This window comes from Bos indicus, chromosome 16 (assembly GCF_029378745.1).
Source record: "Bos indicus isolate NIAB-ARS_2022 breed Sahiwal x Tharparkar chromosome 16, NIAB-ARS_B.indTharparkar_mat_pri_1.0, whole genome shotgun sequence".
Classification (NCBI taxonomy): domain Eukaryota; kingdom Metazoa; phylum Chordata; class Mammalia; order Artiodactyla; family Bovidae; genus Bos; species Bos indicus.
In genome coordinates this window covers 72347692-72605506 of record NC_091775.1, presented here as the reverse complement: position 1 = coordinate 72605506, position 257815 = coordinate 72347692, and the positions used below count along the sequence as shown (strand labels likewise).

At 43.4% G+C, this 257815-nt stretch overlaps 3 protein-coding genes, 1 long non-coding RNA gene and 1 other non-coding gene across 12 annotated transcripts in view; all 5 read right to left on the bottom strand.

Moving 5' to 3' along the window:
• The window catches only part of LOC139176287 (golgin subfamily A member 6-like protein 22), a 12471-nt gene extending 567 nt beyond the window's left edge, over window positions 1-11904 (bottom strand). Inside the window, exons 1-3 of the mRNA XM_070767688.1 lie at window positions 11729-11904; window positions 1600-1888; window positions 1-1368 (exon numbers count right to left, since the gene is read on the bottom strand). The exon at window positions 1-1368 is cut by the window's left edge and continues 567 nt beyond it. Of these exons, the coding sequence (XP_070623789.1) occupies window positions 1-1368; window positions 1600-1888; window positions 11729-11904 (1833 nt within the window). The remainder of the gene's footprint in view (window positions 1369-1599; window positions 1889-11728) is intronic.
• An 8960-nt stretch (window positions 11905-20864) lies between these two features.
• Window positions 20865-33461, bottom strand: NEK2 (NIMA related kinase 2). 3 transcript variants are annotated; one of them, XM_070768632.1, is made up of 8 exons: window positions 33203-33456; window positions 31864-32081; window positions 31342-31582; window positions 28590-28672; window positions 27738-27864; window positions 26400-26619; window positions 24809-24934; window positions 20865-21772 (listed from the first exon to the last, which is right to left on the bottom strand). In XM_070768632.1, exons 1-8 carry the CDS (start codon window positions 33296-33298, stop codon window positions 21546-21548), a joined length of 1338 nt encoding a protein of 445 aa, XP_070624733.1. In that variant the 5' UTR covers window positions 33299-33456; the 3' UTR covers window positions 20865-21545. The 3 variants fall into 3 exon arrangements, with proteins under 3 accessions (XP_070624733.1, XP_070624735.1, XP_070624734.1); XM_070768634.1 differs by lacking the exon at window positions 20865-21772 and adding an exon at window positions 21783-24210 and having other exon boundaries at window positions 33203-33460; XM_070768633.1 differs by lacking the exon at window positions 20865-21772 and adding an exon at window positions 24236-24507 and having other exon boundaries at window positions 33203-33461.
• A 19417-nt stretch (window positions 33462-52878) lies between these two features.
• On the bottom strand, window positions 52879-78586 carry LOC139176445 (uncharacterized). The gene is made up of 3 exons (XR_011560932.1): window positions 77292-78586; window positions 76399-76555; window positions 52879-53586 (listed from the first exon to the last, which is right to left on the bottom strand). It is a non-coding gene; the product is annotated as an uncharacterized lncRNA (long non-coding RNA).
• An 8094-nt stretch (window positions 78587-86680) lies between these two features.
• LPGAT1 (lysophosphatidylglycerol acyltransferase 1) lies at window positions 86681-230388 on the bottom strand. Of its 6 annotated transcripts, XM_070768630.1 has the most exons (9): window positions 172188-172350; window positions 171738-171922; window positions 170567-170831; window positions 132415-132533; window positions 126941-127036; window positions 123934-124207; window positions 120500-120626; window positions 96517-96623; window positions 86681-93388 (listed from the first exon to the last, which is right to left on the bottom strand). In XM_070768630.1, the coding sequence occupies exons 3-9, from the start codon at window positions 170802-170804 to the stop codon at window positions 93237-93239; spliced, it is 1113 nt and encodes a 370-aa protein (XP_070624731.1). In that variant the 5' UTR covers window positions 170805-170831; window positions 171738-171922; window positions 172188-172350; the 3' UTR covers window positions 86681-93236. The 6 variants fall into 6 exon arrangements, with proteins under 6 accessions (XP_070624731.1, XP_070624727.1, XP_070624729.1 ...); XM_070768626.1 differs by lacking the exons at window positions 171738-171922; window positions 172188-172350 and adding an exon at window positions 230253-230388; XM_070768628.1 differs by lacking the exons at window positions 171738-171922; window positions 172188-172350 and adding an exon at window positions 230253-230352 and having other exon boundaries at window positions 170567-170827.
• TRNAC-GCA (transfer RNA cysteine (anticodon GCA)) lies at window positions 87227-87298 on the bottom strand. The gene has a single exon. It is a non-coding gene; the product is annotated as a tRNA-Cys (tRNA).
• Window positions 230389-257815: the final 27427 nt, after the last annotated feature.

Sequence of the window (257815 nt, the reverse complement as noted above, 5' to 3'; positions counted from 1 at the left end):
CACCACCTCCCTCTTATACTTCACTGGGGGGTCCTTCAGCACCACCTCCTCCACCTCATACTCCACCGAGGAGTCCTCCTCCTCCACCTCCTCCTCCTCCAGCAACACCACCTCCCTCTTATACTTCACTGGGGCATCCTTCAGCACCACCACCTCCACCTCAGTATCCACCGAGGAGTCCTCCTCCTCCAGCAACACCACCTCCCTCTTATACTTCACTGGGGGGTCCCTCAGCACCACCACCTCCACCTCAGTATCCACCGAGGAGTCCTCCTCCACCTCCTCCTCCTCCAGCACCACCACCTCCCTCTTATACTTCACTGGGGGGTCCTTCAGCACCACCTCCTCCACCTCATACTCCACCGAGGAGTCCTCCTCCTCCACCTCCTCCTCCTCCTGCACCACCACCTCCCTCTTATACTTCACTGGGGGGTCCTTCAGCACCACCTCCCCCACCTCATACTCCACCGAGGAGTCCTCCTCCTCCACCTCCTCCTCCTCCTGCACCACCACCTCCCTCTTATACTTCACTGAGGGGTCCTTCAGCACCACCTCCTCCACCTCATACTCCACCGAGGAGTCCTCCTCCTCCACCTCCTCCTCCTCCTGCACCACCACCTCCCTCTTATACTTCACTGGGGGGTCCTTCAGCACCACCACCTCCACCTCAGTATCCACCGAGGAGTCCTCCTCCACCTCCTCCTCCTCCAGCAACACCACCTCCCTCTTATATTTCACTGGGGCGTCCTTCAGCACCACCACCTCCACCTCAGTATCCACAGAGGAGTCCTCCTCCTCCACCTCCTCCTCCTCCAGCAACACCACCTCCCCCTTATACTTCACTGGGGGGTCCTTCAGCACCACCTCCTCCACCTCACACTCCACCGAAGAGTCCTCCTCCTCCACCTCCTCCTCCTCCAGCACCACCACCTCCACCTTATCCTCCACTGAGGAGTCCTCCAGCACCACCTTCTCCACCTCATACTCCACCGAGGAGTCCTCCTCCTCCACCTCCTCCTCCTCCTGCACCACCACCTCCACCTTATCCTCCACTGAGGAGTCCTCTAGCACCACCTCCTCCACCTCAGTCTCCATTGAGGAGTCCTCCTCTACCCCCTCCTCCTTCAGCACCACTACCTCCACCTCGATCTCCACCGAGGAGTCCTCCTCCTCCACCTCCTCCTCCTCCAGCACCACCACCTCCACCTTATACTTCACTGAGGAGTCCTTCAGCACCACCACCTCCACCTTATACTTCACTGAGGAGTCCTTCAGCACCACCACCTCCACCTCAGTATCCACCGAGGAGTCCTCCTCCTCCACCTCCTCCTCCTCCACCTCCTCCTCCTCCAGCACCACCTCCTCCTCCTCTAGCACCACCTCCTCCTCTACCTCCTTCTCCTCCTCCTCCTCCTCCACCACCTCTTCCTTCTCCTCCACCACCTCCTCTTCCACCTCCACCACCCCCACCACCTCTGCCACCTCCTCCTCCTCCACATCCTCCACCACCTCCTCCACCTCTTCCTTCACCACCTCCTCCTCCTCCACATCCTCTACCACCTCCTCCTCCTCCACTTCTTCATCCACCTCCTCCTCCACCTCCACCACCACCATCAGCCCCATCTCCTCCACTACCGTCTCCTCCACCTCCTCCACCACCTCCTCCTCCACTACCTCCTCCTGCACTACCTCTTCCTCCTCCTCCACCTCCACTACCTCCTCCTCAACCACCACCACCACCTCCTCCCCCTCCACCACCACCACCACCACCTCCTTCTTGTCCACCGCCACCTCCTCTTCTTCCTCCTCCACCACCGCCGCTTCCTCCACCACCTCCTCCTCCTCCTTGTCAACCTCCACCACTTCCTCCTTATCAAGCATGAGAAAACTTTGAAGGAGAAAGCAAGAAGAGAGTGACAGTAAAATGGAGGCTGTCTGGGTGTGGCCGAGACTGCTGGCCATCCTCCAACGTCTCCCTTCTTCCTTGGCACAGAACCAGACTACATTTCCCAGCCTCCCTTGCTGTTGCGTATGGATGGGCAAACTGTGGCCTCCTGCCAATTTTTATAAATAAAGTTTTATTGGGACACATCCATACTCATTCATTTATTTATTGTCCGCTGGCTGTTTTCATGCTATAGTGGCAGATTTGAGTAGCTGCAACAGAGTCTGTATGCCTTAAAAATGTTTACTCTCTGGCCCTTTACAGAAAAAGTTTGCTGATCCAGGATCACTACCCTATGTCTTTATGGGATGTCTTTGTTACAGTGGTCTAACCTGCCCTTGGCTACTGCAGTACAACCAACACTGCTCGGTATAGGAAATACATTAACATGCTTTACATTCTGAAGATAAATAACTAACTCTCAGTAAATAACACCTGTCCCTGCCCTATGGAACTACTCAGTTCAGGTGACTGTCAACCTTGGGGTTGCTGACCCAGCAACACTGCACAAGAGAGCCTGTGGAAGACATTTAATAGAGGTAAATACAGGTTTTATTCCTACTCTGTGGCTTATTACTTTGGCCACCTGATGTGAAGAAATGACTCAATGGAAAAGACTCTGATGCTGGGAAAGATTGAAGGCGGGATGAGAAGGGGACGACAGAGGATGAGATGGTTGGTTGGCATCACGGGCTCAATGGACATGAGTTTGAATAAACTCTGGGAGTTGGTGATGGATGGGGAGGCCTGGTGTGCTGTAGTCCATGGGGTTGCAAAGAGTCGGACATGACTGAGCAACTGAACTGAACTGAATTGAGTGGCTTGTTTTCTTTGGCAAGCTGGGTCAACTTTCATGTCACAGCTCTGAGCAGAGACAGAAATCAGTCCCGTACTTATTTCAGTGACACTCAGCACCCCAGGAAGCTGCCCATCTGACCCACCCCTTAATATGTCCATGGACACTGTTTTGGGTGCTTTTCTCAGGGTAGTTTCTGCCTGCTCTGCCCCAGGAATCACTGAGCAAGGCCCTGGAGCCAGAGCAGACTCCTGCTGGTCCTGGCTGTTCTCACAGGGCAAGCTTCTTTACATTTTCCTTTAGGGACCATTCTGACCCATCATTAAGTGTGAGACTGTGAATCTTGAAGACATCTCTGGAGGGAAATGTCCTGGTAGTGCTGAAGATCTGGAGGGTCTAGTTGGTTTAGGCTCAGAGGTGAGGAAGGCAAATTCCTTAGGCTAACTTTAGCCGATAGGTCAAGAGTGGAGCCGAAGCCCTGGGGAGTCTGACCTGTGGATTTGAATCTCAGTCTGGCTGCTGGCTAATGAAGCAATCTTAGACAAGTTACTTAACTGTTGTGTGCTTCCAACCAGGCTGATAACTGTGGCACCTCTTTCACTGAGCCGTCCGGAACACGACGGGAGATTTTGCTCAACGAATTGGCTCAGCACTTGGCTCCAGACTTTTAAACTCCTGATCACCACGGGCTTTAAAGACTAGATGAAGTAGTTTGGATGTGCAAGTGCCAGGAAGGAGGTCTTTGTGAGAAGCAAGGCTGCTAGGAGATAATGCCTGAGGTTTCTGACTGTATGAGAGTTCTCGATTGTTCCCCCAGTACGCATGGCAGCATGGGGCCAAGGGTGGAGTGGGAAGAGAGGAAGAGGACTGTCCAGCAGCCTCCTTCCTCTAAAAGTGACTGGGCAGAGAATGGATGTTCACCGGGCTTAAAAAAGTCATCTCTGGGCCTGCCCTGCCCTCAAATCGTGGACTCTTGAAATGGTTTACCCTTCTAACCAAGAATGATGCTCCAGCCCACCTAAGCTCTTGGAAAATGCACATGTAAGGCTGCTGAGAAGAACCAGGCCAAACCTTCCTTATCCTTGACACTTGGCTTCAGCATCACCTCCCCAGGGAGGTCTGGGCAGGGGGGCCCCTGCACGAGCCCACATGGCACCTTGCATGCTCCCATCATAATTCATTGCCTTTTGCAATTTGTTCAACAAATATTTGCTGAGTGCCTACCACACACACAGTTCTTTGTCTATTGTCTGTCTTCCCACTGGACTCCCTGAGGGAGGTCTCTCCACCACCGCCTGGTCCTCAGATCTTCTGAACAATAGCTATGAATATTCATGACTATTGTTCAGCGAATGACTGCGGCCCCCAGCGCTTTGTGACTCTAAAGTATAATCACAGCTAACATAAATTCAGTGCTGTCGGTGTTCCAGGAGAGATGGAAGCGCTATCTATTTATCCAGAGACTCTGTGAAATAGAGGTTCCCACCCCGCTTGGACAGACGAGGAAGTGGGAGCTCCTAGCTCTGGCCCCGCTTGACTCACACAGCTGGTGGTGAGGTCTGTGTGGCTCAGGGTCCCTTCACCTACAGTTTGCGCTCAGCTAACCAGCCCTGTGCTACCCACGCTGGCTGGAGACATAGATATTATTTCAGATCCTTGGTTAGGCTTAGAAAATGAACACAGCAAACTCTGAGGTTCTGTGTTTTCAAGGTAAGGTTGTGCAGGTAGATCCTGAGTCTACCTGCACAACCTCTCAGGTCAAGGAGGGTCAGAGGTCGTTTACACTAACACCTGTTGTTGTTAGTTGGCTAAGTCGTATCTGACTCTTTGCAACCCCACGAACTGCAGCACAGCAGGCTTTCTGTCCTTCACTATCTCCCTGAGTTTGCTCAGATTCCTGTCCATTGAGTTGGCGATGCTATCTAACCATCTTGTCCTCTGCTGCCCTCTTCTCCTCTTGCCTTCAATCTTTCCAGGGTCTTTTCCAGTGAGGCAGCCCTTCGCATCAGGTGGTCAAAGTTCAGAAGCTTCAGCTTCAGCATTAGTCCTTCCCATAAATATTCAGGGTTGATTTCCTTTAGGATGGACTGGTTTGATTTCCTTGGTGTCCAAGGAACTCTCAAGAGTCTTCTCCAACACCACAGTTTGAAGGCATCAATTCTTCAAGGCGCTCAGCCTTCTTTATGGTCCAACTCTCACATCCATATATGATTACTGGAAAAACCACAGCTTTGATTATATGGACCTTTGTTGGCAAAGTGATGCCTCTGCTTTTTAATACATTGACTAGGTTTGTCATAGCTTTCCTTCCAAGGAGCAAGCATTTTTTAATTTCATGACTGTGGTCACCATCCACAGTGATTTTGGAGCCCAAGAAAATAAAATCTTTGTCCCCTTCTATTTGCCATAAAGTGATGGGACCAGAGGTTGTGATCTTAGTTTTTGAATGCTCAGTTTTAAGCCAGTTTTTCACTCTCCTCTTTCACCTTCATCAAGAGGCTCTTTATTTCCTCTTTGCTTTCTCCTCATTAGAGTGGTATCACCACACTGACTTAACGACTGTGAAGCAGGGCAGCCCAGGTGTCAGCCCTGACTTTGGAAGACCAGGTACAAGAAGTCAATCTGCATGGGGAGGCCCTGGGGCTAGACGGTGGGGACCCAAGATGCTCCTTCAGGTAACAGCCTGCTGCTTTGTGGTGGTACCATTGTGTCTGTGGGTCTGCACTCCCCTCCCTTCTGATGAGACAGAGGTGAGCTTAGGCCTCCAAACATTCACAACATTTGCCGGCCCCCTGCCTGAGTGCCAGCCCCTCCCAGAAGCCCAGGGCCTTTGAATCAGTCCCTGGTAAGGCATCCTGCTGTGACCTAAACTGACCTGCATTTTCTGCAAGTCACAAGTTAGCCTTGGCCCCTGAATAGGGGTGGGGGAGACAGAATAGAAAATCACAGAGAAGCAAACAGTCCACCCTCCTGCCCTCATCACCTCCAGTGACAGAGGAGACGAGGGGAAGGACGGGGAAAGCACAGATGCAGGCTGGGGCCGGGGCCCTAATACAGTCAACTCTACCTGAGTTTTCAATTACCTTCTGAGGAAGTCGGGAACCACCAACCAGGGTGGGAGTGGGGCGAGGGGTATGAGAGCTCAGTTCGGTGCTAGCCCCTTTGTAACTGCATGCTCTGCTCGCTATTTTGATGATGGCTTACCCGATTTCCCAGAAGAAAACCAGCCCAGGGAAAGAGGTAGAAAGAAGAGAAGTCCACATTCCACTCCCAGCTCTGTCTTCCTCCAGACAGCGGGGTGACCGACTTCCTGGAGAGACAGGACACTTGGCGGGGTCCTGGGGACTTGATCACGAGGTGGGGGTGCTGTGGGCCTCAGAAGGGGGCTGGAGCAGTGCAGTGGCGGGTCCACGGCCGGGGCTGCGGCCTGGAGGGCAGGTTCCTTGACGACGCAGAGTCGAGGGCAGTGGGAACAGCCTGACTCAGACATCTGGGCCGGCAGGTGAATCCCTCCCCAGCTGTGTGCCCTTCTGCTGTGGGTACCCCCTCCACCACCCATCATGTCTAAGCCTCAGTTTCCCCAGAGGTAAAATGGACATAATCTCGGAGTCGTGCTGAGAAATGTGAGCTACTACATGCTGTAGCCAATAGAGTCTGACGGAGAGTAAAAGCTCAGTAAATGCTAGTTGTCCTTGCGCCCCACCCCCAAGCCCCACCTTCCAAGGTCTGTGGCCCACAGCAAGAGCAGAGTTAGCTTTGTAGGTCGCTCACCACTTCACATGCCGTTGACCCTGCTCTCCTTGGCGTGGGCTGATGCTTGGAGACTTGGCGGCCCAGAAAGCACGGGCGACGCTGAGGCTTGGCGTTGTCTGTTGCCTGGCACCTCGAGCAACCCTGAGCCACCCCTCCCCACCACTGTCATCACCCTGGGCCTTGGCGCCAGGTGAGCAGATGGCGTGAGGCCAAGTTTCCCTCCTGCACGGAATTTGCCAGCCTCACAGCGCTCCTGCCAGCCTGACCTGCCCCGGGTCCCAGGCGGGTTTCACCCAGGCAGGCTGGGTTCCCACTCCTGCATCTTATCCTGCCCAGAGGTGATGGCCGCAGAGGGAGGGGGAGAGGTTCAGCCCGGAGCTGCCCCGACAAGCCGGTGTGGTGGAAGCCCTCGGTCTTTTCTGGTCCCTCACCACCCCAAGCTTGGCACCCAGCCTCACGCTGGCTACCAGCCAGCTTCCTACATCTCATTTTCTTATCACTGTTTGTTTTGGAGGCTTCTGGGAAGCCAGTCCCCACCTGAGGGGGATCTTTGACCTGGGGACTTGTGAGGGCTGAGACTTTGAATTCTCGAGAAAGTCCAGCTCACAATTGGCCACCTCAGGCCCAGGGAGAGTGGACTCATTTGACCTCAGGGCCATGGCCTGGCATCAGGTTCCTGGCACATGTCTCCAGGGCAGACCATGGGTAGGGGAGGCTGGGCCGTTCCAACACAGAGCTCATCAATGGGACCTGCCTGAGGCAGCTTCGTCTGGGGTCCAGGGCGGCATGGGTCTCTTTCTGAAAAGAGAAATGATAAGCATTTTGTATTCTTCCCATTGTTCATTTGGATTTGTTTTGCTATAAAAGGAGCATCTAGAGGAAAATTATTTGAGTAAATTATGGACAAGTTCCTGTGATGAGCGATTAGCAGAAACCCCAAACTTACCCCAGTTTGAGATACAAGGGTGAGGAAGTAATTTTAATAAAATCTCTACTTGATAAATAACTTTTAAAAGCACAAATTGCCTGGCAATGTCCATTTAAAAAAAAAAAAAAACTTTTAAAATTGATATTAACACCCCCTATTAAATGTGGTAGAATCACATATCATCCTGTAATCCCACTCCTGGGCATATATGTGGAGAAAAACATGGCCCAAAGGACACCTGTGCCCCAGCGTTCATCGCCGTGATCTTTACAAGAGCCAAGACATGAAAGCAACCTAAATGTCCATTGACAGAGGAATGGGTACAGGAGATGCAGCGTATAGACAATGGAATTTTACTCAGCATTTAAAAAGAGGGAAATATTGCCATCTGCAGCAACATGGATGGATCTAGAGATTGTCACACTGAGTGAAGTAGGTCAGAGAGAGACAAATATGGTACCATGTCACTTACATGGGGAATCTAAGAATAAAAAATGGTACGCATGAGCTTATTTACAAAATAGAAACAGAGTCGCAAACTCGAAGAATGAACTTATGGTTACAAGGAAGGAAGGGTTGGGGAGAGAGAGAGACAGGGAGTTTGGGATCACATGTACACAGTGTTATGTTTCGAGTGAATAATCCACAAGGACCTACTGTACAACACAGAGAACTCTGCTTGGTACTATGTAACAACCTAAATGGGAAAAGAATTAGAAAAAGAATATTAATATACGAATACATACATACAATTGAATCACTGTACACCTGAAACTAGCCCAACACTGTTAATCAACTCTACTCCAATATAAAACCATATTATAAAAAATGTGGTAGAATCATAAAAGAAACAGGTTGAACATAGTAAATTTGCGAAGAATAAAGGAAAAAAAACTCAGGTTATTCCCTTAACAGAGATAGCTGTTTCAGTGTCTAGTTCAAACTATGATACTATATATACCATTTTGGGTCATGGTTAGCATTTCCCCAAATCAATCTTGTAATGTTCACTGGGGTAATTTTAAAAATTTTAACGGTGGCATAGTAGTCCAGCATGTGGTTGAATAAGCCTTTTTTTTTAACCATTGCCTTTTTGATATTTAGGTTGTAGATATCTACATTTTGCTCTTATTTTTGTTGTTGTTCAGTCACTCAGTCATGTCCGACTGTTTTCAACCCCATGGACTGCAGCATGCCAGGTTTCCCTGTCCTTAGCCATCTTCTGAAATTTGATCAAACTCATGTCCACTGAGTCGGTGATGCCATCCAACCATCTCATCCTCTGTCGTCCCCTTCTCCTCCTGCCTTCAATCTTTCCCAGCATCAGGATTTTTTCCTGTGAATCAGCTCTTTGCATCAGATGGCAAAAGGATTAGAGCTTCAGCTTCAGCATCAGTCCTACCAATGAATATTCACTTTCTTTTAGGATTGACTGGTTTGATCTCCTTGCTGTCCAAGGGAATCTCAAGAGTCTTCTCCAAGAGCCTTGCTCTTATTTAGAAAAAAATGCTTATTAGCCATCTTTGCATGTTGATTTGAGAACATCCTTAGGGTTAACATCCTAGCAGTGGAATTGTTGAGTCACAGGGTAAGAACCTTCTAAGACTCCAGGCACATCCTGCCTTTGAAAACCACTCCCACCTTGAGATTAGGGAAGTTTTACCTGAACTCTCAGTAATGTGATGGTGAATTTGTCGCTGTATGTTTGGATTATAATCCATCTGGACTAATAACACTAATAATAATAGGTAATGTTTATCAGATGTGTTCTAAACTAAGAACTTTACATGCATTAGCTCACATCCTTCTATAATTACACTACAAGGAAGGAACTATATCCCTTCTTACTATAAAGAAATAGATCTTGATTTTAACCCAATATAAGGGATGAGGTAGGAATTTAGCTTTATTTCCCCACATGATTTGAACATAGTTTACTAAGCAACTGATCTTTTCCCCACAGATCTGAACATCACACTCATCGTAAACTAGTAATTTTCTCTAGTTCATAGGGTCTGTTCCTAGACTTTCTCTTCTTTTCCATTGAGCTGTCTGCCCATCTTCCATTCTTCTCTGTATTCATTTCTGTTTTAATAGCTGGGAATGTAGACCCACATTGTTCTTTTCTTCCCCCAAATTTCATGACTCCGTTTACATGTTTATTTTTCCAGGTGAGTTGTTCCATGTAAGTTCATTACATCAGATTTAAAAAACAAAAACAAAAAAAACCTTAGATACTTTATTAGAATTACCTAAAATGTAAATTTGAGCAAATGGCATTTTACAGTATTAGGAGTTCTCAACATGGCATGTTTTACCACTTATTTAATGTCCCTCTGTGTAGTTCAGCAGATTTTTTGCGATGAATATTATGCGTTTCTTGAGAGGTTTACTCCCTGGCGTTGCTGCTGTACATGGAACGTGTTGCATTTCAAGTCTGCCGGCCTGGTGTTTGCTGCCCGGACAGTCCTGATTCAAGGACAGCTCACCCATCCCCCCGCCCCGGGGACAGCCACGGCACTGGCCTGGCCCTGCTCCTGTCCACGACTGTGCCCAGCGAACCCCAGAACCCAGCAAGAGGGGGCTTCATCCAGTGGGCACCGCTGCAGGCAGGGGCAGTGGGGTTTTAGCTGCTCATTTTTAAAGCAATGGTGCTCACTGTCGGGGGTCAGAGAGTGTCCTGAGAAGACTGTGGACTTCATCTCAGAGAGATGACTAAATGCTGCCCAGGTTTTCTGAAGATTCATGGACATCCAACCTCGGATACATCCGAGGACCGTAATTAACATCTTGCACTAAAAGGCTGGTCCAGTTGTTAGAGGAAGCACACTGACTGAAACTCCCCACCCCGGCCAGGCACCGTAGCAACCATTTTCATGAGTTATTTTATGACAGAAGGTCCCGGTCAGGAACACAGAACTAATAAGCCACCACCAACCGAAAGAGTTCAGGAAAGGTCAAAAGGAGACACCACGTGACCTTCCACCTCCCAGAATCCTCCTCGCTGGCATCCATCTTGGCTGAGCAATGCATGCACCACTAGGAAGGACCCTGAGTCAGAAGGATAGGCCAGAGACAACCCGGAAACTAATCCCATCACCATAAAACCCGGGACTTCGAGCCACGTGACAGAGCAGCTCTCCTGGGCTCCCTCACCCTCCTGCTCTCCCCCCGGGGGGTGGGGGGGACCCTTCCCAATAAAGTCTCTTGCTTTGTCAGCATGTGTGTGTCCTCGGACAATTCATTTCTGAGTGTTAGACAGAGCCCCATCTCAGACCCTGAAAGGGCTCCCCCTTCTTGCAACACAGCTATGAATTCCTCCAGGTAGGTGATACTGAGGACAGAGTGCTCAATTGAGCCTGTGTGACCTTGGAGAGTCACTTCCCTCTCTGAATCTTTATTTTCTGCCGGAGAACAATTAGCTGCCCATCCAGTAGCAGCAATGTTTGGGATCACCTGAGCTGGGGTTTGTAAAAGCGCTGAGAAGATTGCAGCTAAATTAGAGGATGGTCGGAAACAATAAATGCCAGGAAAGGGAGCACGATGAGGCCCAGCTCTGCTGTGCGGTGAAGACGTCTGGGTTTCTTAGAGTTATCAGCTCCTGTGCCACGACTGGCCTTTGCCCCCAGGAATGGCTGATGAAGGCCTTCACGGCTCCCACTTCTGAGGTTATGAGACTGTTACGCTGACCCAGCTAAAAACCACGATGGAGTAGCTGGATGTTGGAGGAGAAGTGTCAGGACTTGTGGTTCACAGATATCAGTTTCTGGGTTGTTATAAAAATTAATAATTAATCCTTTCCTGTGTGCTGGAGGTGAGCACCCAGGAGACTTCAAGGGGCCTTGCACAGGGTCACTGGGGAGCAGGACCAGGTGCCAGGTGCCTGGCAAGCCCTTGGCCTGCCTGGCCACAGGCCAGCCCTCCTCTCTGGCCCCCTAAGGGGCCCCACTGTGAAATAAGGGGCTGTACTGCATGAAAGTGAATTTGCAGCTGAAAACTTGTGCAAAATGTATTAATACATTTATGATTGTGCCTTACAAGGGACTTGAAAAGTCTTCCATCCCAGCAGCTGATACCACCTGACTGCATGGCCCAGCTTGACCTTTGGGCTCCAGACACATCAGCCTATGTGTGCACGGGGTGTGTGTGTGTGTGTGCCTGGTGGGAGTGGGGTGGGCACGGGTTAAGGGAGGAGGGCAAAAAGCAGGTCACTGGGAACCTCTAAATACAAATGGCCACTGCCTCCTTCCCAGGATAAATCTCGAGGGGGAAGAGGATATGCCAAGTGGGTCTTCCATCCACCCACCTCCGCAGCCCCAGCCTCTCCAGGGCAGAAGTCAGAGAGCAGGACATCAAGGGGATTTGCAGGAGTATTTTGAACACCCCACTCTCGAACGTGCCACCTGCAAGGGCTCCCATCTGGAGGACAGCAGGGAAGCGCTGTCCATCTTCCAGCCTCTCCTTGGCGAGTAAGCCCCACATGGCATGGGATGGCGCTCTGAACTTCAAGTTCCTGGCTCAGTGACTGGCATACAACAGGAGCTTAATAAAGGACTTGGAGACAAAAGACGGAAGCCTCTCCCATGCTTTACTGAATCTCCTATCCTTCCTCTGCTCCCTCCATGCCAATCCGAGTGCCTCTCCTCCTGATTTCTGCTGGAATTGAACACCCCTGAGCTATCACCCCTTGCCAGGCAGGTGGCCCAGTCCTGTGTCCCTGTCTCTGCTGATCCCACAGAGAAGCTGCCTGTGTGTGCGCTCTCTTTCACAGCGCAAGGACTCTATCCATCAGCATTATGGATTATCTTTCTTATGTCGGCTTTAAAAAAAAAAATGCATACACTTGGCCCAGACAAGCAAAGTTGTGGCTTCTGTTTTCTGTAATGAATCTAATAACTGTTGTCACAGTCTTCACCTGGTAGGCTAATGAGAGAAACATTCGGTAGGCTATTTAATTGACTTTAATGGACTGGCTTGGGGTTTGGGGGGTAAATACACAGGAGTTCAAAATTCAACTCTAATGAGCCATTTGGTGATGAGGACCAGGATTCCTGTGCTGCTCAGGGTGCTGGTGGGGGTGGATCCTGGCTGACTGGCCCCCTCGTGGCTCTCTGCTCTGGGTGACCTTCTGGACTGGCCCATGAGCTGGGAGGGCCAGTCTGTCCCTGCAGTCCCAGGGACATTTGCTGCTGGCATCCATGGCAGGTGTAACCCTTGGCCTGCTCTCTTGGCACGGACAACCCATTGGCCACCCTCACCCAGTTCCTGAAAGTTCTGGTGCCCCTAGAAGCATGGTTGTAATTCCCAACCAGCCCAAGACCCTTGTGTAGCCCTGTGGCCCCAGACAGACTCACAGAAGCTCTGGAGCAGCCAGCTGGGGCTCCCCCAGTCCCTTCTCCATTACGTGGTGCCCAGGGCTTTAGGAAGGCCAAACCGGGCACCCCACACCCCCGTGTTGCCAGAGTCCCCAGCACAGGGCTTGCTCTACCTCCCAACCCCTCCCACTACCGGAGCTTTAGATGAGGATTCGGGCCCAAATACTATACTATACTATACTAAGTCACTTCAGTCGTGTCCGACTCTGTGTGACCCCATAGACGGCAGCCCACCAGGCTTCCCTGTCCCTGGGATTCTCCAGGCAAGAACACTGGAGTGGGTTGCCATTTCCTTCTCCAATGCATGAAAGTGAAAAGTGAAAGTGAAGTCGCTCAGTCGTGTCCGACCCTCAGTGACCCCATGGACTGAAGCTTTCTAGGCTCCTCCATCCATGGGGTTTTCCAGGCAAGAGTACTGGAGTGGGGTGCCATTGCCTTCTCCTCGGGCCCAAAGACTCTCTGCTTTTGCCTTTCCCCGCAGTCTACTCAGCTTCCCTCCTTACTCTGGGACCTCCGCCAGGAGGAGGCGGGACAGCACATCTCTGACCTGGGTCCATCTTCTTTCCACAATTCCCTGGGCCAGGAGGAGAGGGCTCTTCTTGCTTCACTTTTTGCCTCGCTCTCCCTCACATCCTTGCCACCAGTGTGGTCCATGGACGAGCAGCATCGGCATCACCTAGGACCCTGGAAGAAATGCAGATTCTCGGGCCCCACCCCAGACCTTCTGAACTGCATCTGCATTTTAACAAGGCTAGGTGAGTCGCATGCATGTGACGGTTTGAGGGGCAGAGCTGCTCACATCACAGCCTGGCTGCTTTCTGTCTTGTCTGATGTCAGATTCTGTCACGTCACCTGGTCCTCCTGGCCTGGTACTTGATGATATTCATGGGAGTTCAGCAAGTTTGGGAAATCCCTATCTTTCTTGCCAAAACCCAACTTCTGGATGCTGCAGACTCAAAAGACTTGCCTTGGTGTCTTGGAAGTCACAAGCTGAACAGACACTGTTTCTTTCCTTCTCTTGACAGTCTCACTATTAGCCTTGATCCTTCCCAAGGCATGCTTCCTGAAAACAGGGGAGGAAAGAGGAGAAGCTAGGACTGTGAGAGAGAAAAACACATTGTTTCAAAAACTGCTCTCTCAGTTACCACAGCTTTTGACTCAAGCTTGGATGATGCCAGCATCCCACTTAGGGGGTGGAGGGTCCTCTTTTCACAAGAATGCAAAGGGGGGGACGCGCTCACCCTAGCACCCAGATGGTTCCACATTTCTTGAGCAAGCAGATTGCCTTTATTTTGTAGGCCGATAGGGTTTTCCCCTTTCGCTTTGGCTGCTAAGCTGTTCAGAGTCAACTTCGTGTCTCAGCAATGGTAAACGTATGATTATGCACAGTCCTCACACTGAACTCATTCTTTGCCCCACTCTTCCTCCTTAATTGTAATGTATGCATTTTATTTTCTTCTAAGCCACTTTAAAATCCTTCCTGAAGTCGGGAGGATAAATTCATGGGCAGGTACTGTTCTAGATCCCTGAATACAGTTTGTCCTATTTAATCCTTTTTCCAGATTAAGAAACAGATGCTCAGAGAGATTAAACAAACAAGCCAAAGACAGGGCCCTTGCTGAGTGTCTAAGTGAGGCTCTCAGCTCTCTGCATGCAGAGTTGGCCCCCAATCGAAGCACCTGGGGGCTTCCCCAACGGCTCAGCAGGGGAATCTGAAAAGAATCTGTCTGTAAAGCAGAAGACACAGGGTCAATACCTGGGTCAGGAAGATCCCATGGAGGAGGGCGTGGCTACCCACTCCAGTATTCTTGCCTGGGGAATCCCATGGACAGAGGAGCCTGGCGGGCTACAGTCCATAGGGTTGCAAAGAGTCAGACACGACTAAAGTGACTGAGCTTGCACGCACGCACAGGAAGCACTTGGGCGTGGTTCTCTTGGCAGGTGGACCGACACTGTGCTGAGAAGGAGCAGAGGGGAGATTTGCATCAGATTTGCTCTGAGCCTTGGGACTCTCCATCAAGCATCATGGGGAAATTTGCCCAGCATGCTTTGGGGCAGCCAGGCCTGCTCGAGGGGCTCCCTTATGCGATGTCCACCATTTCCACAATTAACTGACGGTAAAGGTTCTCAAGGGCCAAGCTGGGGCCACCAATTCACCTGTGACTGGAACAGGTGAATTGCTTTGTGGGAGTATTTCAAAGGTGTGTGCCCGCCTCGCCCACAAGGTATTCCAGGCAAGCTGTTTTCCTCAAAGATAAGGTCATCTTCCTAGACATTTGAGATAAATGCAAAAGATGACACAAAGGAGCTATTTAGCAAAGAAGGAAGAGAATTTATATGCACCGAAAGGGAAGGATTATTGTTCATTGAAAAAAGCAAATAAAAGAGCAGTACATGTATTAAGATCCTTTATGTGAGTGTGCTGTAAGTACACATTCTCAGATACATATATGTAGACATACACACCGTAGATCAGAGATCACACACGAGGTTTAGAAGAAACACCTAACAATATCAAACTGCTTACAGCTGCTTCTGGAAAGAGACAGAAGGTGACATCATGGATGAGGAAACGTCGCTTTTTAATTTTTACTGTATGTATTTCCATATGTTAGAATCGTTTTTTTTTTTTTTTTTTACTGTTGAAGTCTTCACTTTAAAGAAACACAAGTTAACAGTATTCTTTCAAAAAATTTGTTGGAAACCAATGATATAATTAAACTAGGAACTACTCATATAATTAAGAACTGCTTATATGCTCCAAAAACTCTAAGTCTTAAATGCAGAGAAAATGCAGTTTATCAAAGGGCTGAAAAGAAAAATAACAAAAAAAAAAAACATTTTTTAAAGGATTAGGATACCATGAAAGAACAAAGACCAAATTCACAATTTACAAAAAGAAACCTAAATTAGATGAATTCCTCCATTAAAGGACAGACTTTTAAATGCAATTCCTCTGTTAGAGGACTAAAAACTTTTAAACTGAGTTAAGGGAGGACAAAAAAAACCTAATATATGCTGTTTATAAGATACTTATTTAAAGCAAAATTGCAATAAATTCTATAAGCAAATATAACAAAAGTATTTTATGCCAGTGCAACTAACTGGAAATAATATTGAAATCAATTGTTTAATAATATTAAAATCAGTATGTTGATTGTGGACAATATCAACATCAGACAAAGCTTATTTTTTACACAAACAGAACCATTCTATTAACAAAGATATAATTCACAAAGCTGAAACTCTCATAAACCTTTAAGTGACAAATTACTATATCAATGGATTGAGGGGCTTCCCTGATGGCACAGTGCCTGCAATGCAGGAGACACCAGAGACTTGGGTTCGATCCCTGGGTCAGGAAGATTCCCTGAAGGAAGAAATGGCAACCCACTCCAGTATTCTTGTCTGGAGAATCCCTTGGACAGAGAAGACTGGCAGGCTACAGTCCATGGGGCCTCAAAGAGTCAGACACGACTAAGTAAGTCACAAAGAGTTGGACAGGATTAAGTAAATAAGCACAGCACAGCACAGCACGGAGTATTGAAGGGAAAGGTGTTGGGAACAGGAGAAGAAACAGAAAGGCAGTAAGTAGCAAAAGATTTTGACACATTTTGAGCTTTTAACAAATTAACAGGTAAGTAATAAGCAAGTACACAGTAAATACTACCTCAAAATATATACATTATGTATCAATCAGGGTTCTCCAGAAAAAAAACCATCATGCCTTGCAAAAGAACATAAATTTATCTTCTGTAATTCACGGAACTTTTCATGGGTCACAAATAAAGCTGTAAAGAAAAACCACGTTCTAAAATCTGGTCACAATCACTAAACAAAATGCAATTTTGTTCGGAGTTTTTACATTGATGCTATCACTTCGTAATTTAAGGACTTAAAAAAAATGTATTGAATAAAATCAGCCACGGTGAACACTTCTTGTGAACGTGGGACTAAGATTACAGGGCATCCAGTTGCATCCAGAGGGCCAGCGTGTTGTCTCCAGAGAAAGTCAGGGCAGGCGAGGAGGCCGGTTTGCTTCCTGGCTGGGTGGCCACAGGCAGGCAGGCAGTGACGGCAGCCTGAGACGCCTAGAATCTCAGCAGCTCCAGCGGAGCCCCGGAACCCTCGCCGTCGCTGTGGTGTCAGAACAAGCCTTGGTCGAGTAAGCAAGAGTGCCCCTACCGGCCCCTCGTAATATCGTGTTGAACCCAGCATTGCAGACGTGGGAGCTTCCCAGGCCACTGACCTCTGCCCTTCCAAGGTGGAGTGAGCCGAGGTTACAGGAAGGCGGGCCCTCACACGCCCATGGATTCCATCAGCTTTCATCACCCTCCTTGCTGTGCAATCTGTCCATCCACTACAGATCCCTATTTTCCCAGCCACCAAGTCCAGTGAATGATAATTCTTCCTGTTGGAATAAAGACGTTCTCTCTATTCTTTCCTCATCAGCTGCCTTGTACCATCTTTGGCTTTCATCCTCAGTTCATCCTGGGAGGGCAGCCCCCCTGGGGTCTTTGAGGAAAATGGGCTTTATTTTGCAAGGAAGATCGATTGGAAACAAAATATCCCCAAGGAGGACAGGCCTGAATAAGGTGGCCCTGGAGAAGATGCTGAGGAAAGAGCAGGGAGGCGTGGGGTCCTCCTGGGCTCACTTGAAAACCCCTCATGGATCCTCCCCACCCCACCCCATCAGTAACCGGTCTTTCCCAGCCCACAGTTCCAGAAGGCCCCTGGGCCAGAACCATGCTGGCTCTGGGTCCACCCTTCCTTAATCATTCAAATATCTTGAGTAAGGTTATGGATTATCACCCTTACTCATCATTAGGGGCAACTAGATGATCTGGGAGCAAAGCTAACCTCTTCTGGAAGCAAGCAGTAGAGGGTTGTAGTCAAGAGAACCACTTTGGAGTTAAAAACACCATTTCAGAAACCAGCTGTGCTTCTTCCCAGCTGTGATCTCTGTGCTTCAGTTCCCCCGTGTCACATATGACACTAATGATGTGAACTCACGGGCTGTTGCGAGGACTGAATGTAGTAATGAGAAAAAGGCATTTAACCAAGGCCCACGTGTGATTTCTCTCTAACAAACCAATTGCATGGGGCACTGTGGAAAGGGTGCGCTGCTGGTATGACAGCTCCATGGCGCCACCTTGTGGTAGGTGTCTCTCAGAGCAGTAGGTTGGTCTTTCTCAAAACCAGTGCCTCTTCTTCAAATGACAGAAGCAGGTTGTGCTTGGTGAAACTCATCGTTTAAACATTCAAAGGCTGTAATAGTAAGTACTGTGTTGATGTCATGCAAAGCGCCTTAGAAATATTTTAGAAAGCGATGCTGAGGAAGCATCATTTGGGAGGACTCTGCCCTCTCCGTTATCAAAAAAGAAAGTGACAAGTGTTGGTCGCTCAGTCACATCTGACTCTTTGCCACCCCATGGACTGTAGTCTGCCAGGCTCCTCTGTCCATGGGATTTTCCAGGCAAGAATAATGGAGTGGGTTACCATGCCCTCCTCTATGGATCTTCCCAACCCAGGGATTGAAGCTGGGTCTCTTACATTGCGGACAGATTCTTTACCGTCTGAGCCATCAGAGAAGCCCCCACATGCTGGAGAAACATTTGGGAGATCTCGCCCCCTCCACCACCAAAGAGATCCTCTTCTTAGATTACTACAACATCATTGCCCAAATACCCTAGATGTCCCCAGCTTTAGGGGTGGAGATGCATAAGCAAATAAAGACATCTCAGTTCCCAAGCCTCTGCCTGCTTTCAATCTACCTGATCTCATCTCCCAGCCACATTCAACTTCCCCCTCCACTACGGCATCTCTTCCTCGACCCCACACCCCACTCAAACCTTTCTGATTTCCCCCTCCACCCCACTGCAACCCTAACTTCTGCAGCACTAATTACCACCTCCTCTGTGATTGCACCCCCATTTCCTCCACCTCTTTCCTGCTTCAGTTCCTCTCCACAGCACTCAGCACTGACTCCCTTGCGTTTCTTGTTTACTCTCTTGCCCCGTTTGAATGGCATCTCCCTGAGGGCAGGGATTTCAGTCTTTCATGCTGTACCTTCGGCACCTTCTGGTACTTCCCTGGTGGCTCAGATGGTAAAGCGACTGCCTGCAATGCAGGAGACCTGGGTTCGATCCCTGGGTCGGAAAGATCTCCTGGAGAAGGAAATGGCAACCCACTCCAGTATTCTTGCCTGGAGAATTCCATGGATAGAGGAGCCTGGCAGGCTATGGTCCATGGGGTCGCAGATTCGAACACAACTGAGCGACCTACCCTCTAACTACTACCTGGAGTCTAATGCTCAGTGTTTGTAATCTTGAAAGTCGTAGTGCTGTTGAATTCGTGTTTTCTAAGTCCAGTCCAGTAGGACCATGGTGCAGATATTGGCTTAGGGCCTCAGCTCAGGCATGGGTCTGCCGCCAAGTCCCCACCCCTGGTGCACCAGGCCCCATCTGGCCTCCCACTCTCTGCTCCCAGAGGGGTCTTGGGCACAGGCGGGGGAGGATGCCCAGAAGCCTCTCAGGACAGAGGTTGCCCACCTACCTCCCGGGCTGGCAGCCCCATCGCATGGTGGGTGGGCAGCCAGCTAGACGCCTTCTCTTGGCAGGGGTGATCTAAACACCGCACTCGAGGTACACAGAAAGTCCTGGCTTGGGGGTGACCTACCTGCTGCAGCTGGGGCTATGGGCTCGACTCCTCCAACCTGACCGTGTGTCATGCTTGTTCAGAGTCGCGGGCCCCCGGACACCTGTCACAGGCTGTGTCTCTTCTAGCCAGCCTGAGGCACACTCTCGGATAAGTCACCAAACGTGAGTTATATAATGTCAGTGATTCCACCGATGAGCTAAATGTGCTATCTGCATTTAGAACTGGCATCACACAATGTAAAAGATGAATAGCAATGTTCATGCTAATAATTTAAAACTTCAATTTTTCTTATGGAATTAAACAGCAAATACCACCACAATAAGCAGAGATTTGGGAAGGAAGGACGAGGCTTTCTGTGTACCTTTAATGGTACTTATTTCCTGCTTTTTGAACAAGGAGCCCCACATTTTTATTTTGCTCTGGGCCCTGCAAATTATACTCAACACTGACATCAAAGTGGTCCTGTGGGGATTAATCTGTGGGTATACCATGAAGGCACTGTACTCAGTTTGCCTGTATAGCAATGTTATATCCTTGCTGAAACTACACTATCCACTGTTTAATAAACCTGTAATAAAATAGCTAACAGCAACGAGATCAAACCAGTCAATCCTAAAGGGAAATTAACCCTGAATATTCTTTGGAAGGACTGATGCTGATGCTGAAGCTCCAATACTTTGGCCACCTGCTGTTAAGAGTCAACTCATTAGAAAAGACCCTGATGCTGGGAAAGATTGAAGGCAGGAGAAGGGGATGACAAAGGATGAGATGGTTGGACGGCATCACCGACTCAATGGACATGAATTTGAGCAAACTCTGGGAGACGGTGAAGGACAGGGAAGCCTGGCATGCTGGAGTCCATGGGGTCGCAAAGAGCCGGACATGACTAAGCAACAGAACAATAAAAATAGCTAATAAAGGAGTTGTTTTTCCTATTTATTATAACTCTTCATAACTTGGTCTTAGTTCATTAAGCTAAAAGGATTAGCGTTGCCAGGAAAACATCACATGAAAAACGCCATGGGCACAGCAAGGACTGCTAATTCATATTACAAGTCAGAGCTTTAAAAAAACCAAAAAGTCCATCAAAACCAAAATGTTTTGCTGGAGGATATTCCAGCAAATGTTCGCTGAGGTCAGGTGTCTCAGGAGTGGCGCAATGACGTTCCGCTGTGGGGACTGTCCCGTGGGGACGCAGGGTGTTCAGCAACAGCCTCCCTCCAACCACGCACTGAAAACACCTCCAGGCCTCGCACTGCCCGTGGTGAGGACCGCCCGCTTGCACGGACAGACAACCGGTCGCCAAGTGACCACACAGCCCTCGGGACCATGTTCCTGCCCTCGCCTCTGGCGCCTGCAACCCACATTAGATTCTCCAACTACGATCAACCTACACGAGACACTGGGTATAGGAAAACTAACCAATCCTTTTATTTAGTGAGAAAGAGGGGGACAAATGAAAGCTCACACACTGCTAAAAAGAATAAAAAGAAAAAAAAAAAGACACCACTGTACGGCTCTTGGGAACATCACATTCTCTTTCCTAGCCTCCCACAGAGCAGTGGGTATTTATAAGCGAGATGTCAAGGTATTAGTGACCAATCGACATCCAGTTAGGTTTTCTCTAAGCTAAGAACATTTAAAACCTCAGACTTTTATTAAAACTTCTAAAACATTTAAAACCTCTAGACACGACAGCTGTAAGCACACCATTCAGTCCCTTAAAATGTCTCAGTAAGCACTGCCCCTGAGTCAGTATCTTTTCCTAATAGTATTCCCCATCCCCCTACGTTTAGAATATAACATTTCATGTTCCAGTAGTAATCACACACAGGATTAAAAGCCCAACCAGCCAAGAAAGTGTTATTCTTTCTATGAAGTGTCCATTACAAAAGGAGGAAAAATGAAAGGCGTGGACTTTGGTACAACTGGTGCTGGGCGACTGCAGGATTAATACCCAAATACCCTGCCAACTCTAGAAAAGGTGCGGCCCTCGGAACCACAGAAACAGGTCACAGCAGTCGATTTTTCATCCGTAAAGCGCCAGCGACGCGAAGCACCCTGCGCAGGTCTGTGTCTCTGGCCCGGCTAGCGCATGCCCAGGATCTGCCTGCTTTTCAGCTGGTACGTCTTCTCAATGTCCGACAGGGCTTGAGCGCGAAGCTGAGCGGCGTGAAGCCTTTTTTTCAGGTCCTTGCACTTGGACTTGGAGGTGAGCTGACTCTCAGAATTCTCACCCCGTATGACGTTCTCTTTACTCTCCCCACTGAAATGAACCTTCTTCTTCACGACCGATGATGGGAGATCAAACAGTTCTTCAGAAAGAAAAAAGAAAAAGGGGTTTCAGTTACGCGAACAGGCATTCGGCTCCTCCACACTTAACCAAACTTAATGAACATATTGACTCTCTCAGTTCCCACGTGAAACCTGGGTACCTTCATTCTCTCTGGGACAGGAATGCTAAACAGCATCCAGCTGAGTGTTAAAGATCTTACTGGCTTTACTCAACGACTTGTGACTCGGGTGGCATCGCATCCAGCAGATAGAAAGGCGCTCCAAGGAACTGTACAAAATGAAAGCCTTTTACAGGCAGGAGGGGCAGGATGATGAAGTGACACCAGGGCAGAGGGGGCTGCCTGTGGCAAGATCACTTTCCTTTAGGGATGGCAGGGATCTATTAGGCAGATGACCTCACTTGTGCTGACCAGGTAATTCCAGATTGACTAGTTTAGAGATTCCATTCCTGGGAGAGGCTGAAACTGTGATGAAATTAAGCACTGAGTCTTGATTTGATGATCGTTGGTGACAAGTGACTCCATTTTGGATGGGCTGCCTGCCGTGCAGGAGACACAAGAGATGTGGGTTTGATCCCTGGGTCAGAGGAGGAAACAGTAACTCACTCCAGTATTCTTGCCTAGAAAAAAAGTTTTGTGGACAGAGGAGCCTGGTGGGCTACAGGCCATGGGTTTGCAAAGAGTTGGACACGACTGAGCAGGTGACTCTGTTTTGGACCTGTTGTCTCTTTTTTAATAGGTCAGGGGCTGCGGCTGGCAGAAGTCAATCAGCCTTCTGATCTGCAGCGAAAAATCAAGGAACGTGTGCTTCACTCTTATCAACTTTCCTCTTAAGGTTAAATACACTGAAGATTGTGGGCCACAATATAAAACTTCTGGAAATCAATGTTATTTATCTCTATTCTTCAAGTGCCATTCTACCTGGAACACAGTACTTCCAGGTAAGAATGGAAGCAGAAGCTCTTTTTTTATAGCAAGCACCTACAGCTTTGGCTAAATACTTAAGAACACATTTTAAAAATGCCTAACTCACCAGAAACTTGTTTCAAAACGAACCTAAGCAAATTCAGCACAATAAAAGTAAATCAAGTGAACAGAGAGTAAAAAATGTGTACTTTTAATGGGAAGAAAAATAATTTACTTAAAGTGGCTACACTGTTAGGAACTAACAGGATTATTTGGGGGTGGGGACTGGCAGGTTTGAATTCCAGAAACTTTTGTTTCTCCTTTGTATTCATTTAAAGGAAATATGTTCAAATATTTACTGAGCTTACTGTATGGGCCATTGTGGACCAAACAAAGGCCCTATTGTGGCAGCTGGAGACAGAGCATCAACAGATAAACAAGTCCACAGGAGGAATATTTGAGGGTGGTCCGTGCTGTGGCGGGGGGAAGGGAGGCAGAGGTTCTGGGGGTGTTTGCAGCAATGAAGCCTCATTATAAGGTGACTTCTAAGCAGAGACACGAGGACAGAGAGGAGGGAAGAAGCCACGTGACTATCTGGAGAACATTCCAGACCACAGGCATGGAGAGGTCCCGAGAGAAGAGCAGACTGCACAGAGAAACGCCGCTCTTTGTCCCGACTTCCTATTTCACACACTCTTTCTCCGCAAAGCATTTTAGGAGATTGCTTTTAGGCCTCAACTCCATGGTTTCAAATAGATCCACCTTTATTACCACAAATAGCTCTACCCATTTGAAGAGCAACAGTGTAAACTGTAAATCCTACTAATGAAATAGTTTTAGAAAAAAGAAAAGTGTTTAGAAAATGAATTAGTATTTCATTAAATAGAAGATGAAAGCGAATTAGCATTCATTAAATACACTAAGGAGCGCTTTCAAAAGATGCTGTTGCTAACTGTGATGATCTCAACTTGTTTTTCTCACAGCTGAATTCTAGAGCCTGAGGATGAGGAGGGGGCATTGCCAACTGTCCTGGGTTCACCAGGGCACCCTCTCCCCACTGCTTTGCTGCTTTTCTTGTTGGTGTTCAGTCGCTCAGTCACGTCAGCCTCTTTGTGACCCCAAGGACTGCAGCCCGCCAGGATTCCCTGTCCTTCACTATCTCCTGGAGCTTGCTCACACTCATGTCCACTAAGTCAATGCTTTTCTTAGGTTCTGACTAGTTCAGTTCTTCCAAATATCTCCGACCCACACTGGAAACTGCATCCTCACAGCTCATTTTAAGTCTTTGCCATGATTTGCACACAGGTGAATTCTTCTACCTACATACCCTACAAAGTGAAATACAGCGTTCCTCTCCGGGACTTCTCACCCTCCGCTCAAAGACTCTCAGGGAAAGACGGAAATAAATTCTTTAACTGGAAGAGCCGTCCCCAACAGGGCCTTCGATAATTCTCAGCAACGGGCCTGATGCATGAAACTCACCCAGATAAAAATTATTCCTCATTCTATCATGACTTATGTCTAGTTTGTCTTTATGGATGGCAATGTAGAATCTAAGAAAAGTTAAAATAAATATTACAAAATTACTGAAATGGTAGGTAGTCACACTGAGAAAAAAGATACTTCCATCACTAGTTTCATTTATTTCCCTTGCTTATTACAGAGCATATGTAGATATTAAACAATCACACTTTGACATATACATGCAACCGGAACGGGCCTTAGCCAAGACCCAAAAGTGATGGTCTGTTCTACAGCTGGTCTATCACACCTTTTAAGCCACGGTTTCTGTGAAGGATCTGGCAAGTGTTAGCTGGTCATGCGGCAATAGCAAAATGCTGGGGTTTTCACTTAAAAGGGAGAGAAATGTAGAATTCTGATAATACACCTGGAGAAAAATCTGAAAGGCACAGCAATTTTGTATAACCTAATTTTTAAAAATAAATATCAACTACTGCACATGTAGTTTGACAAAGTGAACAAAACTGAAGACGAACTCATCCCCACGCAGAGCCTCACGTCTCTGATCCCAAAGAGTCAGCCACGGCGAGAGCAGAGTCCTTACCTCCACTGAGCCACATCCACCCAACAGCTCAGGACTCTGGAAAGCTAAAGCGGGCAGCAGCTCCTGCTCAGAGCTGGCTCTCATACCTGGGCCGCCCGCCAGAGACAGGAACCTCTGCTCCTTCAGCAGGCTGTAATTCTTCAGCAGACCTTCCGCTCTGGCCAGCTTGTTCTCCGCCAGCCTCTCACGGACACAAAGCTCGCGCTCTCTCTCTTTAAAAAGGGAATGGAGCAAAACAGACACAAATGAACGTGGCTCTGGACATAAACAGTTCGTGTTTACTTATCTTCCTGCTTTTCCTTATCGCGAGGCTGGCTGCCGGGCCGCGGATGAGTTGTGTTTGGTGAAGGGTTCCTTACCGTACACTCCAGTCAACCGCATGGTGCCCGCACCATAAGCCAGTGTGTTAGTGTGTTGTCTTGGGTTTCCTCCTAAGGACCAGCTTAAGCACAAGCACAAAGTCAGCTGCAACTTTCGGTCCTGATGTGTGGGAATAACTCACGGGGGGAGCAAAGAGCTCCCGCCATCCTGCTCGCCCCTGGGAAGGGCCAACAGTTCATTCTCAGGGCGTTACTCGGCCCAAACCCCCTCCCTCCGAGTGAACAACAGCCAAAGAGAAGGGAAAAAACACAGCACAGCGAGGTGCTCTTTCTTTAGACCAGTAACGAAGGCTATTATTTTTTCATGGCCCAGCATTTAGAGAGCGCAGATTTCAGCTGCTACATGAAATTACAGAACACTGAAACAAGTTAAAAAAAAAAAGTTTTTGCTTGTTTTTTGTGGGTTCTTTTTTTTAAAAGAATGCCGTTAACAGAAGAGACTAAGATTTTCAGGCAAGCACAAGCTGTTCCTCCTACAGAGAGTGTATCTCACAGTCCCCGATGATTATCATTAGGAAGTAAAACATTAACTAATGTATTTGCATCCTTTATAAGTACATTTAAATACAGTACTTTAGAAGTACATTTAAAATTAAATATAAGTACATTCATAAGTGAATGTGCATTGGTGTAAAGCTGCAGAAGTGAGAGCGGTGGGCCACCAGGGTGGAGGAAACTCACGGTCTCTCTCCCCTCCGTGTCAAAAGGCAGAGCCCTACCGTTGCAGCCGCCCTGTGGAACCCCCACACCGGGCCAGCAGCTCTCACTGCAGAGGCGTCAACAGACTCAACATCAAAAGCTCCTGCGTCCGTCAATACCCATCAGAGGATTTAAACACCTTGTATCCGCAGCTTCTACGGAATGACCTGAACACGTATCGTCTTACACACTGCGCGATTTTAGAGCCGAGCCGCGCTGCAGCGGCGTGTCAGAAGGGAGAAGCGACGCCACCTTGATTCTGGAAGGTGGCGAATTCTAAGAGATTCTTTATGATGGGAAACCTTAGGGCCCGTATGTTAAGGAAGAAAAGAAAAGAGGGACTCTAGAGTACGGGGTGATGACCCCCGTGCCGGGCTGTCACGGTTAGGGCCCAACAGCATGGTGACAGCGCCTGATCTCGGAGAAAGAGGCTCAGCACGGAGGCGCCGCAAGCCTGATGGAGGCATTTTGGCTGTGCGAGTGTTTATAAAAACGCCCTGCGAGGACAGACGTGAGACCCTCCGTTCAGGCAGACGCTCACACACTAGCATGAGCCTCCGGCAGCGCTGGGTTTCGCCCCCCACCCCGCCAGACTTACGCTCCAAGCTTTCTTCCCTGGCCTTGAGGGCTGCCTCCCGCTCCTGTAACTGTATTTCCTTCAGTTTCAGCTCACTCAACACAGGGCTGGAGTCCTGCAGCTTTTCTGGTTCTCCTATTCGCCGCCCTCTCCTCTCAGGATTTCTCCTTTGCTCTTCAGCAACCAAGTTTGCTATCAAAGGATTCTCAAGAATTTCTTCAACAGAAGGTCGATGGTAATCCTGGGGGAAAAAAGACTCGGTGTTGCAGGCAGACTTCATAATGGACGGACTACTTATCCTGAAAGAGCAGTGACATTTAAAACAGCATATATTCCAAAGCAAAAGAAAAGGCTCCTTTACGCTGTGCAGTGTTACAGTTCCATGTCTGTGTACACGACGGAGAGACCCCGACACGATTCCGGCTGCCATCCGTCACCACGCAGCTGACCCCCTCGCCCACTTTGCCCACTGCCATCCACACATAGATGGGTCCTGAACACCTGAAAGTAAGTTCACCAGCGCCTTTAACACACAGATGGGTCCTGAACACCTGGAAGTAAGTTCACCGGCGCCTTTAACACACAGATGGGTCCTAAACACCTGAAAGTAAGTTCACCGGCGCCTTTAACTCAGGGGGCTCTGTGTCCACAAAGCGATGCAGATTTTAACTTACCTTTGCTCCCTTTTAACCTAAGAAGGCTCAGCCCCTGTGCTGGGCTGGGTAGCACTGCCAGGGTCCATCTGGGGGCACCCACTGCCCTTGCGTCTCTAAACCATATTAAGCAGGACACTGTCTCCCTGACCTCCGATCCTGTTACTTCACTTGTATCCTTCTCTTTGAACTCCCACAGTATGTACCTCTGTTCTTACACCAGCCTGGTCCCTCCCCACCCCACCGCCAGATTTGTTCTCCATAGTCTCTGAGTTATTTCCCCTCTGCTCTTTTAGCCCTCCCTGCCCCACCATTCCCATCTCTCACGGTCTCTAATCTCTCCGAGTTAGAGCAGAGTAATAAGATCTTATTATTTCTGGCCCCTTCCTGCACCATCTGCTGCGCTGAGGTAGGCAAGGAGAAGGTGACTGAGGCTCTGAATCCTTACTTGCTACCAGCCACCCGTCAGCAGGGCAGAACACGGGAGGACACTTAAGAGAGCAGAGACGGGCAGCCAGCAACGTGCCAAGGATACATGTTTTCACTCATGTTAACGGAGCAGATTTATCAGCTAAGGAAATCTATTTACCATTTCTTCAGTCTCATTGCTCCACAACAGCACATTTCTTCAGTCTCATTGCTCCACAACAGCACATGCTGCAAAATTTAACTGAGGGATGGAAACATGTCATCTTATAAACTTTACCTTTAAATTTAACATCCTCGTAATAATGTCATTTAATTCATCAGAGTAACGATATGGAATTCGCCTGAATTTGCCCTCTCTGATCTTCCCAGCTAGTTCCTTCTGGTTGAAAGCTGTAAATGGAGGCCTGAAGAGAAAAAAAAATTTTAATGTAAAAATGAAAATATATAATAAGAAGCGAATCAAAAGCAGAGTTTAAGGTCCAGTTTGTATTTATGTTTCTGCCTCTGGGGCCTTCTTCTGTACCTGTTTCCCACCCTTGGCACTTCTGACATTTGGAGCCGTACGGTTCTGTTATGGGCACTGTCCCATTCATCCTTATTATGCTTGCAGTGCTGCAGATCCCTGTCCCTCAGACGTCAGCAGCTATCCCTAGCCGTGACAACTGTCTCCAGACACTGCCAAGTATCCCATGGGAAGCAAAACTGAGGGGGTAAAATTCCCCTTCCCTGCTTGAGAACCCCTACTCTACAGAAGAGTTTAGAATGGAAAAAAAGAGAAAAAAGGGAAAGAAGCAGGGTTCCGTCCTGTCCAAACCACCAGACCACTCGTCCAGATCTTCCTTTTCTTTCTTCCACGGGCCTGACCTATGAGCTCGCCCTGTGAGCTACACGCAGTCTGACAGGGAGGCACCTAACCAGGTCACAAGGTTGAGAAGTCTAGATTCAGCCTCAGGGGTTATGTTATTAATTTGTAACTCGTTTTTTAACCTGCCCATCCACCTTAATTTTAATCCAAGGTATGACTCTTTCAGACTTGAATGTGCATGGATGCTCAAAAAGCTGAACCCAGTGACAGGTGACAGACCCAAGCACAGACTTCGGACTAGAAAGCTGCCTTCACCATACTTACATTAACGCACATAACTCATACAGCAAACAACCCAGTGACCAGATATCCGACTTCTCGTTGTAGGACATGTGATTCATTTGTTCCTTTAGTGGGGAAAGAAAGGAGGAGTTTAAAGTTTACTTTGTTTTAAAACAGACTCACAGACACAGAGAACATATTTGTAACTGCCAGAAGGGACGCAGGGGAAGGGAAGGACTGGGAGTTTGGGATCAGCAGATGCAAACTATTATATATAAGATGGATAAAAAAACAAGGTCCTGCTCCATAGCACAGGGGTCTAAAGTCAAGAACCTGTAACAAACCATAATGGAAAAGAATATAAAGAAGAATGTGTATGTGTGTATATATATATATATAAAACTGAATCATCTTGTTGCATAGCAGAAATTAACACATCAACTATACTTCAATAAAATAATTTTTTAAGTTTGCTTTAAAACTTATAAAATTACTCTTGGGACAAAAATGAAACCTTAAAGTTTGATAATAGTCACTCAAAAAAAAAGGAAAAAATTTTTATATTATAAATATATCTATAACAAAAGTTTCAAATACAAAAGGCTGATTTCTCTTACATTAGGTCTTACATCATAAGATGGTACTATCTTTAAATTGATAATGGAAAAAAGGCAATGATCTTATCCTAATACACTTTGTCATATATAATCCATTCACCTATTTCTCATTCACAAACATTTACTGTGTTACTACAGGCAAGGCACTGGCAACTCAAAGGTGAACATGAGACATCTCTACCTCAAGGAATTCATAATCTAGAAACTCTATTTTAAAGAACCAGAGAAAAGTCTACGATAACATCTAGCTCACATTTAATGGATAAAGACACCAATGGTTAATTGACTCACCCATTTATGTATTTTTCCCTTATTCCACTGTATATACCACAGTACTAACTAATAATCTCATTGTCTATTTTAACTGCCTGCCTTTCTTAGCAACAGTTCACCATGGCTCTTATTTTCAACAGAGGACACGGAGGCAAGCACTGTACTGAAACCTTCAGGAGGCTTCTGAGTATTCTAAGTCCAACAGGTGAGTCTGGCACCACTTCCTGACAATCAATCCCATAAGGAAGGCTCAACTGATCTAATTACAGGGACAGGAGGGAACAGGACAAAAGAACTGCACAGGTTTCAAATTTTCCAACCACCACCCCTGGATAATTTTCCTTGGCTTCTATTTGGAATCTGATCCAGTGAGAAAATGACACTCTTCTGGCCATATTGGATCTTAGTCAAAAACAAAACCATTAATTTATAAAATTGTATACTGTAGTCACATTGGTTAACAAAAAGATGTACAAAATCTGGAAGCATTTGTGAATTGCTAAAAAAATAAATCTCTCTCCATCTTTACTCTGCTTATCTTTTGTATTCAACACGTTGATTGGTGCTTTCACTTACTGATTCAAGCTCTTCAAAAGGTACCGTCCTCTGCTTAGTCACTTAGCTGTGTCCCTCTCTTTGTGATCCAATGGACTGTAGCCACCAGGCTCCTCTGTCCATGGAGATTCTCCAGGCAAGAATACTGGAGTGGGTTGCATGCCCTCATCCAGCGGGATCTTCCCAACCCAGGGATCAAACCCATGTCTCCTGCATTGGAGGCAGATTCTTTATCATCTGAGTCACCAGGGAAGGCCAAGAATACTGGAGTGGGTAACCAATCCCTTCTCCATGGGAACTTCCCAACCCAGGAATCGAACCAGGGTCTCCTGCATTGCAGATGGATTCTTTACAGACTGAACTACCAGCTAAGTCCCAAAAGTCACTAGAGAGCCATAAATAATTCATATCCTTTGACCCAGCAATTTCATTTTGAGAGCTATACACCAAGGAAATAATCAAAGAGGAAGAAAGAATAATTCCTACAAAGATATACATAGCAGTCCTCCTTAGAATGGTGAGACATTTTGGAAACAAAATATCCAGCAGTAGAGGAAACCAGTAAGTGGGTGGAAACAGTACCTCCACAGTAGGAAAAGAAAACAACAACAAAAAAGAACAAATACTAAAGGTTAACACTGCAAAAATATGCTGTGAGAAGTGAGTGAGTCTCCTGGGTCCTGAATCTCCACACACAAGAATCATCTAGGGAGTCTATTAAAATACAGAGTCCAAAATAAGAAGGTGGAGGACAAAAAGACAAAAAGTTGAGTGCAAAGACCAGTCCAGAGGTCCTAAGTCCCTGGACTGGAGCCCAGGACTCTGCATTTTAAACTATCACTCCAGCTGAGAACAAGCTGGTGTCCAGGACCTATGGCACTCTGGAAGTACCGCACTTAAGAGCAGAGACAAAACCTGTTTCCTCTCTATGATCCCCGAGCTTAGACGTGGCAGCCATGCACTCAAAGCCTGACTTCGTTGCCTGTAGGAGTTTGGCGGTCTGGTGGTGGGGCTTCGCCTTCCAACACAGGAAGTGCGGGTTTGCTCCCTGGTTGGGGAGCGAAGATCCCACATGCCTTGTGGCCAAAAAAACAAAACATAAACAGCAGAAGCAATATTGTAACACATTCAATAAAGACTTTAAAAATGGTACACATCAAAAAAAATAATAATAATCTTTTAATGGTCTGGTGGTCCATTTGAAAAATATCAATTTAAAATAAAACAGTATTATTAATTCTTGGCTATTAGATATTACTAAACAAAGAAATAAACAAAAAGGTCAATTTCCTTGCTTGAATGCTTAGCATTAAGATATTTTAAAAGTATATAAACTTTGAAATACTTACAGGAGACATGTAATAAGGTGTGCCAACAAATGTTTTTGCAAAACTCGTATCGTGGTTTAATATTCTAGCTAGCCCAAAGTCTCCAAGCTTAACGTTCTGCTTGCCATCCAGAAAGACATTGGCTGGTTTCAGATCCCGATGCAGCACAGTGTGGCCACCATCACTTCGTCTGTGACATTCCTTTAGGGCCAGAGTCAACTGAGCCATCACACGAAGAACAAACTCTTCATCCAAGTATTGTCTGAAATCAAAGCAGTTATGTAGCATGTATCTGCTGAATAAAACCATTACAAAGACGAAAGGATGTGAATTATCTAGTTTTCTAAGTATACACATAGGGAAATAAATTATTTGGATATGAAATTCAAGTGTTGACTGACCAGGGATTTTCTAAAGTACTGTGGACGCACTGAACAAACACAGTAAGACTCTCCCCCATTACTAAGCACTTTGTCCCTGATCCTAATCCAGGATGTTTACAGAAGCAAAACTAGGCCCATCTAAGAGGTGACTTCATCTTACCTTTCCTTGGTTCCCTTTGCAATCACACTAGCTAGGTCTCCTCCTTCGCAGCATTCCATGACGATGTACAGCGTCGTGTTGGTCCGGTCAATAATTCTATCATAGTAGCGGACAATGTTTGGATGTTTCAGCTCACGAAGCAAATTCACTTCAGAAACAAGCATTTGTTTCTCATTTTCTGTCATGGAGCCATAGTCAAGTTCTTTCCAAACTAATATCTGAAATAAAAATTTCCAAGGTATAAATGAACTCATTATAACTCCAAATTTTTAAAATTAAAAAAAAAAAGTTACTTATCTAGTAAACAGATCATACAGTCACTATTATCTAATTTAGTTTAATGAACTGAGGACCCCTGAGTTTATTTCCATAACCTTCCCCTAAGTTTTAAGCGGTAAATGATGCAACAGAGGGTGATGAGGTAGGTTAGGCCGCCCCCAACCCTCTGCCCTCAATGCCTAGTGGGAGGTTGGCGGAAGGTACTCTAGTCAAAGCTGGAGCAGAGGCAGTTGAAGTCCCCGACCATTCCAACTAGTCAAGATTTCCAGGGTAAGAGAACTTAGTAAAGACCCTTCCATCCGAGCTAACTTCCTTTCCATTATTTTTTTTTCTGTGGGTCTACCCACACACCTTGGGAAATATGAATCTAACGATCAGAATAATGGGTAACTTAAATGAATTCTGACTACAAGACATAAAAGTTCTAGGTTCTGATGGTTATAACAGAGAGAATTACATTTCTCTAAAAACAGCTCAGGAGTCAGCTACCAGTCACCAACAGAAGGCCCATGGCAGGTCAAAGCAGAAAAAAGGAAGAAAATGGAAGAGAATGGAAAAAAGACAGGAGAAGAAAAAATATACATATATATACACATACATTCTACTTGGCACATTTTATTAGTTTTACTTTGGCCACCTAATGAGAAGAGCTGACTCACTGGAAAAGACTCTGATGCTGGGAAAGACTGAGGGCAGGAGGAGAAGGGGACGACAGAGGACGAGATGGTTGGAAGGCATCACCGACTCAATGGACATGAAATTGGGCAAACTCCGGGAGCTGGTGAAAGACAGGGAAGGCTGGCGTGCTGCAGTCCATAAGGCTGTAGAGTCGGACACGACTGAGCGTCTGAACAACAACAAAGAATTAAGGGACAGATTCACAAATTTAAAAAGAAAAAAAAGGATGCGGCTTCCCATCCCTCGAGAGACCCAGGACAGACACAGATCTGGGGGAGAGGGCTGGCTCTTCTGAGCACCCTGCGTTTCAGATGCACACCGCCAGGCTCCTTGCTTCCTCTGGGCGGCCGGGGGCGGAGGCAGGGACCAGGCCCGCGCTCACCTTGCCATCGCTCTTCCTGCGGATCTTCTGGCAGCGGCCGTAGGAGCCCGTGCCAATGGTGTACAGCACCTCGTAGTCCTCCACCCGAGTCGGCATGGCGGGGCCCGCGCAGGACGCCTACAGGCCGTATCGTCTCCTCGGAGCTGCAGCCACCGACCCGCAGACCTCCAGCCCCGGGGACTGGCAGCCCTGATCTACAGCCCCGGTTTAACCGTCGCGGGCCCCGACCTCGCAGCCTATTGGCCCGCGGTAAGGCCGCTTCGCCTCTCTAATTGGTTAAGAAGACCACAACACGCTGGGCATCTTGGGAAAAAGGTATCGCTAGGCAACCGCGTCGGCGTCGGTGTCGACTTCCGCTCCCAACCTCCAGGAAGAAAGGGGCGGAGCTAAAGCCCAAGTGGGGCTGGGGACGGAAAGCTGCAGCGGGGGGGCGGTCCCCGCCACCTTGTGCCTCCTCCAGCTGAGGTTGCCGAGGCAACCGAAGGCCAGAGCTCTTTCTTCAGTTTTTGGCGCACAGCCTCAACTGACTGCCTTTGACCTTTGCACTTTGACCTCTCACACTACCCCACTCTCCGGCACGCGCCCTCCGCTCTCATGTTCCCGCCCCCTGAACCCGGGCGGGGTCATATACTAAGCTGAGTGCAGAGATGAAAAGTACTGGCCCTCTCTAAAGGGTGCGCGAGTGAGGCCGACAGTGCTGAGGGATTGTGCCAAGCACTTTACATGTATTGTCTGGTTTGTAATGCAGGAATTACTGTTATTTCCCATGAAGAAACGGAAGCGTAGAAAGGTCGTAGTATTTGCTTTAGGTCCAAAAGGGAGGAAGAGAAAACTCAATGCAAAAACAGTGGATGTTTATAGTAATGATTTAAAGTTTTCACATCACTTTAGGGTGCAGCTATCCTAGAGAGAGTATATTTTTGAACACCAAATTTAGGCCTATTTAACATGCAGAAAAGTGAAAGTGAAGTCGCTCAGTCGTGTCTGACTACACTACAGCCCACCAGGCCCTCCGTCCATGGGATTTTCCAGGCAAGAGTACTGGAGTGGGGTGCCATTGCCTTCTCGGTTAACAGCGGCTAGGCATATTATATTTACTTGGAGCTGGTATACTTGGTGACAGCCTTAGCAGAGGATGTGTACAAAATCTCTAGGTGGAAAATGGAATATGGAAGTCCTTGATGTTTTGAAATACCCTGAAGAATATGGTGGTTCTATAAGACAGAGATGGGCTGCTCGGTGGTAAAACAATGTGCCTGCCAATGCAGGAGATGTGGGTTTAATCCCTGGGTGGGGAAGATCCCCTGGAGAAGGAACTGGCAACCCACTCCAATATTCTTGCCTGGGAAATCTCATGGACAGAGGGGCCTAGTGGGCTACAGTCCATGGGGTAGCAAAGAAGTTGGACACAGCTTCTTTGGACTGAACAACAACATAAGGCAGAGACAGTCAGGTTTACCTTTAAGACTGTTAAAATTTGTTGTTGTTGTTGTTGTTAGAAAAGACTACTGAATAGATTATCTGAGGTGCCAGACACATAATTAATTGAAACACTTTATTGAATGCAGCCTCTTCTGAGTGCACACAGAAACCAACATTTTCAACTCACCCTGCCAGCTGGAGTCGTCCCACTTTTACCTGGGAGACTGCACCTGGAGCCCTCTGTCTAGGGGTGGATGAATTTATACACTACAAGAAGGCTAATAATTTGGCAATGCACAAATAGGTCAATTTTCTTTAAATATCTGTTCAGCATGGGATTAAAAGGAAACTGATTTTCTATTAATAAGAATTACAATCCTCTTCATGTTAAAAATGAGGAATTCATTACATGCGCTGAATATTACATAATCGGAATTGCCAGCCAGGAGATTTTTTAAAAGTAATATTCAAGAGCGTTGTCTTACCTCAAGGGAATGGAACCATTCCATTACAAAAATTATGTAAGGCACCACACGTGGCTGAGTTAATTGGCTTTATATTTTTTAATTTTAGTGCCTTTTAAAGATTTGATGGGCTTCCTCGGTGGCTCAGCTGTAAAGAATCTGCCTGCAATACAGGAGATACAGGTTTGATCCCTGGGTTGGGACGGTCACCTGGAGAAGGGCACAGCAACCCACTTCAGCATTCTTGCCAGGAAAATCCCATGGACAGAGGAGCCTGGCAGGCTTCAGTCCATAGGGTTGCAAAGAGTTGGACATGAATGAAGAGACTGAGCGTGAGCACTAGCAAAGATTGACATCCATGAATTCTTTTGCTGGCCTGCCTCGAATCCACTCCTGTACCTTCTCTCTGGCCGTTGTTATGCTCTCCTGCTTTGCCCCAGTTCCCCAAACCCAGCGCACTTTCTCAGTTCCCTCCTACCACCTCCTTTTCACCTGTTCCTCCATTTGTCTGGAATACTGTCCATCCCATTCCCTTAGCAACTCGCCTACCCCAGTGATGTCTGTCTAGGGGGCGCAAGTTGTCTTTCAAGACTCAATGCCAGTTTTCTCTCCTTTCTCTCCTGTACCCTTTACTCTTTTCCTAGCAGCCTGAAACAAGCAATTCCTCCGTTTACAGTGTTCTTAGACCACTTTGTACATAAATGCGCCTTAACTTGTTTATCATCATTTGTTTACATGGATCACACAGTAGCTCAACTCCAAGCTCCTTGTCGATAGCATAAGTCCTGTAATAAAAGAAGCATGCAATAAATCTTTATTAAATGAAAATATAAGAAAGCAGTTTATTAATAATCATGTAAGAATTTGTTTCAATAGCCTCCAACACTGTGGCAGAAACTAAATACTGGGGGGAAAGCTATCCCAAGAATATGGAGAGTGGTTCTGAAGCACATATGTTCATTCAACAAATGCTTATTGAGTACTTTCTATGTGCCAGATATAATGATAGGCATTTCTATGCTGGGTGTTCATTAAAAAAGAGACAAAAATGATAGAGTGATATAGGTATGACATGACAAACCCTAATAACTGGCTAAGGTTAACCCATATCACTGGGTGGGAGTAAAGGCAGAACATTTGGGCAGAGACCACTAGATACTGAGTAGAAAGAGACATTGGTGGCTGAAGAGCATGTGGGGGGCAATCAGGAACACTTTAGAGGAAATCCCTCTTCTTCCATGCTTCCTCCTTCCTTCCTTCATATCCTATCCATTCTTTCAGACTCAGCTCTAGCCCAATTTCTTCCCTTAAAACTTCCCTGGCTGCCTTCAACCCACAGAGATCTCCTAAAAGAACAACTAACTGTGTTCTTTACTCATTTAGAATGTGTCATATAATAGTCTGAATTAAAGGCTTCTCATGTACATCTATCTTACCTAATCTGATGATTATCTGACCTAATTATCCTTTAACAAATATAAATTGAGGCCCCTCCAGGTGCTGAAGGTGCCGTGGCACTGACATGCAGTCCTGGAGGTGGAGAAAGTAGATAAACCAAAATAGGCAGAGAAATTCAATCATTCCAAATTCTGCTAAGAATTAAGAAAACAGGGGCTTCCCTGGAAGTCCAGTGGTTAAGATTCCATGCTCCCAATGCAGGGCGCACAAGTTTGATCCCTGGTTGGGGAACTAATCCCACATTGTACACAACTTGGCCTAAAATAAATAAAACCAAAAAAAAAAAATTAAAAAAAACAAAAACTAACATAGAAACAGAGAAAATTATGTTGAAAGAACTAAGAGACGACCAGCTCCATGAGGGTGGGGTAAAGGCTTGAACTTGTCTATAACCAGACTCCTATGCCCAGGGTCTGCCTGATTCACTGTCTTCACAATTTTCTTGCTAAATATGCTCATGGTTGTTAGTTTTAATTTGAATTTGGTGAAATCTCAAATAAGAATTATTAACACTATGTGTATTCTGCTCACAAGTGTCCTATAGGTGTTCCCAGAGACACCAGCTAATTTTTAAAAGAAGCTACTGGAAAGACTAATGTGTCCAGAATCAAACTCTTGAGCTTTGCCCCAGATACGTTCCACTTACTGTCTTCTTCGTCTTAAGCAACTAATGTATATGATTGTGCTGTTGCTTGCTTTGTTTACTGCAGTATTTCCAGCACCCAAAATACGCCTGGGCAGTAGTAAGCACTGAACTGGCGTTTTACATCAAAAGAAAGTACTAGCGAAAGGACCAGCAAATGCACGGTCATACTCCACTGCTCTCAGCGTCCCTTTGTAAGTTGCATAAGGACCCACTGCTGCTGCTGCTAAGTTGCTTCAGTTGCTGAGTGAAGTCTCTCAGTCAGGTCCGACTCTTTGCAACCCCGTGGACTGTAGCCCACCAGGCTCCTCCGTCCGTGGGATTCTCCAGGCAAGAATACTGGAGTGGGTTGCCATTTCCTCCTCCAGGGGATCTTCCCGACCCAGGGATCAAACCCAGGTCTCCTGCATTGCACGCAGACACTTTACCGTCTGAACTGAAGGGTTTAGAGGCCGTCAAATGGACATGACCTATAAAGGCAATTTTGATGGTTTTACATAGAAATGACCTCTAACGGAAGAGAACACAAATGGGAACTATTTGAGATACATTTCTATGTAAAATGTAGTTTGCACATAATTCAGCATTTTAAATGAGCACTCTGCAACCGAGACCAAATATCCATCATCTCTTGAGGTTTTCTACCATGTACCAACATCAAATCTACATAGGAACAAATGTTACTCCTGCTTTTCTCTTCTATATCAAATGTCCTGAAGCCTTTGTGTCTCTCTGGAGCAAGGCCGAGTTTCTGAGGGTACATTCCAATATAAACATCATCGATGGGGTAGAGAAGGACCCGGTCAGTCACATTGTACAGTCTCAGGGCTAGGTGGCCGGAGTAGAGGAATCCGCCTCCTCCTGCATAGGGCGGGTAGACGCCAGTGTAAACAACTTCCGGGATGTAGTACTTGAGTTTCTTATCCCAATGAGGTCCAGCTATGAATCACGTCACCAATAAACAAATCTTTGGCTTTGTTCCGGATAAGCTATTCAAGTAATTCAGGAGATGATGGATGTTTTAGCTTCAGTCACTAGAGGGCTGTAAATCACCGTGTGACAAATGAGGCATCAGCGCCTCTGGACCAGTCCACCCCGAGGCCTGCCCTGACGGGACAGTCTGAGATTTGCATATGGAGACTTCCAATCTCAGATAAGATGTTTTGTACGCCTTATCTCCACAATTACTTGGAGCCATTTGAAGTCAGGGATTATGGAAAATTTTTTAAGGTGTTTAATAAAGATTTCTAGAAATCAAAAAAAAAAAAGAGAGGGAGATTCTTTGTTTGGGAAGAGCAGAAACTAAAAGATGTTAAAGAAAGGTTCGTGGGATAGTATGTGATCAATAAATAATCAGCTAAGCGCCGAAGAATTGATGCTTTTGAACTGTGGTGTTGAAGACTCTTGAGAGTCCCTTGGACTGCAAGGAAATCCAACCAGTCCATTCCAAAGGAGATCAGTCCTGAATATTCATTGGAAGGACTGATGTTGAAGCTGAAACTCAAATACTTTGGCCACCTGATGCAAAGAACTGACTCATTGGAAAAGACCTGATACTGAGAAAGATTGAAGGCAGGAGGAGAAGGGGACGACAGAGGATGGGATGGTTGGATGGCATCACTGATTCAATGGACATGAATTTGAGTAAGCTCTGGGAGTTGGTGATGGACAGGGAAGCCTGGCATGCTACAGTCCATGGGGTCTCAAAGAATTGTACACAACTGAGCAAGTGAACTGAACTGAACTGAATAAATAACCATGTTCTTGAAGAAAGAATGAGTGTTATGGAGATTAACCCTAATAGTGACTCTATTCTTGATATAAACAGAAGGACAAGATGAACGGAAGAGACAGCTTTGAATTTAATGACAGGCAGCTGATGGAACAGCGTGATGAGAAGAAATTTATCTTTGAAACCACATTGTGATTGGTTCTGTGCTCTATCACATTTTAAAGAGGGATAGTGTCAGGCTTATACCCAAAGATGCAAGTTAGGGGAAGGCTAACATCTGTTCAATACAAGGATAAACTTTCAGACACAGATATTCACAAATTTTACATACTTAGTGACATTTGTATATTCACGACATGTATTATCAAATCTCTAAGAATATTGACAATATAAACTGGTTAAGAAGAATGTTAAAATGAATCACAGATGGGAAGCCATAATGTATATTTAAGAGACTTTAGGATCTTTTAGAAAACACTCCTAATTTTCCCTTCAGGTGTCAGCACGGTGAAATTATAGGAGCAGTGGGCTTGAAGTCTAGGAACCCAGGTTCCTCTAGTTCTGTTTTGATGAACTGTATGACCAAGGGAGGGAGAAGGCGATGGCACCCCACTCCAGTGCTCTTGCCTGGAAAATCCCATGAACGGAGGAGCCTGGTAGGCTGCAGTCCATGGGGCCGCTAGGAGTCAGACACGACTGAGCGACTTCACTTTCACTTTTCACTTTCATGCATTGGAGAAGGAGATGGCAACCCACTCCAGTGTTCTTGCCTGGAGAATCCCAGGGATGGGGGAGCCTGGTGGGCTGCCGTCTATGGGGTCGCACAGAGTCGGACACGACTGAAGCGACGCAGCAGCAGCAGCAGCAGCAGCATGACCAAGGGAGGGCTTCCCTGGTGGCTCAGTGGTAAAGAATCCGCCAGCCAATGCAGGAGACACAGGTTCAAGACCTGGATCGGGAAGATCCCCTGGAGAAGGAAATGTCAACCTTCTCCAGTATTCTTGCCTGGAAAAATCCCATGGACAGAGGAGCCTGGTGGGTTACAGTCCATGGAGCCACAAGAGTTAAACATGACTTAGTGATTAAACAACAAAACAACAACATGACCTAGGGAATCCACTTCACCTCTCTGTGAAGTGATACCCCGAAAGTATTACACTAGGCGACCTTTAATGAGCCTTCCAGTTTCAGAAGCTATGATTCTTTCTCCTCCTCCTAATAATTCACCAGAACTTCTGGCAGAGGCAGAACACTGCTCGGTTCTTGGTTTGGCCCCAGGTGACGGTTCTTATGAAGTAGCTATGTCTGCATTAGCTTTCTCAACATCCTCTCTCTTCATTCTTGATTTTTATTAGCAACACAGTGAGAAGTTCTGGACTTAGAAAGATAGAAGATCAGCCCTGGACCTCAAAGAGGAACCTCTTGGAAAGGGGAGACAGGTGTAAATCGGTTATCTCTCTGAAAGAACTTTGCCTAAATGTTAAGGGACCCCGGAGGGAGGAGACAGGCTCTTATAAAAATGGCAAGAAGTACAGGTCAGGGCAAATGTTCCTAATGGAGGTGACCCCTGAATTACATCGAAAGGATGGGCTAGAATTAGGAGGGGACTGTGGGTAAAAGCCTGGAGGCAGGCAAGGGCCTGCAGGCTGGTCAGCCCAAGGGTGCTGGTGATTACTCCGTGAGACGGCCAGTTAGACCGCTGAGCAGGATGACCCAGGAGCTGAAGCGATCTTCTGAAGGTGATGGAGTCCCAGTGGCAGCTTTGAGCAGTTGAACATCACCAGCTCATGCTCTAAAAAGGTCACCCCAATAACGAGATAGAGAATGAACCTGAGAGGGCAGGAACATGGTGTGGGAAGGTGTGGTCACAGCTCAGGAGGAAATGATACCAGCTGAACTAAGGCAGTGGAGAAGAAGGAGGGAGTCTAGAACCACTGGAGAGGTCGATGAGATGAGGTGTGGTGAGCAACCATACATAGGGGAAGTCAGGCAGACAGCTCCTGGCTTGAGTGACCAGAAGCATGGTGGTGTTGTCCACTGCGGGAGACAGTGCCAGAGGAGGAGCAGGTTGGGGTGGGCACTGAGGGCATGTTGAGCCCACAGGCCTGGGGGGGCACTGACCAGTGGGCAGTTGGATATAGAGTCTCACCAGGGTGGTTTAGGCGGGAGCCAGAGAGCAGGAGTAGTTAGGGAGAGAGCCCAGCTGTGGGGATGACTATGCCCCCAGAGTGGCACATGGAAGGGCAGCCTGGAGGTTACATTGGGCTGAAAAGAAAGAAGGGCTTCCCAGGTGGCACAAGTGGTAAAGAATCCACCTGCCAATGCAGGAGACATAAGAGACAAGGGTTCAATCCCTGGGTCGGGAAGATCCGCTGGAGAAGAGCATGGCAACCCATTCCAGTATTCTTTCCCGGAGAATCCCATGGACAGAGGAGCCTGGTGGGCTACAGTCCTTACGGTCGCAAAGAGTCGGACACGGCTGAAGTGTCCGACTTCAGCCACAACACTTTACCACAACCCAGCACCACATGGCACAAAAACAAAGAAAAATCAGCAAAGGAGACCAAGAAACAAGACCAAAGAGGTAGGAGGCCACACAGAGACAGTATCTAACCCCGGTTCCAATAGAAGAGATGGTTTTAAGAATGTGAGCGTGCACATGTTGCAGAAAGAGTGTGTAAGGGAAGGGCAGAAACGTAAGCAGTGGATTTAGGCACTTGGAGAGTACAGCTCATGCGTGCCCGCGTGCCCAGTCACTTCAGTCACGGCCGACTCTTTGCCACCCCATGGACTGTAGCCCACCAGACTCCTCTGTCCATGGGATTCTCCAGGCAAGAGAGGGTTGCCATTCCTTCCTCTTGGAGAGTAAGGTGACCTCCCTAAGAGACTGGCAAGTTAGGTGGGGCAGAGATCAGTCTGCAGGGTTTGCAGCTGGACCAGATGGGGGAAGAGGGTAGATGAAGCAGGTGTGTGGACAACCCTGGGTGGCCTTCCAGAGCAGCTGTGGGCCCCGCCTTTCTGCCCTTTTTGCACCTTGGTCCTGTGCCCCAGGAGGATGACCCGCCCCAGAGGCATCTCCACCCTCCTTGTCACCGCTCCCATGACACCAACCGTCCACCCATCTGGTCACTCAAACCAAGAGCTGTCCACCTGACTTCCCCTGACGTCACAGAGCACCCTCAGGACATGTCACCCAGAGAGGCATGTTGTTCTTCACAACAAACACCTGCCCCAGGTTCCCATCTGGTGCCAGCCGCCGCCAAGGTTGGCGTCCACCAAGACTTGAATGCCAGCCCACGGAGACCCTGGGAGAGGTTGCATTTGCTTAGTGAGGAGGGTCTGGAAAGAGATCAGGGGAGGATTTTCTATTTCCACTTACAGGAGGCAGAACTCAAAGGCACCAGCTGGGGCCCGTTCCACCTCCAGGATGCATGCTGAGCTTCGAGGTACCTGCAATCAGCAGCATACTTGAGTCCGGATTCAGTCCGGGAAAGCCCTGGGCTATTTGGGTTGCTCCTCTGCGTTAATCCTTGAACAAAGCCCAGCTGGAGCGTCACCTCTGTGCCGCTGCCTTTCCTCAGTGAGGATGCCCAGGGCAGAGGCAGAAAGGAGAGCCTGCAGCCACAGCCATGGAGACAAGTGACGTCACAGAGCCCAGGCCTGGCACCGGTGAGCCGGTCTCGCTCCATCTCCCAAGTGCCCATGGGGGATTTACAAATGAGGAGCTGGAGGCACAAAGATGTTAAGTAACTGACTCAGGGTGCTGAGTGGCAGCTACAGACTGAAGGCCGGGTGGGCTCCAGCGCAGGACTCAGGATCCTGACGGCTAGTTTGTGAGGCTTGCCTGGTCTCGTCTAAGAGGGAGAGGGTTTCAAACAGCAACCACCCAATGTCTGCTTCAGGTTGTGTTTTAACAGCCCTGCCTCGAGGCCCAGCATCTCCCTGCTGATCAGACTTTCCCACGCTCACTGGACCTGGGGAGCTCACCTACTGCAACCGTGGGAGACAGAGGTGAGCATCCATGTGGGGCTCTGAGCGCCTGCTCCTGAATCACACGGACCCGAGGCAGACCCCCGGCCGGGCACGCAAGCTGGGTGACCCTGTGGAATCGGGGAGACCCTGCTGATCTCCTGGGGCTTCACTGAGTGGTGGATGAAATAATGTAGGAAGTGTCTGCCCTGCAGCAGATGGCCAAGCCGTCCAGGATGGCTCTTAGGGTCTTTCGTGCAATTCTTTTGCTGGGTGGAGTCCTGGAGCTCAACACAACACCTAGACTTTCTGCTCACTGCCATGGCTCCCTGACCGGCACTTTACACACCCTCCACCCCGCCCACCCTAGCTGAGGGTGAACACCCCCCGCACTGGCCTGGCCCACTCCCCTGGCTTCTGTTCTGCCTGCCCACACATGGCATCCCGCCTTGGATGGGTTCTCAAGCCTGCATTCAAGGGCGTTTGAGTTCATAGCTCTCAAGACAAGGCCAGGCAGCAAGGCCAAGACACGGCTGTTTTCTGGGTGGTTTTACATCCACTTCCCCATGCATAAGCAGGTGCGAACGGCCCCCAGGTGCCTGCCAGCCTCCTGTGGTTGCTCTTACCTCGACTCTCTCTCCTGTTCCCTTCTCTTCCCGTCCTTGGCTGCCCTCACATCGCGGAGAGGAGGGGATCTGAGGAGAGGAGAGGCCTCGGCCCTTCAGACTTTATTCCCTCCCCCACAAGCCTCCAGTTCCAGAACTGGCCTCACTCAGGTCTGAGACACGACGTGAGACCTCACTCTTCCTCTCTTCGTGTTCAGGAAACATCTGGAAGCTCCCCCTGGGGAGATCTGTCACATGGCCTCTGGTGAACTTCAGACTCCTGCATACTCTTTCAGAATTGTTCTTCTGTTGGATTTTATGAGAAATTTTATATATATACGTATGTGTGTATGTACATATATTTATGTATACACATATATGTATAGACATGTACCTATGTATGTATATTTATGTACATATTTATATATATGAATATATATTTATGGGCTTCCTAGGTGGTGCTGGTGGTAAAGAACCCACCTGCTAATGCAGGAAGTGTTAAGAGATGTAGGTTCAATTGCTGGGTCAGAAAGATCTCCTAGAGAAGGCAATGGCAACCCACTCCAGTATTCTTGCCTGGAGACTTTTGTGGACAGAGGAGCCTGGTGGGCTACAGTCTAAGGATTTGCAGAGTCAGACACGACTGAGTGACTAACACTTACTTACTTACTTAATGTCTCAGGCACTATACTGGTTCTTATCTGAAAAAGAGAAAGCAAAAATGTACCCACTCTAGAGATGCTTAGAGGTCTGGCTCATGAATCTCTGAGGAAGCTCCCCGCAACCCCTGCACTCTGGACCACTTAGAAAACAGATGACTCCTGCAAGGACTCTGCTTGGAACTAGCGCCTGCAGGGGGACAAGTCGGGGTCGGCATGAGCCTGGCCCGGTGGGTGGACTCATCACCCTGGGTGGCCGTATGCCACGAGTAGGCATTTCTCCACACAGAGGCAAGGATGCAGGTGGGGATGAGGGTTGTTTCTATAAATGAAAAGGCTGCAGTCTCCTCACAGTCTCACCACAGGAAAAGGGAAGCCAGACAAAAACTAAACAGCTGGGACCCAGCAAGCCCTGCCCAGCAGGGAGGCGGTGCGGGGCTCCCTGGGAGACAAGGAGGGCCCCGGGGTGCAGTCTGAGGCTGCTCAGCACCGCCCATTTTCCCAGGGGCCTAGCCTGAAGGTGGGTTCCTCTCTCCTCCCCACATCCCGTGATGTGAGAAGCCTGGCAGGTGCCTGGAGGGGCCCTGGCCTGGGCTAGGGGCAGACAGGAACAGCAACCAGGCAGGGAAGGGCATGGGGACCCAGGAGGCCTGAGGAGTCGAGGGCGTCCAGAAAGACCCACTGACTTGCCAGGGTGGCACATTAATACAGAGCCTGGGCTGTTCCAGTGCCCAGCAGAAACTGACCTCCATGCTCGCGGTGATGGAAGGGTTTGCAGCATCCTAGATGCCATCTTGGAACAGAAAAGGGACATTAGGTTAAAAAAAATCAGACTCAAGAGTGGGCTTCGGTCTGTGATGTCACAGTGCTGCTGCGTTCTTGGTGTCAGCCCTGCCACACCAAGATGTTGCCAGGGGGACGCGGGGTGTGGGGTGTGTGAGAAGTCTCTGTAGCAGCTGTACAACTTTTCTACAAGTTGAGGACTCTTCAGAAATAAACCATTTATTTGAAAAAATAAGTCCGCCTGATCTCTAAGCTCTGTGAACTGAGAATTTGGATCTCCTTGAGCAGACAAGGATTTCTAACACATCTTTTCAAGCCACTTGGCAGCATCTTGGAGCTTTCAGTTACTATGTGCAATGATGAGTGGCTCCTTAGAGGAGGCCCAGTTGGGGTCCTGCCCAGCTCCTTCTCCAGGGTCTGTGAAATTGTGACAATATCAGCGACCACAACGCAGCTTCTCTTCTGGGGCACTGACTGCGTGCCAGCCGAGGCGCCAGGTGCCACAACCTGAAGACCAGATACTAAAATACTCTGTTTACAGATAAGGAAACCAGGGGTTAAATAATTTGCCAAGGTCAGACTGCTAGAAAACTCCAGAACTGACCTTGCCCTTATTCCTGCCCAACTCCAAAGCTCATATCCTTACCACTGCTGAAGAAATAAAGCTGCACTTATTTTAATATATTTTATAAGAAGCTTTTCTGTGCCCCAGCCCAGAGTACAGTGTATTCCAAACCCACACACTCTGAATTCTAGGAATCAGCACCCAGAGGCCAGAGTATGGCTGCGTTGCTGAAAGCACTGTTGTAGTCTTGGTGTGAGAGCCTTCCCAGAGCAGCCTCCCAGCTTTCCCAGGTCTGTCAAGTTTTGCTGAGGCCCCGGGTCTCCAGGAACCCCTCAGGGCCCTCGTGCCCGGGCTACAGCCCTCAGACCTCTGCACTGTGTGACATTCTCTGGAAGCCATCTGGGCGGGGAGGCCAGGGCAATTTCTGTGCAGGGCACCTGCTGTGAGCATGCGGGGAAGAAAGCGGCTATTAAGAATTAGATGGAGGTCTTGAATACAAATACACCAGAGCGTGCTTGGACATGATTTTTAATGGCCTTGTAGCTCCTGGCAAACGAGACAGAATGGCATCAGGCAAAATCAACACCCACCAAAGCTGGCTCATGTAGGAGTGAGAAGCCTTTCCCTCACCTGGGCCGCGGGTCACTCTCCAATCTCTTCATGAGCTCTTCAGAGCTCAGCCCTTCGTGATCAACCCCACTTCTCCGGGACCATGAGTTTAATCCACCTCCCCTCAGTGCTTTCCTGTGGAGTTGACGTCTCTTGGGTTTAACTAGCAAACACATTTAAAAATTTTTTAAATTGACTTACCAGCATTTATGGATTTCAGATTGAGACCCATGTAAAACAATGTTTTATTCTCTGACTCGGCACATTCTTTTATAAACAAAATTTTCAGAGAATAAAAATTGGGGTTAACGTGATAGGAAAAAGAAGTCCCTTTTCTACCGGAAAACAATTTATAATATCTTGTTTGTTACTTTGTAAGTGTTCTTGACCACGCCCCACCCCATGTCTATTTCAGGTCTTCACCTAAATTAGCTGTCGGGGTACATGGGCTTATAGGTGGGTGACCAAGCATCCTGGCTTCCCGGGACCGTGTCAGATTTTAGCACTGAGAGTCTCACGTCCTGGGGATCCCCTCAGTCCCAGGCAAACCAAGATGGTCAGTCGCTGTGGCCGTGCTGTGTCCTCTTCGCAAGCACCCAGACCCATTCATAGCAAGAGCCGTGCTGTTGGTAAGTGGTGTAGACCCGAGTGTGGTCTTTGAACAGCAGCAACGGCCTCCCCTGGGAGCTCGCTAGAAATGCAGACTCTCAGGCCGCACCCCAGACCTTCAGAACCAGAGCCTGCTCTGGAACACAGTCCCTAGGGGATCCCAGGGCAGGTTAAAAGCCAAGAGCGGCCGCTCGGGATTGCTGACTTCCAGCCTTTCTCTGCTGAGAAGGCGAAGACGACATCTGCGTTCAAGACACACTTCCTTGGATGTCTCAGATTGTCAGTGAGCCCGACGTTTGCGGAGGCAATAAAGTGCTAGACCGAGTGCAGCGCATCCTGGCTGTGAGTGGGTGTCAGGGCCAGAGGAGACTTAGAGGACCAGCCTCAAATCTGCACTCACATATTTCAAAACGTCAAATGTTGGCACCTTAACAGTGGTTGGCATATCTGATCTCCACACCCTGCAGCTTCAACTTGGGTGCAGGTCAGAAGCCCTGTGTGGCTTGTTCTTTTTTTTTTTGTTTGTTTAAGTAAAAAGTGCCAGGGACTCAAATTAAAAAAAATCCTGGGGAGTCCAAGTGGTTGGGACTCTGTGCTCTTATCGCCTAGGGCTTGGGTTTGATTCCTGGTTGGGGAACGAAGGACTGATGCTGAAGCTGAAGCTCCAACACTTTGGTCACGTGATGTGAAGAGCCAGCTCATTGGAAAAGATGAGTTTCCTGATGCTGGGAAAGATTGAAGGTGGGAGGAGAAGAGGAAGACAAAGGATGAGATGGTTGGATGGCATCACCGACTCAATGGACATGAGTTTGAGCAAGCTCCAGGAGATGGTGAAGGACAGGGGAGCCTGGCATGCTGTAGTCCACTGGGTTGCAAAGAGTTGGACATGACTTAGTGACTGAACAACAATAACGGGGAACTAAGATCCCACAAGCTGTATCATGGCTAAAATAAAAGATAACTTGAATTGTGATTGATTGAATTATTTAAAAAGAAAAAAAAAAGTGTCAGGGCCACAATTCAGCCATCCTACATCAGGGTCTCTGGTGAGGACCAGGCTTCAGTGACTTGGGGTAGTCCCCCGGGTGGTTCTGAGGGGCATCCAGGAACCAGGACCACTAGCAGAGCCTGTGGCCCTCAGCATGGCCTTCTGTCCACCACCTGCCTGTCACCAGAGGAGGGTGCCCTTCCCTCCGGGCTCTGAAGTGGGAGGAGCCTTAGCCCTCGAATGGCTGGGCTGGCACAGGCTTCTGGCGGGAGGGATGGGGAGTGGGTCATGAGAGAAGGGACTCCAGGGAACTCAAAACCCTTGGGAGGCTTAGAGACCGCAAAGCATCCAAATATAGAAACATCAATTCCATTCCAGAAACAAGAGCAGCAAATAGCCGCCTCTGAGGGGCAGATGTGTTCCAGAAGGTGCTTGACCAGGTCTGGGGCTGGTTTGCTCTGAACTGTCCCATCCCTTCACTTCCTACCCACCCAGATTTGACTTGGAGAAGAATCTATTCCTAGCTGTCAGGCATTTTCCTCCTGGGCCATGAATGTTCCTCAGGAAGCCTTTGCAGACACAGCCTCCCTGTTTGGAGGTGAACTTCACAGGGCTGGACCTTTAGGCCAGATGCCAAAGCAGGGGGCTGCATCTGAAGAGCCATTCTCCAGGCGTAGGGAGGCAGACAAAGGAGCTGGGGGAGGATGAGAAGGGCCAGGGGCGGGGAGTCGGGGAGCCTGCCTCCCGGTCCTGACTTGCCCAGATGGTTGTGAGTTGCATGGCCTTGGCCATCTCTTCTCCTCTCTGGGCCTCAGGCCTCTCCACATGACGTTAGAGGCTCCATGACGTGGGTCTCTGAGTTCTGCTCCAGCTTCATGAAGCCATGATTCCATGATTTTCCCATGATTCCATGATTTTCCCATGATTCCATGGCACTTTTATGTACGTGGGTCCCTGTCCACCAGACGGGCCAGAGAGTACATGTGCAGGACACATTCCTGCAGACACACTCTCATGGTGTAAGTTCTGAGGAGCATGCTCAGGAGAGCTGGAGATACAGGCCACCTCCTGACCCACCAACATCCTCACCAGTGTCCTTTATGTCCCTGCTTTGCACCCTGATCTCTTTCCACCCTCCCCACAACTCAGTGAGGGAGTATTATTATCCTCATTTTGTATTATCTTAGTTTTATAAAAGGCAATTTTTGTGTGAGTTTAAACTGCATCACAGAGTCGGACACGACTGAAGCGACTTGGCGGCGGCAGCAGCAAACTGCATCAAATGTACCAGGTCACTGAACTGTGCAACGTTTGGTCTTTTCCCTGTTTAACTTGTGTCATCCTTTGGCTCTTAAAGCACCAAGCGTTTGTCCATTGAGAAGCAACAGATCTCACTGGACAAAACTGAGACAGGTTCTTAAATCATCACCAAGTATTTATCCCCTCTTTATTATGTAACTGATTATCCTGAGACCGAGTTGAACTCTTCTTGAACCCTGGGCACAGGTGTGATTTAGTTTGATTCAGTGCATCCCAAAACAATAAAATCTTAAGGGATTTTGTTGCTGTTATTCTGTAGGTTTTTTTGTTTTGTCAAAAATTCTGAAGTATAATCAGCACAGGGTTTTAACTAAAACCGCTGGAGCACCATTAACATATATTCTAAACCCCACACCTCCCACCCAGCCCTCTCATTTATTCTCATTTTACACATTAGGCAACTGAAGCTCAGAGAGGTACAGACACTTGCCCAGGGTCACAGAATGGTGAAGCCAAGGACCTGAGCCTGGCTGATCGAAAAGCCCATGCTAGTCCCACCACATCAGGCCATCTTAGTGAAGAGGTGAGTGTGTGACCGCCGCTCTTCACTGTGGATCAAGTGCCGGTTCTGTGCCATGTAGTCTGAGTAACTGACCAACCAAAGCCATCTCTTTTGGATGTGCCAGGCCGTGTTCTAGGTGCTGGGGATCCCATGATGACTAAGACACAGTTCTGTTCTCTAAGACTCAGAGCCTGGTTGGATTGAGAAAAGAAAAAAAAAAAAAAATTGATCATGGCCATATAGTGTTATAAGTGCTTTGATAGAGGTAAGTCCATATGCTCAGGGTCCGTGTTAGAGCATCACCTACCTCACCTTGGGGATCACCAAAGGCTCCCCAGGAGGTGACCCTTGAGCTGGGTTTTGAAGGTCAAGTAGAGGTTGGCCAGAGAGATAAGAGCTGGGATGGGGGACAGTGTCAGCCATGGAGAACAAGAGATAGTCCTGAGTGTGTATAAAGATGCTACTGGGAAGCAAGAGGCTGAATCAGGTGTCAAACGTTCTTAAATCTTTGCTAAGGCGGTCGTGCTTTAGCCTGACAGTGACAGGAAGCCTCTGCTGGGCCCTCAGCAGGGGGCGGTAGGAGCATAACCACGTGCGTTTACAAAAGTCACATCAGAGTCAAGAAGAAAGGCAGGTGTTACGCCTGGAGACAGGGCACAGATGGGAGGGTCTTGTGGGGCCCTAGGCACCTGAAGGCGCCTTGGCCAAGGCACTGGGGCGAAGGGGACACCACCTAGGCCCATTAGAAAGCAGAACGACTGGGACATGCTGACTCAAGGTGGGTGAGACACAGGCGGGAGGACCTGAGGTGGATGCGCAGGCTCCTGGGGGTGCAGCCCAGGACTGATGTTCCTGGGATAAAGAGGAGGAGCTCCGGGAGATCTGAAGTGTCTGTGGCCCTCCCACTGGAGACTCTGAAACAAGGCAGACAGACAATCCGGGAAGGAGGTACATAGAGATATGGGGGTCATCCAAGGTAAATGGTAATGGAAGCCACAGATGTGGGTGTGGATGAGGAGGCCTGGAGGGTCAAGTGGATGGAAGCATGCAGGGCAGACTGAGGTTAGCCGAGAGTCACAGGCAGGTAGACACACGCCGCTTGTGTGATTTTCCTAAACTCCTGTTCTGACGAATCCAAAACCAGCTAAATTCTACCTGTATGTGTGTGCATGTGTGTGTGTCTGTGCTCAGTCCGTCAGTTATGTCTAACTCTTTGCGACCCCATGAACTGTAGCCCACTAGACTTCTCTGTCCATGGAATTTTCCAGGCAAGAATACTGGAGCGGGTTGCCATTTCCTCCTCCAGGGGATATTCCTGACCCAGGGATCGAACCCATGTCTCTTGTGTCTCCTGCAATGGCAGGATTCTTTACCACTGCGCCACCTACAGTCACTAAATTAAAAAGCAGAGACTACTTTTGTCAACAAAGGTCTATCTAGTCGAGACTATGGTTTTTCCAGTAGTCATGTATGGATGTGAGAGTGTTACTATAAAGAAAGTCGAGTGCCGAAGAATTGATGCTTTTGAACTGTGGTATTGGAGAAAACTCTTGAGAGTCCCTTGAACTGCAAGGAGATCCAACCAGTCCGTTCTAAAGGAGATCAGTCCTGAAAATCCATTGGAAGGACTGATGATGAAGCTGAAACTCCAATACTTTGGCCACCTGATGCGAAGAGCTGACTCATTGGAAAAGACCCTGATGTTGGGAAAGATTGAAGGCAGGAGGAGAAGGGAATGACAGAGGATGGGATGGTTGGATGGCATCACTGACTCAATGGACATGAATTTGAGTAAACTCCAGGAGTTGGTGATGGACAGGGAGGCCTGGTGTGCTGCAGTTCGTGGGGTCGCAAAGAGTCGGACACAACTGAGTGACTGAACTGAACTAAACCTCAGATTGAAAGTTGTTTTCCAATAAATTGTTTTATGTAGTTATTAGCTACTGTCTTCTTTAGGAGCTATGGGTCAAAGCCTGAAAACCTAGTTTACTGAAATAGGTGATAGAGAGGGTGTGGAGAAAAGGGAACTCTCCTACACTGCTGGTGGGAATATAAGCTGGTGCAGCCACTCTGGAAAACAGTATGGAAGTTCTTCAAAAAACTAAAAATCAAACTACCATATGATCCAGCAGTCCCACTCCTGGACAGAACCTGGACAAAACTATAATTCAATGGGATATGTACATCCTGATGCTCATTGCCGCACTATTTACAGTAGCCGGGACATGGAAACAAACTAAGTGTCCATCAATAGATGAAGGGATAAAGAAGATTGGTACATATATACACTGGAATATTACGCAGCCACACAAAAGAATGAAACAACGCCATTTGCAGCTACACAGATGCAACTAGAGATTGTCATACTAAGTGAAGTAAGTTAGAAAGAGAACGACAGATATATGATATCCCTTATATGTGAAATCTAGAATGCAAGGCAGGAGGAAAGGCCTGAAACAGCGGCATGGGGCAGCACGGTAGCAGCTCAGCCTGGCCCAGGTGGGTTCACGCCCGAAAGTGACCTTCCTTCCTTCCTGTGCCCACAAAAGAGGCGGCAGAGAGGGGGCAGTGTTGAAATTTGCGTCTGGGACCGGAAGCACCAGAAAGGGAAGTCTGCAAGGGGAGCATGAGCCTTTTTGTTCCTCTGGTCACTTTTGCTCTTGCCGGGAGGTAGTGGGCTGGGTTCAGGGAGTCCTGGAGGAGAGCCGGATCCAGTCCCAGCAGCACCTGGGGGATGGGGCTTGCATTCTGGCCCACCCTCAGCCCTTCAGTCTATCTGCCAGCTCGAAGAAGCAGGTGCAGCTGCTCTGCTGGTGTGGTCTGAAGTCCACTGTCCTGGGGACAAGCACCTCAGCCCTCCTCCTCAGCGGGTCTTCTCATGGTCTTACTTTCTTCTTTTTCTCTTAAAAAAAATTTTTGGCCACACTTATGGGTGCCTTGGATCCTAGTTCCCCAACCAGGGATCAAACCCATGCCCCCTGCATAGAAGCAAGGAGTTTTAACCACTGGACCGCCAGGGAAGTCCCACCTGGTCTTACTTTCACACTGCCTCTAGTGTATTTTCCTCACAGGCTTAAAAGCTGTGTTAACAGATTACCGCTAGCAACTAAAGAAAAGGACCTACTTTTGGAAATTGTACCTGAAAGATCCCACATGCTGCAGAACAACCAAGCCATGTGCCACAACCGGAGAGTCCACGCATCACAGTGGTAGATCCTGAATGCTCCAACTAAGACCCGAAACAGACAAATAAATGTTTGTAAGAGAGAGATAGCTAAAAGGCAACCCATAGGATAGGAGAACATTAAAAAAAAAAAAAAAAAGACAAGGTATATGACTGGTGTTCTTATTAAACAGGGAAACTTGGAGACAGGTACACAGGGAGAATGTCCATGTGATGCTGAAGGCAGAGAAAGGTCATGTTCTACAAGCCAAGTCATATCAGAGATGTCTGCAAACCACCGGAAGCCAGGAGAGAGGATGGAACGAGTACTTCTCACAGCCTATAGAAGGAACTGGCCCCGCCCATACCTGGATCTCAGACTTCCAGCCTCTAGACCTGTGGGATGTCAATTTCTGTTGCTTCCTTCGTCCGGTGTGTGACATTTGTAAGGGCAGGCCTAGCAGACGAATACACCTCTGTTCAGATGACTGCGTGGGCAGGACACCAGGCCCCACCTCTCACACCTGTTGAAAATATTTCTAGAAAGATGGTTCAGGGAGCTGAGTGTCCCAGAACAGTCTTTCTTCTGGTTTCTCTTCTCAAGTTCCTATTCCAGCTTCTCACCGAGTCACGCTTGGTACTCTCCAGGGCCTGTCTGTGGTCCTCTGCATTTGGTCTATCGTGTCTTCATCTGTCTGTCCACTGTCCACCTGTCTCTTCTTTCAAGACATCTTTCTTGCCCACATCCTGTGTGGAACTGCTGTTCCAGCTGTTTGGCAACGGTGGGAACGAGGCCGACAGGAGTCTGCCTTCACGATGCTTTCACACAGTCAGAGGACGGGGCGCAAGTGAAGCAGTGCTGAAGTCAGGGTCAGTTTAGACAGTGGCCAGAGCTGCAATGACAGAAGCGGCAATCAGCTGGGAGGGTCTTGAAGTCCCATCACCGTGACCCTGACCCCCATCTGCTTCCGCCAACTGAGGACAAAGGCAACTCAGTTATACATAAGTAGCCTCGTAGAGCTCTGAAGCGCCTTGCCGACTTTGAAAAGCTCTGCATCTTGGGTACAGACAGGGACGTGAGCTTGTGTCTGCCCCACCCTTGCACCTTGTCTTTTGGGGAGACATGCTGTCTAGCAAGATGGCCGCAACACCTCACTCGTGCAGTGGCTGGATTTCCTAGGTGAAGACCATGAGATGACAACACCGGGGAGAGACTCAGGTGGTCTCTGCGGGAGGCCGGGCGTCCTAAGTGTGGTGCGGGGCAGTGCCACTTAAAGGGTTCCTCCTGGAACCACGAGTGCCACCCGCTCGTGTGCCTTTGAGAAGTGCAAGTCCAGGCTCCCCACCAGGCTCACACAATCAAGACCTCCGGGGTGGGAGCCTCAGGAGCAGCTGCTGCTCCTGGAAGGCGAGAAACACTGGTTACGGGTACAGTTATGGTTGTTGGACAAATGGAATCCATTTTAAGAACTGGCTCTGATTCCTGAGGTCTGGTTCTCCTATCTTATAAGGATATAAAGTGAAAGTGTTATTTGCTCAGTTGTGTCCGACCCACGGGCTGTAGCCCACCAGGCTCCTCTGTCCAATGAATTCTTCAGGCAAGAATATTGAAGTGGGTTGCCATTCTCTTCTCCAGAGGATCTTCCCAACCCAGGGATTAAACTTATGTCTCCCTCATTGCTGGTAGATTCTTTACCATCTGAGCCACCAAGGGAGCCCATACTGCCACAAGGCCGTACCTAACTTCAGTACTGACTTCTAAAGTTATGCAGAGGATTTTAAATAGTGCATGTAAATGCCTGGGGCCTGGCACACGAAAACACCAGCTAATTGTTCTCTTATTATGACACTATTCTCCTGTCTGCTTACAGACAGCAGGGCTACCTGCCCAAAGCCTTGGAGTTTGTTGAACACAATAGCATGAGCTGAGGCGTGCTGTCTTGATCTGGCTCCCTGGCTCACTCCAGTGCTCTTTGCCACCCAGCAGAACTGGTGAGGCTGGTCAGCTCACCGCCTTGCAGTCCCAAGGGTTTATAAGCCAAGAGTTGTCAGAAATCTGGCCTCAACTTGCTCTAGGAAATATGGCCTCAGATAAGGTTACACGTGCACAGCGTCCTCACAAGACTGGACGGTGCAAAACCCTTGCCTTGTGCAGGGTCTGAAGAGAGAAGGCTGTGGGCACCGGGGCAGACACAGGAGGCGGTGGTGACATCTAGGTGTGGTATCTAGGTGTGTGTGAGGGTGGTGGCGTGTAGGTGTGTGTGAGAGGGAGGGCACCCCAAGGACCCAGGAGCGTGGGAGCACAGTCTTGGTGTTTGTCTTGCCTCTCTGACTTCTTGATTAGGTCTCTTTAAGCACCTCTGTTCATGTCCCCAGGGAGTAGGAGGTTGGTTGAAGCTGCAATAAAGCTCTGTGCTTGAACCAGCTCTGCTACTCCTGGGGGCATCCGCCCAGAGCAGTTAGGAAATGCAAGGTAGATGTGTGCGCACACGGAGCTAACTCCCAGGGTGTGTGTTTCCTGAGCCCTGCCCCCAGCCCTCTGCCAGGAAAGCTTAACTGGGTGATGCTGAGAGGCCCCTTCACGGCCTGAAGACTCCCAGGGTTGGCCACAGGGTGCAACCGGGCAGAGACCGGCCAGCCTTCTCTAGCAGAGGGCAGAGGCGGGACTCACTCACCTCATCAGAGGATGTCCTCAGCTCCAAGAATTCCCTGGGAGGTGATCCTGTCTCCAGACCAATATGTCAAGGTCACCCGGCCCCAGAGGAGCACCCACAGCCCAGGTTGGAGTCCTTGCCTGTTAGGATGAGGCCCCAGAGAAGCCAGGGTGTGGTGGCCTCACCTGCACGCACAGGTAGCACCTTCCTGCTCTGTTCCTGGGTTCCCTCTGCAGGGGGCTCGCCACCGTAATCCCATCCCAACCCTTGCCCAGACAACCAGCAAGCCTCCATCTGGCCCATTCCCTGGTGTGCTCTCCTGGCCTTCCCCCTGGGGCTCACAAAATGGGGAGAGAGGGCTAGCATCCCAGCAAAAGATACGCCAGGTCAGGGACAAATCAGAGAGAAAAAAGTTCATTTTTCCTGTCGCCCTCACGTTCAAGTATGTATTTTCTCCAGTGATCCTGATTTTTGTCACATTATTCATATGTCTTTTTGTTATCTGAATTCTTGAAAACCACCTAAAACTGTTGATAAAAAGGGTATTATTTTAGTGGTCATCTACTCCTTCTCTCGTGGCTTCCCTTGTGGTAAAGAATCTGCCCTGCTGTGTGGGACACTGGGTCAGGAAGATCCCCTGGAGAAGGAAATGGCAACCCACCCCAGTACTCTTGCCTGGAAAATCCCATGGACAGAGGAGCCTGGTAGGTTACGGTCCATGGGGTTGCAGAGTCGGACACGACTGAGCGACTTCACTTTCTTCCTTTAACTCCTTCTCTTAAAGGGGGTGAAATGTGATTACAGGAAGAAAATGCTCCCCAGGGCAGGGCATGGTCCTGTCTATGACACGTGGAGGGGGCTGGGGTCTGGAGGACCTGGTGAGCTGGCCACTGTGCCCATTCGGCCTCTGCCCCTCTCTCCTGCCATCCCCTTCCCCTAGTCCCTGCCCACAGAAGAGGGTCTGATGGTCCTCTGTTCCTCCAGGAGCCCCCACAGAGGTAAGGGAAGCAGGTCAGCGCCCCCCACCCGCCCCCACCCCTCATTAACCTCGGCTCCTTGGCACAGCCACCCTCACACGACCCCCGCCCAGCTCCACCATCTGGAGGCTCCCAGACCTCAGGTTGTCGCCCCTCCCCGCACACTGGTGCTTTTCTCTCTGTCTTCCTAAAGCCAGAGCATCCTGTTGGATCTGAGAGCCCTGTGCAGACCGCTCGCTCCCGCTGGGAGTAAGCCCCAGGTCTGAATCTGCAGCCTCGCACATCTGCGTGATGACCTGGGAGGCTTGGGGGCTTCAGGCTTTCTATGCGTCATTTCTGTCCCTGGCGGCCGTTAGGCGCGGCGCTGGACCCGGCGCCCGCCCATGCGTGTGGGTCTGCTCTGACTGTGTGCCCTTGAGCACAGCTCCTCATCTATTGGTGGGTTTTTCTTTTTTCTTTTTTTTTAATTTATTTACTTGGCTGCACTGGGTCTTCATTGCGGCATGTGAACTCTTAGTCGAGGCATGTAGGGTCTAGTTCCCTGACCAGGGATCAAACTGGGCCCCCCTTTACTGGGAGCTCGGAGTCTCTCAGTCTCTGAAGCACCAGGGAAGTTCCTCCTCACCTGTTTTGTTGTTGTTATTTTAGTTGTGGTAAAATACAAATAACTTAAAATTGACCATTTTCACGTGGCATTAAGTACATTTGCATTGTTGTACAAATCACCACCACACATCTCCAGAATTCTTTTCATCTTGCAAAACTGACCCTCTGTGAAATTCCGTCACAGGCTACAACACGGATGAACCTTGAGGATATTATGCTAGGTGAAGCAAGCCAGTCACAAAAAGACGAATACTGTATAATTCCATTCATATGGGGGCACCTTAGAGACAGAAAGCGGAATGGTGGGTGCCAGGGGCTGGGTGGACGCAGGGAGCTGGTGTTTAATGAGTACAGAGCTTCAGTTTTGCAAAAGGCAAAGAGTTTTGCAGATGTATGAACAGCAATGTGAATATATTTAACACTACTGAACTGTACATTTTTTTAAAATGGCTAAGATGATAAATTTTATGTTGTCTGTAATTTACTACAAAGAAAAAATTGTAAAACTAAAACAACAACAACAAAAACCCCCAAAACAAAGCAGAAAACTCTGTATCCTCTTCTCACCTCTTTTTGGCTTGATTTCCTCATTTGTAAGCTAGGAATAATCATGCTACCCCTCTGATAGCATTGTCATGAGGATTTGCTGGGTAATATATATAATGGGTTCAGGGGCTTCCCGGGTGGCTCAGTGGTAAAGAATCCACCTGCCCACGCAGGAGATGAGGGTTTGATCCCTGGGTTGGGAGGATCCCCTGGAGAAGGAAATGACAACCCACTCCAGCATTCTTGCCTGGAGAATCCTGTAGACAGAGGAGCCCGGCAGGCTACTGTCCATGGGGTCGCAAAGACATGATTGAGAGACTGAGCAAGCCAGCATATAACGGGTTCACACTGTGCCTGGCCATCTGAGTGCTCTTGTGTCCGTTATTATTAGTGTTTCCAGTTGAGAAGGGCAGGAAGGGGGCAGATTAGATCTACTTTTCAGACAAAGGGGACAGGGATGACAGGATGCCACGGCAGAGGTGTGGGGGTCCGGAAGACGAGTCTATTCTGGGACTTTGGGAATCTACCCCTCAAGACGGACCAGTTCCTCAAGTCTTGTTGTCCTGAACATCTGGGTCCCAGCAGAACTACCGAGGCCTCCTGATTATGTAGACCCTAATCAGGGGCTCCTGGAGTTGGTGATGGACAGGGAGGCCTGGAGTGCTGCAGTCCATGGGGTCGCAAACAGTCAGACACAACTGAGCGACTGAACTGACCTGAATCATTTTAAACTTAAGTACAGCAGGCTGAAATTTCTGGGTCTTCTACCTAGCAAAAGGGTGAGCTGAATCTGCTTTGGCACAAACCAGATAGATCGAGTGCAAGAGAATTTCTGAATTGAGGAACAGAATAAACGACCCCCAAGTCCTTCCTCAGGGCTTTCTGGGAATAGGGTGGCAAATTTTCTCAGCTTCTAGTGGAGTAGGTAGATCCTCATAGCAATTTTTAAAAATGTATTCATTTAAAAAAATGTATTCACTTTAAAAGCCTTATGAAAACATAAAATGTAATTACATTTAATAAACAAGTGTATTAAAAGGAAAAAAATCAAATCCTTGGGGACTTGGTCCAGTGGTTCAGAATCTGCCTTGCGATGCAGGAGACACCAGTTCGATCCCTGGTTGGAGAACTAAGATCCCACATACCTCATGACAACTAAGCCTTCAAACCACGCTAGACAGCCTGTAGCCTCAACAAAGGATACTGCATGAGGCAACAAAGGATACTGCATGACGCAACAAAGATCTGATGCAGCCAACTAAATAAATAAATATTAAAAAAATTTTTTTTAAGAGAAAAAGCTTTAAAAAATAATTTAAAAAAAAAATCATACCCTTGTGAATCGGGAAGTAGAGACCCCAATTACACTGAGATTCTATCACAGTGAATCCTCGGTCCTGAGCTCCTGAACTGTCCCCTTCTCTGTCCCCGCTCCATGACCCTGACTGCAGGACAGCAGCTGGGCAGAGTCCCCCCACTACCCAAAAGATGCAGTTGCAGACAGGCGGCAGACTAATGAAGCAAAGACAGGAGATTACTCCAAGGGGTTTTCCAGCATCTGTCGGACCAAATGTTTTCTGACATTTGTATCAACTCTCAGGGGCTCTGGCTCCAAGGCCTCTAATGACCTTATCTCCCTTAACGTTCCTCGCCGCCAGCAAGCCCAGCCCACAGGCAAGCACGGGGGTCTCCTGAGGGAGGGGCTAAGCAGTGGGGACCACGGCCTGCTGCCTTTGCATCCAGTGTCCAGGGTGTGAGTGTGGATTGGGTGGGCTTCATGGCTGCCTAGGAGTGAGGGCCGTGGGACCCCTCAGCGCCTCGGCCCTTCTGGCCCTCCATCCTTAGGTGAGGGACTGCAGCAGTGGTACTGGGAGCACTGGAGACATTGGTTTTTCTTCTTTCTCATTTTACAGCTTTTTGAGGCTTACCTGACACACAATAGTGAAGTGAAAAAGTGAAGTTGCTCAGTCGTGTCCGACTCTTTGCGACCCCATGGACAGTAGCCTGCACCAGGCTCCTCTGTCCATGGGATTTTCTAGGCAAGACACACAATAAAGTGCACCTATTTCAAGCGTGCATTTTGGTAAGTGTGACACGTGTTCCCCATGGAACCATCACCATGAGCTAATGAATATGTCCACCTTCCCCTCCAATTTCTCCCCTCTCCTCCACACCTCCCTAAGCCCCTACTTTAGGCAGCCACTGATCTGCTTTTTCTCACTACAGATTCGGTTCATTTTATAAAAGTTTACATAAATGGGATGGTGCATTATGTACTTTTTTTGGTCCAGATTCTTTTCACTCGGCTTAACTATTTTGGATTCATTCACTGTTGCGTGCTTCACTGCTTCATTCCTTTTCATAGCCGTGTAGAAGTCCATTGTATCCACAGTTGATCTGTCCATCTAACTGCTGACGGGTGTTTGTGTACAGGTCTTTGTGTGACTGTGTGCTCTCATTACTTTTGGGTAAATACCTGGGAGGGGAACAGCTGGGTCACGTCCAGGTACACATTTACTTAGGAATCGCCTCACTGTCTTCTGAAGTGGTTGTACCATTTTCACGTTCCTGCCGGCAGTGGATGAGAATTCCAGTTGCTCTGCATTCTTGCCAGCATTTGGAACTGGAAGTCTTTAATCACAGACATTCTAATAAGTGTGCAGTAGTAGTGCCTTGCGGTTTTGATTTCCATTCCCCTAATGATCTTGAGCATCTTTTTGTATGCTTATTTGCCATCTGTGTATTTTCTGTGGTGAAGCATCGACTTGAATTTTTGTCTACTTTTAACACTGGGTTGTTTGTGTTTTTATTACTGAGGTCCGAGAGTTTAAAAAATACAGAATTTAAACCTGAGTCTCTCATCCAATGTATGCACGGCGATCTGTGACTCATCTTTTCATTCTCTTGATGGTATCATACGATGAGTACAAGACTTTGATTTTAAGAAGTCCAGTTTATCAGTTTTGAATGGATCATGCTTTGGTGTCATGTTTAAAAATAATCTTGCTTAACAGAAGGTCACAAAGGCTTTTTCTTAAGAGTTTTTCCAGATATTTCATAGACTTGGTTTTCCATGAATGTACCATTTTGAGTTAATTTTTATATATGCTAAAAGGTATCAATCCAAGTTTACATATTTGCATATTCGTATCCAGGGCTTCCAGCGCCGTTTGTGGGAAAGACTGTTTTGCTCTGCTGACTTGCCTTTGCACTTTTACAGAATATCAGTTATATATTGTATTCTTTGGAATCTAGGACTGCCTAAGAAAATACCACAAACTTGATGGCTGAAAATAACAGAAATGGACTCTCTCTCAATTCTAGAAAAGCCAGAAGTCTGAGACCAAGGTGTTGGCAGGCAGTACCGTCTCCAGAGGTGCTTGGCCTCTTCCAGCTCCTGACCGCTCCAGACATTCCTTGGTTTGTGGCAACATAACTCCAACCTGTCTTTACCTGGCCCTCTTCCCAGGTATCTCTGTCTTCACCTCTTCTTATAAGGATGCCTGTCATTGGATTTAGGGCCTATCCTTAATCTGGGATGATCTCATCTTAAGATCCTTAACTTAATTACATCTGCACAGACCCTTTTTCCCGATGAGGTCACAATCTCAAGTCCCAGGTGGACATGGGTCTATCTGGCTACTCTAGCTTTATGATATGTTTTGAAATCAAGTAGTTTTGGCCTCCAACTTTGTTCTTTTTCAAAGTCGTTTTGGCTATTCTAGGTTCTTTGCATTTTTCACGTGAATTTTAGAGTCAGCCTGTCAATTTCTATTAAAAAAAAAAAAAAGACTAGTGGGATTCGGGGGAGATTGTGTTGAATCTGTTTGGGGAGACTTGACAGCTTAACAACCTCGAGTCTTCCAAACTATAACCAAAGTATATACACTCCTTCTTTAATTTCTCTAAGCAATGTTTTGTAGTTTTCAACATACAGGTCTTTCTCATCTATTGTCATCCCTATTTCATATTTTTTGATGCTATTGAAAAGGGTATTGCTATTTTATTTCAGTTCTAGTTGTTCATTGCCAGTGTGTAGAAATCCAGTTGATTTGTGAATATTCACTTGGATCTGACAGTCTTACTAGACTCACTTACTAGTTTGAGTCACTCTTTCATAGAGTCAGCAAGATTTTCTTCATAGATGATATCATCTGAGCATGAGAACAGTTTTATTTCTTCCTTTCCAATATGGATTTCTTTTCCTTGCCTTATTAATTGGCTGGAATCTCATATGCATTGTTGGTAAAAGTAGTGACTGAGTGTGGACATTCTGCTGTGCACCTGATCTTAGAGAGAAGGTATTCAGTCTTTTACTAAGTACTGATGTTAGTTGTAGTAAGGGTGACCAATCGTCCCAGATTTCGCTGAACTGAGGGATTTGCTGGGATGTACCACTTTTCATGCTAAAACTGGTATGTGAGTGTGTGCGTCAGTGCTAAGTCGCTTCTGTCGTGTCTGACTCTGCAACTCTATGGACTGTAGCCCTCTAGGCTCCTCTGTCCATGGGATTCTTAAGGCAAGAACATGGGAGTGGGTTGCCATGCCCTCCTTCAGGGGATCTTCCCGACCTGGGGAGCAAATCTACATCTCCTGTATTGCAGGCGGATTCTTTACCACTGAGCCACCAGGGAAGCCCCAAACTGGGATATCCCCAGATAAACTGGGACAGTTGTTCACCTAGTTGTAGGGCCAGTTTCAACTATTGTTTTCCTCCTCATCATGGGTTGTATTTTCCTGTTTTCTTTGCATGCCTGGTAATTTTTTTATTGGATGCCAGACAGAGGGGATTTTACTTTATTGGGTGCTAGATATTTTTGTATCCCTATAAATGTCCTTGAACTTCCAGGTTGTGGCAGTTTTATCCTTTCAGATCTTTTAAGATTTATTAGGTGAGATGAAAGCAGTATTTAGACCAGGGCTACTTTCCACTATCGAAGCAAGATCCTTCTGAGTAATCTCCCCATAAATTATGTTTTTTTCCAACCTGACTGGTGGGAGAAGGAAGTACTCTCAGCCCTGTGTGAGCTCTGGGCACTCTTCATCTTTTTGGGGGTTCTTTCCCCAGTTGTGGGTAGTTGCCTCCTACATATATGCTCATCAGTGCTTTGCTGAAAACTTGGAGTTTTCCAGGGCAGTTTTCTGGGCAGCTCTCTCCTCTTGGGTACTCTTTTGTATATACTATGTAGAAACTGAGGGCTTGTGTCTCCCCAGACTCCCAGCCCCTTCGGCCTGGACGCCCTCTCAAGGCTGTACACTGGGGCGTCTCTCAGGCATCGCTGACCTTTGTTGCCTGATGTCCAGTGTCCTGGAAGCCATCATTTCCCATGTCCCGCCACCAGGCTAGGAGCTCCCAGTAGGTTCTGTGCTTGCTCTAATCAGGTTGAGGCTGCTTGAGCACAGAGACCTGGGTCTGCTCCTTCCTGTCTACCCTTTCTTCAAAGCATGTTCCAACAGATATTAAGTCCATCCCGTTAACTGCATGGTTATTCTCCCCCAAGTACATATCTGCTTTCACGCGACACAAATTAGCTTCAGTCCCTTCAGACTGCCCTTTCTTCCCTCAATTGTTCCCAAGGCCACACATCCTCCAGGAAGCCTTCCTGGGTGGAGTAAGATAGACGATACAGCCCCTTGCCACACCATCTGCCCGTGAGTTAATGAATTCTTTTTCCTTTGTTTACTCGTGTCACAGTGACTTCTCAGAACTTCCGCCCCCAATCTTGCACAACTTCAGGGGGTGCCCTACACTTGCATTCTTTCTCCTGGAGTCAGGCAACACCCAGTAGTTGCATGGGTGTGCAAACTGAAGATGGGTTCGCAAGGAAACACTCTACGGGCTCCCTCATTTCTCATCTCCAATCACACCATTGTTCTGCTTGGAATGCTCTTGGAATGTATGTTGTCTTGTTGAAATTCTACTTAAGTCATAACTAAATGCAGCCTCAATGAAACTATGCCGGTTTCCTCAAAGGGTGGTAGTGACTTCCTTTTTTTTAGAGTTTTTTTTTAATTGGAGTATAATAGCTTTACAGTATTGTGTTAGTTTCTGTTGTACGCAACATGATCAGCTATATGTAAACATACACCCCCTCCCTCCATTTTTCATTTTGTTGATCTATTTTTAATCGGAGAATAATTGCTTTACATCGTTTTCTTAGTTTCTGCTGTACAATGATGTGAATCAGCCATGAGTATACATATATCCCCTCCCCTTTAAGCCTCCCTCCCTCCCCCATCCCACCCCTCTGGGTCATCGCAGAGCGCTGGGCTGGGCTCCCTGTGCTGCTCGGCAGCTCCCCACTGGCTGGCTATTTCATGCATGGCAGTGTATATACGTCAGTGCTACTCTCGCAGTTCAGGCCCCACCTCTCCTTCCCTCCGTGTCCACAAGTCCTTTCTCTACGTCTGCATCTCTAGTCCTACCCTGCAAATATGCTCACCAGTAGCATTTGTCTAGATTCCACATATATGAGTGGTAGTGACTTCTCGGCCATGTCTCACCAGAGTCTGCCCTTGAACATGGCTGGTTGTGTCCAGGGCTTTCTCCCTGACTGGAGTGTGCCTTTCACGAAGACAGGGGCCATGAAATACTCATTTCAGTATTTCTGGCTTTTAACACAGGGCCTGGCCCGGCAGAAGCTCAGTGATTGTTTGAGGAGTAAATGACCAGATGAACTGAGGTCCAGTGGAAGCTGCAAAGAGCAGACATCCTCAGCTCTTCTGGGGAAGCCTCGGGAGTAGCAAACCAGAGTCCTTCAGGGACTCAAGGCAGACAGCAGAGGGGTGGTTGCGGATATTAGGGTACATGTGTCAGCTCTGGGCAAAGCCGGGGAGTGGCAAGACTCAGTTCAACATACAACCTACTGTGTTAATGTCGTCACATTGCTGGACACTAAAACCTGGCAGAGGAACACTCAGTGTGTTTGAGAAAGAGGATGCCCACCACGGACACCTGCACACACTGGGGTGTGCACAGGGACCACTTAGGCAAGCGGGAGTTACCACATGCGGTCACACCCATGTGGAGATGTGTGGATGTGCACTTGGATGGCCAGGCATGTAGAGATGCACACGAGGCTTCCACGAAGATGCACAAACACACAAGCTTGGCAGTTTTTCAGAGCCCACAAAACACAGCGAGTGTGATCACAGTTGTTAAACAGCAGAGAAGTGAGAGTCTGGGGCAGACGCTTGGGCTGTCTCCTGATAACCAAAGCCGAAGGATGCTCAGAGGGGTTGAACTTCCCCCTGCCTTCCTGTCCTCTTTTTCAGAAAGGAGGCTGGGACTTTAGCAAGATCTTTTCAGCTCTGCCCTTGGAACCACAGGGTTTGATGCTCAACAGCTAGAAACAGCAAGTGTGTGTGTGTGTGTGTGTGTGTTCTCCATCTGTCCAGGAGCTCCCCAAGGGCAGGCAGCGTGCCTTCCATGCTGAGGCTGAGCCTTTCTTGAGGGAAGACCCTCCCTCACCTGGGCCCCTCCTGAGGGAGCAGACATTGCCTCCTCCTCCTCACCTCCCCAAGTGCCCAGGGCCCCGGGGGAGTGCTTCTAAGCTGGGTTTCTCAGTGACCTGCTGCACGCTCTCCCCTACAGACCTTGGGAAATCCTGGCTGCCGAGGCCCTGGGGAGCCACCAGGCTTCGGGGTACAATCACTGCAGGTTCAGACCTCAGAGGCCTGGGCAGTGATGCTGTCCAATCCCGGCTGATGGGTGCCCAGGGCCAGTCCGCTCAAGTTTCCAGGCAGATGGGGATGGCTAGGGAGTTGTTGAGAACCTGAGGTTTCCTCAATAATTTACATCTCTGCTTCTCCCTGGACAGGATCGCATGGCCCCGGACAAAATCGGTGAACACTCAGCTGGGTAACCTGATCTCCTAGGTCGGGTGACAGAAACAAGGGGAAACAATGTGAGGATTGAATTGAATGCTGGCCAGCGCTCCGGGAGATCTGGACCTGGTGAGAGGTGGGTGACCTGATAGGGCTGCTTCAGCTCAGCGGTGGCCTGTCCCTGGTGGGGGGTGGAGGGTGATTGGGGAAGAGAAAGCTGAACGCTCTGGGAGCCTTAGGAACAAGATGGAGGCTCTATTTTGCCCAACCTCACTGCCTGTGGGCTGCTGAATGAGGTCACTCTGGCATGGATGCCCCATTTCCACTGCCTCTGCTGCTGAGTTGACTAAACTGGAGTGATCACACCTGTTCTCTGTTCTCCAGCTGGGCTCGGGGCTCATGCCCTCTCCATGCGACACATCTTGGTTGGTCTGAATCTTCACCCCTCTCTCCCCGCTGGCTCAATATATAAACACATTTGGGACCTTGGAACTTTTTTTTAATGTTTGTTTATTGTTTTTGGCTGCACCAGTTACTAGTTGCCACACACGGGATCTTCAATTTTCACTGTGGCATGTGGGACCTAGTTCCCTGACCAGGGATCAAACCCGGGCCCCCTGCATTGGGAGTGCAGAGTCCCAGCCACAGGACCACCAGGGAAGGACTTTGGAATCTTAAAATAAATCCCTCTTCATCCCTCCAGTCACCAGCCCACTTCTCTCCTTCCCTTCTTGGAGAGACTGAGGGCACCCCACCCTCTTCACTGCCCACTGCCCGCAGTCCACTGTCTCCAACCGCTACACTGACACAGAGACCCCCTCCTATGATTTGCAGACCCGCAACTCTCCTGGGCACCTGAATGCTCCACAGATGGACTTTGAACTTGTTATTCATTCATCAAAGGTTTATAAAACACTTTCTTTTTGCCAAACATTGAGCTGTAAGGTGAATACAATGAGGATCAATGAGCTTATGATTTGATGGTAAACAGAGATGTAAGCCAACTCTTGTGGATTTGATTAGGAAGGGATGAAACTGAAATCTGCCCAGAATGGTATGCACGAGAACCCAGGGAAGTGCACCAAATGGGGAAGGGAGGAGCAACTGGTCACCGTAGGCTTTCTGGAAGAACTGAGTTGGAAATGAGTTTTAAAGGATGTGTAGGAAGTGTGTAGAAGAAACTGGAATTTTGGTTGCAGGACTCTTTCAATTTTAAGTGACAGGATTAACTTAAGCACACCAGAACTATATAACTGGGAAGACTGACTGGGGGAAAAGCCTTCATATCTGCTGCTCTCACACTCACCTCTGTTGTCTCTCCCTCTGTGTTAGACCCATTCTCTCCTAGCCAGTGAGCTTCCTCTGTGTTTCAGTGGGCAAAAGGAGCATGGCACATGAAGTTCCAGGCTTATGTCACTTCAGTGTGTTGGCTCTTTAAGAAAGAGAAAACTATTCCAGCACCATATAGAAAATCCCAGAGAAGGGCTCTGATTGGTCCAGATTGGGTCACATGCCAATCCTGGACCAATCACTGAGGGCTGGGATACTATGCTTAAAGAGGCTTGGATCTCCTGCCCATCCCTGAGGTTGGAGAGCAGGATACTATGATATTCCATCAGGATCACATGGAATGAAACAGAGAAAAGCCAAGGGAGAGGATGCTGAAAACACAAAAACAACAGATACCCCTAATAGAGAACTTTCTAAACAGAGAGAATCACATGTTCAAAACTATACAACAGCCATGGAATGTGCCTGGGGAATTACTAGTAGTTTCAAATAGCTGGATCTGTGGATGAACTTGGTTGAGTGGCAAGAAATAAACCTGGAGAAGAAGAAAAACATTGGAGAGCCATATGTGCTGAAAAAGAGTTGTTTAAATAGTTTCTTAAAAGCTATGGCATATTTTTGGAAAATATTCTATCAGATATTTATATGATCAAATTCTTATATTGGGGGGAAAAAATCCTTTTGGCCATAAACCTGTTCTTTTCTTCCCTGTTTCAGTTAATGGCATTCTTATCTTGCCGGTTCCATGAGCTGAAATCGGTGGCAGGGGCGAGGGGGACATGGTTACCACCCTCAGCCAGGTCCTCCTTGGACCCCCTCGCCACTGGCCATTCCTTTCCATTCTATGGCACTGTCTTAGTTCAGGCTTCAGGCCCAGGTCTGTTCTTGCAAGGACACCTACAGTGGACCCTGCTAACTTAGACCGAGGCGTCTATTCTTCCTAGGAGGTTTCTGTGCTGCAGCCCAGGCTGGGTTAGACTGGGTTCTCCCTGCTTCCACCCACAGTACACACTCTCCTCACAGCAGCCATCTCTGCATTGTTAACTGTACCATCTGGCTCTAACCATATGCTCTGTGTACACAGGCTCTGTGGATGCCTCGGGAGTATGACCTGGTTTTTCATTTCTCATCTCAGCTGCACTGATGCTGTCCAATACTCTATAGACACTGGGTAAATATTTGTTGATTAATGAAAAGACAAATGAATAAATGAACCTCACCTCCTGACACTAAGGCAAATTTAAATGCACCCATAACTGGAAAAAAAAAAAAAAAGGTATAAAGCTTTAGTGAGGCTCTGAACCAAAGGTGTTTTCCTCATCAACTTTCAAAACTCATGTTCTTTTTCTCTATCTTTCCAGGTCCTCTTTTCAATTTCCCTCTGTCTATGGAAGTGTGGACAGGGAATGTTACCTGCCATTCCGGTAAACAAAGAATGTTGCCCACCATCTCAATTCTACAAAGATCAAGGCATTAGCCACTGCAACCATTCACCCACGATGCACCCTGAGGGGAATTCAGGATGGAGAAAAACAGGACACGTTCTGTACTTTGGATGCTGGCCCTGGATAGTTACGATACATATCTAAGGAATAACTTCAAGTGATCCCAGGTTCTTGCATCTTCCATACATAGAAAAAGCACTAAGATCACTACCTCGACGTGTCTGTTGTCATTAGCAATAATCTTTAGATCTAAATTTAGATTATTCTATTTTGTTCAACTATATGTCCAGCAAAAAACACCTTCAATATATGCTGGCGCCTCCCTTACCATTTCAGAGCAGTTCCTCATAGCTATCTGAAAGACTAGTTTTCCAGGCTATAGTCCTTAGTGGGTCCCCAAATAAAACTTAACTCACAACTTCTAGGCTGTGCATTTTTCTTCAGCTGACAGAATTTTCTATCTTGTCTAGCCATGCAAACTGAAGTCTGTAATGTGTGTGTATATGTGTGTGTGTGTGTGTGTGTGTAGAGGAAATGCTCTGTAACAAATTCCCCCAACCATTAGTGGCTTCAAATATTACACATGCCTTACTCACATAGTGTCTGTGTACCAGGAGGCTGGGCTCAGCTGATCTGAGCCCGCTGTTTTGGGATATCTCACCCAGCTGTAACTGGGTTCCAAATGGGGCCTGATCTACTTCCAAGCTCCCTTACACAGTAGTGGCAGGGTTCAGTCCCTTGCTGGCTGTTGGCTGGAGGCCACCCTGGATTCCTTGCCCTGTGGGCTTATCCACCATGCCAGCTTCTTTCATCAAAGTTAGCAAAAGACAGACTCAGCAAAGTATCTTTTGTAACCTAATTGCTTAAGCAGCACTCCACAACTTTTGCTGTGTTCTATTTGTCAGAAGCAAGTTACTAGGCTTGTCTCCTATTCAAGTGACAGTCGTGAGTACCAGGGCATTCAGTCACTGGGGGCCATCTTAGAAGTCTGCCTATCACAGAGTGTAGCCATTAAAATCATGAGGCTATTTGACTATCACTTTTGCTCTTTCCTACTGAATTTAAAAAGAGCTCTGTCAACACTTCTGTGCTAATCCGTTGATTAAATAAATTTATTTATTTAAATATGAATACTTTGCCATCTAACATTAAATTGAAAACCAAATATGATTTCTAACTTTGTTTACTGACCTCCTCATTGTCAACTGAGTTTGTTTACATGTTTACACTGCTATACAAAGCCCTGAGGTATACATCCCTAAGAAGAGGCTCTGCTTTCCTTTGAATCACGTGTCCATCTCTGGACCATCGAGCGCAGTCAGCAGTGATGCCCTGGCACTCATTTTGGGGAAGGTGCTGGGCCCCAGGTGAACTCCTGTGCTGGGTGGGCGGGGAGGTCCTGTCAGAGCATCGTCTCCATGGCACCACATGACTGAAAAGGCTGAGCCAACTTGACAGAAGAGGGGGGAGAGCTGGACAGTCAAGATGAAGCTCCTTCTTGCCTTTCCTGTCTGTCTCTCTCACACGCACACAGCGCTTCTCTAAAGGGAATAACACTTGGGTGTTAGGGCAGGAATTGAAATCTGAGGATCTATGCCCACCTACTAATTATATGACCACAGGGTGGTTCACTTCTCTCTAGACCCTGACTTCTCAATGCCTAAAAAGGGAATTAGAGTACCTGTATCTAGAGGGAGCCTGTGGGGGAAGGTGCAGAGGATTGAATAGTGTCTACCCAAAATTCATGTGTACATAGATCTCAGAATACAACTTTATTTCAAGAGTATTTGCAGATAGAATTAAGTATCCTGAGATGAAATGATACTGGGGTTGGGGACATTGCCTAAATCTAGTGACAGGTGTCCCTGTCAGAAGAGAGGAGGACACAAAGAGACACAGAGAAAAAGGTCACGAGAAGAGGGAGGCAGAGACTGGAGAGGTGCGTCTATAAACCAAAGGGTGCTGACCATCGAGGAAAGCCGCCAGAAGCCAGGAGAGAGGAACGGGGTGGTCTCTCCTTCACAGCCCCCAGAAGGAACCAACCTGGACAGCACCTTGACTTCAGGTTTCTGGACTCCTGAAGTGTGAGCAAATAAGCATCTGTTGTTTTAAGCTGTTCAGCTGGTGGGTAATTTGTTACGGCAGCCAGAGGAGACGATGCTGTTGTTTGGTCGCTAAGTCATGTCTGACTCTTTGTGACCCCATGGACTGCAGCATGCCAGGCTTCTCTGTCCTTCAGTGTCTCCCGGAGTCTGCTCAAATTCACGTGCATTGAGTCGGGAATGCTATCTAACATCTCATCTTTACCTTCTTCTCCTTTTGTCTTCAATCTTTCCCAGCATCAAGGTCTTTTCCAATGAGTTGGTTCTTGGCATCAGGTGGTCAAAATACTGGAGCTTTCACCTCAATATCAGTCCTTCCAATGAATATTCAGGGTTGATTTCCTTTAAGATTGACTGGTTTGATCTCCTTCCAGTCCAAGGGACTCTCAGGAGTCTTCTTCAGCACTACAGTTTGAAAGCATCAATTCTTCAGTGCTCAGCCTTCTTTGTGGTTCAGCTCTCACATTCATACACAACTCCTGGAGAAAACCATAGCTTTGACTACATAGGCTTGGTCAGCAAAGTGATGTTTCTCTGCTTTTTTATATGCTGTCTAGGTTTGTCATAGCTTTCCTTCCCAGGAGCAAGTGGCTTTTAATTACATGGCTGCAGATTTTGGAGCCCAAGAAAATAGAATTTGTTCACTGCTTCCACTTTGTCCCCTTCTATTTGCCATGAAGCGATGGGACTGGATGCCATGATCTTAGTTTTTTAATGCTGAGTTTCGAGCCGGCTTTTTCACTCTCTTCTTTCACCCTCTTCAAGAGGCTCTTTAATTTCTCTTCACTTTTTGCCATTAGAGTAGTATCTGCATATCTGAAGTTGTTGATATTTTTCCTGCCAATCTTGGTTCCAGCTTGTGATTCATCCAGTCCAGCACTTCACATGATGTACTCTGCATGCATAAAAGTTAAATAAGCAGGATGACAATATTCAGCCTTGTCATATTCCTCTCCCAATTTGAACCAGTCAGATGTTTCATGTCTGGTTCTAACTGTTGCTTCTTGATCCACATACAGGTTTCTTAGGAGGCAGTTAAAGTGGTCTGGTACTCCCATCCCTTTGAGAATTTTCCACAGTTTGCTGTGATCCACACAGTCAAAGGCTTTAGTGGGCAATGAAGTAGACATAGATTTTTTTTTTTGGAATTCGCTTGCTTTCTCCATGATCCAATGAATGTTGGCAATTTGTTCTCTGGCTCCTCTTCATGGATCAGAGCCCCGTTGTGGTGAAGGGACTTGCATAACTCAGTGAAGCTATGAACCATGCTGTGTAGGGCCACCCAAGACAGATGAGTCACAGTGAAGAGTTCTGACAAAACATGATCCACTGGAGGAGGGAATGAAAACCCACTCCAGTATTCTTCCTGCAAGAACCCCATAAACAGTATGAAAAGGCAAAAAAAAAAACATGACATTGGAAGATGAGCCTCCATGTCAGAAGGTGTCCAGTATGCTACTGGAGAATGGCAGAGGGCAATTACTCATAGCTCCAGAAAGAATGAAGTGGCTGGGCCAAAGCAGAAATGATGCTCAGTTATGGATGGGTCTGGTGGTGAAAGTCAAGTCCAATGCTGTAGAGAACAATATTGATTAGAAACCTGGAATATTAGGTCCATGAATCAAGGTAAATTGGATGTGGTCAAGCAGAAGATGGCAAGAGTGAACATTGACATTTTAGGAATCAGTGAACTAAATTACATGGAAACGGGCAAATTTAATTCAGATGACCATTGTATCTACTACTGTGGGCAAGAATCCCTTGGAAGAAATAGAGTAGCCCTCCTAGTCAACAAAAGAGTCTGAAATGCAGTATTTGGGTGCAATCTCAAAAAAGACAGAATGATCTTGGTTTGTTTCCAAGGCAAACCATTCAACATCACAGTAAGACAAGTCTATGCCTGAACCACTGATGCTGAAGAAGCTGAAGTTGACAAGTTCTATGAAGAACTACAATTCTAGAACTAACACCAAAAAAAAAAAAAAAGGAAGTCAAGAGGTACCCAGAATAGTAGGCAAGTTTGGCCTTGGAGTACAAAATGAAGCAGGACAAAGGCTAACAGAGTTTTGCCAATAGATGGTCATAGAAAACACCCTTTTCCAACAACACAAGAGACATCTATACACATGGACATCATCAGATGGTCAGTACGGAAATCAGATTGATTATGTTCTTTGCAGCCAAAGATGAATAAGCTCTATACAATCAGCAAAAATTAGACCAGGAGCTGACTGTGGCCTAGATCATGAGATCCTTATTGCAAAATTCAGGCTTAAACTGAAGAAAATAGAGAAAACCACTAGGCAATTCAGGTATGACCTAAATCAAACCCCTTAAGATTATTCAGTGGAGGTGATGAATAGATTCAAGGGATTAGATCTGATAGACAGTGTTCCTGAAGAACTATGGATGGAGGTTCATAACATTGTATAGACAGTGACCAAAGCCATCCCAAAGAAAAAGAAATGCAAGAAGACAGAATGGTTGTCTGAGGAGGCTTTACAAATAGCTGAGAAAAGAAGATAAACAAAAGGCAAGGGGAAAAGGACAGATATACCCATCTGAATGCAGAGTTCCAGAGAAGAGCAAGGAGAGATAAGAAAGCCTTCCTAAATGAACAATGTGAAGAAATAGAGGAAAGCAACACAATGGGAAAGACTAGAGATCTCTTTAAGAAAAATGGAGAAATAAAGGGAATATTTCATGCAAGGATGGGCACAATAAAGAATAGAAATGATAAGGGCCTAATAGAAGAAGACATTAAGAAGAGGTAGCAAGAATACACAGAGGAACCACGCAAAAAAAGATCATAACGACCCAGATAACCACCATGGTGCAGTCACTCACCTAGAGCCAGAAATCCTGGAGTGTGACATCAAGTGGGCCTTAGGCAGCATTACTATGAACAAAGCTAACGAAGGTGACAGAATTCCAGCTGCGCTATTTTAAGTCCTAATAGATGATGCTGTTAAAGTGCCACACTCATTATGTCAGCAAATTTGGAAAATACAGCAGTGGCCACAGGACTGGGAAAAGTCAGTTTTCATTCCAATCCCAAAGGGCAATGCCAAGAATGTTCAAAACGACCATACAGTTGCACCCATTTCACGTGCTAGCAAGATAATGCAAAATGTCCTTCAAACTAGGCTTCAACAGTACATGAACTGAGAACGTGCAGATGTACAAGCTGGGTTTAGAAAAAGCAGAGCAACCAGAGGAGACAATACATCAGCTTAATATGAAAAGTGGGAGAAACACACAGCATTATGGGATCAGGAATGCTAATACAATAGGCATTGCCATTGCACAGAAACCTACTGAACTCGGGGTTCTTTTGCCTGGTTCTGAGTGCTGTCCAGATCTGTTCATTATGCTGTTGCCTCATCCGCAGTCTTGATCTAGCCACAGTCACCTGTCATCTGTGCAGGCGTGACCTGCAACTCTGAAATCATGCCTGAGCTCAGAGGAGGGAGTTAAATAGACAGCTGTGGACACTGACCGCTGAGTGCTGGCCCGAGTGCTGCCCTGATCTGAGCGCTCCGCAGGGGCACCGTGCGCTCAGCGCTTTTATGCAGATGCAAAGACCGGGCAAGTGGCGGCAGTAAGATCAGAATCCAAGGGTCAGGCCTCAGGCGTGTGTGGGAAGTGCCCCCCTGCGCTGCCTCAGGCAACAAGGATGACCCCTTCCTGACTGATTGAACAGGACACAGCTACTGAGAGCCTTGGCCGCCAGCCTGCCCTTCCTCCTCCTCCTATCTCTGCCCCCTCATCCAAGGCAATGACAGGCTTGGAAAATCCCCGGGTTCTCTCATCTCACTCCACCTCAGGCCAGTTCCTGCCTTTGGTCTCCTCAGTGAATACCAGCCCCCAGCAGCAAGGGAAATAAGCTGGTTAGAAATGTGAACCAGCTAGTACCCTGCTCAGGTGCTTCCTGGCAGGTGGCCCAGGACAAGGCACTGGACGACTGTCACAGGCACCCGGCTGGCCTTAGATCCTGCCACTCACCAGGAAGTGTGGTCCTGCCCGCTTCAGCGGAGCAGGGCTGCCCAGGGTGCCTCCCACCAACCCTCCGCCCCGCGCCTCAGAATTCTTCAGGTCCCCTTTCTATCACTCCCACAATCAAGAACCCTCGGTGACCTCAGCTGTATCCTCACCTCCGCAGGCCCTGGCCTCCGGCCAGCCTTTCCCTGCTACCACCCACTTCTGTCTGAATGATGCTTGGGTCCCCAACACCCACCAGCTGGGGGTGAGCTTGTCCAGTCCTCTCATGTCCAAACTGACCTCTCCAACTCCAACACCCCCAGAGCTTCAGATCCATGTTTTCAGTCACTTATGTGACATGTCCTGGTTCATAGCCAGGTAGTGCTCAAAATCCTTCACACTGGGCTTCTGAAAGTCAGCCTGAATGTATGAAAATGTAAATGCCTGAAACATCACATACTGTTATTTTCCGTGGCCCATCTGAGCAGATGGCACCCCAGTTCATGCAGTCGCTTCAGCTCCCAAACCTAGGTGTCATCTTAATTCCTCTCTCTCTTTCACTTTCTGTCACTGATTCATTGGCCAGTCAGGTTTTACTCTTCCTCCAAAATACACCCACAATCTGTCTCCAATGCCACAGCCCGCGAGGCCACGCCTGTCTCAGCCTGGACCGACAGCCACCGCCCAGCTGGCCTCCGCTTCCACTGTGGTCTCTGAGCCGTTCTCCACAACAGCAGCTGGGCATCTTTGAAAAACCAGAAATCAGTTTCATTGCTCCACTGAAAACCCTTTAATGGCTTCCACAGGACTTGGAGTAAAAGCCTAAGTCCTTCTGTGTCCTCAGGGGCCCCTGCTCCCAGGCCCTCCAGCTGCATGGGCTCTGTGTACCTGGTCCTGCCCCCACCAGGATCTGAGCACCCAGCTTCTGCCCTCGGACCGCTCCGCTCGGGTCTCCCAGCTGGCTGCCTGCTTCTCTGCAGATCTCAGCTCCAGTGTCACCTCCTAAAGACACTGCCTTGATCAATATCGCCTTCCAATCACATCGATCACGCTGATCATCACCCTGTTTGATTTTCCTCAAGCTGCTCATCGCAAATGAAATGCCAGTCTTTCTCATTACTGGAGGTAGTTATGTTCTGTAAGGGCTTCCCAGGTGGAGCCAGCGGTAAAGAACCCATCGGCCAATGCAGGAGACGTAAGAGACATGGGTTTGATTCCTGGATTGGGAAGATCCCCTGGAGAAGGGAATGGCAACCTGCTCCAGTATTCTTGCCTGGACAATCCCATGGACAGAGGAGCCTGGCGGGCAACAGTCCATAGGGTCGCAAAGAGTTGGACACAACTAACGTGATTTACCACACAGAACACATATTCTGTAAATTCGTCCTGAACAACGGATGAGCAAGTATTGAGCCATTGGGGAAACACAGGCTTAGGCACCTATGAGCCTCTGGCCACAAAATTTTCATCAAGATCTTAACCGTGTTCTTTGCTTGTTTCTGCTTAAAGACAGCTTGCTTAAAATATTCTGTTGGTTCATTAACACTGAATTCCCAGCCAACAGCATGCATGCCTGAGGGAAGCTTATGTAACTTTTGATTTCTCCTTCGAGGGGGCACTTCCCAGCTTCTTGCACTTACAAACCCTAGACAGACAACTTCAGTGCTGAACTTGGGGCCATTTTAAAACAGGGAAACCACCAATACAAATGACAAAAATGTTAAAAAAAAAAAAATAGTGGCATTAAATAGTTCCCAGAAGGTCGCTTGTTTAGCATATGCGAGCTGAAGCAAGAAGAGTCCACCTCACCTGGGAATACGCCCATCTTACTCAGAATTCTCACTGCTCAGTTCTTGTCCCCAGATGACTCTGAGAGTGCTAGGTGCATTGATCTTGGGACTGCAAATACGTTCTAACAAATAGGTGAGCTTGCAAATAAAGCAATCTGAGGAGGAGGAGGGTCAGCTGCACTTCGCTTAGCTGTGTTGTGTTCCTCCTGACCGGAAGATAAGCCCCAGGAGAACCTGTCTGCTTTGTTCACTGCCATGCCCTCAGCTCTTGGCAGACAGAGTGCTTAGCGGGTGGGAAGCACTCAGCACATATTTGTTGAATGAGAGAAAATTTAGAAGGAAGGCAGGCTTGCGGGGAGGGAGTTCGGGGAGGGAGGGGCTCCCCTGGGGGTGGTGGAGGAACTTGCCACCTTCTTCGTCTGCCCACCTCCCCACCCCCCACTGTCAGGTAACACCCTGGTCTCAGCTCCTCCACCCAATATCTCACCCAGAGTTGATGGTCAGATTCTCTTTTACTCTCCTCTGGACTCTTCTTGGAGGTGAGAGTAAGGAGCTGTCTGTCTCTTTTCGTGTCTGGAGGCATTTGTGTCTCCCTCTGTTTAGTTCTGATTTCTATCTCTTGCAGTAGACTTGGAGTGGAAAGCCTACGGGACCAAGAGTCAGAAAACCTGACTTAGGATATTAGACCTACCACCAATTAGCTGTGTGATTTGGGGGGTCACTTCCCTTCCCCGACCTCAGTTTCCTTGTGTGTTTTTAAAAAAGGATAAGGTCACTTGTCCTCTCGTCTTTTGTGATAATCAAATAGCTTAAGTGTATATAAAAGTGCAATGGAAACTAGAATGTTCCCTCCAATGACACATACTATCAGTGTTATTTTATCCCTGGTCCTCTTGTCAATGGAATATTAGATTACAAGTGGCTTAAACCGATCCTCGGCTCACACGTCGAGAACTCCAAGATACAGTGGCTTGACACTGTCCAGGACGGACGAGGCTCCATCATCTCTTTTATTTTAATCTAGGATGAAAAATATCTTTCCCCAAAGCTCCCAGTAGACTATCTCTCCCAGATTCTATCGGCAGGACTGGGTCACACTAGTAAGCTGATTAGTGGTGCAGAAGGAGATTCTAAACCAGTCATGGTTCATCCACGGTGGGTTGGGGGAGGGCCCTTGGGGGCCCTAAGCACCCCCTCCAGTTCCCCCTCCTGCACCCCATACCCTCTCCTGCTCCTGCTTCTTCTTGTACTCCCACCATCTCCTGCTCCCCCTCCTCCCATAGCCCCCAGCCTGTCTCTCGCCTCCTTCCAGGCTCTGCACTGAGGGCCCTGCCTTGCTCCTTCCTTCTGGCTCCTGTCACCCCTCCCAAGACTTCTTACCATTTTCTTCTTCCTTTTCTGGGACTCCAAGTCCACCCCTTTCCTTTTCTTCGCTCTGACCCACAATATCTTCATAAGACGACCATCGCTGTAGACGGCTACCAGTGCCCCTGGCTGGTGAGAGGGGTGGCCTTTCTCTTGTGCACCGAGTTTCCCAGGAGATCCGGGAAGCCTTTCAGGATCTCAGCCTGCCTCTGAGTCCACCCCAGGCCTGGTGGGTGGTTGTGTGCTACAGGATGAAGTCAGAAAGCCTTTCCTCAGGGGCGACCCCCAATATTTACAGAGCACCTGAACATCGGGTGGGCCCTTTTAATCTAGCTTGACCCTCAGGAGAACCCAGGAGGCAGCCTGGGCAGGCACAATAAGCCCTTTTGTCAGATGCCTCACAAGGCCCGAGGAAATCAGGGAGGTTGCCCCAGGCCGCGGGGCTCCCGGGTCTGGAGAGAGAATTCTTGGCTCCGGCCCTGGTCTGTGTGCCCCTTCCATTGCCCCACGACCCCAGACAACTCGCAACCGGCCTGTGTGAGCATCCAGTTTAGATTCCAGACAAACAGGAGCTGGCCAAGAGAACAAGTTCCAAACAACAAAGTCCACTGCGTGTGCCAGGAGGGTCTAAAGCGATGCCAGGCGCGAGGGCAGAAACAATGGTCATCGTGTTCCACTCACAGAAAACGCCAGGGGTTCAGAAATTCCGCTGCCAGACGCTGCTCCCTTTGGTCTCCCAGCAACCCTGGGCAGTGGACACGGCAGGGCAGGTTGCCGTTGCCCCTGGGAGACGGAGGCCCCGTGACCTCAGTGGCTAGGGGGAAGCTGAGCTGGAAACCCAGCCTAGAGGGGCCCGGGTGTTTCCCCTCACAGAGGAGTAATGGTCATACACTTGCCCTCTGCCCCCCAGCGCAGGGCTTTGGGCGGGTCAACTTGTCAACCCGCTTCTCAGAACAGTGTGGGAGGCAAACAGAGCCTAGAAAGTGGCTTCGAGGAAATGGGGCCAAGGGAAGAAAGGACTTGGCAAGAGGCTCGGAGCAGGCCTGACTCAGCCACCCTGACTCAGCCCGGAGAGTCCCAGGCCGGCAGCCCGGGAGACCCCAGGGGGCAGGAGGGGGCTGGGGGTGGAGCTGAGTCCTTGCCTGGCCTCCGGGATTCCTTCTCCAGGAATGCCCTGGGGATTAACCCCTCCCCACGCCCTTCAGCAGGGCCTCCGCTAATCTCCATGATGCCATCTGGGGCGTGTCAGCTGCTGGAAGGGTGAGGGAGCTGGGTCCTATCTCCCCCCTTGACCCCTCGGCGGTCCACCCGGAAACACACACACCCAGCAAACAACAGCTGACCGACCCCGCCCCACTCTTCTGCTCCCCAGGTTCCGGTTCCGGTTCTGTGGTGCGACTGGGCGGAGCGGGAGGGGGGCCTAAGACAGTCAGTGAGGGAGGGGGAGGGAACAGGGGGATGCCCAGGAGAACAAGGCAAAGTGGCGCTCTGTCCACAGGGCATCTTGCCACCCTCTGCCCCTACGGGGAGCCTGTTCCTAGGGAAATCTGGTTGCCCCTATTCAGATGGGTTCCCTGAGGACTCACATTCACACCTCCAGCACATGCCCTGAGTCTTTTTGCTTTTGGCTTTGGGACTTGGGGGCAGCCCCCCAGATAGTGGGTGACTGCCCACTTCCTGCAGAGCTGCGCTCCCACTGCCTACGGTGGCGGCCTCAGCGACACCCCCAATATTGACTTTTCATTTCTTTTCTTTTCCATGCCCTCTGCTTCCTCACTCATTCCGGGAACCATCTCCCAAATAACTACATTTGCTTTAGAGGGAACCCATGCTAAGACACCCCCTAGATGCCTGGTTATCTCTTCCTCTCTGTCCCCATGGCCTTGTGCTCCTCCTCGGTGTGTCTGGTGTGGTTTTACTAAGGATGATAAAGGAGAAAAGGCCACAGCCCGGTGATCCATTTCTGTAGCAGTTTCCCCTACCACTGTTCCCATGTCTGAGTCACTGCACAGAACCCCCCTGAAAAAGGATAAATCCTAGTGGCTACAAGGCCAGACTGCCTGCATCTGCATCGCAGCTCCGCTCCCGCTGGTTGGGTGGTCTTGGGCAAGTCAGGCAAGCTCTGTGTCATTTCATTCATCTGTGAAACAGTGACAGTAACAGTGGCTACCCACGGCGTTGCTGTGAAGGTTAGAGGAGTGGGCGTGGGAAGTGCTTAGAGCACTGCCTTCCTATTTGAGATTTGTCTCCTATCTAAGAGCTCCTTGTGCAGTGCCCTGGGGGAAGGCACAGAGTGGGGACCCCAGTGACCCAGCGCTGGCTGCTTCCCGTCCTTGTGTCCTTCCTGGTGGTCCTGGTGGCAAGGCTGACTTCACAAACCTCTGAAGTTTGTTGCAATTTTGAAAATCTTTACATTTTTGAACCGGGCACCCCACATTTCATTTTGCACTGAGTCTCCCAAACTGTGTAGCTGGCCTTGCCTGGCGGCTTGAGTCTGGGGAAAGTGAAGTAAAGTGAAGTAGCTCAGTCGTGTCTGCATCTTTGCGACCCCATGGACTGTAGCCCACCAGGTTCCTCCATCCATGGGATTTTCCAGGCAAGAATACTGGAGTGGGTTGCCATTTCCTTCTCCAGGAGATCTTCCCGATCCAGGGATTGAACCCAGGTCTCCCACATTGTAGGCGGACACTTTACCGTCTGAGCCACCACGGAAGCTGATGGGAGTCTGGGGGAAAGAGTCTCCAAATGATGAGGGCGCAATGAACCCTGTCCTCTGGCCAAGCTGGGCTCATCGATTCTCCCTTCCCTGAGCAGAACAGAAAATGCAGACACAGTGGCAGCTTTTATCACGGCTGGTGTGGTGTGACCGACAATGACTCCTGGGGGTGGGGGTGCAGTGGGGACAGGCCTTAGGGGCCAGCTGGTCCAGCCCCACCCGGAGTCGTGATCTCTTGCCCGGCACCCCTGGCACAGGCTCATCCAAGCCTCTTTGTGAATTCTTCTAGTGGCAAGAAAGGACTCGTTTCATTATTGATTCTAAGTGTAACCACCCCTCACTCCTGTGGGTCTTTTAAGGTTCTCCAAACCTTTTCACAAGGACCTGGGCCTTTGGCGGGTTACCAGCTCCTTTGACCCAGGTAAACTGAAATGCAGTCAGCATAGCCACTGGATTCTTTCCAACCTTCTTAGGCGGTAGTCATTTCCTTAGGGGTAGAGACTGAGGAAATTGTTAACTTCCAGATTAACAGGCTTTGTTGCTTCATTCAGCCTTCCCTTCCTTCTATCAGCAATTGGAATCTCACTTCACCTATCTGGAGAGAAGAAAAACTCCTTCATTCTTTTTTCCCTTAAGTCTTTATATGGTAGTAAATTATTTTTCTCCCTGGGCTATAGGAAATACAATGCCTTTTTTTTTTTTCCCAGATGTGCTTTACTTTGAATAACAGCCATGAAAATGGCGTAAGCTAAGCAGACTTCCAATGAACTGAACCTTAAAAAACTGAGCTGAGCAGTTAGACTTCTGCTTAAAGATGATAGGGGACTTGCCTGCTGCTCCAGTGGTTAAGAATATGCCTTCCAATGCAGGGGATGTGGGTTCTATCCCTGGTAGAGGAACTAAGATCCCACATTCCCCAGGGCAACTAAACCCAATGCCACAACTAGAGAAGCCCATGGACTGCCATGAAGACCCAGTGCAGGCAAAAAAAAAGATGAATAAAACAGGATCACAGAAACTCCTTCTGCTATTTCCCAAAGAAATACGATAGAAATTTTAAAACAAAAAAACACAACAACCCCAAACAGTCAAAGAGTCCATCATACAAGGAAAGTGGGTAGAACACATGCGTCAACAACAGCCAGTCAAGGAAAGAAACAGAAGCTTCTAGAACCAAGTGACGTTTGTCGGGAGGACTTTGTCCCCCAGCCCAGACTGGGGGAATAGATCCACGGAGAAAATCCTGAGCCTTCACCAGTGTCCTCGGATTTGAAGGGCAGCCGCCTGAGGGAGGGGAGGGCAAGGAACTTTGTGAGAGTGGGCAGGAAGGGCTGTCCTGGGCCTGCTGTCTGCGCGGTGGGTACAGGGTCGGCAGGAAGAGCTGGAGCCCCTGGAGGGGTCACATAGGCAGAAGCAGCCTCACATGCCACCCTGCCGGTGAGAACACGCTGACCGCCCAGCTGAACGTGAGGCGGGAGCTCCCTGGAGGCCGTGCTTGTTGTTTCTGCCCTGTCCTGTAGACTTTCCTGCTCTCCTGCTCCCCCACCTTATAGTCAAGCAAAGGCCTTTACTTTCATTTGCTTCTTGTCTGTGATTTTCAGGTTCTTTGTAGCTGTCCTGTGCCCACAAACAGCATTCCTCGCCACCCCCACCTGAACCATAAATACCTTTTAAATGAAAAACCCACGGGTTGGCACTTGAGCTGTCTCTCTGTGTTAGAATCCCTGCCTGCAGTGCCACAGGTGGCCCCAGTGGGGCGGGGGAGGGAGCCTGCCTGTCACTCCTCTCCCTCCTCTTTCAATAAAGGGTAAGTCAGTCTGAGTCAACACTTCATCTGACACACCACCTTTCCTCACTATTCAGGTAGGACTCCTATTTATTCCAGTTGCTATTCCTGATCTAAAATGGAATGGATTCTGCAGGTTGAGTCATCAACGAGACCACATCTTTGCCTCTAAAGAGAAACTGCTTTATAAATTCCACATTCATGAACTTGCTCAGTCCCTTGCTTTTTTTCAGTAGTTCTTTAGGGAAACAAAGCCAGGTTCTCATCATTAGAAGGCAGATCAGGACTTCTCTGAATAGTGCTGTGCCAGGGTAGGCACTGTGGTGTTGGAGAAGACTTGAGAGTCCGTTGGCTTGCAAGGAGATCAAACCAGTCCATCCTAAAGGAAGTCAGTCCTGACTATTCATTGGAAAGACTGATGCTGAAGCTGAAACTCCAATATTTTGGCCACCTGATTCGAAGAGCTGACTCATTGGAAAAGACCCTGATGCTGGGAAAGATTGAAGGCAGGAGGAGAAGGGGACAACCGAGGATGAGATGGTTGGATGGCATCACTGACTCAATGGATGTGAGTTTGAGCAAGCCCCGGGAGACAGTGAAGGACAGGGAAGCCTGGTGTGCTGCAGTCCATGGGGTCGCAGAGTAGGACTCGACTGAGCGGCTGAACTGAACTGAGAGCAGGCACAGGTGTATCTCCGTGAGTCATCACCGGATGGTGGCTTCTAAGTATTTCCAAATCTCCTCTCAGAGACCTGTTCCATCCTCTTATCATTGCCTTTGTCCTCTTTCTCAGGGAGTTCTACCTTCAGGCGATGGTGCTCTGAAGAAGTTCTGTGATGGTAGACGGAACAGCCTGAGGGCTATCTGGCTGGGAACTCAAAGGCCTTTAGGGCCAGATTGGGCTTTGGAACATCACCTTTCTATCATTTCTCCCCTCCAACCTTCAGCAGAGCCAGGCCTCAAACCCATGCCTGCTGTCTCAGCTCTGCTGAGAGTCCCTCTGTACTTCACCATGACACCTCCATACCACAAGCAACATTTGATTCTAATCTGCCCACTTCCTTCTGGTACCCAGACTTCCAAGAATTGAGGATACCGTACTTAAAACTGGAAGATGAAATGTCAGTTCTCAAGGTTCAAACCTCAGAATCTACTGTAACTAGAAAGGAAAAGGTTTTCAGAATTAGTGCAGCTTCCTAAATCTTTAGGATGCTGTCAAAGCACGCTTTTATATTTAGGATCATATGAATTATACATAGAGAACCGTGGGCTGGTGGGTAGCTTCCAACTACTAGAAGTTTTATTTCCCTCACTTTTGATAATGAGTTCAAGGTCTTCACCACAAGTGACATCATGTCTCAGAAGCAAAAATAGGTCCCTATTAGGACTATGTAATGTCTTCTGTCTAGCAGGTCCTATTTCTTCTTTATGCCCTAGCCTCCTCACCTTTCTAATTGGCTCTCTGCCTACAAAACCGTTTCTTGCTGCTGTCTGGAGCCTTAGATAATTTGATAGAGTCTGGCTAGGTGAGGTTAGGAGCTTGGCTATGCTAACTGCATTTCAGTTTCCCTGGGACTCTGGAAAATGAGATAGTGGGCACTATAGCATATGCCATAGTGATAAAATTCCTATGCACCAAACCAGCTATTTGGACCTTAGGCACAGCCAGGTGTAAGAATAATTTACGTCATCTGCTAAACCTACTTGGGGTGGGATAAAGCAGCCTCCCTTACTGAGCATTCATACAGTGTGCTTCACATACATGATCTCACTTAACACTGAAGAGACCTATTTGAAAGTTTCCCATTTAAAACACAAGCATGAGGTTGAGTGAGTAAGAACCTTGTCAAAGGGGGTGCTGATCAAACTCATTTGACGAGTCCTTGGTTCCACTGCTTGTCTGGGGCTCTTACTTGAACAAGCCCTGGAACTCAGAGGCCACCATGATGAAGGGACATTTAGGTACTAGAGCTAGTAAAGAATTATCACCAGCTTCTAGTTTCATACCTGGAATTCAGAAATGAAAGGAACCATCATGAGACTGAAATCTCTATCCCCTTCAGTCGGAAACAAATGTCTCTTTATGTTGCAGTCTCTATGGCAAAAATAAAAACAAAATACATTTCATATCCATATCCAAAAAGATAAAAAAAATGGGTTTCCAACTTTTTTAGTGGTTAATTGTATTTTTGTAACAGCTGAGGGGACCATATCTTATCTTAAAAAGTAATCTTCTAGGGTTTTGGGAGCTCTTATGTTCAGTTTAAAATTGGGGAAAATGAAATTATAGAAGGCTTTAGGTCCATCACCCCCTTTAACATGCATACCTAATCATTTAGATTTAACTCTCATTTACTAAAAACAAATCCAGCAGAGGGCAATCTGCTGTTTTGAGGAAAACATTTGAATGGAAATCAAAAGGCCTGGTTCTAGCCCCCATAATTCGATTAAGCAGTCATTTAATGCAACCAGCAATGGACCAAAATTGTCCCAGAATGAAATGTGCCATCTCAAAACAAGGTGATTTCTAAAGTTCCAGGAGCTCTGAAATTGTAAGGGCCAATGAGTTATGCATCAATCAGCGCCAAAAGTAATATGAAGATTATTCCCAAACAAAACCTCCATTGTTTTATCTTTTTTTTAAAATTTTATTTAATTTTAAAACTTTACATAATTGTATTAGTTTTGCCAAATATCAAAATGAATCCGCCACAGGTATACCTGTGTTCCCCATCCTGAACCCTCCTCCCTCCTCCCTCCCCATACCATCCCTCTGGGTCGTCCCAGTGCACTAGCCCCAAGCATCCAGTATTGTGCATCGAACCTGGACTGGCATCTCGTTTCATACATGATATTTTACATGTTTCAATGCCATTCTCTCAAATCTTCTCACCCTCTCCCTCTCCCACAGAGTCCATAAGACTGTTCTATACATCAGTGTCTCTTTTGCTGTCTCGTATACACGGTTATTGTTACCATCTTTCTAAATTCCATATATATGCGTTAGTATACTGTATTGGTGTTTTTCCTTCTGGCTAACTTCACTCTGTATAATAGGCTCCAGTTTCATCCACCTCATTAGAACTGATTCAAATGTATTCTTTTTAATGGCTGAGTAATACTCCATTGTGTATACGTACCACAGCTTTCTTATCCATTCATCTGCTGATGGGCATCTAGTTTGCTTCCATGTCCTGGCTATTATAACCAAACAAAACCTCCATTGTTTTAGATTGGTGTCCCTTTGATTAATGTGATTTGTATGAATGAGTGAAGGATCAACAGATCTAATCCTCTTAAAGTATTCAGACTCAAAAAATTTCCAATTATTGAAATTATGGCCAAACTTTTAGAAGGGAGAGGGTTCTTCTAGACCCATGTAGCATTCTTAAATTATTCAAATGGCTGAGGAATTGTTTCACTGTGATAGCTGGTCTTCAAAGATGGCTCCCAAATGAGCCATGCCTTCTGGTATCCATACCCTTTAGTAGGCCCTCCCATACTGCCCTGTGAGTCACTGTGGCCCAAGTGACATTGTGCCAGTCCTGGGTCTAAGCCAAAAGAAGTCTTGGTTGCTGCTTTTTGGGGTGCTCCAAGTTGCCATTGCTCTCCCTGCTCCACACCAGATCTATCAGAGTTCAACAGATCCAATGTAGGCCCAGATGTCTCATTTCCAATGCCATTCTTTGTCCTTATTAAGATGTGTACATATCAGGGAAAGAGAAAAAGCCCTATTGTGGGCCCTAGATGCCTTGATTAAAAGAGGCTCCTTGTCACCAATATTTTGAATTGTCCCTTTGTTTTGGTATCCTGGAGATGCCTAAAGGCTGAGAGGCATATCTTTTTTCTGCCAAGAGGGCAGAGTATCTAAAACGGCAGCTGGGCTCCTCTAAACTACTCTGGTGGCTCAGATGGTAAAGAATCTACCTGCAGTGCAGGATACCTGGGTTTGATCCCTGGACTGGGAAGATCCCCTGGAAAAGGAAATGGCAACCCACTCCAGTATTCTTGCCTTTAGAATTCCACGGACGGGGGAGCCTGGTGGGCCACAGAGTGACTAACACTACACACTGTGATACTTTAGACGTGAGCCCGCAGGAATGGCAGCCTGAGGACAGTTCACACAGAAGTTGATTTCTTAAACCGTGTCTGAATACTCTTTGGGGTCCTCATTGATCAGGGGTGTGTGTACCTGTTTGTAGACAGCAGACTTTGGCACTTTCTTTGTCTTTTAACACTCCTGGGTTCCTCTTCCTTGTATTTCAACCTCTTCCAATCCCCTCCCAACTCCCCCAACTTATAGGTATCTATTTTCTTTTCCTTTAACTATCCATCAGCTGACCCTGATAGTGTTCAGTGTTAACTGGTAAGAACTGAAGATAAAGACCTTTTCAGGCAGTTTGGTGTCAAAAATGAAACAAAGGCATGAAGATGCAGAATTGATATTTTAGGGGAGGTGTCCTAGCCATGTGATTTCTCAGCGACATCACTGAGACAGCTATCATCACAAGGATGGCCCAGAGCTCCCTCTTCAACAGTGAGAACTTTACCATCACCTCTAGAATGAATTGCACACCTAAAAAGCAGCAAGTTTTCCAAGGAGAGGCAACAGAAATTTTCCGGGGGAAAAATCAGGAGGGAGCTTTGTAATATGCTCATACTTCCCAGCAAAAAAAACAAAAACAAAAACAAACCCAAACAGTTCCAGTTTCTTCCTTTGTAAAATGGGTTTACTCAGCTAATAAAGAGCATTTTGCTGACTCGGAAAGGAGACTGTTTTATTTCCAGTGGTTAGCCAGCCCTCCTCCCACAGTCCATTCATGTGTGTTTCAATATGATCTGGGTAACTGATACTCAGTTTGTTTCCCAAGCCTCTAAGAGTGAAGAACAAGGTTATCCAAGTCCTGAGAGGTAAAAATTTATTGACTTATACCATATCAGCATGTTATGATATGGTCACACATGCTCATACAGCTGACTTTTTCTTATAGCCAAAAGAGGAAATTTTTTCCTTTTAAAAATACATTATCTTTTTCAGCAGGAAGAAACATTTTCTAAAAACAAACATTTTCATATTAAGTGGAAATTAAAAACAATGGATTTTCTTTTGTTCCCAACTCATGAAGAATAGGGCTGGTCCGCAATAGATCTCAGAGTTCTTCACACTTGCTTTCAGGGCTCTGTCCTCAGTCTGTTCATCTTCCACAGAAACCACCCTGCGGGAAACAACAGCCTCACCAGAGCAGCATCCTAAGTCCAGACAGGGAAAGAGGAGGTAGACCGAACTTGAACTGTTTAACTTGTTTGGCAGACTGTGTGATCTTCCCTTCGCTCAGTCGTGTCCAACTCTTTGTGACCCCATGGACAGTAGCCTACCAGGCTCCGCCGCCCATGGGATTTTCCAGCAAGAACACTGGAGTGGGCTGCCATTTCCTTCTCCAAGGGATCTTCCCAACCCAGGGATCGAACCTGGGTCTCCTGCATTGCAGACAGACGCTTTACCATCTGAGCCACCAGGGAAGGCCAAAAGTTTTCAGTGGGATCAAACATATTCTCCAAATATCTAAACAAAGAGTGTTTTCAGTGCTCAAAACAGAATCTTAGAGATGCCTGTTATCAGTTTACCTAGTTTTGAGAAATGAAAGCAAAGGACCAACTTTAGAAAAATGCAAGCTTCCCATGCACTTGAGGAAAGACTTGCTGTTGTCAAATTCTTCAAATCAAAAGCCCGCTCTGGGGACTCCCCTGGCTGTCCAGTGGTTAAAACTTCACTTTCCAATGTAGGGTGTGAGGGTTCAATCCCTGGTCAGGGAGCTAGGAGAGCCCACATGGTTTGTAGCCAAAAAATATAAAAGAGCACAATATTGTGACAAATTTGAAAAAGATTTTTTAAATGACCCACATTAAAAAAAAAAACTTAAAAAAATAAACAAAAGCATGCTCTGTAGGACTGATATTAATGCTTTCCACCCATTAAGCCCCTGCTAGGGTCAGTAATAGGACCCTTAGTGTTGAGCAGTGAGTTTACTCAACACTAACAGTTAAATTTTAAAATAAGTACAGGACAGTGGTGTGCTGGAGACAGCTCCTACTGGCTCACTACAGCTGATTGTTAAATTTTAAAATTTTGCCAGCAGTTGCTAAACAGTTGTTATTAAAATTAAGTTACATAAGCTTACAAAGAGTAATGAAGCCAAATGTGGTTCACTTTAGTGACAATAATTTGCACAAGGGTAAGAAACAATTTTTTCTCCATGGGGTCGCAAAGAGTCGGACACGACTGAGCAACTGAACTGAAGAAACACTTTATCAGATCACTTATCAGATTGAGTGACAATATTTAAGAAATAAGTAAGTATGATGTAATTCCATTTTTCAAATCATGGCCGAATTGCAACCATAGATTGGCTACATGAGTTCAGCAAAAATCAATTAAAGCATCCTGGGAGAATGAACTGGCTATATGGACTTGACAATAAAGTATATTTTATTATTATCTGTTAGCTGTGTTATATGTCTTTGCTATCAGCAAAATTTTAACAAACATGTATATTTGTATACAGAATTTTTTTTTTAGGAGAGCAGACTATTCAACATTTACCAGTACACCACTGGATGGGGAAAGTGGGGAAGGAGTGGGGGGAACAGTTTAAAACCAAAGAAGGAAGCACAATGTTTTTTTCTTTTGGTTTTTCAGTTTGCCCTCAGCATCCAACTGCCATAATACACGCCCACAGATGTTAATGCCTAAATTTCTCCAGTAAAATACAAACACCCCATTCCCACTACTAAGAATTAAAAGCACTTTACTTGAAAAAAATCAACTTTATTTTTTCTAGATTAAAAAAAATAGAACCAGCAATTAATTTTTGTTGGGAAAAATGTTTCTTTTGGTGTTCACATCTAAATTTCTGAAAAGGTGATTCTGGTTACTAAAATAATCCCAAGTGCATTCATAAACCAGATAGATCCACGAGTGACCAGCCCTTTACAAAATTTAATGACAGTTGCCACAGCCTTTACATTCATTCTTATCATACATTACAACATGCAGATAGACAAAGAAAGACAGGTCAACAAGCTGAAGTAAACATTATGGCATCAGGAAAATGAAAATCCACCTGTATAAAATAAATACAACTCTGTAATAACTGTAAAGAAAAGGAAAGCATGTAACACAACAACGGCGATTCAACGTATAACTGTTTCATTATCCAATCATGACATGAGTTACTGTAAAATGCACAGACCCCTTACACATAAAGAATTTGTGCATTACAGTCATGTGTTCAACAGTTTTACACAACAAAAATAAAGCCATTCAACGTATGTGTGCATATCTTGCAACTAGATTACACTTATATATTTTTTTGCTCTTTTAACTGTTTTAAAAAAATATTAAATGTAAAAATCCTCAAATGGAAATTTTGCAGAAAAACCCTTATTTTATCTTCTGTATGACTACAGTCACCTTCCCCCAACAGTACAGCACCCTCAGCTTATTCCCAGGGTCCAGGTCCTAACTGTTGGGTATCAATGTAAAATGATTGCAATGAAGCACCAACCAGTGACCGCTCCAGAGAACACCTGGCCCCTTTGTGACCCCAAAATGTTCGATTTTGGTGGTTTTGGTCCCAAACGTATTAGTCTCTACTGTCTCAGAAAATAAACCAGTGTACTTGCTGCCCAGGGTGGCTCTGACTTCGCCTTTCATGTTAACAGATGTAAAATTCACAGCACTACACTGCAAGAAAATAAGGCTACCCATTTTTATCCATCCTTTGTAGAATAGAGCTGACATACTCATAATGGTAACTCTGGAGCGAAGTCCTATAGTGTAATGAAGAAAATAACTTCCTATTTAGCAATGTAAATAAAATTTTCTTAAATATAAAAAGAATCCAATAAGACTATCCATGATTAACTTTCTACAATTATAACCAGGTCCCAGTAGTTTAGAACAGTCTGTAGGGAAATGATTGTCAGAAACATTACCAAGACAAATCCACAAGACGTGAGTGGCGTGAACAAAGAATGAAGAGGCATTGCAACACCGATCCAAATGCTATTAATACTACATTGATGTTCTGAGGTTTACATTCGGTGATTTAACATTTCATTTTCACAAAAAGTCTTGAAAAAAAATGACAATACCACCAGCTCTTGATTATTCATGGATTCCTTTTCTAGCCCATGGATTATTCAGGCTTTTGTGTTTCCTCTTCCTGAAGCTGTCTTTCCAAATCTTTTCACTACTCATGAACAGTCATAAATAGATAGGCAAGAGAAATCTTTTTTTTTTTTTTTAATAATACTTATCCCTAGAAGTAAAACAGTTTGATGAGAATAAGGACTCAAACTCCTAAATACAATTAGATTTTTGGTTTACTATGACTTATTACTGGATTAACTCCGGTAATCTCTAGGTCTTTCCCCGTGGAAAAAATTAAGGGTTGGTTGTAATATGAAGGACTACTTAATGACAGATTTGAATTCATAGTTAGCTTTAAAAAAAAATCTACTATTTAGATTCTCAACTTGTTTGCTCACCCAAAACATCATTTTCCATTCTGTAATTTTTCTTTACCTTCCACTGGCATATAGGTTTCTCCACGCTATTTGTATCTTTTAACACCAATGACAGTTTCTGAAGTTAACTGTGAACTGCTGGGGTGGTCATCTCTGGAGTCACTGTGCCTGCCTGTGGCCAAGCAATGCTCCATCACTGTGACTCATGGAGACCAAAATCCAGCAGGGAGATCTCAGCCCTCTCTGCTGTGTGAATCCAGGCAGATCAGCTGAGACCAGGAAGTGCTGAGATTCTACAAGCTGCGAGCATAGAAACTGGCACAGTTTTATTTTCTTTTCCCTTGACAAAAATGTATACTCTCTAAACATCCTTTGATCTCACTTTGCAAAGAAAATACAGATTAGGACTTTTAATTTGGTTCTGTACAGTGGCATATTGCTGCTTCCCTGGTTGCCATACGAAAACACGGATTCTCTCTTTACCTTCCCCAGTGTGAGCAGAACTCCAGTTACTGATAGGGAAAGCACTATCAATGCTCTCAAACATGTTCTGCCAACAGGAGAGAGAGAACATGTTGATAAGGAATCAAAGAGGGATAGGGCAGACCAAATATACATCTATTTACAACTCACAGATCTATTTTCAAAAATTAACTCACACATCTGTTGGTATTTTTCACTCTAGAGACTGCCGAAATGACTGCACTTGAAAACAAAAGCATCTTACAGAACAGTCTGCTTGACATGTACATTACACAATATTAGGTTCCTTTGGAGAACAGTGATGGCAAAAGTGGCCCTAAATCACACTGACGTGTGCATTTCTTTTTTTTTCTTTTGGATGGGAGAACTGGCCACTCTATCTGTGGTTTGCTTAGCAATGACGAAAAAGGTCTATTGGCTAGGACTATGCATGCCAGACTCCACAGTGACCTACTTATCCCCCAGCTGGCTGACTAATCTCTCAAGGGAACAATTTCAATTCATCTTGTCTAGTAGTGTTTGCTGGGCCTCAAACAGAAGCATCCTTAAGTTTCTATCCAGCTTCCTATCATCCTTCATACCTTTAATTGAGATTGGCTTTACCTAATTACTGTCACTGTAAAACACATAGAACAAAACGCTCAGATTTCAAAAAAAACTGCATCTTATAACACCCACTACACCAAACCAAACATAGTAACACTGTCTTCTGCATTTCACCAGTAGCTGTCTACTATTCAATGAGGTATTTCAGGTAATCAATCATTCTTTGACCTCTGTACTGAATTAACCCTAAAGATGGAGCTGCTGGGGGCTTTTATTTGGTTACTTTGCCTTTCTCAAGTAACTGGGAGAAAATTCACATCTTTTCAGTTTTTGGTTTTTTTGGTTTATTTTAAAATAGAAAACAATAAACCCTTACTTTTAGGTTCTGGCCTACTTCTCAAAATTGTCATTTGTACAATTAGTGACAACAGGGGAATCAACAATGCTCATCACCAATAAGTACGCTGACTCACTAGGGTCTAAATAGTCCTATAGTCCCAAACCAAAACACAACCTCTCTCTCAACACTGGGAGTGCGGGTGACCAGTTGACACCGGGCCAGCAGTTTCTGAGGAGTTTTTGGTTCTCCTATGAGGTAAATCACATAAATATAGTGATACATTATAAAAAAAAAAAGTTTTCTAGAAGTATGAACTTGACTCTATCCTCTCCAAGATCAACTGAAGAAACTGGGAAGCCTCTTTGCTGGTCTCTCCTGGTTACGCCACTCTGAAATGGGCAGCTCCTTGAAATGCTAAAGGAACAAACGTGGGTTCTGGGGGTGTCGTGTGAGAACGTGTCACCATTGGAAGCCAGTGCCTGGCTCTAGTTCTTATATTCCTTATATTAAATGAGTCTATTTCACCTTAACTTGATCAGTTAAATGCCTTCATTTATTTCAACCATCCCCATATGCATTTGATGCTAAAATGCAAAATGGAAAGAAAACAGAACAAAACAAAACAAAGGCTCTGAGCGGGACAGAAGCCTCGGTGTGGTGCCCAGTGCAGATGGCGCTGGAGAGCGTCAGCGCACAGATCAACATGCAGACAGACAGGCAGCCTCTCAAGAATTTCACTTGCTGATCACGGTCACGTCTGTTTCCAACCTATAGTGCTAATCCTCTGCTGTAGATGCATCTGATAAAAGTGCATTTTGTAAAAGACAATTATCAATCTATGATATGCCTTCTATACAAAAAGATAAATCAAGTGAACCCCCCCTCCCCATACAAGGGGCAGCATGAATGCATGTAAACACGGCATTGGACTGAGCTGGTCTTTTGGAAGAACACCTTCTAGTACCGGAATGTGTCTCTGGACACTGCTTTGCCCCCGGGGGCATGCTTGACACCGAACCTCAGGAGCTGTTGAGGACCTCTGCAAACAACAGAGTCTCTGCAAACAAAAGGGAAGCAGCTCTTCGAAGGTGCCGACCAGCTCGCCTCGAGGCTACTGGGAACACAGCCAGAGCTGACAGAGGTGAGGGCGTGCCCCGGCGCTGCCTAGCAGAGAGGACTAGCTAAGAGGAACGGACGCGCACAGTTTTCTGAGCCTGGGCAAGATTATCACATACATCTGGTGGCAACAGAATTTCTCTCAGATAGTCTTCTAGGATGATTTGATGATTTCTTCTTCTCCAAATGTGATGTTTGCATAAGTGGGTGGTAGAGTGTATTGTTTTAAAACATGAAAAGTCATTAAAACATATTAGCAGGTCATTATATTATTGATCCTCATTTTAGTAGAGTTTAAAAATATCCCAAAGGGGGATAAATATTAATCCATCCATTCAATCTCCTTTGCTTGTTTTTTTTATATTCTGATTTGCACATGTAAAATAATGCACGCTTAGGAAAGTCCAAACTCCTATGGTGACCATGACAAGTCTAAGTCAATTCCTAAAACAGGCAATGGTAAAAGTACTGAAAGATATTGTACCACATATAGCCTGACAAAAATGCAAAAGACTGTATGAGAAATATCCACATATTGCTGAGGGTCATCTCCCTGGAAACAGCTTCCTTATGGCCCTTAGGAGGTGGAAAAGCCCCTAAAAGACAAAACAGAAATATTCATTTGTTTTCCTGTGGTGGGAGGTGTCCTAGAGTAAAAGCTGAACATTAGTTTAGCTAGAGTTATTTTTGCTGTTGTTGTTTGTTTTTGCTTCTGTGTGTTCTTTGGTGCTGGGTCTTCATCGCTGCTTGTGGGCTTTCTCTAGCTGCAGTCAGCCGAGACTACTCTGCATTGCCACGTGTGGGCTACTCACTGCGGTGGCTTCTCCTGTTGCAGAGCACAGGCTCTAGGCCTACAGGATTCGGTAGTTGGGGCTCTCAGGCTCTAGAGTGTTGGCTCAATAGTTGCGGCACACGGGTTTAGTTGCTCCGCTACCTATAGGATCTTCCTGGACCAGGGATCAAACCCACGTCCCCTGCACTGACAGGCGGATTTTTAACCACTAGACCATCAGGGAAGCCCTGCATTTTTTTTTTTTTAAAGCATCTCTGATTTCTTCTTGCTCTTAAAGAGAGATATCATTTGAGATACAGTTTTCAAACCACTGAGCCCTTTCCCAACTCTGAGCCTTTGCCTTTTTCTCTGCCTAGAATAGTCCTCCCTCCACCTCCATGAAAGGCAGGCTCAGGGCATTTTTCCAACATCAGAAAAACACCACTGTCTTGTCTCCCCTTCCCCACCAGTCACTGGTATCTTCATGTTTATTTCCTTCTTGGCACTTTCCACAGTCTGTATTGATTCCAATCTACCTTTCTCTTTTCTACAGACTGGTTTACTTTCCGTCTCCTGCAGGAACACAAACTGCAGGAGAGCAGGCACTATGGCTGCCTTGTTTTCCACTGTATCCCTACAGATTTCTACAATGGCCAGGACACAGGATTAAATCAATTAAATAATTTCCAGAGAATTTCCTTGATGGACCAGTGGTTAGGACTCTGTGCCCGCTGCCAAAGGCACGGGTTCAACTCCTGGTCAGGGAACTAAGATCCCACAAGCCAAACTTTGTGGCCAAAAAATATTTTCTTTTTCAAAATAGCGTAATTTATACTAATTCTTCTATTTACAAATTAAATGTTTTTGCCACAAAAGGGGTTGTAAATTACCAATGTTGCTGTTTAGTCCCTAAGTCATGCCCAAATTTTTTGCGACTCCAAGGACTGTAGCCCACCACGCTCCTCTGTCCATTGGATTTCCCAGGCAAGAATACTGAAGCGGTCGCCATTTCCTTCTCCAGGGGATCTGCCTGACCCAGGGATTGAACCTGTATCTTCTCTCTTGGCAGGTGGGTTCTTTACCACTGAACCACCATGGAAGCCCATAAATGGCTGATACTCTTTTCAAAAGGCAACATGGTTTATTCCTTTTTTCAAAAGGCATATGTCAATAATAAAAAAAATAAAAAGGAGAAATAAAGTAAACTGATGTCTTTAAATTCTTTTCTGGAAAGGAAAGCTAGACCACTTTGGAACAATATTTTCTAAGGTCATCTTGAAAACACTCTTCAGCATTCCAAATAGTCTTTGTTCTTGAGGATAATCCCCTAGGGTAAGCTGATTCGAAAGAGGATTTGCTTCTCACAAACAATTTACAGAGAACATTTTAAAGTTTCAAGGTCTGTTATGCAAATAGCTTTCTTAAAAAGAGTTTCTATTATTGTTGCTACTATTTAGGCCAAATATTATAAAGAGATTGAGATGAATAAGAAGAGGGACCTTGCTGGCCTTTTAATCACCTGATGCCTTCTTATGTTGGGTTTGCCAAAAATGTTTGTTAGGGTTTACATTACATCTTATAGAAAAACCTGAACAAGCTTTTTGGCCTCCCCAATACATCCACCTGTCTTATCCTGAAAGAAAATCCTGGAGATCAAGGAATGCAAAACAGCAGAGAGGGACATGTTGTTCAACTAGCCTTACTAGGCATTTTAATGGCACAGACAACGTCCTGCTGCTGTCATATTAATATGCATGACTCCAAAGTCCCCGGGTGGGAAAGTTAAGATGAGGAAGGAGTCTCATTGAGGATAAAGTGAAACAATCCTAAATACAAACACAAAAGCCTTAAAGATAATTAACAGTAGCAGCTTTTGCTTATGACTACTGGGGGGCTTCCCTGGTAGCTCAGACGGTAAAGAATCTGCCTGCAATGCAGGAGACCCTAGTTCGATCCCTGAGTCAGGAAGATCCTCTGGAGGAGGAATGGCAACCCATTTTGGTATTCTTGCTTGGAGAATCCCATGGACAGAAGAGCTCAGGGGCTATAGTCCATGGGGTTGCAAAGAGTTGGACATGACTGAGCGACTAACATTATGAGTATTAAACCTTTGATAGACTGATTTAATATCTACTTTAATTCTGTCTCCAAAAAGCCTAGATGGGAAGAAAACTGGGCCTCTATTCATCTAAAACCCCACGGCTATCCTCAGACCCGGGACATGTTTCTCTTCATCTTCTTACTCCTGTTGCTCTGGAAACAGGTATGCAGCACGGCTGTCTGTGAAAACCTGGGGTCTGCCTGGGGCTCCAGGCTGGTTAGTTCCTGCTTCCCCAACTTCCTGGTTTCCTCCCTCTCTTCTCCTTCCCTTCTCTGTGTTTTTCATCTCACTGTAGTTGTCATAGAAAGTACAGAATATTGAGTACAGAAAAGGTATCTTAGAGTAAATAGACCTTTTTCTCCCTAGGAGAAAAGTAGTAAGGTTATATCTATGAAGACTTAAAATGTAAATGTTATCCCTCCACATAAAGAAAAGAATAAGCACATGAAAATGCAGTTAAAAATAATCTAAAATGACTGCATGGTGATGGTCAAACAATCAAGTGCAGGATCAAAACATGAATGATATTTGTTATTTCTTAAAATAGACCATATAATCACAGAGGTATGTCTACAGTCTTCCACAGAGTTGTATTCTCTTGAACTTGATGTTTGTATGATGTTTTACTCATCATTTGACTGTTCCACACTGGCTGATCAAGTAAGGGCCTGGATAAATTTCACATGCATTTATTTGTCTTTATAATAAAGTTTTAAGCTGAAATTCTAAAATATGGAAATACTTTGATTCCTTTAGGGTGCCTGAAGAATTGAAAAATGGTTATCTCCCTTAAAATATATCTTTGAAACCATCAGTAACTTCAGGAATATGTGTAATAGGATTCTGTGTACCTGTTTCATAAAAATGCGATAAGAGGTCCTCTTTTTCAATAAAACGCTGATAGAGCCAGTCAGAAAGGTCATCAGTCTCCAGGGGTACATCTTTAACTGGAAAGATTCTATCAAGAGTCAGAAAAAAAGCAAAAACTACTTTAATTCAGAAGTCAAAATCATTCAGAACCACAACTTAGCTTTAGAGTATCCTATATCTACAAAAAATTATTGAGAAATACCTGTCTTTCCATGTTTGTAGGTTTAAGTAGAAATGTTTTTTGGAACAAGTGAAGTTTTAGAATGCAGCTTTCTTAGAACACATTTAGAATACTCAAACGTTAGGCCAAATAATGTATCTTAGCAATGTTCCTTTGTTGGGAATATCTATGAACCAGACAGAATCTGTATTAATTGGTGCCCTTTTGCTAATTATATCAGCAATACTGGTTTCATGACTGAATGTAGTTGTTGGAACATGATTCTGAAGGATTCTGTGACTGTCCTTACTCAACAGGAACTAGACTGGGATGATGAGTGACATATATCTACTGCAAGTGAGAACAGAACAGGGGCCTTGAACAAGTGTTTCTTTCCTTTTTTGTTTTCCAATTGTGAGAAGAAGGTGTTCTTGATTTCTTCATCAAAAGTATAAAGGTGTGGTTTTTAAAGTCTGCAAAACGTTTGTTTGTATGAAAAACACAGCCCCTACTTCCTCTGCCTTTTGTTTCTCCTTCCCCAGAGGAATGGATTTTTCCCTCTTAGTATTTAGCACTGCTGCTTCTTTAGTTTTAGGGCTTATGATTTGTTTTTTTTTAATTTTTCAGCTGAGTCCTGTGTATAATCTGGGAACATAGGAAGTATTAAGACCACCTTTTAACACACAGAAAAGGGTCATTCCATGGGGAAGTAGCAATACAGGTGTATTTTATTTCACATTTTATTAGTAGACAGATGGGCAGAAAAAGACAAAAATAAACCACTAAAGGGGAAGTTGAACACAAAATGCATCAGATAATCTTTTCTCATAAGTTAAACTGAAGAAAAACATCTACAATTTCAGCTAAGAAAACTATTAAAGTCAGGTGTGTCCTTCTGGTTTTAGAAGAGTTGAAAATTTCATCTGAATCTTTTTAAGAGTTGAAAATTTCATCTGAATCTTTGTAAATGTAAACCTTTTTTTAAAAATCAGGATGGGGGTAGGGTGGGGTGGAGGGTTAATTTTCAGTGGAGAACTACACATTTTCCCCTTCAATCACTTACTATGTATTTTCCAAACAGAAGGAAACCGGGATATAAAGAAGCAAGTAATTACCGGGAAAGAAGAAGAGACTACAAAAAAGCCTGGCTAACAGAAAAGAACTCTAGAATGATGTGAAATGAAAGTGGGGAACACTGTGAGAAGCAATAACAAAATCACGATGATACACTTTGTCCACCGGTGGCTCAGACGGTAAAGCGTCTGTCTACAATGCAGGAGACCCAGGTTTGATCCCTGGGTTGGGAAGATCCCTTGGAGAAGGAAATGGCAATCCACTCCAGGACTATTGCCTGGAAAATCTCATGGACAGAGGAGCCTGGTAGGCTACAGTCCATGGGGTCGCAAAGAGTTGGACACGACTGAGCGACTTCACACATTCACTCGCTGACGATCACAGATGAGGGTTAAGCTCCTTTCTCTTCCCAACCCACCACACAGGCACATCCTTTCCATCTTCCCATGCACTCGTATGGTCATTTTAATTATCACAATATTTGATATTTACATTATTATAATCATGTAAGTATATTCAAAGGTAAGTCACTCAGTCGACTCAGTCGTGTCTGACTCTTTCTGACCCCGTGGTCTGTAGCCCACCAGGCTCCTCCGTCCATGGGATTCTCCAGGCAAGAATACTGGAGTGGGTTGCCATTTCCTTCTCCAGGAGATCTTCCCGACCCAGGGATCAAACCCAGGTCTCCTGCATTGCAGGCAGACGCTTTAACCTCTGAGCCACCAGGGAAGCCCATTCAAAGGTAAACCAGGCGGTAAATCAAGGCTATGTTTCCTCTCATCTCCAATTTCTGTTCTCCCTAGACTGAGCAATTTGCATTGTTTCCTAGGTAGACATAACTAATTCAACCATAAACTATGGACCAATGAAATAAAATCAAATCTCTAGATCAGGTCGACAAACTTTTCCTTAAAGGGCCAGAGAAAAAATATTTAGACTTTGCAGGCTATTAAGATCTTTGTCACAACTATTCTACTCTGCTTTGTGTAGTGTGCAGGCAGTCACAGACAAGGTATAAATAAATTAGTGTAGTTGTGTTCAAATGCAACTTTATTTAAAAACCAGGCAGTGGGCCACATGGACTCGGGTCTAGATCGCCTCCCAAGGGATTCACATGCATTAGACATTCTTTCAATTTCACTTTCGTGAGGAAATTTCAGCAAGGTTCTGGATGTGTTGCCTGTAGTTTTCATCCTGCAAAGGCCCTTCACTGTCATCCTGGTGAGTCTTCATATTCCTAAAGTGGATTTAGTGCTTTCTGTATCTCATGTCTTACTTCTCTGTTTACTCCACATTTTGATGGAGTACACCCCTCCAGTAGTTTCCTGAGAAAAGGCACTTGAAATCTTGCATTTCTGCCAATGTCTTTTTTTCCGTCCTCATATCTGGTTGATAATTTGACTAGATATAGGATTCAGAGTTGAAATTCATTTTTTTTCCATCTGTTTTTTTGTCCTTTCTGAGAGATTTCTTATTTAAATTTCAAACTTTTACTGAGTTTTACTTTTTTTTTTATCATACTTTTAGTTTCTGAGAGATCTGAGTGTTCCTTTTTTTTACAGAATGCTATTATTGTTACAATATTTCATCTCTATGAGAATCTCATTTCTATAACAATTATCATGGGAATTTTAAAACATTCACAGAAATAGAGAAAAGGGTTAATGAACTCTCATGTACCATGAAGATTTTGGAAGCCGTACAGTCTGTTTCTCACATGACCCTCCTATGTTCGTTTTTGTCTCCATCTTTAACAGTGGAGGCTGATCAGATTCCCAGTTATCTGGGGATTCTCTGTTGCTCATGCACATTTACAGATGTGGGACTACACAGCTGATTCAAAGTTCTCTGCCTGTGAGTGGAGTTTGTTGACTGTCAGTCACCCTGAGGATTATCTGACTGGGCCATTTAAATTGGTCTTTCCTCTTGAATTCGCCCTTTACTCACAGAAAGATCCTCGAATTTCCTGCTAAGAGAGAGGAAAGGCCTTGTTGCTAGTTTTCTGGCAGCAGAGCAAGGTGAGGGCTGGGAGTCTCAACACTCAGCACACAGACGTCACCTAACCCTGCTATTCTCGTCTCATTACGGGACCTCTGCCTCAGCTGCACCTGGGGTTCCAGAGCAGGCCTCCAGTATTTGCTAGGGCAGGGAAAGAACAAGAGCCCAGGAATGGCATGCAGGATGGGGGTTCTGGGGTTCTTTGCTGCTGCTGCTGTTGCTGCTGCTAAGTCGCTTCAGTCGTGTCCGACTCTGTGCGACCCCATAGATGATAGGCCACCAGGCTCCCCCGTCCCTGGGATTCTCCAGGCAAGAACACTGGAGTGGGTTGCCATTTCCTTCTCCAATGCATGAAAGTGAAAAGTGAAAGTGAAGTCCCTCAGTCGTGTCCGACTCTTAGCGACCCCACGGACTGCAGCCTACCAGGCTCCTCCATCCATGGGATTTTCCAGGCAAGATTACTGGAGTGGGGTGCCATTGCCTTCTCCCTGGGGTTCTCAGTTCTCCTTAAACAGATTTCAACCAGTCTTCCCATGTTTAGCAACTTTCCACCTTATTTCCACAGGTGCTGATGCTGCCAACCTCTTGGCTTTTCAAAAGAGGGAGTAGACTCAACTCAAGTCCACTTTCATGCCCTTCCAAAACCCCAGTAAAATACTAGAGAGGTTTTTCAAGGGTAAACTCACAAGGATGGGGTGAACACTAGGAATGACAATAGCAACAAAACCTGGGATGTTGGAAAAAAGAGCAGTAAATAAAGTGACAGGTCCCAAGCCAGCTTTACACATAGTGTGTGTGTGTGTGTGTGTGTGTCTTTTACACCATGGAGGCAATAAAAAAGCCAGCTTCAAGCCAGCCATATAAATGTAAAAGGACAGCTGTTACAAGTATTATAAAAATGAATTCTTGACAGAGTTCTTTTAATATCAAAATTTATATAATCAGAGGAGTAGAGACAGAGAGAGAAAATTTCAAGAGGAAGAGTCCGTGGGATATTTAAACAAGTGTGTTTTCCCTTCTCTTCAAAGGATAATTTCTATCTTTGAATTATAAGAAACCCTCAAATTAGAAATAATAGTCCAAGAATTCCATTGTCTCCTTCTTCTTTCCCCATTTAAACTAAGAAAGCAGATTCCTATGAGGGAAGTTACTGAGGATACACAAGCTCCTAAGAGTGCTTGCAGACTACTTCCCCTACACTGTACATGAAATCCTGCAGAATGAACCATTAGACAAACACATTTCTGTGGAAAAATGTTCTCAGTGTTCACCAGATAATAGTAACTTCACATTTTCTCATCCCCCTGTATATTTGCTCGTCAGTTACAAAAGGCCTAGCACCCTATCTCAAGCCTGGATCTCCACTTAAAGTGAGTTTTTAAGAGGGAGATAATTAAAAACAAAAGTCAGTTTTGTGAAGTAGTTTTTCCTAACTCCTTTTCTCCCCTAAGAAGTCCCTTTGGGTACTTGGTTGCATGAAACAGTCATTTATATGTAAGGACTGAATGTCTGTATCAAACTATTTTATAATCTTAATTTGCAGGTAGGAAGATGAATTAATGCAAATGATGACAATTTTGTTTTTACCTTCTCTATATTTACACTTCCGATTTTCTTATCACGTTTCTAAGACCTCTAGTACAATGTTGAATAGAAGTGGTGATAATGAGCACCCTGCCTTTCATTTTTGATTTTTCAGGGAGAAATATTCAGTAGTTTACCATTTAATATGCTTGCTGTAGATTTCTTTGGTAGATAACATTAATCAGATTAAAGAAATCCCCTTCTATTCACAATTTGCTAAAACTTTTCTTTTTTATCATGAATAAGAGTTGCACTTTTATCAATTTTTTCCATCTGTTGAAATGCTTATATAATTTCCTACTTCTGTTAATGTGATTAATTAAAGGGATTACTTTTAGATATTTTTTCCATTTGTAGATTTTATTTCTATATTACAGACACATGCCCTTTATCAGATAAATGTACTGTTAATATCTTCTATTCAGTGGGTTCATTATTGCATATTATAGGTCCTCTTATACAATATTGTAAAAGTGGTGATAAAAAGCTTCGTTCTTAGAGTTTGGGACTGACACATACACACTGCTATACTTGAAGTGGATAATCAACAAGGTCCTACTGTATAGCACAGGGATCTCTGCTCAATGTTATGTGGCAGCCTGGATGAGAGGGGAGTTTAGGGGAGAATGGATACATATATAAGTACAGTGGAGTCCCTTTGCCGTCCACCTGAAACTACCACAATATTGTTCATCAGTTATAGCCCAATACAAAATAAAAAGTTTCTTTTTTATTTTTAAAAAGCATCATTATCTTATTCCTGATCTTGGAAAGAAATATTTCAGAATATCATCCTTTAATATGGTGTTTTCTGAAGAATTTTGTAGATATCCTTTATCAGAATGAGGAAAGTCCTTTCTATTCTAAAAATCTACAAAGAGTTTCTATCATGAATAGGTATTTATATTTAGTAAGTGATTTTATTTAAAAATCCAAACTTATTTTGAATGTTGAGCCAAACTTTCATTCCTGAAATATATGCTCTCAGTACATAATATGATGAATTTAAAATATTTTGCTGGGTTACTCTTATATCCATAATCATGTAAGAGATTTGCCTTTAAATATTCCTTTCTTATAATATCTTTGGTTCAGGTTTTGGTATCCAAGTTATGCTGGCCTCATAAAAGAAGCTAGGAAGTATTTCCTCTTTTGGATGCTCTGGAATAACTGCACTTAATATCCTTTAATTTTCCTTTTTAATGACTACAGAATCTGAGGTAATGTTCCCCTTTTCATTCCTGCTATCGACAACACTGATCTTTTTTTCTTGATCAGTCTTGCCAGAAGCTGATCATGTTAATGTTTTCAAAAAATAAAAATTTTTATGTCATTTTTCTTTCTATTGTATGTTTTCTATTTCAGTAAATTCTCCCTTATTATTCCCTGACTTCTACTATCTTAGGATTACATTTGCTTCTTTTTTTCTAACTTCTTAAAATAGATATTTAGATCACTGATTTTTAACTGTCTTCTTTTTTAATAGAAGTGTTCTTTTTGCTTTTCTTTATATTATTATTTCTGGCTGTGCTGAGCCTTCAGTGTTTCACGCCGGCTTCCTCTAGTTGTGGAGAGCAGTGTGCAGGCTCCCCGGGCGGCTCTTCTTGTTGCAGAGTGCAGTTTCTAGGTGCGCAGCCTTCAGCAGTTAAAGCACGCAGGCTCTGTGGTTGCAGCTCAAGGGCTCCAAAGTGCAGCCTCAGTAGTTGTAGTGCACAGGCCTAGCTGCTCCGTGGCACCTGGAACCCTCTCAGACCAGGGATTGAACCTGTGTCCCCTGCACTGGCAGGCAGATTCCTATCCACTGTGCCACCAGGGAAGTCTCTAACAGAAGTTTTTAAGGCTGTACATTTTCCTCTAAAATACAGATTAATACAGATTAAGTTGTACCCCATAAATTCTTATAGATCATATTTTCACAATCATTCTGCTAAAAATATTTTCTACTTTCATTGTAATTTCTTCATACATGGTAAGCCGTAAATTCCTCTTATTCTCTACCACTTGATGTGAAGATCCAACGCATTGGAAAAGACCCTGATGCTGGGAAAGATCGAAAGCAAAAGGGGAAGAGAGTAGCAGAGGATGAGATAGTTAGTGTCACCAACTCAATGGACATGAATTTGAGCAAACTCCAGGAGATAGTGAAGGACAGCAAAGCCTGGCAAGCTGCAGTCTATTGGGCTGCAAAGAGTCTGACACAATTAGTGACTGAACAATAACAACCACCCTACGGATGGACAGTTTCTCATTTTTTTGTTACAGCATTGTGCAAATGCCCATTCATAGGTGTATATCTATATGATAAAATTACAGAAGTGAAACTGCTAAGTCAAAGGTTAATTTTGAAAGATTTTGCTACATTATCTTCATAAAGATTATACCGATTTATATTCCTACTAGCAACTTATGAGAATGCTTCTCAGAGAAAGATTTTTAAACTGGAGAAGAACGAAATCTGAAGGCTCTGATTTAGGTTGTAGAAGATGATGAGCAGTGTTTCACAACTCAATTCAGTTCAGTCACTCAGGCGTATCCAACTCTTTGTGACCCCATGGACCACAGCACACCAGGCTTCCCTGTCCATCACCAACTCTTGGAGCTTGCTCAAACTTGTGTCCATTGAGTTGGTGACGCCATCCAACTATCTCATCCTCTGTCATCCCCCTCTCCTCCCGCCTTCAATCTTTCCCAGCATCAGGGTCTTTTCCAATGAGTCAGCTCTTCGCATCAGGTGGCCAAAGTATTGGAGTTTCAGCTTTAGCATCAGTTCTTCCAATGAACATCCAGGACTGATCTCCTTTAGGATGGACTGGTTTGATCTACTTGCTGTCCAGGGGACTCCCAATAGTCTTCTCCAACACCACAGTTCAAAAGCTTCAATTCTTTGGCACTCAGTTTTATTTATAGTTCAACTCTCACATCCATACATGACTACTGGAAAAACTATAGCTTTGACTAGATGGACCTTTGTTGGCAAAGTAATGTCTCTGCTTTTTAACATGCTGTCTAGGTTGGTCATAGCTTTTCTTCCAAGGAGCAAGCATCTTTTAATTTCATGGCTGCAGGCATCATCTGCAGTGATTCTGGAGCCCAAGAAAATAAAGTCTGTCACTGTTTCCATCATTTCCCCATCTATTTGCCATGACATGATGGGATAAGATGCCATGATCTTTGTTTTTTGAATGCTGAGTTTTAAGCCAGCTTTTTCACTCTCCTCTTTCACTTTCATCAAGAAGCTCTTTAGATCTTCTTCACTTTCTACCATAAGGGTGGTGTCATCTGTGTATCTGAGATTATTGATATTTCTCCTGGCAATCCTGATTCCAGTTTGTGTTTCATCTAGCCCAGCATTTCACATGATGCACTCTGCATATAAGTTAAATAAGCAGGGTGACCATATACAGTCTCAACATACTTCTTTCCCAATTTGGAAGCAGTCCGTTGTTCCATGTTGGGTTCTAACTGTTGCTTCTTGACCTGCATACAGATTCTCAGGAGGCAGGTAACATGGTCTGGTATTCCCATCTCTTTGAAAATTTTCCACAGTTTGTTGTGATCCACACAGTCAAAGGTTTTGGCTTAGTCAATAAAGAAGATGCTTTTCTGGAACTCTCTTGCTTTTTCTATGATCCAACGGATGTTGGCAATTTGATCTCTGGTTTCTCTGCCTTTCACAACTGGGATATGCCAATTTGGGGACACATTCTTAGGAATCCACCTATGAGCTCTCTTTAAGAATACAGACACCTTATGTCTTCATTTCAATATTAACCTTAATACAAATATTCCGAGTCTTACTTACAGAGAAACACATTAGCACTGCCATCTGACTTCAGAGCCTATGTCTATAGTCACTTTAGGGCTTCCCTGGTGGCTCAGAAGGTAAATAATCCGCCTTCAGTGCAGGAGACCCCGGTTTGATTTCTGAGTTGGGAAGATCCCCTGGAGAAGGGAACAGCTACCCATTCCAGTACTCTGGCCTGGAGAATTCCATGGACTGAAGAGTCCATGGGGTCGCAAAGAGTTGGACACGACTGAGCAACTTTCACTTAGTGAATTATTTAGATGAATTTGTTGAGCACTGACATCTTTTGGAGAGGGGCATGGCAACCCACTCCAGTATTCTTGCTTGGAGACTCCCATGGACAGAGGAGACTGGCGGGCTGCAGTCCATGGGGTCGCAGAGAGTCAGACACGACTGCGCGACTGGCACTACACTACACTGGCACAACGCAGTACAACTTTAAAGGCATAAGGGCCGGGGAAGTTTAACAAGGGCACCCTTAGGAGCAAAACCTATTCTTCCACCTCTTAAAGGTCACCTCTCCTGTGACTTTTTAATATCCATTAAAATAAGTGTTTTAAATAAAATAAAACAAGAGGAGTTCTGCTTCTTGAAATGGTAGAGTAGTTCACAGGTAATGGTTATAAATTCTGGACAAAATGCAAAAAGTAATTAGTGGAAGGCACTGGAGAGTAACTAAAAGCAATCGGATATTAGAGGAGAGTCAGGAAAGACAGGAGAGTAGGAGAAACAGGAAAGTAGGTGTGTTTTCCATTTTTTACAGCTCTTTACCTCAAAATAGTTCCTAGTTAGTGCCACGCAAAGAATCAAGACTTATATAAGAACATGTCATCTCACTCATTGAAGAATCAGAGGACAGATATTAGGGTGACCATAACATTTGAAAAGTGAGGAATCTCAGACAGAAGTAAGCACTGAGTGGGAACCATGCCTTCTGAGTCTGCTCCCCACTTGAATTTCTGGGTGACTCCTGAACTATGTACGTATGGGGCAGAAGCCAGCAAAATAAAGCCAGCACAGTGCTGGACACAAGAGAGATGCCCGGAGCTATGCAGGAAATTCAACTACTCAGGAAATTTAATCATTTGTTTCTTTTTGTTTTTTTCAAATTAAATGTCCTTAATATTTGGATTTTTAGGAAAATCAGTTAGTCATCCTGATACTAGAGGGATGTTTTATTTGTTTCTTTCATTGAAGTGTTTTTTTTTTTTTAATTGAAATAGAGTTGATTCATGGAATGTTTTAAAATTTAAATTTAAAAATCAAAGTTTGTTTTTTAAATGAATGGTATTAGAAATTACTGACTTCTTACTTTTAGATAGTTTAATACTGTCTTAACACAGTTTTGTGATATAAGTGGTGTTCTTTAAACTCTTTATCTACCTCTACCACACTGAGTACAGTCAAATGGTTTGGGGAGTTATCTAGATCACTTTTTAGCCCCTAAAAATACACTATTTCTATAAATAAAAAAGCAGGTCTAATCAACCTGAGGATAATTTAGCAAGAGCTAACTTGGAAATAGTTTTTAAAACATCTTTATAAGGAGGAAAGTGACATTAAAAATAAGGCTGAAAGAGGAAGTTTGGGTTTACCAACTTAACTCGTGAAAGACTGTGGTGAGGTTGGTGAAGTATCTATTGCTTTAAATGGGGTGAGTGTCAGGGAGTGGGGCCATGTTTTAACAGAAAATCTACCCTACCATCTGCCTAGAATAGCTTGGACTTTCTCTTGCTTTAAGAGGCAGCCAGGAGGGAAGACCAAATGCTCGCTCAAGAGCAGTCAACAGCTATTAGTCTGATTGTTTGGTCACCATGGGATTAAATATTAAAATGACTAATCTCCTAATATGGCAGAGTGTCAAATGCACTGAATACCAGTCCTCTTGGAATCAAATAAAAGGAGTTCTTGTGGGATATAAAGAAATAAACCTTTGCAATAGCAATAGTTATCCAATTGAGAAACTGGCTCCTAGTGTTCCAGAAATAAAAATTCTTTTTAATAGTAATCTAGAATGTGCTCCTAAATACAGAGTATTCCACCAAAAAGCATAGGGTCAGATTTAGGATCACTAGATAAACTATATTAAAAAAAAAAAAAAAGACATAAAATAATGCTTAGCAGCTGACACCTCTATACCTTCTCATTAGAATGTTTGAATTTTCATGCCACAAAGACTCCAAAATGTGAGCTAACAAACAACATGGCTAAACCCTCAATTCAATTATGTCAATGGTATGTTAGGAGCCAATAAGCACTGAAGAAGATAAACTGCTGATGCTTTCTTAAACCAAATAATCTAGCAGAGGGACAAGGAAAGTAAATAATCTAACATCAGAATATGGTAAACGTTATATTAGGATTTTCAGAGAAGGAAATGGCAACCCACTCCAGTATTCTTGCCTGGAGAATTCCATGGACAGAGGAGCCTGGCGGATTACAGTCCATGGGGTTGCAAAGAGTTGGACATGATTGAGCAACTTTCACTATATAAGGACTTGCATGTAGTTTTCAAGAGTCAGAGTACTATTAGGTTCGTGGTGAAAAATAATAGACCTATTTTTTCCCTCCTCAGATACCTATTTCCCAGATACAACCTCTTTCAACTTTATTTTGCTGTTCACTTCCACATTGCTTATATAACATGCTAGACTGTCCAATTTAAAATGTATTCATCAACTTCCTAACAGGAAAGACAAGGACTTGGCTCTCTTCTACCTTTGTTCTCTCTTTGACTTCCTCCTCCTCTCCTGCAGTTAGTAATTCCTCCTTGGTGCCAACTCTGCCCTTTGTAACTATGCTTATTAGATTATGTTCTGTTTATTTTCTTACGCGTCTGTTTACTCTATCAGACTGTGCTATACTCATCTTTGCATATCCAGTGTATAAATCAGTGCCTGCTCCTCTGTGAAAACTCAAATTTGCTGAACTTAATTAAATTCAAAGTAATCTGCCAGGGTAAAACTTGATGAGGTGCATCTGTAGACAGCCATCAACAACACAACATGGTTAACTGACACAAGGGTAGTATGACAAGAATAGCTCAGAAATACGGAAACTACTTGTCACCAAAAATAGATTTATGGACAAGAACAGATCCTGTCAAACTTAACACATCAGAATATCTCTGAGTACTCAGTTCCCAGTTTTGCTTTGAGTCATCGTCCTTAGGTAAGCTGCTCAGGCCTCATCCTCAACATACTAAGGAATAATATTTAGAGCTTCCTCCTGGATCCACTAGAAAAGTTTTTTTGTTTTTTTTTTTTTAAGCCACTCAGCTATCTGAAAAAATAATTGAGCAACTCACATATAAACTTTTACTCACTTCAGTAGAGGAATAAATCAAGGCTCTATGGTAGCAAACCTGGGATCACACAGGAGAGAATTCAGAGTGACTTTAAGGTTTATGTTTAAAGAAAGATAGCAAATACTCAGCACCTAGATCACTGCCTCCCTTCATGTTCAGGAACAACTGAGCCAAACAAGAAAAGTAAATACTCTAAAACCAGAATGTGGTTATATAAGGACTTTAAAGAATTTCTGGGTAAGTTTAAGTGAAGGGGTGTGCATGTCTACTTAGGATACAGGATACATGGAAAAGGCATCACTTGAGTCCTGCTCCTTGTAACAGTCAAAGCTATAGCAAACCAACATGCCACTGAGGGCATAAACAATGAGATGGCATTGTTTATATCTCAAATTTATTCATTATATCTTTTTTGTGTTGCATCCTTTGAGACACAAATGCTTGCTGAATGAACTGAACTATCCAGTAAGCAAAATATAACACTGGTGAGAATCATTACTGTGTTTTCAATGAGTCTAATGACTTCTTAATATTTTTGTTAAGACTTTCTTTTTTAAAGAGTAGTTTAAGGTTCACAGCAAAACTGAGGAGAAGGTACAGAGATTTTTCTGTATCTCTCTAAAGACTTAAAAAAATTTTTTTTAATTTTGAAATAATTTCAGACTCAAAGCAAAGTTACAAAAATACTGCAAAGAATTCATATATATGCTTCAATCAGATTCCTAAAATATCATTCTTTCTCATATTTACTTTATCATCTTTCCATATATATTTTTTCCTGATCTATCTATCTATATAGTCTTTCCTCAACTTTTGAGAGTAAGTTATAGATGGTGCGTCCCCTAAAATACTTCCATGAATGTTTTTTAAAAATACAAGAACAGTCATTCATATAACTATGCTTCAATGATAAAAATCAGGAAATGAACACTGCTACTATTATCTAATTTACAATCTACAGATTTCATTCAAATTGTGCTGTGTTCCACTAATGTCTATAACAAAAAAAGTAAAGAAAAAAGACAGAAACAAAGGAATAAAGAAACAAGAAAAGAAACAAAGGGGAAAAAAAGGCACCATGCTTTAGGAAAAGGAGAATAGCAGTGAAATAAAAAAGATAGGGTAAAGTATCAGTATCAATAAAGGGAATATTTAATAAGCAGACATATTCTAGGTAAAAAGTATTGAAATCTGAGCTAGGTTATGGCATTTAGATAAAAAGAGAGAACAGAAACAAACATTACAGAAGTAACTTTCATAGGAACTGGCAGCTGAATTTGAGAAAAAGGATAAAATTTTAAAGTGGAAGAGTCAAAAAACTCCAAAATTTTCATTCTGGGTGAGGGTAGAATTATGTTAACATAAACCCCAAAAGGAAAGAAACAAGTTTGTGTGAAGGAAAATGAGTTCAGTTCTAGACATATGAGGTTCAAAGAAGACAGGGTATCCAGGTGGAGGAAAGAAAGCCAAGTGAGGATGTGGAACTTGGGAGAAAGACTGAGAGCCAGAGGTACATCTACACAGGCTCCATTTCTACATACTCTCCTGTTATGAACCTCTTTCACAGGAGAAAAAAGAGAAGACTAAAAACAGGATTCTAGAGAAGGTCTATATTTAAGTAATCTGTGTGTGCATGTGTGTGTCTGTGTGTGTATTCCTGTATTAAATGGAAAGTTAGACAAAAAGACCTAGTTAGCCTTTCCACTTTACAGATCCAATTCAATGACTTTAAGTAACTATAAAATATAAAATATAAATACTGATCAGTGAGAGTTATGCTTAACCATTATTCAATTAAAATTTAAACTCTAAGAATTTTTTTTAATTTGGAAGCTATAATATTTCCAACAAAACTTCCTTAGAAAACAAAAAGCATTTTTTGAATACCAGTGGCAGTAACTATGCTTGACTCTAGAGAAATCTGAAAAAGAAAAGATGAACCCCCAGAGGGTCAAGGAAGAGAGGATAGAGCTTCATTTCCAAAGCTTACTCTCTCCAGATTCATACAATGAAAATAACTTAGCAAATTAGATTTTAGGTTATTAGCTTCTTGGTTCTGTGTTAACAGTAAAAAATTTCTTTCATGTATAACTTCTTATAAAAATTTGAGATGAAATTAAGCATATCTTCTGAGTAGAGGATGGAGATTTTATCTTATTTGAAATGATGATTCACCTCTTTCAAATCAACTTCATTACAGAAACACAGAATTCAATCCATAATACAGTCAAATCTAAATTAAGACCACTTATTTAATGTCAGCATCCTGAATTGTGTCAAACTAAAATGTTTTGTTTTCTTAAAGAAGAAAGACAAAACTGCTGGGGCAGAAAAGAAAAAATAACTTGGGGGTGGTGAACATCAATAAAAACAGCCAAGCAGAACTAAAAACCTGAAGGTTAAATTTAATGGGTAACTTTCCATTTTCCAACTGGAAGCTTTGAAAAAATCCAGACTTTTCCAGAGTAAAGCTAGGGCACAGAGGCAAAGCAGTAAAAAACAAGAGATGACAAGAAAAGTAGATAGAAAGAAGAGAATCATTAGATAGCAAAACTAGAGGTGAAATGAGTGATAACTATGGTGATAAGGAAAAGTTCTATAAGAAAAACTAAAGACAGGACAATGTTTCCTTTTGCTATTAAAAAAAGTCACTTTCAGTTCAAGAGGCAATTTAATGACCTTACTTTCAGATGAGTAATTTGGGGGCTGAGGGTGGTAAACCTCTAAACCTGCATCATTAGTACCTGGTGTGTACCACTTAGGTGTGTATTACTTAGTTACAGTTACTGAGAAAAGTGATCTGAAACCTCAATATGTTGAATAACTTATGAAATTAAAAGACGCTTACTCCTTGGAAGGAAAGTTATGACCAACCTAGAGAGCATATTCAAAAGCAGAGACATTACTTTGCCAACAAAGGTCCATCTAGTCAAGGCTATGGTTTTTCCTGTGGTCATGTATGGATGCGAGAGTTGGACTGTGAAGAAGGCTGAGCGCCGAAGAATTGATGCTTTTGAACTGTGGTGTTGGAGAAGACTCTTGAGAGTCCCTTGGACTGCAAGGAGATCCAACCAGTCCATTCTGAAGGAGATCAGCCCTGGGATTTCTTTGGAAGGAATGATGCTAAAGCTGAAACTCCAGTACTTTGGTCACCTCATGTGAAGAGTTGACTCACTGGAAAAGACTCTGATGCTGGGAGGGATTGGGGGCAGAAGGAGAAGGGGACGACAGAGGATGAGATGGCTGGATGGCATCACTGACGCGATGGACGTGAGTCTGAGTGAACTCCGGGAGATGGTGATGGACAGGGAGGCCTGGCGTGCTGCGATTCATGGGGTCGCAAAGAGACGGACATGACTGAGCAACTGAACTGAACTGAATACATTACTTATATTCTACTTTATTCTAGATTTTATACTAAAAAAATTATTACACACATTTAAGCTGTTTAAACTCACTTTAAAATTATGGATAGGGGACTTTCCTGGTGGTCCAGTGGTTAAGAATCTGCCTTGCAATGCAAGGGATCTGGGTGTTCATTGCTAGGACTGATGTTGAAGCTGAAACTCCAATACTTTGGCCACCTGATGCAAAGAGCTGACTCAATGGAAAAGACCCTGATGCTGGGAAAGATTGAGGGCAGGGGGAGAAGGGGACAATAGAGGATGAGATGGTTGGATGGCATCACCGACTTGATGGACATGGGTTTGGGTGGATTCCGGGAGTTGGTGACGGACAGGGAGGCCTGGTATGCTGCGGTTCACGGGGTTGCAAAGAGTCGGACATGACTGAGCAACTGAACTGAACTGAATGCTGGATCTTCTTTGCTGTGCATGGGCTTTCTCTAGTTGTAGCGAGTCGGGGTTACTCTCCAGTCATGTTGCACAGGCTTCTCACTGAGGTGGCATCTCCTGTTTCAGAGCAGGGCTCTCGGGCATGCAGGTTTCAGGAGTTGCAGCTTGCAGGCTTTTGCGTGCGGGGTCAGAGGTTGTGGCGTACAAGTTTAGTTGCCCTGCAGCATGCAGATTCCCAACCACTGAACCACCAGGGAATTCCTCAAATAATTTTTTAAATTGAAGAATTAATACATTCATATTGTAAAAAACAAAGAAAAGGCCTAAAATAGTACAAAGATTCATTCCCCAGACGCAGAGGGGGAGAGGAGAGAGGCAGCAATTACTTTTTTTGGCAGCATGCCAAATATCTAATTAAATAATGTGAAGAAAAGTGAACTGAAAGTCGCTCAATTGTGTCTAACTCTTTGAGACCCCATGGACGTCCATGGAATTCTCTAGGCCAGAATACTGGAGAGGGCAGCCTTTCCCTTCTCCAGGGGATCTTCCCAACCCAGGGATCAAACCCAGGTCTCCCACATTGCAGGCGGATTCTTTACCAGTTGAGTCATAAGGGAAGCCCAATTAAATAATAACTAAGGCTTTATTTTACTGGGTTTTAAGATGACTCTCAGTTTCAGAGATGTTAATATGTGAAAAAATATGTATCTTAATGGATGAAATTGGATATATGATGTCTTACTTGTGTTTTTCAGAACTTACTTGTAGTTTCTAAGAAGTAACACTACTTTATCGACGGGCTTCAAATATCCCCTTTAAAACTACCAAATATAGAAAATATAGTTAGAAAATCATCAACCATACACAAGTTCCCAAGTAAATCCAGATTCTCTAATCTTTCCATTGATCTAACCCTGCCCTTCAAGTACACAGCTTTAATTACACTAAGCCTTGACATCTGGTAGGAAGAATTCCTCTGTCCTGTTTATCTTCAAAACTATCTTAGCTATTCATTTGTCTTTACTCTCTCCAGTGAATTTTAGAACCATCTGTCAAGTTTCCAGAAAAAAACATCCTGAATTCTGATCCTAATAGTCCTGGATAATGTAACTACACTTATATTAAATTTATAGATTAAATTTATAGATTGGGAGAATTGATATCTTTATACTTTTCAGCCTTCCCCCTATGAACACAGTATCTCTTTCCACTTTTTCAGTTTTTTTATGTTCTTCAGTGCAGTTTTATATTTTCCTTCATAGAAGCCTTCTACATTTTTTTCTTAAGTTTTATTGGTAAATACTTAATAGTCTTCTTGTTTCTCAGATAAGCATCTTTTAAAAAATATCACATTTTCTATGTATTGTCAGGATAAAGGGATAATATTGATTTTTCTGTGATGATTCTATATCAAGATTGCTGAACTCTATAGTGGTGAACTCAGTTTCTTTGGTTTTCAACATAGACCATTGCAATGGGTCAATTTGACTGGGCTAAAGGATGTCCAAATACTGTTTTACATTATTACAAATGTAATACATTTACATAATGTTTGGTGTGCTATAAGGGTGTGTTCTAAGGATGTCACTGGAAGCAATTAGTATTCAAATCAGAAGACTAAGTTAAGAAGATCCACTTCGCCAATGCTGGCGGGCAGCATCTAATCCATTGAGGTCCTGACCAGAACAGAATAGTGGAAGAAGGGGGAGCCCACTGTCTTTGCTAAGACCTCCTTCTGCTGCTCTAGAACATCAGCACTCCTAGTTCTTAGGCTTTCACACTTCCCCACCTTTTTCAGACCTTGGGACTCAGACTGAATTATACCACTGGCTTTCCTGGTTCTCCAGCTTGCAGATACTAGATCATGGGACTTCCCGGCTTCCATAACCAGGAGAGCCAACTCCTGTAATAAATCTATTCTTGATCTCTCTCTATATCCTATTGGTTCTATTTCTCTGAAGAACCGTAACTAATACAACTATCCATCATCCCAATGGATGATTTATATCTCATTTGCCAATTAAGTTTAGAACAATTTCAATATCTTTATAGTTAGGGACATAGTAGGGAAAAATCCTTTTTAATGACTCATCAAACAATAAAAAGACTATGGACTTTCTCAATCCGTCACTATCAGGGTATCTTAGGCAAATTGATTCTCTTTATGTGTTACATGCCAGAAGAGGTCTCGACTCTAAATTGAAATTTCTGACATTATTGTTTGGGGTTAAAGGATGGTATAAGGAGGTATGATTTTTTTTCTCAAAGCACTGGATATATTTGAAAAATTTAAACTAATAACAGCATTCAAAAAACTATTTCTGACAATCAGACATTAGTTACCTCTTTGACAGAAGTAGGCATCATCACTTGCAAGGTATTTCTTGTGAAACAAATTTAACCCTTAATCTGATGAAGTTGTAGTGCCTACCCACCAATTTATAGGAAATATAGGGAACAGAGGAATACATAGGATACAATCAGCAAAACAAAAACTGTATAAACTCTACAGGGCAAACGATATGGTATCTCAGAAAATAAGCTACAAGGAAAATAAGAGAGGGAGGAATCTGGACACCGAAGAAACTTGCGATACGTCAACCAATTGCAAGTTAACTGAATCCAAAGTGTCAAAAAAATAATTTATGAGACAATCCAGGAAAACTGATGACTGATTGGATGTTTGATAATATTAATAAACTATTAACATTTTAGGTATGACAATGTGTACTGGTTTTTACAAAAAGAATTATTAAATTTTAGAGAATATACAATAAAACATTTACAAATGAAATGATATAATGTCTGAGCCTTCCTTCAAAATAATCCACTGGAACCTGGGAAATAACACAGAGGAAACAACATTCACCATAAGAGTAAAACAGGTACATGGGGTTTCATTTCCAGGTTTGAAATTTTCCATAACAAAAAGTTTTGGAGGAAAACACTATTTCTGAAATTATAGCCCCTAAAACTGATAAAAACTTGTAACTTGTTTTAAGAAGTAAAGGGAAAAAACAGAAAGAAAAATCAAAGTGATATAATATTAATCACAAATATTATAGGTTTATGCATTAAATTAACAAAATATTATACTATTTTAAAATGTTGGTAATTTTTCTAATAAATAAGTTTTTCTGTAATTTTAATAACACTCTGCAATCTAACATGAGAACTCACAGGCTAAATATATCTATTATAAAAAATCTAAAACATGGGGTAAGATAAACTGTATGTATGTACTGACATTCAGCATAGTATTAAAATCAAGAATGAAACCTGAGAAATCTATTATCAATAGGAAAATAATTAAATGTGTTTAGTAACCAGGATTTTGGAAAGCCACTAAAAATGTAAAAACTTCATATGGCTACTTGAAAATACTTATTAAATTTGTAATCTTAACATCTAGAACATGTGTAGTACAGGTTGGCTGCTGCTGCTGCTGCTAAGTCGCGTCAGTCTTGTCCAACTCTGTGCGACCCCATAGACGGCAGCCCACCAGGCTCCCCCGTCCCTGGGGTTCTCCAGGCAAGAACACTGGAGTGGGTTGCCATTTCCTTCTCCAATGCTTGAAAGTGAAGAGTGAAAGTGAAGTCGCTCAGTTGTGTATAGGTTTAACATTCATTAAAATGCAATGTGGAATAAAGTAGAATAAAAATAACTTTTATGCATATTACAACTGTAGCCACACCATAAATATACATAAAACAATATTGAAATATGAAAAAAAAAATTTATGTGAGCATGCTGGGAGAGATTTTTTTCCCTCTATGATGTATTTTCATAGTTATATGTTTTTATTTTTAAAAAGAAATTTAATGTTTTACAAAGTACACAATAGAGAGCATCTAATAACATTAAAGAAATTTAATCCTTTAATCCCCTAAAGCTAAAATATCATTTTAGTATATGTCATCAATAAAAATTATTAGTGAGATATTTTATATTCCTTTTTCCTACTAGTCTTTAAAATTCACTGTATATTTTACACATACAGAACATCTCAAATCAGACTAGCTACATTTTAAGTGCTCAATAGCAAATGTGGCTAGTGGCTGCTGTAACTGGACAGTCCATGTCTAAATAGCACGAACTTCAGCATTCATACATTCAACAAGTACTGCATTCTAGAAATGTTTTATTTTCTTTACTGATAAAACTATCCTGAGGCAAATATGTCAGAATGTTAACACTTGTCCATTCTTGCTAATGAATATATTTTCTTTAAAAATATTCATTAAATAGTACTTTTCTGAATTAATTCCCACCCTCCTACAAACAGAAAATAATTTACTACCCAAAGTCTCTAACTGAACACCTTCGAAGTTACCAACGTTCCAATCAAATTAGACATGAACGAAGTTACCAATGTTCCAATCAAATTAGACATGAAAGTAACACCTCTGCTTTTAGCAATTATCTATGCCACTACACTCATGGTTTGGAGAAGGAAATGGCAACCCACTTCAGTACTCTTGCCTGGAGAATCCCATGGATGGAGGAGCCTGGTAGGCTATAGTCCATGGTGTCGCTAAGAGTTGGATACAACTGAGCGACTTCACTTTCACCTTTCACTTTCATGCATTGGAGAAGGAAATGGCAACCCACCCAGGGACAGAGGAGCCTGGTGGGCTGCTGTCTACGGGGGTCTCACAGAGTCAGACACGACTGAAGCGACTTAGCAGCAACAGCACACTCATGGTTATAACTTAAGATTTTTTAAAATATAAGCTATTTCTGCATGACAGAATCTTCTCCAACTCACTTTTTCTAATTTGGAGTGAAGCAGACATTTGTATTAAGGATAGGGCATTCTATCCCTGTAATTAAAATCTAATTCATGTTTAATTTTGCTACTAACTCCTTAACAGCAGCATACTGTGCCCATTTCTACTTTAATAGGAATAAGCTGTCTTCTGATGTGACTGTAATATGAAGTGGAGGAAAAAGGTATTCCCCTCAAATGGTTCTCATATTTAAGACTTAATTCCTTTTTTAAAGGGGCTTCCCTGGTGACTCAGATGGTAAAGAGTCTGCCTGCAGTGTGAGGGGACCTGGATTCGATCCCTGGGTTGGGAAGATTCCCTAGAGAAGGAAATGGCAGCTCACTCCACTATTCTTGCCTGCAAAATCCCATGGACAGAGGAGCCTGGCAGGCTACAGTCCATGGGGTTGCAAAGAGTGAGAGATGACTGAGTGACTTCACTTTCTTCTTTCACTTTCCTCTTTTAAAACAACCTTCACTTCTGAAAGAGATCCATAATGCAGTTGTATCCACAGTAACAAAAAATATTTCCCTAGTTAAATAATATATAGCATTGGGAAGTAAAGAATAAGACACCTTTTAAAGTAACTTGTGCTTAGTCGTGCAGTTGTGTCCAACTCTTTGTGACCCCATGGACTGTAGCCTGCCAGACTTCTCTGTCCATGGAATTTTCCAGGAAAGAATACTGGAGTGGGTTGCCATTTCCTTCTCCAATGAAGTAGTTTAGATCCAATCTATGCAGAATGCTAATTTATTAGTACTGGATTTATTGATAACCTTATATATCTTAGTAATAGTACTTTGTGTAGTTTTTTAAACACTTTAAGAATCAGTGTATCATTTGGTGCTCAAACAATGCATTTACGGCACTGTTATTTACTACCTGTTCATAGGATAGGATCTAATAAGTAACCACATCACAAATTTTAACTTTCTCATTTATGTGGTATTTTAGGAAAGTATTCTATAGTACATAATAATATGTACATTTAGAGTTCATCTCTTCCAGAAATTCTAAAAATCAACATAAGCCTAAGAAGTAACAATTGAACTGACAATGTAGAAAACTGCTTTTGGAAGAAAAAACAGTTTATATCAGAACAGTTAAAATTAGCTATTGCATTCTTCTAATTTTTTCTCCTAAGCATCAGTATAGAAACATAAAATCTAAAAGAACATTCAGCTGCGCATTCTGGTAACTGGATATTCTTTTCCTATTTAAATAAAGACCAAATGTTTTCCAAGCACTTAAGTGTACTGGCGCATCACGGCTGCAGTCACTTGGTGGGGAATGTCTTTCTTGCTCAGAGATCTCCATACACCCGTCACAGTACGTTGCAAAGAGACAAAGAACAGTGGAATCCACTTAGTAGCCTTGACAATAATTTCCAAGAAGAGAAAAGTAATGCATTAAAGAAATTTAAAATGGCCTAACCATTGATTAATGGTAAATAAATGATGGCAACTTTATTATTTCCCAAGTATACTCTGACGGTCAGCAATGTTGCAGTATAATAATAGAGTGCTCCAGCCATCCAGAGGCACACTGTGCTATTCTCAGCAGGCTCCAAGATGATCGCACAGGAAAGGACAGTTACTATTCTATTCAGTTCAGTCGCTTAGTCGTGTCCAACTCTTCACGACCCCATGGACTGCACCACGCCAGGCTTCCCTGTCCATCACCCCTCTGTCGTCCCCTTCTCCTCCTGCCTTCAATCTTTCCTAGCATCGGGGTCTTTTCAAATGAGTCAGTTCTTAGCATCAAACTACCTTCCATGAAATCTACTTAAAATACAATAAAAAATACCTCATATACACAGAAACCTATTACAAATTTAATATTTATGAGTTGTTAAAACTTCTCTTTAACCTGTTTGTACTTTCAACTTGGAGTTTCACTCCCCTGGTGCTTTAGTGGTTAGGATTTGGTGCTTTCAACTTGGAGTTTCTCCTAGCATTGTTTCATTTAGTCTCTTCTATCTCCAAATTTGATTTGCTCTAAAACAACTGCATTTTAAGTGGTAGTAGTGATCTATCATATTGGCTCTTTGCAAACTTTTCTACTAATTGCATTATTTCTTTTGAAGTAGAGAAATTACATGTAATACTCTAAGTGGGATCTGATAAATACTGAGCAAAATAGAATAATTCCTTTCTGACTCTCACATGTGTTCTTGTTGCTGTTGTTTAGTTGCTAAGATATGTTGGGTACGCTAAGTCATGTCCAACACTTTGTGACCCTATGGATTGTAGCCCCCCAGGCTCCTCTGTCCATGGGATTTCCCAGGCAGGATACTGGAGTGGGTTGCCGTTTCCTCTTCCTGGTGATCTTCCTGACCCAATGGTCAAACCCTCATCTCCTGCACTGGCAGGCACATTCTTTACTACTGAGTCACCAGGGAAGCCCAACTATCACATGTATTGCTGTTGCTGTTTTAGTTGCTCAGTCATGTCTGACTCTTTGCGACCCTGTGGACTATATAGCTCACCAGGCTCCTCTGTCCGTGGGATTCTCCAGGCAAGAATACTGGAGTGGGTTGCCATTTCCCTTCTCCAATCACATGTATAGTCTTCTAAATTATACTAGGGGGAAAAAACTAGCAAAAGTACTAACTTGTCTAGCTACACCATATTACCAAAGTGATCATTTCGATTACATTCTCTAAGAATGGGTGTTGCTTTATCTTTAAAGTCAGTTGAGATAAAGAAGAAAAACATTTTCTATGTCACATGAAGCAAAACTGGCTTGTACTAATTTGGGGCTAATAGTAATGTTCTGGATAAGATATGCTTAACTGCAGAAAAAGAATACATTCATGAATAGACTTTAAAACCTACCTATAAGTAAACCAAAATTATCATTTTTCAGTGAACTTCATAGTTTCCAAACTACCTTCTATCTGTATGCACCTATTTCCCACTTTAAGCAGTCAGGGCTACTTAGTTTTTCTTGCCAATCTCCCCACATTAAAAGAGAAAGAGATCTAACCTCATTATTTGTATTATTAACATCTGTATATATATATGGTTTCTAATGTTGCATTTTAAATCTCTTATTCTAATTGAAAACATTTCATTCTTATTTAAAAATTTTAAAATACAACCAAACAACTGGAGAGTCTGAACAGAAACCAATTCTTCTGAGAACAATAAACAAACAAACAAAACAGAAAACCAAGAATGGGTAAGGAGTACCATGTATGTTTCCATTTATTTTAATTTCAATGGTGTTATTCCTGACAGGACAAATCTAGAATATGCAATGAACAGACTGTTTTGGAATTAAGAAAGCTAGGGGTTAAAATAAAGCCAAAATCCCCCCAACAGCCAAACAAAACACCAATCTTTCTTTTCCTATCCCCCAGGGTGTCCTGGTGGCCTAGAATAATACATGAGGTGACCTAGTCAACCTACGGTTGATAGAGACAGTACTTTATGTTGGATTTATGCTGAGTACTAATGCGGGATTCTTACCTGTAATGTACATGTATGACTGCTGGTTTCCTGTATCCAAGGATCCAGGTTTGAATATCTATGGGTTCAGCTTTGGGATAAGCTATAGTTGTATCTATTATCCACTGGAGGCCTTTTGATTTGTTGTCTGAGAACAATATAAAATTGGATCAATTTTTATATTATTTGCATCAAATAACACTAAGAAAAACTAACCTGCAATAAGCATAGAAAGTATAAAGCATCTTGAAAACATCAAAAGCTAAAGTATCACATCAGGAAAGTAAAAAGCAGATCTCAAAACAAACAAAAAAATCCATTCACAAGATAATACAAACACTAAGATTTGTGATACTTGGAAGATATTAATAAATATTGGATTAAAGCAGTAAAATTAAGCACTTTATTGACACACATGATCTTCAGTTGCTGCTTTTGTTCAAAACCAACAACAAAACACCCCTCCCATTATGTCGAGTTACAGAAAAATAAAGCACTAAACCGTCCACCCTTTGGCAGGAACAACAGGTGGTAACCATTGTTGTGGGAGGGGCCGGGGAAGTTCTGCTCACTGCAGTCCTCTGCACTCCGTTTCTGTTCCCAGCTCAGGGTACAAAGTTGAGCAAGAATTGAGAGGGGAATCCTCACAGAGAATGCTAATAGGTAGACTTTAAAGTGTAGAGGTCTATCCTTTGTTTGAAGTAATTAAAGGATCTTTAAAACAATAAAACTTACTTTTAAACATAAGGCCAAATGTACAGAAGGAATCAACAATATTTTACTTAAAGTGTCAAATAATTTAAAACTGGCCTAAAATTCTTTTAAAATTTTAGACAACATTCTAAAGGGGAAAAATACTCATATAAGAAATAAGTTTAAAAATTTTAATTTTTAAATAATATATTGCTGAAGGAATAGTGTAGGTAAAGAAAGACATTTTAACAAGCTACCCATGACATACAAGCTGAAATGTTTGGGGCTAAAGTAATGACTGCAACTTACCTTGAGCTGCATTAAAAAAAAAACAAAACAACAACCAAAATGGACTAATAGACAGATACAAGGATAGAGAGACATGTGATAAAACAAATACAGTAAAGTGTTAACTGTAAAATCTAGTTGGTCTGCTCACTAACTGCAAAATTGCAAAGTTCTTTTAATTTTTATGTATGTTTAAAAATTTTTATAATAAAATGGTTGGGAAAAATCACCAGAGTTCAATTTAATATTGATTAAATCACACAAAAATGAAAATACTAATCCTTTTAAAGTTAATTAGATACAACTTTATTTTCACATGTTTATGCTTACATGTTTAAAACCAACATGAAGGCATGGTTTGTGTTTATATAGAATAAAATACTAAATAGTGAATATGAACACTAAAAAAATAAGATACAAATACCAAAACATAGAGAAGAAAAGGTAAAATATAAGTAAAACTAGTTTTGGGGTATATAGCTTTATAGAATTTCTTATGGATTTTTCCTAATCTGCTAGAATTAAGAAATTTTTTTTTTCTTGACAGGTAAGAAGTGGATTTATTTAGAGAGATACACATCCCATAGACAGAATGTGATCTGTCTCAGAAGGCGAGGGCGGCCCTGGGAGAAACACACTCTACAGAGTGTGGGTCATCTCAGAAGGTGAGAGGCCTAAAAATTTCAACTAAGGTAAGATAAGTAATAAACAATTTCACTTTGGTTATAAACAGAGACTGTTTCTCTCCAAAAGGAAAACAAAACAAAACATTTTTCTTCCCTTGTGTGTAATGATTATGATAAGTACCCATTCCTTTGGGATCTAGACCACTACAGAATATTGACTGGGTAAAACTATTTAAAAACAGCAGCCTTTATTAGTGCAATTAATCCTGTTTGGAAGACCTTTGTCTTCAAGCTTTGGCTTGGCTGACATTGCCACAGTCTCTGCAGCCGTGAAGCTATTCCAAACCTTCCTTTTCTATTAAAAGACTCTTTCAATTTGTCTTTTTAATAGATGATGAAAGATCAAGAGAGCTGACTGCCAGGCAGCTGTTTGCAAAAAACAAATAAAAGAACTCAGCACAATCTCATGGCATTATTTTTGTATCTGGTCCTTACTGTCATCTAAAACAACACACATTTCTGAGGGTCCATCGTTTCCATTTTTATTTTATCTAAAGACTATTAAAAGAAATAGCTACTAAGGAAACAGGCCTAGTCAGTTTCTTTCAGCTTTTTGACTTATAATTTATCAGCAAACTTTCATAGTGTCTTAGAGAAAATTGTTCAAAAGAGCCTTCACATTGTTGGCACAAATAGATGCTGCAGATCTGCATACTTCATCAGACTATCTGCAAGAGAGCTGCATCTTTGAGGATGGTTTACTTTTTCCTGGCCATAAAAGTAATATGTACTATTTTTTTTTTAATTCAGAAAAGTATTAAGAAATGGGGAAAAAATATCCATAATGTTACAACTCAGAGAAGCAATCACTAATATTCTGGAATCTTTCCTTTCACAAATTTTCTACTGCCTTATTATTTACATATTTAAGCTCATATTGTTTACACAAGAGTTGTTATGTTCCTCCTACTCCATTAATATTATAGAGCAGAAGCATTTTCTAAGCCCACAGACATCATTCATAATGATTGTGTTGTATTCTGTTAGACAGATATTTAATAATTACTTATCTATTCTCTCTTCTGGCTATTTCCAATTTCCTGCCATTCGACATAATGCTGTGATAAACTACTGTGCCAGTATTTCAGATCATTCCATTTTGATAAGTATTATATGCAGTGGAGTTAACTAATCAACATTTTAAGACTTTCAATAAATACTGCCCAATTGTATTAAACTCATTCTCTGTATTAAAAACAAAAAAAACCTTTCTAAATTTGATAAATGCAAAATATATGTATCATTACAATTTCATTTGCATACAGTTTTTCAAATTACTCATTTCTACTCCTGTATCTTTTAATATACTAATTCCACTTATAGGAATTTACACTACTTACATGCTTCACAAATCTGAAAAGATATTTACAGGAATGGCAACTGAAGCAGTGTGAATGACCAGGAGAAAGATATACAGGAAGGGAAAGACACCTTTGACCTTATACATTCCTATACTATTTGAATAGATTACTGTAAGCATGGACTACTTTGTAAATAGAAACATTAAAAAGTTATATTTTCAGGACTTCCCTGGCAGTCCAGTGGTTTAGGATGTGCCTTCCAATGCAGGGGATGCGGGTTCAATTCCAGGTTGAGGAACTAAGATCCCACATGTGAGCCCTGAGCTACAACTAAAATCCAACATAGCCAAACAAATAAATATTTTAAATTATATTTTCATCTTCTTCCTCAGTATTATTTCTATTCAACAAAATTATAAATATAAAAAAGAACTCCAGAAAAGCCTCTAATTTCAAGAAAAGAAAAAAGTGCTAAAAACCATCATACCTAATTCCTTAGCGTCTCCTCCTGCTGGACTTCCATTTTCCTGTCGTGCTACAAGTGCACGCAAAATAATTTTTGTTGCCCCAACTCTTGGCAAAGTGACATGTGTAAGAAATGGCAAGTTATTTTTCTTGGCAAATGACTGACTGGTTTCTCGCCTCTTCCTGAGGAAGCCCCCTTCTGGAAACAGAACAATCCATTTTCGATCTCTGCTCCTGTAATTATTTTCTAGGTGCTTCTTAAGAAGAAGAAGCTGTTGGTCACGATGAGATTTTCCCTAGAGGGTAGACACATGTATAATAAGTATAGGCATGTTTGAAATTTAAAGACCATAAATGCTAGAAATGACTGCTTCCAGAGTAAATTCCAAACACAGGCTAGAACAGTGACTTCCCCCTGCACTGCTTACTTCCCCTTTTGACCACAGTGGCAAAAGGAAGTTATTACCACTTACATAAATAAACTCTTCTTTCTGAAGAAACAAAGTGCTCTAATTGCCCCTGAAAGTTTATTCACTCTTCATTAGTGAGTATTTACTGAGTATCTACTACTTACTTGCCAGGCACATCTTAGAGAAGTAAGACACCCTCGTGGAGGATGCATGCAACTGGTGATAAGTGTTAGGAAGAAGAGTAAGAGGCTAGAGAAGTGCAACAGGGTCAGGGGAAGCAACTCCAGGGAGGTGAAATTTAAGCAGAGAGGCTATTGTGAGGGAATAAGCCATGTGAACATGAGTGGCAGAGAACTCGAGGTGATGAGGACAAAAGAGACAAATGGCCCTGAGGTGGGAGTAACCTTGGCATTTCAGAGAGCATGACAAGGTCAGTGTGGCTGAGAAATGCAGAGAGGTGGAGATCATAGGAGAAAGGCCTTGAGTTTGGTGAGTAGTAATTTGGGATGGGATGTCATTAAACAGTTTTCAAAAAGGGAAAGTCATGATCTTATTTACATTAAATATCTTCTGGCTCCAGTGACAAAAAGACGGCAGGAAATAAGTTAGGAGACTGCTGTAGAGTCTGGACAGGGGAGTTTGATGAGATTCAACTACAGGATATAGATGAGAGGTACATACATTCAGGAAAAAAGTCTGAATGCTAACAGGATGCTCTGATGGACTGGGTTTCAGTTTTGAGGGAAAGTAAGGAAAGAGGATAACTTGGATACTGAAAAAAAGAATTCAGAAGCATTTTCAGGAAAGCCCCAAACTCATGACTAAATATTAGAAAGGCTCTCCCTTTCAGTATGATCAATTTGCTAGTAATTTTCCAGCCAACAAAATTACAGAAGCTCCCCCCAAATAATTCATATGCTTTCAGTCTTTAAATTATTCCAAGCGCAAAACAAGTAACAATTTTCTTAGCTGATTTATGGAACTGATTATGATTAAACTTTATTTATTAAGTTCCCAACACTACATATAAAATATTTTTAATATCCTTGGAAATATTTTATTAAAAATGTCTAGTAGCAAAGCCCCAACAGATTTTCTTTAATAGTAATATTTTTTTCTGTCTCTCTATTACCCTCAAGTTATAGATTTTAATTACTATATAACAGGGAAAATATTTTTGCTCTTTATAAGTGAATTTGTAAGTCTCTCCAATAATCTGAAATATAGTCTTAAGTATGTAAAACAACACTGTAATAAAAAAGGAAATGTTTTGGAGTACATTATTTTCTACTTCCAACTCCTCAAAGTTCACTGATAATTCAGTCTAATTTAGCCTCTTCTTGAGGCCTAAGGATCATCATGATAACAAGGTCAACTGTTACAACACTATAAATTCAATAATTTCCTCAGACTTCTGAGCGGTTCATCCAGCTTCTCCTCTGGACTCCACCCAGACTGCTTCAATTGTCAGTTCCGCTGTCTTTCCCTCCAGTGATACTAAGATGTTAGATTAGTTTCTTCATTAACTTGTTCTGATTACTTATAAGTTGATCTGCTTATTTTGTTTCAGTCTTATTGTGGCCAATCCCCATTCCCAGTTCTTCCTGAGGTTCCAAGCCTGCTTTTTTTTCCCATCTCTCTGCTTAGAAAAACCAAGGGCCTTCCCAGAAGGAACAAAGCAATTATACAGAATGGGGAAAAAAAAATGTTTTGTACATATAACTGTCTGGAGCAAAGTTTATGTGTTTTGGGATATGTATTTTCATACAGCTCAGAAGTTTTTCTACATTATTTCAGCTTATTTCTGAATTTACAGTTCTCAGAAGAGGTTTAATTAGATTCACCAGCAATTCATTAAATAAATTAACATGTACAAGGTACTGCATCATCCAAGGTGAAGTTGCTAAATATATAAACAGTAGATTAGTGTGGCATTACCATACATAAAAACTCTTGATATCATATTTCAGTTATCCATTTTTGAGAAAATAAAGCATGCGACTCTAAGTAGCATATCAGGGAAACACTATTTTGATAAGTGAGTTTTTTTTTTCCTACTAAACTATTCCTAATGCTTGGGATCCATTCCCAGTCCATCTTCTTCCATCAAACTCATACTCATTCTTTAAATTTATGCCATGTATTATCTTCTCCTCTAAGGTTTTTCTGGATTTACAGAAATCTGATGTACTCAGTTTTCATATTATGAATTCACAAAATATTTTCTCTTATTTATTTAATTACTTAATATTCTCCCTACTGGTAATCTTACTTAACAATCTCACAATTGCTAATTTAGGTATCTTCTGTATCATGTAACAGTGACTCGTAAATAAAATTAACAGTGATCTCAGAAGAGCTGAGAATGTGGCAGGTGCTTGAAAACCGTTTAGAAAGAGAGGAGGAGGGTAGAGATGAAAATATTTGTATTTTTAATACTTATGCATACTCAAATTCAGACTGAAATAATACAAACTCTGTTTTAGGGAACAGATTCCCAGCTCCCTGAGATAACTAGAAGAGGCTCTATCTATTACAATTAGTTTTGTGATGTCTCTTTTTACACTAAAGAATCAGACTGATCAACTCTCACTATGGAAAAAAATGCTCATTGGTTACCTGTCTTATAAAGAAGTCTCCATGAACTAGAGAAACAATTCCAAAGTTTGTGTATTTAAAAATATGATCCATCAACCACATCATCTGAGCAACAACCTAAAATATTTAAAAACAAAAAATAATTAAATATTGGATAGAAAAAATACTGAGTATAGACTAGCCAGTATCTAAATTTTAAGCATAATCATCCAACCATACTTTTCATTAACCTAAATATTTAAAATCTAATGCTATTTCTACAAATAAAGTGCTACATGAAAAATTACAGGTCTTGATTCCAAGTCTTGGATTCTTAAATCACAGGTATATACATCACTGGGTAACAGATAAAACTGAATTAACTTAAATTTGAACTTAATGATTTCCAATTTGTTCTATATAAACATGACTGGTAATTCTTACATAACTTATAAAGTTATTCTGAAACAATACAATATGCCTAAATTATCAAATGAGGGCTATAAGTTTAATTAATAAGCACTAAGGCTTTGTAAGGGCTTCCCTAATAGCTCAGATGGTAAAGAATCTGCCTGCAAGGGGAGACGCTGGTTTGACCCCTGGGTCAGGAAGATCCCCTGGAGGAGGAAATGGAAACCCACTCCACTATCCTTTGCCTGGAGAACCCCACGGACAGAGAAGCCCGGTGGACTACAGTCCACGGGGTTGCAAAGTCAGATACAACTGAACGATTAACATTTTTATTAAGGCTTTATAAAAGCCTTAATATCTTCGTTAACATCTTTTTTAAAGCTTTATAAAATGTGACTTTACCTTAATGGTTAAAATACTAAAAGTCGAAAAACATAAAGATATAAATACAAAAATATAAAAATGTTCAACAAAAGAACATTAAACCATTCATTTACTCAAAAAACACACTGTAAATTTTTAAAAATTAATTCAGGAGAGTGATTTACACATTCTACTATTAAGTGTATTTGTTAGTTTATACAAAGCCATACTCTTTACCAGCATAAAAATACAGTTTCTTAAACCCAAAATATTATCCATTGTTGATAAGAGTTAATACTCTATCAGGAGCAGAAGACTTTATTCCAAGCAAAATTTCAAAATTAAAAGTAAATGTAAACAGGATCTAGTTAATGAATGGCTTAATTGTTCTCCCCTGCTGAGATAATAGCATCCCTTGTTATAAGCCTTAAATAAATAAAGTGAAAACTACAGCCTCAATCAAGAATGCAACAGAGCTCTACTTCGGTTCCTACAGGAATAAGAAACATAAATTCCATCTCTAAGCACAAAACTGTATGCACATATAAGGAAAAAATGAAGCATTGACACCCATGTGCTGCTTTTACAAAAACATTATAAAACCCCACAAATAATATAATACTGGAGCTTCTGCCTTAATTTTTCAGCATTACTAAATAATTCAGTTGCATGATTCCTATTCCACCAGTTTTACTATATAAAACAACTTAAAAAAAATAGATACATGCCCAGTGAAAGACTAATTTTCAAATCAATTAATACAGATTAAAATAATTTGTTTTGCTTTGTAATGATAAGTACTTTCTGTAAATAAATTGAGATCTGAACTAAATGGAATTTGCTGAAAAGTTTCCCAAGAAACAAAACAAAAAGCAGGTGGATTCAACCTATATTCTTTGAGCTTTATACACGGTATTAAGTGTGGCTGCAAATTACTGATCTCTGGGTTTAATATACCAACACTAAAGTAGCTTTTATGTTTAATCTTACATTTATAGTGGATTTATTTCCTCAGTTAGAAAGTAACCTAAAACAAATTCAATAAGACAGTCAAGCTATCTTCTAAGATTTGTATGGATAATTCTGTCCTTACTTATTTTAGCAGAAATATTACAAGTCAATAAATATATATTACATGTCCAATAGAGTTCTATTAGTAGAAATGAAAATTCTTAGTTTTATCATCAACTGCCGTGAAAGGGCAAGACCCCTCACTTTAGAGACATTTTTTAAAAAGGTACTAGAATGTTTAGAAAATATAACTAATCCTTTGACTCACATTCCTGAAAAAAGGAAGTCAGTAAACACAACCCGCCTGAGTCAACTCCGGCGACATTTCACAGGTTGTCTGTCAGAGCACTGCTAGGTATTTCCAGGGGACAAAATCCAGTTCAGTTCAGTCGCTCAGTCGTGTCCAACTCTTTGCGACCCCATGGACTGCAGCATGCCAGGCCTCCCTGTCCACCAACTCCCAGAGTTTACTCAAATTCATGTCCATTGAGTCGGTGATGCCATCCAAACATCTCATCCTCTGTTGTCCCCTTCTCCTCCTGCCCTCAATCTTCCCCCGCATCAGAGTCTTTTCAAATGAGTCAGCTCTTCATATCAGGTGGCCAAAGTATTGGGAGTTTCAGCTTCAACATCAGTCCTTCCAATGAACACTCTGGACTGATTTCCTTTAGAATGGACTGGTTGGACCTCCTTGCAGTCCAAGGGACTCTCAAGAGTCTTCTCCAACACCACAGTTCAAAAGCATCAATTCTTCAGTGCTCAGCTTTCTTTATAGTCTAACTCTCACATCCATACATGACCACTGGAAAAACCATAGTCTTGACCAGATGGACCTTTGTTGGCAAAGTAACGTCTCTGTTTTTTAATATGCTGTCTAGGTTGGTCATAACTTTTCTCCCAAGGAGTAAGCGTCTTTTTATTTCATGCTGCAGTCACCATCTGCAGTGATTTTGGAGCCCCCAAAAATAAAGTCTGACACTGTTTCCACATCTATTCTCCATGAAGTGATAGGACCAGATGCCATGATCTTAGTTTTCTGAATGTTGAGCTTTAAGCCAACTTTTTCACTCTTCTCTTTCACTTTCATCAAGAGGCTTTTTAGTTCCTCTTCACTTTCTGCCATAACGGTGGTGTCATCTGCATATCTGAGGTTATTGATATTTCTCCCAGCAATCTTGATTCCAACTTGTGCTTTATCTTTTACATTAATTATCCTTTACCCATAAGCATGGATTTTCTACATATTCAAACATCTGGAGAGGCTTACATAAATGGCTCCATTCTTTATATCATTCTGAAATGTTAGTAAAGTCAATGAATCTCCATTTAGAAATCTGCAAGGACAATTTTGGCGGTCACAATAGCTAGGGAGTTCTACTAGCATGCAGCAGGTTGCAGCCAGGTAAGGAAAACAACTCCAGCAGGACAGATGAGAACAACAGTGCTGTCCTACCAAAATGCAAGCAGTGCCCTTGCTCCACAAAGGAATAATGACGAGCACCACAGGAATTCCTGAATTCAAAAAGCTATGTTACACTTATATCACCATTAAACTAATATTTTTAAGTGTTACTTGCTCAGTCATGTCTGACTCTTTGCAACCCAATGGGTTCCTCTGTCTATGGGATTCTCCAGGCAAGAATACTGGAGTGAGTTGCCATTTCCTTCTCCAGGAGATCTTCCCGACCCAGGTATCGAACACAGGTCTCCTGCATCGCAGGCAGATTCTTTACCATCTGAGCCACCAGGGAAGCCCTAGTGGGCCAGTTTTAAACTGACATTAGTTTTCTTTCTTTGAAAGTGCCCATGGAGTATGCAATTAATCAAGTAAACATTTCTATTTATGAGTATAAATTAATATTGCTCCACATTTACTAGGCAGGAGGTAGAGATCATAATGTTCTACCTTTTATTTCTCAACTACTCCTTTATGAAACAAGATAAAAATTCTTTGAAATTTCACATTATTTAGTAATATCAGATGGTAACAAATACTTAGTATAACTAATCTGAAAATGGGAATAACTCTGGACAGAAAAATGAGCAGAAGACCAACTAACTGAAATCTTTTTACAAAAGCAAACAAATAAATCAAAATTTCTTTTGTCTGCAATATTGATGAATCTCAGATTACCTATATTCTGACCAATGCAGTCATCATTTCTGCCAAACTGAAGTTAAGAGTAACAAAGTTAGGATATTTATACTTATCATTTTAAGCACTTTTTGAGACTCAAAAACCAATGGAAGACATCATAGGCCCTCAGAAAAATCACTACAAGTATCTTATCAGTAAGAATAAAAATGTTCTCCTTGATATAAAGCCAAATAGGTTTTTTTTTGCGGGGGCGGGGGGGCCACACTTCACAGCATGTGGGATCTTAGTTTGCCAATCAGGGATCGAACCTATGCCCCTTGCAGTGGAAGCAGAGTCTTAACCACTGGACCACCAGAGAAGTCCAAAAATAAACTAGTTTTTACAAAATTTTAACATCAATAATTTAGAGGACAGGTGACATATTATTATAAATGCAAATATATATATACAGTGATATTATTTAACAATTCTGAATATAAGAAATTATTGAATTTATTCTACATTCTAGCAAAATAATGCCTTTGCTTCTCAGATAAACAACAAAAACAGATTTCATAATAAGCAAACCTTTTCCATTTACTCTCACCTCATTTTCTGACCCTTGACCTGCTGAATCAAACTGTGAGGACCTAAACACACCAGGTGTATTCTTGCCTTGGGTTTTGGCCATGATTATTTCACTACAGAAGAGGCCCTTGCTTCACTACTCTGCTTAAGTTCTACTCAATCCTTTCAGGTCAAGTTTATGTCTTCTCCTCTCCACAAATTTTTCTATATCCACCAAGTACATGGTGAGCTCACCTTCCACCAAATGCTTCTCACTTTGTAATTAAGTATTGTTTGCTATTCCCTCTCTTCACCTATCACTAGCTTATCAGTTCCTTTAAAAGGACATCTTATAGGATGATGTTCTTCTATATTTATAGTTAGTGACCATGAACATGAAACATTGATAAAATACCTATTGGTTTCTTCATTATTAGGCCAAATATTAACTCCATTAATTCTATATACTTTCTATTTATTTACTTTTCTATGAACATAACCTCTTTACCTTCTCCTAAGGTGTTAATTCTTTTAATGTTAAGGATTGACTTTAACATCCTCCCATTTTATAGATATATTTTAGTTATCAATATAAGCAATGTGAAATCAACAGTTCAAACACAGCCCTAGAACACGGAATAAAATAGACGTAGTATCTTTCCTTTCAATTTGCTTTCTAAGTGAAATTCAAAACAATATCTACTTTACTTTCTTCTGGCTAAAAATCCCCAAGATCACCTAATTCCCCATCCAATTTTATTCTTCTGTCTTAAGCAAACTTTTTTGTGGTTGTATTTCTCAAACTGGAAATCCACCACTCACCTCAAGATAGCCCCAAGTTGAACCATATTAACTTTGCTTTCATTTCAGTTCTTTAAAAAAAAAAAAAAAGCTTCATGGAGGTATAATCCACATTATCCCAGTTGGTTTTCTTTAAGTCTATAAATGCCTCTTAGAGTGATTTAGAATTATATACACAGTATATTTTTTCTTCAAGATTTTACATTCCCAGCTGTAGTAAGACACTCAGCTGACCCTTCGTCAACCCCTCTCCCCACAGTCTGTCTCTGCCTTCAGGATGGCTTACCAGTCCCTTGTCCTGGAGGCACATCATCAGAGTGCACACGTCTCCTGTTGCCTGATGGTTCACCAACATGACTGCTTCATCTTCTGAAATTGCTTTAATATCTTCCCCCCACTCCATCACTGTAAAGACAAAAAGTTTCAAAGCTGTCATTTTAAAAATTTATCTATTTCCAGAAATCTTATGTTAGAAACACTGCTGCTGCTGCGTCACTTCAGTCATGTCTGACTGTGTGTGACCCCATAGATGGCAGCCCACCAGACTCCCCCGTCCCTGGGATTCTCCAGGCAAGAACACTGGAGTGGGTGCACATTAAAACTTCTGAAAGTTTATTTCCTAAGTATATTTCCTATAAAAATGAGGATATTCATATTTTAGAGACACCCAAAATATCCATGGTAAAACAGCCATACCTTTGATTTAGAAATTCTATTTAAGAGTTTATCCTACAGAAACATTTGTCCAAATGGGCAAAAATATGCATAAAGGATAGTTCACCAACAGGGGAATGGATAATTTTCATACAATGAAAGAGTATAAATCCATTAAAAGAATGGAAGATATCTCTATACACTAACCTCAAAGGTCTTCTTATCAAGTAAACAAAACAAATCACAAAACAGTATATATAATATGATTCCATTTTTGCAAAGAAGGAATAAAATTTACATGTAATTTAACACATTGAAAAAGTCTGGGGAAAGGAATTCAAAACTGTAAGTACTGATCTTCATTGGGAGGCAGTTCCCAAATATCCTTAAATTCTACTTTAGAATAAAATATACAAATATTATAAACTGTGTAAGCATTTTCATTTTATAAGAAAACTAATTAAAGATGTTACATTTATTTAAAATCTCCAGATGAAAAATCATTGCACCAAAACCTATATGTACACTCTAAGGAAAACAGTGATATCTCCAAGTAGGTATGCCTCATTTTATAGCACACTTACTACACACACACAAGAGAAAATTAAACATCAGTTTCAAACATCAGGATTCTATGGAGAAGCTTCTTGGTTCTTCAAATGTCTGACCTAAATTACCAGAGGCTGAATATACACTAGTATTCACTCAACTCTGTCATTGCTATAAGGAAAGAAGCTGGGCTCCCTGTGTGCAATAGTTCTGGAGGAAACAGGGATGGGGGGCCTGGAGCTCACTTGCTTTACCTCTGCCAGCCCCCGTCCTCCGCAGCCACACTTCACTGTCACCCCAGTACAGTGGAGCTCCTCTTAAGACATCATTTGAGAAAAGAGTTCTGCTATTTTTTTCTATTAAAATCTAAGCAAAGCATCTATGCCTTCATTTTAAAAATCTGTATTAAGGGAATTTCAGCCAGGATGAACATATCTTCAGTTGTGGTTGTTATGTTGCTCAGTTGTTAAGTCTTGTCCAACTCTTAGCGACCTCATGAACTGCAGCACACCAGGCTCTCCTGTCCTTCACTATCTCCTAGGGTTTGCTCATATTGGTGTCCAGTGATGCTATCTCACCACCTCAACCTCTGCCGCCCTCTTCTTCTTTTGCCTTCAATCAGCTGTGGTATCTACTTGCATAATCATTCTCTCAGAAATTATTACTAAAACACAAGTAGCTTACACTGAGTGCTGAAACCTTTTACTTTAAGCTTTTTAAATGAATGCAGAATGGAAACCACATTACAGATGTCCAGTAATCCTTAAGGAATAGAGGTAGAACACTGGGGACAGTCCAGTGGCAACAACTTTCCTTCAGAGTGGCCTTTCCTTCCTCAAGCTGCCCGTGAAGTTTAGCTGACAAGCTAACTTTACTTAAACTTATCTGAACAGCTGATATATCATACATTGTATGTGTAGGGGGCGGGAGTATAAATTGGTACAAGAGTTTTGGAAGTCAATCTGGCAATCTATATGAGAACTAAGAAATGTAAAAATCTTTTTAGCCAGGCATTCCACTTCTAGGAATTCATCTTACAAATATACTTATGTATAAAGTGACACATATGCAAAGCTCTTTATTGCAGCATCATTTCAAAGAGCAAAGATGAAAGCAACTAAAAAGACAGAGTAGCTCAAATTCATAGAAGTTTCTAAAATGGTGGTTGATGGGGAAAATTGGGGAGCTTGCTAGTTAAATAAATTATAATATATCCATGCAATAGAATATTATGCAATCATAGCATCTATACACTACTATGAAATGATACTGGCTGAAGCTCCAATACTCTGGGCACCTGATGCAAAGAACTAACTCATTAGAAAAGACCCTGATGCTGGGAAAGATTGAAGGCAGGAGGAGACGGGGAACAGAGGATGTTTGGATGGCATCACCAACTTGATGGATATGAGCTTGAGTAAACTCCAGGAGTTGGTGATCGACAGGGAACCCTGGTGTGCTGCAGTCCATGGGGTCGCAGAGTCAGACATGACTGAACAACTGAACTGAACTGATGAAATGACTGTAAGTAATAAAGGCCAAGTGCAGAACACTGTGTGAAGGATGCCACCAGCTGGGTTTTCAAAAAAGACAGAATATATTTACTAAGTGAGAACTTCCCATGTTACGCCTCTGTCAACAACCCTTCAATGGACACACACATGCACACCCTACCCTTTTATTAACTCATTCTTCACTCAATAAAGCAGCATCAGGCACTGTGGATATAAAATGAATAAAAGCAAAAGTATTATTCTAACAGCAGTTAAAACACAAGAAAACTCTAACTCAATTCTACAAATATTGGGCTGTTAAGAGGTAATGTGGAAAGCCTTCTGGCTCCACATTGATGTTTTATAGCCAAATATTCCTTTTAAGCAATTTCTGCTACATGAATGGAAAATACTAGATACTTAGGCCTGTGACACAGGAAAGCCTACGTGTAAATATAACTGCAAATAAAAATAAGCTTTCTACATAAAATGCATCTTACCATTTGTTAGATATAAAATAGATAAATCCAGTGTGTTGGTTTCAAATCTCAAAATATAAATTGAATTTAGAACTCTTTGTTTTGGCTTAAATAGTGTCCCTTCAAATTTACATCAATCCAAAATCTATGAATGTGACTTTATTTGGAAACAGGGGCTTTGTAGATGTAATCAAGTTAAGATGAGGTTAGAGTTGATTAGGGTGGGCTCTAAACCTATATCCAATATGACTGGTGTCCTTATAAAATGAGGGAAATTTGGACAGAGATACACAAGGAGAATGTCATGTGACGACGGAGACAGAAACTGGAGTGATGCGTCCATAAGCCAAGGACTGCAGACAACCATCAAAAGTGAGCAAGAGGCAAGGAAGGATCCTTCCCACTGGAGCCGTCAGACAGGACATCCCTGCCAACACTTGAGTTTCAGACTTCTAACCCCGAACTATGAGATAATAAACTCCTGTTGTTTTGTCCCCCAGTTTGTGGCACTTGGTTATGGAAGCCCTCTAAAACTAATATATCCCACCCTCCTCAACTTTCCTCATTTTGCTTTTCCATTCTATTCCCTTCAAATAATAGTTTTTTTCTAACCAACTATAAGAAAAGAACAACAACACTGTACTTTAAACACCCAGAAGATTATATAGAAACCTAATATTATATATTATAAATGGTCCTCAATGTTCGTTCCTACAAATAGGTTAAGGGTATAATCATTAAGAGTTAACCCAATATATATTTTCTTTCTCTGCCACAACTTAGCTAAAATTACTTTTAAAACTAAATGTCAATTTATTATACTAAGACTTACATGAATACTAAATCAAACAAGGGAAGGTAGCTGGATCAATTTTTTTAAAATTATCCTGATGTAGCAATAAAGTCATGCTATATTTTATAATAAGCTGAATTTTATTCAACAATAAATTTCACTTCTAGTATCTATGGGATTCTTCTTTTACCAGTACTTTTACCATATCATTATGTACTTCAAGTTAGACAAAATCAAGATTAAAAAATGCTTGCAGAGAAAAATCATTTATTTTATGTATGAAATAGCTGTGTTCCTCAAATCATAGCCTGCTATCCAAACCAGTTAAGTATAATAATGGAAGAGTATCTTAACCAAGGAACAGAATTATTCTCATGTTAAAGAACAGAAACTATGGATGACAGCCAGTTCTTACATTGTACTTGATTAGAATAACAAAAATATTTTAACATACTGTTCTGTGAAATGAATTCTCAAAAAAGAACTGGGTCAGGTCCACTATTTCCAAAGGGAATCAAAGACAACTGGGTAAAAACTGGAAGAAAAGTTTCCTAGTTATAACTGATTTTTTAAAAATTCTTATTAAAAACCAAAGCCAAAGATTATCACCTACTACACACACACATGCTGCTGCTGCTGCTAAGTCGCTTCAGTCGTGTCCATCTCTGTGCGACCCCATAGACGGCCTCCTACCAGGCTCCTCCGTCCCTGGGATTTCCCAGGCAAGAGTACTGGAGTGGGGTGCCATTGCCTTCTCCAACACACACACATACACATATATTAATAAATCTCACCAAAAGTCATAGACTAGAATTGATCAGGATAGTGCACATCTCAAAAAGAAAATAAAAACAACAATTAAACCATCACAAATTCCTTAAAAACATTGCTGCTAAAGCTGTTATACTGATCCACAAAACAGAATCAATGTGGAGAAGAAAGGTTGCTTTTTACATGCAATCATAATAACACAATCATAGTCATAGCTTGCTTTTCAAAAAAAAAAAAAAAATATCGGAAAGCTGATGGAACAAACTATTTTATGATTCTGTGCCTAAGTATTTTCACTTAAGAAATATAATGATATCATTATGCTATTCAAACTTATTGTGAAATGAATGAGATATAATTGATAGAATCACAGACATCCTGGGTAATTAGATTACACGACAGTTGACGTTCCCTTTGAAATCACTATTAACTGAGTCATACAACTACTATGTCACTCATGTAAGGTCAGGTATTCTAATATGAATAGAAAAGATTAGAGAGGAAAAAAAAAAAAAAAAAAACATGAAAGAATCTCGTGAAACTCCGGAACTGCAGCTTTCAGTAGCCCAGATTGCCGGCAGACTGGACTGGACTCATCCAAAGTCTGGGGTTAGCAGAGGAAGATGAAACAGGAGAGAGGACATTACGGGTGTCTATGAGAAAGCAGCTTACAAAGCAGCTTACGGTACTGAATAATCGCGAGGAGACAGGAGGGGAGGAAGCAAGTAAGGGAGTGATTCACTAAAAGAAAACCGAGGGAGGGCTATTATTATGGAGATACTCGGTGCCTCCCGCTCTGTTCACCTTTACCCATCCTATTCAAACCTCCACAAATGGGGTCCAGACATTCTGAGAAAGCCCCCAGGAGAATCCAATGTATGCCTATAAGTAAGAATCACTAGAATTTATGCACCAATATTTTTAAGAATACTGAACACACTGGGAAGCTCTGGTCAGCACCCCTTTTTGGGACTTTAAGAGGTTAAACTTGAGGTGGCAAGGCTCAAGGTATAGCTTTTGGAAGGACTGCTTAACTAAAAGAATAATAGTAGCATATATTATTAAATAGATATACAATTAAATACTAATAATATTAATAGCTATCATTTATAGAACGTTTACCATGTGTCAGGCATTAATAATTAGTAATAGAAAATAATTCACATTATTTTCTTATGTAACCTTCACAAAAATCCCAAAGGTATAGACACTATTATCCACAATTTATAATTGAAGAAAATGAGATACAAAAGGTTAAGCAATATATTTAAAGTTACACAATTAGGAAGTACAGGAACTGGGATTCAAAACCACTGTATCATGTTGTCACTGCAGGTGTCTTACGGCGTCGAGGAACCTTGAGGAGAGGAACAAACGGGTATGCTGTCCACACAGCCCCTGACGTTGCCCATGATCATACCAGGAAATGGGGCAGGCGTGCCAAGTTAGTGGTTAGGTCCACTAACCTTCCTTATCCTCAACAACAAATAAGGGTGGTGGACAACAACAGTAAGGAGTGGAACAGAAGCCAAGAATCAAGTGCTTTTTTCATGACAGTTGAACAATAACCCAGACTAAAGAGGCAAAGAATACCTAAGAAAGGAGAATCAACATTGCTTTTGGGCCCGGATGCTGTCATCTTAAATTTAATATGCTCAATACAGAACCAGTTCTTCACCCTAGTCTTCTCCATCTCAACAAAGGACATCATCATTCACCCAACCAACTCAAGACAAAACCTAAGGCCACCTTTGATTCCTTCCTTTCCTCAGTTCTCCACATTTAATCTAAGTCCTTTGAGCTCTACCTCCAAGACACGTCCTGCAACCTCCATGTTGCTCCTTCTTACTACCTCTACTCTAGGCCGAGCCACCGACACCTCTGTCATGGACTCTAAAGTGACCTCCTAACTAGACCTCTCACTTCTACTTTAGCCACCTGCTTAAAACAAAATTTTAAAATAGTTTGTAATTTCAAATACCAATATAATCTGAATCACACTGGCAAGACTGGAAAGAGAAAGAGCAGGAAAGTCAAAGATAACTGATAATTAACTCTAACTACTACTACTACTAAGTCATTTCAGTCGTGTCCGACTCTGTGTGACCCCATAGACGGCAGCCCACCAGGCTCCCCCATCCCTGGGATTCTCCAGGCAAGAACACTGGAGTGGGTTGCCATGTCCTTCTCCAATGCTTGAAAGTGAAAAGTGAAAGTGAAGTCACTCAGTCGTGTCCAACTCCTAGCGACCCCATGGACTGCAGCCTACTAGGCTCCTCCGTCCATGGGATTTGCCAGGCAAGAGTACTGGAGTGGGTTACCTTAAATCTAGACAGGTTTGTTTTACCTTAAACCTAGACAGTTTCCAAAGGGAAGATATGTATCTCGGAAGAAGCAATTCTATCTGCGGTCACAGCACTGCAAACTTTCAGCACAGCTGGTCAGCATCCTCCGTTACAACCGAAAGACCCTACACATGTCCAAACATCCTACTCCCACCTCTATCCCACTTAAAACCACTGCTGCTGCTAGGTCGCTTCAGTCGTGTCCGACTCTGTGCAACCCCAGAGACGGCAGCCCACCAAGCTCCCCCATCCCTGGGATTCTCCAGGCAAGAACACTGGAGTGGGTTGCCATTTCCTTCTCCAAAGCATGAAAGTGAAAAGTGAAAGTGAAGTCGCTCAGTCATGTCCGACTCTTACCGACCCCATGGACTGCAGCCTACCAGGCTCCTCTGTCCATGGGATTTTCCAGGCAAGAGTACTGGAGTGGGGTGCCATAAAACCACTAAGAGAGTTCAAAATGACTGAGGTCAATAGGACCCTATAATAAAATCAGAGTGAGTTAAATAACAAATGAGAATAGTGCAGACAACATGAGGACTAAGTGAACACGTGCTTATTAAAAACAAAGATCATGCCCTGTGACACCAGCTTTTACCCAATCACCTCCCAGGATATGGCAGCAAGGAGACTGCTAGAGTCTTCTCTGGGAAATCTGATCAGTTCATGAGAAAAGATATAAAAATCCTGACATTTAGGATTCTCCAGCGAAGTATTCCAATCATTATCTTACAATGAGGCTTAGTGTAGACAAGCCTCAACCACTAGTAGGGCTGCCAATCAACTTTATAGTCCCCTCAGTTCAGTTCAGTTCAGTCGCTCAGTCGTGTCCAACTATTTGTGACCCCATGAATCGCAGCACTCCAGGCCTCCCTGTCCATCACCATCTCCCGGAGTTCACTCAAACTCATATCCATTGAGTCAGTGATGCCATCCAGCCATCTCATCCTCTGTCGTCCCCTTCTCCTCCTGCCCCCAATCCCTCCCAGTATCAGACTCTTTTCCAATGAGTCAACTCTTCACATGAGGTGGCCAAAGTACCAGAGTTTCAGCTTTAGCATCATGCCTTCCAAAGAAATCCCAGGGCTGATCTCCTTCAGAATGGACTGGTTGGATCTCCTTGCAGTCCAAGGGACTCTCAAGAGTCTTCTACAACACCACAGTTCAAAACCATCAATTCTTCGGCGCTCAGCCTTCTTCACAGTCCAACTCTCGCATCCATACATGACCACAGGAAAAACCATAGCCTTGACTAGATGGACCTTTGTTGGCAAAGTAATGTCTCTTTTTAATATGCAATCTAGGTTGGTCATAACTTTCCTTCCAAGGAGTAAGCGTCTTTTAATTTCATGGCTGCAGTCACCATCTGCAGTGATTTTGGAGCCCCCCAAAATAAAGTCTGACACTGTTTCCACTGTTTTCCCATCTATTTCCCATGAAGTGATGGGACCAGATGCCATGATCTTCGTTTTCTGAATGTTGAGCTTTAAGCCAACTTTTTCACTCTCCTCTTTCACCTTCATCAAGAGGCTTTTTAGTTCCTCTTCACTTTCTGCCATAAGGGTGGTGTCATCTGCATATCTGAGGTTATTGATATTTCTCCCAGCAATCTTGATTCCAGCTTGTGTTTCTTCCAAGGAGTAAGTGTCTTTTAATTTCATGGCTGCAGTCACCATGTGCAGTGATTATAGTCCCCTACTCTTAAATAAGAACACACTGTCATGTATTACCAGATAACCAGAAAAAGCCCTTAATGTGAAAGAAAATAAAGCAAATAGTCTATTAAAGAAATTGATATATATAGTCAAAAACCTTCCAAAAAATAATTCCTCTGGCCCAAATGATTTCACTAGCAAATTCCACTAATCTTTTTAAAAAGAAACAACACCAATTCTATACCATCTCTTCCAGAAACTAGAAAAGAAGGGAAAGATTACCCTTATACCAAAACCAGAAAAAGACAACAACAACAAAAAACCCCTATAGACTCATGTCCATTAAAATCCTCAAAAAATATCAGGAAATGGACTCCAATAATATACACTGCAATCAAGTAAGGTTTTATCATCACAAGAACTGAAGGTAATAATCCAACATATTAACAGTCTAAGGAAGAAAAACCTCACAACTATATTGCAACAGTCTGAAGGTTTGTATCCCTCTAAATTCATATCTTAAAGTCCCAACCCTCCAAGGTGATGGTATTAGTAGACAAGGACTTTGGAAAGCGATTAGGTCCTACGAGTTGAGGCCTCATGAATGGAATTAGTGGGCTTATAAGAGACCCCACGGAGCTATCCAGCTCATTCTACCAAGTCAGGGCACAGTGAAAAGGCTATGAACCATGAAGAGAGCCTTTACCAGATGGTGACTGTGCTGGCACCTTGACTTTGGACTTCTAAGCCTCCTGAATTATGAGCAATAAATTTCTGTTTTTCATAAACCACCCAGCCTGTGACACTTTGTTACAGCAGTCCAAAAGACCAAGACACATATGAATTAATACACAAAAAGCACTTAAATTTCAATACCCATTCATGATAAAAACTCTCAGTAAACTAAGCACAGAAAGGAATTTCCTCAGTGTGATAAAGTGTTTCTACACAAAACCAATAGTTAACATATTATTTGGTATTAATTATATATGAGTGCTTTCTGCCTAAGATTGAGAACAAGGCAAGGATGCTCAATCTCACCTATCTTATTTAACATTATTCCAGAAGTCTTAGCGAGTTTAGTAACAGGAGAAAAAAGAAAGAAAAGGGGGGGAAAATGAAAAAGAAATGAAAGCCATGCAGATTGAAAAGGAAGAGATAATTCTGCCCATATTCACAAATGGCATGACTATCTCTGTAGAATGGCCCAATCCCAATCAATCTCTATGCTCTGCTATGCTAAGTCACTTCAGTCGTGTCCAACTCTGTGTGACCCTAGACAGCAGCCCACCAGGCTCCCTCTTCCCTGCGATTCTCCAGGCAAGAACACTGGAGTGGGTTGCCATTTCCTTCTCCAATGCATGAAAGTGAAAAGTGAAAGTGAAGTCGCTCAGTCGTGTCCAACTCTTAGCGACCACACAGACTGCAGCCTACCAGGCTCCTCCGTCCATGGGATTTTCCAGGCAAGAGTACTGGAGTGGGGTGCCATTGCCTTCTCCGAATCAATCTCTAAAAAGCTCATATTATTAATAAATGTGGAGAAGGAAATGGCAACCCACTCCAGTATTCTTGTCTGGAGAATCCCATGGACAGAGAAGCCTGGCAGTCTACAGTCCATGGGATCACACAGAGTCAGACATGATGGAAGTGACTTAGCACATTAATAAATGAGTTTAGAAAAGCTGAAGGATACAAACTCAACAACAAGTATCATATTTTTATATTAGTAATGAATGATAGGAAGTTTTAAAAATTAAATCCCACTTACAACAGATCAAAAAATATACTTAGGTATAAATCTAAAACACATGGACAGGATCTGTATGCTTCCAACTACAAAGTGTTGATGAAAGAAATCAAAGAAGGCTAAAATGAAATGAATACCATGTTAATGGGTTGAAAGATTCAACACAATAAAGATATCAATTCTCCCACAAATTGGTCTACAAATAAAACACAATTCTTATAAAAATCCCAAAAAGAATTTTTGCATATACAGACAATTGGATTCTAAAACTTATAAAGACCAACAAACTAGAATAACCAAAATAACTTTAAAAAGGAAAAATAAAGTAAAAGTAAATTTTACTTACTAACTATAAAGCTACACTAATCAAATGGCATGGTACTGGTGAAGGATCAGACACACAGATCAACAGATGAGAAAACAGACTCCAGAAATAGATCACACAAAAATGGCTAAATGATTTTTGACAAAGGTGCTAAGTCAATCCAATGGAGAAAGAAGTCTTTTCAACAAACAATGTTAGAAAAATATGAAACCTAAACCCATACCTTACTACAATTAATACAAAATGGATCACAGAATTAAATGTGAAACTTAGAACTATAAAACTTCCTGAAGAAAATTTAGGGGGAAATCTCCATGACCTGGATTTAGGCAAAGTGTTCTTAGACTTGATAAGAGAAGCATAATTCATAAAAGAAAAAATCAGTAAACTGGACTTTTCGAAATTTAAACCTTTTGCTCAGGAAAAGACACTGTTAAGAGAATGACAAGACTGGGTGAAAATGGAAGCAATCACAACAAAGTATTTGTGTCTTTGTATCTAGAATGTTTACAGAACTTCTAAAACTCAAGAGTAAGATAACAAATCACTCAATTAAAAACTAGGCAAAAAATTTGGACACCTCACCAAAGAATATAGAAGGATGACAAACAACCTTATTAAAAGATGTTCAACATCATTAGCCATTAGGGAAATACAAATTAAAACCATGAAGAGCTGAGAACTTCAGATTCTTTACCATCTGTGCCACAAGGAAAGCCCATACACTTACTAGAATTATTAAAATTAAACATACTGATGATACCTAATTTTGATAAGGATGCAGAAAAACAAACTTACAGACACTGCTGATGGAAATGAAAAATATATAGCCACTCTGGAAACAGTCTGGCAGTTTCTTCTAAAGTTAAAAATACACTTACCATCTGACCTAAGAAACCGACTCCTGGGTATTTACCCTAAAGCAAGGGTTAGCAAGCTTTTTCTGTAGAGTCAGCCATTACATATTCTAAACTTTGAGGGCCACATATGGTCTCTGTTGCATATTCTCTCTTTTTTTTTTAAACAAACCTTTACAAATGTAAAAGGCATTCTTAGCTCATCAGATCAGATCAGTCACTCAGTCGTGTCCGACTCTTTGCGACCCCATGAATCGCAGCACGCCAGGCCTCCCGGTCCATCACCAACTCCCAGAGTTCACTCAGACTCACATCCATCGAGTCAGTGATGCCATCCAGCCATCTCATCCTCTGTCGTCCCCTTCTCCTCCTGCCCCCAATCCCTCCCAGCATCAGAGTCTTTTCCAATGAGTCAACTCTTCGCATGAGGTGGCCAAAGTACTGGAATTTCAGTGCCATACAAAAACAGGCAACAGGAAAATTTGGGCATAGTTTGTTGACTCTTACCCTAGAGAAATGAAAACTTACGTCAATACAGAAAACTCTACATGAATGTTTACACCAGCTATATTCATAATTGCTAAATACTAGAAACAACCCAAATGTCCTTCAGTAGCTGAATGGATATCAACTGTGATACATCCATAAAATGGAATATGACTTAGCAGCTAAAAAGGGCATTCTAATGATACACACCACAACTTAGACAACTTTAAAAGGCATGCTGAGTCAAAGAAGTCAGTCTCAAAAAAGTTACATAATGCATGATTCTATTTTATGACAGTCTCAAAAAGACAAAATTATGGTGACAGAAAACAGACCAGGAATTGCTTCTCAAAAGGTTACATAATGCATGATTCTATTTTATGACATTCTCAAAAAGACAAAATTATAGTGAAAGAGGACAGACAAGGGATTGCCAGGGGTTACAGGTAGGGGGAGGATGTGATTACCAAAGACAGAGATCACTGAAGCATGGCAAAACTACAGATGATTTTTTACTCTGTTGTTTTTCTTCCTTTTAAAAATAATTTTCTGTTTTCTCCAAGTTTTCAGCATTTGACTTCTTACTTTAGTAATTCAGGGAGGTTTTTTACCCCAGATCTAAGTATTAGAAGATGTTACTAATGGATTGCACTCTTTTTGTTTCTTAAATGTTCATTTTCTCACTTTCTAAAAACCTCTCCCCTTGAGTAGTCTGCTTCAAATGTATTTTGTTAAATCACTGAGAATTGAAGTAGCTAAGACTTTATATTGTTGCTTTTTACAGAATGTTCCAATAAAAGTACTTCACTCTACACAAAATCCTCAACTTGTTCAAAGTTTTGTTTTCTCAACCTTTTATATAGCTTCTTTCATTTACTTGTAAGATGACAAACAGAACACTACACTAAATTCAAAGATTCGGATTTAAATCAAAGGTACTTTAATTTGATTCCCTTGGGAAAGTATAAGCAATGGGATTAAGTAGTGCCTGCCTTGGGTTACTAAAATGAGTAATTAGAAGAAGGGAAATTCTAACTTCTCCTAAAGGTAGAGGATTAAACCAAACTGGTAGGAAATAAGTAGGCAATGTAGATGCTTCTCTGCTTTGCTAGTAGAGTTCTAAATAGCTTTAGAATCAGGCCATTACATATGGGAGGAGGTCTGATTTTAATGAAGTTTATAGCTTGAAAGGAACATAGAGGTATTTGAATCAAGTTCCTTACTTCACAGATACTTTTTCAAATACAAGAAGCAGAACTCTATGGCTACCCCTTGACTGACTGAATTAGTTGCAAGAAAAAACATGCAAATGATAAGGATAATTAATTTACAACAGCTCTTGCTTACTATCCCCTAAAGCACTTACTGATGTATTCATTCATTCAATTAGTTTTATTTTCTTCATAGATAAACAGGATTCTGCCACTTTGGGGGACGTAGACATATACAGTTCAGTTCAGTTCAGTTCAGTCGCTTAGTCATATCCGACTCTTTGTGACCCCATGGACTGCAGCACGCCAGGCCTCCCTGTCCATTACCAACTCCTGGAGTTTACTCAAACTCATGTCCATTGAGTCGGTGATGCCATCCAATCATCTCATCCTCTGTTGTCCCTTTCTCCTCCCGCCTTCAATCTTTCCCAGCATCAGGGTCTTTTCCAATGAGTCAGTTCTTTGCATCAGGTGGCCAAAGTATTGGAGTTTCAGCTTCAGCATCAGTCCTTCCAATGAATAGTCAGGACTGATTTCCTTTAGGATGGATTGGTTGGATCTCCTTGCAGTCCAAGGGACTCTCAAAAGTCTTCTCCAACACCACAGTTCAAAAGCATCAATTCTTCAGCACTCAGCTTGCTTTATAGTCCAACTCTCACATCCATATATGACTACTGGAAAAACCATAGCTTTTACTAGACGGACCTTTGTTGGCAAAGTAATGTCTCTGGTTTTTAATATGCTGTCTAGGTTGGTCATAATTTTCCTTCCAAGGAGCAAGCATGTTTTAATCTCATGGCTGCAGTCACCATCTGCAGTGATTTTGGAGCCCCCCAAAATAAAGTCTGTCACTGTTTCCACTGTTTCTCCATCTATTTGTCATGAAGTGATGGGACCAGACACTATGATCTTAGTTTTCTGAATGTTGAGTTTTAAGCCACCTTTTTCACTCTCCTCTTTCACTTTCATCAAGAGGCTCTTTAGTTCCTCTTCACTTTCTGCCATAAGGGTGGTGTCATCTGCATATCTGAGGTTATTGATATTTCTCCCGGCAATCTTGATTCCAGCTTGTGCTTCTTCCAGCCCAGCATTTCTCTGCATATACAGGGATTGTATCAAAAAGTAATTCAATCATTAAATTCAACTACATGAGCTTAGCAAGAAAACTAAGACAGAAAAAAAGGCAAAGGTTGAGGGAAGATAGAGTAAGGAAGGGAAGAAGTAAAAGACTGAGACAGAGAACATTTTAAATAGTACAAGCAATTCTGCCTGCCCTTCCACTTCTCAGGTGTATGCCCTGGGGGAAGCCTGAGACTGAAATTGTGAAGCCGCTATGCCTCCTCAATTCAGCTCTCATGTGCCGGTCATCATGATAGCAGCGCACTGAGCAGGATGATTTCGCTTTTTAAAAAAATTCATTTTCTTCCATAAAAAAATGTAAGCAAACTTTTTAATTGATGAAACATGATCCCTGCCCTCAAGAAGTTTGCTCACTTATTAGGAATAAAAATTAAACTAGGGAATAATGCATGGCACATGAAAATATGTACTACAAGAGGCATGATGGGAAGAAATCATTGGGAGATAAAACATGAATGGAAGAGACACCAAAGACAGAGGGGAAATGGCCTTGAACAGAGAGTTGCTATTGGGAAGACTGGAAAATGAGGTTGCAACTGTAAATAAAAGGTCAGATTACAGAGGTACTTTTAGACGTCAGATACTAGAATTGAGACCAGGAAATATAAAATTCCTTTTTTTTGTCACCAGGCAGGTGACAAAATTGAGGGCAGTGGGCTCCTATATGACAGAAGGGAGCAGTGGTATTGTGTTCAGAACAGTTTGTATGCCTCACCCCCTCCAAGAGTTCCAGTTCTAAGCTGTTTCTGATATCTGGAAATGTGGACCCAGTTTACCAGACCCTCCAATCCAACAGTAATTGGACATTTGAGAGTTTTTATGAAATTTAAATAGAAGATTAACAATGTTGGAAGACTCCTGGGTTAGCAGGAATAGAACGTAAGCAAAGGGACAACTGGCTTTTGGTAGAAAGGACATTCTGCAATATAATGGGAGGAATAAAGGAAGGAATACCAAAAGATGTGGCCAAAGAGGCAGGTTTGGGCCAGGGTAGCAGAGCACCAGAGCTCTGCACGTTATCTCACAAACCACAGAAAGCCTGTAGGAAAGGAACTGACAAAATGTGGGATGGAGGGAAGAGATGCAGGACTGCAGGGATGAGGGAGAGTAGCTATTTGTTAAGTGGGGTTTTTTTTTTTTTTAAGATGAGAATGTCTTTATTATTTTTATATCCTGTAAGACTAAAACACAAATAGAAGCAGACAGTAATCAATAAGGTGAAACAAGAGAGAGAGGGAAATTGCTTTGGGTAAGGGATGATCTATTGATGAATGAGGGTGCAAAGAAGTTGGGGAGTAGGACAGAGAAAGGGGGAGAGTCTCCAGAGCACAATTCCAGGGCACCAACCAAACCCATGGCAAAAGGCAATGAGTGGAATTCAAAACTGACCTGGGAAAGAGAACTGCTGACAAAAGCATCATGAACATAGACATCCTGAGTGGAACTGAGCTAGACAAAATTGGGGATGCCCCTCAAAACAGAGGAGCAGAAAGCAGATACAAGCATTCACACCAGCTAACTGCCCAAGAGGCCTGAAGCAAAGAAGTTCGTAGTTGGAGCTATTAATAATATAGCCCCTGGTTTGAGGTTTGACCATATTCCTAAGTGTTGAAATCCAGGATACTAAAAGAAGAAAGTACTAAGAATATAATTATATGAGAAAGTACACATTAGTAAAAATTTCCTATTTTAAAGGGCTTTCATCCCTATTCTCTCAATTGCCACAGCAGCACTAAACACATACAAGCAGTGTATCAGTCTTACTTAAAGCTAAGACTCAGAGAAGATATTGCAAAAGGTAATACTATAAGTAAGCACTATAAATCTTACTGAAATCTGTCTCTTTGTCCCTAAAACCAAAGCATAGATAGCCCCTGTTTAACAAAATTATTAACCATTCAACTAAAAGGGAAGTATGTTGTTCAACGTATAATGAAGATAGAACGGACTTTCAAGTAGACTTTCATTCAAAGACCAGCTCTATCCCTTGCTAGCTCTATCACCCACATGAAGCAAGTTACTTAGCATCCAGAAGTCTTCCTTTTTTCCTTTATGTAATGGTGTTGATACTACTTCCCTCTCAGGATTGTTTTCAGTATTTAATAAGAAGTCACATGTAAGCACTTGGTAAATAGCCTGGAACATCAGGTACTCAGCTAAGGTAAGTTTGTCTCCTCACTGGAAGCATTACTGACAGAATTAAGTAAAAAGGATTGTGAAAGATTTGTATTTTAACAATAAATCTTACTAGAGGATAAATAGTTCCTAAAGGAATCAGAGAAACTAACTCAAAGCATACTATAAATTGAAGAAACTAAGTCACAAGAAGAAAACATCATAATTTCGAGATTCATATTAACAGGACATGAATGTAACTTGACATAGAGGAGAGAGTAAATAGACTAGAATACACTAAAGGTGTAAAGTTCTTCTCACTGAGCATGGAGCTCAAACCTGGAGTTTGTGGGTCAATAAATGGACTTAAAAGAGTTGTGAACCCCTTGAAACTGTCTGTAAAACTGTGAGTATGTGCAAAGGTGCTGTGGTAAGCCAAAAAATGTTCCCCTACACCCACTCCGCAAGATAACCATGTCAAGTTTCTGGAACCTGTGAATGTTATCTTATATGGTAAAAGATGTGATTCAGTTTAGGCTCTTGAGAAGAGGAGCTAATTCCGGATTACCCAGCTAGACCCTCAGCCAATGACAAACATCCTTATAAGAGACACATAGAGGACAGACACAGAGAAGAGGGGGTGGCCACATGACTCTGGAGGCGGAGCTCGGAGTGATGCAGCCACAAGCCCAGGAATGCTGACAGCTACCAGAAAAGAGGCAGACAATCTCCCCCTAGAGCCTCTGTGAGGAGTTGAACTTCAGGCTTCCAGAAATGTGACAAGAATTCACTTCTGTTGTTTTAAACACTTCTGTGCTCATTTGTTATGCAACTACATGAAATTAATACAGGTGCACTTTTCTGAAAGGAGAGCCCAGAGCTCTCATCAGACTCTGAAAGAGGTTCTTATGAACCCCACAAGGTAAAAGAACTACTACTGTAGAGGATTAAGCAAAATTCTGTGTAAACAAAGGAACCAGAAATTTCTCAAAAACCTGCAGAACAAGTAGTTACTTGGATAGGGTCCCATAGTCAGTAAATGTTGAGGTAAGAAAATAACAAGCTGTCCTCTGATATCTAGTCCAATATTCATTTCGCTATCTCTTGGGGTTCAACCCTATGAATGCATTCACAGCAGTCCCCAACATTTTTAGCACCAGGGACTGGTTTCGTGAAAGACAATTTCTTCACAAAGAGAGAGGAGGGGTGGTATGGTTTTGGGATGATTCAAATGCATTATGTTTATTGTACACTTTATTTCTATAATTATTACATCAGCTTCACCTCAGATCATCAGGCATTAGATCCCAGAGACTGGGGACCCTGGCATTAAAAGGCAGTGATTCCTAAACAATTAAACAGCCTGTTAAAAATATAGGTTCTCAGGCTCCATCTTAATATGTTGATCAGACTCTCCAGGGTAGAGAAATTCATATACATACAAAGCTTCTCTGATAATACAGATGTGCAGACTAATTTGGGAATTATCACTATAAAGCAGGGATCAATAAACTTCTCTAAAAGGTCAGATAGTAAACTATTAGGCTAAGCGGGCCAAGAGTCAGAATTGAGTAAAATTATATAGGCATTTACGTAACAAATTTGTTTTACAACAAAATTCTACAAATCTTTATTGACAAAATTGAAAATATAAAAATAATAGAATACAACTTTTTGTGATTTTTGGTCTACTAAAGAGAAGAACAAAATTCTTTCTTGCGAGGGGTAAGATTTCAGTGAACTGGGTTTCAAAGTTAGCGTTTCCTATTATCAGATCAACTGCAAACCGTCATCTGTAAAAAACCTCTTGAGCTAGAGAAAACTTACGAAACAAACAGCTGGATTTGGCTTAAAGGCACTAGCTTGCCAATTTCTGCAGAAAGGTATAAGGAAGAAGAAAGAACCACAGTCCCTGCCCTGAACTAGCTGACAAGCTAAAGAGATTGGAACAGCAAAGGTAAAAACAACAGTGAAAAAATATGAACCGGAATTCTGGTTGTGGAGCAGTGAGTCTTAACTGTTTCAAGTGTGAACAGTCTTTTTTAACATCACAAAACACGACAAGACCTGGGCCTGGCAATATAGACCCTCTGAGCACAGAGAAATGAGACATAAAATCTGTGTAGGACCTCCCTGGCGGTCCAGTGGGTAGGACTCAGTGCTTCCAGTGCTGGGGGCGTGGGCTCGACCCCTGGTCAGGGAACTTTAAGACCTGACATGCTGCACAGTGTGCAGTGCACGACCAAGGAAATCTGAACATTTCGCCAACACTTGTCTTACTGCCCTACCTTAGTAACCTAATAAAATTTTTGACTTTATATCTTATAATATTTACCCCCTGACATTAATAGATTGTTTCTCAAAGTGAGTGGTATAGCATTCTAAGATCAAATCAGATCAGATCAGTCGCTCAGTCGTGTCCGACTCTTTGTGACCCCATGAATCGCAGCACGCCAGGCCTCCCTGTCCATCTCCAACTCCCGGAGTTCACTCAAACTCACGTCCATCGAGTCAGTGATGCCATCCAGCCATCTCATCCTCTGTCGTCCCCTTCTCCTCCTGCCCCCAATCCCTCCCAGCATTCTAAAATTAAGTGGAAAAAATGTGGCAGACATCTATGCTAGTAGTTCTCTTAGCACTGAATTAAAAGATTGGTAACAAAAAGCAACTGTAAAGTCTATAATGCTTTTAAGGGATTTCTTATTTAAAAAAAAAAAAACAGCAGCTACATATATTTGAAACATATTAACATGTACTTATAAGACCCATTATTTATTCAACCACAGATGGCATTTAATATATTTTGGGATTCTCGAACCCCTGAGAGAACTCTGAAGCACTGCAGGAACTCTCAGTCCAAAGGTTTGTAACCACAGTTGCAGAGTAGATGTCAAAGAGGTTCAGAAAGAAGGAAACAGCAGAAATTAGAGCAGTAGGAAAGGATGTCATGGGCTTAGATAAGGAGATACACTTTCAAAGAAACTGAAGAACAGATCTTAGGGACAGGAAAAACATCAATGAGAAAATGCAGAGGGACCAAGGGAGAGAAGCCTTACTGAATAAGAGCTTGGAACAGGATCAAACCATGGCAGCTCTGCCTTGCTTACCTGCCTGTGTCACCAGAGGCAGCATTTAAGTGCTTTCCATGTTTTATCGTATCACGGAGATCTGATAAGCCTTGTCTCATTTAATCATAGAATAGTTTCCTAAGCACTTGAGCGGTGTAAGTAAATGACTCTGGTTTCATCAGGTACAACTCTTAAGTGGGTCAAAAGCGAGAGTTTTAAATCTTAAAAAATAAATAAATAAATAAAAGCCTTCCCTTGACCCAATTTCTCTCCTGCAACTGTCACCCTTTATTCCTGCAGAGCCACATTTCTGGAACATCATACATACATGTTTCCATTTTATTTCCTCCATTTATCATTCATCTCCAACTCACTCCAAGCTAGGTCCACTCCTACCTCAATGAAGGTGCTCTTGCCAAATAATTGAAAGGATGAATCAGCTCTTACCTTATAAAATGGACACTCTCAGCAGCTCTCCTGGGGAACCCCTGCCCTGGAACACTGCTGACCTCTCACACACACTCATAGCCCAGGCATGCCTTCTACTTCTCTAGCTGCTCCTTCACAGGCTCTACTACCCTCCTCTCCCCAACCTCCAAGTGTCAGCATTCTTCAGAGTCTGGCCCTGGTCTCCCACCACTCAGTACTTACAATCTCCCTAGGTGAACCCATTCATCTCCATGGCTTTAAGTACCATTGTTAATTTCCCAATTGATCTTTCTAGTTCACGTGTCTCTTCTGAGTTCTAAACTGCATACCCATGTATCTACTTCAGAGCTTTTCCTAGATGCTTCTCAATCGGCCTGTGCTCAATTTTTCATCTTTCTTCTCAACACTGCTCCTTCGCTGGGCTTCCCTATGAACGCAGCATCTCACACCAGAAACCTCATAGTCAAACCCATCACCTGTCCATGAATTCTGTCCTCTATGTCCAAGCTCTCAGCAAGTCCCGATAATTTCCTCCCATAAAATCCCCAAATTAGTTCACTTCTTTCCATCTCCAATACCATCACCCCTGGACCAAGCAACTATCACCTCACCTGGGGAAGCTGAGAATCTTCCAGAGGGTACTACCTGTGTACTCTCACCTCTCTCTAATCCATTTTCACAAAACAGGCAGAGTTTTGTGGAAATGGATTAGAGAGTCTGATTTCCATCATTCCCTTGCTTAAAATCCTTGCATTAATTCCTTTTATGATAAATTTCAAAATTCTCAGTAAGTACCACAAGGCCTCAGTGGGCTTGGCCTCATCATCTCACCCTCGCCGCCGCTGCTCCCCTCCTCATTCGCTCCCTGCTGCATCCCACCTGCTCTTCCCTTCATTCCTCAAACACAACAAGCTCTGCGTCCTCTGAACATGCAGCCCTCCCCCAGCACCACCTGGTCCACTCATACTTGAAGTCTCAGTCTCAATGTCACTTTCTCAAGGAGGCCATTTCTCCCTGACACCATCATCTCCAGAACAAGACCTCTATTACCTACTCTCACAGCCCCTATACTTGTTCCTTGTAGCTCTTTTCACACTTGGGGTTTCATGGTTATCATGCAACTCCTTCTGTCTCCCATGTGAAAAAGTCAACTGTAGAAGAACAGGAGCTCTTCTGTTTTGTTACTGTTTTATTTCCACCACCAGCACAATGTCTGACAGAAAAGACACTCAAATATTTGGTATTAGAATAGGTGACGGAATGAATCAGAAAAGTTAAACATAAATTGCTTTGAAGCATTTTGTAATTTACAAATGTGAAATTTAGTTAATATTTTAGCTAGACTATGGCTTAAACTACTAACAATAAATTATTTTTATTTATTGCTTAAAGCAGAAGTGGATCACAATAAACTAGAAACTTCTGAAAGAGATGTGAAAACCAGACCACCTGACCTGCCTCTTGAGAAACCTATATGCAGGTCAGGAAGCAGCAGTTAGAACTGGACATGGAACAACAGACTGGTTCCAAATAGGAAAAGGAGTACGTCAAGGCTGTATAATGTCACCCTGCTTATTTAACTTATATGCAGAGTACACCCTGAGAAATGCTGGGCTGGAAGAAGCACAAGCTGCAATCAAGATTGCCAGGAGAAATATCAATAACCTCAGATACGCAGATGATACCACCCTTATGACAGAAAGTGAAGAGGAACTTAAAAAGCCTCTTGATGAAAGTGAAAGAGGAGAGTGAAAAAGTTGGCTTAAAGCTCAACATTCAGAAAACGAAGATCATGGCACCTGGTCCCATCACTTCATGGGAAATAGATGGGGAAACAGTGGAAACAGTGTCAGACTTTATTTTTGGGGGCTCCAAAATCATTGTAGATAGTGATTACAGCCATGAAATTAAAAGATGCTGACTCCTTGGAAGGAAAGTTATGACCAACCTAGACTGCATATTAAAAAGCAGAGACATTACTTTGCCAACAAAGGTTCGTCTAGTCAAGGTTATGGTTTTTCCAGTGGTCATGTATGGATGAAGAGTTGGACTGTGAAGAAAGCTGAGCACCGAAGAATTGATGCTTTTAAACTGTGGTGTTGGAGAAGACTCTTGAGAGTCCCTTGGACTGCAAGGAGATCCAACCAGTCCATCCCAACGGAGATCAGTCCTGGGTGTTCATTGGAAGGACTGATGCTGAAGCTGAAAATCCAATACTTTGGCCACCTCGTGCGAAGAGTTGACTCATTGGAAAAGACCTTGATGCTGGGAGGGAGGGACTGGGGGCAGGAGGAGAAGGGGACAACAGAGGATGAGATGGCTGGATGGCATCACTGACTCGATGGACATGAGTTTGGGTAAACTCCAGGAGTTGGTGATGGACAGGGAGGCCTGGCGTGCTGTGATTCATGGAATCACAAAGAGTCAGACACAACTGAGCGACTGAACTGAAGTGAACTGAACTGAAAGCATAAGAACTATATTGAGCCAAGTCTGAGTATCCTCAAATGTGTTTCTAAAATTATTCCGTAAGTTAGCTTTTATTCATTTATTCACACCTCTCCCCCAAAAGTAAACATAATTGTTTTCCTAGGCATTAATGTAATAATAATGATGATAATGATATTATTATTTATAGAGTACCAAATGTCAAGCTATTCACTTCACATTTAGACTTCACAAGAGGAAAATATTATCAATACAACTTCCATTAATAAAGACAGTGAAACTGAAGCTCAGAGAAGTTAAGTTCAAGGTTATACAACTAGTAATGAGCCGTGGCAGAACTCAAACTCAAAAGTCAATGTTTTTCCCGAATACCTCATGGTGTATCTCCAATAACATACATATTTAGAAATAATTATTAACTGTAATAGAATACTACAACTGTATACAAGGATCTGAGGTTTAAAACAGTTTTAAAAGTTTATATCAGCTTTAAAATGATTGCCTAACTCAGCCTCTCAATCACAAAAACTCAGATCAGCAGCTCCTTATTGCAAAATTCAGGCTTAAATTGATGAACGTTGGGAAAAACCACAAATCTATTTAAGTATGACCTAAATCAAATCCTTTATGATTATACAGTGGAGGTGATAAGTAGATTCAAGGGATGAGATCTTGTAGACAGAATACCTGAAGAACTATGGACAGAGGTCTGTAACACTGTATAGGAGGCAGTGATCAAAACCACTCCAAAGCAGGGGAAAAATGCAAGAAAGCAAAGTGGTTGTCTGAAGCAGCCTTACAAACAGCTGAGGAAAGAAGAGATGCAAAAGGCAAGGGAGAAAGGGAAAGATATACCCAACTGAATGTAGAATTCCAGAGAATAGCGAGGAGAGACAAGAAGGCCTTCTTCAGTGAACAGTGCAAAGAAATAGAGGAAAACAACAGAATGGGAAAAACTAGAGATCTCTTCAAGAAAATTCGAGCTATCAAGGGAGTATGGGAGCATTTCATGCAAGGATAGACACAATAAAGGACAGAAACGGTGAGGACCCAATAGAAGCAGAAGAGATTAAGAAGAGGTGGCAAGAATACACAGGAGAACTATACAAAAAAGGTCTCAATGACCTGGATAACCATGATGGTGTGGTCACTTACCTAGAGCCAGACATCCTGGAGTATAAAGTCAAGTGGGCCTTAGGAAGCATTAATATGAACAAAGCTAGTGGAGGTAATGCAATTCCAGCTGAGCTATTTCAAATCCTAAAAGATGATGCTGTGAAAGTTCTACACTCAATATGCCAGCAAATTTGGAAAACTCAGCAGTGGCCACAGGACTGGAAAAGGTCAGTTTTCACTCCGATCCCAAAGAAATGAAGTGAAGTGAAAGTCGCTCAGTTGTGTCCAACTCTTTGCAACTCCATGGACTACAGTCCATGGAATTCTCCAGGCCAGAATACTAGATGGAGTAGCCTTTCCCTTCTCCAGGGGATCTTCCCAACCCAGCGATCAAACCCAGGTCTCCTGCACTGCAGGCAGATTCTTTACCAGCTGAGCCACAAGGGAAGCCCAAGAATACGGGAGTGGGTAGCCTTTCCCTTCTCCAGTGGATCTTCCCAACTCAAGAATCAAACTGGGGTCTCCTGCATTGCAGGTGGATTCTTTATCAACTGAGCTATGAGGGAAGATCCCAAAGAAAGCCAAAGCCAAAGAATGTTCAAATCACTGTACAACTGCACTCGTTTCACATGCTAGAAAGGAAAAGCTCAAAATCCTACAAACTAGACTTCAGCAGTACATGAACTGAGAACTTCTAGATGTATGAGCTGTGTTTCAAAAAGGCAGAAGAACAGAGATCAAATTGCCAACATCCACTGGATCACAGAGAAAGCAAGGGAATTCCAGAAAAAAACATCTACTTCTGTTTCATTGACTACACTAATGCCTTTGACTGTGTGGATTACAACAAACTATGGAAAATTCTGAAAGAGACAAGAATACCCGACCGCCTTACCTGTCTCCCGAGAAACCTGTATGCAGGTCAAGAAGCAACAGGTAAAACCAAACATGGAACAATGGACTGGTTCAAAATTGGGAAAGGAGTACGTCAAGGCTATATATATGTTTTCACCCTGCTTATTTAACTTCTACACAGAGCACCTCATGCAAAATGCCAAGTTGGATGAATCACAAGATGGAATCAAAATTGGTGGGACAAATATCAATAACCTCAAAAATACAGATGACATCACACTAAAGGCAGAAAGTGAAGAGGAACTAAAGAGACTCTTCATGAAGGTGAAAAGAGGAGAGTGAAAAACTGGCTTAAAACTTAACATCCAGAAAACTAAGATCATGGCATCTGGTCCCATCACTTCATGGCAAATAGAAGGGGACAAAGTGGAAGCAGTGACAGATTTTATTCTCCTGAATTCCAAAATCACTGTGGATGGTGACTGCAACCATGAAATTAAAAGATGCTTGCTCCTTGAAAGGAAAGTTATGACAAATCTAGACAGTGTATTAAAAAGCAGAGATATTATTTTGCCCACAAAGTTCTGTATAGACAAAGCTATGGTTTTTCCAGTTGTCATGTATGGATGTCCGAGATGGAACATAAAGAAGGCTGAGTATCAAAGAATTGATGCTTTTTAAGGATGGTGTTGGAGAAGACTCTTGAGTCCCTTGGCCAGCAAGGAGATCAAACCAGTCAATCCTAAAGGAATTCAACCCTGAATATTCATTGGAAGGGTTAGTGGAAGGGAATATTCATTGGAAGCGCTTAGGCTGAAGTGCTAATACTCTGGCCACCTGCTGTGAAGAGCCGACTTACTGGAAAAGACCCTGATGCTGGGCAACATTGAGGGCAGGGAGAAGGAGGTGACAGAGGACGAGATGGCTGGGTGACATCACTTTCTCAGAGGACATGAGTCGGAGCAAACTCCGGGAGACAGTGAAGGACAGGGAAGCCTGGTGTGCTGCAGTCCATGGGGTCACAGAGACTCAGACATGACTAGTGACTGAACAATAACAATCCCACCCATAAAAAAAACAGCTTACAACTTACTCCAAATGACACCCTTTTTCCTGATCCATATAATCCATTTTATACATCCATTTTTAATATCAATTTAGCTTCTAGTTAATTTTCTTCTCTGCAATGATTTCAATTAACTTTAAAAAGTAGAACCATCACATTGGGGAAAATGTGCATACTGAACACTGTTTTTCAGAAAATTTTTTGCAAAAGCATTTTGGACCCATAGTTCATAGCAAACTCAAAACCATCCATCAAACTAGAAACTATGCCAAAAATCCTTTGGGTAGAAATTAATCTAAATCATACTCTTCAGCACAGTATTATATAAATCAATAACTTTGCTAACTGGCAGTAGACAATAAGCATTTGATTGTTCAATTACACAAGATATTTCTACAATGAATGCCCTACTTTCTTGACAGAGCAAACAGGAAAGAAATATTGTTAATTCTAATCATGTTATTTCTAAGACAACTCCTAGTGAAATACATAACTTATAAGCGTTTCCTCAACACAGAGGTAAAAATGGGTGATTTAACCCAATTATAAATATTAATTCTTGAAAAACACAGTATTCAGTAAACACTTTTAAATCCAAAACAACTTTAGGATTTCTGATTAGTGAACTAGCATGATTACTGAAGTCATTATATGTAACAAAATGGATCATGAATTCTTAAAGTATTGAAATACAGCAAAATATACTTGAAATGTAAAACTTAGTACAAAACTACAGTAATAAAGAAAAGTGTGGTACTGGCACAAGGACAGATCTGAGAGCCCAGAAATAAACCCTTATGGCCAACTGGATACTCAACAATGGTGCCAAGATCACTCAATATGGAAAGAACAGTCTTTCCAACAAGTAATGTTAGAACAACTAGATATCCTCCATGTGCAAAAGAATGAAGTATGAACCCCTACCTTATACTACCTAGAAAAATTAACTCAAAATTGATCAAAAACTTAAGTATAAAATCTAAACTCTTAAAACATAGGACTTCCCTGGCAGTCCAGATGTTAAGACTCTATGCTTCCAGTGAAGAGGGTATGGGTTTGATCCCTGGTTAGGGAACTAAGATTCTGCATGCTGCACAGAGGGACCAAAAAAAAAAAGGAAAAAAAAAACCACCCATAGGTGTAAACCTTCATGACCTTGGATTAGGCAGTGGTTCCTTAGATGACACCAAAAACACAAGTAACCAATGAAAAAACAGATAGAGTGTAGTATATAAAACACAGAAAAACCTTACAACTCAATACTAAGAAGACAAATAATTCAATTCAAAAACGGGCAAAGCATTTGAACAGACATTTCTCAAAAGATATATAACTGGCTAATAAGCATATGAAAAGATGCTTATGACCATTAGTCATTCAGTTCAGTTCAGTTCAGTCACTCAGTCGTGTCCAACTCTTTGTGACCCCATGAATTGCAGCACGCCAGGCCTCCCTGTCCATCACCAACTCCTGGAGTTCACTCAAACTCACGTCCATCGAGTCGGTGATGCCATCCAGCCATCTCATCCTCTGTCGTCCCCTTCTCCTCCTGCCCCCAATCCCTCATTAGGAACATGCAAATCTAAACCACAGTGAGCTATTACTTCACATCCACTAGGATGGCCAAACTAAAACAACAAAAACAAAAACCCAGACAATAGAAAGTATTAATGAGGATATGGAGAAACTGGAACTCTTCTACCCTGCTGGTAAGAACGCACAACATGACCACTGCTATGGAAAATAGTTTGGCAGTTCCTCAAAAAGTTAAACACAGAATTATCATATGACTCAGCGATTGGACTCCTAGGTCCAAGAGAACTGAAAACATATATTCACCCCAAAACTCATACACGAATGTTTCTGGAAGCATTATTTACAATAGCCAACATGTAGAAACAACCCAAATGTTCATCAACTGAGGAATATATAAATGAAATGTAATCTGTCTACACAATGGAGTATTATTCAGACATACAAAGGAATAAAGTCCTAACACATTATAATATGAACCCAGAAAACACTGTGCTATGTGAAAGAAGTCAGACACATACAAGTACATATTGTACAATTCCGTTTGTATGAAAGTCCAGAATAGGCAAATCCATACAGACAGAAGAGAGATTAGTGGTTGCCAGGACTGAAGGGAGGAGGAAATAGAGAGTGAGGACTAAACAGTTTGGGGTTTCTTTTGGGGGTGATGAAATGTCTTAGGATTAGTCAGTGCTCATGGCTATATAATCTTGTGACTTTAGTAAAACCCATTAAATTGTACATTCAAATATAGCAAAATTTATGGTATGTGAGTTCTATCTCAATTTTTATATATTTATATACACATATATATTATCATATAGTGACTGAACAACAGCAACAAAAGCTATATTGATCATAGTTTAGTCTTTTGATGATTCAGAAACATCCTGATGTATTTAAATTTACAGATGTTTTATCCCTTAAAAGTGTCAAACAATGCATACTCCTAATAGCATATTAAAACATGTTTATATACTTGACTCATAATAGTTTCTTAAAGTTTAATGAGTAATAAAAAATTTTGCGGAAAAGGTTACTAGCAAAACTTGATCAGATCTACCAAACTTAGGAAAAAGTATAATCTTATAACTAAAATTTATGCATGTTTTTATGACACTATTTTAAAATTATCTACACTACAAGTTAAAGAAACAAATCAACTAGACTTTGTTTTTCATATTCAAATATGAAAAGCAAAAAGAAATTACCAATTTTTAATCATCTAGGTTTTCCATGACTATATTCAAAAGAAGAAATGAGACATTCTACCAGTTACTGAATGCACAAGGAACAGGAAACATTTCATTAGACAAGTAATATGGTACATGAAACTTGAAAAACCTGTGACCACAGTTCTTACTAATGGCATTTCATTTTGCAGTTTTCATCACGTGCCTCTGCTGCATGAAATCAGAGCCTGAGATCACTAACCAACTTTCGGTTTTAATGGTACAATTCATTAGGATACAGGCATTGTTAAAGGCCATAAATGCAAAACTGTCATATTCCCAGCAGAAATAGACTAGTAATCATTGCTTGAGTATTTTTCAATGAATATCATTTAAGCCTCTGGGGTCCAGGCAGTAATGTAAGTGAGCAGATCGGGTCCAGAGGAGGACAAGGAAGGGGTGGGGTCTTGGGTAAACAGGAGAGCACAGGACCATCTAAAGGAGACAGCCATCACTCAACTCCAGCAAGCTGCTGCCAGACGTGAGGCCCCAAGAGAGTCACATTTCTCATTTCTCAAGAGCTGGAAACTTTGGTTTCATCTTTCATGTTTTGGGAAAAACCCCTAATTTTGAAATGTTGCCAACTAATTTAAAAAATTGAAAAACTGCAAAGATCAAATTAAGTCCCACTGGCTGCTGAATATGGCCACTAGTTTGCAAACTCTGAAAAGAAACTCTTGAAACTAGTTTATAACAGACAAACTATAAATATGGGCTTCCCTGGGTTCAGATTATAAAAAAATCTGCCTGCAATGCAGGAGACCTGGGTTTGATCCCTGGGTTGGGAAGATCCCTTGGAGAAGGGAATGGCTACCCACTCCAGTATTTCTGCCTGGAGAATTCCACGGACAGAAGAGCTTCAGTTCAGTTCAGTCGCTCAGTCGTGTCCAACTCCTTGCGACCCCATGAATCGCAGCACGCCAGGCCTCCTTGTCCCTCACCAACTCCCGGAGTTTACCCAAACTCATGTCCATCAAGTCGGTGATGCTATTCAGCCATCTCATCCTCTGTTGTCCCCTTCTCTTCCTGCCCCCAATCCCTCCCTCCCAGCATCAGGGTCTTTTCCAATGAGTCAACTCTTCGCATGAGGTGGCCAAAGTATTGGAGTTTCAGCTTCAGCATCAGTCCTTCCAATGAACACCCAGGACTGATCTCCATTAGGATGGACTGGTTGGATCTCCTTGCAGTCCAAGGGACTCTCAAGAGTCATCTCCAGCACCACAGTTCAAAAGCATCAATTCTCTGGCACTCAGCTTTCTTCACAGTCCAACTCTCACATCCATACATGCACTGGAGAGCTTGGAGGGCTACAATCCATGGGGTTGCAAAGAGTCGAACATGACTGAGTGACTAACATTTTCAAACTATAAATATACCATATTTTATACAGATAATATACTTTTATATAACTAATATATATTATATATACTTAATATATTTAATATTATAATATACTATAAATATGTTTATCAAAGTTTGGTAGCACTAGTCACCTTTAAAGTTTTCAAAGTGGTCAATAGACCAGATCCTATAGTATTAATGTTACATTTCATTCATATTCCTTACTCAAGTATCAAAGATAAGTCACTTCTTCCATTCATTTTAGTGACATTTTCTTTCTGTAGTCAAGTGGAAACAGAGAATTTATCTTCTATATACTCCAGTGATAAGTATTTCAAGAAACAAAACAGTTTGAGAACCAAAATCCAAAACAATTTGGGAGGGGAAAAAAAAAACGGGGAGGTTATGTCTTGCTTTTGGACAGAAAGAAAGGAACTTAAATATGTAGCAAAACTAGTCTCCACTTTATAATAATCCACTAGTAGTACATTTAAATGGACATAGAGTTGCCTGCATTATAATTACATAGTTGAATAAAAATCTTACATTGGCATGAATACTGTAGAGTTACAGATGTGAATCTTCCTAGAAAATATACACAGCAACAAGGAGAAAGAGAAAAAGAAAACCTCACAAAACTCTTTTCCTGGAAGTATAGGAGAAAAACAAAAATACAAAACTTCCACAATACATGAGATCTGGCTGAGATCAAACCAAGCTGACATAAGACAGAATCTGTAGTGGAAGTGGAGAGCAGAGACAGACAGAATGTGTGGCATGTGACGAAGAGGGCTCCAAAATGGCAGCTCTCAGAAAGCAACGTGAAAGTGCTCATCCTTAAGAGGGATTTACGCTGGCATGCTGCAAAAAGCCTCCTGGACTTAGTCTGGTTTGGAGAGACAGAGGATTTGTGGCACCACAGAGAACACAGTCAGGCTTCATATGTTAAAAAAAAAAAAAGAAAGAAAAAAAAAAAACTACCTCTGAAATCTGGAATCTACTTTGGTTCCACCCATACCTCCTACAAATAACTGAATAGGGAAAATCCAATTCACTAAATCACAGGAAACCAAAGGGAAACTGGCACAGCAATGACTTGGAGATACTGTAAGAAAAACAGTAGAAATGAGCAGCATAACATACCAACTGTCAAAGAATACTGCTAGAAAAACATTACAACGGAGAAAATAAAAACTGTAACTACATACTCTTGCACGAAATTAAGAAATTAATCAACGAAGTCACTCCAATATGAAAAAGATCACAAAGCATAAATATAATAAGAACTCAAGGAAGAACTGACTAGACAACAGGAACAAAAGAAGCATGAACTAGCAGAACTCAAGGAAGAAACAGTAGAATGAACAAAAGTATCACAGACATGAAGAAACTGGAAGGAGAACACAGAAAAGAGACTGCAGAAGACACAGAAAGAGACATTAAAGATAGAAACAAATGAAAAAGTGTTTAGAAGGATTAGAGCAAAGTAATAAACAGAAAAGATATAAAAAGGGAGATCCAACAGACATATAATTAGGGTCACCAAGAAAGAAAACAAAAATAATCAAACAAAACAAACATTTAAAGATGTAATTAAAGAAAACTTTCCTGAAATAAAAATGGATCTGAGTCTATATATTAAAAAAGCACACATGTGCCAACGTATCCTACACCAGCATATCCTAGTAAAATTACTAAATATTAGAGACAGAATTCATTGGGCCAATAGGCAAAAAGATCAAATCATTAATAATGGGAAAAAATTCAAGTTAGCTTCACACATCTACACAGCAACGTTTAATGCCGGAAGACATTGAACAAACCTATAAGATGCTCAAGGAAATAAAGAGTGAGCCAAGGACTTTATTATCTGCTAAGCCATCCTAAGTGTAAAGCAACAAAAAGAAGTTCTGAAAATGTTAGAATAATGTTCCCTTTTGTTTTCATGATGTTACTGAGAAACTACCAGATGACAAACTTTAAGCAACTAGGAAAAACTTCTGCAAAAGTGTTTGAGTGAGCATTACACATATTTAACTGAAAAATTAAGACTAAAAGAAGAAAAGATAAAGGTGACAAAACAGAACATAAACATTATAGTCTATAATAATGTATAAATTCAAATAAAAAAATTAGGTGACGGGAGAAAGTGAGCAGGAAGTATAATAAGCTAACTCATTATCTTGATGTAACAGCTGGGAGTCAACAGAGAGCCTTAAAGCTTACAAATCAAGTAGCAGAAGTAAAAGCATACAAAACAGTGCAAATGTAAATACAATAGTGAATAAATGGTATTCACTATTGACTAAAATTGGGTGACAGAAAAGAGAAAGGGGAAGAGAGAAGAGAATATTTTAAAAGACTTTCACCTTTTTTCATAGAAGAAAACAGTTACTGTGAACTGTAATATAAAAATATATAAAGCAACTAATAAGACAAAAACACAAACCTTCCTAAATATCAAAAGAACAAGAAAGCAAGGGAAGACTACACAGTGAAAGACTTAACATTTATAAATTTTACAACAGAAAATATAAAATACAATGACAGACCCCAGAAAAAAAGTCTGACATATCAATAAATGTAAATGGATTCAACTCATGTTGAAAGAGATTTTCAAATTGACTCATAGAGCAAAACCTATCTTCATGCTGACTGAAAGATATATGTAAATCAAAGTAATTTAAATGGTTAGAAAACAAAAGGATGGGCAAAGATACACAAGGCAAATGTAAACAAAAAGAAAGTAGGAATTTTTTGATTCCAGAATCTGAGGTCTTATCTTTTACAAGAACTGCAAATAATGTTTCATGTGCTTCTGTAACAATGTATGTATAGGGTATGTGTACATGATTAAATATACCATATATACATTAAAACTATATAATAATTAATTATATACAAATATACAATCTTTGAAGTAAGACTAGATATCAAATTGCTGAGTTAATGGTATATAAAAATTTTTCCACATAAAAATCAAAATACTTTACTGAGCAGTCCTCACCTGTATTTACATCAAGATCAGCTGTTGATCTAACATCATTGCAATACCTCCTCATCCTGATGACTGTCAAGCACTCAAAAACTAAAATTTCGGTTGAGTTGTTTTCTGAATCTTAAGGAAGTGGGATTTTATGCAATTTATTTATTAAAAATAATTCTGTTGAAGCAACAATTTTTTTAACCTCTTGCAGAAATCCACAACCATGAGATTGCTTTCAGGAGTTAAAAATCTGTAGTTTCAGAAAGAGATTTCAAGCCTCAGAAACAACAGTATGGGTAGTAAAAAAAATTAAAAAATATTCTAAAAATATAATATAAAGGTCAATAATGGTTCTATAAACACAAAAATGCACTTGTGGCAGCATCAACTCAGTTAATGCATAAGAGGAAGTAATTGTGAAATCTCTGTGTTTCAATTTCAACATCAATAACAAAAGGAGAGGATAATAATAGTACCAACTTGATAACACTGCTGTGAGCATCACATGACTAAAACTCATCAAACACTGCTTGGTTTACATTGCAATAAGTGTTAGCTAATATTATCATCATGGAGATGCAAATTTAAAACTGATGCATTATTCAAATCTCTTAAATCTATATAATTACTGATGATAGAATTAGCCCCATAGACAAATATTTCCCTATGAAAAAAAAAGAATGTAAAGTTGCTCCTATCCTAAATTCCCTATTTCCTCTCGGCTGCCACCTACCTCCGGGGCAAGATTAGCAGCCCTTCCTCTTTCATCCCATGGTACACTCCATTAAGCCTTGTACCAGGATGTGTTCATTGTTAGCGGCACTGTCTTTCCGACCAAAGCTGCTGTGAACGACTTAAAGTCATATTTATGTCTTATGCACCTGTTCCCACACACACTAGAAGCTCAATTAAGGTGTGTTAAATTAACAAATGTGGTATTGTAGTCGGTGTGTGTATGTGCGTGCAAGTGTATGAAAAACATGATCCAGTTCAGGGTTTATATTCTGTGGATTGCAATGATCTTGATAACAGACTGAGCTGCCTTAGATGCTTACCTTCCTGAAAGTTCTGATATCAAAATTAGGAAGGTAGGCAGTGGACTCGGAGAAGACAATGGCACCCCACTCCAGTACTCTTGCCTGGAAAATCCCATGGATGGAGGAGCCTGGTGGGCTGCAGTCCATGGGGTCGCGAAGAGTCGGACATGACTAAGTGACTTCCCTTTCACTTCTCACTTTCATGCATTGGAGAAAGAAATGGCAACCCACTCCACTGTTCTTGCCTGGAGAATCCCAGGGACGGGGGAGCCTGGTGGGCTGCCGTCTATGGGGTTGCAGAGTCGGACACGACTGAAGCGACTTAGCAGCAGCAGTAGCAGCAGGCAGTGGACTTCCCTGGCAGTCCAGTGATTAAGATGGCCACACTTCCAAGAGCGGGGGTTGGGGGGGAATGGAAGGTCAGCTGGGACTAAGAATGAAAGAAGGGATTCATTGAAGGAAAAAAAAAAAAACTTAGAACACTTATAGAGCACCCTGTGAGCATCAGGCAATGAACTGGGTTCTAGGGGTATAAAGAACACTACATCTCTGTCTATAGGGAGCTCACAGCCACGGGGCACAGAGCAGGTAAGGCTCTCCCTCCTACTAGTTAGGTAGAGATGTTAAAGTTAAAGCTAGACCAAGACAGCTGACTCCCAAAATTCTAAATTTTAGCTCTTTCCACCGGAAGAATGTCTTTCAAATGACTTTCTGACGGCTCACAGCAAAAAAAAAAAAAATGAAATCTGTAGCACTGCGACTCACTCCAGTATTCTTGAGTGGAGAATCCCATGGACAGAGGAGCCTGGCGGGCTACAGTCCATGGGTCACAAAGAGTCAGACACGACTGAGAGACTAACAACCACCCACCCAGTACAAATGCATATACTTCTGATCTTTTCTAGTTCACACTCTTTTTTTTTTTATGTTCGTCCTGACACACTAAGTAGGTTTATGCCTCAAAAGTGGAAAAATACTACGCTAGACTAAAACTCTTAAATGTCAGGCAGACAAAATTCATAATAATTAATTTTCCTCACACAGTGAATATCCCAGCAAAAAAAATGTATAACACTATCAAATAGCACCCCAAAGACTAACATGGAGCCATGACAGCTGTCCCCTGGGGAGTGGGAGGAAGCTAAACCTAATCCCCATCAGCCATCCAAGTAAACACCCAATCCAAGGGAAACGAGGATTGCGAAGCAAAGATAGCTTGGTGCTAAGTCCCCTGGCACCTCGCTCTTTTCCAGCCAGACTGTGGCCCAAAAGACTCCCCTCATCCTGCATAAGAAATTTTGAAGCTTCTACTTACAGTGAATATTTTTAAAGGATTTTGTGTAAGAGGCTTTAATTAGATGTGTTTGGATGGGGAACAATGTATTTATTAAAGAAGTGAATGAAAATCATAATAATCTATTGTAAATAAACATATTATTTCAAAGAAATATCTCATTGAGATTTGCCAATCTTCACTTAAACTGAAGACGAAGGAGTATGCTGATTTATCCTGGCTCTGAATAAAGCAGGTAGATATGAATCATTAAGGAGTAGGTCTTTTGGTTTGCTCTTGAAATAAAGAGACCAAGGTAGTATACAACTTTCCCTCAACACGAGAGGCTTGGACAGCACGTGCCATTGAAGGAAATGTGATCACAACAATCATCACTGCCTAGTAGCAAACTAGAGATGAAGAAACCCCAGCGTCCTCAGAGTTCTTTCAAGAAATGTGTTCCCCTGGACAGAAAATGTAAAATCAGAAATGGGCAGAGAGACCAGAAAATCCTTTTCCCTCTTCTGGGTCCACAGATAGTACTCCAGCTCTGAGAAGACAAATCAAGTACAAGAACATCTAGTTAAATTTTTAGACTTAACTAGTCTCACCATTCTCTATCCAAGAAGTGTGTTTGAGTTTAAAGGACTCATTTTTTGTGTGATATTTGCCTCAAATTAAAGGTCAATGTTATAAAACTTTAATAAATCTTCTTGTCTTCCCCAAAAGAAATCTGTTCAGAATTATGTTGAGAAAAACATTCTTTTATAAAGATAAAATGCACTTTTTCTAAGAAATAGGAAAAAGTCACACCTACTATTTATCAGCTCTATTCAATAGAACTTCCTGTGATGATGGAAACGTTCTATTATCTCCACTGTCTACTACAGTAGCCACCAGACACCTAGTACTGAGCACTTGGAATGTGGTTGGTGTGAATGAGAAACTGAGTTTTAAATTTATTTCATTTTAATTAATTTAAATAGTCAAATATGGCTGGCAGCTACTATATGGGGCAGTGTAGATTATATAATCAACATAAGTCTTCAGCAGCAAAGCTGAGTAATTCACTTACCTTAGACTGAATGTCACAACTTGAAAATTTGATATTCTATACCAATATTCAATTTTCAGTTTCCCAGTTAACAGTTAGCTAATTAACATTTAAGATTTCCTTAGAAGCGGTTTTTCAACAAAGTCTGGCAATTTTTATTTTAAAACATAAACATACTAGACACGCTGAGCAGCACTGCTTTGGCAATGCTCAATTTTCCAGGTGTGAAACTTAAAACTAGGGAAAGGGGAAGGTGAAAAAAAAACTCAGGCCCACCCTCTCCTTGATACAAAGGTAAGAAATGAAACATATAATCCAAACAAAGCCCAACACAACCCCCTTGTGGGTATATCTGCTCATCAACCCCTGCTTATGTTTGCTTCTTTAGACACAGTTGTGGCTTTAAACAAAAGTCACTCCTACATTTGTTTGACCTTGTCTGTGTTCTGTTATGACCAGACCCTTGAGAAGTAGTCTACCTATAGGAAGACTATTTAAAATGCACATACCAGGATATTCTATATTTAAATGAGACAAACCAATCAAATGGTCAAAAAGCAGTATCTTGAAGGAGAGCAGATGCTTCAGAGAGACTAAAATACGCAGAGCATGCCAAGACCACCTTCCAAGCAGGTGGCCAAAGAAACTGCATGGTTTTATAGGCAGCAAAGAAGAAACACTCCAAGAAAATATGCTTAAAAATTATACTGCAGCCTTGCTGTAGCCATAGCATAATTAACTTTAACTTCAGTCAGCACCACTACCCTCCTTACAATCTCAAGGTCAATGCCAAATTATTTTTTCCCAGCTTCTGATCATGCTAACACTTACACACAAATATTCCAAAAACACACACACAGGCACAAATGTTTCAGTAATTTCATTATTTTTAAGTAGAATGAACTTCTAGAACTTATATCTAGAAATACTATGAGCTCATTTAAAACAAGCAAACTTAAGTATACTGTGCAAAGAACAAACCAGTAGTACTGCATAGCATATTGGGGGAAGCTCAGACTCTACAGAGTAAAGCGATTCTATGACAGCAGTGCAGCACAGGTGAAAATTCAGCACCATAGAAAAAAATTCATTTTTACTTCGTTTTCTTTTCTCTCTTACTACTGCTGCTACCACCAGGTCCCCCCAAAGAGGACCAGAAGTTCACCTGCCATATCTAAAGACCACTGGAATTTCAACAAGATACATAACAAAGAAGCAATGCGTATACTATCCCTGGGGGTTCGGGTCTTGCAGAATAATAAATGGCATTGCCAGAAGGAGAAAAGGCTTCATCTGGGGCAACTAAGAGCACTCTAACCTAGCAAGAGACTGCCAGACTCCAAAAAAGCTGTGTGCTGTCAGTGCCCTTGTGTGTGTACATAAAATCTGCAGATGTCGCCTGGGCAGGAAAGAGGGAGACAGAAAATCTTAAGTGGGGATCTGCAGTGCTGTTCAACCCTAAAAGTACCCTGCTCACTCTTCCAAGATATGAGCTACAGACTCCACTGACCACAGCATCTATGGCACTATCTCTAAGGAGTTTATCAGTTATAAAATTCTATGATAAAGCCTCAATGTCCAAGACAAGGGCCAGAAACCTGAATGCTTTTCTCGTTATCCTACTTTTTAGAGGGAAATGTCAAATAAATATAATAGTACACAATTTTCACAACCAGGGCACAAGTTCTCAAAGCATGTAAGGCTTATAAGCAGAAAATAAACACTGCTTCTCAGTTCTTTAAAATTCACTTTAGAATAGCATTACGCTTGCAGAAATAAAAATCTATTAAAAGACACTCTGAAGATACATTAGCTTAACAGGGATAAACTTAATTTCTTACATTTAATATTCTAATATAAAATTATCTAGTAAACAAAGGAAACATACTTAACAGAAAAAAAGCCACCCTTTGCTTGGCTTCAAATGTGAACACAAGTACAATACACCATTAAATGAAAAAACTTTTATTAAACTATCTTAGCACAAATAGGGCTCAGTACTTTTTCTTAATGCCCAATGATTATGAGCTAAACATCTTACTTCTTCATTTTATAACCCCTGAAGTCCAATAAAACTCACTCTTACTCCTCTAGGACAGCTTACACTGACGGGTTTTAGTACATGTCAATCATTAAAAGCCATTATTTAAGGAATTTATCAGTATATAACTATGAAATGATACTTCTGAAAATATCATCCTTTCTAAATTAGGATTCTTAAAAAAAAAAAAAACCCTCAATAGAATTGTTCTCTGTGTTTACAATGGTCAAAGCATCTTCCACTTGAAGTGTAATACACATTTTTTTTAAAACATGGCTCCTGATTTAAGGCAAACGTTACACATTTTTAAATATGCATTTTAAAAACCGCTCATGCTCTTACCTGTATATCCAGCATACCATCCCCAAGAAGCCACCATTCCTAAAAGCCATTTGTACATCATTCCTTCAAGGTACCAGTAGCGCTTGCTGTCCAGCAGTCGAAGGGGCAGAAGCACGATTATATAGCAGAGGTAGGATGGAATCGCAACCAGGTTGTTGGCGACCATGAAGGCAAACCTCACCAGGGCTTTCACCAAGATCCAGCCCAGCCACGGAGCTTCTTCCAGAGTCACAGCCATTCTCACATCGAAGTCTGTCCTGTCTTGCTGAGGTGAAAAGAAAATTCATTTAAAAAGGAAAACGGAGTGAACACATCTAGACAGTCACTAATAGAGAAATCACCTCCAGCACAAAAACAAATGAAAAAAGGAAAGAAAAAATCGAGGATCTAAGCTTTTCCCCCTCGCTGTAGTACCTCAGCGATCCGTCCGGGAAATTCCAGAGGGGGACGGACAGCCAGCGGAGGAGGAGCCCCACAAGGTCAAGGGAGCTGTTCACGGAGGCACAGGCTACGTCCTAATATATTTAGCAACTGATAGCACTATTCCCACCAACTCCTCAGCGGCCGGCCCGCAACCGCGTGTCACTGCAGTCTCCGGTTGGACTTTGAGGAAGAAACAACACAGCGACCTGCCTCACACGCCTGCGGCAGCTCCCTAACTGACAGCAATGAAGAGAAGACTGAAGCGGGCACCTCTCGATCCAGACCGGGACCCTCACCACCACCCTTCTGCACTGATTCATCCTTTAAAACGGTCTCTCGCATTAGCCAAAAAAAAAAAAAAGAGTTACGCTAAAATGGTTCATTTGCGGCAAATCGGATCTGGCGTTCCTTTTTCCTTAGGTGTGTAGAGGAGGGTGGGGGGAAAGGAGGGGGGCCAGAAAAGCGGGCAAAAGGGTGAGCGGGTGAGAGGAAGAAAGTGGGCGATAATCAGGCGAAAAGGAGGAAGAACGGGAGTAGGGGGAGGGGAGCGGCGGCGGCAGCAGGAGGCGCAGAGCCGGGGATGACGAGCCCCGTCCGCGGCCGGAGCGCAGGGGAGCCGGGGGTGATGAAAGGAGCGGGGAAGAGGCGACCGCGGCGCTGCGGTCAGGGGGGCGGCTGGGGCCGGCCGCGGGGTCCGAGGTGTGGGAGGGGTCGGGGCCGCCGGTGTCGGCCCGCGCCCCGGGCTCACCTCAGCTGGCGCTGGCGGCGGGCGGTAGAGTGCGGGGACCGGCGGGGCCGGGGGTGGGCGGCCCGGGGCGCGGCGGCGGCGGCGGGTGTCCTCGGCCGGGGGGTCGCGGTCATGGACGCGGCGGCGGCGGCGGCCGAGGTGCGGCGCGAGCGGGCGCGAGGGCGCCCTACTCCCCTCGCGGCTGCCTGCGGACAGAGGGGACGGCGGGGACTCAGAGGCCGGACCTGTCACCGGGGCGGGTCCCAGGGAGGCGGGCGGATGCCCCGCGCCCCCGCCTCCTCCTTGGGGCCTACCGCGCCCTCGTCCCTCATGCCGCCGCCGCCGCCTCTTCCCCGGGCCACGCGACGACGACACCCGTTCCCCGCCTCCCCCCCACCCCACCCCACAGCGCCTCCCCGGGGCCCAGCCTGCGGCAGCCGCGGGGCCTGCACCCGCCGAGCCCGGACTCACCTCGGGCCGGCCCGGCCCCAGCCGGGGCTGCGGGAGCCAGAGGAGCCGGAAGACTGCATGGCCGGCGGAAGGAGGAGCGGCGCGGCCCGCACCCGGCCCCCGGCGGCGCCGAGACTCGGTCCCCGGGGCCTGGCCGCGTTTCGCCGGGACTCGCGGGGAGGGGCAGCGGGGAGGAAGCGGCGGGAGTCTACACTGCTGCAGAGCCGTCCCCAGAGCGCCCTCTAATGAAGGCGCGGCGGCCGTCGTCCGCCCGCCCGCTCGCGCCACCGCCGCCGGCGCCGGGGATCCCGCTGGCAGTGGGTCGAGGCCCTTGGGGCCCGCCCGGTCCTTAGGCTGGGACCTGGCTTAGCCCCGGACCGAGGAAGAGGGCCGCTCGGCAAGATCTAGCAACGAGCTCCAACCCTTCCACCACACGAGAGTGATTTGGTCCAGATTTAGAGCCGCTTTTCTGCCGAAACAGCGGTTTTTCATTGTGAGGGCTCTCTCTCTCCCCTTGACAAACCCGATCACTGCCCAGACTGGGAAACTGTCCTCCTCGAAGACTGAATGCCCTCTTTTCTTTCCTAATGAAACCCAGCTGCTCTCATGGCTTTTCTTCTGACTCTCTCCAGAGGATTAAGGTCTAGAGTTTAAAATCAATTCATGTTAAGTGCCAGAACTCTCGTTCCTGGAAAGCTCATGGAACATTAATGACAGTTCCAATGCCCCATCCATCCTCCTGCCCCCTACACCACCCCCACCCCAAAGAATCCAGTGGGAATGAGTGGTCTACACAGAGACACTAAAATTTGGTTAGTCAAAGAGGGAAAAGCAGGTAGGCAGTAACTGTCATTGAGCGAGTGCTCAAAAATTCATGTCCATAGGTACCCCTGGTCAGGGCTGGGTCATTCCCAAGATACTGTAGTTGCATTCTGTTTCAAAGGCTGGACCACCAGAAGAAAAATAGAGAAAGAGCCCAACGACCTCCCCACCTACACATTCTCATACTGTCTACTGCTGCTGCTGCTGCTGCTAAGTCCCTTCAGTCGTGTCCTACGACGCCATAGATGGCAGCCCACCAGGCTCCTCTGTCCCTGGGATTCTCCAGGCAAGAATACTGGAGTGGGTTGCCATTTCCTTCTCCAATGCATGCATGCATGCTAAGTCGCTTCAGTCGTGTCCGACTCTATGTGACCCTATGGACAGGAGCCCATCAGGCTCCTCTGTCCACAGGAGTCCCTAGGCAAGAATACAGGAGTGGGTTGCCATTTCCTTCTCCACATATGGCCTACTAATTTTCAGTATTAAAAAAAAAAAGTATAAAATCTTGTTATATCTCTTAATCACATTTGTAAATTGAGGAGGTGCACTTTTTTTTTTTTGGTGCCCTGCCATTATGGTGAACTGCCATATTTAAATCAGAATGCCACTTCCTCTTCCTACAAAATGTTTATCACTGTGTTTGCTTTGGACTTTCAATGACCTCTCTCTTTCTCTAGCTCCTCTTTGGCTCACAGGTGAAGGAAAGAAAATTCACCTTAGGGACATGTGAAAGAGTATTTCCTATTCCCTTGGGTGATGAGAAAATATGAAAGCACAGAGCCTGGCTGGAATAGTTGATTAGATTTCTTTCCATTTATTATTAATTTGTTTTTATTTATAGATGTTGTTTATTTCACCAATATTATATTCTAACTGTACAGGGCATAAAAAGGCACAGGCCATGTCAGATATCTTTCTGTATAAGTTCAAGTGATGAATAGCAATAGACAAGTTAAATATGATCTTTCTATTCTTTGTATCAATGTTTCCTTTGAGAATTTAGGTGCCAAGGTAATAGCATCTTAAAATAAATCTCATGAGAAAAATAATATATGTACTGTTTATTGATTGTTTAAAATATGTCATACTATTATTAAGTGGGTAAGATAGGTGAGACACATATTTCTTCTGAGACTCAAAAGTAAACTCCCCTAAGATTCCATTAGGTCCATCCCATTCAGCATTCTCCACATGCTGGCAAATGCTGGCTGACACCTGGGGAGACATAACCTACAATGTGATCTGTACCTGGTTCCTGGATTACAGAGCATCTGCCAGAGCTCCAGATACACCAGCACTTGCTGAGATGTAATTAGTATCAGTCAGTCATGCCCAGAAAAGGGCCAGAGGTTGGGGAGGACCTTTCACAGATCAGATCAGTCGCTCAGTCGTGTCTGACTCTTTGCGACCCCGTGAATCGCAGCACGCCAGGCCTCCCTGTCCATCACCAACTCCCGGAGTTCACTCAGACTCACGTCCATCGAGTCAGTGATGCCATCCAGCCATCTCATCCTCTGTCGTCCCCTTCTCCTCCTGCCCCCAATCCCTCCCAGCATCAGAGTCTTTTCCAATGAGTCAACTCTTCGCATGAGGTGGCCAAAGTACTGGAGTTTCAGCTTTAGCATCATTCCTTCCAAAGAAATCCCAGGGCTGATCTCCTTCAGAATGGATTGGTTGGATCTCCTTGCAGTCCAAGGGACTCTCAAGAGTCTTCTCCAACACCACAGTTCCAAAGCATCAATTCTTCAGCGCTCGGCCTTCTTCACAGTCCAAATCTCACATCCATACATGACCACAGGAAAAACCATAGCCTTGACTAGACGAACCTTTGTTGGCAAAGTAATGTCTCTGTTTTTGAATATGCTCTCTAGGTTGGTCATAACTTTCCTTCCAAGGAGTAAGCGTCTTTTAATTTCATGGCTGCACAGCAGGTGTCAAAGTTTAGCGTGCAAAAACATCACTTATGGTGCCTACCAAAAAGAGAGATTCTTGAACCTCATATGAGAAATATTTTCATACTCTAGGTTCAGAGGAGCTGGAGAACCTGCTTTTTAAAAAAAACAAAAAACCATAGGTGTTTCTAATGCAGGCAGAGTAGGCAGATCTTGCTTTAAGAAACTCTGACTGAGAAGGATCCTAAGATAATCACCCTTTCTTGACCTTTCATGATTTTAAATAATTCAATCATATCTGTTCTCATTGGTACTTTATATTGCATTGTAGGGCTGTGATATAAAATATCACAGACTGGGGAACTTAAACAACAGAAATTTATCTCTAGCACTTGCAAAGGCTGGAAATCACAGATCAAGGTGTCGGCAGGGTTTGTTTCTTCTGAAGCGTCTCACCTTGGCTTGTGGATGCCCATCTTCTTGTGTATTACCACAGTCATCTGTCTGTGCATGCAGGTATCTGGTGTCATTCTTGTGTCCCAGTCTCTTCTTTCAAGAACCCCAGTCCTTATCCTAGTCATGTTGGATTAGCACCCACCCTAATGACCCCATTTAATTTAATTACCTCTTTAAAGGCCCTGTCTCCAAATACAGCCAGGTTCAGAAGTACTGAAGGTTATGACTTCAATATATGAATTTTAGGGGGACAAGAGTCACCCATAACATCCTACTTCTACTCTTTGGTGGTGGTGGTTTAGTCACTAGGTCATGTCTGACTCTTGTGACCCCATGGAATATAGCCCACCAGGCTCCCCTGTCCATGGGATTCTCCAGGCAAGAATACTGGAGTGGGTTGCCATTTCCTTCTCCAGGGGATCTCCCTGACACAGGAATCGAACTTAGGTCTCCTGCATTGCAGACAGATTCTTTACAGTAGCTTTATGGGAGGGATGTGGAAACCCTAACCTTGATTATTTGAGCTGGTCCCCTCTTGACTGATTCCACTTCATTAGACTTATCTTGAAGCTAAGGATATAGAACAAGACATGGTGTTCCAGGTGTAGATATGCCCTGTTTTATTGCCCAGAGTGACTGAGAGGGCTTATCTTTTTAAAATTTTTGACCACAGTAGTGTGTTTAGCTTCCAGACAATTCAGTATCTACAATGGATAATTTGGGCTGGCTTCTTCAGGGAACAATTTCAGATGATGCTTATATTTATTTCTTGTATTTCATATTTCCTTTAAGATATATGTTTTGTATTCTCTTGAAAAGTGAAAGGGTTAGTCACTCAGTGGTGTCTGACTCTTTGCAACCCCACGGACTGTAGCCCACCAGGCTCCCCTGTCCATGGGATTCTCCAGGCAAGAATACTGGAGTGGGTTGCTATTTCCTCCTCCAGGGGATCTTCCCAAACCAGGAATTAAGCCTGGGTCTGTATTCTCTTACCCTACATATAATACTTCCCTCTGGCCTACATTTTTTTCTCCACCATATTTCAACTTACTGATGCAGCCTCCTGAGATGTTTCTGTAGGTTATTTCCACAATACCACAGGCAAACAGGTGTGTAAAGGCTCTGAACAACTGTAACAAGAAGATTGGGATGACCAGTTCTTCAGGACAGAAGATCTGTAGAAAGCAGGGACTTTCTTCAAAGATTAACTAGCCTCCAGTCCCCTCTCTAACTACCTTAGAGCTGGCTTTATCAAAACACAAACATAAATTGAGAATTTTACAACCTTTCTATATAGTACAGCCCAATAGGGGAAAAAGGAAAACATAGAGACCCCACCCTATAGCCACAGGAGTTACAGTTTCAGTTTCAAAACTCACATTTGAACCACAAGAGGATGATCCTTTGAAAGAGAAGTATGACTTCCTACATTTCCAGGAGTCTCCAGACATTTTAAAATGATTTAACCATGACACCCAAGAAGGTTTAATTCCATCCATCTGGTCCACATGCACACAGCAAATTAGGTTATAACCAAGGAGGGGCTCCCTTGGGCTGAAGAATCCTTCTGGGCCCTCTCTTTTTCCTGGTGGCAATTAAAAAAACATTTCAGCTACCTGTGACAGTTTGTGCACTAAAGCTCCACTGAACCATTTCTCTCTAGGGTAAACCCAACCAGCAGCTCATAAACATTCAATGACTTGACAAAGGCCCCCCCACACATACACATCACTAGGCACAGTTGCAACCTAGAAATTAGCCTCTAAGACAGTCATACAGTCTGAGCGTTGTCAGATTTAACTTCAGACAAAAAGGGAGATACATACGTATCGTGAAAAGGAAAGTGAAGCTTGAAAGGGTTAGTCGCTCAGTGATGTCTGACTCTTTGTGACCCTATGGACTGTAGCCTGACAGGCTGCTCTGTCCATGGGATTTCCCAGACAAGAATAGGAGTGGGTTGCCATGCCCTTTTCCAGAGGATCTTCCGAACCCAGGGATCGAAGCTGGGTCTCCTGCATTGCAGGCAGATTCTTTACCATCTGAGCTACCAGGGAAGCCTGGCACGTATATATCTGCTGCTGCTGCTGCTAAGTCGCTTCAGTTGTGTCTGACTCTGTGCAACCCCATAGACGGCAGCCCATCAGGCTCCCCGTCCCTGGGATTCTCCAGGCCAAAAATAAATATGAAATACACTGTATATAATTTTTCTTCTATATTAGTATCCATAATCATTTTACATGAAGTATGTTAGGGCTTGTAACCTTAACATTTTTTAGATAAGTCTTGACAGCAGCCTTATTTAAGCCATTTCAGCAACTCTTTTTATTAACAAGATTGACTTTAAACAATACTGTGAAGTAAACAATTCTCTTTTCCTTCCTATGTCCCTCTCCTCTTCGACTAATTTCCTTTTCCCCTCTTGATACTGAAACGGTCCCTAGTTTCCAGGGGGCACTGAAGACCCCATCTAAGAACCTCACCCCCAACAGACAACACTCTAAGCTAGAACCTATTTTCTCACCTGTCCAACATTGCATTTCAGCCCTGTCTTTCTTGCCTAATGGGGTAAACTAATCCCTGCTGAGTTGCTAATGGCTGAAACCCACAGTCCCTCTTCCTAAAGTATTAACGTTTTAAAAAGGACTTCCTAATGAGGTGGATGAAACTGGAGCCTATTATACAGAGTGAAGTAAGCCAGAAAGAAAAACACCAATACAGTATACTAACGCATATATATGGAATTTAGAAAGATGGTAACGATAACCCTGTATACGAGACAGCAAAAGAGACACTGATGTATAGAACAGTCTTTTGGACTCTGTGGGAGAGGGAGAGGGTGGGATGATTTGGGAGAATGGCCCTGAAATATGTATAATATCATATATGAAACGAGTCGCCAGTCCAGATTCGATGCACAATACTGGATGCTTGGGGCTGGTGCACTGGGACGACCCAGAGGGATGGTACAGGGAGGGAGGAGGGAGGAGGGTTCAGGATGGGGAACACATGTATGCCTGTGGCGGATTCATTTTGATATATGGCAGAACCAATACAATATTGTAAAGTTTAAAAATAAAATAAAATTAAAAAAAAAAATAAAAAATAAAAAGGACTTCCTTAAAAGCATTTCTACTGGTAGATTCCCAGGTTCTATTGTGGAGAAGTATTCCTGTAAGATATTTTGGAGGGTCTATTTCAGCAAGTTCCTAGCTGACAGAAGCTATAAAACCATGTAGTACCCGTAAGAATAAGACAAATCCAAATTTAAAATTGGCTTTTCCTAACATAAGAACTGAAATAACTTGATATTCATGATTATGTTACAGTAGTAATAATAGTTGACATTTATTAATCACTTTCAACACTGCCAGCCCTGTTCTCAGTGCTTGCTTTCCAGGCATCAAATCATTCATTCTTCACAAAGACCTTATGAGGACCATATTGTCACCCACATTTTCAGTTCAGTTCAGTGGCTCAGTCGTTTCCGACTCTTTGCAACTCCATGGACTGCAGCAGTCCAGGCCTCCCTGTCCATCACCAACTCCCGGAGTTTATTCAAACTCATGTCCATCGAGTTGGTGATGCCATCCAACCATCTCATCCTCTGTCATCCCCTTCTCCTCCTGCCTCAATCTTTCCCAACGTCAGGTTCTTTTCAAATGAGTCAGTTCTTTGCATCAAGTGGCCAAAGTATTGGAGTTTCAGCTGCAACATCAGTCCTTCCACTGAATATTCAGGACTGATTTCCTTTAGGATAGACTGGTTGGATCTCCTTGCCATCCAAGGGCGAGTCTCGTCCAACGCCACAGTTTAAAAGCATCAGTTCTTTGGCACTCAGCTTTCCTTATAGTCCAACTCTCACAACCATACATGACTACTGGAAAAACCATAGCTTTGACGAGATGGATCTTTGTTGGCAAAGTAATGTCTCTGCTTTTTAATATGCTATCTAGGTTGGTCATAACTTTTTTTCCAAGGAGCAAGCGTCTTTTAATTTCATGGTTGCAGTCACCATCTGCAGGGACTTTGGAGCCCAAAAAAATAAAGCCGCTGTTTCCACTGTTTCCCCATCTATTTCCCATGAAGTGATGGGACCAGATGCCATGATCTTAGTTTTCTGAATGTTGAGTTTTAAGCCAACTTTTTCACTCTCCTCTTTCACTTTCATCAAGAGGCTCTTTAGTTCTTCTTTACTTTCTGCCATAAGGGTGAAGTCTTCTGCGTATCTGAGGTTATTGATATTTCTCCTGGCAATCTTGATTCCAGCTTGTGCTTCCTCCAGCCCAGCATTTCTCATGATGTACTCTGCATGTAAGTTAAATAAGCAGGGTAACAATATACAGCCTTGATGTACTTCTTTTCCTATTTGGAACCAGTCTGTTGTTCCATGTCCACTTCTAACTGTTGCTTCTTGACCTGCATACAGATTTCTCAGGAGGCAGGTCAGGTGGTCTGGTATTCCCATCTCTTTCAGAATTTTCCAGAGTTTGTTGTGATCCACACAGTCAAAGGCTTTGGCATAGTCAATAAAGCAGAAGTAGATGTTTTTCTGAAACTCTCTTGATTTTTCAATGATCCAGTAGATGTTGGCAATTTGATTTCTGGTTCCTCTGCATTTTCTAAATCCAGCTTGAACATCTGGAAGTTCACGGTTCAAGTACTGTTGAAGCCTGGCTTGGAGAATTTTCAGCATTACTTTGCCAGCATGTGAGATGAGATCAATTGTGCAGTAGTTTGAGCATTCCAAAGGCATTGCCTTTCTTTAGGATTGGAAAGAAAACTGACCTTTTCCAGTCCTGTGGCCACTGCTGAGTTTTCCAAATTTGCATATTGGAAATTGTGGCATATTGAGTGCAAGACTTTCACAGAATCATCTTTTAGGATTTGAAATAGCTCAACTGGAATTTCATGACCTCCACTAACTTTGTTTGTAACGATGCTTCCTAAGGCCCACTTGACTTCACATTCCAGGATGTCTGGCTCTAGGTGAGTGATCACACCATCGTGATTATCTGGGTCATGAAGGTCTTTTTTGTACAGTTCTTCTGTGTATTCTTGCCACCTCTTCTTAATATCTTCTGCTTCTGTTAGGTCCATACCATTTTTGTCCTTTATTGTGCCCATCTTTGCATGAAATTTTCCCTTGGTATCTCTAATTTTCTTGAAGAGATCTCTAGTCTTTCCCATTCTAGTGTTTTCTTCTATTTCTTTGCATTGATCACTGAGGAAGGCTTTCTTATCTCTCCTTGCTATTCTTTGGAACTTTGCACTCAAATGGGTATATCTTTCCTTTTCTCCTTTGCCTTTCACTTCTCTTCTTTTCATAGCTGTTTGTAAGGCCTCCTCAGATAACCATTTTGCCTTTTTGCATTTCTTTTTCTTGGTGTTGGTTTTGATCATTGTCTCCTGTACAATGTCACGCTGGAGCGACTATGAGGAGATACCGCACGGCCAAGGGCAGAGAAGTGAAGCCCCAGCAAGATGGTAGGTGCTGGAGCGGTGGCTGTGTGGCGCTGGAGTGACTTTGAGGAGATACCCCACGTTCAAGGGCAAAGGAGAAGCCCCAGCAAGATTGGAGGAGGGGTGAAATTGCATTTAGAATCAAACCCCATACCCACCAGAGATGCTCAGAGGGCTCAAAAATACCTTGTGCACACCAGGACCCAGAGATCCCACAGAGACTGAGACAGAACTGTGTTTAGGTGTCTCCTGAGGAGGTACGGGTCAGCAGTGGCCTGCTGCAGGGACAGGGGCCCTGGGTACAGCAGACCTGTGTATGGCATAAGCCCTCTTAGAGGAGATTGCCATTAACCCCACAATAGAGGGGCTGGAACTTACACAGGACTAGGGAAACAGACTCCTGGAGGGCACAAACAGAACCATGTGCGTACCAGGACCCAGGAGAAAGGAGCAGTGACCCCACAAGAGAGTGACCCAGACTTGCCCATGAGTGTCCGGGAGTCTCTGGGGAGGCATGGGTTGGCAGTGGCCTGCTGCACGGTCGGGGGCACTGAATGCAGCAGTGCATCATGGAACCTTTTGAAGGAGGTCCCCATTATCCTCATTACCTCCACCATAGTTTGACCTCAGGTCAAACAACAGGGAGGGAACACAGCTCTGCCCATCGACATAAAATTGGATTAAAGATTTACTGAACATGGCCCCACCCATCAGAACAAGACCCAGTTTCCCCCTCAGTCAGTCTCTCCCATCAGGAAGCTTCCATAAGCCTCTTATCTTTCTCCATCAGAGGGCAGACAGACTGAAAACCACAATCACAGAAAACTAACCAATCTGATCACAGCCTTGTCTAACTCAGTGAAACTATGAGCCATGCGGTGTAGGGCCACCCAAGACGGACAGGTCATGGTGGAGAGTTCTGACAAAGCGTGGTCCACTGGAGGAGGGAATGGCAAGCCACTTCAGTATTCTTGCTTGAGAACCCCATGAACACTCACGTTTTACAGGTGGGGAAATTAAGCATTCGGTCCCAGGTCACTTAGGCAGCAAGTGGCGGGGTTGCAACTCAATTCCCAGTTCTCAGACTCCATTGCCTTGACCACACTCTACAGTGCCTCTCTAGGAGAGGCTGGTAGAAAAGTTGTTCTCCACCGAGAGTGTGAGAGAAAGAGAGACAGTGACAGGAAGTTTCAGAAGATGCTACGCTTCTCTAGCCTCATCTCTTATCATTCCCTTCTCACACCTTCCCCTCCCTCATAGTGTGGCCACACCAAAGTGCTCACCATCTTGAAAGAATGCACTGTGCAGCTTCACACATACAAACTCATGCATTTTTTTTGTTAGTTTGCTTGTTTGTTTATGCTTTTCCCTTCTCTGTGTCTTTCTGATCCTATTCATCCCTTGTGGTCCAGCTAAAATATCCAAGGATCCACGACCCCATCCCCACCCCCAGAATTCATTCTCCCTCTGTGTCCATTCTTATATCCCAGTGCCTATCATATTGTAACAGGCTAGGATATTTTATATTTTAGGTTGTCTGTTGAGAATAGAGGTTCCATATCACCTGTCTCATTATTTTTTTTCCCAATGTCTAGCTTATTGTCTTACATTTGGCAGGAAAAAATTTTTTGAATTCAATGTTTATTTAATCTATTCAGACTGAATCATTTCATTTTTTTAGGTTAACTGGATATCTTGAATGGTGACATCATCATCATCCTCACCCAAACCATAGCCAGAAGAAATAAATGTTGCTAATACTTCATCTTAAGATGTGTTTCAACTTTTAAAAATGATTGTTTCAGTAACTAGAAGCACCTCAGGTGAATCACTAATTGTACAAAATAATATTGCCCCTTTTAATATTAATATCTTCCTCCATTCTCAAGCTGTTCCCTACTCCCAATCAATCCTGGAAGATGTGGTTGTACTATTTTTCTTAAAGTGAAAGTGAAAGTCACTTAGCCATGTCTGACTCTATGGAACCCCGTGGACTATACAGTCCGTGGGATTCTCCAGGCCAGAATACTGGAGTGGGTAGCCTTTCTCTTCTCCAGGGGGTCTTCCCAACCCAGGGGTCGAACCCAGGTCTCCCTCATTGCAGGTGGATTCTTTACCAGCTGAGCCATTTACCAGGGAAGTCCATTTTTCTTAAAGTTCCATTTTTAACATTTTATTTTCCTGCTCAAGTTTTGCCATTGTTTTTCCATGTCCTAGCAAACCAAGGGTGAATGTCTCTGGTTTACTTCAGGACCTTAGCATCCAATTTCTCACTCGTTATCCCGGAGCCTATCAACCAATGGCCATGCATGCTGCTGTGTCTCAGTGGGGTTCCCACAGCAGAACCTAGCACTCTAGGGTAGCAGACTGATGACCTCCATTTTCAATGAGGGCCACGAAATTAAAGACTGGCAATCATTGTCAAATTCTACTTCAGTTCTCATTTACTTCCCAAACAGCCTCCTCTCCCTTTAAACAAACACATTCCATACTTTTGCTTTGGCTGTTCCTGTACCTGGAACATCATCCTTCTTTCTCTCTGACCATCTTTTTACAACCACTGGAAGCCCACCTTCTTGTCCAGAGTCCCTTGGCACTCCAGAGTCACTCCTCTGGATAACTACTGCATTGATAGAGAGTGAACACAGTTTTGATTTCCTGATTTGCTCTCACACATCCCTTCTGCATGCTTGTTGATGTGAGTAGCCACAACTAACCGCCTGGTTCTGAGCCTGCAGTACAAGGTGATCTTGACATATCAACTGAACACATTGAGAAGTTCCGGTCCACAGTTTCAGGGTACCCCATTCAAACTGCAGAAGTCCCATCTCCTCCTTCTCACTTCTTTATCTGCTAGCCCTTAGCAACTTGATCCTTTCAATCACCCTGTCCTTCCAGGCTCCATCCCCCAGTTTAAAGCTAAATCTTACTTCACTCTCTAGCCTCTCAGAAAAGTTAGCTCTTTTCAGGGCTGTGGATTCCCCTTCGTTTCCAGACAAAACTGCTATCTATAAATTCCAGCTTGGCAGTTTCCCTAAACTGTGTCCACAACATTTCCCAGCACTGACTTCTTTCTGGAAAGAGTACCCTGACTAACTGCTTTGAACTCACTTCTTCTCCTTTTGCTCTGCTCTCATTTTTATCCTCAGGAGACCCTATGGAATCTCATATCTCAAGCTTTCTTTCACAATTCCCTGTCCTGCCACTGTCAACAGACTCTGAGCTCGGCTGGAAGCTTTTAGTTCACAAGTATCCTGTGTTTCTGGGTTTCTCCACAAATATAAAAAGAAAACCAAACAACAAACCACTGCAGCATCTTTGTTCTGGTGTCGGGATGGTGAAACTCAGTGACGTTTGATAAGGAAGAGAAATTCCCCGTTTCCTGTGGAAAAGGAACACAGGATAATTCCACTTATGAACAGAGGAAAGAAGGTGTGAAGAAGTTACATGGCTTGTTCATCCCAGAGTGTATCACAAACAGAACTGCTATGGTCTTAAGGTGACCAGTACCTCCCAGTTTACCCAGGACTTTCATCATTCTAGCACTCAAAGCCCCACAGCCCAGGAAACTACTCAGTCTTGGCCAATAGTTGGTGATCCTCTATGGCATCTGGGTCCCCGTGCAGCCCCTAAGCCAGGTTGCAGAGGTCCAGCTTCCCCATGCAACCCACCTTTCCTCTGCCACCCCTGCTCCTGGGCAACTTGATACGTTAAAAGTCAACAAGCTTTCAGAGTTGATAGTGTGTTTAGGGTTTCCTCTAATGTGTATCATCTGTCCTTTATCTAGGTTAAATTTCCCCTCTTATCCAAGCCTTCAGCAGTGCAGCTTGGCTCTTTCCAAAGTTTTCAACAGCTTAAATCATAGGAGGTTGGAGCAGAAATCTCCACCCTGCTCCTTTTCAAACTGTGTGTTTAAGGATGATTTTTCATCTTGAGGACTGAGCCTGTTGCCTGAGACTCTCTTGTAATGAAAACCACGCCATTTTGCATTTCCCCAGTGCCATATGGTCAACAGAGAGCTCTCCCTGTCTCTGTCTCTCTCTCTCACACACACAGACACACACACCTTGCTGGGTATTACCGATAACCCCCTGAGGTAGGCAGGTACTTACTGGTTGAAAGAGGTAAGAAGGGTAAGGAAAGAATTTCTTTACAACTGGTTTTCTTTTGAAATGTCTTCAAGAAACAGTTTATAAAACATGCTTTCAAAGGCTTTGTTTCTTTTAATTTCTGTCTTCAAAGCATAAACTGAAGTGGAGATCTAAATTATTAGGAATCAGCTGCTGGTAACCACACAGCCTGGAGAAACTCCGGAGTGGGGCTGGGGGGATCCCAGCTCCTCCCTCCCAGCCATCCCAGGTCCTGGAGGGAGAGAGGGTCCCACTCAGGAAGGGCCCACCCTCCATCACCCCACATTCTGGCAGGCCCTGCCTCCCTACCTCCTCTCACCCAGAATATTATTTCTATGGGGAAAGGCTCATGTACATTCTCTTGAAATAGAACCTGATTGTCAATTGGGAACCATCAACAGAGTCCCTCATCCCTTGGTTTACTATTATAAGGTCTTCTAGGCACAAGCTCTCATTTCAAGAACTGTGAATTAAACAAGCCTTCGGGCGAGACTTCCCTGCTGATCCAGAGGTTGAGAATCTGCCTTCCAATGCAGGGGACTCGGGTTCCCTGGGCAGGGATCTAAGACCCCACATGCTGCCAGGCACCTAAACCAGGGTTCCTGCAGCTACTGGGCTCACACATTCTGGAGCCAGTGCTCCATAGCTAGGGAAAGCCCTCGCCCCGGGGTGAAGACCCAGCAGAGCCCAAAGAAAAACAGAAACAAAGGAAACCACAACAAGGCTGTGGGCAAAGGGTGAGGCTAGAAACGCTGCCTCTTAACGTGTGGGATTTTGAAAGTCTGCAGCCTTTCACGGTGTTGTAGTTCTATAGTTTAAGCTCTTACATGAGGTTTTGGTAATGTTTCAGCACTCCACGTCATGTTGAACTGAATGACTTTCTTTCAAAAACGTACCTGCTCTATTTCAGTGTTTTTAAATGTGCCTAATCATCAGAATCATCTGCAGGTCTTTTTAATTTGAGACTTTAGTGTATATAATCATCTTCTGGTGAGTCTGTTAAAATGCAGATTCCCGGGCCTCCTCCCTGAGATTCGGATTCAGGGGGTCTGGGGCAGGGCCTGGGGATCTTCAGAGTTAAAAAGCTCCTTCAGGTGATCTGAGGCAGGTGCTCTGAAGAGCACTATAGCCTTACTATTTCCTGTGTGGGCTGCCAACGTCAGTGTCACCTGGGATGGATTAGAAATGCAAAGTCTCAGGCAGCACCCTGGTCTTCTGAAGCAGGATCTGCATTTTAATAAGATCCTCAGGTGGCTTGTGTGTACACAAGGTCTGATAAGCAGTGCCCTACAATACAACTAACACCATCGCATCAACCCAAAATCTGAAAGCAAGTGAGAGCTATCAGTGAACAACCTGGAACAAGCTTTCTTTTCCATGGGGGCCTTTAATGTGTACTCAACAAATATTCATCGGACGGATATGTTTTCATGGAAGAGGGACCATGGAAGTCTCGTTGTGCAAACTACCTTGCGTTGCCACAATCCTGAATAAGCCAGAAGTCTAGATAAGGGTTAAAAGTATACAAACATGATCATTTTATATATTTTGGGAAGCCCCCATTAACCAACGGGTATTTACTTATTAGGTGTTTTCCAGTGCCCAGAATTTTGCTTCTCCCATTCTATTTGGGAGAAAGAAAGATAATACAGGGAAGACTTATAGAAGATAATGAAATGCCTTGATGCTGTGTATATGGGCATTTGATGTTGGCAATTGGAGTTCTAAGAAAGGGGAAGCATACTGACTGGAGGAATCAGTAGAGCCTCCATGGAGGAGGAGTGAGCAGGCTGGTAAAGTGTGGTGGGTGTTATGGAAGTTGACAGGAGGCCTTCCCAAGGAGGAGAGAGAGCAAAGAGAGTAAAACTTAAAATGAGCTTGACTTGTCTGAGAGACAGAGAAATAAACAGTCCTATTGTGGCAAAAGTTGAAGGGCAATGAAGAACAGAAAACAAAAAGGTTATGTAGGATGAAACTAAGGGCTTCCCAGGTGGCCCTAGTGGTAAAGAATCCAGCTGCCAATGCAGGAGACGCAAGAGACACAGGTTCGATCCTTGGGTCGAGAATATCCCCTGGAGGAGGGCATGGCAACCTACTCCAGTATTCTTGCCTGGAGAATCCCATAGACAGAGGAGCCTGGTGAGCTACAGTCCACAGGATCACAAAGAGTCAGACACGACTGAAGTGACAGTATATTGTATAATTAGGATGAAACTAAATTGTAGGTGTATGAAGGTCAGAAGTAGAATTGCTACAGCATGTGTTTGGACAATGCTTATTTTTCCCAATCCATTCTCTCTTTCTTCTTGATAAGATTTTTTAAAAATTGTAGTATAGTTGACTAAGGGCTTCCCTGATGGCTCGGAGATAAAGAACCCACCTGCCAACGCAGGAGATGTGGGTTCAATCCCTGGGTCAAAGATCCCTTGAAGAAAGAAATAGCAACTCACTCCAGTTTTCTTGCCTGGAAATCCCATGGACAAAGGAGCTTTGTGGGCTACAGTCCACGGGGTTGCAAAAGAGTAGGAAACAACTTGAGCAACTAAACAATAGCAATAGATGACTAAGGGGATTTTTTTAAGTTGGTTACATAGCCAACCAAGACAAAGACTACACATCCCAGCCTCCTTTACAGAGCAGTGTGATCATATGACTTTTTGTCCAATGAGATATAAACAAAAGCGTATGTGTCAGCTGTGACCTCTCTAAGTACTTTTAAAGGATGGGGGCACACCCTTTTTGACATCTTCCACTTTCTCGGTAACTAAAGAGGGATGAGGATAACTGGAGCTCAAGTAACCATTTTGGACCGGAAAGTGAAATTCACAAGCTAACGTGGACAAACAGGGACACAGGAGGAGTCTGGGTCCCTTAAGAGCAGACCACGCTAACCCCAGGCTGCTTTCCTCTGGTCTCTTTAATATCAGGAAGATGTAATTTTATATCTTCCTTAAGTCACTAACATTATATTTTGGCTTTTCTGTCACGCACAGACAAACCTAATTCAAATTCATAAAACACGTACTTGAAAGCCAAAAATGCAAGCACTTATGCATCAGGCACCATCCTTGTTCCAGGTCACCAGCCCTCTGACCCTAATAGATTATTACCTAATCTCCCCAAGCCTTTGTCTTCTCACACGTAAAATAGGGAAAACATTTCTCAAGGGTGGTTGTGAGGAGCAAATTAGATTAACTATATAAAGTATCTAGTGCAGAGCTGGTGTATAGCACACTCTTAATAACTGTACTCCTTCTAATTATACACAGGGACACAGCAACAGATCACTATGGGACACAGCGGATGTAGAAATTCAGAGGTTGTCTGTATCTAGAGGATCCGCACGGCAGTAGTGGGCTTCACGTTTGCAAGGTGGATAGACTAAAAGCAGGAAAACGCTTCAGAAGTACCCCATGGCATTAGCAGTGGAAAAGAAGCAGATATTGAATGAGCCCCTTTTCTGTCCCAGGCACATTCTAGGAGTTAAAATTACAATGAAAAACAAAAGCACACATCTTCTTAACACTCACAGAGTTTACAGCCCGTGAGTCAGACATTAAACTATAATGATTAATCGTATGACCATGTTAGTACTATGGAGGAAAGAAGGAGAATGTTCTGAGAGCTTGTGTTAGAGACACTTAGAGTGACGTAGGATTCCACTGAGATATGAAGGATGAACCTGAGTTAACTAAGTGAAAGGAACAGAAGGTACAGCACCTGCAGGGAATTGAAAGGCAAAGGCCCTGAGATGGAAAGGAGCAGGATAAGTTCTCATAAATAAGATAAAACCAGTGTACCTGAAGTGGAGAGCCCATAGGGGAGCCCAGTATGAGACGAGCTGGAGAGGAAGGCAGGAGACAGGTCCTGCAGGACCTTGGAGACCATCATAAAGGGTTCTGTCCTAAAGAAGATTGGCTGCCGGCCATCCTAGGATGACGAACCATACCAATTTGTCTGGGACTGAGGGATATGAGACTTTCAGTGCTAAAACTAAAACATTTCAGTGCTAAAACTAGCACATTTCTGGGCAAACCAAGGGGCTGGTCACCTTAGTGACCTAATTTTTTTCTAAAGACCACAGTCTGGCTGCCGTGTGGAAAACCGAGTGTAGGAGTTCAGGAATGGAATTAGGATAACTGTCAGGACATGGTGAGAGGTTGGAAATGCTATTCCAAAACCACATGAATTAACTCAAATATAACGATGGTATCTGGACTCCCAACCCCACATAGGAACTACTTTGATTGTATTCGTCTAAGCACTGAAATACTAGGGTAGACCCAAGAGGACATCACCTTAGCCAAAGTACAAACTATCCGGTCTAATCCTTGGTTTCAAGAATTATGGCTAATTAGCCTGCTACCTTTAGGCAAAGATCATTTAAATCACATTAGACCAAAGTGTTCCCCAAGGAAAACAATCTTTCTTTTTTCCCCAATAGCCCGACAATTACACCTAACTGCAAAAGAAAGCAGGAATTCTTTCAACTCCTCTGAAATACTTTTCCTCCTGCTAGAAAGTGGTACAGTAGTTACCAGGAGCTACTGATCTAGGTTTTATTGGTATAAGAACTGTGTTTTTGATAATATTTCCAAAGAATCATTTGCTTCTGTCTTGTTTCTTAACCCATGTTTCTAAACTGTTGTGGCAATTTTTTAAAAAAATTTATTGGAACACAGCTCCTCCCACCCTACCCGATTATATTTTGTCTGTAGTTGCTTTCATGCTATAATTGCAGAGTTAAGTGGTTGTTTTTTATTATTTATTTACTTTTGACCACACCATGTGGCTTTCAGGATCTTAGTTCCCTGACTGGGATTAAACCCCAGCTCCTGGCATTGGAAGCTGAGTCCTAAACACTAGACCACCAGGGAACTCCCAGGGAATTATTATTATTGTTAATTATTATTATATAATTCCCAGACAATTATTATAATTGTCACTGTAGTTTAATGATAATTTTAACATTCTTTGCAAAATGTACTACCTTTTTAGTAGGAATAACAAACAGTATGTATAACTTAATTACTGCTTCTTTTTTGCACCATAAAACTAATCAATAGCTTAGGAAATGAAAGATTAGGATTCTGAGCCAAGCAAACAATGATGAAAAAAGCTTGATGTTGTAGAATCAAAATTTGCACTTAAATATAGATATGTTTTTTTTTCCATTTATATTTAATTTAAAGTTTCTAAAAACCTGCAAGAACTCAAAGGTCCGTCTAGTCAAGGCTATGATTTTTCCAGTGGTCATATGGATGTGAGAATTGGACTGTGAAGAAAGCTGAGTGTCAAAGAACTGATGTTTTTGAACTGTGGTGTTGGAGAAGACTCATGAGAGTCCCTTGGACTGCAAGGAGATCCAACCAGTCCATCCTAAAGGAGATCAGTCCTGGGTGTTCACTGGAAGGACTGATGCCAAAGCTGAAACTCCAATACTTTGGCCACCTCATTTGAAGAGTTGACTCATTGGAAAAGACCCTGATGCAGGGAGGGATTGGGGGCAGGAGGAGCAGGGGACGACAGAGGATGAGATGGCTGGATGGCAGCACCGACTCGAAGGACATGAGTCTGAGTAAACTCTGGGAGTTGGTGATGGACAGGGAGGCCTGCTGCTACTGCTGGTAAGTCACTTCAGTCATGCCTGGTGTGCTGCAATTCATGGGGTCGCAAAGAGTCGGACACAACTGAGCGACTGAACTGAAACTAGAACTGGACACCTATGCTGCTGCTGCTGCTGTTAAGTCACTTCAGTCGTGTCCAACTCTGTGTGACCCCATAGATGGCAGCCCACCAGGCTCCCCAATCCCTGGGATTCTCCAGGCAAGAACACTGGAGTGGGTTTTACACCTATAATGTATACAAATATTTTCTTTGAAAAGTAACAATTAGCATATCTTAATATTTTTATTAATATGGGGCTTCCCAGGTGGTCCAGTGGTAAAGAATCTGCCTGCCAATGCAGGATACTCAAGAGATGAGGATTCAATTCCTGGGTCAGGAAGATCTGCTGGAGGAGGAAATGGCAACCCACTCCTGTATTCTTGCCTGGAGAATTCCATGGACAGAGGAGCCTGGCAGGCTACAGTCATTATTAAATTATACTCTGCAATATTTAACACTGTTAAATTAATTTCATTGTAAAAACATTGGAAATAATGTTAATAAAATAATTCTGAAAATCTTATAGTAGTAACCAGGATGAGTTTGGATGATTTGGGGTTCAAATGCATGTGTAGCAATCTCTCTACCTATGACTATATATCTGTAAAGCTGTTTTACAAATACATGTGCATATATATGGCACCCCACTCCAGTACTTTTGCCTAGAAAATCCCATGGACAGAGGAGCCTGGTAGGCTGCAGTCCATGGGGTCGCTAGAGTCGGACACGACTGAGCAACTTCACTTTCACTTTTCACTTTCATGCAACGGAGAAGGAAATGGCAACCCACTCCAGTGTTCTTGCCTGGAGAACCCCAGGGACGGGAAGCCTGGTGGGCTGCCGTCTGTGGGGTCACACAGAGTCGGACACGACGGAAGTGACGCAGCAGCAGCACGTATATATATGTATATTATCGCCATCCTAATGGCTGTGAAGCGGCACCTCATTGTAGTTTGGATTTGTATTTTTCTGGCAGTTAATGATGTTGAGTATCTTTTCATGTGCTTATTGGCCATTTGTAAATTTTCTTTAGAGAAATAACTATTCAGGTGCTTTGTCCTTTTTTAATCGTGTTATCTTTTTACTTTTAAGTTGGGAAAGTAATTTATATATTCTAAATACAAGTCCTGTATCAGATATGTGAGTTGCAAATATTTTATTTCATTTTATGGGTTTCCTTTTTCCTTTTATTTTTTTGCAGGATCTTAGTTCCCAAACTAAGGATTGAACCTGGGCCTTGGCAGTGAGAGTGCCCAGTCCTAGTCTCTGGACCACCAGGGAATTCCCTCTTTCTACTTTCTTCATGATGGAGTACAAACATTTTTTATTTTGATGATATCTAATTTTTCTTTTGTATGTTGTGCATTTGGTGTCATATCTAAGAAACCATTGCTTAATCCAAGATTACAAAGACTTATACCTTTGTTTTGTTCTAAGAGTTTAAGTTTTACGTGCTAAATTTTTACTTAATTTTTGTGTGGGGTAGAGGTCCAACTTAATTCTTTTACATGTAGCTACTCAGTTATCCCAGGCTATTCTTTCTCCATTGGATGGTCATGCACCCCTGTCAAATCAACTGACCTTAAATGTGATTGTGTACATCTGGACTCTCAGTTCTGTCCATTGATCGTATGTCTCTACTTAGGCCATTACTGTGCTGTATTATTTACTGTAGTTTTCTAGTAAATTTTGAAATTGAGAATTGTGAATACATTATCTTTGCTCTTTTTTTTTTTTTTTCCAAGATTGTTTTGGCTACTCTGGGTCCTATGAATTTTTGAATCAGCGTGTTGATTTCTGCAAAGAAGCCAGCTAAGGTTTTGATAAGGATTGTGCTGCGTCTGTAGAGCCCTGGGAAGTATTGCCACCTGAACTATATTGTCTGTTTATTTGTTTAGGTCTGTTTTCATTTCTTGAACAATATTTCATAGGTTTCAGAGAATACATTTTGCATTTCTCATATTAAATTTATTCCTAATTATTTTATTCCTCTTGATAATGTTGTAAATAGAATTGATTTCCTGATTTCATTTTCAGATTTTTCATTGCAATTATATAGAAAGTTGTTTTTGTATTTAACTGTATCTTACAACCTTAGTTATTAATTGGTCATAATAGTTTTTTAAAGTGGATTCCTTAGGGTTTTCTACACATAAAGTCATGTCATCTACCAACTGAAGGTTCTTAAAGACTGCAACAATTGCACTGTGGTAAGGCTGAGCTGGGGGTGGTTATTCAATCCCTCCAAAATAGTGATGCTTTTGCTGAGAGTTTCTCCTTTTTCTAGCTAGAAAGGACGAGTTTCTTAATAACAAAATGAAAGTCGCTCAGTTGTGTCCAACTGTTTGCAACCCCATGGACCATACAGTCCATGGAATTCTCCAGACCAGAATACTGGAGTGGGTAGCCTTTCCCTTCTGCAGGGGATCTTCCCAACCCAGGGATCGAACCCAGGTCTCCCGCATTGCAGGCGGTTTCTTTAGCAGCTGAGCCACAAGGGAAGCAACAAAATAAACTACTAATTCTTTACACATCACATCTCGACCAGACGCAGCTGAGAAGTTCCAGCTTTGCTCTGTACCCCAAGGCTTGCACTTATCAACCTACATAAGCATATAAGCTCCTGATTTCAAGATAGTGTCAGCAATGGTCTCTTTTATTCAGAAGTCAGTATGGCTTAATGGAAACATCTCAGCCTCTGGAACTGGAAGACTGGTTTCCAGTCCAGCTCTGTCCACATTAGCAGTGAGACGAATATCTGCCTACCTCACTTCACATGGTTATTGTTGAGAGTCCAGTGAGCTACTTCATCAGGCTTCCTTCTGCAAGCTGGCTGCTTCCTCTGCAGAGGACTGAGCCTCAGAAGAGTGGCAGTGCCTGAGACCAGAGGAGGTAGAACCAACTGAGCTGTACCTTGGGGAAATGCCTACTTCTTTTTAGTCCTTTCTTTTTCCAACATTTATTTTGTATCAGTCTCTTTATTTTTTCAGTCTCCAGACACAAGTGTGCATGCATATGTACACCACAAATTGGTTAAGCATTATACACAAATTTTTATAGCTTGCTTTTCACATGAACTATTTTATGACTATTAAGCATTCCTATTTATAAAAAAATGTTATGGGGTATAATTGATTTACAAAAATGCAAAATGGCTGTCTGGGGAGGCCTTACAAATAGCTGTGAAAAGAAGAGAAGCAAAAAGCAAAGGAGAAAAGGAAAGATATAAGAATGCAGAGTTCCAAAGGATATCAAGAAGAGATAAGAAAGCCTTCCTCAGCGATCAATGCAAAGAAATAGAGGAAAACAACAGAATAAGAAAGACTAGAGATCTCTTCAGGAAAATTAGAGATACCAAAGGAACATTTCATGCAAAGATGGGCTCGATAAAGGACAGAAATGGTATGGACCTAACAGAAGCAGAAGATATTAAGAAGAGGTGGCAAGAATACACAGAAGAACTGTACAAAAAAGATCTTCACAACCAAGATAATCATGATGGTATGATCACTCACCTAGAGCCAGACATCCTGGAATGTGAAGTCAAGTGGGCCTTAGAAAGCATCACTACGAACAAAGCTAGTGGAGGTGATGGAATTCCAGTTGAGCTATTCCAAATCCTGAAAGATGATGCTATGAAAGTGCTGCTCTCAATATGCCAGCAAATTTGGAAAACTCAGCAGTGGCCACAGGACTGGAAAAGGTCAGTTTTCATTCCAATCTCAAAGAAAGGCAATGCCAAAGAATGCTCAAATTACCACACAATTGCACTCATCTCACACGCTAGTAAAGTCATGCTCAATATTCTCCAAGCCAGGCTTCAGCAATACATGAACCATGAACTTCCAGATGTTCAAGCTGGTTTTAGAAAAGGCAGAGGAACCAGAGATCAAATTGCCAACATCCGCTGGATCATGGGAAAAGCAAGAGAGTTTCAGAAAAGCATCTATTTCTGCTTTATTGATTATGCCAAAGCCTTTGACTGTGTGGATCACAATCAACTGTGGAAAATTCTTCAAGAGATGGGAATACCAGACCACCTGACCTGCCTCTTGAGAAACCTATATGCAGGTCAGGAAGCAACAGTTAGAAGTGGACATGGAACAACAGACTGGTTCCAAATAGGAAAAGGAGTACGTCAAGGCTATATATTGTCACCCTGCTTATTTAACTTATATGCAGAGTACATCATGAGAAATGCAGGGGTGGAAGAAGCACAATCTGCAATCAAGATTTCTGGGAGAAATATCAATAACCTCAGATATGCAGATGACACCACCCTTATGGTAGAAAGTGAAGATGAACTAAAGAGCCTCTTGATGAAAGTGAAAGAGCAGAGTGAAAAGGTTGGCTTAAAGCTCAACATTCAGAAAACGAAGATCATGGCATCTGGTCCCATCACTTCATGGGAAATAGATGGGTAAACAGTGGAAATAGTGGCTGGCTTTATTTTTGGGGCTCCAAAATCACTGCAGATGGTGACTACAGCCATGAAATTAAAAGACGCTTATTCCTTGGAAGGAAAGTTATGACCAACCTAGATAGCATATTCAAAAACAGAGACATTACTTTGCCAACAAAGGTCTGTCTAGTCAAGGCTATGGTTTTTCCAGTGATCATGTATGGATGTGAGAGCTGGACTGTGAAGAAAGCTGACCGCCGAAGAATTGATGTTTTTGAACTGTGGTGTTGGGGAAGACTCTTGAGAGTCCCTTGGACTACAAGGAGGTCCAACTAGTCCATTCTAAAGGAGATCAGCCCTGGGTGTTCTTTGGAAGGAATGATGCTAAAGCTGAAACTCCAGTACTTTGGCCACCTCATGAGAAGAGTTGACTCATTGGACAAGACTCTGATGCTGGGAGGGATTGGGGGCAGAAGGAGAAGGGGACAGCAGACAATGAGATGGCTGGATGGCATCACCGACTTGATGGACATGAGTTTGAGTGAACTCCGGGAGATGGTGATGGACAGGGAGGCCTGGCGTGCTGCGATTCATGGGGTCACAAAGAGTCGGACATGACTGACCTAGTGAACTAAACTGAACTGAACTGATTTACAAAATGTTGTTTTAGTTTCAGGTGTACAAAAAAATGCATATATCTACTCTTTTTTAGATTCTTCTTCCAGATAGGCCATTACAGAATTGGGCAGATGTCCCTGTGCTATACAGTAGTTCCTTACTAGTTATCTATTTTATATATAGTAGTTTGTATGTATCAATCCCAATCTTCCAATTTATCTCTCCCCCCATCTACCCATTCGCCCACCCCACCTCCTCCACCCCCGCCCCATCAACTCATATCTTTGGTTTCATCAGGGATAATTCCTTTCCTGGTTTAACACTATGATGACATTTCATCTCAATGAGAAACCTTCTCACTATGAGGGTGAATCTATCTTTGCTGAAGGTATATCCAGAATACACCCAGCCTGGTACCTGTAGGCTAAAGAGGATCTGTAAGATAAATGGGAAAATCACAGAAGTGATCAGGAACAACAAGCAGGCTGTGGCTTTACCTTAGCCACAAAGTGGTAGCTTTGTCACCAGGAGCGGGGGATTGGCAGGGGGCATTTCATTCCTCATCATAATTCATTGCTTTAGCTGCATCACTGCTTCCTTCCTTAAAGTGTAATTAAGAAATGGCTTTATGAGGCAGCATGTCAGTTGATAGGGCTCAGTAACATAGAAGCAAGAGTGTGACCTTAGAATCAGTTTGCTTTTGGAGTCAAATCCTGGTTCCATCCCTTAATAGCATGTGACTTTAGCAATCTACTTAACCTGTCTATGTCCCCATTGCCTTATTTGTACAAAGAGTATATAGTAGTTCACAGAATTGAACAAATACATACAGCCCTTACTATATGATATGTACAATATACATTTTAGCTATTAAAAATAATAGTAGCAGTATTTTTCTTCAAGGTATTTAGTTGATTAAACTAAGAAAATTATTTGAAGTCCACCCCAGTGGTTTTCAAACTTTAGCATGCATAGCAATCACCATGAATGATTCATGAAAGGCTTCCCTGGTGGCCCACTGGTAAAGAATCCACCTGCCAATGCAGGAGACAGGAGTTCAATTCCTGATCTGGGAAGACCCCCACGCGCCATGGAGCAACTAAGCCCGTGCACTGCAACTACACAACTAAGCCTCTACAACTATAGAGCCTGCGCTCTAGAGCCCGGGAGCACAACTACTGAAGCCAACACGCCCTAGAGCCCATGCTCGGCAACAAGGGACGCCACGGCAGTGGAAGCCGAGTACCGCACGTAGGGAGTGGCCCTCACTCACCGCAACTAGAGAAAAACCCACGCCCAGTGGAGACCCAGCACAACCACAAATATAAAAAAAGAAGAAGGATTAATGAAAACTCCCAGGCTCTACCCAGAATTTCTGGTTCAGTGGCAGGGCTCATCAATCTGCATCAAGAGCAAGTAGTCTACTCCAGTATACTGAGTACACTTCTGATTCAAGCGATCCATGGGCACTTTTTAAAATGAAGTTTTATTTTGATATAATTTCAAATTCATAGAGAAATTGTAAAAAAAGCACCAAGATTCACCAGTTTTTGATAGTTTGTTCCGTTTGTTTTACCAACCTCTCTTTTCATCTATTTGCCCCTCTATATAAATGTTTTTTCTAAATCCTTTGAGTAGGTTGTGCTACGTGTCGATCAACAGATGAATAGATAAAGGTGTGGTGTATATACACAAAGAAATATTACTCAGTCATAGGCAAGAATGAAATAATGCCATTTGCATCAACATGGATAGACTGAGAGATTACCCTTCTAAGTGAAGTCAGAGAAAGAGAAATATCATATGATATCAGTTATGTGTGGAATCTAAAAAAGGATACAATTGAACTTATGTACAAGAGAGAAATAGACTCGTGGACATAGAAAACAAACTTATGTTTACCAAAGGGGAGAGGCTGGGAAGGGATAATTTATGAATTTGGGATTAAAATATACACACCACTGTGTATAAAGTATTTAACCAAGAAGGATCTGCTGTATAGCATTGAAAACTGTACTTAGTATCTTGTCATAACCTATAATGGAAGAGAATATAACTGAAACATTCTGCTGTACACATGAAAGTAACATAGAATTGTAAGTCAACTATATTTCAATAAAAAATTTTTAAAAGAGTAGGTTGCATATTATGCCCCTTTACTCCTTAAAATTTTAGTCTGTATTTTTAAGAATAAAGATATTTACCCTACATGACATTGTTATCAAATTTGGAAAGTTTAACCTTGATGAACTATTCTTATCTAATACGTAACCAATATTCCAATTTTATCAATTGCCTCACTGCCTTTTATAACCACTTTTTTTCATCTAAAGAGGATCCAATTCAAGGACCACGCGTTGCATTTCGTGTAACACCCCTTTGCCTCCAGTCTGGAGCAGTGCCCCTGCCTATCTTTGTTTTAGTCACATTGACATTTTTTGTAGAATACAAACCAATTATTTTATAGAACATTCCTTATTATGGGTTTGGCTGATGTTTTCTAATGATTAGATTTGAGTTCCGCATTTCTGGTGAGAATCTTCCATAATTGATATGTCCTTTTCAGAATATTCCCTCTGGAGACACATGATATCCATTTGCTGCTTATTGATGACATGGTACACACTATGAAAATACTTGATTACTTTGAGAAATATTTGTCTAGCCACTTTCTGTTCTAAAAGACCTTAGGACCTAGAGTGGACAAAAAAAGAAACAAGACCTTTTACTCTTCTGATTTTTCTGATTGTTAGTCAAGAGGCTTATCTATCTATTACCTTGGTCCTTCAGAAGATTATATATTAACCACAGCTGCTATTACATTCAAACCTACAAGACATCTTCATGCTTCACTTATACAACTCCCCACCTCCAACCCATTTCATTCTTGGTAACTGTGGATCATGACTTTTATTTTGTTGTTAATACAGGTAACTATCTGATTCATTATATGACATAACTAGACCCATCCATGCTACTGATGGTAGTTTAAGACTAGTAAAGACAATTTAATTAATTTCTTGTATCACACATTTTACAATGAAACATCAACCTCATTTTCAATGGTGTGCTTGAAAGCACTAACTTACTCATCCTTTATCTTTAAAACACCTATCAATGAACTATAAACAATGAAAGATGAACTTCCCAGGTCGGTAGGTGCCCAATATGCTACTGTAGATCAGTGGAGAAATAACTCCAGAAAGAATGAAGGGATGGAGCCAAAGCAAAAACAATACCCAGCTGTGGATGTGACTGGTGATAGAAGCAAGGTCCGATGCTGTAAAGAACGATATTGTATAGGTACCTGGAATGTCAGGTCCATGAATCAAGGCAAATTGGAAGTGGTCAAACAGGAGATGGCAAGAGTGAACGGCAACATTCTAGGAATCAGCAAACTAAAATGGACTGGAATGGGTGAATTTAACTCAGATGACTATTATATCTACTACTGTGGGCAGGAATCCCTCAGAAGAAATGGAGTAGCCATCATAGTCAACAAAAGAGTCTGAAATGCAGTACTTGGATGTGATCTCAAAAACAACAGAATTATCTCTGTTCGCTTCCAAGGCAAACCATTCAATATCACAGTAATCCAAGTCTATGCCCCAACCAGTAATGCTGAAGAAGCTGAAGTTGAACAGTTCTATGAAGACCTATGAGACCTTTTAGAACTAACATCCAAAAAAGATGTCCTTTTCATTATAGGGGACTGAATGCAAAAGTAGGAAGTCAAGAAACACTTGGAGTAACAGGCAAATTTGGCCTTGGAATACAGAATGAAGCAGGGCAAAGACTAATAGAGTTTTGCCAAGAGAACTCACTGGTCATAGCAAACACCCTCTTCCAATGACACAAGAGAAGATATCCATCTACACATGGATATCACCAGATGGCCAACACCGAAATCAGGGTGATTATATTCTTTGCAGCCAAAGATGGGGAAGCTCTATACAGTCAGCAAAAACAAGACCGGGAGCTGACTGTGGCTCAGATCATGAACTCCTTATTGCCAAATTCAGACTTAAATTGAAGAAAGTAGGGAAAACCATTAGACCATTCAGGTATGACCTAAATCAAATCCCTTATGATTATACAGTGTAAGTGAGAAAAAGATTTAAGGGACTAGATATGATAGACAGAGAGCCTGATGAACTATGGACAGAGGTTCGTGACATTGTACAGGAGACACGGATCAAGACCATCCCCAAGAAAAAGAAATGCAAAAAGACAAAATGGCTGTCTGAGGAGGCCTTACAAATAGCTGTGAAAAGAAGAGAAGTGAAAAGCAAAGGAGAAAAGGAAAGATAAAAGCATCTGAATGCAGAGTTCCAAAAAATAGCAAGAAGAGATAAGAAAGCCTTCCTCAGTGACCAATGCAAAGAAACAGAGGAAAACAATAGAATGGGAAAGACTAGAGATCTCTTCAAGAAAATTAGAGATACCAAGGGAACATTTATGCAAAGATGGGCACAATAAAGGACAGAAATGGTATGCACCTAACAGAAGCAGAAGATATTAAGAAGAGGTGGCAAGAATACACAGAAGAACTGTACAAAAAAGATCTTCATGGCCCAGATAATCAGTCACCTAGAGCCAGACATCCTGGAATGTGAAGTCAAGTGGGCCTTAGAAAGCATCACTATGAACAAAGCTAGTGGAGGTGACGGAATTCCAGTTGAGTTATTTCAATTCCTAAAAGATGATGCTGTGAAAGTGCTGCACTCAATATGCCAGCACATTTGAAAAACTCAGCAGTGGCCACAGGACTGGAAAAGGTCAGTTTTCATTCCAATCTCAAAGAAAGGCAATGCCAAAGAATGCTCAAACTGCCACACAATTGCACTCATCTCACACGCTAGTAAAGTCATGCTCAAAATTCTCCAAGCCAGGCTTCAGCAATACATGAACCATGAACTTCCAGATGTTCAAGCTGGTTTTAGAAAAGGCAGAGGAACCAGAGATCAAATTGCCAACATCCGCTGGATCATGGGAAAAGCAAGAGAGTTTCAGAAAAGCATCTATTTCTGCTTTATTGACTATGCCAAAGCCTTTGACTGTGTGGATCACAATCAACTGTGGAAAATTCTTCAAGAGATGGGAATACCAGACCACCTGACCTGCCTCTTGAGAAACCTATATGCAGGTCAGGAAGCAACAGTTAGAACTAGACATGGAACAACAGACTGGTTCCAAATAGGAAAAGGAGTACGTCAAGGCTATATATTGTCACCCTGCTTATTTAACTTATATGCAGAGTACATCATGAGAAATGCTGGGGTGGAAGAAGCACAATCTGCAATCAAGATTTCCGGGAGAAATATCAATAACCTCAGATATGCAGGTGACACCACCCTTAAGGCAGAAAGTGAAGAAGAACTAAAGAGCCTCTTGATGAAAATGAAAGAGGAAAGTGAAAAAGTTGGCTTAAAGCTCAACATTCAGAAAACTAAGATCAAGGCATCTGGTCCCATCACTTCATGGGAAATAGATGGAGAAACAGTGGACACAGTGGTGGGCTTTATTTTTGGGGGTTTTGAAATCACTGCAGATGGGGATCACAGCAATGAAATTAAAAGATGCTTACTCCTTGGAAGAAAAGTCATGACCAACCTAGACAGCATATTAAAAAGTAGAGGCATTACTTTGTCAACAAAAGTCCGTCTAGTCAAGGCTATGGTTTTTCCAGTAATCACGTATGGATGTGAGAGTTGGACTATAAAGAAAGCTGAGAACCAAAGAATTGATGCTTTTGAAGTGTGGTGTTGTAGAAGAGTCTTGAGAGTCCCTTGGACTGCAAGGAGATCCAACCAGTCCATCCTAAAGGACATCAGTCCTGGGTGTTCATTGGAAGGACTGATGTTGAAGCTGAAATTCCAATATTTTGGCCACCTGATGCGAAGAGCTGACTCATTTGAAAAGACCCGGATGCTGGGAAAGATTGAGGGCAGGAGGAGAAGGGGACGACAGACGATGAGATCGTTGGACGGCATCACTGACTCAATGAACATAGGTTTGGGTAGGTTCTGGTAGTTGGTGATGGACAGAGAGGCCTGGCATGCTGCAGTTCATGGGGTCGCAAAGAGTCGGACACGACCAAGCGACTAAACTGAACTGAACTAACCAATGAACTATCACTGATGTTTTACCTTATTACTTACATTTCCATGAAAAGTCTCTAACATGCTATCTCACTATATTAACACCTACTTCATCAATGACTGTATAATTCTCCTGGCATTCCTTCATGCATGCATTCTTTCTACAAATAGTTCGAAAACTAAGAAATAATGTGATTTATGTCTTAAAGAAACTAGCATTTATTGGATATCAGCTTTATGTCAGCTACTACTACATATATTACCTCACAACAACCAGAGAGGAATGTTTTTCTTACCAACATTTTACCGACAAAGAAAATGAATTAAATAACTTAATTGACACCAAACCACTAACATGTGATAAAACTTAGATTTAATCCTGCTGCTGCTAAGTTGCTTCAGTTGTGTTGGACTCTGTGTGACCCCATAGACGGCAGCCCAACAGGCTCTGCCATCCCTGGGATTCTCCAGGCAAGAACACTATTCTTTTCAAGGGTGCTACTATAAAATTGCAATGGTAAAGATAGAGCAAACCAAATTAAATTAACAGATTTCAGAAAGCCTCTCAAAATTGAAGGTGCGACTTCAGGTCAAATGAAAGAATTACTTTACAAAATGGGTACGAAACTTGAGGAACTTTTACTTCCTCGGGGCACTTTAGGAGAAAACCAGAAGCTTCATGATAGATTCCTTTAAAAACTTAGACAATACAGTTGAAGTTCCTTTTTTCTCTCCTTGTCCCACCCCCCCTTCTTCCTTTCCATTTGTTACTCTTATTTTTTTTTAATTTTGAATTAAAATAATGTGAGGAAAAATATAAATACAAGTTAATGCAAAAATAGCAAGCTATATGTAATACTGAGCAACTTAGTATTGTCACTAAATACGTCTTCAAGTTCTAGCATTTCTAACAAACATTTGTCATGCATGATGTTTAAATATACATTTCAAATATATTTATTTTAATGACAGTATAATATGAATATGCCAAATGATATAAATTTTTACAAGTTATTTATGTATCCTAATGAAAAACATTCAGGTTAATAATGGGTTATTAGGGAAGTTAAGATTGATTAGAAAACTCCTTCAGGTCCCATTTGTTTATTTTTGTTTTTATTTCCATTATTCTGGGAAATGGATCGAAAAAGATGTTGCTGAGATTTATGTCAGAGAGTGTTCAGCCTACTTAAACTCAAAAGCTTTTACACAGCAAAGGAAACAATAAATAAAATGAAAAGACAACACAGATTAGGAGAAGATATTTGCAAATGATGTGACCAATGAGGGATTAGTCTCCAAAATTTACAAGCAGCTTATGACATTTACCAAAATCAAAACAAACAGCCCACTCAAAAAAAATAGGCAGAAGATGTGAACAGACATTTCTCCAAAGAAGACATACAGATGGGAAATAGGCACATGAAAAGATGTTCAACATCACTAGTCATTAGAGCAATGAAAACCAAACCTACAATAAGATGTCACCTCACACTGGTCAGAATGGCTATTGTCCAAAAATCTGCAAACAACAAATGCTGGAGAGGATGGAAGACAAGGGAATGCTCTTACACTTTTGGTGGGAATGTAAATTGGTATAGCCACTATGGAGAACAGTATGGAGTTTTCTTTAAAAAACTAAAAATAGAACTACCATATGACCCTGCAATCCCACTCCTGCACATATACCTGGAGAAAAACATGATCTGAAAGGGTACATGCACCGCAATGTTCATTGCAGCACTGTTTACAATAGTCAAGACATGGACTAAGCAACCTAAGTGTCCATTACCAGGAAGTGAAGTTGCTCAGTTGTGTCTGACTCTTTGTGACCCCATGGATTATAGCCTGTCACGCTCCTCTGTCCATGGGATTTTCCAGGCAAGGATACTGGAGAGGGTTGCCATGCCCTCCTCCAGGGGATCTTCCTAACTCAGGGATCGAACCTGTGTCTCTTAGGTTGCCTGCATTAGCAAGTGAGTTCTTTACCACTAGCGCCACCAGACCCCATGGACTGTAACTGGCCAGGTTCCTATGTCCATGAAATTCTTTCCAGGCAAGAATACTGGAGTGGGAAGATCCTTCTCCAGGGGATATTCCTGATCCAGTGATCAAACCTGGGTCTCCCTGATTGTAGGCAGACTCTTTACCGTCTGAGCCACCAGGGAAGCCCTAATCAGCTGTGTGTTCTTGCTTAGTTGCTCAGTCAGGTCCAACTCTTTAAGACCTCCATGGAACGTAGCCTGCCAGGCTCTTCTGTCAGTGGGATTCTCCAGGCAAGAATACTAGAGTGGGCTGCTGTTCCCTCCCCCAGGGGATTTTCCTGAGCCAGGGATTGAACACAGGTCTCCTGCGTTGCAGGTGGATTTTTTACCCTCTGAGCTACAAAGGAAGCCCTACCTCAATACAAAATAAAAAGTTTAAAGTTTGGGAGAAAAATAGAAAATGCCTTTAACTTTTGAGATTAGCATTTTGAATAAAGTCCTCAAGTCAGAAGACAAAAGATGCCTGGAGTTGGCATTTGGTGTTAGGAAGAACCTTTGGCTTGAGTCTTAAGATCTTAAAGGTGTCTCAAATTAGACACTATTTCAAAAATAACTATGTATTAAGAAAAAGAGACAAATGTTGAAGTGAATGGTATGTTAAGGATGAATATTACATGTCTTCTTACATGTACATACTATCTTTTTTGTTTATTTAATTATTAACAAACTTTTTTTAGAGCAAGTTTCAATTTCCAGCAAAACTGAGCAGAAAGTAGAGAGTTCCCATATAACCCTTATCCTACACATGCCCAGTCTTTCACACTGAATTTTTAATCATGAATTGGTGTTGAATTTTGTGAAATATTTTTTCTGCATCTATTCACATGTTCATATGATTTTTCTTTTTTGAATGGCTGATGTGATATATTAATTGATTTTTCAAATATTGATCCATCCTTGCCTACCAAGGATGAATCTGTCTCAGTCATGATACATAAATCTTTTTGTACACTGTTGGATTCAATTTGTTGATGAGTTTTCATCTATGTTCATGGCAGATATTGGTCTATGCTTTTCTTGTACTATCTTTGACTTGTTTTTATATTAAAGTAATGCTGGCCTCATAGAATGAGTTTAGAATATTTCATTGACTTCTATCTGTTGGAATAAATTGCAAAGAATTGGTATAATTTCTTCTTTAAATGTTGGATAAAATTCCCCAATGAACTCATCTGGGCCTGGTGCTTTCTTGTTTTAGAAAGTTGTTAATGATTGATTCAATTTCTTTAATGGTTGTAGGCCTATTCACATGGTCCATTTCTTTCTGTTTGAGTTTTGGCAGATGGTCTTTAAAGGAATTGGTTCATTTCATCCAGGATGAGATGGTTGGATGGCATCGACTCAATGGACGTGAGTTTGAGCAAACTCTGGGAGGTAGTCAAGGACAGGGAAGGCTGGCGTGGGGTTACAAAGAGTTAGACGTGACTGAGCGACTGAAGAACAAGCTGCTAGCACTTAGCCTAAATCAGCCATTCCCAGCCTTTTTTGGCACAAGGGACCAGTTTCATGGAAGGAGACAATTTTTCCGTGGAGTGGGGGAAGTGGGTGGTTTCGGGAAGATTCAAGCACATTATATTCATGGTACACTTTATTTCTGTTCTTACATCAGTTCCACCTCAGATCAACAGGCATTAGATCCCAGAGGTTGGGCATCCCTGATCTAGACATTCGAGAGCTCTACGCTGTCTTTGGACATCTGAAGAACATCATCTGGTGATTGGAACTGACCACTGAAGGCAAACTGGAGAACTCTCGATCAGCGACAGGCCCAGCTCCCTGTTGTTTCTGCTGGATCCAGGCCTGGCTGGTTGGCCCCAGAGAATATACAGTCATGAGAGGTGACTCTAGAGCCCCAACCCAGAAGGACTCCAAGAAACTGTTTTTTGTCTGCTGTCCACTCTGGGATGGGAGGTAGTTCAGTTTAATTGATGAAACATGGGGGAGAGGAACAAGGGAGCTCCGGGCACAGAAGCATGCCCTCTCAGTAAGGACTTGAAGCATTTCTCCTGGGTTTGTGATCCTGATGCAGGATCAGAAGCAGAGGCTGGTGAGAAGGACTCCCCTGGAGGGCGCCATCACTTGGCCTGGGGCTTATTCTACCTCAGAGGTCAGAAGGCAACAGAGCAGGCTTGGGGGAATGTAGCATGTTGGACATTTATGCTTGATTCTTTGCTGCATGCGAGCTCTCTGGAAGAGACCTGATATTTGTGAGTACTTCGGGCAGTTACCTCACAACGTCCTCCAGGCAGCTGCCTCTAAATTCATTCTTTCTCCAAGAGGATAGCTTTTACTTTCTCAGCAGAGGCAGGTTCCTCTAAGGAAATGTTGGCAATACCTGGGGGGTGGGGGAGGGCTTAGTACACTAGCTTATCTGGCCATCTCCTCAGGGGCACAGCTACCCGTCAGGAGAAATACAACACGTAATGGTCTGAGGTGGACTGATGAGTAAAAGTGAGAACGCATCTGAGACTCCGAGCCAGGATGAGACTCTGATTCACAGTTTTGCTCCAGGCTCCCTCTGTAACCTTATGTAGCCCTCCCTCCCATTCCCTTCTGTGGTAGTTTGAATTATGTCCACTCACCCTTTGACCCTCCACCCTTCAGCTGGTGATGGGAGCTTGATCCTCCTTTTTTCGATTAGGAGCCAGAGTTACTGACGCCTGCTAATAGACAGAATACGGCAGAAGGATCTGAGTTACTTCTGAGACTGAGTCATGTGACTTTCATTTGGCCACTCTGTCTTGGATCACTGGCTCTGGGGGAAGACAGCTGCCATGTCATGAGGTCCATGTGGCATGGGATGGAGACCTCCTGCCAACGGTTGTATGAGTTCAGCCATCTTAGAAGTGGGTTCTCCAACCCCAGTCAAGCCTTAAAATGGCTGCCACCCATGCCAACTTCCTAACTGCAACTTCATGGGATCCCTTGAGCAGAACTATCAACTGTTCAGTTGCTCTTGAAATCCTGACCTAAAGAAACTGAGATGATACACATTTGCTGTTTTAAACCACTAAATTTTGTGGTCATTCGTTATGTGGCAATAGGCAACTATTAAACTTCCAATGGATCTCAATCAGCTGTTTCAGGCCAAGAAAATTCAATGGCTCTTAGTATGGAAGGACCCAGCAAACAAAGGTTATTAAGACTAATCTCTATTTTATGGGTTTCCTTAGTGGCTCAGATGGCAAAGAATCTGCCTGCAATGCAGAAGACCCGGGTTCGATCCCTGGGTTGGGAAGATCCCTTGAAGGAAACTGTATTTTATAGGTAGAGAAATGAGGCCAGATCTGGAATAGGACTAAAGTGCTTTGTTATGTTTAATTTTTCCTACTTGAATAATGCTTTTAAACTTCAGCATATAAAGTCATATGTTGGAATACGCAAATTCATGCAAAGCACTGGGTGGGAAATAGTACACTTTTTCCATCTACTCTGATCCCAGAAAGGTGGCTTTTAGGCTCATTGGTCTTGACATCCACGCTTGAAAAAGAATTGGATAATCTGGCTTGAACAACAACAAAATTTTGAAAATGAAAGGCACTATCCTGGTTAAAGTGCCATCTAGACCCAGAATCCAGGGGTGACTTTGGGCTGGTTTGTTTCCGGACCCAAGAAGGATTGCTCAGTCAGGGAAGTCAGCCAGTGGGGCAGTCAGTGAACAGATCTGAAAGGCCCTGGCACCATTTTAGAAACATCTGTGAGGACAAAGCGTATCACCTGCCATCTTAGTAAACAAAGGATGTTGCACCCTAAAGCTGTCACCCACTGCAGGGCTCCTGACAATGTACCCATGGGGATTCAAGATGGAGAAAAACAGGATACTGGCCCTAAAATAGTTTAGGTGCATATTGAAGGAATGATTTCAGTCAGCCCAAACTCTAGCATCTTCCCAAACATGGAAAAGCACTAAAATCATTCATTTGAGATATGTTTTGTGATTAGCAGTAATCAACTCATATATACCCTGGCTCTTCCATTACCTCTTTGGATGAGTCCCTCAGAGGTGAAAGGCTGTCTCCCAGGCTTAAGTCCTCAGAATAAAACATAATGTTCAATTTTCACATTGTGCTTCTTTTTTTTTCAGCTGACATCTGCTTACCTAACCTTGTTTAGCTCGTGATAATTTTGGCTAAGTGCTTATCAGTGGTGGTGCTGTAATTGGGGCTGTATTTCTACTGTAAGGTGTCCCAGTTACCTTTCCCAGAAAGAGGCTGTAAGGCTGTGGACCCAGGACCCCAGGTGGATTGGCATTTCACTCCTCAAATGGCTTCTGCTCTGCTCAATTAGACTTGTGCTCCTCTGTGTTATACCTGCCCTTCCTAACCCCCTGGGGGACGCCAGCAGATGCTTGTTTGAACTGGATTATAGATTACACAGATCCCAAGGTTAAGGTTCTTAGTCGGACTGGTTGTTAACATTTATTTTTGTATCTCCAGGATTTAGCACTGGGCCATGGGGCTTCCCAGGTGGCTCAGTGGTTAAAAAAAAAAAAAAAAAAATCCATCTGCCAATGCAAGTGACATGGGTTGTATCCCTGGGTGGGGAAGGTCGCCTAGAATAGGAAATGGCAAGCTGCCCCAGTATTCTTGCCTAGAAAATTCCAGGGACAGTGAAGCCTGATGGGCCACAGTCTATGGCTCACAAGAGAGTTGGACGCGATTGAGCAACTAAACAAACAACAAGAAACAAACTGGCTCAAAAACACCTGAATGAATGAATGAACGGACAAAATGATGACTCCCCCTCCCTGGGATGGTGACACCCCAAAGGCAGGCCAGTCTGGCAAGTGTGATGCCTTTCCTGTTCTTTGCAGACTAGATGCACCAGTCAGAGAGCCTTAGTTCTTCACTCAGAGCACAAGGATCTTTACAGATTTTCTTTCCTGTGCTTTGTCCTTTTTAAATGCAAACTGCAACACTAGGTTTCACAGAGGCAGAGGGTTCTTACCCTGAATCACTTTATTATAGTTAAGTGCTACCTTGGTGCTGCTTCCTGGCCGCACCGGACCCAGATGGGCTCAGGGGTTTACTTCCTGTCAGAGACCTCCCAGGAAAATCTGATATCTTCATCCCCAGTGTGGGCACTCTTAGCCAGGCTCAGCTGACAAAGGCACCTCAGTCCTCCCTTTCCTAACCAAAGTCTCCAGTTGACAGTCCCCACTCCCCTCCTCAGCCCCAGGAGAACTCATTCTGTGTTGGGTTATGCTAACATATTTATCAAATAAGACCCTTGCTTTGTATATCCAGAAGCCTCTCCTCTTTTTTTTAAATCTTTACTGGGGCTTTACATATCCTTGCTCTGATTTATTGATTGTAATTTTATTTCTCCTCCAGAGTTTTCTCACTGCCTACTTAATGGGGCCCCTAAAATAGCATGTGAGGTGGACTTCCCTTCTTTTTTTTTTTTTTTTACATTTTGACTTTTCTTAATTAATTGATTAGCTAATTAGTTAATTTTGCTTCACCGGGTCTTCATTGCTTTGTATGGGATTGCACAGGTTTCTCGTTGCAGCAGCCTCTCTTGTTGCCTAGCACCGGCTCCAGGCACACAGCTTCTGTAGTTGCTGCCCATGGCTCAGTAGTTGTGGCTCACGGGCTCAGTTGCTCCTTAGCAAGTGTAATCCTGCCAGACCAGGGATCAAACCCATGTCACTCACATTGGCAGGCGGATTCTTATCCACTGTGTCACCAGAGAAATCCTGATCTTCCCTTTAAGTGCTCATGGGCACGGCCGAGGCTACAATGTCAACAGTGAGTCACTTCTTTTTTAAAAATTGCATTTTTCCCAGCTTTATTGAGGTGTAATTGACACATAACATTGTGTAAGTTTAAGGTATACAGTGATGATTTAATACATGTACTTACTGCAAAATAATTATTACAGCAAGATTAATTAGTACATCCATCAACTCACGTAGGTACCATTTTGTCGTGGTTGTGGTGGCTGTCTTAAGAACAGTTAAGATCTAGTCTGTTATGATGAGATGGTTGGATGGCATCACTGACTTGATGGACATGAATTTGAGCAAGCTCTGGGAGTTGTTGATGGACAGGGAAGCCTGGAGTGCTGCAGTCCATGGGGTCGCAAAGAGTCAGACACGACTAAGTGACTGAACTGAACTGAACTGAGTCTGTTAGCGACTTTCATGTATATAAATTTATAGGGATTTTTGTTTTGTTTTGTTTTGTTTTTGCTTCGAGGAGCCAGCTTTGCAGACTGGACATGTGGAGCTCTCAGTGTTTAGGTGCCAGCAGAGCTACATAAACAGAGGAGCCTGATGGGCTACAGTCCATGGGGTAGCAAGAGAGTCTGATGCGACTTACTGACTAGACAACAACAGCAAGATCTCCATCAGAGCCCGAGATGAGGTCACAGTCACAAAGGTCCCTTGAGTCCCCACCAGCTTCGTGGTCCCTCACCCTTGTTTCCAGCACTGAATCCCGCCATGACTCGCACACGGAACCACCTCCATGGTGCCACAGCATCCTAAGGCCAGGACTCCTTGACACCACCAGATACTTGTGGACCCTTTCCTGAGTTTCCTAAGGCCAACCCATTCTCCCATCACCATCCACCTCTTCCTAAGTCCCTACTCGTCCTCAGAGAGTCCTGTCCAGACAGAACCTAAAGTCTTTCCCAGACCAGCGTGGGATGTGGCAGCTTGTTTGGCCCATAGGCATCCCTCACAAAGCTCCGTAGAGCCGGGTTCATAAGACAGTGTTGTTAACTATAGTCAGCAAGCTGTCCATTTGATCCCCAGAAGTTATTCTAACTGGAAGTTTGTACCCTTTGACCAACATCTCTCCTTATCTTCCATCTCCAAACCTCTGGCAACTACCATTCCTTTCTGTTTCTATGAGTTCAGCTCTTTTAGATTCCACATGTAAGTAAGAACATATAGTATTTATCTTTCTCTGACTTACTTCACTAAGCGTAATGCCCTCTAGGCACATCCATTTTGTTGAAGATTTCAAAAGTTCATTCCTTTTTATGGGTAAATTGTTTTTAAAAAAATTTTTATATTGGAGTATAGTTGATTTACAAAGTTATGTTAGTTTCAGGTGTACAGAAAAGTGATTAAGTTATGCATATATATATATATATATATATATATAATTTTTCAGTTTCTTTCTCCACAGGTTATTTCAGAATATTGAGCAGAGTTCTCTGTACTATACAGAAGGCCCTTATTAATTATCTATTTTATAGATAGTAGTGTGTGTATATTCGGAGAGGCGATACTCTTGCCTGGAAAATCCCATGGGTGGCGGAGCCTGGTAGGGTGAAGTCCATGGGGTAGCTAAAAGTCAGACACAACTGACCAACTTCACTTTCACTTTTCACTTTCATGCATTGGAGAAGGAAATGGCATTCCACTTGCCTGGAGAATCCCAGGGATGGGGGAGCCTGGTGGGCTCCCATCTATGGGATTGCACAGAGTCGGACACGACTGAAGCGACTTAGTAGCAGCAGCAGCAGTGTGTTATTGGAGAAGGCAATGGCACCCCACTCCAGTACTCTTGCCTGGAAAATCCCGTGGACAGAGGAGCCTGGTAGGCTACGGTGCATGGGTCTTGAAGAGTAGGATACAAGTGAGCAACTTCACTTTTACTTTTCACTTTCATGCATTGGAGAAGGAAATGGCAACCCACCCCAGTGTTCTTGCCTGGAGAATCCCAGGGACAGGGGAGCCTGGCGGGCTGCTGTCTCTGGGGTCGCAGAGTTGGACACGACTGAAGTGACTTAGCAGCAGCAGCAGTGTGTACATGTTGGGCTTCCCAGGTGGCACTAGTGGTATGGAAACTGCCTGCTACTGCAGGAGACGTAAGAGATGCAGGTTCGATCCCTGGGTTGGGAAGATGCCCTGGAGGAGAGCATGGCAACCAACTCCAGTTTTCTTGACTGGAGGATCTCATGGACAAAGGAGCCTGGCAGGTCACAGTCCATGGGGTCACAAAGAGTTGGACACGACTGAAGCAACTGAGCAAGTACACACACGGTGTATACATGTTAATCCCAACCTCCTAATTTATGCCGTCCCTCTCCTTGACATTTCCCCTTTGGTAACCATAAATTTGTTTTCCATATCTGTGAGTTTGTTTCTGTTTTATAAATAATTCATTTTTTTTTTTAGATTTCACATATCCACCTTTTTCTGATATTATATGTTATTCATCTTTCTCTGTCTGATTTACTCCACTTAATATGATAATCTCTAGATCTATCCATGTTGCTGCAAATGGCATTATTTCATTCTTTTTATGGCTGAACAGTATTCTATTGTGTGTATGTGTGTGTGTGTATATATACCACATCTTCCTTTTCTAGTCGTCTGTTAATGGGTACTTAGGCTGCTTCCATATCTTGCCTATTGTAAAAATAATGCTATGAACATTGAAGTGCAAGTGTACTTTTCATTAGTGTTTTCATTTTCTTCTGGAATATACCCAAGGGTAGAATTATTAGATTATATGGTAGTCCCATTTTCAGTTTTTTGAGGAATCTCCATACTGTTTTCCCCAGTGGCTGCACCAATTTACATTCTTGCCAGCTGTCTACAAGAGTTCTCTTTTCTCCACATCTCCTCCAACATTTGTTATTTCTGTCTTTCTGATGATAGTCATTCTGACAAGTGTGATGTATTATCTCATTGTGGCTTTGATTGGCATGTCTCTGATGATTAGCTGGTCATCTGAATATCTTCTGCTCATTTTGTAATTGGTTGTTTGGGTTTTTTTATATTGGGTTGTATGAGCTGTTTATATATTTTGGATGTTAACTCTTTGTTGGTCATATCATTTGCAACTATTTCCTCCTGTTCAATAGGTGATCTTTTTGTTTTGTCAATGGCTTCCTTCTTGTACAAAAGCTTTTAAGTTTAACTAGGTTCCGTTTGTTTATTTTTGCTTTTGTTCCCTTTGCCTTAAAGTATTGATACAAAAAATATTACTACAATTTATGTTACAGAGTATGCTGCCTATGTTTTCCTCTAAGAGTTTTATAGTATCCAGTCTTACACAAAGGTCTTTAATCCATATTGAGTTTATTTTTGTATATGGTGTGAGAAAATGTTCTAATTTATTCTTTTGAGTGTAGCTGTCCAGTTTCCCAGTACCACTTATTGAAGAGACCGTCTTTTCTCCATTATACATTCTTGCTTCCTTTGCCATAGATCAATTAACCAAAAGTATGTGGGTTTATTTCTTAGCTCTCTACTCTGTTCCATTTATCTGTGTGTCTGTTTTTGTGCCACTACCATAAAGTTTTGATTATCGCAGCTTTGTAGGACAGTCTGAGTTTAGGGAGCTTGATACCTCCAGGTCTGTCCTTTCTCAAGATTGTTTTGGCTACTCAGGAAATTCTGTGTTTCCACACAATTTTTTGAAATATGTGTTCTACATCTGTGGAAAATACCATTGGTATTTTGGTAGGGATTATTCTGAATTGGTAGATTGACTTCGGCAGTAGTAGCAGGATCGTTTTCACAATGTTCATTCTTCCAATCCATGAACACAGTATATGTTGCCATTTCTTTATGTTGTCTTCTATTTCTTTCTTCAATGTCTTACAGTTTCCTGAGAATAGGTCTTTTACCTCCTTAAGTTAACTTATTTAATTCCTAAAATAATTCTGTGAGGAGGTAGCAAAGTCTCCTTGGCTCTGTTGCCCCCTGTATTAACTTGCCAGGGATTCTGGCAGCTGGAAGTCCAAGACCAAAGTGTTGGCAGGCTTGTCTCCTTCTGAGGCCTGTGAAGAAAACATCTGTCCCAAGCCTCTCTCACTGGCTTGGCTTCTCCCTGTGTCTCTTCACATTTCGTCCCTCTATTTAAGTCTGCTGCTGCTGCTGCTGCTAAGTCGCTTCAGTCGTGTCCGACTCTGTGCAACCCCATGGACTGCAGCCCACCAGGCTCCCCTGTCCCTGGGATTCTCCAGGCAAGAACACTGGAGTGGGTTGCCATTTCCTTCTCCAATGCATGAAAGTGAAAAGTGAAAGTGAAGTTGCTCAGTCGTGTCTGACTTAGCGACCCCACGATCCGTCTCTGTCCAAATTTCCCATTTGAAAATGACTCCAGTCTTACTGGATATGGGTCCACCCTATTGACCTCATTTTAACTTGATTGCCTAAAAAAAACCCTATCTTCAAATAAAGTCACATTCTGAGGTACTGGGAGTTACGGCTTCAACACAAGTATGGGGGGGCCACAGTTCAACCCATAGCAATCCCCCAATTACTGAACTGTAGGTTTCATAAGAAAGAGACACTCAAGCTGGTGCTGGCTGCCTCAGTGAGGTGGAGTCAGGGGACAGGCTATGCTATGCACGAGTCACTCACAATTCATAAACCCACTTACTAGGATCATCATCCAGGAGTGAAGGCTTCTACCTGACTCACTTATCAAAAAACAATACAAACAAAAAAAACAGGACCCAAACGGAGTCACTTGTGCTCAATGCACATCACCGAAGTAAAACTCAATACCTATCTAATTCAGGTTCAGTCCATCTGCAATTTCCTGGTCAGCAGTAGTATGGAAATCCACCCAATAGACCCTTTCCATCCCCAAAGAAAGATGTGGTAATTGTTCTTTCTTTTCCCAGCCCCAATCTACCTATAAAAACCTTCTATTTGGTATGATCCTTAGTGTTCCTTTCTAATTACTAGATGGGCTGCTATCCAATTCATGAATCCTTGGATAAAGCCAATAGGGTTCTTAAATTTACTCAATGAATGTTTGCTTTTTAACACACTGAAAAGTCAAGTATTTTGATTTTTTAAAGAGATACCAAAAGATCTAGATTGAATTAGACTTTGATTCCAGGATGAGCCACCTCTTTAACTCTTAGTGACCCTGGGAAGTCCTGTAGGTTCATTTCAAGAGTAAGCAAGGCCTGGGACAGCTTGTAAAGCAACCTCTGAGAAACTGAGCAGAAAGAACAAGAAAGAAAAGCTATATTAGGAAGGATGTGAACTCAAGGAGAAGAAAGTAGAGTGTTGGAGGAAAGAGGAAGCGAAAAGGAGGTCAGAAAGCTGCAAACAGCCTCCAAACACCTGAGATTTAAATTGCAGCCTTCACTGGAGATCAAAGTAACATATGCAAGTATGTTTTCAAAGGTTAAAAGTGTTATGCGATTGTGGAGTGTTATTTTCTAAGGCAGAAATACCAAAGCATTGTACCCTTTGGAAACTGGTACTCTGTGTTTTCTGGCCAACTACTACCTAGTCTTTCCTTCACTTAATTTTTTAGCCACAAATAAATCATAATTCTTCTGTTAGTCACCAGCATCCATCTTCATTGCTTTGAGGAGGTTTGTGTTATAATCAGGAAATGTGAAAAACTTCCAGGTCACATTAACCTCTGAGCCAGCTTAACTGGGAGTGTCAGCTTGGAACACTTCTGTTCCTCCTATTGTTGTTGCAGTCACTAAGTTGTGTTCAACTCTTTCGCAACTGCGTGGACTATAGCCAGCCAGGCTCCCCTGTCCATGGGATTTCCCAGGCAAGAACAGTGGAGTGTGTTGCCATTTCCTTCTCCAGGCCCCTTCCTCCTGAGGTCCTGGCAAACTCTTATTATAGAAGGCAAGAGAGGTGGAATAAATGTCCCTGGCTCTCAGATCTCATATTTTGCTCCTGGTGAATAATAATTCAGCTGTTTTCCAGAGCGTTCCAACCACTGATTCTCAAAGCTACCCAAGGCCAACCTCAAATGGACCCAAAAAAGCTAGTCTTTCCTTTAGTCCTTTCAGACGAACTATTTACAAATACGTACACTCAGGTTTTCATGTACATCTAAGACCTATTCTCTAGTAGCTTGAAAAGTGAATTATTAATAGATAATATAATTTGGAATTCATAACCCAAAATCAATAAGATATTAGTTCTTATTGAGGATTTCTAATTTCTGAGTTAGCATCTCATCATGAAGCCTGGCTTTCTAGGAAAGCTCTGATGGAGACTTGTCCGTGCCTGACCATCTCTGGACCAGTGCTTTGTCATTAGCCTACTGCTTGTATTGTCACATTTGGGTCAAGGTCTTCAATTGTTGTCATTCTTGCTTTAATTATAATGTACCGTTAACTTAGCTTCATCATTATCATGTTAATTGTGATTTGTTTGGTTAGCTTTGAAGCAATTATTGTTGTGTATTTGCTTCAACTACATTTTTTGGCCTCTAATTTTCTAATAATTACACCTAAAAACAATTATGCATTGCTATTTGAATATGAATCATGTATGCCCTGATTGCTAAAGCACATGGACACTTAATTCCCCAAAATATACTTCACAGTGGCCCCTCAATAGTATACCTGAGTTATTTTACCATTGGTATGTGAGAAAGAATGGGGTCGACTGGCTGTGGTCTATTTTGCCCAGCCTAGAGTGGAAAGAGAAGGTTGAAAACCACTGTCTTAGCCTTGAAGAATAAACAATTAAATATACAGCACATTTTGCAAACAGCTTACAAATGGCACGTGCAAACTCATTTCCCTTGATCGATGTCTGGAAAATAAATATCCACGCTTACCTTCTTTCACTCCCTACTCAGCTGCAGCCTGACCGTGGGTATAGCAGAAAGTAATGGCGTCTGACCTATCAGGTGGCCAGGCATCCATAAGGAATGGTAGTGGGCGGGGCTGTTCCCAGCAAAGGTTTCAGGGCAACTGTAAATATGAGTGGGCAGGGTCACAAACAAAATCGAGTTCTGCAAACAGCGGTCGAAGCTTGCAGCTTTAGGTGTCTGTTCAGGGTTGTGATAACGGCGGGTTGTACCTTAGTAAATGGCAGTGACCATGAAAGCCCAAATGGACTTTGGAAGACTGGGCATTAATTCACAAACTGAAGCAACCCTCAGAGTTGGGTCTGGACTGACCTTGGGCACAACTGTGGTCTCTCCTCTCCTGTGGATCCTGCAGAATTTTATTTGTATCTCTTTTGTATCCTTGTTTTCTGTCTTTTTTAAAGTGGTTTGTAAAGGTCTCATTTTCTTGCAGACTTTATTTCTTTGAGGGTAGGACCAGGTTTTACCCATCTTTAGGAGAAGGCGATGACACCCCACTCCAGAACTCTTGCCTGGAAAATCCCATGGACGGAGGAGCCTAGTAGGCTGCAGTCCATGGGGTCGCTAAGAGTCGGACACGTCTGAACGACATCACTTTCACTTTTCACTTTCATGCATTGGAGAAGGAAATGGCAACCCACTCCAGTGTTCTTGCCTGGGTAATCCCAGGGATGGAGGGCTGCTGCCTATAGGGTCACACAGAGTTGGACACGACTGAAGCAGCAGCAGGAGGCAATTTGGCAGAGTGCCAGGAGTGGAGTTGGGGGATCAGCCTTCTTTTAAAATTGTTTCTATTCTAGTATCCAAAATCACTGCAGATGGTGATTGCAGCCATGAAATTAAAAGACGCTTACTCCTTGGAAGGAAAGTTATGACCAACCTAGATAGCATATTCAAAAGCAGAGACATTACTTTGCCAACAAAGGTCTGTCTAGTCAAGGCTATGGTTTTTCCAGTAGTCATGTATGGATATGAGAGTTGGACTGTGAAGAAAGTTAAGTGCCGAAGAATTGATGCTTTTGAACTGTGGTGTTGGAGAAGACTCTTGAGAGTCCCTTAGACTGCAAGGAGATCCAACCAGTCCATTCTAAAGGAGATCAGTCCTGGGTGTTCTTTGGAAGGAATGATGCTAAAGCTGAAACTCCAGTACTTTGGCCACCTCATGCAAAGAGTTGACTCATTGGAAAAGACTCTGATGCTGGGAAGGATTGGGGGCAGGAGGAGAAGGGGACGACAAAGGATGAGATGGCTGGATGACATCACTGACTCGATGGACGTGAGTCTGAGTGAACTCCGGGAGTTGGTGATGGACAGGGAGGCCTGGCGTGCTGCGATTCACGGGATTGCAAAAAGTCAGACACGACTGAGCGACTGAACTGAACTGAAGTATTGAAAACCCAATTAAAGCTTACATCAAAAAAACAAACAAGCAAACAAAAACAAAACAAAAATACAAAACAAAATGTTGATACATAGTGGTATTATTAGTTTACATTATGTCTTAATCCAAAGACTATGTGACTTTCAAGTCTCTCTTTCATAAACAGAAGGATGGGTGGAGAGCTGGACATGTAGAAATGGAGATACATATCTCAATTTCTCTCTTTATTTCATACACACATTCAATTCTGCTTCTTTCTGTAATTGTTCTCATGTTTTCCTACAAACACGCTTCCTCCATACAAGTGGTAGTAATGCTCGTCAATAGTTTATTTCATTTCTGCTTAGCAATCCACAGGAGAAAAGGACTTCTCTTTCCCTCATCAGCATAGACAAGTCCAAGGAAGTCTCTGATTGGCCAGATCTGAGCTGCAAGCCTACCCCAGGGAGGGGATATGGGTTTTGTGAAGGACAGTCCCACCAGAACATTCTGGTAGAGTGGAGAGAGGAAATTCCCTTGAGCAAAGGGTATTTTGTAAATATTGTCACCAAAAATAAGGATTTGGGTGGTGGGGATGGGGACAGAGCTGAATCTGAGCAGACAAAATAGCAACTGTCCATTTCTATCAATAGGATGCTGTGTATAAGGGGACAGTGCCTTGTACTAACATTAAACTGAACCATCCACTTCTTCCTTCTTCTGGCAACTCTCAGTCCCTCTGTTCTTGGAACCTCCTACTTCCTCCCTTAAATATCCTAGTCCAAGCCACACCCAAAGTCACTTCTGAGGCTGTTGGGGAACTGAAGCTGAAAGGGGTTGAAAGGACCCTGCCCTGCTTGACTCTCTCCAGGAGCAGGAGAGAAAAGATGCTTGCCATCTAGAATAGAAGGAAGGTTCACAGGGAGATCAGAAAGCTGTAGTAGAAAAGAAAGCTAGACCCCGAGGCTATGATCAGGCCTGTTCTCTCAGCACTTAGGAGCTGAACACAGCGCGTCCCATTAGAACTGGTGGCAGGGTTCAGGGAGGTGCCATTCAACTGCCAGGTAGGGCGTCTTCTCTCTTTCCTCTTCTCCCTCCCCTTCTCTTTTTTCTCTTCTCTGCTGCTTCCACATTTTTTAGAGAACTCCAGTAGTTCCTGCCTTTGCTAGAGGCTCAGCGGGAGGAACGCTACCATCCAGAGCTGAGGGGTTATAGCAGGAAGTAGAGAGTGGTTTAAACTCAGGCCCCAGTGAGGCCTACAGGTGGGGGCATAGCTGGTTTCAGTCCAGTAACCTGCTCCATGGGACTTTTCTTGGAGTCTGAAGCAAAGAAGATACCTGCGGAGGAGGAGGTGGTTGACAGACCAGGGTCCTGGGCCCATAGCAAGTGTGGCCCTGGCAATGGATTCAGTGCCAGTGGGGATTGGGGCTGGAGTAGGGGTGTGGGGGACGACTACACCTGCCTGGGGGTTTGTGCTGGGTCCTTGTGTGTTGTTGTTTTTATATAATTTTAGGCTTCCCTGGTGGCTCAGACGTAAAGCATCTGCCTGCGATGCAGGAGACCCGGGTTCAACCCCTGTGTCGGGAAGATCCCCTGGAGAAGGAAATGGCAACCCACTCCAGTACTCTTGCCTGGAAAATTCCATGGACTGAGGAGCCTGGAAGGCTACAGTCCATGGGGTCGCAAAGAGTCGGACGAGACTGAGCGACTTCCCTTTCTTTATTTTCTTTCTTTATATAATTTTATTTATTTACTGGTTTTGGCTGTGCTGGGTTTCCTTGCTGTGCGCGGGCTTTCTTAGCTGTGGTGAATGGGGGCGACTCGCTAGTCCTGGTGCACGGGCTTCTCATTGCGGTGGCTCCTCTTGTTGTGGGGCATGGACTCTAGGGCGAGGCCTTCCGTAGTTATGGCACATGGGCTCAGTAGCTGTGGCTCCTGGGCCCTAGTGTTAGGGGAAGCACACTGACTGAAACCATCCACCCTGACCAGGCACCATAGTAACCATTTGACAGGAAGTTTTACGACAGGAAGTCCTGGTAAGGAACACCGAACCAATAAGCCACCACCCACTGGAAGAATTTGGGAAAGGTCAAACAGAAACACCACATGTCCAACCACCTCCCAGAATCCTTCTCGCTGGCATCCATCTTGGCTGAACAAGGCATGCACCACCAGGATGGACTGTGAGTCAGAATGTTGGGCTAAAGACAACCCAGAAACTAATCCCAAACACCATAAAACTGCGAGCCATGTGGCGGAGCTGTTCTCCTGGGTTCCCTTACCCTACTGCTCTCCACCCGGGTGCCCTTTCCAATAAAATCTCTTGCTTTGTCAGCACATGTGTCTCCTCGGACAATTCATTTCCAAGTGTTAGACAAGAGCCCAGTTTGGGGCCCTGGAAGAGGTTTCCCTTCCTGCAACTCTAGAGCACAGGCTCAGTAGTCGTGGCACACGGGCTTAGTTGCTCCGAGCCATGTGGGATCCTCCTGTGTCTCCTGAACTGGCAGGTGGATTCTTTACCACTGAACCACTGAGGAAGCCCCCCTTGTTTGTCTTTTCGTTTTGCCATTGAAAGCATATTCCAGGAAGATCGGAGGTATGGGGACTTCCCTGGTGATCCAGTAGTTAAGACTTGTTGCTTCCACTGCAACAGTGCAGGCTTCATCCCTGGTGAGGGAACTAAGATCCCACACGCTATGCAGTGCTGCCAAGAAAATTAAAAAAAAAGAAGACTGGAGGTACAGAGAGAAGGGAGCAATATGTGGTTTCTGAAGTTCTTGGCCTTGGCTGGGAGCAAAGTGGCACAAGAGGTTAGGCACAGGAGAAGTTCAACGATTAAAGTTTAAAAACCATCTTGAAGGGCACTTGTGATGTACAGGAAAGAGAATGGGATATGGAATCAGAAAATCTGAACTTAAAGCCTGATTCAGTTCCTCATTCTCTGTGTGATCTTGGGCAGGTTACGCTGTGCCTCTGGGCCTCCGTTTCCTCATCAGAAAAAATCAAGACAATAATACTTCACAGGGTGAAAAAGGATGTTGTCAAGATGAAAAAACCCAAATACTGTCAATACGCCATTCCACTTTTCTGGGTCTACTACCTTCTCCAGGAAGCAATAGAGTGTAATTGTTAAGAGTTCAGTCTCTGAAATTTGACAGAACTGGGTTCAAGACCCCATTCTCAATTACAAATAGATATTTATGTATGAAATGGTGAGATGTCTGGGATTTGCTTCAAAATAGTGCAGGAAGGGGAGAGTCAGTGAGGGTGCTATGAAGCAAGATTGGCCATGAGTTGATATTGGCTGAAACTGGGTGATGGCTACATGGGGAGACCTGGGTATCCATGGACACGTGGATACATCTGCCTACCTTATGTATACAGGAAGTCCTCACTTTGCATGGTTCTGATATGCATGGATTGTAGTTACCATGGTTTAGTTAGGTAACACCAATCTCCTTACAACACAACTCAACTTTCAGTTGCCACAGGATATTAAGGAAGTTGTTACACAAAGTACACACTTTGGTGCACAAATCACTGCATAAACACAGATGTGCCTATCATCAGTGACTTACCACACCAGTTCTTTCACATTCTGTCTCTGCTGTTTGTCACTGCCCATCGGTTAAGGTTTACACACAGACAGAAAGCTTGTGCTGAGTTGCCCCCTTATCTCCTAGCAATAAACCTACGTGGCATTTTGCAAAGATAGATAATCGAAAGAGGGAATCAGCCAATAGAAATGACAATGCACTAAAGAAATGAAGTGTGATAACACTGAATACAGGTGAACTTGTAGATAAATAGCCAACCATGGGGAGGTCAGCCTTGCCGCCATTCAAGACTGTGGATGCAATCAGAGGATTCAATGAAGGCAAAGTAGGAAAAACAGTGGTTGTGATGAAAAGATGATGATACTCCAGAGGAACTGACTCTGGGAAAAATCCTCACATTGAAGGTACTCTTGGAAGAGTTTCGCAAACGTGGGAAGCTCAAAGGACCAAGTGCTGGAAGCTGATCTACCCTTAGAAAGAGCATGACAGTTCACCAAGGCAGAGAAAAGGTGCTCAGCCTCTGTGCGACGTGAAGGCAAGCACCGTTCAAACTATTCTGTATCTGCTTCTTACAAACAAATAAGCACTTTCGTTTTTAATGTTTTATTTTTTTATTTTATTATAAATGTATTTATTTTAATTGGAGGCTAATTTACAATATTGTTTTTAATGTTTTAAATTACAATGTACTAAATAAATATTAGTTTTATTTTTTCCTTTTTTTCATCTCCCTATATATTTACAACTGACAGTAAGAGAAATTTTAAAGTTTTGACAAAAATGTTTAAAGGTCACAAAATAATTATAATTTTTCATTGTTATTAAAATTGCATTGTGTGGTTTCAGCTTACATCTTTACAGTCCTGTGCTACTGTGGAAATTTTCCTTTTTGTTATTTTCAATACTGAATAGTTTTTTTTCTAATCCCCATTCAACCGCTTTCTTATGAAAATTATTTAATCTTCCCGTGTCTCAGTTTCCTCATCTGTCACATGAGAATAACAATAGCATTCATTTTGCTAGATTGTTATGAAGATTTAACAAGTTGATACGTGTCAAGTACTCAGCTGAGTGAATGACATAAATAAAAGATTCCCTGAACAGTGGCTGTTATATTTATAGACCTGGGCCAGAGAGAGATAGAAGGCCCTGAGAGGTTACAGAGTATCAAAGTATCACTGCCTTCTGCCGCACAGAAGGATTTCAGCACAACTTTTTCTCAAGGAGCCTCTAATTACTTTTTTATAATTAATTTTATTTTATTATCGGAGTATAATTGCTTTACAATGCCGTCTTAGTGTCTGCTGTACATCAAAGTGAATCAGCTGTATGTATACATATATCCCTTCCCTCTTGAGTGGAGCCTCCAATTCTGAATAATGACACAGTGATATATCTCAGTGTCTGTCCCTTTTTTTTTTTTTCACAATTACCACCCTACTCCCGCTCCACAGGAGCCTTTTTGGAATCTACTCCCACTATGAAAAATTAATAGCGTGCGTTAGTTGCTCAGTCGTGTCCGACTCTTTACGACCCCCTGGACAGTAGCCCGCCAGGCTCCTCTCTCCATGGAATTCTCCAGGCAAGAATACTGGAGTGGGGAGCCCTTTCCTTCTCCAGGGCATCTCTCAGACTCAGGGATCGAACCCAGGTCTCCTGCATTGCAGTCTGAACCACCAGGGAAGTCCATTAATAGCATAGAAGATACACTGTATATTCATGTGTTTATGTACTATATGCATACTTGTGTTTTACACAGAAAAGGAATAAAGTCCCACCCCAATCAATATTTTACTCTCTTGGGAGGATATCCTTGCTATTGAGAATGCATGCTGTATTACAGATGGAGACGTAGCAGACATGCTGATTGGCTATTCAAGGTCCTTCTTACCATCTTTGTCTTCCTACCTCTAACTCCTGTCCCATCCTCCACCCTCTGCTTTCTCCTTTCTAAGGGAGCCCTCACACTTAATTTATTTATTTATGTTAATCCACTGTCACAGATGGGGTCGTGTACTTCATTAAGCCAGTTAGGTAACCCTGTTCTCTTTGCTAGTGATTTCACTAGTGATTGGTTAGGAATGGGTGCGTGAAACAGTTCTGGGCACGACGTGAGGACGAATTTGACAGGTGACTTTGGGGAGAAGTTTCTTCATGACTAAAAATGGACACTCCAGAAGAGAGGGCCTGACTTTTCCCCTTGGGTGTTGGCAGATCTAGATGTATTACCACCTCTAGATCTTAAACTCTGAAATGTAGCCTTTCATCTTTCAGATGAGTTAGCTTAAGAACCCAAATGACGTGCTTTAGATACACAATGAATGGAAATAACCAAGGTTCTTGATAAGATGGAGTTGCTGAACTAATCAATCCTGGAGCTGCCCTACCTTGAAACTTGTTATATAATATGATACTCACACTTTTTCTTATTGCTTTGGCTTGCTCAACGGCTTGTAGTCAGAAGGTAATGTTGGGGGTGTGGGGAAAGCAATGACAACAAAATACTTTAGAAAAAATATATTACTAAAAAGTAATCCAGATCCAGATAAATTGAGGATCACTGCATTTGGAGATGGGGACTGGAAACACATTTCTGAATAACCTCATCTATATTCATAGCTCCAGCACCCAGACCCCTGAATTATCTGGATTTGAATCCTATTCATCTATTGATCACATGGATGGCCTTGGTAAGATACTCTTTTGAATGTCAGTTGCCTTCTTAGTAAAATCAAGACGAGAACATCTGTACTAGATTGTGAGAATCAAAAGAAAGAATATCAACAGAGTGTTTAGAACCGGTCTGACAAATATATAATATTTAACATATAAATAATATATAATAAAATAAAATGTATATGTAATATATATGTGGGCCTCCCTGGTGGCTCAGACAGTAAAGAATCTGCCTACAATGCAGGAGACCCAAGTTCGATCCCTGGGTTGGGAAGATCCCCTGGAGAAGGGAATGGCAACCCACTCTAATGTTCTCGCCTGGAGAATACCACGGACAGAGGAACCTGCCAAGCTACAGTCCACTGGCAAGCTACAGTCCAAAGAGTTGGACATAACAGAGACTTACACACACACACACACTAAAATGTACCTCTTACTATCATTTCTCTTATACTAATGGCTTCCAACACAACCTCTCCATCCCTGTCTGGTCCCAAATTTTCTCCAGATATTTTTACTTGATTGTTTCAATGTACTATGACTCTAACTAACTTCCTGCCTCCTTCCTCTAAACCACACTTGCCTTCCTACGTTCTGGATCCAACACCCTTCACCTACATGAATTTCTACTTCAGCATCCTTAGAAAATGCATCTCTGCAAAGCCAGCTCCCTGATCCCTCAGGTGTTATCAGGATAAATGGTGTCCTCTAGTCTCCCATTGCACTTTGTGTCTCTCATATCATTTTTCATTATGAGTAGATAATAATCCTGTCTTCCCAAAATGTAAGCTCCTTGCAGGTGGAGACTGTAATAGAAAGATGGCACAGCATCCTTTCTGCCATTCCCTAACTGCGTCCCTATTTTTAATCAAGCATTTACTCTCTGGTCCATTAGCTTAGGGGAAAGATGACCCCCCACCCTCTAGCTAAAGAGAGGGACTTGTATTGCCTAGTTGTAATCCTATCCTGCTTAGGCCTGGGTTTTAGAACCAGTCAGTGCCTGACATTTCTTTCCATATGGGGATTGGTTTTGAAAGGAGCATGTGACCTGATCTCACCACTGGAAAATAAGGTGAATTTTGCTAGGTAATTCTGGGAAAAATGGGTCTATGCTTTTAAAAGTGAACTTTCATAAAAGCTGTCCTCTCTTTCGTAAGTCCTGGTATCTAGAAGAGTCATTTGTCACAATGTGGGAAGACAGTCTGAAGGGGAGGCCCATGCATAGAGCGGAGGTGACCTGGGAGCCACTGAATGATTCAACCCCAAAGCCTGCCCTACCTCTCAACTTCCATTTGCATAATCCAAAAAAAAAAAATGCTTATGGGGTGACTTGTAACAGGAAGAGTCCTAACTGATACAGGGACTCTGTCTTCAACTTTGTGTCCACTAGAGTATCTGTCACATGGCAGGCATTCGATACACGCTCATGTGCTGGGTAAACCCGTGATATGCTGGCTGTCTGGATTTTGCCCACAGAGCAATTTTCTCCACACAAGTCCCCATCAGCTCCCCTCCATGTCTGAACTTTTGGTAGGAGTAAGTTACTTTCTAAAATTGAAACAAAGCGTCCTGGGGTGACAGGAATGTTCATGTCCATTCAGTCAAGTTCTCTCTTGGAGATTTCCTGAAGGAACACAGGCGAATCTGAACTCACTGACTCTCATTTTTCTAGACTTTGGACTTCTACCTTTAGATGGTAATTGTAGTTATCATTTCAACATACTTATATGAAGGGTTAAGCTTATTACTTCCTGGCTATAACCCTGCTGCTGCTGCTGTTGCTTCAGTCGTGTCCAACTTTGTGCGACCCCATAGACGGGAGCCCATCAGGCTCCCCTGCCTCTGGGATTCTCCAGGCAAGAACACTGGAGTGGGTTGCCATTTCCTTCTCCAATGCATGAAAGTAAAAAGTGAAAGTGAAGTCGCTCAGTTGTGTCTGACTCTTAGTGACCCCATGGACTCTGGAGTCACATAATTTAATCAATAAGCTCTCTACAAACCACATTTTTAGGATGGATTATTATTATTATGTATCCAATCACCAAATAATTGAGATACAAATTTCCATAGAATGATAAAATTTCTGTTTTCTGTTGTTTATTTTCTCATTTCTAGATGTATATTATTAACAGTTTTGTTGTCAGTGAGTAGTATTTCTTGATTTGCATATTTATCCTGTGTCTAATTTCCTCCTGTTCCCATCACTTACTGTTTTAAATGGTACTTCCTATCTTAGGGACGGCAAATGGGCCAGAGATCGGCACTGACCCTCAAGCAGACATCCATGGATTCCCAGGACCTAAGAGATGGTCTTACACGAGAGGATCATCCAGCCGCACTGCTTTGTGCTGTGTTTGGCCAACGAGGTAAATCATCTCTCAGACATTCTGAATGGGAACCATAGATAGAGAGGGATACATAATGAGGAATGGAAAACACTTAAGCTCAACCACATTAAAATTAAGTACCTCTATTCACCAAAAGACCAGATAAACAGTGAAAAGATAAGCCATAAAATGAGAGAAAATATTTGCAACATTATGTAAGTGATTGTTACAAAGAAGAATTCTTAAAAATTAACATGAAAGAGATAGACAACCCAACAGCTTTATGGAAAAGTTTTGGTGCCCCTTTAATGGACACCAAAGGGAAAATCCAAATGGCCAATAAACAGTATGCCAAAATATTCAACCTCATGTGAATAAGGCTGAAGGCCCAAGTGTGATTGAAGCCCCAGTAAGACACCACTGAACATCCAACAGATCAGCAGATCAGTTAAAATATCTGAAAGTAACTGAGACTTCCCTGGTGGTCCAGTGATTAAGAATCTGCCTTGCAATGCAGGGGACATGGGTTCGATCCCTGGTGGGGAACTAAGATCCCACATGTTTTGGAACAACCAAGTCCATGCACCACAACTACTGAACCCACATGCCACAACTAGAGAGCCCAAGGGCCGCAAGGCAAGTCCCGCCTGCATGACGCAAGGGAGACTCTGCTTGCTGCAACTAAGACTCAACACAGCCAAATAAATAAATAAGTGAAATTTAAAAAATATCTTAAACTAACAAATATAGACAAGCGTATGAAACAAAGGGAACACAAATGCAGTGCGGGAGGGAGTATAATTGTACAACTACTTTGAGAGAGTTTGGCACTATTGAGTACTATATGACTCATCAGTTGCACGCCTAAGAATGTACCCCAGAGAAATCTGTCCACATGTGCACCAAGAGACATGTAAAAGAATGTTCCAAACATAATAGCAAAAAAAAAGAGACAATCTAAATAGCTACCAATGATCTAATGAATAAATAAATTATGGCATATTCTTACAACGAAACACTACGGGCAATGAAAATGAATGAGCAATGGCCAAGCTGGCAGGAAGTGGTAAAAGAGTATGGAAAAGATGTGGCCATTTTCCTTCAAGGCTGTTGGCTTTGTCTTCTGGGAGCTTCTTCTTTATGTATTCTCCTTTCTCATAACATCTAAACTTTGGATTGAGTTTTGGGTTAAGCCCTCTTTGGAGCTAAGCAGATTTCATAGACAGCTTCCTGCTGGTGCAGACACGGGGTCCAAGGGTTGCTTTATGCCTTCAACACTTGACTCTAGGGGGCTTCTCTTTTTTTTGGCAATGCTTGTAAAACTGAGAAGGTTTCGGTCAGTTCCACGAGCCAGTCACCATTCCCAAGTTCTTCTCTGAACATAGCTCTTCAAGCTGCTTTATTTCTTTGCTTCCTTAGTCAATAAGTGCTTTTCTCTCTCATTTTAGTGATGGCTTCCTCAAGTCCAGGGCTTCCCAGGTGGCTCGGTGACAAAGAATCAGCCTGCCAATGCAGGAGACACAGGAGACTCAAGTTCAATCCTTGGGTTGGGAAGATCCCCTGCAGGAGGAAATGGCAACCCACTTGCCTGGAAAATCCCATGGACAGAGGAGCCTGTCGGGCTACCGCCCATGAAGTCTCAGAGTTGGACGCGAATGAGCACACACAGGCACCTTGAGTCCATCTGAAACAACAGGCTGCGTTACAAACCCTTAAACCCTCAGTCTTATCTTTGGCACAGTCCTGGCGCTTGGTTTGGCTGAGAAGTTTTAATGAGCCTTTGAAAAATGCTTTGAACAACTACAATTTTCTCTTCTTGTTTTGAGTAAAGAAGCAACTGACTTTTCTAACTCTGTAACAATCCACAATTCTGGTCATACTCGGTAATCTGGCCACTTCTTGCCTGCACTTGTAATATCTTACAGGAAGGAGCAACTAGTACATGTTGACAATAGAATTTTACAGTTACTTCCTCTGGAATTAGGGGCTTAGTAGGCGAGTGGTCTGTCCTTCAAAGTATCGCAGATGACAATTTTGTCAAATATTTTTGCCTCTGCATACAAGGACACTGGATTTCCAGTAAAGAATGTCAGTTTTCTTATCTCTTAACCACTGAGACAATGACATATATTTTGAGTTTTTATAATGGCAATACCATGCTTTTGGAATCAATTTCTGTATTACTTAGAGTAAGGCTATAGATGAGTAACAAAGAGACCCCTCAATAATCCCATATGTTTAAGAAGACTGAACTTAGGTCTTCTTCAGTTAACAGTCCAGGTTGGTTCTGCCTCACGTGATCACTCAGGGATCCAACTTCACTTCATTTTGTTGCTCTTCCATTCCCTAGGCCTTGATACGATCTGCTTAATCAAGGTTGCGTCATTGCCTTGTCAGGGTCTTGGTGGGTGAGAGGGGAGAGGAGACTGGGGAGGAGACAGACCCAGGTCTTAAGGTGCAGGCCTGGCAAGGCACACAGCACTTCTGCTCACATTCCTCTGGAAGACATTTAACGGTTGGCTGTATCTAACTCCAAGGAAGGCTGGGAGATGTGACAAGGATAAAGGGAAGAACAGAACTGGGTGGACCATTAAGGTTATTTTACCCCCAAATTTTCAGTCTCAAGCCTTCAACTTAGTTTGCAGCTCTGGAAATAGATTGAGACTCAGGATACTGGTGACAAAACCAGAGCTTCATAGAAGTCCAAAAATACCAGAAGTCCTCCTTTCATGTTTAATACCTATGAAAAAGCCATGTAATTTCACAAGCATCTGGCTAACGCAGTGGAGCCCTGAAATCTTAAACAACGTTTAGCAGGCCACATAAAGCAAAAAGAAACTAATTGTGCAGGTCTCATTATTACTAGTTTCACATCTATAAAATTTCATAGATATGTTCTTCAATAAAAAAAGAATATGAAGATGATGAAGAAGAAGAGAGAGAAAAAGGAAGAAAGAAAGACAAACTCAGAGGAATGAATAAAGAAGATGTGATACATATATACAGTGGAATATTGCTCAGCCATCAAAGTGAAGTCGCTCAGTTGTGTCCGACTCTTTGCGACCCAATGGACTGTAGCCTACCAGGCTCCTCTGTCCATGGGATTCTCCAGGCAAGAGTACTGGAGTGGGTTGCCATTTCCTTCTCCAGGGGATCTTCCCGACCCAGGGATCGAACCCTGGTCTCCCGAATTCCAGGCAGACGCTTTAACCTCTGAGCCACCAGGGAAGCCCATAAAACAAAATTGTGCCATTTGCAGAGATGTGGATGGACCTAGAGACTCATACAGAGTGAAGTAAGTCACAAAGAGAAAAACACATACCATATAATATTGCTTATATGTGGAATCTAGAAAATGATACAGATGAACTTATTTGCAAAGCAGAAATAGAGACAGAGACATAGAGAACAAACGTATGAATATGAAGGATGGCAGGGGTGTAGGATGAACTGGGAGACTGGGATTTACACATACAAACTACTATGTATACAACATAATTAATGAGGACTTACAAAATTGAAAATTAAAAAATAAAAAAGAATGTGACTTCCATCTCAGAAAAAAAAAGAGACAAACCCAGCACCACACTTGCCATAAAATAAGCACTTAAATCTCAGCTCTTGTCCCTTGTGAGTTTCTTTTCAGAGTATTCATCTCCTGGGGATGTCCTGGCTCACTTTATAAAAAGATAATGTGATCCAGGACAGTGGAGGGAGCTGATGCAGCCCAGAGACCCTAGAGCTCAGAGATCAACACCACGAGGCCGTGGCGGCCAAGAGAACACACGAAGGGCCCCTCACCAAGACCCCTCCTGGCTGTCAAGCCCCTTCTCACTCCTGTCCTCTCTAGCCTCATTGACTGTCTGCTCCAATCCCATCTTGTTAGGCCACTCTCTATGCCTTAGAGTGGAAAGAAAACACAGCTTACAGTAAAGCCTACAAGGGTTTACAGCAGTAGGGGGCAAAGGCAGGATGTGCATGGCCCCGGGGGGGGGGGGTGGGGGGGGCTCACCCACCTCGCTCTGTGCACCCGCTGCCTGACTGGCGGGGATAGTCTGATCTCCTAGCAGCCACTCAGGTTCCTGATTGCTCCGTTTAGGCGAGCTCGAAAGTACAGGAAGGTGAAGTGATAGATTTGCCCCCAAGTTTTGGTAGGATTATTAAATAGATGCCTCTATTTCTAAATATCTGAGTAAAGTCCTGTCTGGGTTGCTTAAGCCAAAGTTCACTCAAGTTGACGCTAAAGCCCTTTGTTGGACTATGTCCACAGTGAGGAGGTGGCCGGCCACACAGAAAGAAGGGGACAGAACTAGACGGCATCGGCATCTGGGAAACTTCCACTGGAGAATAAGCACTCAGATTATTGTTTTGTGCTCTGTAAAATAGATGCAGCACACACAGGCACCATGAATCAACACACCAACTATTTGCAAACCCTTGTGCAGTTATGAGAAGGAAAGGGGGAAGAAAACCTTCGCTTTACAGTCCTTCAGGTGGACAAAGAGAAAAAGAACCAGGGAGGACAAAAATGGTCCTAAAAGAAACACCATTAGTGAAGTAAAACATAGCATAGTCGGTACGTCAGATGGAGAAAGAAAGAAACGCCGATGATTTGATGATTCATTTATTCAGTCATTCACTCCACGAACATTTAGGAAATACTAGCTCCGTGACATCCATTATGATAGGAACTAGAGACACAGAAATCAGGGAGGACACAGACCCTGCCCACACAGGTAGAAGTGGGAGCCAAGTTGCTAAGTAAACGAAAGCCCAGGTATGTCATCAGAGCTTTCGTAGACACGGTTACAAGGGTCAGGGTGACTCTAATCAGGTGGGGAGTCTGTGGGCAGAGGTCAAGAGGAGGCTTTCGAGAAGGGGTTGTCTGGGGTGGCCAGAGCCACAGTTGTGATGGGTGAGGGACAGCAGCATGTAGAGGGCAGGCTCAGGGGCCTGGGTGGCAGGGCAGCCGGGTCTGTGTCCATTGGTCTGTGTCCATCGACACCTGGGAAGCAACGTTATGGGAAAGGCGCACGTTCTAGGGAGAATGTGATGATGGCAACTACTGAACCTTATGAACGAGTTGGACTGCTGCTAGGAGACCCCTGCCCTCCTCAGGCAGCTGGCAGCCTGCTGACACCTAAGTGGCACCAGAGCCACCTTGACGAAGCAAAGAGCCAGCTGTCCCACTAAACCTCCTTTGAGGAAATGTTATCCTAAAATTGCCACTCTGGAGCGAACAGAAAGCAGCTAGAGGGCCCCAGGGATGCACTCTGGAGGTGCACAAAGCTAAGTCCAAGGGCCTCCCTGGGGGTCCAGTGGCTAAGACTGTGCTCCCCATGCAGGGGGCCTGGATTTGATCCCTGGTCAGGGAACTAGATTTCATATGCCCCAACCAGGAGTTCTCATGCTGCAACTGCAGACCCCGCATGCCACAACTGAGACCCGGTGCAGTCAAGTAAACCAATGGACAAACAAGCAAACACAAAGTTAAAAGCCTGGCTCTTTTTTTTTTTTTGCCACTTTCGGGATCTTAGTTCCCTGACCAGGGATTGAACCCTTGCCGCTTGCAGTGGAAGCGCAGAGTCCTAACCACTGGTCTGCGGAATAATTCCCAGAAGCCTGGCTCCCTATTTAACAGATGGACAAAACAACAGCATTAGTAAGATCTTATTAGTTGTCAGTAATATACACTCAAGCTGCTGCTGCTGCTAAGTTGCTTCAGTCGTGTCCGACTCTGTGCGACCCCAGAGATGGCAGCCCACCAGGCTCCCCCGTCCCTGGGATTCTCCAGGCAAGAACACTGGAGTGGGTTGCCATTTCCTTCTCCAATGCATGAAAGTGAAAAGTGAAAGTGAAGTCGCTCAGTTGTGTCTGACTCTTCGTGACCCCATGGACTGCAGCCTACCAGGCTCCTCTGCCCATGGGATTTTCCAGGCAAGAGTACTGGAGTGGGGTGCCATTGCCTTCTCTGAGACACTGAAGCTAGGATAAGTGAAAAAGGTCAATGTACCATAAAGATATAGGGCTGTCTCTCAACACCAGAGGGTGGCAAGGCATCCAGGCCCCAGGAAGACCACACTTGGTGAGTGGCTACCCACCAGGGACCACGCTCTCTGCTGCTCTCTGGGCAACTGCGTTCTCTGTCTGTCTGCCTGTCCATCTCTCCCCCTCTCTTAACACAGCAGAACATGGTCGCCCACAGTGGCCTGCCTTCCCATCTCACAGCTCCCACTTCATGGAAAGCCTGGACTCTCCGGACACAGTTCCAGATGCCTGGGGGAGGGTTCTGACTCAGCCAAGTCCAGGAGTGCAGTCAAGCTACACAGATGGCTGCTGGGAGCCAGCGCTGGGGCAGGGGCGAGGGTTCCGGTGAGCTGGGCAGGCTCCCCAGAGGAGGTCAGCCTTAGTTCTTCAGGGCCCCCGAACCCTGAAGATAATAGTCATGGCCTCACCTGGTCATCAAACAAATGTGATGAGTTAATACGTGTAAAGAAATGGCCATACAGTATGTCCTTAGTAAATGGAGGTGATTATAATTATCATAATTGTCAATAAAGATAGCATGTGATCTATTTTTAGGAAAAGCCAATCCAGGAGGCTGGCATGCAGCTTCTTTCCTCCACCAAAGATGTTCACATTAACACAAAGATGGGGGGCAAGGCCTCTCTTCCTTGGCCTCAGCCCCCATCCCTCTCATTTCTCACATCATAGTCACAGCCTAAAGCTCCCATCCCCACTTCCCCCGCAAGCTTTCTAGGCTATTACAAATCAACCATTTACTCTTTGGGCCCTTGCCACTCCCACTGGTAATGGCTGTGTTTAGGAGTGTTAAGTTTATACGGTGATTGTATATCTTTCTTCTTTATTAAACTTTAAAGCCTTAGGTTGAGAGACCAATGTCCTGAATACTGAGGACATTGCCATGCATCTAGCGTTCACTTGATAATATTTATTGATTCGTGATGTTTTCACGTCAAAGGCAATATCCATTTATGGACCCATAAAAGGAATCTCAAGAGCTCATTTATTGCAGGCCACTGCCTTCAGGTAGGGTAAGGTTTAAATGTCTGTGTGTTTTATTCCCACTCTCCTGTAGGCCTGCTGCTGCTGCTGCTGCTAAGTCGCTTCAGTCGTGTCCGACCCTGTGCGACCCCATAGACGGCAGCCACCAGGCTCCCCCGACCCTGGGACTCTCCAGGCAAGAACACTGGAGTGGGCTGCCAGCCTCTACCCACACAACTCGGGGTTTGGAAAGGACCTGGTGGGTCTAGTTCAGGCACTTTCGCAAAGCAGGATGTGGGCCTCTGGCCTCCACATGGAGAGCTTACCTTAGCCATCCTAGAGGTTCACTCCAGCTCTAACTTTTATAGTCTAGGGAGTTATTCATATGAAAAATCTCAAATCTACCTCTGTGTCAATTCCATTCGATGTTCCTAACTCTGTTTATGGGTCGCCAAAGAGTCAGACACGACTTAGCAACGAGACAACAACAGACAAAACCAGAGCTGGCAGCTCTGTGACGGGCCTGGGACCGGGCACCCTTTGCTGCGGTGCTGCAATAAAGGCTCCTTGAGCAAGAAAATGAAAAGAAACAATAAGGGATTAAAAATAACTGCTGTGCATGTAGGCAGTCGGGGAAAATTCTGGACAAAAGAGAAGACTAAAAGGCCTAACAGCCACTTCTGAAGAGCCAGGAGCAACAACAGGGGGTTGGGAGCAAAAGCAGGATACTGCGCCTGCCCCTGCACACAGCACCACAGAGGAGTGGGCAAACCACCTAAGCCACCCCTCCAGTCTGACCCCTGAACACATCCTTACCCTCACCCCATATAAGGAACCAGTTCACCCAGCCTTGGGGAGCAAGCAAGCAAGGGGCCATGTTGTTTGTTCTTGATCCCTCTGCTGTAGCAGGGACCCTGATAAAGCCTTTCCCGAATTTCTTGTTCAGCCTCTGATCAGTTTCTGTTGATGAAGGAAATCAAGAACCCTGGTCAATAACACCCCTCCCCCATGGCAGCCTTCCCACACACAGAGTATTGGCCTGGTTCATTCTCTCGTGTCCCCTCTGAGCCTCTTCCCTTCCACCCAGTGTCCTTACATCCTTCTCCACCAGAGAAGGTTTACAGACACTTTGTCAGCCCTTTGGCACGTTGATATGCTGTGTTTCTCTTTGCTTCCCTTTCTGGGGGTTCAAAACCCAGTGCATAATTCTCAGTATGGTCTGATGGCTGGGGGATTGGGACTGGAACTTTGCTCCAGATTTAGCTATTCTGATTTTTTTAAGGCTGTGTGAATCTGAGCTAGGTTTTTCTTCTGGGGGTAGAACCATCACCATGTTGGCGCATATTAATATTGAGATCATCATTTTGTTTCAAAAAATGGAAATTACTTTAAAAAAAATAATATACACTCATCACGGAAAATTCAGGGAAACAAGCAAAACAGGAAGAGAATAAAAACAATATTGTAACCCTTCCCTTTAAAAGATAACTATTGTTTACATTTGGGGATATATTCTTCTAGACATTACTTTCTATTCATAAACACACACACACAAAGTTTTACAAATACACACACTTAGTTTTACAAAAGTGGGATTGAGTGATAAATTAAAGATGGTTGCTAAGTCTTTGCTATTCTTCTCATTGAAAGGTGGGGTCTATTTCCTCTCCCCTGCTTCCGGGGCTGGGCCTGCAGCTGGTTCTAAAGGTTAGAATATAGGGAAGTAACACAAGGTAATTTCCAAGGCTGGGCCTAAAGAGATCTCAGTTTCTGCCTTCATCTCTTGGAAGGCTCTTCTTGGGGGCCAACCATCATACCATGAAGCATGACAGCCCTTTGGGGAACTGAAACTGGTGTCTGAGAACACACAGTTGGTTTTCAAACCTAGCTGTCATCAGAATCATATGGAGGGCTATTAGAATGGAGATTCATGGGCCCCATTTTCAAAGATTCTATTATGCCAGCTGGTGTCAATGATCAACTATTGAGAATGAGGTCATTTTGGTCCTTCCAGTTATCCCAGAGTCCCAGTAAGTACCAAGGGATAGAATCCACAGGATCATAAAAAGTAATAAATTGTCATTTTAAATCATTAAGTTCGGGGGTAGTTTGTTACAGCAGCAATAGATAGCTGAAACAATTACATATAATGACACCAAATGGTAACACAGTGTTTCCTCTCTGCTGGGGACCGTCATACATTCTTTATACATATTAGTCCACAGATCTTTACAATAAACAATCCTATGAAGTAAATACTATGATTACGTATTATTGTCCCTGTTTTACAGATGAGGAAACTGAGACACAGGGAAATAAGACACTTGCTCAGGGCTACACACTGAGTAATTGATGGTGCTGGGATTTGAATACATAGAGTCCATCAGGTTCCAGAGTCTGTGCTCTAAACCACCATATCCCACTGCCTCTCTGCTGCTTCCTCTCATTTAACCTTCTCAGTGTCAATAAATATCAATCTACAAAGTCATACTTAAGGAGTCACATGTTGAAATCCTGAGTCGATTATCCAAAGTATTAGCAATCTCTCCTAGTTTTGAAATTCTCTTTATTGGATATATATCCTATTAAAAGTTGTCAAGTTGTTGATAAAATGTGTTGAGTAGAACAAAGATTAGTAGGAATCCCCTTGAACCCACCTGAGAGTTCCATCCAGAGGGACATCCTTTAGCAATAATTTTAAGTACAGATTATTCAACAATGTGGAATCTACCCAGGGCTCTGTTATCTTAGCCACTGGTCCTCAAGCACAGGCTGGGAGATAGACTACATAGAAATTGGGTAGGCACCTGTTAAAATACAGATTCCCCAGCCACTCCAGTAACTGAATCTCTGAAGATGTGGCCCAGGAATCTGCATTCTATTACCCCTCCATATAATTCTGAGACTGCTAGGTTTGGAAGCACTGATTTAATCTCCATTTCTCCTCATCTGTATCAATAGCTCTGTCAAATCCCACACCGTATTTCATGTACACTAAGGCTATGGGAATTTTCTAGTTGTCCTTTGAGATGTGTCCTGACTCTGTTCTTACCAGATACAAGATTTTCTCTCTGGACAGTTTTCATTTCTAAAATGAGGACGTTGGATTAATTTTCATAGTGGACGCTGTGGTATACCCACACATCTTTCTTCAAGACTAAGTCACTCATTCCCTCAACCGTTGGGCCGATTGATAGTTCACAGGTGGCCCAAGACCACATCTCCCCCAGAAGCATAGCCTGTATCCAGCAAGTAGCTGATGAGGAAGTGTGAAGACCCAGTCCCCCTGTCCTCAAGGTGAGCCAGTTCTGAAAAACCATCCCATAGGGTTGACTTGAGACATTTATTACATCTGCATCACAGTTCAATTCATCCCTCTGCCATTTCTATTCCCTCCAGTCACCCACTGGGAGAAGGAAATGGCAACCCACTCCAGTATTCTGGCCTGGAGAATCCCAGGGACAGAGGAGCCTGGTGGGCTGCTGTCCATAGAGTCACACAGAGTCGGACACGACTGGGCGACTTAGCATGCATGCATGCATTGGAGAAGGAAATGGCAACCCATGCCAGTATTCTTGCCTGGAGAATCCCAGGGACAGAGGAGCCTGGTGGGCTGCTGTCTATGGGGTCGCACAGAGTCGGACACGACTGAAGTGACTTAGCAGCAGCAGCAGCAGTCAGTCGCCCATAGGTGCGGGTGCCAAGGGCACTCAGCAAACTTCCTGCCTACAACCTCCATCTTGGTCAGTTTCCTAAGGGACTGATTGCCACAATGACCTCCCGTTCCCAATTCAGAATGAAGTGACAGTGCAGACTCAAGACCCTTTCAACCATCCTGGGCTCTCTGTTAAGCTCAAGAAAAGCCTTCTCCTTGTCATACTCCTCCCATTCCTTCTCCATTTATGGAACAAACCTTCACTGTACTCCTATGACATGCCAGGCCCTGAGTTCAGAGACTTGCCCATGTCTCCAGCAATGGACAGAGAGCAAGCACTTAGGAGCTGAATGACTCCTCTGTCTTTTTGCCATTTGTCAACACTGTGCTCTTTCCCAGGCTGTAGGACTAGCCCTCTTCCTGCTCTGAACATGACCCAGTGGGCCTTCTTATTGCCCCGACTGTGGTTGGCAAGGGCCCTTCTTTGTAGGGGCTTTAGGCTTTCTGACATCATTCTCATGAGTTTATGTCTGTCTTTGAATTACCCTTCTTAGATTTTGAGTTTATTCTCCCACCTCTAGTAGCCAGGCTGGGCAAGGACCAACATTCGTGCTTCATTCATTCAGGACACTAATGCCTATTTCACGCTTACTAGGCTTGCAGTTGCGGAGAAGGCAATGGCACCCACTCCAGTACTCTTGCCTGGAAAATCCATGGACGGAGGAGCCTGGTGGGCTGCAGTCCATGGGGTCACTAAGAGTCGGACACGACTCAACGACTTCACTTTTGCTTTTCACTTTCATGCTTTGGAGAAGGAAATGGCAACCCACTCCAGTGTTCTTGCTTGGAGAATCCCAGGGACGGGGAAGCCTGGTGGGCTGCCATCTATGGGGTTGCACAGAGTCGGACATGACTGAAGCGATTTAGCAGCAGCAGCAGGCTTGCAGTGGAAAATCTAGGGGAAATGAACTTAAGCCTTTCCAGAAGCGCTGAGGCAGAAGGGATTCGAGTTCAAATTTTCAACCTCAGGCAACATTGGATTCAATCAGCCACCTTTACTGTTGCCACCCCTGTCTTGTCAACTCCAGCCCCCGAGGCACCCTTCAGCAGCATCCGCACTCCCTTCATGGATTTCCAGCCTCCCACCTTCTGTTCTGCACACTTCCCACTCCCTTCGCTGTCTATCATTTTCATTTTTCACTTGAGTCACAGTCACAGTTTACTTGAGTCATAACGCATCTTTTCCAGGGATCACCATATTTTACTCTATTTCTTACATCGTATTGCAATGTAAAAAGTTTGCCCAATGGATTTTAAGAAAACAAAGGGCTCTTTTCAGCTCTTTGCAATCACATCATGGCTCAAGGGCTCTTCGGATATAACAATCGAGCCCAAGAACAGAAAGGAATCAAGCCTATCATTCTTAGTGTATAAATGAGGAAACCAAGAAACAGCGAAGTCAAGCAGCTTTCCAAAGGTCACACAGTAGTAACTGTCAGAACAGGAAAAATGGCACCTTCATTCAGCAAGGAAAGAATCCATGAATATTATATTTGAGGAAGGGCTCTGCCTGTCAGACATGCTAATTTCTGTATATTACCTAAGAATACTATTCAGTTCAGTCGCTCAGTTGTGTCCGACTCTTTGCGACCACATGAATCGCAACACACCAGGCCTCCCTGTCCATCACCAACTCCCGGAGTCCACTGAGACTCACGTCCATTGAGTCAGTGATGCCATCCAGCCATCTCATCCTCTGTCGTCCCCTTCTCCTCCTGCCCACAATCCCTCCCAGCATCAGAGTCTTTTCCAATGAGTCAACTCTTCGCATGAGGTGGTCAAAGTACTGGAGTTTCAGCTTTAGCATCATTCCTTCCAAAGAAATCCCAGGGCTGATCTCCTTCAGAATGGACTGGTTGGATCTCCTTGCAGTCCAAGGGACTCTCAAGAGTCTTTTCCAAAAACAAAAAAAAAAAGAGTCTTTTCCAACACCACAGGGTTGGCCAAAAAGCTCATTTGGGTATGGAAAAATGAGCTTTTTTGCCAACCCAGTTGCTCAATTGCTGACAGAAGTAGACATATCCTTATTAGTTAGGCCTCTTTTACTCCTCCTTAGGGGTCAAGACCAAGCCCTCGGTGCCCCGTTTGACTAGATCAGGACCAGAAGAGTCCAGGTCCCAGTCCACTTGGTTCCAGAATTTACAAGTTGTCTGGCCTTAAAAACACCATTTAACAGCTGTATCCCTGGACTGCTGGGTTCCCAAGTGGCGCTCGAGGTAAAGAACCCACCTCCCAATGCAGAAGACACAGGAGATGCCGGTTTGATCCGTGGATTGGGAAGATCCCCTGGTGAAGTGGCACCCACTCCAATATTCTTGTCTGGAGAATCCCATGGACAGAGGAGCCTGGTGGATGACAGTCCATGGGGTCACAAAGAGTCGGACACAACTGAAGTGACTTAGCCACACGCACACATCCTTGGATGACCATCTTGCCTTGCTCCCACAGTTGTGGGGCATCAGGCAAGATAAAGGGACAGGGAGCCCTTTGCCCCAGGAGGAGCTGTTCTCTTTCCTGCTCGCTGGAATCCTCCACGGAGCTCAAAATTGAGGTGGGGGTTTGCAGGGGGAAGAGGTGGGAGGTGGCGGGGAGCAGGGGCGAATGAGGGTGGGACCTGGTTTCTGGAAAGCTTTTTTTTTTTTTAAGCTGCTCAGGTGATTCTGATATACAGTCAAGTGGGGAAGCCACTGACAAAGTATAAAAGACAAGTAGAAGAGGGAAAATCAATTACACTGTTAGCTAATAAGATGTCTTAGATTATCTGCACATTTTAAATTCTGTTTAGAGTTGATTAGGCTTCCCTGGTGACTCAGATGGTAAAGAATCTCCCTGCAATGCAGGAGACCTGGGTTTTATCTTTGGGTCAGGAAGATCCCCTGGAGAAGTGAATGGCAACCCACTCCAGTATTCTTGTCTGGGAAACCCCATGGATAGAGGAGCCTGGTGGGCTATAGTCCATGGGGTTGCAAAGAATCAGACATGATTTAGCCATTAAATAACAACAACACACATTCTTGAGGTGATTTTGTAGAGTCATTAAAAAAGGGAAGCGTTAATCATGCCTGGTAAGGAGGAGAAAAGATACAGCGAATGTGAAATGAATGGGCTTCCCAGGTGTCACAGCGGTAAAGAATCCATCTGCCAGTGAAAGAGATGCAAGAGACTTGGATTTGATTTCTGCATTGGGAACTTTCCCTGGAGGAGGAAATGGCAACCCACTCCCGTATTCTTGCCTGGAAAATTCCACGGACAGAGGAGCCCATGGCTACAGTCCGTGGGTTGCAAAGATTCGGACACGACTGAGTAACTAACAGAGTTGATAACTAATTGCCTGCCTTTTTCAGGTTATTCAAAACCCTAATCTCAAGGCCCTTTCCTCCTAGAAAAGATGTCTATTACTTCAGTGACATTCCTCTTACCTTGCAGTCTACACATGCACACACACACACACATCATGAGTCATCTCCACCAGCCTCCATTTTGAAGTCAGATTCTAAGTCATGTCTTTTATCCTTTGACCTCTGAGTAATCACTCTGGACCCAGTCTGTTCTTTCAGGTCCAGGAAAGCAATCTGATTAGGTTCTGGAAAATGGTCTCACAGTAGCCCCAATCTCCACAGCGTGCTCTATAAACCAGGCCCCTGATGTACTGCTTGGGAGAGGACGAGAGTCCTAGTTCTCCCATTTAAGTAATTCTGTGGCCTTGAGCAAACTGCTCAATCTCTAGGTCTCTGAGTTGATTGTTATCATCTGCTCATAACCTTTTACAAGCTAATATTTCCCTCCCTGTACAAGTGGAGAGTAAGCAGAAACTTGCCGCAGTGGCCTTCACGTTAAAGGAAATGGGTAGGAATGAGAAGCATAGATGTGAAGAGCATTTCATTCAGTCCCTGAGACGCCAAGGTTACTCCTGTCTGCCCAGCACCTGCTTCCTCTCTCGTGGGGGCCGAGCTGCCTTCCTTGGGGGAACTGCTTCTTTCCCCCTCCATACACTAATCAGAGCGCCCTGGCCCATTCCTCCGGGGCCCCAGGGGTGGACATGTGACCCCAGCTTAACCATAACAAGAGCCTACTCATCCAGCCACAGCAATTGGTATGGGGATTCATCTAATGACCAATCTAAAACAAAGCAACCAATGAACAAAAAAGCCAGGGATTTTTCCAAATAAAGCTGGTGGGGAAACTCTGTCCTTTCTTGTCAAGCTGCTGTATAACTGCAACACCAGAGCTACCACACGAGAAGGCTGAGAGGGTGAGGCCACAGTGCAGAGAGGTGAGGCTGTGAGAGACAGACATGGAAACAAGGAAAGAGAGCCCTGGGGTCAAGTTCCCTCTGACTGCCCTGGCCGTTTTCCTTCGGATTCTTTGAGCTATCCCAAGCTTTCCGCCCCTCTCCAAAGCCTCAAGATTTCTTTTTTCACTTAAGACAGCTTGTTTTAGAGTTTCTGTCACTTGCAACCCAGAGTCTTAATGAACAAAAGTACTCCGTCAGCTTCCTTCTCTACATTACCTTGTTTGTTTTTTTAAAAGATTTTTTAATATGGACCATTTTTAAAGTCTTTCTTGAATTTGTTACAATACTGCCTCTGTTTTATGTTCTGTTTTTTCGGCTGAGAGGCATATGGAATCTTAGTTCCCTGACCAGGAGTTGAACCCCCAACTCCCTGCATTGGAAGGCAAAGTCTTAACCATTGGATGGCCAGGCAAGTCCCAACATATGCTCTTTTGAAACTTCAAAAATGTGAGGCTCTGTGTATCTGTGAGCTGAGTGTGTTCCTGTCTTTCCTAGGTCAGAGTCGGAAGCTTCAGTGGTCACCTTGGATACACCGGGGACTGTACTTCCCAGCATCCCCTTGCCTGTTTGATTCTAGAGACAGTTGGCCAAAAGTGAGGTTGTGTGAGCTGCGGGAGGCAGCTGCGAAGCAGTAGCCACCACACTCCCAAGGCCACTGGTGGCTGGAGCTCATGAAGGGGACACACAGGTGCAGCCAGGCTCAAGTGTGTCCCTGCCCTTCCCCACTCCTCTGTGACCCCCACCACACACCATGAGATGCTTTGTCGCCAGCTCACAGAGGCGGTAACCACGAAGAGCCAACATCCTCTGAAGATTCTGCACCAGCCCCTTGGTGGCCCCAGGCCAGCAGCCAGACTCTTCTCTCTTGTGAGCTCTGCTTTGCTCACACACACCAGGGCTGGTGAATGACTGTTCAGTGATTCTCCGCTCAGATCTTTCCTTATCCAGTTCCTCCCACAACTGTGTCTGATCTGACTGTTATAGTAAATTCCTTATTCCATAATACTCATAGTGGTTCTGCTTCCATAACTTAACCCTGACTAAGACAAATGTCACTGGGTGAACTGTAGGAAGCTTCCTGCCTCCTTTGTTTCACACCCACACTCAGTCCTCCTATCTCCACTGTGCTGCTCCCCGCTGGCCACTCATCTTTCCCCACCTCCATGTGTTCATGGGAAAATCCGATCCTAGTCCTGCTCATCTTACTGTTGTGTTCTTTGCTGTCTCAAGCTACTCTGGCCTCCGGCCTCCGCCTGCTTCACTTTTACATGATTTCCTACTCTCCAGTCCAATCACAAGACTGTCTGGCAGGCAGCCTAGAGATTTGACACAGACTGGCACCCGTGAAGGCGAATGTTGGGACATCCTGCCCAGAGCCTCTCACTCCTGATTTCCATTTAGGAAATGTCATTAGAGAAGGAAATAAATACTCTCCAAGAGGACTTATTGGGCACTGTGTGTCGCCTACAGTAGAGGCCAACGAAACATCTTAAAAATGAATTAACAGCAAAACTATATGATGCGAGAATTGTCAAGGAATATTTTAAAAATCAACATGGTATGCTGTTGACTCATTGGGCACTGCATGTATGGGCTTGAAATTTCCACTGGGACAGGCTTAAGATCTCTGCCAGCTCGTGATAATGGTTCACAAGCAGAGCTATTCATCTCAGCCTGGCCATTGCTCAATGTGTGACCTTGGCTGACTCAGCTGGTGTCTCTAAGACCAGTCTAGGCTGGTCTGTACGGATTAGTGAAGTAAACAGAAAGATGTAAAAATCATGGTACCTTGGGCTTGGAAGGTACCTTATTCTTTTCATTCAGATGATTTTGAGGCTTTCTTTTCTGAGAAAATGAAGCAATCATTGCTTCCTAACTTCATTCTCTTTACCTGGACAGCTTCTTTACTAATACTTTCTCTTCCCTTTTCATTTTAGAAAAATAAATACAATTTTGGGGGGGTTAAACTTCCCACTTACAATCTTGATTCCCTCTTCTGTTGTGGGCTTAAGACTCTTGCCTCCTTAATTATCCTCTTCTTATCTTGCATCTTCCTCATTTCTGTTCTACCCACTCAATCCACTGAGAGGTCAAAGTTAAAAACACAAAAAGCAACAAAACTCCATTTCATTAGTCCTTCAAGCTCTCCTTCCACTGCTCGTCAAATGCTTGGAAACAGTAATAAATGCTGCTGCCTTCAGCGTGTGCTCAGTTGCTTCAGTCATGACTTGACTCTTTGCCTTCATTACCTCATCCTTAAATTCTTACAATTCTAATTTTGCCCTGGACTGTTTGTTGTGAGTCAGGTACTTCTAGGACTCCAACCTCTCATCCGGTGTTCTAGGCAAGGCAGTTGAGCCATGCTTCCTTCCTAAACTGATATTACGTTTCCCAGAAGGACTAACTTGCAGTTGTCTGCCTGCTCTATGCTTTGTCGTGGTGCCGTACGCTCTGGGGACTTGCAGCCTGGCTTTGACCTCTGTATTAGTCTATGTCTTCAGGATTTTAGGGATATATGAATTCTTCAAGGTCCTTTTCCTTGTCCTAAGTGGTTCTTTCGGATCAGATCAGATCAGATCAGTCGCTCAGTCGTGTCCGACTCTTTTCCACCCCATGAATCACAGCACTCCAGGCCTCCCTGTCCATCACCAACTCCCGGAGTTCACTGAGACTCACGTCCATCGAGTCGGTGATGCCATCCAGCCATCTCATCTTTGTCGTCCCCTTCTCCTCCTGCCCCCAATCCCTCCCCGAATCAGAGTCTTTTCCAATGAGTCAACTCTTCATATGAGGTGGCCAAAGTACTAGAGTTTCAGCTTTAGCATCATTCCTTCCAAAGAAATCCCAGGGCTGATCTCCTTCAGAATGGATTGGTTGGATCTCCTTGCAGTCCAAGGGACTCTCAAGAGTCTTCTCCAACACCACAGTTCAAAAGCATCAAATCTTCGGCGCTCAGCCTTCTTCACAGTCCAACTCTCACATCCATACATGACCACAGGAAAAACCATAGCCTTGACTAGACGAACCTTTGTTGGCAAATAATGTCTCTGCTTTTGAATATGCTATCTAGGTTGGTCATAACTTTCCTTCCAAGGAGTAAGCATCTTTTAATTTCATGGCTGTAGTCACCATCTGCAGTGATTTTGGAGCCCCCCAAAATAAAGTCTGACACTGTTTCCCCATCTATTTCCCATGAAGTGATGGGACTGGATGCCATCATCTTCGTTTTCTGAATGTTGAGCTTTAAGCCAAGTTTTTCACTCTCCTCTTTCACTTGTATCAAGAGGTTTTTTAGTTCCTCTTCACTTTCTGCCATAAGGGTGGTGTCATCTGCATATCTGAGGTTATTGATATTTCTCCCAGCAATCTTGATTGCAGCTTGTGTTTCTTCCAGTCCAACATTTCTCATGATGTACTCTGCATATAAGTTAAATAAACAGGGTGACAATATACAGCCTTGAAGTACTCCTTTTCCTATTTGGAACCAGTCTGTTGTTCCATGTCCAGTTCTAACTGTTGCTTCCTGACCTGCATACAAATTTCTCAAAAGGCAGATCAGGTGGTCTGGTATTCCCATCTCTTTCAGAATTTTCCACAGTTTATTGTGATCCACACAGTCAAAGGTTTTGGCATAGTCAATAAAGCAGAAATAGATGCTTTTCTGAAACTCTCTTGCTTTTTCCATGATCCAGCGGATGTTGGCAATTTGATCTCTGGTTCTTCTGCCTTTTCTAAAACCAGCTTGAACATCAGGAAGTTCACGGTTCACATATTGCTGAAGCCTGGCTTGGAGAATTTTGAGCATTACTTTACTAGCGTGTGAGATGAGTGCAATTGTGCTGTAGTTTGAGCATTCTTTGGCATTGCCTTTATCCCTATTTCTCCTAATTCTGTTGCTTTGTAAGAACTGAGAGAGCCTTGGAAATTAGACTACAGGTTTACACAGGATGCTTATTGCTGCTGTACAATATTCAGTACGATTGTTACACACTTCATATCCTCGATGCTCTCTTTTTTGCTCATAATGATAGTATACTTTTCCGGTTCTCCTGTTCTTCTCTAACTACTGTTTCTTTAGTCATTGGTTTTTTTTTCTACCACGCCTTGTAGGTGTTCTTTGACGGTTCTTGGCTTTCTTTTTGGTCTCTCATATGGCATTGGCTTCCCAGGTGGCACAGTGGTAAAGAATCCACCTGTCCATGCAGGGGACGCAGGAGATGTGGGTTTGATCCCTGGGTTGGGAAGATCTCCTGGAGGAGGAAATGGCAACCCACTTGAGTATTCTTGCCTGGAAAATTCCACAGAGAGTGGAGCCTGGAGGGCTATAATCCATGGTATTGCAAAGAGTCAAATGTGACTGAGTGACTGAGCATGTGCACACACACACACACGCATCTCAGGCTTGGAAGCAACGTGAGGAGTCAACCCTAATTCACGCACTGACCCTTGCTTGTCTCCATCCAACCGCACTGACTTTACGTGGCCCTCCCTCAGTGGGGCCCTGGGGCTGGGTACCACTTGTCCCGTCACCACAGCCTGAAGCTGGGAGGGTGACTCAGGCCTCTGTTGGGCTCTGCCAAGGGCTGGGACAAGTGTCTAACAATACGATCTTCTCCAAACAGAGTTGCTGCTGCTGCTGCTGCTAAGTCACTTCAGTCGTGTCCGACTCTGTGCGACCCCATAGACGGCAGCCCACCAGGCTCCCCCGTCCCTGGGATTCTCCAGGCAAGAACACTGGAGTGGCTTGCCATTTCCTTCTCCAATGCATGAAAGTGAAAAGTGAAAGTGAAGTCGCTCAGCCGTGTCCGACTCTTCGAGACCCCATGGACTGCAGCCCACCAGGCTCCTCCTTCCATGGGATTTTCCAGGCAAGAGTACTGGAGTGGGGTGCCATTGCCTTCTCTGGTCCTCATCCTACAGATAAAAAGTGAACTGAGCTATGCTCAGGCCAAGTCTTCACTTCTTATGCCAGGGGTGTGGAAGTTAACAGCCGCTTCTCCCCGGAAGCCACAAATGGGCTGGGCTCCTTCCAGCAGGGAAATTTCACCCAAGTGAGAACACCTGAGGGACACAACCGGCCGCCAACCATGACCAAATGAACTCTCCAGCGGGAGCTTGGCATACGCTCCCCTCCCACAGGGCTTGTTGATTGCTCAGGCTTTTTACAATCCTCAAGCCCTGTTCCAAGGAGCTTTTGTGGTTTAAATCAATGTGCTTCTGGGAATAAGTGCCCTTATTATTCCTTGCCGTGCTCTTCTACCACTGTGACATAATACCCTTTGTGCTGCTAAGCAGTAACAGTCCTTCCAGGAACCTCTAAAAGCTTTCTAATTAGGACCCACAACCACACAACAGACAGAAACCGAAGACCAGAGATAGTGATGATAAAGCTTTGCCTTGGTCACAGAGGAGCCCAGCCCAGGTCTGACTGCTCCTTGGAGGCTGTAGGGTCTAGGTGAGGCCACTCGTCTAGGAAGGGCATCCCTGTGACGGTGACTACAGAATTCTTAGGCTGCCAGAGTGCTGCATCCTTTGCAGTATCACTTAGGGTCACCTAAGCAGCTGAGTGATTCAGTTGAGGACCAGAAATGTCCAGCACTGGTTTTGCTTGAATTTATGATTAGTTCTCAGTGGCTAGGCTCCTAGGACCAGAAGCTATAGTTAGGCTACGTCATTAGAAACTGAATTCTGCATTAAGTAATTCAGCTTGGTTGACTGCCGACTGTGTGCTGGGCACCATGCTGGACAGCAGGCATGCGAAGATAAACTCCCAGTCCTCCTGCCAGTTGTTCACAGTCTAGACAGAAGAGAGGACAGCTATGTAAGCAGGGAGGTATATATAAGTAAGCAGAGAGTAGCCCAGAAGAAGGCTAGGGTAGCGCCCAGCCCTGTGGGACTTTAAGGGAAAGCTTCTTGGAAAGGAATACTTTCGAGCCAGATAAGTCTTCAGAGGTGGACTGAGCTTGCTAAGCAGAACCCAGGGGGAAACAGCATCACACACTGAATGCCAAGTGCTGACAAGGGCCCGGAGGTGTGAAATGCCTCGGGGTTCAGGGAACAATAAGAAGGTCAACAGCAGCAGCCGTGGTTATCTCACTGTTCTTTCTCCCTTCTATTTTTATAGACGAAATGCTATCCCTTTTTATTCTCAGTATCTCATTTTGGATGTTAAAAAACGGGACACTGGGTTGTTTTGTTTTGTCTTGGCATATTGCTTTAACCCTCCACTTCTCCTTAGGGCACTACAGATCCCTCTGAACATTGGGCAATGTTCAGAGAAAGAAAAGCATAAAGATGAGTATTTCACTGCATTATAAGAATGTAAGGGCAGCTCAGGGAACCTTGGGCAGGAACTCAGCTGGGCTGTTCTTTTTTTTATTGTCGGTACTTATAGCAAAAAAAAAACATAGTCTTGGATGACCCCCAAGGTTACTTATCACAGGTCCAGCCATCCGAAGGGAGTCTGTGGTCCAGAGCTCACAGGGTAGAAGCTGTAGATGAAAGCAGATGGGGGCGGGAGGCCACAGGAAAACACGAGCTGGCAGAAACCTCACAGGTGACCCACAGAGGAGTGACGGCACCGGCGTGGGACTTGGCAAGACGGGTCTGCCCGCCGCCGGCTCCGGAGCCAGGCTGGATGGGAGCGGTGAGAACCCACGGCCGCCTCCGTGTCCTCTCCTGGCCTGTGTCTTCCGAGGCATCTTCCGTTGCCCCCTCCGCCCCCAGGGTCTTTCTTTCAGGCAGCTCTTTACACACGAGCTCAGTCTATTAGGACAACGCGGTGGACCGCTCAAGTCTTACCCCGGTGGCACCTCAGCACCTTGACCCTGTGCACAGGCAAGGATCAAGCCGACATACGTGACCACCACCGACCAAAGCTTCCTTAGAGCCAGGATGCTCCCTGCTGCAGTGCTTTGAATATAACGGGTACTCAGTCAGACCTGCAAAGAGGAAGGCAGAGGGAGAGAAAGGGAAGGAGGGAAGAAGGTGGACAGGGAAGGAGTTGGCTGGCAACGGTGAAACCCAAATCCCCAAGAGCAACAACACATTCCAAATTCTGATCAACAGAAGGCTGGTGCTGGAGGAGAGTGGAGGTGTCTAAAGACAGATGAATGGTCCTTTTTTTTTTTTTTCTATTTTCTTTCTAGTGAGTCTAGGCTCTGGTTCCATCCCCCTGCCTCAGATCAGAGCCTGAGCTGCACTCCAAGCCCCTACCAGGCCCCTGCAATGCCAGTGGGTTGTGTTCCTGCCTTGACACTGCGCTTGCCTACACGCCTTGTCTCTGGGGTGAACACTGAGTCAGCAGGCAGAGTAGTCAGGATTGCCCCATGCAGGGGTGTGAACCAGGGCTGGAGGCTGGAGGGTAGTCACGAGGGGTGGGACTGTGAAGGGAGCTGTCGTCCTCATCAGTAGGGCACGGTCACATTGGCCCCTATCTGTCCACCTTTATGCCGGCCCCGAGGGCCAGGCAGCCTAACTGCTCCCCACAAGGCTGAACATGATACAGGACATAGGGGAGACCTGTGCCTGGCTAGAGAGCCAGCACACTCAGGGACGGACAGGGGTGTCAGTGAAGCAGAAGGGTATTCAGGTGGTGGGAAAGTATGAACAGTCATGATGGTGAGACTGTGCAAACCGAGCTCATGGAGGCCCAGGAAGCTAATTTTATTACAGGCCGGGACATACATGGAAGTGTGGCAAGAGGTGAGGCCTGGCTGCCTGGCTAGGGTCTCACCATGGACAGTCTTTTCAGATATATTGAGGGGCTTCCCTGGTGGCTCAGTGGTAAAAAATCTGCCTGCTAAGAAAAAGATGTGGGTTCGATCCCAGGGTGGAGAAGATCCCCTGGAGAAGGAAATGGCAACCCACTCCAGAATTCTTGCCTGGAGAATCCCATGGACAGAGGAGCCTGGTGGGCTACAGTCCATGGGTTTGCAAAGAGTCGGACACAACTTAGAGACTGAGCACAAAGCCCGAAGAATCTGGGCTATTTAGGGAAGCCAATGGGAATAAAGATTTTGGAGCAGATGGGTGAACTGGGAAGCAGTGGGAAGTAAGGATGACTCAGAGGAGGCAGACCGTAGCAGCAGGAAAAACAGGAAGTGAAAGTGATATTCCAGGAAGATTCAAGGAGGCTGTGAACTAGGACAGTAATGGAAATAGGAGGGAGGGAACACTGTGAAGCACAGTCTCCCCTCTTCTCTTCCCTTCTGGACACACATCTCACACGAACACACACAGACACACTTAGGAGGTGAGAGAAAACAGAACCTCTTTACCATCCCTCTCCTCTCTGCTGTCAAGCCCACCCCATCCCCATCCTCTCCCCCAACTTCCTCTCGCTTCTCCTGTTCTGTTCCCTTGATCCCATGCTGGACAGTGGCCAGAGGCATTTGCTCAAAGGACAGAAAGAGTCATGAGAGGGTTATTTATATCTGCAGCCACGCCTGAGCCCTCTGTCCGGAGGGCATGTGCTGGTGGGGAGTTGGGCCACACCCCAGGTCCCCCAGGCAGAACCTTCACACCCCCCGGGAGTCTGCCACTTGTAAGAGATCCCGCTGATGGAGTGGGACCAAGATTTCAGACAGTCCATCACCCTGCCTCCAATGAGGCTGTTGGCTGGACAGGATAGTCCAAACGCTTTCTTTAGTATTTAATTATTTTCACAGTTCATCAAGTTCTTCTTTATACCCAACCTAAACATCTTCCTGCTTTTTATCCATAAATCTCCTAGCTTCATGTTGCATGTTTGTGGGTGATGATTAACTCTCGAAAACCTTGTGAGTAGGGAAGTCTGGGTCGGGTGGGAAGTATCTGGTGAATTATGGGGCTTATGCCCAATAGTTGGTTGGGAAGGACTAAATCTGGATATAAGCCCATTTATTTTGCAATTGCTAAACAAGTCTGAATGACAGAGAAGCTGGAGACACGTCTCCAATTTTTTCCCTTCCCCAGGGGCTCAAGGTTTGTGTTGATAGAGAAGCCTGACAGGTGTAAATGTCTTCAAGTCCGCCCACATGAAAAGCATAAATTCATCTTGAGTCTGAGAAATTTTAGTCCCTTTAAGTCCTCATCATCTTTAAGGCAGAATGTTTTGAAACCTGTTTTTATAAGACTGACATTTCTTTCCCTGGTATTCTCAAGGCCGTCAGGCAACACCAGCCACTCCATCATAAATGCAGAAGCCAACCAATATTTGGTGGGCCTTCCAGCAGCTGGTTTTGTCCCTGTATTATTTATTACCATTAGTCTTCATAACTCTTCAACTGGTAAGTATTAATCCCATTTCACAGATGAAGAAGCCACGGCTCAAAGAGATGTTATGAGAGTCAACAGACACAGGATAGCCAGGGGGCTGATGTGGGGCATGGAACATTAACGGGACATGGTAACTTTAGTCACCGTTTGGTCACGTTCATGCCAGCCCCAAGGGTCAGGCAGGAGAACATACACGAGACTGGGTTTGATCCTGGTCACAAATGGGAGGCAGAGAGAGCACCAGGTCTGGCTGGAGGAATCAGGGCTGGGATTTCTGCTGGGTCTGGAGGGGCGGATGGGTTTTTCAAAGTGGTGTAGTTGAGGTCAGGGAGAATGCATTTTGATTAAAGTTTTTTTCCCATGACCAAGGTTTTGGGGAGCTTTTCATCCCTTCCAACAAGGAGAACTGAAGCAGGAGGTTAAGACTGCCGTGAGAGGCTTAGTTGGGATGTAAGGAAAGGCTTAGTGAACTTGGAAGATGGTTAGATGCCAAGGATAAGACGCTCAGGCTGAGCGAGCTTTCTCAAAGTCCACACAGGAAATAGCAGTGACTCTGACCTGGATGGTGGTGTCTGAACACCTTCCTCTCCCCCTGCACTGGAGAAAATGACTGACCACCGAGGAAGCGCAGGCCCATCCAACATAATCAAGGCCAGAGTGGGTTTCCCGCTGCCTCCCCTCCCACGGTCTGTGCAGAAAGGAGTGGCATGGCCGTGAACCCAGGGAGGTTGTCCATGATTGTATTCCCAGTTCCTGCTGCCCTGTATGTGTTCAATCAACATTTGGTGAATACATAAAAGGCCCCATTTCCAAAACTGTGTCTTTGTTGGCTGTGTCTTTTGCATAGATTGGGAAATCTGAGTTCACGAACTCCAGCTCAGACAAATGGACAAATGTTGCTGACTGAGCTGCAGGGCCCTGTGATATCAGCTGAGTTACCTTGGAGCTCAGGACCAAAGAAAAAGTGCTTTCCATCAGCTAACCTGGTCGGTGTGAGAGACGGCAGAGGTAGACGGGGCTTGGGACAGACACCAAGAGCCATGAGCCCTCTCCTGTGCAAAGGGCCCTCAAGGAGATTCCAGATGCACTCACTCCCTGAGAGACAATTCAAGGCAGGGCTAATACGCTCGGGAGCATCCCCAGGGGACACTGTAACCGCTAAGTAGGATAGAGCTGATCTTGCTTAAGTGATTCTGTGATTACAGTCATTTCTCCCTAATGCCGATACCTTGAAAAATGTGCTATTCAAGGGTTCATGTCCTCCATCCGCTTGGCCAGAAGCAGCAGTAGTTTCTGCAACAGGAGACAGTTCTTAATTCTGAGTATAAGCTCCTGTCTCCTCGAGGCTAAATATTAACTTCACACTTTAGGGGTGTGTCTTTGTTCTAAGGGTTCTTTTGTTCCTCTGGCAGAATTCCAAGTAGCAGGTACCCAATTGTCTCTGATGACGTCAAAAAGAGGCTCCCTGAGGAGGAAGGGACACTGCATTCCAAGTGCTAGAATAGGAGAAAATGCCAGATGAAGGTCAGTTTCTAATTACCTAAGAGCCTGCCCCGTTACATGTAAGGGAGGGTGCTACTAGAATTTCAGAACTGCATTTTTTGTGCTCTCTCTACCGCTTTTATAATGGCCTCTCCACATTTTCTAAAAATAGGCCTTTTCTGTCAAATGCGTCTGCAAGTTGCTTGAGCGTTCTGTCAGATTTTTGCATTTCCCACCCCAGTTCAGGGCCTGGCATTGTCAGGATCACCCAGCAAAGCCCCCTCTCCAACTAGCGCTTCTACAGTAGGCTTTTCATCTACTTCTCTGGTCAAGTGGGGAGGGGGCTGGGGAGATTTCAGAACTAACCCTGCTGATCATAGGACCTGCTGCTTTTGCTGGGGGTGGGAGTGGGGAGGGCAACGCAAGGATGGGGGACACAGCGTTAGCAATTCACCATCACTTCGCTCCTCTCCTCAGGGTGAGACGACACGTAAAGAGAAGGCATCACTGGCCTTGCTGCTTCCAGTGGGCGGGACAGGGTGAGAGCGGTGGACATGGAGGCAGCCCGGCTGACTTTCACCTTCCATGATCCTGGGAAACAGGAAAATTAAACAAATACCTTCTCATAACTTCTCAGTCTAACTCAGTTCCATTTTACTTGTCACAGTCTTCTAAATAGTTTTCCTTAAAATACAAATAATCTGCAAATTGTTGTTTAGTCTCTAAGTTACGTTGGACTTTCTGCAGTTTCATGGACTGTAGCCCGCCAGGCTCCTCTGTCCATAGGATTCTTCAGGCAAGAATACTGGAGCGGGTTGCCATGCCCTCCTCCAGGGGATCTTCCTCACCCAGGGATGGAACCCGCATCTCCTGCATTGGCAGGCGACTTTACCACTGAGCCACCAGGGAAGCTGCAAATAAGCTTCACAAAAACCCACAAACGAAATCTCCAGAGAAAACCAAAAGGTAGAAGTGTTTCTTCTCTGCTTATAATCTGACTTTGAGGGACTGGGTAGATGTTCATCTTCCTGATTGTTTCATTTTATATTATCTCATCTTTATAATTTTACTAAAAAAATTATCTGGAAACAACAATAAAAATATTTTTAGTCTCAGCCTGCCAGCTAAGTATCAGTAGACAAAAGCTAGACTCATAGTCATGATCTCTAAAGAAAACAATCCCCAAAATCATTTTACCAAGGCTGGACCTAAATAATAAGCAAAGAGGACAATTATTGCACAACAAACATGACTGTGCAGGAGAGAACTAGGAGACGTGGCGAGTACACAGGATAAGGGAAAAGACACAGACTGTAAAAATGTTTTGCAAATATAGACTTGGAAAAAAAATAAATTCACATTCAGCATTCTCAATTGTAATGTGAAAATCAATGACTCCACATCTTGGTAGGTTAAGAGAAAAAAGCCACGACTTTGTTTAAATTTCAGTGACAACTCAAGAGCAATTTGCTCATAGAATGAGTAGACTGGGAGACACGGTGGATGTCCACAGGGCAGTGGACTAATGCTAGTTAAGCCAATAACACACACACACAGCCCAGGTCTTTGTGTTCTTGCACAAGAAATGGAAAGGAAGACCATAACCTGCTGGAGTGCTGATGGTCGGAAATCTAAGCCAATTCACCAGACTTTTGGACTTTTCAGTACTCCCATCATACTTTTAATGTTGGTGACTGATAAAGGCTAAATTCAAGGGCATATTATAGAAAACAGGGCTGGGTGGCTGAGCAACAGTGTTGTGTTATCAGAAGCAAAGCAAACACACAAACCCCCAATGCCTTTCTCGTCATCCACACTCTTCCACTTTGAAAAAGCTTTGGTTCATCAAAGAATCCCAATGTAGACGCTGTATCCAGAAACTTTGCTGTTTTTCAGTTGCTCAGTTGTGTCCAACTCTTTGCGACCCCAAGGCCTGCAGCACCCCAGGCTTCCGTCCTTCACCATCTCCCGGAGCTTGCTCAAACTCATGTCCATTGAGTCGGTCATTTCTTCCCTTACTACTCGTGCACTGTCCAATTCTAAAGGCAGTAGCCACATGAGGCTATTTAAGTTTAACTGAATTAAAAGTAATAAATGATTCAGTTACTCTAGGCTTAACAGCTCTATTGTGGCTAGTGACTATATTGGATAGGGCAGACTTGGCACACTTCCATCATCACAGAAAGTTCTGTAGGACAGCACTGCATATACTCTGTACACCCAGTGACAGAGCCTCCTTATTCTTAATATACTACTGGCATATATCAACAGAGAAAGATCAAGTAACCTACCCAAGGATCCATGTCAAGTAAGTCTTTAGAATTTAAACTGGTATCTCTGGGACCCTACACTGAGGATTTTATTTGGCTGTTCTTCTCTGAACTATATACTTCAGTGTGAAAAGAGATTGATAGCCTCCAGTTGCAAATTACTTGCTACCTTGGTTGGTTTGAGCAAGAAAGTCACATCACAAGATCTCCCAATTTAAGCTGGACTACAACAGTACTTTAATTTCTAAATAACCTGTATACTATTGCTATCAACATTAAAGACAATCAGTATTGTTGGAAAGTACTTCATAATTTTCTTTATATACTTTTAATATGTAAAAAATCTTTTCTTTTTCTGGGTTTCATTGCATGGCGTATAGGACCCTAGTTCCCCAAACAGGCCCTGGCACTAAAAGCACAGAGTCCTAACCACTGGATTGCTAGAGAATTCCCTTTCTTTAAATATTTTAATACTATTAACAGCACTGTAGTAGATGAAGATAGTAGATTGTCCCTTGGACTGCAAGGAGATCAAACCAGTCAATCCTATAGGAAATCAGCCCTAAACATTCACTGAAAGAACTGATGCTGAAGCTAAAGCTCCAATACTTTGGCCACCAAATTTGAGGAGCCAACTCACTGGAAAAGACCCTGGTGTTGGCAAAGACTGAAGGAAAAAGGAGAAGTGGACAGGAGAGGATGAGATAGTTGAATAGCATCATCGACTCAATGAACTTGAGTTTGACCAAACTCCAAGAGTGAAGGACACGGAAGCCTGGCATGCTGCAGTCCACGGGGTCGCAAAGAGTCAGAGGCAACCCAGTGACTGAACAAGTAAATAGAAATTTCATTTCGTTTAGGCCAACATTATTTTGTTCTTAATCAATGTATCTGAATTGAATATGAGGGAAGACAGCTTAAAACGTGTTTACTAGCAGAGGAAATGTAACTTTAACTTTGAATAAATAAAATACTAAAGAAAAGCTATGACAAACCTAGACAGTGTAATAAAAAGCAGAGACATTACTTCTGTATAGTCAAAGCTATGGTTTTCCAGTAGTCATGTATGGATGTGAGAACTGGACCAGAAAGAAGGCTGAGCACTGAAGAATTGATGCTTTTGAAGGGTGGTGTTGGAGAACACTGGAGAAGGCAATGGCACCCCACTCCAGTACTCTTGCCTGGAAAATCCCATGGATGGAGGAGCCTGGTGGGCTGCAGTCCATGGGGTCGCTTAGAGTCGGGCACGACTGAGCAACTTCACTTTCACTTTTCACTTTCATGCACTGGAGAAGGAAATGGCAACCCACTCCGGTGTTCTTGCCTGGAGAATCCCAGGGACGGGGGAGCCTGGTTGGCTGCTGTCTATGGGGTCACACATAGTCGGACACGACTGAAGTGACTTAGCAGTAGTAGCAGCAGTTGGAGAAGACTCTTGAGAGTCCCTTGGACTGCAAGGACATTCAACCAGTCCATCCTAAAGGAGATCAGTCCTGAATATTCATTGGAAGGACTGATGCTGAAGCTGAAGCTGAAGCTCCAATACTTTGGCCACCTGATATAGAGAACTGACTCATTGGAAGAGACCCTGATGCTGAAAAAAGACTGAACACAAGAGGAGAAGGGGACAACAGAGGACGAGATGGCTGATGGCATCACTGACTCAATGGGCATGGGTTTGGGCAAGCTCTGGGAGATGGTGAAAAACAGGGAAGCCTGGCGTACTGCAGTCCATGGGGTCACAGTGTTGGACACGACTGAGTAACTAAAACAACAATATATCTGCTTACTATGTGCGAAGCATGTACTAACGCTTTACATATGTTAATTTTGTATTAAAAAAATTTTTTTTGTACTTTGGCCATGTGTACTTTGGGTGTGTGTAGCATGTGGCATGGTTCCCTGACCAGGTATTGGAACCCAGATCTTTGCAGTAGAAGTGCTTAATCCTAACATGACTGAAGCGACTTAGCAGCAGCAGCAGCCCACCAGAAGTGAAGTGAAGTGAAGTCGCTCAGTCTTGTCTGACTCTTTGCGACCCCATGGACTGCAGCCTACCATGCTCATCCATCCATGGGATTTTCCAGGCAAGAGTACTGGAGTGGGTTGCCATTTCCTTGCTGCTGCTGCTGCTGCTAAGTCGCTTCAGTCTTGTCCGACTCTGTACGACCCCATAGACGGCAGCCCACTAGGCTCCTCTGTCCCTGGGATTCTCCAGGCAAGAATACTGGAGTGGGTTGCCATTTCCTTCTCCAATGCATGCAAGTGAAAAGTGAAAGTGAAGTCGCTCAGTCGTGCCCGACTCTTAGTGACCCCATGGACTGGAGCCTACTGGGCTCCTCCATCCATGGGATTTTCCAGGCAAGAGTACTGGAGTGGGTTGCCATTTCCTTGGGAACCCCCTGTTTCTATATTAACTAACTTATTCCTCACACCTAACTCACAAAGCATTATTATGCTTCCCAATTTGGGGAATAAGGAAACTGAGGTACAGAGAGATTGAGTAGCTTGTCTGAGGTCACCAATCTAGATAAGAGCTAGAATGTGGAACTAGACGGACTGGCTCTAGAGGTTGGGCTCTTAGCCAGCAGGTTACATTGCAAAGTCACTAAACACAGAAAAATCAGTCCTGCCTTCCTAGATCAGTTGGCCAGTGTCCTATGTTACTCTTAACAGGGAACATGTTCACTTCTTAACCAGCATGTTTATCTTTCCACAATTTTCTGCATCTCTCCTTGAGTATTCGTTTTCATTTATTAGTGTAGTGTTGAAATTATAAAGTTTCCTTTTACCTTAAATAACCGTTTAACAGTTGGTGTCAAAAATGCAGTAGATATTATACCAAACGTAAAATCTAAGTGTCCCAAATCTGATTCTAACAGACAAAATAGCCTCTTTTTTTGCTTCACAGAGTTACTTTTTACTCCAAACTATTTAGATTTGTTTTTATTTTAGTAATTCCTTTCCAATTGTGCCAGCAACCCTATAGTACACCAGATCAATGCATTTATAACTACAGCTATCAAAAGACTATCTTTAAAGAGCATAAAATACAGGAATTGGGCGAATTGGTTTACAAAATTTGCTTCTTTTCTGGACAATTCTGCCTCGAAATGGTATCAGAAACCTGAAAGTTTCATTTTGTAAAGTTTCATTCTAAAAATAGCCACTTAAAAAAAAAAAAAGATTTTCCCCAATTTAAGGAACATTTTTTGGTCTTTAGTCTTTTAGATAACTGAACTCTAGACTGGAGTCACGGAGAAGGCAATGGCACCCCACTCCAGTACTCTTGCCTGGAGAATCCCATGGATGGAGGAGCCTGGAAGGTTGCAGTCCATGGGGTCACTGAGGGTCGGACATGACTGAGCAACTTCACTTTCACTTTTCACTTTCATGCATTGGAGAAGGCAATGGCAACTCACTCCAGTGTTCTTGCCTGGAGAATCCCAGGGACAGGGGAGCCTGGTGGGCTGCCGTCTATGGGGTCACACAGAGTCGGACACGACTGAAGTGACTTAGCAGCAGCAGCAGCAGACTGGAGTCAAGAGGTCCCCT

Coding starts and splice junctions, on each gene's coding strand:
- NEK2 (XM_070768632.1), bottom strand. CDS start 33,298: ATGCCGACTCGGGTGGAGGACTACGAGGTGCTGTACACCATTGGCACG. Junction 28,673..31,341: donor CACCTTATTACATGTCTCCT/GTAAGTATTTCA, acceptor TCCCCACTAAAG/GAACAAATGAATCACATGTC. Junction 27,865..28,589: donor TATGAGTTATGTGCGTTAAT/GTAAGTATGGTG, acceptor TTTTCTCTTCAG/GCCTCCATTTACAGCTTTCA.
- LPGAT1 (XM_070768626.1), bottom strand. CDS start 170,804: ATGGCTGTGACTCTGGAAGAAGCTCCGTGGCTGGGCTGGATCTTGGTG. Junction 120,627..123,933: donor AGGAGACGCTAAGGAATTAG/GTATGATGGTTT, acceptor TATTGTTCTCAG/ACAACAAATCAAAAGGCCTC. Junction 93,389..96,516: donor ATCGCATTTTTATGAAACAG/GTACACAGAATC, acceptor TTTGTCTTTTAG/GGGCTTTTCCACCTCCTAAG.